General features: G+C 41.0%; 8 protein-coding genes and 1 long non-coding RNA gene across 23 annotated transcripts in view; 4 read left to right on the plus strand and 5 right to left on the minus strand.

Moving 5' to 3' along the window:
- The first annotated feature begins 2,316 nt into the window (after nt 1–2,316).
- On the plus strand, nt 2,317–64,796 carry OSBPL9 (oxysterol binding protein like 9). 6 transcript variants are annotated; one of them, XM_081868234.1, is made up of 24 exons: nt 2,317–2,474; nt 15,720–15,770; nt 21,639–21,717; nt 30,045–30,121; nt 35,047–35,142; nt 36,616–36,663; nt 38,957–38,986; nt 41,264–41,314; nt 46,733–46,771; nt 52,845–52,938; nt 53,987–54,091; nt 54,672–54,831; nt 56,198–56,310; nt 56,727–56,845; nt 57,935–58,020; nt 58,656–58,830; nt 60,431–60,515; nt 60,699–60,809; nt 61,686–61,749; nt 62,201–62,341; nt 62,529–62,607; nt 63,599–63,690; nt 64,342–64,477; nt 64,562–64,796. In XM_081868234.1, the coding sequence occupies exons 1-24, from the start codon at nt 2,364–2,366 to the stop codon at nt 64,634–64,636; spliced, it is 2,217 nt and encodes a 738-aa protein (XP_081724360.1). In that variant the 5' UTR covers nt 2,317–2,363; the 3' UTR covers nt 64,637–64,796. The 6 variants fall into 6 exon arrangements, with proteins under 6 accessions (XP_081724360.1, XP_081724361.1, XP_081724356.1 ...); XM_081868230.1 differs by having other exon boundaries at nt 2,340–2,474; nt 38,960–38,986; XM_081868235.1 differs by lacking the exon at nt 46,733–46,771.
- A 1,874-nt stretch (nt 64,797–66,670) lies between these two features.
- On the minus strand, nt 66,671–94,420 carry NRDC (nardilysin convertase). The gene is made up of 31 exons (XM_081868225.1): nt 93,945–94,420; nt 90,499–90,766; nt 89,871–89,952; nt 89,352–89,505; nt 88,525–88,598; nt 87,381–87,476; nt 85,939–86,061; nt 84,709–84,766; nt 83,658–83,731; nt 83,400–83,469; nt 82,842–82,919; nt 82,211–82,331; nt 82,066–82,124; nt 81,103–81,157; nt 80,364–80,468; nt 79,694–79,817; nt 79,119–79,205; nt 78,455–78,574; nt 77,400–77,451; nt 76,920–77,070; nt 76,692–76,819; nt 74,416–74,578; nt 73,470–73,501; nt 72,699–72,837; nt 71,941–71,988; nt 71,276–71,328; nt 70,566–70,649; nt 69,724–69,814; nt 68,920–69,036; nt 67,936–68,025; nt 66,671–67,396 (listed from the first exon to the last, which is right to left on the minus strand). Exons 1-31 carry the CDS (start codon nt 94,403–94,405, stop codon nt 67,202–67,204), a joined length of 3,552 nt encoding a protein of 1,183 aa, XP_081724351.1. The 5' UTR covers nt 94,406–94,420; the 3' UTR covers nt 66,671–67,201.
- Nucleotides 94,421–97,277: 2,857 nt separating this feature from the next.
- On the minus strand, nt 97,278–149,025 carry RAB3B (RAB3B, member RAS oncogene family). Of its 3 annotated transcripts, none has more exons than XM_081868321.1 (5): nt 148,917–149,025; nt 138,397–138,624; nt 111,953–112,071; nt 102,020–102,144; nt 97,278–99,163 (listed from the first exon to the last, which is right to left on the minus strand). In XM_081868321.1, the coding sequence occupies exons 2-5, from the start codon at nt 138,622–138,624 to the stop codon at nt 98,973–98,975; spliced, it is 663 nt and encodes a 220-aa protein (XP_081724447.1). In that variant the 5' UTR covers nt 148,917–149,025; the 3' UTR covers nt 97,278–98,972. The 3 variants fall into 3 exon arrangements, with proteins under 3 accessions (XP_081724447.1, XP_081724445.1, XP_081724446.1); XM_081868319.1 differs by lacking the exon at nt 148,917–149,025 and adding an exon at nt 147,137–147,480; XM_081868320.1 differs by lacking the exon at nt 148,917–149,025 and adding an exon at nt 146,711–147,188.
- LOC309345327 lies at nt 120,718–130,018 on the plus strand. Its single transcript, XR_014158191.1, has 4 exons — nt 120,718–120,927; nt 126,037–126,142; nt 127,819–127,909; nt 129,421–130,018. It is a non-coding gene; the product is annotated as an uncharacterized lncRNA (long non-coding RNA).
- Nucleotides 149,026–152,289: 3,264 nt separating the features above from the next.
- On the minus strand, nt 152,290–160,356 carry TXNDC12 (thioredoxin domain containing 12). Its single transcript, XM_081866953.1, has 7 exons — nt 159,742–160,356; nt 158,980–159,040; nt 156,343–156,395; nt 155,573–155,646; nt 154,307–154,376; nt 154,129–154,212; nt 152,290–153,207 (listed from the first exon to the last, which is right to left on the minus strand). Exons 1-7 carry the CDS (start codon nt 159,824–159,826, stop codon nt 153,128–153,130), a joined length of 507 nt encoding a protein of 168 aa, XP_081723079.1. The 5' UTR covers nt 159,827–160,356; the 3' UTR covers nt 152,290–153,127.
- Nucleotides 160,357–160,572: 216 nt separating this feature from the next.
- BTF3L4 (basic transcription factor 3 like 4) lies at nt 160,573–172,730 on the plus strand. Of its 3 annotated transcripts, none has more exons than XM_081866961.1 (6): nt 160,573–160,653; nt 164,520–164,583; nt 165,600–165,713; nt 168,261–168,462; nt 170,642–170,701; nt 172,304–172,730. In XM_081866961.1, exons 2-6 carry the CDS (start codon nt 164,530–164,532, stop codon nt 172,348–172,350), a joined length of 477 nt encoding a protein of 158 aa, XP_081723087.1. In that variant the 5' UTR covers nt 160,573–160,653; nt 164,520–164,529; the 3' UTR covers nt 172,351–172,730. The 3 variants fall into 3 exon arrangements, with proteins under 3 accessions (XP_081723087.1, XP_081723086.1, XP_081723085.1); XM_081866960.1 differs by lacking the exon at nt 160,573–160,653 and adding an exon at nt 160,665–160,741; XM_081866959.1 differs by lacking the exon at nt 160,573–160,653 and adding an exon at nt 160,741–160,879.
- Nucleotides 172,731–183,528: 10,798 nt separating this feature from the next.
- On the plus strand, nt 183,529–233,240 carry ZFYVE9 (zinc finger FYVE-type containing 9). 3 transcript variants are annotated; one of them, XM_081866871.1, is made up of 17 exons: nt 183,529–183,639; nt 202,348–204,425; nt 207,876–207,975; nt 210,730–210,906; nt 212,197–212,366; nt 212,574–212,697; nt 214,570–214,692; nt 216,547–216,702; nt 218,716–218,940; nt 221,004–221,086; nt 222,271–222,375; nt 223,113–223,263; nt 226,452–226,532; nt 227,408–227,570; nt 229,457–229,562; nt 230,195–230,371; nt 230,889–233,240. In XM_081866871.1, exons 2-17 carry the CDS (start codon nt 202,584–202,586, stop codon nt 231,048–231,050), a joined length of 3,945 nt encoding a protein of 1,314 aa, XP_081722997.1. In that variant the 5' UTR covers nt 183,529–183,639; nt 202,348–202,583; the 3' UTR covers nt 231,051–233,240. The 3 variants fall into 3 exon arrangements, with proteins under 3 accessions (XP_081722997.1, XP_081722996.1, XP_081722995.1); XM_081866870.1 differs by lacking the exon at nt 183,529–183,639 and adding an exon at nt 193,148–193,248; XM_081866869.1 differs by lacking the exon at nt 183,529–183,639 and adding an exon at nt 197,578–197,682.
- Nucleotides 233,171–270,108, minus strand: CC2D1B (coiled-coil and C2 domain containing 1B). 2 transcript variants are annotated; one of them, XM_081866886.1, is made up of 25 exons: nt 269,995–270,108; nt 266,679–266,780; nt 262,791–262,923; nt 259,920–260,020; nt 258,112–258,228; nt 256,822–256,953; nt 255,184–255,490; nt 254,854–254,978; nt 253,354–253,429; nt 251,536–251,631; nt 250,235–250,365; nt 249,213–249,285; nt 248,439–248,563; nt 247,594–247,789; nt 245,520–245,692; nt 244,626–244,751; nt 243,509–243,567; nt 242,804–242,920; nt 242,147–242,220; nt 241,814–241,872; nt 240,223–240,274; nt 239,312–239,411; nt 236,393–236,483; nt 234,503–234,633; nt 233,171–234,100 (listed from the first exon to the last, which is right to left on the minus strand). In XM_081866886.1, the coding sequence occupies exons 2-24, from the start codon at nt 266,742–266,744 to the stop codon at nt 234,514–234,516; spliced, it is 2,649 nt and encodes an 882-aa protein (XP_081723012.1). In that variant the 5' UTR covers nt 266,745–266,780; nt 269,995–270,108; the 3' UTR covers nt 233,171–234,100; nt 234,503–234,513. The 2 variants fall into 2 exon arrangements, with proteins under 2 accessions (XP_081723012.1, XP_081723013.1); XM_081866887.1 differs by lacking the exon at nt 269,995–270,108 and adding an exon at nt 269,772–269,947.
- A 1,883-nt stretch (nt 270,109–271,991) lies between these two features.
- The window catches only part of ORC1 (origin recognition complex subunit 1), a 21,892-nt gene continuing 5,525 nt past the window's right edge, over nt 271,992–288,358 (minus strand). For 2 of the 3 annotated variants that reach the window (XM_081866761.1, XM_081866763.1), the window contains exons 5-18: nt 287,613–287,994; nt 285,662–285,959; nt 284,311–284,412; nt 283,506–283,604; nt 282,391–282,586; nt 280,325–280,431; nt 279,886–279,987; nt 279,111–279,282; nt 278,493–278,600; nt 277,899–278,048; nt 276,961–277,080; nt 274,556–274,722; nt 273,817–273,904; nt 271,992–272,345 (exon numbers count right to left, since the gene is read on the minus strand). In XM_081866761.1, the coding sequence (XP_081722887.1) occupies nt 272,151–272,345; nt 273,817–273,904; nt 274,556–274,722; nt 276,961–277,080; nt 277,899–278,048; nt 278,493–278,600; nt 279,111–279,282; nt 279,886–279,987; nt 280,325–280,431; nt 282,391–282,586; nt 283,506–283,604; nt 284,311–284,412; nt 285,662–285,959; nt 287,613–287,994 (2,286 nt within the window). In that variant the 3' untranslated portion in view covers nt 271,992–272,150. Of the gene's footprint in view, nt 272,346–273,816; nt 273,905–274,555; nt 274,723–276,960; nt 277,081–277,898; nt 278,049–278,492; nt 278,601–279,110; nt 279,283–279,885; nt 279,988–280,324; nt 280,432–282,390; nt 282,587–283,505; nt 283,605–284,293; nt 284,413–285,661; nt 285,960–287,612; nt 287,995–288,358 lie in introns of all 3 variants that reach the window. The other variant, XM_081866762.1, reaches the window with a different exon arrangement.

Here is a 288,358-nt window from a genome sequence, read left to right on the forward strand (position 1 = left end):
CCAAACAATATGTTTTATTCTAGCATTGGGGAAAGATGTATTCTGATCCTTTGCAAACTTTCTCAGAGATGAATTAACAATCACTGAGTGTGCACAGGATTGTCACCCTAAAGTTAAACAGGAACAAATGGCTTATATTCTCAAGTATTCTGACAACATGTAATGCATGGAAGCTTATGCCATAATAAAATTTGTCAGTCTTTAACATGCCACAAAACCTTGTTGTTTTGGCCTCTAATATAAATATGGATATAATCGGGCTGTGGAGGAGTGGTGTTAGTAGAAAGTTTTAATAGGGATTTCCCCCCATTCCAGCTCTGCAGTCCCAGGAATACTGAGCAAAAGGTCTGAGAAATCATGTGAATTCCTTACGGTCTTTGACACTATCAACAGTAGTACAGTGGTACCTCGGGTTAAGTACTTAATTCATTCTGGAGGTCTGTACTTAACCTGAAAACCACTTTAGCTAATGGGGCCTCCTGCTGCCGCCACAGCCCAATTTCTGTTCTTATCCTGAAGCAAAGTTCTTAACCTGAAGCACTATTTCTAAGTTAGCGGAGTGTGTAACCTGAAGCGTATGTAACCCAATGTACCACTATACTGAAGCATATTGCCACATGCCAAGAAGAACTCTGACCATTACTTTCCTGTTTAGTGAACATGATTGCAAAAGTGCTCAAATGCACAGTTTGCTTCATGGTAAAGAACATACCCCAATCCAACTTTGCACTTTTCTAGGCTTGTCTCCAACCTCCTCTCTGCTGAATTCTACAAGGGCACAACTGAGAGTAAGGAGAAGGAAGCAGACAGCCAGAGCCACCAGTTGGACTGGCTGTATAGGAAAGCAGGCAGCTAGGAGGCTTGACCCTGCTCCACTGAATTGAAATTTCAGCCTTCATGACATAGGAAAACGGCCAAGTAAACGGCTATTTTCGTGGAGGAGGGTCAAGATATTAACTGATATGCATGAAATATCATATATAGCTATATAATCCCTAGTGTAGATGAGACCTTTGGAGCAGGCATTTTTTTAAAAAACCGGCTTAGTAGGGCAGTAATTATGAACCACCCTAGTAGGGCAGTAATTGTTCCTTGACAATTTGTCACCTGATGATGGCACCTGGGGCAGCCTGCCCCCCGCCCCCCCTACATCCCTGCTGACGAAAAGCATAGTAGATTAGGGCAATCCAATCAGAACTAGAATGTCTGCAAAATACCTTTACAGCTCCAGGGTTCCGAGAAAACTTGTCAGTGCTGAGTGAATTCCACATCTGTAGTGGGAACAGGATAATAAGCACCGTCTTTATTCGGAGTGACACCCAAATGAAGTTCTGTAACTCTGAATGCACTCGAAAGGAGTTTCAACGAGGCTTTCTTCCAGGTCACCTACGTGCAAGCAGAAATGCAGCTTTCGGCACTTTTAAGCCCATACTGGCAGCAGCCTAAAATGCTTCGCTATACTTTAAGACAGCATCTTAAAAAGCAGAGACATCACCTTGCCGACAAAGGTCCGTATAGTTAAAGCTATGGTTTTCCCAGTCGTGATGTATGGAAGTGAAAGCTGGACCATAAAGAAGGCTGATCGCCAAAGAATTGATGCTTCTGAATTATGGTGCTGGAGGAGACTCTTGAGAGTCCCATGGACTGCAAGAAGATCAAACCTCTCCATTCTTAAGGAAATCAGCCCTGAGTGCTCACTGGAAGGACAGGTCCTGAAGTTGAGGCTCCAATACTTTGGCCACCTCATGAGAAGAGAAGACTCCCTGGAAAAGACCCTGATGTTGGGAAAGATTGAGGGCACAAGGAGAAGGGGACGACAGAGGTCGAGATGGTTGGACAGTGTTCTCGAAGCTACAAACATGAGTTTGACCAAACTGTGGGAGGCAGTGGAAGACAGGAGTGCCTGGCGTGCTCTGGTCCATGGGGTCACGAAGAGTCGGACACGACTAAGCGACTGAACAACAATACTTCCCCAAGACTTTTCCAAAAACCCTCGTGCGCCCCCTAACGATTTTTTTTGGGGGGCCCCCCCTCCACCTTGCGTCCCTCAGTACACAAGTCACGCCCCCTCACTCTTTATCTCCTCCCTCTCGTTAGCAGCGTAGGCTCTGTGTGTGTGTGTGGTGTTTTTCCCCCTTGCCGCGCCCGCCGCCTCTCTCCTCTTAATCTCGCGCCGCCTCAGTCCGGCCTAGCCCACTGACGGTGCGCGCGCACCCGCCCGCTCGCGCGTTCTTTCTTTCTCTCCGTCCCTCCTCTCTCCTCCCCCCCCCCCCGCCCAACCCGCTCCTCCTCCTCCCTCAGCCCCGCCCACGCGACCGGCGTTCGCTTCAGCGGGGCCGCTTGGCATCTTACCGGCTCCCAAGATGGCGTCCATCATGGAAGGCCCGCTGAGTAAATGGACCAACGTGATGAAAGGCTGGCAGTACCGCTGGTTCGTGCTCGACTACAACGCGGGGCTGCTCTCCTACTATACGGTGCGTGTCGAGGGAGGGGGGGGGCAAACCGGGAGGACGGAGCTGTGGGGGTGGGGTGGGGGGGCGAAGCGGAGGACAGCCAGGCTGCCCGCTTGCCAGGGGTAGGGGTTTCTGAGAGAGGGAGTGTCGCGGTCGCGAGGAAGCCAATAGGGATGGCAGAGATTTTGGCGCTAGCCAATAGGGTGGTAGCGTTGGGAGATTTATGTGGAGCGGGGCGTGGGGTCGGGCCGCGTTTTAACTTGAGGCGACTGAAGTGGCGTTTTTTGTGGGGTGTGGGGAGCCGAAGGGCCTGGTGGTGCTAAGTGCTCTTTACTTTGTGAAAGGGGGAGGCGGGTCGCAAAAGCACAAGCCTGTTTTGGGTCTGGGGGCGGGCAAGCTGTACTCTCCTTGCTTGAGGAAAGGGGCTGACTCCTTTTGGCAAGCGAGGTAGAGCTTCCGCGTGATAAACGTTGGCAGCCAAGGCTGCTTTTGTGCCGCATTTGAAGGCGCAATCCAACCATTCCTCTCTTTCAAAGTAGGGATAGACCAGAAAAGGGAAGTAGCAGTAACTTTCTCCCCCTCTCTGTCAGATGGTGACTCCATCCTGAGCACCCAAACTTGAGAGCAAGTTTCACTGACGTGAAACAAACAAAACACAGGCTCTGCTTATGGTCTTGCCCATTACTGTGTCTACTTCAGGGGAGACATCTTGATAATTGAAATCTGCACAGCACAGGGGATTAATTAAAAGCGTAAAGAGTTGTTTGGCAGGATCAGACACAAGGTTGAACTACTGAGGCACTCTTTCTGCAGCTTACAAACAGGACATTAGGGACAAAACAATAGAAGATGTCTGTTTCGCTGTCTGTACCACACTAGTTACAGATAGGTAGCCGTGTTGGTCTGCCATAGTCAAAACAAAACAAATTCCTTCCAGTAGCACCTTAAAGACCAACTAAGTCAGTTCTTGGTATGAGCTTTCGTGTGCATGCTTTCATGTGCATGCTTGGTATGAGCTTTTGTGTTCTTGGTATGAGCTTTCGTGTGAAGAAGTGTGCATGCACACGAAAGCTCATACCAAGAACTGACTTAGTTGGTCTTTAAGGTGCTACTGGAAGGAATTTGTTTTGTTTTGTACCACACTAGTTACACTGTATCTTTGAAAATACAGTAACACACGAATCTGATGTTTACTATGGAACAATTTTGGCCTTAAAACAAAGTTTGAATAGGTTTAATTCAGTAAATTGTTTAAGATTCAGTTAAATTGAGTGTTGCTGCTTCGGATAGTAGTAGTCTTTGATAGCGGTAAACTTTGCAAGTTAGCAGGTGCTTTGTGCAGTAAAACTTCTCATTAGCACACAACTTGTTTAATCCAAATTTATTTTATGGTTTCAATTAGAACATTATAGACAGGCAACTTGTTCAGGGTTAGTCGTAGGTAGCAGTCTTTTAACACTTAACTGGGAGTAATTTGAGCTCAATAGGCTTTTGTTCTGAGTTGACATGTATAGAATTGCACTTGTTTTGTTTTTACTTAGTTGCCACTTGAAACATTTACCTTTTCTTAATAATCACCAATGCAGTATACTATATGATTTTTGTGTGTGTGAACAATCTTAAGGCAGAGGCAGGGGTTATTAGCTTGTGTATGGGGGGGGGGCGTTCTTATTTTTTTATGTATTTTTTATGTTGTTGTTTTTATGTTTATGAGATTTATGGATGAAGGACAGTATAAAAATTAATAAAATGAAGTAAAATAAACAAGCCATAGTAACTGCAAGGTCACTCTATTGCTTCTTACTTATTATTGCCGAAAGGTGATCTATAAATATACTGAGTTCAATGTGACTTAAAATAAAAATAAATAAAAATAATTCATTATTAAAAACCAATTCAAGTCTAAGAAGCAACAGGGAAAACTTCTAATCACATAGCAGCAGCATGGGATAAACCAGTCTTTCCCAAACTTGAGTCTTCAGCTGCTTTTGGTCAACAATTCCTACCATCCTTGACCACTGTTCTTGCTAGCTAGGGATGGTGGGAGTTGTAGTCCAAAAACAGCTGGAGACCCAAGTTTGGGAAACACTGGGATAAACAGTGTTAGAATAAACAACAGAGGAATACAAATAACTTAATCTAGCTGCAGAAGTTACAGTGAATAAGGTAAGTTTTATTACCACTCCCTCTGAGAAGAGAGAATGTGCCTGCCAAAATTTCAGTGGGAAGGAATTCCAACCACAACAGAAAAAAACCCCTGTTGAGGGCAGCCTGGCATCTTGACTAAGCTGGAGACTGGGATTGGTTAGTAACATTTAAGACTATGACATGCTATAAGTTTGATCATATGAGTGTTATGTGGAAATATGAGATTACCATTGTGGTCTTTGGTTGGAATAGAGGCATCTGTGTATTTTAAGGCTTACACCATAGAATTGCCATATGAGTTTAATTCTGGTGACTGAAGTGGGGTGGGTAAAGCAGTAGGAATGTCCAGTCCTAATACTTTAAGAATAGAACATGATGATAACAGCTAAGTTTTGAGGTAGAATTTTGAAGTTTGGGCAGATGAGCTAGTCCTTGGGGTCATATTGGGAAATTATAATATGTATATTGAGAGGGAAGATAACCATTTAGGGGGTAATATTTCAGATAAAAGCATTAAGGAGAGTTGTCAGCAACTTTACTGGCAGATGCTTTTTGCTTTGTGTGTGCAACAAGTTAGCATGTAAGAGCTGCCACTTCTTATGAATTATAATATATTGCTGTGAAAATGTAGAGATTCTTATTGTTATATAACAAGGGCAAAGAACCTGTGCTAGGAAGAGGTGTTACGGTACTTTAAAAATAGGACTAACATTAAATTCCTGCTGCAGTAGTGCAAGAGGTATGAGGGGCTGCAATTCTCCAATATGGATGCAGGAACCATTAATATCACTTCTTAATTTAGATGACCCTTTATTCTCCCCCCTCCCCAGATTTTTCCAACAGGATGTGAATGTACTGATGTACATTTCCTTACAAAGTCTACACCAATGCCTTGTGACCTTAGAGTGAGGGTGGGTAATAAATTGTAATAATAATAAATTAAGTTGTCGCATTTAAATACAGCCTTTCTGTCAAGACACTCAAGGCATTTTTACAATCTTGGAGTATTAAGATAAACATGTAAAGTTGGGTGTGGGGAGAGGCCAGTCAGTCTGGATCAGACACTGATGTTGTCTCTGCTTCTTTCCCTTGCATTCTTCTTCCTCCCAAGTAGGAATATTATAAGGAACAATTAACATAGTGGGTATGGAGTAGTATTGTGTGGCTTCCTTTCTGGGTGCATGAATATAAGAGACTAAGGATGGAGATCTGGAGATCTGTGTTTTGGTGTTCTGCTCTTGTGCTAGTACTGTACAAAGAGCTCAATTTGCACATAACTCTTAAGCCATGGTTTGTTGAGCATACAAACCCAGCCCAACAAACTAAGCATGATTTGTTTTCTATCAGCAAACAACATTGTGGAGACACGACTTGTTGGCTTACAACCCATGGCTTGTTTTAACTGTGGTTTTAGTGTTACTGCCAAACCCAGCAGCCTTGCTTAATCATGGTTTGTTTCATCATTGCACCTCAGACACTCACCAAACTACAAAGGCATGATGCAAGAGCCACTGGAAAACAAACTAAGCTTTCAAGAAATAAGATGTGACTTGTTCATTCATCTGTGAGATGGTTCATGGTTTCTTCAACAAACCATGGTTAAAATAGCAGTCACGGTGATTCATTGCCTGAAGTAAAGCTGTAAAAGTACTTGCCTTGATGTTGGCTTGTGAATATATTCACTTTGCAGGCAAACAGTTCAAATATGCTTATTATGTTTCAAACTCATACTTTTTAAAAGTCTGAATTTGCCAACATGATGCAGTGTGATCGTCTTTATCATCTTTTTTCTTAAGGTGTATGAGCTTTGAATAGGAAGGCTCTTCTGAAAGAAAAAGAGTTTAATGTGAGGATATGTTCACAATATGTTGCTTTCTAATTGAATTCATTGCTTTCCAATTAAAACTTAAGAACATAGGAAGAACCCTGCAGGAGTAGACCAAAGGCCTGCCTAGTTTAGTTTAGTTTCCTGTTTCCCAGAGTGGCCAACAAGATGCCTACGAGAAGCCCACAAGCAGAACATGAGGTAACAGCTCTCTCCTGTTGTTGTTCCCCAGCAGCTGGTATGCAGAGGCATGGTGTCTCTGACTCTGGAAGTGGTATATTGCCATCATGACCAGCAGACATTGATAGTCTTAGCCTCCATTAATTTGAGTTAGAGCTTAATTGGGTGATCCTGAATTCTAGTATTACAAGAAAGAGAGAATAACTTCTCTCTATTCCTTTTACACGTATATTCTTTGTCCAAAAATTTCAGGTTCTGCAGAACATTAAATTTTCATCAACAAAAGAACAGGCAAGCATAGTGGGTAAATGTAAACTCACCTGGTCTTTATAATTTTGCTGATGTTGGGGTGTTAAAGGTATAGCTCATTTTAAACCATTCCATGTACTTTGGAGAACACTGAAATTGCCATTTCTATGAGTTCATAAGGGAGAATGGAAATGCCTGAGAAAATAAAGTGAGCAAACCCAATGGCTGAAGAGTCCTTAAGCAAAACTCTATTTCATTGCCAGCTGTAACTTTTAGTTCTGGTTTAATTTTTTGCCCCAGAGATCTAAATTTTCAGGGGGGAAATGTACAAAGAACTTAATTGTATAAGAGAAATACATCAAGATCAATCTCGGCTTTCTTCTGTACACATTGCTGTAGAACAACAACCTCATTATGTCTTGTACACAAAACTGGAAACCGAGAACTCAACTGCAGGTTTTAGATACAGTTTCTTTCTGTTTCAGCAAGATGCTACTTTGCCACAAAGGAAAATAAGCACTGTACTGTTTACATAAATCTTCTGCATGAGGTAACTGCATTCCATTCTCATTTGGTACCTTGGACTCTCCCTCTGCTTGCAATAAGTAACCTGATACTTCACATCTGTTCAAAACAAGATTCTTGGTGAGCTTGTTTTACAGACAAAAGTATAAACGCCTGTTAGGAAATCAGATGTGCACACTTCTGCACTGGATAATCTTTGTGATTTGCTTTCAGTCCTCAACAAATTGGGGGTTGCAAGGAATCCTGAATGGGAGGGGGCGGATAAGCATTTTGGCAAGCTCTCTCATAATGCAGTAGTATGAGCCTGGTGAGCCCGGGGTTAGATGAATATCTTCCTGCTCGTGTAGGCCTGAACTTTGGTAATTAAGTGCTGTAAAGGTAAAGGGACCCCTGACCATTAAGTCCAGTAACAGACGACTCTGGGGTTGCGGCGCTCATCTCGCTTTACTGGCCGAGGGAGCCGGCGTTTGTCTGCAGACAGCTTCTGGGTCATGTGGCCAGCATGACTAAGCCGCTTCTGGCAAACCAGAGCAGCACACGGAAACGCCGTTTACCTTCCCACCGGAGTGGTATCTATTTATCTACTTGCACTTTGATGTGCTTTCGAACTGCTAGGTTGGCAGGAGCTGGAACCAAACAACAGGAGCTCACTCCATCGTGGGGATTCGAACCGCCGACCTTCTGATCGGCAAGCCTAAGGCTCAGTGGTTTAAACCACAGCACCACCCACATCCCTAATTAAGTGCTGTAGTGTACCGTAATTACTGTATAGTGTTGACAGCTAAGGTTTATGGCTACTGCTTGCAAAATGTGAGACGTATGGACCTGATAGGATAGTATATGGAGGATACCCTCTTCCCCTGTCTTCCAACTCCTATCTCTCGTGCTTTTCCTTTGCACGTAGCCAGATGGGCCACATTGCCTCCGTGTAACTACTAGTGTAACTGGGATAGCTCAGTCATGAGAGCATGAGACTCTTAATCTCAGAGTCGGTTTGAACTGCCTGGTGGGCCAAATATTCCTGCATTGTAGGAGGTTGGACTAGATGACCCTCATGGTCCCTTTCAACCCTCCTGTGATTCTATGATACTCTTATTGTGATAGTTCAGAGTGATAGGGAAATGCTCGTCATTATGATGGGTAGTTTGTGTTGCAGAAGCTTGTAGATTGCATGGTCTAAGTCTGTGTTTGCTGTTCTGAATGCAGAGGCACATTGGGGTGGGGTTAGACTTCTTGTCTCTGTTTAACTCCAGCTGTTGAAGATAAAATTTCATGTGATGTAGGAGATCTGTGATTGGCTTTCCTGGTGTGTGCGTGTTGTTGTTTTTTTAACTGAAACACTGTACACCCATGGAAAACTGCCAATATGATCATAGAAGCAGCCCTACTGTATGTTCAACACTGCCTGCTCCATGTAAGTTCCAGGCAAATTGCTCCTCCAAGCTGATGCTTGTGTGAGTGTGATTTTACCCTGTGGGGTGAACATATTGCAGGGAAACTTTAACTCAGAGAACTGCATGGGAAAAGGTTAAACATTATCCTGCCCCCTCCACTGTTCTGATCAAATTGCCTGCCCTATGCATGAGATTTAGTTATAGATCTTCTGAATAATGTGTACTTTGGTCCTGAGAATCAAACTTGTTACGTTCTGCATAACTCTGCACCAACTGCTGTTTTGGTCACACTGTAACTTGACTTAAGATTCGCCTCCGTTACTGAAGATTGAAAAGAGGCCACTGTAACATCAACTTTTTCTTTAAAAGATTCAGTGAGGATCTGGAAAATTACTGGCTAATTAGCTTATTGACTGTTCTAGGAAAGCTTTTCAAAAGCTTTTGTTAAAGTTTCTCACCAAAGATTCCCAAGTAAGCTTAATAGTCATGGAATGAGAGAAAGGGTCCTTATATGGATTGGTAACTGGTTGAGAAACAGGAAGCAGAGAGTGGGAATAAACAGTGTTCTCAGTGGAGGGATATAGAAGGTGGAGCTTGGTATGAGGATCTGTGTTGTTTAACCTAATTTAGTAGCCCTAGGGTTACTTGAGTTAGGGATGCAGTAGCCATGCTTGCTGATGTTACCAAATTTGAACAAGTTGGTTAAAACAAAAAGAGGTTGTAAGCAGGGGAGGCGGGGGTGGGGCGGTGCGCCCCAGGTGTCACACCTAGGGGTGTATGACAAAATCCCCCCTGGGCGGGAAAGAGGGAGAGGCTGCGAGGTTGTGAGAGAGGGAGTGAGAGAGAAGCGAGTGGGGGGGGGAGAGGAAATAAGAGAGAGATAGGGGGGGGGGAGGACAGCCGAGTAAGAGGGAAGAAAGGAAAGAGGCTCTGCCTCAGGCTCTGGGCAGTGGCAGCAGTGGCAGCATCTGGCTGCTCCTCCCTCAGTGCCCTCTGGTGTCTATCCAGTCCCTGACATTGGCCACTGTGAGAAAAGAGTTCTGGATTATATCCGTCTTTGGCCCAACCCAGCAGGGCTCTTAAACATGTCATATAGTCCGAATATGTCATATCAGAGACCTGAAAAAACAACTAAACTTTAATGTTGTCAAATGATCTATGAGCTCGTGAAAGATAAAAAAGTGAGTCCTCCCTGGAAGAGAGGGGAGTGGTTGTGGGCGGGAGCCCGAGCTCCGCCCCTAGCAGAGGGCGTCAGCCCCTTGCCTCCTCCTCTCACCTGGCTGGCGCCCCACCCCCTCGTCAGGCACCCAACCAGGTGCCTCTGAGGGGGCGTTTGCAGCAACCTTTATGCTGCAGCGCCAGCTCCTCCCCAGCCTCATTCTTCTCTTCGTCATCTCGTCGCGAGTCACCCACCCTCCACTCCCTTTGAGCTCAGGGTCTTAGTCCCTTGGCCTTGCTATGGACCTTAGGTTGGTCACCCTGGTTGTCCAGGGGGCCTTGTATGAATTTTTCCATTTGGCATTAGCTTTTTGGTTTTTTCGCCTACCTCGTAGCAATCGTCACAACTTTCGTGGTATTGGTGGGTAGGTTAGGCATTGGAATTATGTGTTGTGGTGTGTCGAAGGGCTAGGTGTGGCCATCGCCTATGCCTTCAATTTTTTGGGTATTCCGTTAAAGGAATCTGGCGGTCGTGTACTCTGTCCGATACCTGCTTGGTGGGAGGCCATGGCACGACCCTCGGTGACATCAGGGGAGAGCCTATAGTTGGATTAGCATCAACAGGCTCCACCTACTGGTGAATAAACCCCCTTGTTTTTAGACATCCAATGCCGAAGCCAATACCTTTTCACTGCTGTAGTCAATAAAGTTGTGGCCTTTTCTTGCCCATTAACCTTATATCACGTGTCCTTGTGTATTCATTCCACATTGTGGGGGTCGGGTCCTCGAACCACAAGCTTGCAGTTATTTAAAAGTGCTAAATTTCCCCTTCATCATTAACAGAGATGTGAGTTATCAGTGCCTGTATTGAAATCTCTTCTTTCTCAATTATAGCTTAGGGCATGGCTAGTTCTGGGAATTCTTTACGGACCTCTTGGTTCAGGTCTTAAAAGGTGTGCTTGAAAATAACAAATTAAAAAAAACTTTCCTGATAGGCCTATGATTGTGACATTAAGCATGAAGTTGTATATTGTCTTAATTTTTTTCTCTACCTCTCACAAGCCTGGCATTATCTGGAAAAGTTAATACTGCAGTAAATATATTGCTATTGCTCAATAATACATATGGGAAGATATTCACAAACAGTGCTTTAATCATTTGGTCATTTATGGCAAACACTGAGGGAGTCTACTAAGTTCAGAAGGGCCTTGCTCAAGGCAAGTGAATATAACATTGCAGCCAGAGTAAGTTTAGATTGTTTGTTTTTACTTGAAATTTATTCTCAAGGGTTGCTCAATAAGACATATTTGCAGGTCTATACAGTATTATAGTTCAGTAGTCAGCTTACTTTCTCTTTCTAGAGAAATCTTTCCTGTTCCCATCCTCTGATCCCCTTCTGTTGGGTTGAATTAGGTCCTTCTGTGCTTTTAAAATGGATTTTTGTGGCTTAGCTTTTAAAGAGCATATAGGCATAAATATGCAGTGTATGCCTATATTAGTATATAGTCACTCTTCACTGATGTTATGAATTCTATTTGCTTTTTTACAGAAATATATTGCACAGGAGGACTAGATAGAACTGCTGCTATTGCTTTGAGTTTCCACAAGATGGAGACAAAATATGAGATTCTCCTCCTTTCTTGGCTTGGGAATTTTAGGCCCATTGTTTTTGAGTTTCCTCTTCATGTCAATGCAGTGGAAAAATCCCAGGCAGTAGATTAGATTCTGAAACTGCTTTCATGTTAGTTTATTTCTGTCAAGATAGCAACCTTCATCTAGTATTTACACTTACTTGGTAAATGCTTTCATAGGCAAACTCTGTCCTCCATATGTTTTGGGACTACCATTCCCACCATCCCTGACCACTGGTCCTGTTAGCTAGGGATGATGGGAGTTGTAGTCCCAAAACATCTGGAGGGCTGGTTTTGCCTATGCCTGCTTTAGATTATTCACTCATTTCTCATATTTTCTTTCTTATTTCTAAAACCTCATCTCAAACAGTTATTTGATCATGGCAATCAAGCCAAAAACTAGTTGCGAGAACCCTGCCATCTCCATTGATCCTTGACTTCACATCTTCTTATGAGGGCAAGAGCAATTCCTTGTTCTACTCTCCAGCTCTAAGTTGGGAAGTGGAAAGAACTGCAGGGGCTTGTATGTCTGATAGTACTTCTGAAGTTCTCCGAGTTCCTTGGCAATGCAATGGTTATATAATGCCAGCCTTCCTCCAAACCTTGATGCTAAATAGGATCTTTGTGCAAATGCATTGATGGTTCTCCAAGGGTGGGAAGTCTGGGGCTTCTCACATTAACCAAAGGAATGAAGTTCATGTAGTGTAAGTTGACTGAAGAAGCAGCAGTTTGCTGTCAGCCACAGGCATTCTGGATACTGACACCCAAAAGAAGGGTGGTATTTGTTCTCTTAACTTTCACAGCAGCTGACTTATTAGTTGCTTAGACTGCCCAAACTGTTCAGCCAGGTCTGAGCCTATACTGTAAGTGCTTGGATAAACACCCCTCTGAAATGATGCCCAGTTAATTGAGTGCTCTATAAAAAGCCATCTACATGTCTTTAAACAATTGGTTAGATTCATTGATTGACTATTACAGACCTATTTTAGATGTTATCTTTCTTAACGTATGTGTGTAAGGATAAGGTGCCTGTTTGGAAAAACATACATGAAACCACTGGGTGGGGTTATCCAGAGGTTTGGAGTATGTTGTCAGCAGTATGCTGATGACACTCAGCTCTATTTCTCCTTTAAATCTGCAGGTGAGGCAGTGGAAGTGCCGGACCAGTATCTTGCTTCAGTAATGGACTGGATGAGAGCCAACAAACTGAAACTCAGTCCAGATAAGACTGAGGCACTGTTAGTGGGTGGTTCCCTAGACCGGATGGGTGGGAGATCGCCAGCTCTTGATGGGGTTACACTTCCTCTGAAGGAGCAGGTTCGTAGTTTGGGGGTACTCCTAGATCCTTTCCTGTCGCTCAAGGCTCAGATGGCCTCAGTAGCCCAGACTGCCTTCCATCAGCTTTGGCTGGTGGCCCAGCTATGCCCCTATCTGGACAGGGATAGCCTAATTACTGTTGTATATGCTCTGGTAACCTCAAGGTTAGATTACTGCAATGCGTTATACATAGGGCTGCCTCTGAAGACGGTTCGGAAACTTCAGCTACTGCAGAATTCAGCGGCCAGATTGCTCACCGGAGCAAGACGGTTTGCGCATATTACACTGATCCTGGTCCAGTTTCAATGGCTACCAATTCCAGGCCCATTTCAAAGTGCTGGTTTTGACCTATAAACCTTTAAATGGCTCAGGAACGCAATAACTCAAGGACCGCCTCTTTCTATATGAACCTACCTGGACCCTGAAATCATCTTCTGAGGCCCTTCTTTGTGTGCCTCCTCCTTTAGAGGTCAGGAGGGTGGCAACATGAGAACGGGCTTTCTCTGCAGTGGCTTCCCATCTGTGGAATGTGTAGGGAAGTTCACCTGGCGCCTTCATTATACATGTTTAGGCGCGAGGCAAAAACGTTCCTTTTTAACCAGGCCTTTGGTTGATTTGATTTACATCCTATGCCCTTTTAAAATGTGGGGTTTTTTTGGGGGGGGTGTTATTGGGTTGTTTTCATTTTATGTATTTTGTGGTTTTATATTTTGACTTTATTCTGTGAACCATCCTGAGACCTCTGGGTATAGGGCGGTGTATAAATTCAATACATAATAAGAATAATGCATATGATCTAGGAGGACAGATAGTATGGTAGCAGAAGGTGAGGAAATACAGCTATTTCCATACATCAGTGGTCACCTCTTGTGGCTTCTCCCTCATATCCTATTAATCTAAGGCTAGTTAGTTCTGACAGACAGCAGGTGAAGTGGTCAGTGTTCAGCCATATCACTTCAGACTGTAAGTCTTCACAAAAAGGGTTCCTGCATGTAGAAGAGGCTAGGCTACAACTCTTCTCACTGATACCTATTTTTCAATGTGCTGGACAGGGAACTAGATAAAAAAAAGCATTCAGTTACATGAATCCTTAACTTCAGTTTGAAGTGAGGCAGCTTAGTACAGGTTTTATGACTCCATCTGCTGTTTGTGAAAACTAGGTCTAAATCCTCTGGGCATAAGCACTGGTGTTGTGTACAGAACTTAGCACACTTGCAGTAAATAAAATGTATGATCGCATGGTGCTGTTGTTCCCAAGCTTGCTTGCAAAAAACTTGAACAGAGGCATGAGTCTGCCTTAGAATACATTTTATCAAATGGAGCTCTAGCTTCTATGAGAACAGCCTTAAACTTTTATTTGCAAGTTTAATAGAAAGGGAAATAACTGATTGAGACCACTTTTTAAGTAAATAAAAACTTGTTTGGAATGGCAGCTTGCATCTTGCCTCAGTTTTTACTTCCTCTGTTGAATAGATTGTCATATGCCTGTGCCCTTAGAGCTAAATAGCCTAGTTTGCTTTTTGAATTCTTAAACACAAATAGGAGAGGCCCTCTTCTTGATTATTTTGAGTTTGCAGTCTTCTGTGTGGTGGAACATATTGTTCTGTATAGTTTTGTTTCAGTCTGTTAGCCTAGTTGCGACTTAGAACAAAAGGCTGCTAAGCAACTTTATTCCCCAGTCCTGGATTCTGTGGCTGATTCCTAATTTTTCTGCTTCCAGACAAATGTTTTTCCTGTAGCTTTCAACCTAGAGTGGCCTTACTAGAATGTCACAGTAAACTATGATTTCACTTTTCTGAGCTGTTGGTTTCTTTTGAGCAATAGCAGACAGGAGACAAACAGCTAAGAAAGGCATGTTCATGGTAAACTATTAAATGTGGTTTACTGTGACATGCAAATTGAGCCAGCAGCTTAGTTCACACATAAACTGTGGTTTGTTTAAGCTGTGGATTGTTTATCAAACCATAAATTAACCCCAAGTTGTTCCACAGACAAACAACCCATGTATTGTTTCTCCAGCATTTGTTTTCCAGCTGTTAACGCCTCATGTGCTTGTAATTTGGTGAGTTTCTGGGGTTGGATCATCAAGCAAACCATGGTGCTGGGTTCCCATATAATGCTAAGCCATAGTTAAAGCAAACAAAGATTTGTAAGCCAATTAGTAAGCAATGGCTTCCTATTGTGGCTTGTTGGCAGTAAACAAACCATAGTTAAACTGCTAGGCAAGGTTTATACATATTGCTAATCCATTCGTTTAAAGTTGCATGGGAACTGGGCCAGTGTCATTTGGGGGTATTTTTATGGTATGTAGTGGGCTATAGGGCAGCAGAAGCTAGTTTTAGGAGAACCCATAATTATTAAACAACAAATGGGGTAGATTACAGATGGACTAATAAAAAAGTAGAGGCATAATGGTGAGGTGTTAGGTAGCTTGACTCCTGCTCCGTAAAGACGCATGCAAGCGGGACTGGGAGGAGTTTATAGTGTTTTTGGGCTACCCACTTCATAATTTTGAGAGTGGGCTTTGGAACCACTTATTTGTGCTCTTTAGTTTCTTCTTAGCGTCTTTCCTTGGAGAAGAGTAAGAAATTACTATTTTGGAGCCACTTTTCTGCTCAATAGATCTTTATGAGGCACTTACGTGATAAAATTTAGCATACACAATCTGAGTGCCTCATATCTGTGGTCAATCTTATGGGTTAAGTAGATACCTTTCATTTTTACATGTGTACATATTGTGAAGAATCACAAGATGGTGTGTAGATAGCAAGAGTATGGACAATTTTGAAGCATTTCCAGTGGTGAAATTTTATTTAGCTGACTTATTTTTCTATTTCAGTCAAAGGATAAGATGATGCGGGGATCACGCAGAGGCTGTGTTAGATTGAGGGTAAGTATCTGTTTTTATACATCTCTTAGATGTGTGCTGTGTGATATACTTGACAAACATTTTGCTAGCCTCTGAGATGGTTTTTGTTTTGTTCTGTCAGTGATCAATTAAAGACAAGGAACAAATTATATTTTCCTACCATATCTTAAATGCAATCTATATTTTCTTCATTACAAAATTCTTTGAGGTCTATACGCCTTTAAGATTGGAATTGAGGCAGGTTGCTGCCCATTTTATGACAGTTCTGTTTGTTTTTGTTCCAAATCGGCTAAAAAACTTATGGTGGTGATGTTAGCTTGACATTTCAGGCTTCTCAAGTTGTCTTTGGCATCACTGCACAGTTGTCCCTTTGAGGTATTGGCTGTTTTCAGGTTTTATTAGTAGTTGACAGCCATTTATGCTAGATGTTGGACTGAATTAAGATATGTATGTTTGTGTGTGTACGTATACAGTTGACGTGCAACTTGCCAGCTGAAATCACACAAATTAAACATGCGTAAGGTGGAGAGCTTAAAAGCGCTTTCTGTGCCAGGTTTTTCCATTGCGGAATGAGCTTTTAAGCTCTCACACTTGCTTACCAGACTCTCGTGCAAGCTCTGGGAAGCTCCTGCAAGATCTTGTGGGGCTGTCCAAGATCTTGTGACAGCCTACCAGAGCCCACATGAGACCTTCCCAGAACCTGAGAACTCTCAGACTTTAGCAAGTCTGACTTTAGCAAGTCTGAGAGCTTAAAAACTCTTTCTGCACTGGGTTTTCCCACTGTAGAAAGAGTTTTTAAGCACTCTGCCTTATCTACCAGACTCTGCTGAGCTGGCAGAGTTAACAGGGACTGCAGGAATGGAGAGAAGCATTGACTGGCTTCACAGTTTTCCCCACATTGTGATTTTAGCATAGTGCGCGCGCGCACACACACACACACACACACACACACATTATGATTCATGATATATAGCCAGGTCATATGGACTTCAAGCTGGTTTCGGATGATACATTGCCCATTGCCTAGGTAAGGTCAAGCCCATCTAGCTCATCCACCTAAGTCTCAGTAATGCAAGCCGGATTAGTCCGCTCGTCCCAATCAAATTGTGAATGAGCATGGTTTTCTTATGGAGCGATCTGGCATAAGCAGCAGCAGCACCAGACCAGAGGGCTCAGGGATGGGGAGTTTCAGCTTTGTTCAGTATTACAGGATAGAAGTTATATATGATAGCTGTGTTTTGTACATGCCTTTACTGTAATAGTTTGTAATTCATGTTAGCTTATTGCAAGATCTTAGGTCCAAATAGTCTGATTTTGGAAGTTGGTTTTTAACAAAGGGAAGAATTGTGTAGATTGCCGGTACTTAAACAGTTTGTTTTATAGCTGATATTAAATTAGTTTTGTCTCTGTCCTGAGCATATGTTAGCTTTTTGTAAAATTATGAATCCCAAAAAGGACATGGTAAAACCTTTTTATTTTTGTCAAGAGCATTTTAGGTAATAATTATATTTTCAAGCAGTTTTAAAATACAATGGTATACAGTGGTACCTCGGGTTAAGAACTTAATTCATTCTGGAGGTCCATTCTTAACCTGAAACTGTAGTAAATAGTAAATAATTTGGGTGCTAATGTAATTAAGGCCTAACCATCTCTGGAATTTGGTAAGTCACCTGTATGTATTTTGGAAATGGAACAGCAAAATGCTTTTTTTGTCATTTGTTGCAATATGGCTTTTCAAAATTCCTGATGTGCATACATTGTAAAAATAGCCTTTCACATACAATAAAACAGATTCCATATTGCAGTTTAAATTCCATATTGTAGTTTAAGATGTAATTTCTTGCTGCAAAATACTCAGTTGTCACAGTAGAATAATTTACAATAGTGACCTTTGTTGTAGCTCAGTGGCTTCTCCATACTTTCACTTGACTCATATTTTGATTGTCTTGTGGACTAATTAATTCCCTGAGTCTGAGAGCTTTTCTCATTTTCCATGGTTGTGCCTTGCAAAAATCTTATCTTACTCACTGAATTGGATCTTAAAATCCAAAGGGAGATTTTGCCTAAACAATTCAGCCGGTAGGATCAATTTTTCACAAGGCACAGCTGGGGAATAACAAGAAAAGCTATTGGACCCTGGGGAATTAATCTGTACACAGTATGATCAAAATATAGCCTTTTGATGTTGAGCATTCTGTGGTTCAGTCTTGTGCATGCTTACTTGAAAATATGTTCAAGTACGTTGGTGGGGCTTATTCCCAAGTAAGCGTGTATAGAAGTGCCTTAGGCTGCAGTCCTATATACACTTAGGAGTAAGCTCCAGGAGTTATAAAAATGGACTTGCAGACTGGACTGTTAATGTATTTAAAATGAAACATGTGGGAAATATTAGAAAAAATAAATGGAAATAAGTCCAGTTTTTCAATCGTCAGTGGATTTTGATGTGAAATCTTCTCATTCTGAATAATGTGAAGTGTCCCCCCCCCCTCGATAAATACTGTTCCATAACTAGAACACAATAGTGTGTAAGCACATAAGAACATTGATCTCTGCTGGATCAGGCCAATGGCTAATCTAGTCTTAACATCCTGTTCACACAATGGCTAACCAAATGCCTATGAGATACCCACAAACCAGGACCTTTCATCACTTGTACAACTTGTGGATACATTTTTCTCTGTCCTTCTGTAAGCTGCATCAAGCGCTATCCATGCACTGATTGCCATGACTCTTGTGGCAGAATGTGGGTTATGTGTCGAGCCTGTGAGCCTGTACTGAATGATTTATATTAATTTCCTGCAGGCACAGATGATAGTTCAACCTGCTTTTGGAGATTGGGCAGCTTTGCAACTGAGAGGGCAGTCACTCATCCTTTTTGCACCTGTCATATTACACCTGCCACCCTCTTGCCACCGTTGCAACTTATTTTAGACCTTATTGAATGGAATTGCCAGGAAGATAGTACCCATTGTGCCTCCCTGTTCCATGGAAAATATATTCCCTGTTTTCACTTCTCTGGGACCAGAGAGCGACGGATAGCTTTATAGGAGATCTTTCTGCTGCTGTGCATGGAACTTTTGTAGCCTTAGAGTACATAATGAGAGATGATGTTTATTTTTATAGTTCCTCCTTTTTATAAGTCCACCTTTCATTGTACTGATCCTTGGGTGGGTTACAATAAATGCCAACATAAAACAGAACGAGTCCACACCAATCGTATTCACTAAATCAATTTGTAATACAGCATGCAAATATACTCAAATAATAACTGGTCAGCCACTAGCCTTCACCTAAAGCTTCGGAGCAAAGAGGCATCTTTACCTGGAAATGAAAACTAAGTAATGTTGGTGGCCAGATGCACCTTTGAGTGGAGGGCATTCCAGAGATGGGTTCCACCATAGGTGTACTTTCCCAATGGTAGAACAACAGGGAGGATCCCTCCACTAATCTTAAAGTGCAGTAATGGAGAGAAAAGTGTTCCTTCAAAGATTTGGGCTCCCAGTCCAAATATGTTAGCTTCAACAGCTTAAATTGGGCTCAGAAATGTATAGGCAACCAGAGAAGGATCTTCATCATTGGTCCAACCTAGCAGTTCGAAAGCACCCCTGGGTGCAAGTAGATAAATAGGGACCGCTTACTAGCGGGAAGGTAAACGGCGTTTCCGTGTGCTGCGCTGGCTCGCCAGATGCAGCTTGTCACGCTGGCCACGTGACCCGGAAGTGTCTGCAGACAGCACTGGCCCCTGGCCTCTTAAGTGAGATGGGCGCACAACCCTAGAGTGGGACACGACTGGCCCATACGGGCAGGGGTACCTTTACCTTTACCTAGTTCTAACTAAGGGATGCGGGTGGCGCTGTGGGTTAAACCACAGAGCCTAGGACTTGCTGATCAGAAGGTCGGTGGTTCGAATCCCCGTGACGGGGTGAGCTCCCGTTGCTCAGCTCCTGCTCCTGCCAACCTAGCGGTTCGAAAGCACCTCAAAGTGCAAGTAGATAAATAGGTAACGTTCTGGCGGGAAGGTAAACAGTGTTTCCGTGCGTTGCTCTGGTTCACCAGAAGTGGCTTAGTCATGCTGGCTACGTGACCCGGAAGCTGTACGCCGGCTCCCTCAGCCAATAAAGCGAGATGAGCGCCGCAACCCCAGAGTTGGCCACGACTAGACCTAATGGTCAGGGGTCCCTTTACCTTTACCTAGTTCTAAATAGGTATACTACTCAACAACCTGGCAGCTGTATTCTGCACTTGTTGCAGCTAGGCCTGGGCGATGTATCAGTACATCGTCCAGGACAGGTCTGAGGGCCAGAGCATAATATACCTGACGGTATATTGCAGTTGGGGCTTGCCTGCTGCCTGGCTTTACCCCGACACAGAATAATGCTCCTTCCTTTTCAACATGATGATGTATTATTATTTCACAATGTTTAGCTGGTGATACACTGCAATGTTGAAAAGCTGATATCACCCAGCCCTGGTGGTATCTTCCGAGCCATTTTCAAGGGTAGTCCCACATTATTTATTAATTAAATTTATATACTACCCTTCATCTGAAGATCACAGGGTGGTTTTAAAGCACATAGAGTGCATTGCAGTAATCTGATTGGGAGGTTACCAGAGCATGGGGCACTGTGGTAAAGCTATCACAGTCCAAGAGTGGCTGTAGCTTGAGAACCACTATTGCAGAAAAACACCCCTAGCTATAGAGAACATTTGGAGCTCCAATGCCAAAGCAGATCCAGGACCAACTCTATATCTGTTCTTTCAAGGGGAATACAATCCTGTCCAGAACAGGCCATCTACCAAATTTCTTGACCTGAGAACAAGTAACCCATAATATCACCATCTTGTCAGGATTCAGTTTCAATTTATTGCCCTATTACTGCCTACAGGCAATAGTCCATCAACTATACAACTTCACCTGATTTAGAAAATAGGGATCTTATGCATAGTCATCTTCATATTGCTGACACTGCTTCCATCCCCACAGCACTTCAACTCTGCTGATAACCTCCCCCAGAAGCATCATATAGATCAGGAGTGGGAAACCTCCAGCCCATGGGTCAGTCTTGGTCCCTCAGGGGTTCCAGGTTAGCCAGTGAGGCCATTCCCCTCAAACCAAGCCTACTTGTCAATTGGCTGATGTCACTCATGACACCTGCTAATGGATGGGAGGGGTTCAGTTCTTCAAGCCTATGTTCAATAGTATGGAAGAACACGATGGAACTTTGTAGACCCTCTCAGCACGATTGCCTTATATTGCAATGTAAATTCTTTTTTGAAATTTATACACGATGGTGTTCTCAGGTACATGGAGCTGCATGATTTTATGCAAAAAGTAACAATAACAGTGTTGACTAATAATAAACGTTCCATCTTAAATACTTTTATTACACCAGTCAAAATGTCTCAAAAGTAGTGTGCAAGCTTGGTATTTTCCAGGCTGATGAAGAGTCTTATGAAGAACTATTGAGAACTAAAAAGCTTGCCCATGAAAGCTGTGTGATATTTTGGTTGGCCTAATAAAGGCATTGCACTGATATGGATGATTATATAGGCACTCATAGCTGTTTCATAGATTGAATAGCAGAAATTCCCAGAGGCTTTCTTTAATTGTAAATTTATTTCCTTTAGAGAATGCAAGTTTTTAAAGTGCAAAATTCCTTATCCTCTTATGAAAAAGCAAAACACACAGAAGAAAAATGCACATGGGGCTTTAACTAAACAAGGAATAAAACTGGTTTTGTAAATTCCTCATTTAATTTTCAAGTATTGACTCTGGAAGCCTTGCAAAAATTTGTTCATGAATTTTGCATTCTGGTCGTGTAGCAATAGACTGCATGCTGCTGATGTCACTGCTCTGCCTTATCAGAATTTTTGCTCTTTGTTTCACAGGGAGCTGTGATTGGTATAGATGATGAGGACGACAGCACCTTCACAATAACTGTTGATCAGAAAACCTTCCATTTCCAGGGTGAGCTGAAAGAAGAGGATTTCTTATATTAGAATAAATCACAGAAAATTATATTGAATTACAGTTCAGTGAGCTAATTTTAAGCATTTTATAATCAGAACTGCATGAATCAATGTACAGGGAACATTCTGGAGTCAGGAGCACTGTGGGTTAGGCAGGGATTTATATCTGCAGTGTATACATATGTGCTAGAAAGGACGGTAGCTTTGGCAGGATCTGGAGATTAAAAATTTAAAGGATATATCAGTCAGGGGGGGAGAGAATAATGGGCTTTCGTTGATGGGTTTTGCTTGCAAAAAAAGCACCACCGATCTTTATTATCAAGATGTTCTGTTGTGCCTTTCTGCATGGAGAAAGCCACGAGATCGCGTGAGGTTGCAGCTTTTGTTGATATTGAACTTAAAGGCTTGAATATGTGAGGAGACCAGAGGAAGCAGATTTAAAGGTGGATTTTTGCTTCAGGATCTACAAGTTCTCATTCATTTCATCTTTATTTCTTTGTTCTTGTCTGCCAAACATCATTTTCCTGCTATTTTATCTTTTTATTCATATTTACAACTCCAATGCCATCTGTTACTGCTATGTTTCGTCATTGCATGCTATGGTTCACCAGTAGAAAGGGTAAGGTACTGTATTTTTCATTTGTACTTCTATATATTCCCTTAATTTCTTTTGAAATTCCTAATAAATGGTCTTTTTTTATAAAATGCTCCCATTTTTTTGGGTTATCATCTTTCCTTTAAATTGTAATTTACTCTGCTGTTGACATCTGATATTTTTCTTTACTTTTCAGTGTCAGATGAGTTGCAGATAAAATGCTTTACTTGAAACAGTGAGAATTCAGTTGTAGAAATTAGATTCATGCTATTCTTTACTTAGTTTTTGTGAACTGCAAACTGTTGTGGTGGTTTATCTTCAGCACTATTATTTAGTACTGAGGATCCTAATATTCTGGCAAAGTATTCCTCAAATAGTTCCAGTGATAAACCTTACGCTCCAAATTGTGTATATGTTTATCCTCTGCTATGGTGTCTTAATGACTCTGCTGTCATGTGGCTTTTTAGTAACTGCATTAAGCATCATTAATAATTTTTTACAGCTCCACACAAAAAGAGGACATATTCTTAACTTATTCTTGAGAGCAAACTAATTAATTGTTAATACAAACAGACCACATCACATGCATTCTTCAAAAAGTAGCAGCTGTATTGTGTATCATGATGCAGATAAAGGGTGAAATCTGCAGTAGAAAACTGCAGCTATTAAAGGAATACCTTCTGCAGTTCTAATTTTGCAGCAGTTCTCTAGCTTTTGTGTTCGCTGCCTGCAGAAAGGAAAGCCTCTTGAGAGATAAACACCTTATAGCAGAACAAAGTAGTATTTAATAATGCTGCCTTTAAATAACATATTCATCTTACATGGTATCTAAAGGGTCTTGGCTTAATTCATTGAAATTTATTTTTTTCTATGATTTGGCATTTCTGCTGGCTTGTGTAGGTATTGAAGATGATGATGCATTTTTTTAGAAGTAAATTATTTTAGATGGCAATCCATAGTTAGGAAATTGCTCTTATATGGATTAGTGGTTACTGATGTGTACTAGAAGTTACGAATATCAATGGTGCATTATCAATTTAAGACTGAATGTAAAATAAAATGCACATTAAAAAATCGTATCTGTATGCAACACATACAGTTTGTATGATGACATGCATCCTATGGAATGTAGCATTTTTATCAAATGTTGGTTCACTTTAGTATATTTACAAGAGGTGAGATTACAAGTACAGATTTATTCAGAGTATATGGCCAATGCTGATACTGAATATTGTGAGCCTTTATCAATGTAACGTTATGCCCAGTGTTCCTATTGTTGGGGTAGTCTCCCCCGTACTGAGGCAAGTGGAGAAGAGCTTTATGACAGGGGGCTTAGTGTGCATGTTACTGTTTCTGCACCACCAGGAAACTGCTGGATCAAGGTGCTGGTTAATACTGAATGCTTGCATTCACTGCATGTTCTAGTAGGCCCTTCCCCATAGTAAAATAATAATAATAAAATACTAACTTGCTTGAATCACAGTGCTTGCACATTATTTCAAGTGGCAGAAGAACTACTTAACATTTGAAAGTATGCATAGTATTTTATGCTGAATAAATGTAGAACTTTATGTCCTATGTACTTTGTTTTCTTGCTCTAACTTGTGAGGTCTTTGTTGTTGGAAATCATTCGGCCTTACTCATAAGCAGGAATGATGTAACTGTGCCTAACCAATTTTGTCACCTGAAAGTTTCTTTTTATTAGATAGTTGTGAATATAATTGGCCATCTGCGTGTTCAGACCCAGAGACCTCCCCCCTAAATAAAGACACATTTGACTCAAATTTTAGTTTGGTTTTTGGCAGAATTTAGGCCACAACTTTATTACAGAAAGTGAGTGGTTGCCTAGGCTCTGGTTCAACTAGCTCCCTGCACCCTTGTAGGTAGCGCTGACCCAGAGCTCTATCATAGGTCAGCCAAGGGTGAACACCTGAGGTAGGCAGAAAGCCCGGGAACGGACTATGTCCGCTCCCCAGATGCTCCCCTGGACTCAGGCACGGGCACAACCCCCTTTTGGGGGTTGACCAAACCAAGTTAAGTCTCTAGATTCCTTTAATGGAATACCCTTCACATAGGGATGGCGAGACCGTTCTCCCATCCCTGTCACCTGAACCAGTGCCTATCCACAACCTTACAAGTTGTGACAATTTGCTACGTGGCAGGCAAAACCCAAATGGCAACAACCAATCAGCCAAGTGGGGAAAATTCTTCCGTGCCCCTGTCCCAACGACAGACAACACACAATGGCATAGCAAGGTCAGTCGCAAAATATCCTAAATATAGGGAGAGGTGGGCAGGTGTTCCGATTCATGAGCCAAGAGAGGAAGCTCTGGGTCACGTGCATAGGCATATATAGGTCCCTCGATCTGTTTAGACTACACCCCATTGGCCAGATTAAACCCAGCAATAAGGGACCTACCAACCGGGTGTAGTGGCTTGTCCAATATACCCACCCACAACACAGGAGGTCAGTCTCTAGGTCTCACCGCAACACGTGCCCTCTTTGAGGGAGGACACGCTTTACTAGTGTTGGAGCGTCTAGCTGTCCTTTCTCAGTGCCTTCATTTGAATTTGATGGATTGGGGTAAACTGGAATAGGAACGAGAATTCTAGTCTCTTATCATAATGCCATTCCTTACCTGTACATCCTCCCTCCCTCACTACAACTAGAGCCAGATATGAGGGCCCGCGTGCTTTGCTAATCCTGGCCCTGCCTATGCCCAACTGAACACTACTTTTCTAAGAAGAAAATGGAGAACACTTCATCCTTTGCTACGTTGTAATTTTTTTTTCTGAAAATACTTGTATGGCTTTTGAAATATGGTTATTGCAATGTGTTCTGATGTCATCCTCAAGAACCTTCCCTTATTTGGTTATATTGCACCTTCAGATAGATAAAAGCTTGCATTTTTAGCACCATAACTAGTGCCACATTTGTCATTGGGTTTAAAGACGATCTTGTCTTCTCTGCAGATCCATTGGAGGTATGCTTTATAAATGTCACAGTTACTGATACATGATGGTCCATTGTTCAGTAACAGAGAAACCTTTATTCTGAGACAAAATTTCTGTTGATATTTGGAGGGATAAACTGAAGTAGAGAATCCTTGCAGTGAACTTAGTATACGTTAGGGATGAAGAACTCTGAAGGGGGCATATTATTTCAAGGGCAATCTGTTAGGAGCCATATGTGAGCAGTGGGTAGAGCCCAAAGCTAGCAGTAGGTGGGAAAAGAGCTCAAAGTGCATAGGGACACATGAAATTAGACTACGGGTCACAGATTCCCACCCCTAACCTAAATCTCTGAAGTAATATTCTCAAATCTGAAATATATCTATTAATCATAATATATTCACTAAATTTATCTTATTGTAATGTTAAATGTAGCCTGCCCACAGAAAATGGATCCTATACATATTTTTATACTGGAAACTTCTTTTTGGGAGGAGGTCCCCCTAATATTATCTGCCTTTGTGCTTGCTGAGAGACCACACAACCCTCTCTTCACTCTGAGTTGTGGCTAGATGTGGGACTTCTGCGTTACCAAAGCATCAGTATTAATGACATAGGAGGCATAGAATTGTTCTGTTTATAGAATCAGAATTGTTGAGTTGGAAGGCACCCCAAGAGTTATCTACTCCAACCCCCTGCAATGAAGACAGTGTCTATGAATCCTGTCCACATCCTCAAGCTATGCAAACTTTAAATAATCCACACACCAAGCAGTCCTCAATTATACATCCCCTGAATTTGTAATTGCTGTGGAAACCAAGGTGGAACAACTTTGTTCAGTGTTTCACAGCATAGTCACAGTGTACTACAAAGTAGTCCCTTTATCGCCATCATTCATTTATCCTCCTTTTTAAATAGTCCCTGAGAATTGCTCTTAGCAGCCATGCAACAGGCAGAAACCATAGCTAAAGCCTTTCTTGCAATGATGGGAGTTTCAGACATGTCAGTTAATGACATCAGGGGTCACCAGAGGAAGCATGTAAGTGAATGGCTAATGCAACAGCAGCCCTGCTTGGTAAGAGACAACTAGGGAAAACTGTTCTTTTTGGGGCAGGGGGTTTTAAATGTTTTCCTCCAGGAAGCTTAGAGCACAGGGTAGCTTCTAATTATGTGTAAAGAAATTAGTTTTCTTCAGTTTCTTTCTGTGTTATTTTCCAAAAGCTGTCTTTAACTAAACAATTGTCTGCATGAAACGAAACTTCTCTTTGCCTCTCTTCCTCCTGTACACTCATCATATTTACTCTGGTGGTTCTACTAATCATCCAGAATAGATTTGGGGACAATGCTGGTGATGAGTAAGAAAAGGGAGCAAGAAGTTCCAATGTTCTCACAGAAATTGTTCCATGCACACAATGATTTAGTTGGATACAATTCCAAATGAGTTGATATTTTGGAAGGTTGCTGAGCATGCAATGGCTCGGTAACTTCAGGACCCATCATGTACTTTGTGCCTTTTGGCACAAACTAGGAGGCCTAGGATTTGCCGATCAGAAGGTCGGCGGTTCGAATCCCCGCGATGGGGTGAGCTGCCATTGCTGCGTCCCAGCTCCTGCCAACCTAGCAGTTCGAAAGCACATCAGAGTGCAAGTAGATAAACGGCGTTTCCGTGCGCTGCTCTGTTTCGCCAGAAGCGGCTAAGTCATGCTGGCCACATGACCCAGAAGCTGTATGCCAGCTCCCTCAGCCAATAAAGCGAGATGAGCGCCACAACCCCAGAGTCGGTCACGACTAGACCTAGCGGTCAGGGGTCCCATTACCTTTACCTTTAGGAGGCCTCTTAACTCAGATATGGTTCAGTAATGGAAATGATACTTTGATCATGGAGTAGTGTGCCTGTATGTTAATCCTCAGCATGGTGAATACCAATGGGCAAGTTTAAAATAATAAATATATATCCATTGTCCCAAATTGATATGTAGGGCTTAGGTGCTACTGCAAGAGTTCTCGATCATGACGCTCACACTACCTTGAGATGCAGCCTTTGTGCAGTTGCGGGCACTGGCGGGGGTTAAATGAGATGGCTTTTGAGTTGCTCTTTTCAGGATTGCTAACATTCATCACTTGATTGTGTGTCTGAAATTTTGATGCTGCTGCTGAGAAATCTATTGGGGTGGGGTAGATTTCCAGTCTGTGCCTGCAGATTCCTGGGAGGGAGGCCCCAGTGAGTAATGGTTGCTTATCTTTCCTGTGCCAAATTTGCAGTGTTTGCTCCTGTTTCCAATCTTGTTAAACAAGTATATGATGCTGCTGGGTGTCATCATTTCATCATCTGACTGACAAAAGAGCTCAGTATCACCACTTTTACATGCCCTAAGACCTGTATTATCTGTGTTTATTCAGTGGTTGGAACTAAAAGCAAGCATACTGAAACTAAATTTAGGAAGACCAAGTATCAGTACCTTTGACATAGGGATTAGTGGAACACTGGTTTATAATTAATAGAGATGAACTTCCATAGTTAGTTAGTTAGTTAGTTAGTTAGTTAGTTAGTTAGTTGAAGTATATGTGGCTCTATTGTGGTACCTAGAAATCAGGGTTTTAATGGTGATTAGGTGCTCTTTTGTCCAACACTAGCCAATGAGAAAACTGCTACCCTTTTGGGCTGATTCAGACCTTGTAGTACTTATGCATGTCTTCATAATTTCTTACCTGGTCACAGTAACATATTTTACTATGGGGCTGTTGAAGTCAGTTTGTAATCTGCCCCCTCCTCCATGTGTGATATATATGTTGTAACATGACTGTACTGACAGACATCCCACCCCTGCTCCATTTCATAGGCTGCCACTTGTGGAGATGGGGGAAGCTTGACATCATACTGACATAATATCAAAATTTTATCTCTAGTTGTTATGGTGCCAGAGGGAAAAATGAGCTGTGAATCATACCTCAGTTTTAATGCTTAGTTCTAGCTTGAGAAGGCTGCTGGCTCTTGGCAGTCTCTAGGGATTCATGATGTTTATCTTGGTTTTGTGGGCCTGTTCTGTCTACAGTTCATCTATTCCCTCACTGGGTAATATGAACAACACTGTAATATTGCTTCCATAAATTGAACTGTCACTTAGCTACTACGAGGCTGCAATATTGATGCAGTACCGCAATAAAATATGCACTGATAATTAAAAGGCTGAACATACCAGGATAAATCTGAATATTTGCAGTAACGTAAATAGCTGCTTTGATGTAATTGCTATGGCAAATGTGAATGTAACATTTGTTTACAGCATTTTGAATCTACGTAGTTTACTGACTTTTGGACTCATCTGTGTGAACACTCATACACTGAGCTTCATGATCAAGCAGTGATTTGACCCTGTGAACTTTACAGGACCTAGATGTGTGTTGTCTTTTTTATTAATTACATATATAAACCTAACAATATTAGAAGCTGCTTTTAATATTGTAGCTGCTCCTGCTACAAAAGCTTATGCCAGAATAAACTTGTTAATCTTTAAAGTGCCATAGGACTTTGTTATAAGCAGACTAGTTTCAGGATGCTTGAAGTGTGACCACATCCTTCCCATAGAAGTGTGGGCAGTATTTAGGAGTACACCAAGCTCCTTCCTGGCTCACATATCACATGCTGATTTTTTCAGTTTCTTGGCAGAGTATTGACCTACATCATCTGTGAAACAGACAGCTGTGAATCTTTGAGTTAGGGTGACTGGACTGGAGGCAGGCCAATGTTTCAGTATCTTTGCTTGCTTAACTGTGATTCTTCCCCCAGATATCTATTGCACTGAGTGAGCTATTTTGATTACTATATCTGTGCTTGATTCACTGAATGAAAACAAAATTTCACCATTTGAATTATTGCCCACCTTGGCACTTTGAGTTATTTACATACCCTTTTTTTAAAGACTTTTTATTGCTTAGAAGTGTGTAGATGTACTTCCAATAAACTCTGAAGATCCTATCAGTTTCAATTTTGACTCAGTTATCATTAAGAATAGCAGAATGTCAAAACTACAGAGGGCCTCAGCAAAGGAGGTACCTATAGTGCAGGACTTCTGATAGCATATTCATGCTGTACCTTCTCCACTTTCAGCTATTCCCAGACTGCAGCTTGTTTACTTTGTTCTGAGGCAGCTGTTACCTGCATAGTCCCACCTCTTAATCTGCATGAACTGGTCTGGAATCCATGTTTCTCTCATGCTAGATTTGTGATATCTTGAATGCCGGAGCTTGCTTTTTATGTATAGGATTTTTGGGATGCATTTAAAATGAAAGTAGAACTGCTGGAAGTTACCATGTAAGTGAACTATGTAAAAACTAGCTCCATTCTCTAAAATAAGTAATATAATGTGGACTAGAAATATTATAGACAGGATGGGAGCATTGCAGCTGTCTGGCTGTCTTGTCATTTTATAAATGGAGGACCTTGAAGATGGCTTAAGATGGCTACAAGCACAAGTTGATAGCTATTGCTTGGGACATACTAGTATGGAATTGTGAATTATTTCAGTTTAACTAATATTCAGGAGTATTTGTACTGTAGTTGCCATTAAAAATGTGTTCGGATTTCAGTCATGTACTTATTTTTCACAGTATCTTCAAACTTTCTCATTAACTATAATGTAGGCTTGTCTCTCAGCAAGCAATTTTCATTTGATTAGCTTTGCTTAACTAACAGGACATTTTATTACTGATCTGGGATTGGTTTAAGTTTCCAGTTGTTTCTTTAAGGCCACTTAAGTATATTTTTAATACTCTTCCAGCTCGAGATGCTGATGAGAGAGAGAAATGGATTCATGCTTTAGAGGAAACCATCCTTCGTCATACTCTTCAGCTTCAGGTGCGTTAGTCGGTTTATGTTCTGCATAATACCTGTATAAAATGTAATCCATACTAATCTCTATTCCATGAGTGTAGATTTGTTCTTACATTTATTGTGAAATTAAACCATATATCATGTCCCCATCTTGCAAATATAGCACCTCAGTTGATAAATTTTACATTTATTATTGCCTGTCTGTGAATGAGAAACCTTTGTAACTGAACTGGAGATCTAAGAATACAATGACGGGAAGATTCCTGTGATTATTGTTATGTGAACTCTACTCAACGACCTGTTCGCAGTTTTAATTTCTATTTTCTTTACCTGAAACAAAGCCTTGGATTAAAAAAATAACATAGAATGGAGGCAATGTTAAGATCATTACAGGAATCTTTAAGTCACTGCACCTCTGGATCTCCAGATCATCCAAATAATGAACCTGTACTCTTTGCAAAAATTCTTGCTTATCAAGCATTGCATATGGTAGCATACAAAGAACACTGAACTATACAGAAACATATCTCAACTCCTGTGTTTTTGTAGTGCATAATGATGGAGAAATTAGTGCTGTCTGCACATTGGCAGAAGGGGAAAGGGAACCAAACAAAACTAAACCTGCATATTCTTGCTTTGAAGCCTTTGCTATGTAAATATTCCTCCTGAGAATATTAGCCACTCCAAGGTGCTATCACAGAAAGGGATTGCTTTGGAGACACTGGCACCAACTATGGATAACAGCAGGTGCACTTTAATATTGAAGCTAATGAGCAAATGCAGAGGCACAACTGTCTAATATTAATGGGCATCAATCATAGTGACGTTTCAAGTGAGAAACGTCTGAAAATGGCAGCTTGGTAATTGGGCTTAAGCTGCATTCAGGCCAGGTGATGTTTTCTGCTCCCCTTCCTTCTCATGGCTGCTCCGTGTCCCCCCCCCCCCCAAAAAAAGGTGCTGGAAATCGGGGAAACTAGATTTTCCTATGGCCTCAGCCCCGCTTCATGCTATGGTGAAGATTCCTTTGACAGGGGCGGCTTTCCAGACTGTGTAAGGGGCTGCTGGGCGGAAAAACCCCGATGCGCAGAGTGGAGTTGGTCTAGCCTGGATCCACGCCAGTGATACCTAGTTCCAAATAGTCAGGATTCGCAGCCCTAGCCTTGCAAAGGTTCTTAACTGCGTTTAGTATTCTGCAGAAACTGTGCACACGCTAAGCTTAAACGTGGTGAAGGACAGTGAGCTACAGAAATCTAGGCGGATGCGAAAAGTTAGTCTTAGCATCTTAGCCATGCCTGCTCAGAAGTAAGTCCGCTCGTAGGTAAAACGGGGGTCAGGATTGCGAAATGGAAAAGAGCGATCAGCGCTGTAGCCAATAACAAGAAAGCTGCCGGAGGCATTTCAGATGATGCAAGAAGGCAGGGGGCGGGTGAAATATCCGGATGAGCCCGTGTCCTCCGTGGCGCTGCGCGTGAGGTTAGACTCCAAGCAGCCCACTGGGTAGTCAGTCGGTGCTGCGGCTTCCAAGGCAGCCCCCCTTCCAATCAGGGCTTCCTTTCAGCGCGTGGCGATTTGGTTTTCCTGCCCGGATTGCAGCCTTGCTGGGTAGAGGCTACCGCTGAAGGCGGGAGATTCGCGGGACGAAGGATGCCCTCGAGAGAAAGCCGGAGGAAGCCGGCGGCGCCGGCTGGAAGGAAGCAGCCCGGTGTGTATGGCTATTATGCGTCCCCCTCTCAGTCGGTGCGCGGGGCGGGGGAGAGGAAAGGGCCGGGCTGAGAGGCACCTGACCCGCAGCCAATCGGGAGCCGCCTCGGTGCGAAGGAGAGGCTCGCTGCTTGCGAGCGGCGGGCTGGCGACGCGGCTTCCCTGCGGGCAGGGGGCCCAGCCGACGATAGACCCCGCCCGGCAGCGTGCCCGGGAGGGGAGGAAGCATGGCTTGCGTGAGTAGGGCCGGGCGTTGGGGCGGCGCAGCGTCGACATTGGCAGGAGGGGGCGCCCTCGATCTCCGTCGGCCTGCGCTTACGGAGGCCCACCCGGACGCCTGGGTTCTGTGGTCGACCCCGTGTATAATCGGGGTGGGTGGGGAGGAGAGGGTGCGTGCTGCGGAGCCCGCGGCCCTGAACCTGTACCTGCAGCCGGGGCCGGGGATCGCACGCAGCAGCTCTAGCCATTGATCGCTGGAGAGGAAGAGCGCGGCGCTTGTGTGCGCGCTACACCATGGGGCGCACTCAACCCCCCAGCAGCTCAGCCTGATTTCAGTCCGGCAGGCTCCATTGTCTGCCATTGGTGGAAGTGGCTAATTACTGCCACTGACTTTGCTGTTTGAAAACAAGCAGTTCCAGTTTGATCACCTCGACCGTGATATAGGAGATCGTTTCTAAAACCCACTCGATGGTTAGCCTAGTTCGTATTTCGGCTGCAGGAAACTTAGTTTTCCTTTCTTCACCTCCCATTGAAATCAGCTTCTTTCACAGTATGTAGGTTTGAGTTACATTGTATTTAGAAAAGGATTTCTATACCGCTGTGTCATAGAACATCAAGGTAGTGTACACTGTTAAAGCATACAACATTATTCAAATAAGAAGACATACTGAAATGCATGTTACTTCCAAGAGGTAATAGAAACTTGGTCCTGTAGCTCAGAATGGACATGGAAGCCAATCTCTCCCGGTGGTTAGAGATGCTTCCCACAACTAAAGGATCTTGTGATCCTTCGTTCCTTCAGCATATGCCCAACATGTTTCCATGACTCTCTGGAAAGTGGGTGTATTTCTTTGCAGATTAGGAAAATTGGTACTAGAAACAATGGCCAGAGGGTAGGCACTACAGTTGATGTGTAGACCCTGATATTTTTCTAAAGAATTTCAAGAGCCAAATACTTGCTGGTGAAGCAACGTTGGGCAGGTAGCATTTGTAGTGTATTTCTTGTAGTGGTCATGCTATGTCCTAAATGTTACATAATGTGGGGCAAACATCCCAGTTCATTTTAAGGATCATTCAGACTTCTACAGGAAATAAGGTATGACTCTTAACAAGGATCACATACCTTTAGGCATTTCACAGGAAGGAAAGAGTAACAAATGTACAGGATGCCCAAAGGGACTCAAGCACTGTTCTGTGGCCATTTTGATCATTCAGTGTGCACTTCTGTGGTACTTCAGAGGGAATTTATGCATTTCAGAGGTCACAATTGGCTCTCATGTTCTGGTGAGTGAGCTTATAAGGCCTCTTTTATATAACCTGGCCAGGTAGAATTGCTTTCTAATGAAAGCTGAGGTACTTAAATAGTCTAGTAATCATACTAGTTTAAAAAGGAACGTAGTGCAGAACTTGTAACATAATGCTAATAGCTTAATTACTTTTTTTTTAATACCTCTAAGACTTGAGTATATTTAACTTCGTTTTCATTGGAAATAATGCAAATGCTCACTGAAATACATAAAATGTAAATGAGTTAACTAACATTTAAAACTGAATGAAGTTTGTAGCATTTTATGTGATTTACATGCATGTGATAGATAGCTATGATAGAAGCACTGCACGTATTTCACTAGAGGTCACATTATTGTGGAAACAGATGCAGGGAAGTGAAAGAGTGACAGTTTGGATTCTGTTCGGAATCTTCTGTTCCTTAAATATTTTTTGTTAAAGTATGTGTCTTCTAAAATTGCTTCTCTTAAAAGTGGAGGTTGCTTAGCATTTAAAACACCTACGCTATAGCTTTTAAATTGTGAGAATTGAAGACATAATGAATTTCTGTTTGTCTACTTCTCATCCGCAATCATAAAACCTAGAAATTTTAAACACCCTCCATGTAATTCCTAACAAGGGATCTTGACATAGTGAATTATAGATTTACATGTATCAGTTTATGTTTTTGATGTTCTGTCCAAAGTGTGCCTTTCTAGTTGGCAATAACTTTTTAAGCCTTATATCCATTTCGGAAGGGACGTAGGTGGCGCTGTGGTCTAAACCACTGAGCCTCTTGGGCTTGCTGATCAGAAGGTCAGCGGTTCAAATCCCCGCGATGGGGTGAGCCCCCGTTGCTTGGGACCAGCTTCTGCCAACCTAGCAGTTCAAAAGCACACCCAAGTGCAAGTAGATAAATAGGTACCGCTCTGCGGGAAGGTAAACGGCATTTCTGTGTGCTCTGGTTTCGGTGTTCCGTTGTGACAGAAGGGGCTTAGTCATGTTGGCCACATGACCTGGAAAAACTGTCTGTGGACAAACGCCGGCTCCCTTGGCCTGTAGAGCGAGATGAGCGCCGCAACCCCAGAGTTGTCTGCGACTGGACTTAAGTGTCAGGGGTCCTTTACCTTTACCTTTTTATCCATTTTGGAGGAGGATAAGAGAGGCTGTTTAAATGAAGTAAATGAAAAAGCAGGAAAAAAGCAGAGGTGTGGAAATACCCTTTCTTTATTCATCTGTGGTCACAATCCAGTGTAGATTTTCAGCACAGTCTTGTGTGTGTTTATCCTGGGGATATGATCTATTGAACACTGCGGGACTTCTTTCAGAGTAAACACGTATAGGCTTGAACAATTGAGCTGCTCTGGATTGTTGCTTCTATTTCTATTATTTGAGAATTCATTTGTAAGGCCTGGTTTTACAAGGAAACTTTAGTTGGGAGAGTATTGGATGCTTCACCTTAGAAACAAGTTTGCTGTTATGTGGCTTACATAGCAAAATAGTTAACCTCACAAGAACATAATATTTACGCTTTAGAATAGTGCTAGGAGACCCCTAGTCCTCGCAGTGAGTTAATCATTTCACTATGCTGACATATATCTGTAGGAATAATATAATGTTCTAGCCTTTTTCATTCTTTAAAGTGTATCTAGGCAGGTTATTCCATGGTTTTGAAATTTGCCCAGTTCAAACTTGCAGCTAATGAGGTGCTGTTCTGTGTGTTCTGTAAATATGTTCAAATGTAATGCATTTCTCTTACATAGGGTGTGGATCCTGGATTTGTTCCCAGTGTCCAAGATTTTGATAAAAAACTTACAGAAGCTGATGCTTATCTACAAATTTTGATAGACCAATTGAAGGTATGTTGACCTTGCTATTGTAACCGGACTTACAATAATCTAGTAAAGATGCACTTTGATTTCTCCCTAACCTCCATGGTATAAACAGGTTATGAAAGATTGTCATCATTGAAGCTCATTGATCCATGTTTTCGCTAAGTAGTTAGATGGGTTTCAGAAATTTAACAGCAGTTCCTGCTAAAAGACTATATCTCTAGGGCAGGCATGTCCAAAGTCCATTTTGGGGGTATAATCCGGCCTGCCAGTCGGTTTAATCCGGCTCCTGTGGTAGTTTATTTCCTGGGGTAAAATCCTAACTAAACTTAAAAAAACCCTCAACAACTTCAATCCTTAAAAAAGGTTAACAAGTTTGGTTGGCCCTTTGGTTGGCCCTCACGGGCCTTCACTTCATCAAATCTGGCCCTTTTTGAAAAAAGTTTGGACACCACTGGCTACGGAGTCTGGATGAAGATTTCAGTATTCAAGTTCTTCATTCCTAACTTGTTCCTTAGAACAGTGAAACTAAGCTAGGAGCGATAAGTAGCTTGAATACAATCTAATTTGTGTTGTGCAATCTTTAAATTGTACAATACTGAATTAAAACTAAAAATCAGGCAAAATCTAAAATTTCCCAGTCATCTATGACACAAGTCAACTGTAGAGACTTGGATCACAAGCATACTTGAAATGGTTTCAGTTTTTTTGTTTTTTTAAAAAAGCTGTTTTAAAACAGTAGTTCCTGTACTGTTTATTATATATATTAGGAGAGGGAGAGAGTAAATGTTGCCCTTGTGATTTATCCTTGATATTCTTAACATATTTAATCTTTGAAATGGGGTAAGCATTTGAGAAGTAAAAATATGTGCAAGAGAGGTTCTGTTTTGCATGCCTTGAAGGCTTAAAGCTTATTCAATCATTTACAGAGTGGTGGCTAGCCTGTAACCTTCTAGATGCTGTTGGATTCCAACTGGCACCATCCTTGATCATTGGCCATGCTGGCTGGAACTGAAGGGAATTATCATTGAACTCCATCTGGAGGGACACAGAGTCTCCATCTCTGCTTTACATGCAGCACATTATTTTGTGTTGTAAAGAAACTGTCTAAAGATCTTTAGCTCAGACATTATATTGACTGGAAACAGATAATTAAGGAGACAGAAGCAACAGAATGCAGAACAATTTTAAGCACTTTCTTTGGCTTTTTTAAAATGTAATTCTGCAATCATAAAGAAGCCCCCATCCCCTCCAAATAGTTTCATGTTTGGGTTAAAGACAAAACATCTTTCCTGACTTAGTATGTGATATTGATTATTATTTTTGTGTGAAATACTGATGATTAAGACCACTGGTAATTTAAACATGTTTCTGGTAAGATGGAACCAAATGATCAGCAGACTCTGGATTTTTAAAAAATAAATAAATAAATTGCTATCCTGTTTGCATTTTAAAAGCTTTACTAGCAATGTTTGATACTGTGTGCCTTTTTCTTTTTAGCTCTTTGATGATAAGCTTCAGAACTGCAAAGATGACGAACAGAGAAAAGCAAGTATACTTTTTATATAGATGTTGCTTCTTCCTCTCCCTGAAGTTCACTTTTCAGCCTTCTTGTAATTGTCTAAAATGCAATTTAAGCACTCCTTTTATATACAGCTGATAACTAGCATTGAGCGTTGCTTTATAGATTTTTATTTTTTTTAGTTGTTGGGACGGAAAACACTTGTAATAATAATTGCTAACAGGTCTTCAATTGTTCCATTACAGTGGAATATAATTAAAAAGATGAAAACAAGCTTGGAGAGCCATAGAAAAGGTTTTATCCTTTTATTTCAATAAGTTTCATGCTGCAGTTGTTTTAAATATTTTTTCTCTGTGAGCTTCCTGGAGAAGTCAGTTATTGGAAGTTCAGTTAGCAATGCCTTGTGCCCCACTCACTTTTCATGAACTATTGTACCATTAGCATAGTTCATAGGGCTTAATGAAATATGTAATGTAAGGATGAAATAAGGAGCATAAAATGACAAGGCGTCTGACTGTTAACCAGAAGGTTGGTGGTTGCAGTGGGTTTGACTAGATGCCCCTTGGGGTCCCTTCCAGCTCTACATTTCTATGATTCTACACATGTCAGGTAAAATTATATATCCAATTCAAATAAAATTAAGTTCACGCTTTAGTCAATTATTGAGAAGTAATTGGGCCTCTCTTTGCAATAACTTCCAGCACTGCTAGAATGATTCTAAACCAACTAGCCATGTAGCTGGCTTTTTGTGTTCTAGAACAGGGTAATTTGCTAACTGTACTTCATATTTTAGATTGTAACCTAGCACTTGGCACTGTCTTATCATTATACAATCTTGCCGCTGGGGTGTGACCTTGTACTTGTTTGGCCTCTAGTCTTAATTTGTTGTAATGGCAGATTAGTGTTGCAACGGATGAGCTGTTTTCTTCCTGATTTGTTCTGGCATTCAGTATTTTAAAGCTGCTTCCTCTCATGCAGAAGGAAGAGGTTCCAGTTACACTCACCCCAAAGTATTTCTTTAAAATCAGCATGATACTATTATTATTATTATTTACCCTACCCCTCTGGGTTGCCCCAGCCATTCCAGGCGGCTAACAACTTCAGTGATGCTAGACATTTTCTGATTAAGCAATAAGGTAGTTATTTCCCCTGACTCAAGACAACTAGCAGCTGCTTCCTGTAGAAATGTAGTTTAAAGAAATGTTACTGGAAACCATGACATCACTTCTCTTTTCCTTTTAATCTTTATGGAAAGCTGTGTCGAAACTGTCACATCTATAGACCCTGTAGAAAAATAGATGCCACAAGAGGACAACACATAATGCTAAGCCAATGATATAGAGCGAACTGCAGATTCCTAGAGGGGATCACAGCTGCTGCACTCCTACCCTAGTTCTCCTCCTGCTGCTGCACTACCCAGAGCTAAATCATGATTTGGATTAGGTTGTCACTTATAGTTTATCTTTCTTCAGACAAACCTGAGCTTTGACCAAAGTTTGTTTTTGGTCTACATAGATGGGGAAAAGGCAGACTTGAGTCTTCACTGTATTGGACAAGTGTGAGGCAGTTTGGAACAAACTATGACAATTAACAATATGAAGATGAATCACCGCTGTCTGAACAATTCTGTACTTGCATGATTTCACACACAAGTATAGGAATACAGTGTCTGAACTGATTCAAATGCAAATATATCACTTTCAGTTGGGATAAATGTGGAATGAAGATTTAATTTTCTGGATGAACATGTTTCAGTTGAAGCCGCCTTGTACAGTACTTGCTTTCAAGCTTTCTCTTTAGACTATTTATTTGCAGGGTGGGATGGGAATGTAAACCAAGCATTAATAATCTTTGGTTGTTCAGCAGGGCATGGTTTAACAGTGCATCATGCTAGAAAAAGCACTACCCTTACAATTTGCACAACACACCCTTTGCTTAAAGTCGTCTTCTAGTGCTGTTGGGCAACTCTTTTCTAAAGCAAATTGCATTCCTGGTACTCTTTTAATTATCTAGAAATGGTTGCAAAGTAGTCACATTGTAATAATGGAATATGTCTGGTTTTGATTGCAGTAAGGATCCTGTTGTTTTCATTCAGCAGGATCTCAGGTGCAAGAGGCAGCGAAGACATTTTCCCTCGATCTTGGAGAGTTGTTGGAGTAGACAATGCTTAGTCCATATAGCTCTGCACAGTGCTGCTTCATATATTAAGCTTATATTTTATGTGAATGTTTTAAATAAACAATAACTAACAAGAAGCAATCTTGAAGATGAGTAACTTCACATTGCTAAAGACCTTGCTTTTCTTTTCTTTTCCTCCAGAAGATTGAAGACCTCAAAGAAACAACCAGTGTAAGTATGTGTTTAATCATTACATATTTTAAAGCAACTTAAGGGCTTGGCTTGGAGCTTTAATTCCTCTTTAGCTACTTGCTCTGCTGACAGGCACTTAGAATGGAATGGTGGGAGATCAGTTGCCCCCCAATCTCCCAAGTGGCCTGCTGGCAAATGCAGAGAACATGCTTCTCCTTATGCCACCTAATTAGAGGAGGGGGAATGGATTGTACCATATGTTCAGGAGGGAGGGGTCATCCTCTCACTTCTGTGCTCCAAATTATCTTCATATTTGTATTTTGATGGAAATGGAGATTGAGACTGTGCCCTACAATTATGTTCCGTGTTTATATTAAATAGAAAATATAGTAGTGTTTTAGAATATTTTTATGCTTGATGGTAACCTGCTTAACAGTCAGGTCTGTGAAAGCATGACACAAAATAACTTGACACATTTACTAGTCCTGTTGCTTTTTTAGTATATATTTTATTGTATTTTCATAACTTAATGATAAAATCTGAGCAACAAAAGCAGCTCTAATCCTTCTGTTGTGAAGGTATTGTATAGGTATTTTCAACTTGGTGCCCTCCAGATATTTTGAGCTATAGCTCCCATTATCCCAGGGGGGTTGGGGCCAGGGAGAGCTTTTGTCCAAAACCTTTGCAGGGCACCGGTGCCTAGGCTGGTTTAGACAATATCTTGCTTGTGCAATAACCTGCAGGATGTCAGTTAACTTTAAAGTTAACTGCTCTTAGAAAAAGAAGTAGCTTCTTTCACCCATCAAATGTTCTTTCCTTGAGTGGCTTTAGCTGTATAAATTGGGGAAATAATGATCCATTAAAACTATTAGCAAAATAGTTACTGATTTTCTCCACCCTGTTCACTCATTCAAGTGCAGAAATGTTATCATAAATTAATTCTTACAAGATATCTATGGCAAATAAGTACTAAACTGATAATGAACATACTAACCAAAGGAAGTACCGTAAATTTCGCTCTATAACACGCAGATTTTTTCTCCTAAAAAGTAAGGGGAAATGTCTGTGCGTGTTATTGAGCGAATGTGTGGTCCCTGGAGCTGACTCGCCGGAGCGCAGGGGCAAAAATAGGCAAAAATCAGATCGGGCGGGCGGAGGGAAGGCAGAAGCTGCTGCTTTCCTGCATTCTGCTTCAGGGTCTTACTGCCCACCCGCTTCTGTTGCTGCGCTTGCTCAAACTCAACAAAGAGCAGGGAATCCCCTGCCCTCCTGGCAAGCAGAGGGTTAAGGAAAGGATCGAGTCCTTCCTTCTAATTCTTTCCTAGTCACACTGCGTGCAGGCTCCAGCCCACCACCTCCTCCTCTCCGTGCTCTAGGGACTCGCAGGCAGCCGATAAACATGCAGGTGGGGGAGAGAGAGAGAGGGCTGGCTTTTGCCTTCCTTTCCTCCCCCCCCACCCCGTTAAACTCCTCCCCTGCATTCTTAGCCAGCTGCTTCTCCGCACACCCCTCTTGTGATTCTTGTCCCTTCTGTGTTTTTCCTTCCCTCCCCATTTAAAACGTGGTGACAAAGCACGGATCCACATGGATCCTCAGGATTTTTGCATTGGGTCACCCCAAATTCACCATCAGATCACATTACATGTCCATGGCTACAGTCTGTACCAAAAAAATCACGCACCCACTGTTGCCTGGGGCTGCAATGGTGCAAAAACGTGGTTACAAAGCATGGATCCACAGGGATTCTCAGGATCTTTGCATTGGGTCACCCCAAATTCACCATCAGATCACATAGCATGTCCATGGCTACAGCCTGCACCAAAAAAATCACACACCCACTGTTGCCTGGGGCTGCAATGGTGCAAAAACGTGGCTACAAAGCATGGATCCACAGGGATTCTCAGGATCTTTGCATTGGGTCACCCCAAATTCACCATCAGATCACATAGCATGTCCATGGCTACAGCCTGCACCAAAAAAATCATGCACCCACTGTTGCCTGGGGCTGCAATGGTGCAAAAACGTGGTTACAAAGCATGGATCCACAGGAATTCTCAGGATTTTTGCATTGGGTCACCCCAAATTCACCATCAGATCACATGTCTGTGGCCACAGCATGAAGCCCAAAAATGATACATCCACTGTTTCATTCAGAATGTTTTTTCCCTTCTTTTCCTCCTCTAAAAATGATGTGCGTGTTATGGTCAGGTGCGTGTTATAGAGCGAAAAATACGGTACTTTGCTTCCTTAACACTCCATTCTAAGCAGTAAAAGTTTTGTAGAAATACTAACATGTTTATTTTTGCCCCCCCTTAGAGCATGGTTGAATCAATAAAACACTGCATTGTGTTGCTGCAGATTGCTAAAGTAAGTATCTCTGTTGGAAAATACAATAAAAAGTGTTTGCAGTATAATGTTTTCTGGAAGAAATCGTTCTGTGCTATTATATTGTAGAGGCATTGAACCATCAAAGTTAATAAGAATTGGAAGGTATAGATATATGTACATTTATATGACTTGATTATTTCCCCTTCTGTTGCATTCTGTAGGAAGATTGATAAATACTGTAAGTAGATTGCCAGGGGTATATGAATGTACATTGTATAAGTTATACAATGCATACAATAGCATACTCAATGCTGTGCCATTCTTCATATTAAAGTGGTGATCATACTGACCTATTGATCCTGACAAAGTGGTGTTTACCATAATCTCAAATGTTGTGACTGTGCTCTTCATGCTTTGTTTGAGCATACATAAAAACAGATTCGTTATGTCAGTGCCTACATTGGTTTGATTACTTTTGGTGTTTTAAACATTCACAAGCAACTATTTCGTGGAAGCCCCCAGGTTGGAAGCATGGCGAAACAAATGTTTAAAAAAGCGCTCTGCTAGGTTGTACATGAACAGTATAAATAACAGAATTATAGTCTATTAAAGATTGATCTTGAAATTTGATGGTGCTTGTGCCTTCAAAAACTCATATTGAATATCAGTGTCTGATAATTGAGTTAAAACATGTCCTCCTTTAACAATGGGCCTTGGATAGAGAATTGATAAAATGGAGCAATTGTTGGCATGAAAAAAAATTGCATATGTATGGTTAAAGCCCTTACTCACCAAATGGGTTTGCATGTACTAATCTACTCTAAAATTTTGGATTTATTCTCTAATCTTAATAGGCCTAATAATTCCTAACCTATAGCACTGAAGTTCCTGCCATATCAGAAGTGAAAAACCCACTAAGTTTTTCTGGCCATCTTAAAATCCTAATCGTAAACTGGATTATGGAACTTTTATACATGATCAAAGAAGGTGAGCCCCAGTGCGCTTGTGCTGTAGTACAACACTGTAACAGGTTTCTCCAAAGAGAGCTATGTATATAGCTCCCATACATAATAGACTAACAAGGTGGAGAAGAGGGTGAGACTTGCTTGTGGTGTAAGGATACTTTTTGCTCATTTTCTTCTGTGAAAGCATGGAAGATATGCATGCCTCACTGCTGAAGAGAGAGTGTACCATCTGCAAATCTGAAGATAAGCATAAATAAAACAAAGTTTCTGGAGTAACGAAAGAATGTACAAGTGTTGCTAGCACTTAAAAACTTCAGGAATAGCCTGGAAGAAATCTTTGTCATATGCCGCTATCCGGTGAATCTTTGTGACATGAACACAACCACATTCTACACTGCACACAACTTAAAATATTCCTGCATTGCAAGGGGTTGGACTGGATGACCTTTGCGGGCCCTTCCAACTCTACCATTCTGTGATTTTATATTCTAAAATTTTATTTTGGTGAAGAAACAGAACACCTTCAGTGCTGTTTGTTGTCCATATGTCTCTGGCCAAGCTTGCCAATTTACTAAAGAAAAACAAATGAGGAAAAGGTTGTAGTTTAGTGATGGAACCCATGCTTTGCATGTTTGATTTCAAATTCAGTCCTTGGCATCTGCAGCTGAAGGACCTCTAGTAATAGGAAAGTCAGGAAATATCTCTTTTGGCGTCCTCGGGGAAGTCATTGCTGGACAGGGTAGGCAGTTCTGGGTCAGATAAACTGTTGATCTGCCTTGGAATAAGTTGGATTTATAAATATTCTGTTCAGACTTCTGAATAGGCAGTTGCACAAGATTGTAAAATGCATCTATTAATAATGTATCTGATGCTTAGGCTTTTCTCCTTCGCTTTCCAAATTTCCCCATACCCATGCCAGTTAAGAAAGCTTCCATAGAAAGTGCAAAAGGAAAGATGGGGGAAGAGAATATTTGAGTCATTCATCCACAAAAGAGACCTTTGCTGCTGCTCTCTCTCCCCATAACCCATTTGCTATAATGTTTAGTGCACCCTTATCCCAGTTTTGTTCTTGGAACATACCTTGCCTTGCAAACCTATGCAAACCTGAGACAGGCAATACTGAAGGCTTCTGATCTGGCAGAATTTTGGGAGGCTTCTTTTGCTAATTCTGTCTCTCCCTTTAACCCCGATCCAGTGTCCTACATCATTCTGAGGGTTCTGGGGGCTGCAGCAGAAGGGAAGAGTTGGCAGAAGTTCCCTTACCACCAACAGTAGGAGCATCCCCTGAGTGAAATGCCACTCAAGATACTCCTGCCTGCAGCTGTAAAGTCTGCATCCAGCCCATTATCTCAGACATAGTGCATTAAGATAGGGATAGGGAACTTTTTGCAGCTTGTACCACATTCCCTAATAAGCCTGCTTCCATGAGATGCATACCAGTGGTGAGCAAGATCAGAGGTGAAAGTAGGTATGGGCAGAGGCAAATGTGAGTAGAGACACTCGCCTTTTATAGGCCTCCTAGCCACACAATAGGCAAAGGTTTCTATATATGCATCCCTCCACTTCCAGTCAGATGATCGAGAGGCAGTATCCCAATTCAAGGACTCTGTTGAGGCTGTGGAGCAATGCCGGTGAATTGTATGGAAAGGGGGCATTGTATGGGTAGAGTCCTGTGGGCCAGATAAAGAAATGGCATTCCTACTAACATAGAATTGTTCATAACTCTCTGCCAGCCTTATGTCTTCTCAATCCATTTATAATATTTTAAAATCCTCAAGATAAAAACTGATGTTTGAGGCCCTCGTCTATTCCCTCCTAGCTCTAAAAATAGTGCCATGCTTTGAGCAGCATTTACTTGAAAGAATTAGGAATTCAGCTACTGCAAACCCACAATAGGTTCCATGGGAAATGTGCAAGAGAAATCAAAGTAGCTAGGTTTTTTTTTTTACTCAGGTTATAGGACCTTGGGTGACTTGGAATAATGGACTTTGTATGATTATGCTTTAGGTTGAGGAAACAAAGCTACCTTCGTTTTTGTAGCAGCTTTATTTTAGCAAAATGCAAGCCTTTTCCTGTCCCTGGTCCACAAAAAAGAGCATAGAGCATGATCACTGTGCATTTAATATATGTGTGTGCGTGTTTCAATGAATATTTGGGATTAGTGTAATCGCCTTTGTCATTACATGATTATGATTATGCATTGGATCTTGTTTCCATTCTGTGGATTCTGCAATGGATGATTGGCTGTACTCCACCACGGAGTTTGTATATTATGTTAATGACTTTAAGTTTTCAACATTAAAAATTACATATATTCTTTTAGAATAATCTGATTAGGAACTCTCATCTCTCAAGTATGCCACAGATATGCCACAGATTAGGAGATATGATAGCCATCTGCAATTATCTTAAGGGCTGTCACATGGAAGAGGGAGCCTGCTTGTTTTCTCCTGTTCTGGAGGATAAGACTCAAGTTGCAAGAAAGGAGGTTCCACTTAAGCATTTGGAAAAACTTTATGACAGTAAGAGTTGTTCAGCATTGGAACAGACTCCCACAAGAGGTGGTTGACACTCTTTCCTTGGAGATTTTTAAACAGAGATTGGATGGCCATCTGTCATGGATGCTTTAGCTGAAATTACTGCATTGCAGGGGGTTGGACTAGATGGCCCTTGGGGTCCCTTCCAACTCTATGATTCTATGATTAAGTATTAAATAACACACTAATATTCATCATTTAATTACAGACCCAATAAAGTTGTTAATGCATGTTACGCTTGGTTCTCTGCATTCTTCTGTTACCATATAGTCTTCAGTATGGCTTTTGATATACTGGCAGTTTTATTCAACATCACATCCATTGTTTAGAGCTGCTTCTGTATCCAGCTCTGTCCCTGGCAGCCCAGGTATCATCAGTGGCTAGAAGAGTCTTTTACCAACTGTGACTGGTGCTACAGCTGTGGCTGTTCCTGGACCACAAGAGCTTGACCATGGTAGTTCAGCCACTGGTGACTTCAAGATTGGATGGCTGCAGTACACTCTGTGTGGGGTTTCCCTTGTTATTAATCCAAAAGCCTACAGTTCGTGAGGAATGTTGCAACACGGTTGCTGCCAGGACTGAGACCCTCCCAGCATGTAACATCTCTACTCAGAGATCTGCGCTGGTTGCCGGTTTGCTACCAGGCCAAGTTCAAGGTGTTACTGTTAGTATGTAAAGCCTTTAGCAACTTGGTACCACTTTACTTGCAGCTTCATCTTGCCCCAAGTGTGCCTACTCAGCTGCTTTGATCCCCAGAACTGGCACTGTTAAAGGTGCCACATAATATGCAATCTTCTAGTGTGGGAGCAGCTATACTTTGGGTCTCACTGCCTAGTGACATCAGGCAAGTAGGTCCCTTCACTGTGCTCTTTTGGTACCTACTCAGTGATGAAATTTTGAAGTAATTTCCAGCTGATATTTCTGATTGGCACTTCCTCAATTAAACCATGTTCAATCCATGAAGCTTACTGTGTGACCTTTGGCCAGTGGTACATACTCAGCCCAACAGGGTTCAGCCCATGAAACTAATACGGGGTGGGAAAAGACAACCTTGGACTCCACCCTGAGTTCATTGGAAGAAGGGTAGGATAATTTTGTTTTGTCTGGTTCATTGTTTGTATCGAGGAGAATCCTAGACTTCATAAAAGGAAAATCTGCTAAATGCTGGTGTACTCTGGTTAACTACGGATTATTTGTATTGTATAGGGAGATGCAGTTTGAATGTAAGATGAATGACAATTCATTCACAGCTAAGGTATAGCTGAGGAGTAGGATGGAACCTTGCACCTGAAAGAAGGGAAAATACATGATCCTACGGCCTATACCTAATCCTTTAACTATTTTTGAAGGGTTGGCTAGCATTACACTTACTCTAGACCACAGAGATAAGACCTGTGGTAGGAGAAAGCATACACCTGTGAGGGGTTTATTTAACTGGTACTGAGGCATTTAGTCATGGCCAAATAAACCCTTCACTATCATGCTTTTCTTTTAAGTGACTTGTAATTTTTTCCAGGTGATAGTTTCCAAAACATCAAGGAGCATGTCACAGAAATACCTTGCATGTCACAGAAATATCTTGCAATATCTTGCAATATCTTGCGTTTGTGCAGGCCTCTTCATGATACTTGGTAATAAACAGAACTAGTAGATACATAGCAGCATGCTTCTTCAGTGTTATATTCATCTGACAGAAAGCGCTTTTCAGTATTGATATGTTAGCCTTTATTATCTTCAGATGATAGCAAACATAGCTAGCTATTGTAAGAAGATACCAATGGTTTATAAAGTGCAAGGTTTCTAATGGTTAATCGGTTTCTTTTCCTTCAGAGACATTTCACTTTCGCAGCATCTAGTAAAAAATTCTGGAGAGAAACAATTATTCTCATATAAGCAAAGACATGGCATCTAGTAAAAAAATTGATATGTTAATATTTGTAACATTTTTCCTTAAGGACCAAAGTAATGAGGAGAAGCACGCAGATGGACTTATAGTAAGTTTAAATCTAATCTTTCAATCTCCCTTTATTTCGGCAGAACGTTAAAGCTGCAGTCATGTGGCCACAGGGGCTTGAACTTCCATTCAATTTTGACATTCTCTTTCTTAGTCACATCTTCTGGTGTCTCCTCAATATGTTGTCACTTTCCTTAAGCTTCAAAAATCACAATTAAGAATATTAAATTCCAGCTTCGCTTTTATCACCACTATTTCTTATTAATGAAGCAAATTTAAACCCACAATGGGGAAAAACTGGGATGATAACTTGGTCACTCTTCTTGTACCTGAAATGCACGTGCTTTCAGAATAACATTTCTTTATAATACTGCTTTTGAAATACATGCTAGAAGTTTCTGTCACGTTGCTTTGTTGTATATACTTCATGTAACTTTACTTCTGTCTTTCATTTGTATACATTTTCCTGACTTCTGAGTGTTTGTAAATTGGTAGGAATTTACACTGGCATTTTAGCTTAAACAAGAGCAGAACAGTTATGTGAAGTAGCTTGTTTTTCTTATTTTCTAGTTGACCCTACATTTTAATAAATAGTTGGGACCTTTTTTCATGGCCCATTTCCCTCGTTGCTGAAACTTAAAAACACATTTTAAGACCCTTAGAACTACAGGAAACAAAGTAGTGCTGGACCCCATGAGACAAGAGTGTAACTGCAGTTTGGTAGGGTAAGTGTAGGTCTGTTTTTAAGAAAACCCTCATCATGCCATAAAGTTGGGAATATAAAGTACCTTCTATATACTGTATATGATATCACTAGTGAATCACAAGACAGTCACAGTGAGAATTCCCCTATAAATAAAGTTGGTGAACTAGTTTGCAAAGTTTAAGGATAGCCTCTTAACTGTATGAGTTCATATGCATTCATTAATGGTCTCAAAGGAGATTATGTCTTATAAATGTGGAAATTCAAAGCAAGTTCTTTCTTTCTGCTACAACAAGTTTGAAAATAAGATGTGGGTTCATAGCATCAAATCAATAGATTATAAATAACTTCTAAACACTGCAGCATTCTGGGAGCAATGGAGAATGCAGTTTTAAGAGGAATAGTAATTACTCAGGAATGGCAGATCTGCAGTTAAGGAACTCGATTGCCAGGATTTCTTGTGATGAGCATAATAAACAAGGCCTTAGTCCTCTTGAGTTTCCAATTTAAACAGTACTGAGCTCCTACCAGTTCTCAAACTTACTTGTACTGTATTACAATTCAAAATATTTCTGGTCATGTTTATCTGTTTTTGCTTGAACCCTTAGATACACAATGTGTTAATCTTCTACTTTTCTAGTGTTTTAATTGGTGTTGCTTGTAGATTAATAGGAGGCTGGCTGTGAAGACTTTGCAGAGTTTATAATTAAATGAAAGCTTTTCAATCACATGGAACACAAGATGTTATTTCCTATAAGCTTGAAATCAACATAGCATAACACACACCTTTTAAAAATAACACTGAAGAGCTTGTAGAAAGGATTGAATGTCCTTAACATGAACAAGTTATTTCTAAAACATCAACATTGAATGGTCCAGTTTCATTTAGTTTACCTGGAGAAAACATTTGACTTGAAATCCTAGAAGCCTTAATTTATTTAAGCCATTTATAGATTGTTATCAATATATCTCGAAGCAGTTTACATAAGAAAAAATCCAGGTACAATAAACACAACAACTTTAGAGAGAAGAAAATCCAAGTACTATATATAAATATACAGTACAGTATAACATCCAAAGGTGTAACAATCATCAATATAAAATGCTGGAAAAGACTTGTTAAACTTTGCATCTGTAGGCTTAATTTAGCTATCTTTTCTGTTTGTACAGTTTTCCCTGGTACAATTTTCTATCTTGCAATATATTTAACAACTTGTAAGTGCTTTCCACCTCTGACTTGCGGGAACCAGCTCATGAAAAACCTTCAACCAAGAACCTCCCAATAAAGCTAGTTTGACACAACTGTTTGACACTGTTATAACTATTAAATATGACCAGTAAAATACACAAAGCTGCCTTGTGGTGAAATGTAGAAACGTGTTGATTATTGTTGTTCACTTACGGTCTTCCTTTTTAGACAAGTGTACAAGATGCTTTCATAAAATAGTAGTATAATACAAAACACAGTTATAACCTAAAACTAAAGAACCCAGACGGCAGCAAAGTATGTGATAAAATTGCAGTTCTAAAAAGGTCTGCTAACTCCTACCTGAAAACAGACAGTCAAGAGGCCAAGCATTTTTCAGAGGCCTTTCCACATCCTGGGTGCTATGACTGAAAGGGCGTTCTCGCATGTATCCAACTTCATCTCAGACAGAATCAGAACCTGAGTGAGGCCCTCTAAAGTAGAGTGAGTGTCCTGTACAGGTTCATATTGGGAATAGGGAAACGACTTTCCTTAGAGATTCTGGTTCTAAACCATTTAGGGCTCTGAAGATAATAGGTTGCACATTGATTTGAAACTTGACGCAAATTGGTGAGGATAGGTGCAATGTGATCTAAAATGGACAGCTCCCATCAGAACCCTCACTGTTTCTGACCAATTGAAGCTCCCAATTATCTCAAGGAGCAGTGCTATGTAAAGCAAATTCCAATAATCTAACATGTAAGTTGAAAAGCTATAATGCTATTTGAGGAGTTCAACACTATCCAGAACAAGCCTAATATCTGGTCCGTTGTCCTTAAAACTCCAGCCAATAGTGCTTCTAACTTGTCTGAAATTACTTTCAGATGAGTATGTTGTAATTTAAAATGCATTAAGAGTATCCATGTTTTAAAAACATACCGTGATATTTGCAGGGTTGAATTAGCTTGATTTTTTTCAGTATGATAGCCTCCTAATTATCTATTGTAGTTTTAATTTTGAAAACTTGTTTCCTGATTGTACGCATAGTAAAATGCATGATTCTTTAGTTCTGTAACAATCTGACTAGTCTTTTTCCCTCAAGTACAGATCCTCTGGTATACCAATATAATCATAATGTAATAAGGAACTGAGGTGAATGAAATTGAAATGCCTGAAAATGAATATTTTGGTGTCATCACTTCAGATGTCTGAAAGTCTGTCAACGTTCTCTGATAAGTTATCACCAAGTTTTGATAATGTCTTTCAAAACCTTGACTAGATTTGACGACTATGGAATAAAAGCCTTTGCATTGACATTACGTAGTGTTTGGTACAAGGACTGAGGAATTAGTATTCCAGAATTTCCCAGTGCTTTGTCCCAACTGTTTCGTCCTTACTGCTGTTCTTCAGGCACACTATTCACAAATACTCTTCTGAGATTAACTAGAGATAGTATTTATTAGAGAGGGAGGAGAGGACCAAGATTTCACCTTCGCTATGGGGAAAAATATTAGTAACTAACCGTGCTCGTAATTATACCTAATGCCGTGGTAGTTAGATCACACCCATTCTCTCAACTGGCATGATTTTTGTGTTTGTAGAATTAATAATACTGACTTTTAAACACAACTCATTTTGACACTGAACAGTAAAGCATTATTCTCAAAGATCCATAAAAGTCTTTAGAATAGGAGTGGGCAAGCTGTGACCCTCCATATGTTGTTGACCTCAAACTTCCATCAGCCCTCACCATTGGCCGTGTTAGGCAGGATAGAGGGGAGTTGGAGTCCAACAACTGGAGGGCCACCACCATTTTAGAACAGCTTTAGAACAGTGAGGATCTGGGCAAAATATCAAGGAGATCATTCCAATATGTTGGAAGTAAGAGGCATAACAAACATTCATCTTTGACAGCAAATTGTATTGTATAAAGTCAGTTTCCAAACAACCTCAGTACATTTAAAATTAGAGTCAAATGCTATTTTATAATAGTTAAAAATGGCAACGAACAAAATAAGCTCTAATTAATTTCATTTACCGACAGCAATTTTGTCTTGTCCAGTATTTAGGGTGGTATCCAATACTGTTCATCAACTGATGAAAGGAATCCATTCACAGAATAGGAGAGGGAGGCAACATTTGGAGATTATCCACTCACATTGCCTCTAAATCTGCTCTGGAGGCCCCCCCCCCCCCATCGCCCAGAGCAGATTTAGAAGGCTGGAAGGGAGGGAAATTGCTGAAGATTGTCTCGCTTCTCATTCCACTGGCAGATTCCATCCATCAGTAGATTGATTGTATTAGATGCCCTCCTTTACTGTTGCTTAAATTTATTGTGCTGCATAGATTTAAAGCTGTTCCATATCTAGTTCTTCCTCCACAGGAAGCTAATTCCAAAGTTTAGCCATTGTTGCCATTTTAAAAGCAGGAAGAGATTACTTGCTGCAAGAAACATTTCTTGCCCCTGAAGTTACCGTATTTCTCAAGTTTTGAGTTGTTCCCATATATTATCACAACAGTCCTTCAATTTGTGTGCAGAAAGCCAGCTAACACTCTTGCTAATCATTTGCAAAGGAAAAACTTATCTGCTTGTACTACCCTCAAATGCTTCCCTTCTCTTCATATCTTCAAGGACTCCTTATTATTTTTGTTGCTGTCCTACTTTTCCAGAAAGAAGCTCATGTTCGGTTTAGTCTGTGTCTAATCTTCTGAGTTACTGTTTTTCTAGGTTTATCTTTCTTTGATATGAAATCTTGTACAATATCTGGATTTAAATGGATCTTATCAGATTGGGTTGTCTGCTGAGTTTTCAGGTTGCTGACTGCTCTAGCCTTACCTTGTTTTATTTCTGACCGTGTGCTCTGCAAATGGCAGGATTGTTTTAGGTTTAGTTTTTAAATATCAGTAAAGGTGATTTCAGTTGTATTTAACCCACACATTTAGAACTCTGCTGACAGAGTTTGAACAAAATGAAAAGTCAGCTGTTTCCCAAAGGCGTCACTTGCAGTTTGTTTAGTATGGTGGATCTTTGCATGCCTTCACTTGTACCACATAACATGTGACCAGAGCCACACATCCGTACACATCATATACCCAACTGCTTTCATTTTTCTATTCTTTGAAGCAGATCTATCCTAGTAGATGTTACATGTATAATGAGGGCACGCACATATGATAGGATTGCCATATTTCAAAAAGTGAAAATCCAGACAAAAAAGTTGTTAAGCTTTTTTTTGTTTTTGCTGAAGTTGTGTTGTTCTCCCCCACCCCCAAATCTAAATAAACAGAGAGGCTTCGAGCTCTTTTTAATGAAATTTGCCAAAATCTCCCATTTCCAACATGGGCTGCCATATGTCTGGATTTTCCCAGACATTCCAGCAATTTCTGCCCAGGCGATGTTTAATAGGGCCAAATACCAGCTATGTCTGGGAAATTCTGGATGTGTGGCAACCCTAACATATGAAATACCTAGCCCATCATATACTGGAAATTTTCAGTTTCATCAATTTTTCAACTTGCTGAAAGTTTTATAGTCTTCCCCCCTTTAAAATAGTGACAGTTGATACACTCTGTTAATTTCCTGTCCTGATCAAAGTGACATCAGTCCTGCATCAGAATCTGGCAAGTGTGGTAGTGTGTGAAGAGGTCTTAAGGGGTATTATGAAAGTGACAATTGCTTTTCTGAAAAAGAAAATTGAAGGTGGAAAGATAAACGAAACTGTGTCTCAACGTAGAATAAACTAGTGTGAAACAAGATCAGACAATGTATTATGCTTTCCCTCAAACTGCAAAGGAGCAGAATGAAATCTCTGAGTCACAAAACATATTCATAGTGACTCCTGTTCAAGATTCTTGACAAATTCTTATGGCACCATGTTCAGTAGTACTTCTGGAATTGTTGAGTATCTTCTCTGAAAGCAGGAGTAAACCACAATCTCTAGATCGTCTGTCATCTTTTAGGGTTGCTATCACATCAGTACGTTAAAAATTAAAGCTGGGACTCTTGGGTTTTATGATAGAGTATTTATATTTACACTTAACTAAATTCATTTTCAACTTGCTACTACTATTCTGTACAGACCACTAATGCTTGGAGAACATTTGCTGTACTTCTGTCACTTTGCATTTCTCTCAGGAATTTGCTATTGCATTAATAAAGTTCCTGCACGGAGCACACACCGCTGTGATTCTCAAAAAAGGTTTAATTTGTTTTTTGTGTCGTAGAGCACTATTAATCCTGTTGATGCAATATATCAACCTAGTCTATTGGAATCTTCAGTGATCAGCGCAATGCCTACCCAAACTGTCTTACCTTCAGGTATAGTATTTGTAAACTACTTGTGGAAATGTTTGTTTCTGAAACTTATGAAAATGTAATGTTTAGTATTAATAGTAGATACCCTGTTTCAGCTCAAATGTGATTTATTTTATATGCACTTTCTCCCACTCCCCCCACATCCCTTTATTTCTTACATACATGCATAAAAATGTTAGGCTGCCACCGCACCAATTCCAGCATGATGAACAGCATGCAGACAGGCTAGCAGTGTGGGTGGCAGGTGACCCAAGGAAGCTGTTTAATGAGGGAGGGGAGATGCTCCACGAAGCAGTTTGGCTAAGCACCACCCCTTTAAAAGAGGGTGGGGCTTGGGGCAAGCGGTGAAGGGATAGTTGAAGTGTAAAGGGAGGAAGGTTTGGTCAGGTGTGCGGGAGGGGGAGTTGGCAGGTACGTGGGGTTGTTGAGTGGAGCTGGCAAGGACAACCACCCCAGTAGAATGCATATACAGTGGTACCTTGGTTTTCAAACTTAGTCCGACCCCCGAAACAGTTCAAAAACCAAGGCACGGCTTCCGATTGGCTGCAGGAGCTTCCTGCACTCAAATCAGAAACCGTGTCAGACGTTCGGCTTCTGAAAAATGTTCGCAAACCAGAACACTCACTTCCGGGTTTGTGGCGTTCGGGAACCAAGGTACCACTGTATTCACTGAAAGTGGTTGCATAAAGGATGTAGCTTATAAGCTATTTGTGCTGTACTGTGCTGTTGCTTTGTAAATGAGCTAACTTGATTCTCTGTGCTGAAATATATTTGACTCTTTCCTCTTGTACTCAAATTGAATGATTTCTTTTTACAAGCGGTGTTTTTATAATCAGTTCACATAGTAGTGTGTTTGCATTCCCTATCTTCATTGCCTGTTCTTTGCATTAAAGATACTCAACTAAACTAGGAATGTGGAAGAGCAGTGAGCCTTCATCTTCCCACATGGAGAGTAGAACAGCAGAATACATTCTGTGCCTAGGATGATGCCATGAATACGTCAGGATTTTTGCTTACACCATTTCACTTGTCACTTTGTAATAACTTTTAGAACCAACCCAGCTTTGCAAATCAGAGCAGCGACCTTCATCCTTGGCAGTTGGACCAGTTGTAGCATTAATTGGAAGTCACCAGACTCCAACACCAAATAGTACAGGTATAGCACAAATTCTTATCTTGTTTCAAAATACACTCTCACAGTTTGGTGGGAGTGGGGCGCCTGTGGACCTCCAGATGTTGCTGGAGTACAACCCCCATCCTTTCTGACCATTGGCCATTCTCTCTGGAACAGATGGGTGTTGTAAGTACCGCAACATCAGGATTTGAATGGTACCCTTTTTCATGATGCACATGCTTTATTGGTGATTTCATAGGCTCCCACTATTTCCAAGTGGATGGTATAAAACCCTGGTGATGTTCTAGACCAAAGTGGCTAACCTGGTGTCCTCCAGACATTGCTGGACTCAAACTCCTATCCGCCCCAACCTGCACCAATCAGGAATGCTGGTTGGTGTGTGCTGGTTGGGAGAGACATGCCTTACATCCAATCACCTCTGTTACAGGTCTCTTCCATTCCTTTGATTGTTGTTGTTACTTTTTAAAAGATACTGTGTTTAGATCTATTTATAAATCGTTATTGATCTTGAACTTCATGAGCTAATAAAAGTTCAGCTACTTACGTTTTGTTTGAAAACAACAAACTGGTTTTTTTACATTTATACGCATAATCGTTACAGGAAGTGGCCAGTCAGCACCTAGCAGCAGTTTAACTTCTCCGAGCCATGCCAATATTTCTCCAAATACAGTTCCAGATTTCTCTTACTCCAGCAGTGAAGATGAATTTTATGATGCTGATGAATTCTATCAAAGCAGCTCATCCCCAAAGAGATGTTTGGAGTAAGTAATGGGAAGCCTAAGAACACTATTTTTCCTTGAGAACTGTCAGAGTCGGTACATATACTGACCACATTCCATGCATGTAGCAGAAATCATTAGGACAGTGGGCAGTGCTCAGTGATGTCCTTCTGCTTGCACAACAGGACTTATGGTTTCTTACCTCACTCCTGCAGCTGCCTCTGTGCCCTCAAAATCTGTTCCACAGGATCCCCAGACCCTCCAGAGCAGATTTTAGAGGGTGCAGGGGAGCGAGAAAGGAAAGATAAGCTTCATTGTACAAGTGGGCAACAGATCAAACTGTGTTGGATCTAACCCAGGATTTTTACTCCACTTTCTCACTTTCTTAAAAATACAAATTAAGAACAATTACGATTTTAAAAATTCATACTGTGAATGAAGCAACTATAATGTGCCAACATTATGCCCTGCATGGATATGAAAATTGCACAAATTCTTATAGAAGCTAATGGAAATTGACGTTTTATTCATGAGCTGCTGTGTGGTGCACAGAGGTGTTCCTCAGTTCATAGACTTCAGCCATCAACTAAGTGAGTTGCCTGTAGCCATCTTTAAACTCTGCTAAATCTGACCCACCATATACAGGCCTAATTTGGCCTGGCGGGTGTCCTAATTTGCTCAGCAGAGACAGTTCCTCCCACACCTGATGTCAAATGCAATGGCAGGCAAAAACAAAGCTGCAAAGGAACCAGATGAAAGTCTTAAGAGTGCTCCTGGCAGGCAGAGTTTTGATTTGGTGCCCTTTAAATTTGGTGACAAATACAGGCTTCACTGGGATTGGTTCCACTTGGGAACTCCTGAGGGTGGTCCCTGCCAAAAGTAGGGGTTCCAATCGGCACTAAGTACAACTCCCACTGCAGGTATTTTCCTTGTAAGGAAAGAATCAGTGCACTTTGAGTGTGCTCCAGTTTTTTTCCTTTGTAGTTGGGCCACTATGTTGTCAGGCAGTTGACCTGCCTGTCAAAGTGACCAACAACATAGAGTAATGGCAGGTAAATTCTGATAATATATGTATAGAAGTTTTATTTATAAGTTAAGGAAGTGAAAGGCTGCTGAACACAACAGAGGTTTCCTTTTCTACCGACTGCAGCCCCCTGTGTTCCTTGAAAAGCCTCTCTTGTGGGTCAGCAGACTCTTGGAGGCTTAACCTCTGGCTACAATCCTTAAATCTTTTAAAATGCTAAATGATAGTGAACTATTGGCCTTCCTTTGGTCTCTTTTCCATACCTTAAAGCTGCTCTTTATCTGCCCTGGAATTTACTGTTTCTCAGCCATTCCCCAAGTGTGGGAGTTCTTCACATCCTTATTATGTTTGTAATGGTCTAAAATGCTTTGTATCTTTCTGTAGCTCTTCAGGGCCTGGGGCCATCCTAACTCGTAGCAGCACAGGAAGTAGTATGAAGCGCCCAGACACAACAGAGTCCCTCAACTCTTCCATGTCTAATGGGACAAATGATGCTGGTAAGAGAAGTCCGCAAACCATCCAGGGCCCCAGCAGCACTTTGCTACAAATTGCAGCGTGTATAGATACTACAAAAGACTCCTTTTTCTTCTTTATGCTAAGTAGTGAGGATAAATTAATCTTTTCCTGCATGCTTGCTTTCAATATCTCTGCTATTGTTAAGGCGAAAAAACAATGTTTGCCTATCGTGGCGTATTTGATAAGGTGTGGGGAACCTTCCCCCACTTGGGCTGACACTGGGTGGGCCCAGAGCCCTTGTTTTCTCTCCCTCTTTCTGGCACCTTCTTCCTCATTTTCTCTCACACACATGAAATTAAGGCAAACAGGTTCCCCACCCCTTAATTAGATTTTAATTATTTGAAGGTTTTTCTACTTCTTCAGTAAAGCATGTGTTGAATGCAGTTTATTATTACAGATCTGTTTGATCCCCATGACGATAGAGATGACGATAATGAAGGGGAGTCTGTGGAAGAACACAAGAGCGTTATCATGCATCTTTTGTCACAAGTTAGGTTAGGAATGGACTTAACCAAGGTAAGAGTCAAAAGGAGGTTCATGGAGTTTGAGCAGTTAGTGGCTTTAATTGCTTTGAGTGCAAGAGTATTCAGTCATCAAATAAATCAGTTTTGCATCTCCTCTATCCCAAATCCTAACTATGATTGTTGAATCTGCATGTGTTAAACCTGCACAAACTTGTTTGTAAGTAATCTCTTCAATGGCATGATAGTTACATGCTCAAATTCAACACAGGGTGGCATCTAGTTGCTGCACTCTTAACAATGATATTTGCACAAGATGCACTGTCCACTGCAGCCCAAAGCTCTCCCTCTCCTAAGGGCTCCAGCCGGGGGGGTGGGGTGCCATAGAACAGCCCTAGTTGCTTCAGCATTTAATGTTAGGCCTGTTTCAGTCTCATTGAAATTAATTTGACTGGAGCATTGAACTTGATTTCATGGAGACTTAATCTTACGGTTTTTTATTGATCTCATCCACATGTGATAGTAAGTCATAGTCTTAAAAAAACTCACAAGTAATAAGTAAAGAATTTTAATACGAAATTCAAAAATTACAAGGAGCAAGCCTTGGTTTCTGCTCATGATTAGTGCTGGTTTTTTAGTAATGCTAAGCCAGTTACCTGGCTGGCTTAGCATTACATACTAAAGAGCAAATCAGGCCCAATTGAGCAGCATGTTCATTATTTATTGCCTTTAAACTGAGATGAGTAGTGATTTCTCACATCTCCAAACAGGTGAAATGAATAGAGTTTCCAATGTTGTTTCTGTTTTGGATTATCCCCCATGCTCAACATTCTGGGCTGTTCTTTTAATAAACAATATTGGGCACATAATAGGTTCCTTCTTTTGCAATAGGCTGATCACAAACCAGAGGTATATTATGTCCCTCCTTTTAAAGTTTCTTGGCTGTATTGTGTAAAATAATAATAATCCTGTACTGGAAAGCTTAGTGGAAAGGACCACCTGCTTTTTAACTAAGTGTGGTACCAGCAGTAAGTGCTGACCCTTACAAATGTCAAATTATGCTTGAGCAGTTTTGATCAGCGTTAAGACTTAGTGTTTTTTAGATAATCAAATGCTTAAGAGTCTTGTGTGTTTCTTCCCTCAGGTGGTTCTTCCGACTTTTATTTTGGAAAGAAGATCACTTTTAGAAATGTATGCAGACTTCTTTGCACATCCAGACTTATTTGTAAGGTATTCTCAATTTTGTTTTCATACAGCTTATATACCTGCAGTAGTGCAAGCTTTATATTCATTTGCACAGAATCCAAGCACATAGGTGCAGAGCTCCACTTCAGTGGATGCATTTTTGTCTAAGGACCATGATCTAATTGATTTGCTGGCTACTTGTTAGGCAGATCCAGCTGCCTCTAGCAATACAGTGGTACCTCGGGTTAAGTACTTAATTCGTTCTGGAGGTCCGTTCTTAACCTGAAACTGTTCTTAACCTGAAGCACCACTTTAGCTAATGGGGCGTCCCGCTGCCGCTGCGCTGCCGGAGCACGATTTCTGTTCTCATCCTGAAGCAAAGTTCTTAACCCGAGGTACTATTTCTGGGTTAGTGGAGTCTCTAACCTGAAGCGTATGTAACCTGAAGCATATGTAACCCGAGGTACCACTGTATAGGGACTGAAACTGGGCAGCTAGTTTTACATTGCTGATAAAGCATTTTATCTTTCAGGTAGGAATGGTAAGGTCTTTTATGTGTAGCTAAACCATCAGTTAGATTTTTTTCTCTCAGCTCAGTTTTAAACATCTTGAATAACTTTTTTGTGGTTTCAATTTTTTTTAAAAAAATATATTTTGTTATCCTATTATGTCTTCTCTAGTATTAGTGACCAAAAAGATCCAAAGGACCGAATGGTTCAGGTGGTAAGGTGGTACCTCTCAGCTTTCCATGCAGGAAGAAAAGGGTCTGTTGCTAAAAAGCCTTACAATCCCATCCTGGGAGAAATATTCCGGTGTCACTGGGTGCTGCCAAGTGTGGAACAAGAAGAAACTACGGTTAGTAAAAATTACTTAACAGCTTGTTTACAAAATGCAACTTTTTAAAATCTCAGCCATTTCATAAGAGCTTTAACTCTCATTTCCATTTTGTTGAGAGGAAGGGACAGTTCACCATTTTTAAGTTCGGTGCCTTGAATAACCCAGAGCTTGAGAAATTTAATTTTTCTTATTCAGCGTCAGACCTCATACTGTCTCATACCGTTCCATCTGTCATTTGATCACTTTCTCAGGATATCTTTCTAAGTAATTTGTCTAGCATTTAGTTCAGTTATATTCCACGTTTCCTCCAGGCAGCTCTAGACTACATACATGTTTTTCCCCCTCCCATGTTATCCTCACAACCCTGTGAGATAGAATAAATAGTGACTGGCCCGTGGTTACCCACTGAGCTTCATGGTTGAGTGAATATTTGAATCTAGGTCTCCCAGAGTTACATCATACTTTATTGACCTATGCAGTTTAGGACCTTCGTATCTATGGGACCGCCACTCCTGGTATGCCCCATGGAGGACCTTAAGGTCCACAAATAACAACACTTTGGACGTCCTAAGCCGCAAAGTGGTTAGATTGGTCTCAACTAAGGCCAGGACCTTTTCAGTACTGGCCCCGACTTGGTGGAACACTCTGTCATAAGTGACTAGGGCCCTGCGGGACTTGACATCTTTCCGCAGGGTCTGCAAGACAGAGCTGTTCCGCCTGGCCTTTGGTTTGGACTCAGTCTGACCCTTACATTTCCCTCCCCTTATGGTTTTGATTTATGGGCTACTATTAAAATGAGGCTGCATTTTAAATTGTATTTTAACCCGTATTTTAATAAGCTGGTTCCCCCCCCCCATTATGTTTTATGGTAATTTTATTGGTGATAGCCGCCCTGAGTCTGGCTCTGGCCGGGGAGGGCAGGGTATAAATAAAAATATATTATTTTTTTTATTATTATTAAGGCTTTGGTGATAATGTGAGCTAGCTCTTACAATGGGTTTATTTTTCTTCCCTTCCATCTAGGACCACTTATTTTACTTGATTGCCATCCTTGTCTAATACATGGGGGACTTGTAGATAGCATTGAGGGCCTTTCCAGACTAGTTAGCTTCACATTGTTCATTTTGGGGGAGAGCACATTTTCTAAATGATACTTTATATGTGGGCAAATGCAATGACTTTTCCTAGTTGGTGCATCCAATTGGAGAATCAATTTTGTGGAACAAAGTTTGTCCACCACTTGATGATGCCTTCTAATCCTATGCAGACATTTCCCACACCACGCATGGTATTTGACCTGGAATGCTCAGGCCCGCCTCCCTTGTCATACACATAGATGCTGATTACATAGACCATACCCATGTGATGTCTACACATCATGCTGTAGTGCGCTTCCTCTACTGTGCAAGTCATACTGTGTGCCCAGATTTATTTCACAGTCTCTTCCTAGGCATACAAATCATGCACATCCTAGGTAATAGCATACATTGTGCCCTTGTGTATTTTACCCTTTATTCTGTGCATCCTTGGAAGATTTAGGTAGGGAACACATCTGAATACCTCGGTATATGTGTTAAAAAGACTGTATATCATGTAACATTGGAATATGTCTTTCTAGGAAACTCTGGCAGATGGACCACTTCCATGGGTTACTCAGAACAGTGTAACGTTTGTAGCGGAACAAGTTTCTCACCATCCTCCAAGTAAGTGAAGAAGCCTATTGCAGATTTGTAAAACCTCTGTTTTAATGCTGGTGTTTAGTCAGTGTTGGGCTTTGCTGCTGATTTTTTACTTGGGAAGTAAATAATAAATATCCATTTGCTCTTTGCAGGTGTTTTATCCTGAATTTATTGCTTTATAGTTTACCATTTTTTTCTGTCCTTAAGTTTCAGCATTTTATGCAGAATGCCCTAGCAAGAAAATACAGTTCAATGCCCACATCTGGACTAAGTCAAAGTTCCTGGGAATGTCTATTGGCGTTCATAATATAGGCCAAGGTATGTCTACTGTCACAGAAATGTGTATCTACTTCCTGATTCTCTAAATAAATGTATTTATGAGAAAGTATTTGATGAATTATTTTTTCATGCTGGATAAATTTCTCATTGAAGGCTGGTGGCAATCACAGCAGTAGCCACAAACCAATACAGAATCTTTTGGGTCTTGCTTTTCATTATAAAAAAGGTCCCACTGTGCACTGATTGCCTGCAGCAATGTTTGCAAAGGCTCCAGCCCATCCTGATGCCATGTATTTTTGGCTTTAAGTCCACAAGGCATCAACTGACCCAAGAGAACTGAAGTCACAATATGACTGGCATTGACTATGGGGCACATAATTCAGCATGTGTATTATCTGTAGAAGATCCCCATTTCCAGTTCTAAGGGGGAAGGGAACCACTTGGGCCGCAGGGATCAGAAAGTCGTCTGCCCAGACCGCATAGAGTGCAGCTGCTGCAATTGATAATACTGAATGTATGGCTGTTTCTTTGTTGCACTGTCTTGCATGTTTGTTGTTAAAACATGGCAGCAGAGCAAAAAGTAATGGGGCAAACAGGAAATAGATTTATTGGACGTTTGGGGGGAATTCACAGAACAATGATTAAAGATTCAGATATGCTGCCGTTTCTTTTCATTATGCTATCATAAATTAAGGACTACAAAGGTGGTGGGAGAGGGAACTGTGAAATGCCCAAAACATTTCAAGGGGCAGGAGCATAGGTTCTCTTTTCTGATTCCGTTGGCTTAGTTCTTCAACGGAAAATAACTTGCAACCAAGATTTTCATGGCAGCATTTTTATTCTTCCGTGGTCCTTTGTCATCTTATTTCATATGAAAATACTGTCTTATTCTCATAATGCCCTATTCTCTTGCAGGGTGTGTATCATGCCTAGATTATGACGAGCACTATATTCTAACATTCCCCAATGGTTACGGGAGGTAAGTGACTTCGCACTTACAGTGGTGCCCCGCAAGACGAACGCCTCGCAAGACGGAAAACCCGCTAGACGAAAGGGTTTTCCGTTTTGGAGGCGCTTCGCTAAACGAATTTCCCTATGGGGTTGCTTCGCAAGACGAAAAAATCTTGCGAGTTCCCGCGGTTTCCCCCCCGCTTTTTTCCGCCCTTTCCCTAAGTGCTAAGCCGCTTATCAGCTGTTCCGCTGATAAGCCGCTTCTCAGCTGATCGCTAAAAGCCGCTAGACCGCTAATAGCTCTAATCCGCTAAGCTGTCAATGGGCTTGCTTCGCAAGACGAAAAAACCGCTAGATGAAGAGAATCGCGGAACGGATTAATTTCGTCTTGCGAGGCACCACTGTATCGGCAATTTATTTTATGATAGCAAATGTTTCTTTTCCTAACTCTTTAAGGGCATCTTCTGTTACCTTGACAGATCTATTCTCACAGTGCCATGGATAGAGCTGGGAGGAGAATGCAACATTAGCTGCTCCAAGACAGGCTATAATGCTACCATAATCTTCCACACGAAACCTTTCTATGGTGGGAAAAAGCACAGAGTTACAGCAGAAATCTTGTAAGTATATTCAGGGGTTTTAAGCAACAAACTCATTTCATACTTGTGGTAGTAAGAGAATAAGACACAAGGCAGGAAGTAGAGCTACTGGCAGCTTAAGCCAGTGCTTTGGACAGGTACTCATCTTGTTTTATAACTATGAATACTATTAGTAGTGATGGATCCTGTTTTTTATCTTTTCTTTTAGTTCTCCTAATGACAAGAAATCTTTCTGTTCAGTTGAAGGAGAATGGAATGGTGTCATGTATGCCAAACATGCAACTGGGGTAAATCATCCTTTTTCTGTTTTGTTTTAATCAATAGGCTAGACTAGAGGAACATGTTGTGGCACTCAGAGAAAATACTGATTATCCAAAGCATGTCATCTGAATTCCTTTTCCTGTTGCTAGTTAATTGGCTTCAGCCCAAAAGCCTTTTAATGGATTTAACATCCCAGGGGGCCACCGAGTGAATTGTGCTTCTTGCTGGTTGAGGCTCAGCATATTTGGGCGCTGATATTGATGCTAGACCATGGCAGCTGACGGCATCTCTGCTGTGAAATTTAATTGTGCCAGATAAATTTTGCAAAACTTAATGATAAATAAAACCTAGATGGTGAACAAATTGAAGCTGAAAAATATAAACAATAATAGTGCTATTCTTTAAAAAAATTCCTTCCAGTAGCACCTTAAAGACCAACTGAGTTAGTTCTAGGTATGAGCTTTCGTGTGCATGCACACTTCTTCAGATACACTGAAACAGAAGTCACCGGACCTTTCTATATAGTGAGAAGGTGGGGAGGGGTATTACTCAGAAGGGTGGTGGGAATGGGTGATTGGCAGATAGCTGCGATGAGCCTGTTGACGACTCTTAACGACTGCAATAGGTCTAACAGGAAAAAGCAAGGGGTGAGACGGTGAAAAATGGCTTTGTCATGTATAATGAGATAAGAATCCAATGTCTTTGTTCAAACCAGGTCTCTCCATAGTTTTAAGTTTGGTGATAAGTTGCAATTCAGCAGCTTCTCTTTCCAGTCTCTTTCCAGTCTTTCCCACCACCCTTCTGAGTAATACCCCTCCCCACCTTCTCACTATATAGAAAGGTCCGGTGACTTCTGTTTCAGTGTATCTGAAGAAGTGTGCATGCACACGAAAGCTCATACCTAGAACTAACTCAGTTGGTCTTTAAGGTGCTACTGGATGGAATTTTTTTATTTTGTTTTGACCATGGCAGACCAACACGGCTACCTATCTGTAACTAGTGCTATTCTTTCTTTAGGAGAATGTAGTCTTTATAGATACCAAGAAAATGCCTATCGTTAAGAAGAAAGTAAGAAAACTAGAAGATCAAGAAGAATACGAATCCCGCTGGTAAGCATAACTCTTCTTCCTCCCTTGCCTACTAAAACCCAGACCATCAGGTAAATAGAGGTTAGTGCCCTGTATCCTGAATTCTTGCCAGCACAATTTACCTCACATGACACTCCTACTAGAATTAGCAGGGAGGGGAAGGTGGTATGTTTGCAGACTCCTCCTTCCACCTAGGTCCCCTGAAAACAGAGGAGTGGGGCAGGGGGCTGGTTACAGAGGTATCACCAAAATGCTTCTCCCTTCCTCCTGCAATAGCCTTTGCTGGATCTGTCTTTTCTGTAAATGGGATCCCTTATATTTGCAGAAGAGACTCTGGGTTTCATAAATCTAATTTGCTTGAAATTAAATATCAGTTACTTCACCTCTATATTTTGATAGAACAAGTGCATTGTTTAGCTGTATTATGTGAAAAAAATTACTTTCACATACTAGCAAATAAATCATTATTTATTTATTGCATATAACGTGGATTATGAGCAGTAACATGGGATGAATGTCAGTCATCAAGGTTTTGAAACAAAATTGGCCATCTGCCTATTTATGTTCCCCCGTGGATGATTTTTCCCTCATCTTAGTTTAAAATCTTTCTCCTGAACCTGCGATAAGAAATGAGTTTTGTATCATGTTGTATAAATATTCTTATTTTTTTAGCTTATGGAAAGATGTAACTTACAACTTAAAGATCAGAGACATTGATTCAGCTACTGAAGCAAAGCATAGGCTTGAAGAAAGACAAAGAGCCGAAGCCAGAGCCAGAAAGGAGAAAGAGATTCCATGGGAGACACGGGTACGTTTTAGTCAATAATCAGTACCTTTGTAAATCTCCCTGTTCCTCCTGTCACACTATTAATTGAGTACTCTTCTCTTCCAGCTATTCCATGAAGATGGCGAATGCTGGGTTTATGATGAACCACTACTCAAGCGACTTGCTGCCAGTAAATATTAAGTGGACCACCTGTATGAAGTTGAAGCCTTGGCTTAGTGGCGATAGTTGTAACTTCCAAGTACTCTTCTTTTGGAGAGCCTGTCTCCTCCAGTTACAGTTCCTATCTCAGGGATACTGGATTCACTGATGCAGCGAACAATTAAAACAGGAAGAGCCTTGACTGTGTAGCAGTAATTTATATTGGCCTTTCCTGTCTGACCTCCCATGCTTCTAGAAGAATTAACCTGGGCTTGATCCCCATCATATATGTTTTAACCACTGCTGTAAAAGGTGCAATGGGGCATTTGATTCCAGTTACATATGATTCTGGCATCCTACAAATACATGACTTTATTTCATTAGAGCCAGTTAATTTGTGTAAATATGAGGATTCATTCTGCTAGTTTAGAAAATGCAAGATTCTAATGTACCAACTGGTATGTTTTGGGTTTTTTTAAGAAATCATTTTTTGGCATTTCATTGTTTCCCCAAAATAACTTTGGTATTTTTAGAAACTAAAATGTAATTTTAGATTACCATTTGGTTCCTGCTGGTGCATCTATAATGCTTCATAAAATAGATTTTCAATTGTATGCATTGTTTTATTCCAGAGTAAACCTTTTCACAGCAAGAATGCTTTGAAAGAGCATTATATTCAAGTTAAACAATGCTAAGAATGTGTTTTGCTGTTAAACAGGGATATACTCATATGCACTTGAAAACCCAGGGCAATATGTAAGATACAAGCAAACAAATGCAACCTCTTATATAAACACAATCTAAGTAACCAGGTTCTTCTGTTCAGCAGTGCTAGTAGTTCAGAAGATGGTTGGTCACAATTTGACCCAAGCACTTGTGTTGAAACCAATTTTACTGCATTCCTGTTTCTGGTAATTGCGTTGAACAGAGTCGGCTGGCTTTTACTGGCCTCTCTTTTTCCTTTCGTCTTCTAGACGTAACTAGACTTGGCCAGAAACATTATATAGGCAATAACAGGCAAAACAAAAATGCTCTGGTAGGGTGACCAAACTATCTAAGACCAGTTATGATTAAATAGCAAAAAAAAAAAAAAACCCTACTGCTTTAATATGTGCTATATCCAGAATCAAGGTAATCTGAGTGACTTGTGCTTTTACTCTGGTGCTGCAGCTGCCTAATACCCACTGTAGAATCACTATTGAAAACTCTTGTCGTACTGGGACAAATGTATATAGTCAGTTGTTTCCTTTATGAGACAGTCTGTGAGTGCAACGGGCTGAGTTAGCTAGGTGAGATGCGTAAGAGCTGATTTGGGTAGGAAAGCTGGGTGAAGCAAGCTGATTAAGAGTTGTCATAGGTTGCTCTTAAATTCTGTGCAAAATCACTGCCTCATTTTATAGTCTTTGTATAATGGGGCTATATAGCATATGCAAGCTTGTGTTTTGGGTTTAGCAGATTCTCTGAGGTGGGATGGAGCCAGACAACCCCTACTCTGCACTGAAAATGGGTGATAGGGTTATTTGAGGCATCACTTCCTTCTGTCCGGTTGCTTACTGTTGTTCTACTGGAGGACGGGGACTGACTGGGTAAGAAGGTGTACATTAATTTGCCAGTAGAGCCTCTTCACCCCAGCTGAATGCACTGGTGTTGCTTGGGCATATAGAAGCTGCAGATAGGCTAGCCTGCCCTAGGCACCCTATCCCACCCATTCTCTCAGTACAGAATGGGCTGTCTTGAGTTCTCCTTTCCCTCAAAAACTCAGTAGAACTGTCTGGCTTGTTTTGGTCTTTGTAAAGCTTTATATGACAAACTGTTACCCACAGGAGAATGCACATTTGAACATGTTCCATTGCAGGTAATGAGTTTAGAAAATGATCTATGGGGCCTGAGCTGTATATATAGTTATTTATATAGGGAGGGTCTTGTGAGCTGAAGTAGGCTGTCTTCCAAACTTGTTATCAAATTAACAGCACTGCATTTCCTTCAACAAGGGCTACACTTTCTAAAATTAAAGTTAATGCAAAGTTAAGGGGTTCTGCAGTCCATCTAACAGCCTGTACATAAAAAAACCAGAACTTGAGATCTCATTAGTTTATTGCACATGGTATCTGAGCACTCATCCTGAATTCTCATGCAAATGGTTCTTACTTCCTTTTTTTAAGGCCAAGGATGTTGTTACAGACAGGCAGATTTATTAAATAATCAACTACTCTCCAGAGAATCCTGTTAAATCACTTCTGTTCCCCAAACAAAACACAAAATGTCTTGGGGACTTGATACCCGATACTTCAACTTGACCTCATTTTATCTACGTAAATAGCACTCCAAACAAAAAGACCTAATGCATTAGATTGCTGGTGGGTCCAGCCCTTTATTTTGATGTAAGATTTTAATCTTCCTATATTTTACCCACTTCACCAAGAACACACTTGCTTATGCCTTCTCTCTTCAAGGACATGCATGTAGCAGATTACTTAAGACAGTGGAAGGTATTATGCTACGTATTTTCCAGAAAGCATGATAGGTTGGATTCATTGTAGTAAAGCAGACTCCCCAAGCTGCTCAGTAGTGAAGCTGTACTACACGTTAAAAGCACTCCGAGATGAGTTATTTTAATATCTTATGGTAAGGGAGAACATTGAGTGCTGATGTATACACTTTGATGTCCTTGATACAAGTGATATCGGTCAAAGACGAAGAGTCCAAAAACATTAGCTGAGGTATTTCATTGCATGAGGGACTGTGAACATTAGTGAGAGATGAAGCTTCTGTATCACCTTCATGTATTCCAAATCCAACCACCTGCAATTTCAAAATAGCAAAGTTACCAGCTGATAAATTTCACAACAAACAAAACGCAGCCTTACCTCCATAACTATGATTCACTTTCCTAAATTCACCCTAAACCAGGCATGGGTACCTGCATGATCTATGACTCCTTTAGTAACAGCTAATATTCTACTCTGCTACAAGTGCTCTTTACTCAGCTGCTCTGCATATATACAATTCTACATTTAAGTTACTACAGAACCAGGATTGTAATGCTAAACCTTTGAGTGAACCATTTGGTTGCTTCTGCTGTTTACTGGAAGCTCAAAAGCCTTGTACCTACTTGCCCACCCCCAGCACCCCCACCAAAAACACAATCCATAAGTAAACAAGTATTGTGGGGGTAGATTGAATGCTTCTTTCTAGCCTTGCAGAAAAAGAGCTTCAACTACCTCTGCCCTGATAATTGCAGAAATAACAAATATGTGCTCAGCCTCTAAGCCAGGGACTTCCAACACAGATTAGTCTCGGCTGACCCTGACAAATACATTTTTAAAAGCATAAATACTCACATGTACACTAAGCACTTTCCTTTCTTTACCTCTGTGTGCTTGAAACCAGTCAACTAGTTCTGACTGTGAAAGAGATTTTAGAGCTTCAATCTGAAAAAGATGGAATAGTTTAAAATGATAACACCCTACTTAACATGCAACTATTGTAAATTAGCCCAAAGCATTGGCCATTTTTTTTTATCCATGAACTCTGCACAGAACACAGCTGAACCTACCACCATTCTTCTCACTAACAGATAGTGAGGAATTTTTTAATTATTATTTTTGCCAATTTACCCTCCCCCTGCAGCCTCCAAATGTACCCTCAAAATCAGTTCTAAAACATCAGAGGTGCAGGGAGAACAGTAAATTGGCAAAAACTCTTCCCCTTCCATCGAAGGGGGAAACCCTATACCTTGAGCTCCTTGCAAAAAGGCGGGCTTTGAATTAAATAAATTAGCAGAAACATTCTGCTGGCTCATAGACCTTTGCAGTTGTTCAAGGTCAATGCTGGGATACAATCTTGTAAATATTTAAAGGGGGTGGCTTCTGAGTTGCTTTGCTCTGCATTGGCTAAAAGAGTAGAAAAAGACAATAAATTGTGTGCACATGCTCCCCGCATCAGTAGGAAAAAAGGGGTCTACATTAGCAACCACCATACTCTTCACAAAGAGAAAGTCTGTTGCTCTAATCCAGATGGGCGGAGTATAAATTATTATTATTATAACAGAACAGATGGAGGGTAGGTTGTCCAGTCCTATTTACCTTGTTAAACATGACATGTTCAGTGTCAGAGAAGCCCAACCAGTGCAAATGTATGTTGTGGATTTATGAAGGGGTGCTTACTGAGACCTTTTGTGGACACACTGGCACCATAATGGCTATAATTCCAGTAGCATTAGATACATTTATTTGGAGTACTTGGGGATTCACCTTAGTCTAAAGAGATTTTAGAAACCTGAACCACGCAGGAATTCTGCTGTTAAAAATAAAGAAGTCACTTACCTCCCGGACTAGTCTGTCAAACAGATATTGCTGAGTCACTACTTCTGTCCAGTTTCTATCTACCTCCTCACCAAGATGAGAATCTTCACATTCTTTTAATTTAATGAGAGCTGTGACCTTGGGTAGAAAAGACAAGCCACGCTAATCACACAAAGTCACTGTTTCTACAAAAAATACTGAAGATGCCCCATTCACACTAATTCTTCTCTTGGCTAAATTTTGGCCACTTGCAGTACAGTTCTCAGCCTCTTTGAGAATTTATTGAAAAGAAATATAAAAATACTTGTAAGTAAATGAGTGGATCATATGGACTAAACTATCTCCTTGCTGGTGCATGTTCATAGCACCACCTTATGTTTCCAGCCATATATCTGTAAGGAATCAAATTATAGTATAGTAAGACAATTTTGAGAAGCTGGTATGAGGCAGAGTAAGGTGTGTATTAAAATTTGCTGAGCACACTACAGCAAAAACAGTAGTTACAATGTAAGGTGGCCTGGAGCTAGGTTTCCTTTTTTTAGTCCGTATGTCCTCTACTCACATCATCAAAAACATAGGCAGCAAGAGGACTCTTGCACACTTAGGCATATTATGGCAGTGGAATGCTCCACCAGACAAAGACTCCTCTTTGATTTCTGCAGATCACCAGCTGTGAAGTTTCTGGTCCTCAGATAAGTAAAACAAACCTGAAACTATAACTGGCACATAGATGGATATACAGAAGGATATACCTGATCAAGCTGTCCTTTTATTAGTTTTCCAGAAATGTTTTCCAATAAAGAAGCATCTTATTAAACCCCTTACCTGTGTCTTGAATGCTTCTTCTGACATTTGTTTGAGTTTTTCTTCAAAGCATGAAAGAAATTCTTCTATCTTCTTATCCACTAGTTCAGAGCTGAAAAGCAAGAACAATTTATATTCCAACATCTATTCCTTGTGGCTGTTGCATTCAAGAGTTTAGTTCCACAAAACGGAAGTTGAATTTATAAATTACAATATATTACAGCAGCAGACAGTCCATACTCAGTTAAACCAAGAGTAAGCATGTAGGTATGTAAGTTAACAGGAGTGAGGTGGATAGACCATTGTCCTGTCAGCACCAAAGGTGAGATGGATTGCCTGTGGCTCTCCAGATGCTGGACTACACATTCCAGCATCTCTGACCATGCTGGCTGGAAGTTAGAATCCAACAACATCTGGAAGGCTACAGGGTACCTGTCGTTGGAGTAGAGAGGTACATGACACAGATACTGTAAACTACTCAACAAAAACAAAGCCACAGTGCTGTGAAATACGATGTAAAGACATTTTAAAAACAGGTGTGTGGAACAGAAGCAACAAATAAATGAGGAGCTCATGGCCATTTCTGTCCTGAGGCAGGCAGTTACACACAGAAAAAGGAACCTTTTATGATTAAAAAAGTGGCTGTTGCATAGGCAAGATAGAATAAAAAACTTTTTTACTTATTGCACCCCCCCCAAAAAAAATGCATTTTATTATTTTGTAGGATGAATGAATATGCAGGCCAGAGTTTGTATTTCCTGTTTTGAGAATGCTGTATCTAAAACGTCATGTCTGAAGAACTAATGAGCTTACAGGGCCTGATGAAAACAGTGAAATTAGTTTTAACAGAATATGCAACTCACTTGTATTTGGTTGCCTGTGTTGCTACTGTAACAGAGAAACCAAGAATTCCAGATGTATTCCTGCAAGTTGGGTACACATGGTATCTAAAGCCCAAAGAGAATACACATTCCGTAAGCATGATTCAAAACATCTTAAGCAAGTTTCATGTGAATGCTATAATAATGAGCTAAGAATGCTAACTTAAGATTCCTATCCTCAATGTTTCATCAGTACACATGCCACCTAAAAATTCTACCAAGAAGGAAGACTGCAAAAAACCCTCAACATTTTAGTGTTGGATTTTAATTTTGTTACTACAGATAAAAAGTAGAGAGGTGACATCAATCTGCTATTGACTCGCAGGTCTTTCTATTTCATCGGAGTCAGGAGGGTCAACTTTTTCACCAAGGTATCTACCAATATCTCTTTCCTGGTCAGTCACTGCCAGTTCTATACTGTATGGATTTTTTTGGCTTCAATCTACATCAATTTCCACTTATACCCATTGTGAGAATGGTCCATCTAGTCTCTGATTCCTATACTGTACCAATTTACTGATCCATAAGAGATCCTGCCCTTTTATCCCATGACTGCTAAAGCTTACTCAGGAGTCTTTGGTGTGGAACTTTATCAAAGGTTTCTTGAAAGTTCAAGTACACATTGTCTATTGCATCACTCCCATCCTTCTTGACGCATCTCATTTCCAAAGGGCAGCTGAATGGAAACTTACCCCAGGGTCTGCTTTGTTCGCAGGAAGTCAAAACAAGGCTCTTCCATGTACATCTGAAACGAAGTATTTCAATCACAGCAAGATTTTTGCATTTTCCCTCCCACATAAAAAGCAGTACTTAAGGCTCAGGGCAGATGGAACAAAATGAAGCAATGATTTATATTTTTAAGCTAGCTATTAGAACAGCTTATCACTCTAAGATACAAAATACTTGCCCCAAATAAATTTGCACTATATCACTTATGTCTGTGGTAAGAAAGTTTGTATCTTCACATAACAGGAAGTGAACGCTCAGGTTGTAGGCTGTGTTCTGGAAATGCACATTGACTATGTACTGAACTGATTATTTGGGAAGACCCTTCAAAAAGGTCAACAATGTGTGCTTCATGTAACAGGAAATGGCCTTATGATGTGCCAGACCATTAGGTCTAACTAGGGGTGTCCCAGACCTACCAACAGACACCAGGGATCAAACCAGGAGCTTTCTGCATATTAATCACCCTTTTGCCTCTCCATCCATGCTCTGTACTATCCCTGCACAGTTTTAGCACAAACATCCCAGACATGGTCTATGGTTTGATTTGCAACAACTATGCTGTCCAACTGAATTTACACGCAAGTGTTGTGATTTTTATAGTTGCACTTAGAGAGCAATCCAAACTTACCACAAGCAATTCCATGAGAGAATATTCTCTTAAACTCCTAGCTCCGGACTAAAAGGGAACAGCAACAAAGAATTCATTCACTATAAGTTTTAAGTTTTATGTTTTGAGTTCTGCTATATGTTTATCTCCAAAGTGGAGATTGCCAAAGTGTTTTTTCCCAGACACCCACCCCATTTCAATTGTATTTTTTGCCAAACATGTAAAGCTGCATGCACAAAAGCTAAATGCGATTTAAGTTGTGAGTTACCCGTATGGAGAAATAGAAGACACAATAATGTTTAGTATGTGGACAGGGTGTCACCATGGCCTCCAACCTCTTGGGATTTCCAAAAAGTTGTAGGGCAATGGCAACACTCAGCTAGAGACTACAGGCTCCTTATGTGGTTAAAGCTGCCATGTGATAAGCTTTTTAAAATGGCAGTCAAATGCTCTACCACTGAGCTATACCCCCTTTTTAAATGGCTACTGAATTTTGTAAACACCATAGACAAACCACTGGCATCTTTATGTCACTCACTTTCCTGTAAAGTTTCTATGTTAGATTCCATTCTATAGTAGAGTTATATTCTATAGCAAAAGTTATTCCTAGCTACATGTTTACATGTACAAAGTTTCTATCCGCTTGCAGAAGCCCACTGTATTTGCCATGTCAGTGCAGATTATGAAACAAGTTCTCAAATGATAAAGGAGGGTCACATACTACGAGGAGCAAATGCACAATAAAGGAATTAATACACCCACTCTTTGCACCACAGCACCTGGTAGTAGACGGTCACTTCAGAATTTGCATCCCCTTTGTTCAGGGTCTTCACTTTGCACAGCAGATGAGCACCAGGCAAGTCCATCACCCGGAACTGAACCGGACAAGGATGTACCAAAGGAAGGAATCTCAATGTTCTGAAAAAGTCCACAGATCAAAGTGTCAGCTGTCAACTCACTCCTTAACCCAATACACAGTATGATCTAGGCTCAGATATCATAAACACGTGAGCATGTCTATTTCATAAAATACGAAAATCACACCGATGAAGACCCGCAAGAGAAAAACTTAAATTTGAGGCAGTTGCTGATGACCAAATAGGTTGGGTCTTAATTTTAGGAAGAAGTTATGTTTGTAATAGGGCTGCAGTGTTTAATAAATGAATTGGTTAGATTCATTTAGAAAACCTTTTAACTGACTAAACAAGTGTCCAAGTTGATCAGATAGTGTGTGTTTAATATAAACAGCATCCTAAGAGAGGCACCGCTACCTTTTTTCCCACACAGGTGGGAACACCTCTAAGATGACACCTGCTACAACACTTGTATGCCACCTAAAACCAAAGAGAATATGCTTCTGGCTTCAGGAATACTGTTTTTATTCATCTATAATTTTAACTGATAGGGTAATCAATCATATTCATGAGATCAATTAGCATTCTTTTCAACTGGTTTGCAGTCCTAGTTTTCAGTGGTATCTCTCCCATTCAAGTTTTGGTCATGCCTCACAGCCTAATATATATTCTAATATAATATATAAATATACTTACTGAACAACATAATCCAGAAATTCTTTTGATTCCTTAAAGATAAATGATACGTATTTTAATTTCTAAATATATGTACCTAATGCCAAAATTAGTCCACACAAAACTAAAGTATTTTGCTCACACTTAAATCTGGTGTTCTCAGCACTGAAGAAATAAATTGGATAGAAACAATTTGTGGTTTCTGGCTCTAAGAAACAACTCATGCTTACCACCAATATACAATCATTAGTCATTTTCCAAATTATTCTTTACTGGCCTTTACATGAGCCTATTAAGGATACTTTCCTACCATGAAAAAAAGCCCTCCCAGTATTACATTGGGGTTTTTTTGCCTCAAAACCTTGAGACCGAGAGACAACCCAATGGCCACTCTGTGTAAACACCAATCATTTTGTCCCAGACCACACAACAAATACTTTGTGAGAGAGCAAACTACAGCAGCAAAGCTTCATGGATTCCAAAACATCCTGCAAATCCTTCTCTGAACTACAAAGAAATCTGACTGATGTCTCACGTGGAAACACTTTCCCATGTATCAGTCTAAACACATGCAATATAAGCAGAGTGTCATCACTCCAAGAGTGGCATGAGAATCTTCCAGGCACTTAGACCAGCACAAGCAGAGGACAGATAGCAATATGAATTCACTTCACATTGACTGCTTGCACAGAAAAGTAGCCTTCCTTTGAAGCTGCACAACTGCTCTCTCACATTGAGTGGATTTTCTAGCCATAGCCTTTTGATGGACTCTATTCTGCAAGGTTTGGTCCTAAAGCAACAACAAACAGATCCCATCAACATGGAGGCTGCAAACACCACTAGCTGCTGTGCTGTGGTACTAGCGTGGCAAGTCACAGATGAATAAGCCTATGCTACTTCTAGCTGTTAATCATCAAAATAAAGGATTGTTCAGAGAGGCAGATGAAGCTGATAGATCTGTACTCACAGTGCTTGTGAAGTTTCCTTGGACAAGGCCTTCTGCAAAGAGCTGGGATTTGAAAGCCTTCACAAACAATAGTAGAGAATCTATAGAAAGGCCCTTCATAAGTGTCTCATATTTGTCCGTCATAGACCACCTGCCGTGCTCCAGTATTAAGAGGCGTATATCTCTGTGACCAATAAGAAATACAGCTGAATGCAGGATAATTGAAAACAGATGGCCTCTCAAGTTCCTCCTATAAGCCAATCCGAAAGGAAGCAAAGAATGTGCAACTGCACTCATTTGAAACGCGGATGCTCAAATCTTGCTCCTTTCCTCTTTTTCATTAAAAGACCAAAATCTCCCTTAGAATAGAAACCTGCCATTCTTTTTACTCAATGAACACTGCAGCATGCATGAACTATTGTACGTAAATAACAATGCTAAGAGTGGTAACCTTCCAAATGCACATGGAGAAATGAACTATTTGTGGGTGAGAAGAACCATTTCCTCAACAATAACTGTAACGGGTGAAGAGAGACTAAACCCATGGGGCAGGAAACTTAGGCCCGGAATGCCATCTCAGCCTCTCTTTGCCCCAGGGCAACAGTTAGGGTATATGAGTCCCTCCCCCCAGGTTTAACACCCCTTCCATGCCAATTGTGGATCTGACGGTGTTAGGTACAATTTTTACAGTTGCCATATGTTTTGTGTGCTTTTAATTCTGTTGGGAGCCGCCCAGAGTGGTTGGAGAAACCCAGCCAGATGGGTGCAGTATAAATATTATTATTATTATTACCGTATTTTTCGCCCCATAGGACGCACCTAATTTTTTTTTGGGGGGGGGGGATAAAGAAAAAATAATTCCCCCCCCCAGGCATGGGGCAGGCACGGGGGAAGCCCGAGCTTCCCCCGACCCCAGAAAGCCTGCTATCCGCAAGCCTAGGGAGCCGCGCCGGTCTCCCCAGCCTTGCGGAGATGTGTGCGAAGCCCGGGCGCACTCTTCAGCGTGCACCAGGCTTCGGAATGCAGGCAGCTCTGCGCCACCCTCCGGAGCCCCACGCGGCTTCGCGCCGGGATCCAAAGGGTGGCGCAGAGCTGCAGGAAGCCCGGGAAAGCCTGCAATCGACCCATAGGACGCACACACATTTCCCCTTCATTTACCCATTTTTGGAGGGTAAAAAGTGCGTCCTATAGGGCGAAAAATACGGTACTTCAAGAAAAGGAAGCACTCAGACCCATACCACCCCTAAAGCAAGTGGTGAGGAGGTGGGTCTTGAAGCTCCTTGTGATTGGGACAAATTATTTCCATTCCCTTCTTAGGGTTCCCCATCTGCATACCCACCCCCAACCACTTCCAAATATATTCTTGCAAAGCTAAGGAATCTTTACGATAAGTAGCGATTTCCCCTCCTCCTGTGGACTCCCAGCAGATGAGCCACTTCACTAATAGACAGAAAGACAGGCAATTGCAAAGCTAATTCTACTACAGATTCTCCTTATCATGGACTCTGATTCAGACAGCTCCTTTAAGGGTGACAGATGTTTGCTTTCAGGTGCACTACACTGCAAACCCCAGCCCTTCCCAAAGGCAGCTTATCAGACAGCCCAGGAGGATTTCAATTTGGGAAGCAGAAGAGATGAGAAGACAAATGCTCCATCGTGTGCGTGGAGCAGGTCACACTGCTTTCTGGATCACAGCCATTCTGCTGCAAATGCAGCTGTTAAACAAATCACAATGATATGTTGCTGAGAAAAGCATCAGTACAGGATACCCGTACAATGTGCACAATACCATGGTTATCAGAGGTTGACCCCAAAAATCAAACATTCATGCTGCATCTGTGTTTTGAACTACCTTCAGAACACCTACGGGCTAGAAAGGCACACCGTTTTCACAGAAAGCATGGAAGGGGAAGCACAGCCTCCAGGTGTTCACAAGAGTCAACACATGGTCACACTGAACACTCTCAAAACTTCCACCCCCCTGTCTTGACCCCACAGATCTCCTGCTCCTTTCTTGTTCCTATAACCCAATTCCTTGCCAAGAATGCCCTACAAAGAACAAGGAAAATGGACAAAAAGGAAAGGAAGCATGTTCATTCACATTTCCACAATGACATGCTCTCTTCCCAAATAAACAATACTGTATATTGTTAACAATACTTTTATATTGTGGTAAACTGCTGTGATACAGTGATATGAAAATATTTTTATTAAAAAAACAAATAAATAATAAAATCAAACTGGGACTTCTCCCAGAAAGTAAACCCAAGCCTGCCTGTACTGTTTCAAACACTTACTTGGCCAGAGTCTCTGGCTTGATGAGGATGTTGAAGTAAGTCTTCTTCAACTGCTCAGTTATCATTTCAAAAACTTCTGGAGTAAAACTGAAGTCTGCTAGGTGGTCAATGATGAGTTGAAACAGCAGCTGGGAGAACAAAGTAAAATGCTGATTCCCTAGAGCAGTAGACTAAATAGGATCATTTTCCCAAAAGGAACCCAAAGGAAAAAATCCCGCCAACACTTACAGGAAGCTTGTGATTGAATCCTTTTACGCGAATGATCAGTCCATGCTCTCCAGCTACCAGCTTGTATTCCAACTGAGCAACATCCGCCTCATAAGCAGGCTCAGCAAGGTTGTGTGCGAGGATGTTTACGAATGTATCAAAGAGCACAATGCTGCATACAGCAATTTTTTTGACAGGAAACAAAAGTAAGAATGTGAATGAGAGTCCTTCATGGAAAGGAACCACTCATTCAAAAGACAAATGCCACTCATTAAATTAACTTACATAGGAGTATACAATCCCAGACCCTTTTAGACAATTACCTGCACACTTGACATTATGGTTTATGCAATCAAACACAGCATTTGATATTTTACCATCACCCACCACCTAGTATTCCATGTTTATTAGTAACAGGGATGCTCTGAAGCACCACAGATGCTTGTTACAGCAGAAAAATAAGCTAACCAAAAGGACAGACAAAAAGACTGCAACCCTTACTTCTCGGCAGACTGCTGGATCAGCGGTGAGATTAGATGAAAACGGATATAAGCTGAAAGAAATGGTTATAATGAGCTATAGCAAACAATGGGGAGCTTTCGTCAAGCCATTATTTCTCTTTGGGACCTCCTGACCTATGGTTCCCAATCTCTTTTAAACAGATTATTAGACCTACCCACTGCTGATTAAATACAATTAAATCTAAAGGGCATGCTAATATACAGCTAGAAAGCTTTTGATTGGCAAGTAGTCTCTCGGAACAGTGAAAAGGAATGGTGTCTGTATGTTGCTGGATAAAAGAAACACAGCTTCCGACCCCGTACAGGAAGAGTGAGTCAGCACCTCTGCCAATGGCTAGCAGAAGGCAGCTGTAGAGCAGTGCCATTCCACAGATCAGTGACTGAAACACTGCCCAAAAATTCCCAACCATGGTAGCCAGAGTTAAACATCCCAAGTCCAAACACAATGCTTAGGTTAACAACTGAAATGTTTCACATCTTCATTTTCTAAAACTCCAGACACCAGAAAGCTAAGCTATGTAGAGCCAGCAAAATGAAAATAACTTGGTGCTTTACGATGCCAATATACTGCCTTGTCTAGTCGAAAGAAGGGATGGAGAGCCTGTGGTCCTTCAGATACTGGTGGACTACAATTCCCATCATTGCTGACCACTGGCCGTATTGGCTGGGCTGATAGGGTTTAGATTCTAACAACATCTTGATAGCGACAGGTTCACTACTACTGGTGTAAAGGCTGCTACTGTTTGATTAAAAATGTATATACAAACACAGACATTCATTTCAGGAGAAGGATCTCAGCACAAGGATGCACAGACATGTCATTTATTTTTTTTATCTATGTCACTACTGAAACAGATGTTCTAAAGTTGCATCTGGATTCAGTGTAAGGATGTGTGTCTGCCTTAAAACAAAAACAAAATTCAAAATAAGCCATATGAAAAGCCCCAAGGAGATAAATGCAATCTGGAATGTCCTGTGTTTTGTAACCTAGAAGTGTATTAACAAGTTTCATTAAGAGACCTATAAAGGGGTTACCTTTAGGGATTTTGAATTTATCATCCTTCTTGTACCACAAGCAGCCTTGTTGGGTGCTCAGTATACTGACTGGATACTCTGTCTGTGGGCAGTCAGGAGCCTTCAGAGCAAAATCAGTTGCTAAAATTAAGGAGGAGGAGTTACTGTTGCACACCCACATGTCAATGGAACAAGTACACAGCAATCTCAAATAAATTATGCAAACTGTATGCTTAAGTGCCAAAGCATCACTGTAAGGATTGAAGTGTTACTAGCTTAACAGTTATTTATGGTCTGCTGCACAAATGGACTGCTGATCTGATGCAGCAACATAAATTTCTGATTCTGCTGGATAACACTCCCTACCAGTGCTTTTTTTCTAGAAAAATAGGTGCCAGTAATCACCATGAAGTACTTACAGTAAGTGCTACACTTTTTAACAACAAAAAAGAGGTGCTGGTACTGCATACCCTCGAGTATCCCCTGAAAAAAGTACTGCTCCTTACTTTTTTTGAGATATAACATGACAGAAACCCAACTACATAAATCTGTTGAATTCACTTGTAACTGAAGAGGCAGCCTTCATTTAGAAAACCTAGGACAGCTTATTTAACAACATGTAAGCAAAATAATCTAGTCACATTCAACCCTATTTTAGGCATGTATGAAGTCATAATTCACTCACCAATGTATCTGTTTTCTTCTGGTGGGTGCAAGTCAGGATTTAATGCAAAGTCACTGGCCCACATATCATTCCAGTATTGATCAATATCTGAAAATTAATGATAAAAGCAGACAAACTTAGTACAACTGAAGCCAATGAAGATGTTCTACTTAGCTGCAGAAAGCTGTATTGACAGGACACACAGCTCCTATCCTCTTCTTCTCGAATGCACACACCAGATTTCCACACCGTAGCAGCAGCAAGGAACTCATACACCTGATCTAAACATAATCCTTCACCATTCATAGATGCAACATGTCATACTTTGCTAACCATGACAGAAATGTCATCTTCTCACTGCCCTCCAATTCACATCATACCTAACCATTGGTCAGGCTGGCTGGGGCTGGTGGGAGCCAGAATTCACAACATCTGGAGGGCGACAAGTTCACCACCCCTGGCACTGAGGTTCCTTAATTATTAAGAGACTTAGTGACTTATAGGTCAACCTCACTCCAACATAACACAATGCAGTTCCTTCCATAGCCTCCCTCCACCTCTGAAATTCCTTTGAGGAAGACTCAAATTTGTTGTACCTTCAACACCGTAGTGTGTACCAAACCACTTCTCCTTCACCTGACACTGAGCTTCATGGGCAGCAGAAAGCAGAATAAGGTTGGCTCGCTGAGGTGTCAGCTGGTTAAGAGCTTCAGCAATGATCTGCAAAGATGAAGGATTCAAATATATTCTTATGTGTACCTATTTGTTCAAAATTAAGGAGCTTTATTCTACTACTACTTTGTAAGCAGGAACGTGGGTGGCGCTGTGGGTTAAACCACAGAGGCTAGGGCTTGCCAATCAGAAGGTCGGTGGTTCGAATCCCCGCAACGGGGTGAGCTCCCATTGCTCGGTCCCTGCTCCTGCCAACCTAGCAGTTCGAAAGCACGTCAAAGTGCAAGTAGATAAATAGGTACCGCTCCAGCAGGAAGGTAAACGGCGTTTCCGTGCACTGCTCTGGTTCGCCAGAAGCGGCTTAGTCATGCTGGCCACATGACCTGGAAGCTGTACGCTGGCTCCCTTGGCCAATAAAGCGAGATGAGCGCCACAACCCCAGAGTCGGCCACAACTGGACCTAATGGTCAGGGGTCCCTTTACCTTACTTTGTAAGCAGAGCATGAAGGACTCAAAACACAATTCCGTAATTGGTAGAATTGGTTTCTTAATCATCTCATGTAGTAAGAAGCAAGACCTAAAGAGTGCACTTACTTCTGGTTTGTATTCAAAAAGAAGTTGGTCTCCTGTCAGAATGTCCTCCTTTGGAAACAGCTGCATATTCTCACAAATACTTTCAACATATTCAACTGGGTCAGTCTGTAAAACAAACAGTTCTATTTCATTAGCTGATCATTTGAACATTTCCCCCCTTAACCTTACTTCTGGTTAAGCTTAAAGGTGAATCCAGGTCATCAATTTTCCCACACAATTGTGCACTGACTTTTGCAGTTGTTTTGTGCCAAGAATCAAGTGGAACTAGTGAAGAATCCTAGATTTTGGCCACTTTCCAAATGTGCATTGGCAGTTGCGCCAATCTTCTGCAGTAGTTAATTCATTTGATTCCCAGATGCATGACAACTGCAAAAATCAATGTAGATTTTGGACAAGAAAACTTGTTCCTTGAAATCCCCATTGGGCTCATTAAGAATCAAAGTTAAGAAAAAGAAGATAAGAGTTTCATTCATGTTGGAAAAAGCTATTCATTTGAACGGCTCCTAAACAGGGCTCCAAACTCAGGTTCTTAGCTTCAAAAGCAGAAAGTCATCACAAATCATGATTGTTTCAAAAACATCTCAGTAAAATAATCCCATATTATTAATTTTAGCAATGAGCCTACTATAGTCACCACAATTAGATTCCCAGATTCCCAGCAATTATTAGTTTCCATAAGCCAAAATAAAATGATGGGCTATAAAATGGTGTTTGAAAATATTCAAGCTTGAGGAAATACCTGTTCTTGATAATGAAATTCATTAGCTTCAATCTTCTGGATTTCTTCCCAAATTCTGTGGAGGATAATGTATGTTTCTCAATAAATCAGTCACATTTGTCAAGAAAGGGACCATTTCCAGAAACAAGGTTTCAGAACAAACATTCCAAAAGATTCCTTCACCACATGGGGTTGGACTAGATGACCCTCCAACTTTACAATTCTATGATTCTAAGGCTATTTCTCAGCAGCCTGACCAACAGGCCAGAGGAAACATTTTGTCATTTCCCAAATTAACATGGGACTGAGGGCTGACCCCATTTCCTTTTGCAGCTCTTTAAAAAGATTCATTCTGCTGCTACCACCTCCTAGGTCAGAGGCTGTCTTACTGGCTTCCTATTAGTAAAGAATTATGAATGAATTGTTTTGATGTATCAATACTGAGGTTTTATTATGTATCTCTTAGGAAACTGTTCTGTATTGTTTTTATTAGGAAGATGACACGGATAACAATGTACTCTTTATGTATTTGTAAGTTTTTGAAAACCACTTTGAAATAAATTTATATAGAAAAGCAGTATATATAGTAACTAATAATACTTCACATAGAGAGAACGTTTCAGGATAGTGAATATTCCCCTAAACCAGAGTTTTGTGTTGTGAAATGATGCATGTCTAAAATGGGTTTGTTTAACTTCTGGTTTGCTAGTAAAACTGAATTACTGTGTTATGAAATGATGCATGTCTAAAAAGTGTGTCACCAACATGAAAAGTTTGGAAAGCTCTGCCCTAAACCAATTCTTAAATCGTCAACCACCTTAATAGCTAATTTTCCTTTTTCACGGGGTTGACATTTTAGGGTGACTTCCAATTCCTCCAGTTCTTTTTAACAGCCATTTCCTCCCACCTGCTACTTTTGCTCACATTTAGGAATAAAAAAAGTTCAGTAGCACCGACTGCTCACTAGAATCAGGCCTTAGTTACCTTTGCTCTGGTCCTGTCTGCTGCAACATTTTCAAATACTGGAATACGACGTGAACAACCTGAAAATGGAAACAAAGCACATTCAGGTATCTGTCATCTGCAATAAGCAAGAACAACAAACACTTCAAGCTGAGCTCAAATTTACCTCATAGAAATGATTGTAACCTTCATCTGTCAGAGTCACACAAATACTGAAGACAGAGTATGTAGAGTTCTGCTCAAATCCTGTCTCACCGTTTCCTCCATATAATGCAAGAGCCCAGAATCTATCAGAAAATATTAACACATCGAAGATAGAGCTATTGATACAGATTTCCAATATATTTCTGGCTTTTAGCAAGAGGAAGTTTTGCCACCCCTGCTTTAGCATGCAGAACAGATGACATACTTCAACTAATAACCTAGGCAGGGGTAAGCAGCAACATAGTCCTATCTATGCGAGTAAAGCGTTGCTTGTATCACTCCCCCTGCCCCAATGGAATAGGGAGTTACCAACTTCTGATTTTTCCATCTCCTCACATGATGGAATCACAATATAAGCAAAGGGTGGGCACTCTGGAGAAACTTTTCAAAATGCTCATGTCAAGTCTATCCAATGTTTATGTTGCACAATATTTGGGTTATAACAAATATATGTTGAACTTGGTCACTAACTAAGCTGACATGTTTCTCAACTGTCTGCATTACAGAAGTAATACAAAGGCACATGGCATATATATCTTTTAAATGGGTCAATTAACTATTCAAACTATTATAATTGATTTTTTCATACATACTTTTTTCTAAGGAATGAAAGAACACTGCCTTTGCCTTCATGTCCAACCAGCCATGAAATATAGTGAAGAGGTTTGACCCTGAAAAAAGAGGGGAAAGTTTAAAAATGGAGGTCATAAACCATGCCTTGAAAATATTGGTTTCCAGCCATTACACAAATTAGCAAGTAAAATAAGCATATCCAAAATGCTGGGATTTAGTGATGATCACATTACAAACTACTACAGCTACCATAAAGTATGTGTGGTATTCAGTGGTGCCTGTCCGCTGACAGAAAGGAATCCATCAACAGAACAAGGAAGGGCCCAACTTTTGACAATTGTCTGCTGTACCCACACAAATTTGCTCAAGATTCCCCCAACCCTCTAGAGCAGATTTAGAGGGAGCACAGACCACTACAAAATTGTCTCCCTCCACATTTTGCTGATGGAGCCCCTTCTATCAGCTGAAAGCCACTAGTGCCTGCTTTTTCTTTTATCAACAATTTAATTTGTTCAACTAACTCAGTTTCTTGGTATCCACATGAAAGGGTTCCACCATAACAAGAGTTTAAAATTTACCTGTAATGTTGTTCTTGTGGAGGAAGAGCCCAAGTGATATTTAAAGAGTGTGTTTTTCTGATTGGAACAACTAAAAATAAAGAAATGTTTACTGTAAAATGTAAAAACATGATTATCTGCCTTCATCAACTTTCTCATAATAATTTCTCTCAAAAAGAAAAGTGCAAAGAGCAGTATTTTAAACTTTGAAAGTTACAAAGTTTAGAATGCAATATGTATTCTTAACCATTAGCACTATAAGAATTACTCATTACTCACCTCTGTAAAGTTTCTGGAAATCAGGTGTGTCAAAAGGTTCTGTCAGGTGGCTAAAAGTTGGTCTTGGTAAATCACTTTAAAAACAAAAGAAAATAAGTTATGTATCATTGTCCTAATTCCGTTAGGATGCTCCCCATATGACATCACAATCCTGTGTATCAATGACTAATCTGGATATATCCTTCTGTACCCAGCACTCATTGCGGGAACAGTACCAATTCCAGGGACTGGCTCCTCACGTGTTGCAACAGGTGATTATTGTGTTTTGTGTCTGGTAGAAAACTATGAACCAGTATCTACAGATTGGGATTAACATGCCCATTAAAAATATTACCATATTTTTCCATGTATAAGACACCCCCATGTATAAGACGACCCCTATTTTTTTGAACCCAAAATTGAGAAATCAATATTTTAAACATCAAACAGAACTTTGTTATTTTATTAAATATTCAAAGCACTGGCACTGGCATAGCAACCCCACCAAATTTGTGCTAAGCATTCATTCTGTACGTGAGAAGAGGAGACCCAAGTCCTAAAGTAGGTTTCAACTAATGACTTCTGATAGTGGAAGCCATGCACAAGGGCTTACGCTTGTGCAATGGGGCTTCCCTACCCACTCCCTACAAACACCCCTCAAAATTGGTTCTGAGGGTCAGGAGAGCACCCACATCAGTGCATGGGAGGATGAGGGGGTGAATCATCCCATCTGGCCAGTCAAACTATCACCTTAGCATGCTTGTTCAACTCCCCCCAACCCCCAGGCAGGCATGCTATTCCTTTAAGCCAACACCACACAGCAACATATTCTATATAAATTATGCCACAAATTAGTTTTTATAATTAAAAAGCCATAACAGGCAATGACATGGAAAGAGAAGGAAGAAGACGCAGGGCTGGAAAGAAGGGGAAAGGGTAAGAAGCAGGGAAAGTTTAGGGATAAACAGGTGAAATCATATTTGTGGTCTTCTCATATGACTTGAATGCAGAACTGTGCATATAATTTTACATCTTACTTATGACAAAAATGGTAGAGGGGGAAAAATCTTACTTATTTGGAATCTCTGAGAAGATTTCAATCACCCATTTTTCCAGAGTATCCAAGGTTTCTAGGGAGGAAGGGAGAGAGAGAGAAAGCTCAACAGCCAATTCACTGAAGAAGAAAGGCTTGTTCTCAGTAAAACAAAGGTAAGCTGGAGAACCTGTTCATTCTCAAGAACCCAATCAGCTAATTAAAGAAGAGGTGCAAACATTATAAAGTCTGTAGGCCCAAAGGCTCAATTCTCTCAGTATACCTAAACTGCACATGCATTTGGCACTTGGATTACTTTGGGGTGTGGCTGCAGCAGTACAATTTCTGCTTCCTATATCAGGCATATGTGGCAGCTGAGCTTGCATTCTTACAACCTCCCAAGCTGGTTGTATCAGTTAAAACTTACACACAACAAAATTACGTTTGGTCTACATGATATGGGCCGCGCCCAAAAGCTATCTGAAACAGCCTCCATGTTAGATGCTTCTGGCAGCATAGAAATATTCCTTGTGATGGCAGCCACACTTAAAGAAGCATCCATGTAGGAGTCGTGCATGTACAGATCGGCCCCTTAGGGCAGGGTTGGGAAGGGAGGAGCAGGTTTTTATCCTTACTGAGAAAAAGACATCATTAAAATGTCAGTAATGGCAAACAGAGAAAATTCACATACCAAGTCTGTGTTACTGGAAACTCAGAAAACACTGTATTTGGCTCAAAATAAATCATTTCCTTGTTTACAAAGAGAAATAAATTATCTAATATTGTGAACTTCATTTAGACTAATAAGGACCAAAAAGAGGGTTAGGTAATGCAACTAATGAAATTTGTATGAATTGCTAGGTTCAAAATACAAGCCTCTATTTTAAAAGGTGACCAGACACTGAAAAAGAACACCTATTTCATCAAAATGAACTCAATATTTAAATTCAGAAGTAGAAGGTTGAAAATATTTAGCTAGATACATCTAGTTTTGTTTTAATTTCAGTGCAGTCATATGTATAGCTGATCAGAAATATGTCCTGATTCAATGGGGCTTACTTTCATTGTACACAATGGCAATCCTACTCATTTTCCTGAGCACAAGCCCCGCTGTATTCAACAGGACTTACTTCTGACTAGAAATGTAAACTACTGTGGCATTCTTTACATTACAAGCAGATGCAGAAGAGTTCTTATAGCTCTTGAAAGACAATAATCAATGCAGTGTATCACAGTTTGCACCTGTAGCTTCAAATTAGCAGACGTTACCTTTAGATTGCACAACTAAAGTCATATAGTGAGCTGAGTAATAGCGCTGCCAGAATTCCCTCAGCCTGGTATAAGTATCAATGTCATTTTGCTTCGGCTCATGTTTCAGCGTGTCTGCATTACCTGTAAATAATGTTGAAAACCAAGGTTGCTTATTATTAAAAATTCTTATGCTTTTGATCCAAAGGCTTAACAGGGTTCTGCTCTGCTAGTAACAAAAGTAGTTACAAAAGTAACTACTAGGAATTCAAAGGTGAAATATTTTTTCCCACTTGCCCCAAATTAGTTATAATTAAAACTAATAGTTCTCATAGCAAAAGTCATTAAAAACATACTGTGCATTAACAGATTAATATATATCTTGCCAGTCCACGTTTTTCCTCCTTCACCCCACTTGCTGAAAAATACATTTTAAGCTGCAACCAAGTGGTATCCCCCTCATCTTGCTATCCTTCCTCCTGCCTGCGTGCCCACTATGTGCCTTCCTTCCTCCCTGCCCACAGCTTGGAACAAGCTGTGCAGAACATCAACACATAAGCACTTATGGCAGGACTCAAAGAGAAGTGGTATGAGGACAGGAAATCTCTGCAACACCCACATACAAGGTTCAGGATAATCTGTATGTGAACAGCTTGTGGGAAACAAGTTATGTCATCTTCTCAGTGTACTGCACTAACTTGGCCACATGTGTTCTCTATCACCACACAAGATCCAACAGGTTTTCTGTGCCATTGATGACTAGCCTGCAGGCCACACCTGGCCCCCCAGCTCACAGAAAGGAGATGAAAGTGCTCTGCCCGATCTTCAGAAAGAAATTTAAGGAGCAGGTAGAGTTTCTATCTCTGCACTGAGATCAGGAAAGAGAGAAAACTCTGGCTGTTTTTTAGAGACCATCCTTGAAGACCATCCAGAGGGAACTTTCATTTAGCCTTTGGGCTAAAACTAGTAGCAGCCATTCCATTACCGAGGGAGATGGGAAGCAGGAAAACTACTACAGTGGTACCTCGGGTTACATATGCTTCAGGTTACAGACTCCGCTAACCCAGAAATAGTTCTTCAAGTTAAGAACTTTGCTTCAGGATGAGAACAGAAATCGTGCTCCGGCGGCGGGAGGCCCCATTAGCTAAAGTGGTGCTTCAGGTTAAGAACAATTTCAGGTTAAGTACAGACCTCCTGAATGAATTAAGTACTTAACTGTAAGTAAATCAAGAGACCTGATCCTTTTAGCTCCTCGTCTCCCTAAACCATTTCAGACTGAGTTAAGTTGTTGTAAGAACTTTGTAACTTTAAGAACTGGTACCTAATTTCCCCCTTTTTCCTTTGTGTTGTTTTTAAGTGGTATGCCTGAGGGCAGGGCCTGTGTTGCTTTTTATTGCTCTGGGAGCCTTTTCAGCTGGACAACAGGATAAAAACACTTTAAAATAATAATAAATAATACTTACCCCAAAAGAACTTCTTCATGGGATGGCCAGACTTGGCCAGACTTCCAAACAACATCTCTCTTCTGTTTGCATCAGAGGGCTTTGCAAGCTGATATTCTGTTGTTTGTTTAATAGAAAGGTTTTCAGATTCAAACTAATATAGACCTCCAAACCAGCTTTGACTATAGGAATATAACAAAACCATGCACATTAAAACGTTCATTTGCTCAAAACAGCACGAACAGATCAGAAGGACTATTGCCAAAACTACTTAACCTAGCTTACTGCTTTTATGCATGGCTTGTGTGTTTATTTTTACATCAAAAAGAACAAGAGTCAAAGCTAGTAAAGGGCCCTGCTATTAAAAAAACCCTGCAGATGCACTGGCTGAAGAGGGTTCGCTTTGGCAATGTCAGCCGTGTGGTTGATAGAAATGTACACAGAGTCAACCCAAAATCAATCCCAGCAACATGCTGCTCTAACTGCTTAATGCAGAGTGCTTTTTTTAATCATCTACAGCACCCTTCTGAATGCATAAGACCCATTCAAGAGAATGAGTGGTAAACATAAGTCAGCTCCTGTATGGAAAATGCCCTTACTGGATTAATATGCAGGTTTTACAATACCTGCTTCTAGTCAACTTAAGTGATGAGATGAGGAATTTTTCCTGTATACATTTTAAGTTGTATATATGTAATAAGAAAACATCAACAACCTGTCTATCCATTTTGAAAGATCCACCTTCCTTTCCAAGTTAAAATGAACTTCTGAAAATGATACTGTGAATCCTTTACTGCAGGTAGTAATAAATTATAAATTCAAGTTCCTCTGTAAGTTGCTGAAAACTTCAGAATGCATCTTATTTGTCTGGCAACCTTTGGAATCCATGGGCAAATTTGAAAAGCAGAGAAACTGTTGTGGGCATCACATGCAACCCTCAACCAAGCACAAAACAGAATGCTTGGGGAAGGGACCCTGTGGGTGCCAGGGAAAGCCTCTGTGGGCACATGTGTGCCCACAAGTAACAGGTTGGTGACTTCTGGGTACTAAAAGCACATATAAATGCCCTGCTTCATGAAAGATGCTTTCAATACTTTTATGCCAAACAAAATTTGTTTTTTCAAAAAACCAAATATAAAGTGACAAGAGAAATCAGGATTCTTACCACTATCTACAGCCTCAACTTCCCGATCAATTGCATCACGGATCATTAAAGGGTGAATGAAAAACTGCGCCCACCTGAAACAGAAAAATATTGGACTTATGTTTTTCCAGGCGTTTGACAGGTTTGCAGAAAAATTAGTTTTCAAGTGTACAAGTGTTGCCATTTAAAATATTTACCAAGTTCAAGTTTTAGTAATAACATTAAAAAAAAGTTCTTCTAGCGCCTGTGGTTAAACTTTCTATCCTAAAGCAAAGGCTTAAAATATTTGTTACATTTTTATTCCCAATGGAAATTATGCTTTGATGTGTGTCTTGGTTATCTGCTCTAATAAAACTCTAGATTGGTATGAATTCGTTTTTGAATTTTATGACCCAATGTTGGCAGTGAATGATATTTCTTGCCAAAAATGAATTCTTAAGGCAAATATCCACAAAAGTCTCAGTACTCAACGTAATTGTACCCCACAGAACTATTTACTTTTAACCTCCTTTAAAAATATATCATTCTTCAATGAAGCATATGTTTTACTAATATTTACCTGAAGTAAATCTAGGTCAGAGTCAGAGCATACTTACTGAAACCAAGAGACTTGTTAGTCATTACTGCAATCCAGAAGTAAGTCCTATTGAATTCAATGGGGCTTACTTCCAGGTAGGATTGCAGCCAAATTTATGCAATTATGGGTCTACTCTGATTATGACTTAGTGGATACCATCCAAAGTTTTCAAACTACTTGAAAACTGGAAAAAAAAAATCAAATGCAGCAGCAGCAACAACTCAAATAGGAAGCAGTAAATCCAGCTTTTTATTCAGAATAAACAAAATACCTATCAAGAGCCTCTTTGAAATATTTCCTCTGTACATCGAACTGAAATATTGTTCGTTCACAGTCTGTTGAAGCATTGTCACTGCCTCCATGTTTCTTCAAAAATGCATCAAAACCATTCTCATCTGGGTATTTTGCACTGCCCATAAAAACCACTGGGGGGGGGGAAATGAAAGTTAAAGAGACAGGTATTAATTCTAATGTCAAAAACCTGAAATTCCCTGAGTTCAAAAAGAAGTTTGGGTGTGTTAAAGAGAAACAAATGGAAATAACTAGTTGCATACGTTTGACAAACTTTTTTTTTTTCAGATCAGCAGGGCAACTTCTGGTTTTAAAGATATCTATCATTATTCTATGGACATATCTAACTTTGCAAATATGCAAGCAGGAAAATAATGCAGCTGACTCCTAGATTGCTGATTTTCAAGGTTTTATGTCAAAGAGCTCCACAGATGCAAAACTAGAAAATTTAATTTTTGCTAAAACACAGCAAAGTAACATTTAACAACAAAGAACATACTGTGTTCCAGAAAATGTGCCAACCCAGGCAGATCTTCAGGGTCAGAGAAACTGCCAACAGCTATACAAAGTGCAGCTGCAGACTGGGAAAAGAAAAACAAGAACATTTTAAGAAAAAAACATTACTATCGTATAAGATTACCAAATTGCCCACTATAAAACAATTCTGCAAGGGAATCACAAAAAGTGATGTAAACACTGTTCAATTCTATACAAGACAGAAAACAATCTGAATTGTAAAACTGCAGAGGATGGCCTAAGAATCTGTTTAAAGCAGACACAAAAGTAATGCTTTCTTTATCTGAGGGCCAAAAACCTATCTCTTCTGTAACTCTGAAGTGAACCTGCCAACTTAACATATTATGGCAAGACTTCTTCTGAAAATGATATATTTTTTAAAAACTCTCGTCAGAGGACTCACTTTGAACTTCTCTTTCATTAACGTGTTTTCCTTTGGAATCTATTTGTTATATTGTTTGGGTTTTAGCTGGAATTTTATACATCCTGTAGATGTATTTTATGTGAGTTTCCAGTACAGAAATGAATAAAATATCAAAAGTAGCTATGTGGTTTTTTGTCCTCTGCACCAAACCACTCATGGTCAGTCGTTATCATTATTCAAACCATACCTGTTTTTCTGTGCTATTCCTCTTCCTCGTTTCCTCTTTCTCTCCTAGCTCTTCTAATTCACTGTCAGGGTCATCAAGATCCTCATCATATCCACATTCATCATCATATCCCTCTTGGTCATCTTCTATTTCTGCTCCAGAATCATCATCTTCATCCGTGCCTTCCTCAGAGTCATCCTCATCCTCTGACACTGCACAAGGGCTACCATCTGGGTTATTCAAGTCCGAAATCAGCAATGCACATAAGCCATTTTGCAGTTTGATGTACCTACAAAGTGACAGGTAATATTATCATCAGGATGATGACCCTTTCCATTGGCTCCTTAACGCCTTAGGAAAATAAAATAAAATGGAACATCCCTGTATTTGCCTCTGTGTCTCTGCAATCATTACTATTATCATCATTATAATAATTATTATTAATTACCTGCTTTTCACCCTAAGGTCTCAGGGCAAGTTACAGCTTTAAAATACAATATTAAAAACAATTTAAAATAACAACGAACTTTGTTCTTGTATAAGGGTTGTATCATGATGACTAACTTGAGTCTACATTTCAATTGCCTATTGAGTATGACTTGGTTGTATACTACCCATTAATATTTGCTAAACAGTAATTCTTACCTTTCTGAACTAATAAAAAATATGCATTTACCTTGGCAATTACATTGCAAGACAAGACACAATGCTGCCAGGACTGTTTTGGTGTTAATGAAATATTCTACATTAGGGCACCTAACAGAGATATAGATAGCATAACAACAATGGAAAAGGAACAAATTCTACTTGGGGTTTTTGGGGAGGAATGGTGAAGGCTCAACAGCAGCCTGTAGGTCACATCTGTTTGAATGGATGGCCAACTAGCAGCCTCCAAGACTAAAAGTGGTTGGATTCAGAATATGAGCTGCACCACTGCTTCTTTCCTAGGAGATGCTCCTCTCACTTCCTGGGAGAGGTGCCTTAAAAATGATGAGGGCAAAGCTGTGCACTCACAATTCAGCACAGGCAAAAGTGGTAAGAGCAAGGAGAGAGTTACACACAATCCTTACCAGTCGTTCTGCTTTAAATCAAAAGTGTTACCACTCTAAACCCCAATGCAAGAAAAATAAAGCTTTCATCACAGAAATGCAACTACAGCGTGATGCTCTTCTATTCATCCACACAAAATCGCAGTCAAACACAGCTTTCTATTTAATACTGGAAATTCAGGTTAGACCTTTTCTATCTCTACAGCAGGTTGTTTTACATAAGACAAAGTAGATGTAGCATTTATGCTCACATTCAAGTTGCAATTTCAATGTGCAGATTTACATTTTACAAGTATAATTACATAGGATGCAATTAAACATTGCACTAATATAAGCGTTCTGTCAGTGCAAGCATTTCTGGTTGCCAAACAAAAAATTCCTCTTTCCTTCCCTCATGCACAGTTCTAGAAGTTCTTCTGACTCTCTAGAGAGGATCTATGGGAGGCACATAGCCCTGCTGTACTTGCAGGATGCCTTGTGCAGGCTTCTGCAACCACCACAAGGGTTAGCTGACCTTCGGTTTTGGCTTCTGAATTTATACCTATTTATTATTAAAGGGACGTGAGTGGCGCTGTGGGTTAAACCACAGAGCCTAGGACTTGCTGATCAGAAGGTTGGCAGTTCGAATCCCCGCGACGGGGTGAGCTCCCGTTGCTCAGTCCCTGCTCCTGCCAACCTAGCAGTTCGAAAGCACATCAAAGTGCAAGTAGATAAACAGGTACCACTCTGGCGGGAAGGTAAATGGTGTTTCCGTGTGCTGCTCTGGTTCACCAGAAGCAGCTTAGTCATGCTGGCCACGTGACCCGGAAGTTGTACGCCGGCTCCCTCAGCCAATAAAGCGAGATGAGCACCGCAACCCCAGAGTCGGTCACAACTGGACCTAATAGTCAGGGGTCCTTTTACCTTTACCTTTATTATTAAAGTACACTAATGTTTATGTTTTTAACAGGCACTTGGTATTTATATGGTTATAAGAGTGCAGTTTTACATTTAATGATTGGGATAAAATTCCATGTTTGTAATACATATGCAATATTTTTTTTTTACTTTAACCCCACAAGCAGGACTAGAGGACAACAACCCTCTCCTGCTGTTGTTCCCCAGTAACTCAAAACTTTCTTCTCAGTTTTATTTTACCAGCAGATCCAGATAAAATCTCAAGACTATGACTAAAGATTAGTTGCTAGAGGCAACAAATATGTAAGAAACAAAAGTCCTTATGAAAGTCCTCTTTCTGTAAGTTGAGAAGTGGAACACAACATACTGCTAACACAAATGGGGAAAGAATGGGTAATCTCACAGGAAGTTACTGGTTACAATGACCACCACATATGTGCCTTATCCCATTTTGTTCTCAAAATGACCATGAGTATGACCTGTCTAAACTCACTGAGTGAATTTAATGCCTGAGTAGGGAACTGACCCTAAGTCTTGTTTCAACTACTGCAGACCAACACAGCTACCTACCTGTAACTGGTCCGATCTAATTATCTCATCTAACACTGGCTCTCTACCAAAGAGCACCTGCTGGAATTGAGCTGACAAAGGTGGCAAGCTATTTTACAAATACAGAGTACGAAGGAACCCTGTGGGATCAGAGTGAAGTCCGCCTAATCCAGTACAGTGGCTAACCACATGCCTTTGGGAATGTCACACCATTTGGCACTCAGTGATAAACTGCTTCTGAACCATAGCTGTCAAGGTTTCCCTTTTTTAAGGGAAATTCCCTTATTCCAAATAGGATTCCTCGCAAGAAAAGGGAAAAGTTGACAGCTATGTTCTGAACATGGAAGTTTCATGTTGCCATCCTGGCTAAGAGCCACCCAATAGAGTCATGTGGGATATGTCTCCGCCAACTTCGCCTTTTAAATGCATCTAAGCTAGCGGCCAGTAGCATCTTCTATAGCACATAATGCAATGGCCTGTGGCTTGCATGACTTTTAAAAGAAACATGAATATATTTCCCCTGCCCATAGCTGTCAACCATCCCATTTTTTGTGGGAAAATCCCTTATTACAGCGCCGTTTCCCGCTGCTATCCCGGATTGTTAGCTATCCCGTAGACTGTCCCTGGGACAGGTGAGGCTACTGATTCCTTATTTTCAAGGCTACTGATCCCTTATTTTCAAGGCTGCTGATCCCTTATTTTCAAATCTGAAAGTTGACAGCTATGCCGCTGCCTCTGATAACCGGGCCTACCACGCCGGAAAGCGGCATCCCTTCTCCCCGGGATTGCTTTACCCAACCTCCCAACCACCAACCCTCTGGCGGCCGATCAGGATAAAAGGAGGGGGAACTACGGTGCTGACCGGCACAAGAAATGTCTCGTGTTGTTCATTTACGCTACGCTTGACGCACCTGAGAGGCTCTTCCCCATCCTTACGCCTTCGCCCCACCCTTTCCTCCTCCCCGCGCCCACCTGTACTGCTTGGGATCGCTGGGGGACTTGACGATCTCGGGATCCCCCACGTTGGGGCTGGGCTCGCTGGCGGTCGCGGCCTTGTCTCCTTCGCCTCCCGCTTCCGCCTCAGGCTCCTCTTGGGCTGTGCCGGCCTTGGCCCCGCGACTGCTCTCCAAGTCCTCAGGCTGCTCGAGGCCGCCACTCAGCGAGGCCTTGGCCCGGCCAGGCATGACTGAGGGAGAGCGAGGCCCGCTGAGGATCCCTCGGGGCTTGGCGTGAGGGTTGCCCGCGCGGCTGCTGTGGAGGGCTCGCCCTGCTCGAAGGTGGCTCGCCACCGAGGTCCCGCGCGGCCAGGCGGCTCCCGCCCTCAGCATCCACGGCGGGCCCAGCTCCGGCCCAGCAGCTCCAGCCCTCAGCCGCAGGCCGGCGCTCAGGACCGGAAGCCACCGAAGTCGGCCAATCAGGGCCCGGCTCGGCATCCACGCGCCGGACGCCCGCAAATCCAAGGTTCTACCGGCATCACTTGACTCTAACAGGCTGCCGGGAGCCTGAGGAGGGGGGAATGGGGCAAACCATTAGCGTTAGGAATGGAGGGGAGACGGAGAGTCGGGGAAGGGGAATAAGGTATTGTAGGATGGAGTAGTAGGCTTATCTCACCCCCGCTTCCTTCAAAAATGAGTTTTGAGATTTGCCTTATCGTCTTTCTAAAGACGAGTACTTCTGGATTGGGTTACAGATAGGTAGCCGTGTTGGTCTGCCATGGTCAAAACAAAATAAAAAAATTCCTTCCAGTAGCACCTTAAAGACCAACTGAGTTAGTTCTAGGTATGAGCTTTCGTGTGCATGCACACTTCTTCAGATACACTGAAACAGAAGTCACCGGACCTTTCTATATAGTGAGAAGGTGGGGAGGGGTATTACTCAGAAGGGTGGTGGGAATGGGTGATTGGCAGATAGCTGTGATGAGCCTGTTGACGACTCTTAACGACTGCAATAGGTCTAACAGGAAAAAGCAAGGGGTGAGAAGGTGAAAAATGGCTTTGTCATGTATAATGAGATAAGAATCCAATGTCTTTGTTCAAACCAGGTCTCTCCATAGTTTTAAGTTTGGTGATAAGTTGCAATTCAGCAGCTTCTCTTTCCAGTCTATTTCTGAAATTCCTTTGTAATAGAACAGCTACTTTGAGATCTTGTATAGAATGTCCTGGGAGATTGAAGTGTTCTCCTACTGGTTTTTCTGTCTTGTGGTTCCTGATGTCGGATTTATGTCCGTTTATTCTTTGGCGTAAGGTCTGGCCTGTTTGTCCAATATAGAGGGCTGAAGGACACTGTTGGCATTTTATGGCATACACAATGTTAGACGATGAGCAATTAAATAGTCCCGAGATGGTATGTGTGATGTTGTTGGGGCCAGTAATGGTGTTGTCCGGGTGTATGTGGCAGCAAAGTTGGCATCTGGGTTTATTGCAGGCTCTGGTGCCAGTGTCCGTGTTAAGTCTGGTTATAGTATTATTGTGGGTTAGGAGTTGTTTAAGATTGGGGGGCTGTCTGGAGGCAATGAAAGGTCTTCCTCCCAGAGCTTGAGAAAGATTCTTTTTCAACTTCTGGATTGGTTCAGCAAGCTCTCACTCGTAGAAAAGGAGCCAATAATCTGTGACAGCAAATGAGAGAGAGCCATTACGCTTAGAACGTCTGGGAACCATTCTGCGCTTCCTTGAACTGGGGATACAAAAGGCGCAAAAATTGAGCTGCTTGGAGCTAAATGACAGTGTAGTGAACTTGGTTGCTGGAAGAGTAGCTTTGAAAGTGGTTTATTTACTCTCTATATATGTATACACACACATATGTATACACACACACATGTATATGTATCTGTTTGGCTTGGAAGTAAAAATGATTGTGTCTGCTGTTCCTCTTTTTGTGTTTTGTAACTTTGTTCCTTTTATGTTCTAAAGGTTTTTGGCATGCAAACTATGGAAGACTGGCGTTGTAGTTTGCATTTTCGAGTTGCCCCGTTGCTCTGGTGGATGGATCTTGGTGTTCTAGTAAAAAACAAAATAGATACTGTAAACTTGAAGTCTGTCCGGGCGATCCACCTTGCTATCTCCAAGATTAATATTGGTGATACTTGGGAGTCACTACAGTTTTATTTACGTGCCTGCACCACTTCTACAACCTTTAACTTACCTATTAGACAACTTTGTTGGTCTTCCAAAAACACTCGAGGCTGCCCTCCTAATCTACAAATGACTAGCTGTATCTCGGACACTGAAGAGTGGGTAGAATGGAAAACTAGACGATCCCATTTCACAGGAGTTGCAAATAGCCAGGCTTACGTAGGTTGGGGATAGGAAGCTGGTTTCCCCGCACCATCCTAGAATTGTTTGCACTGGGTTATCCTCTGTTACACCGGACTTACCAACATTTCATTGGATAGCCAGGACTGAACACCCAACCCTCCTTTTCCACTGTGAACTGTTTGCTATGGTACATATGTAATTCGGATATTGTACTTGTGAAAAAGAAACTGCAGTAAACTATTCACAGTTTCAGCCCCTAATCAGATCTGGAGCCAGACTGATTTTGGGGCAGGTGCAGTCTAACCTGGGTCACATGATTTGCAATGATAAAATAGGGGAGAACCATAAATGCCACCTTGAGCTCCTTGGAGAAATGATGGCATATAAATGATAATAAATTATTTGATTCAGACATTACATACTTTTCTTTGTATCATTAATTGTCCTTATATTTCACTGCTGTTAGACTCAAAGTTCCATCAGACCCTGTAAACATGGCCAATGTTGGGGATGATGGAAGTTGAAGTCCAACAATATCTGGAGTATCACAAGTTAGCCACACCCCCCCCAAATTAACTGAATCAGTGCTATTTTTCTAGAAAAAATAGGTGCCAGAACTCACCACGGACACTTCCTTTATTCTCTTGGAATGGCAATGGTGCCCACCTGAGAGGTGCTGGAACTGAGTTCTGTTGAGTTCCAGCTGAAAAAAAGCCCTGAGTAAAATTAAAAGTGGGCCCAGGTTATATTATCTGGAGAGTAGCTCAGCAGCCTATGTGGATGAAATAGTATTGACCTATGTTACAGAACTGAGGTAACAATTATTGATGCAATGTATGTGAAGTAATTTGAACAATCTAATGTTCAAATGGTAATAATATGTAGCATTATCTTTATAATCTTGCTTAGTCTGCCTATCAACAACAACACTAATAATAAAAGTTCTTGATAAGCATTATAACCATGGGGTTTCACAGTGATACAACTGAAAAACTAGACGAGCTATTTATGTCTATTAGCAATGTAAATTAATACTCAAATCAGATCACAGTGACTAAATAACAGCTTTATTTTGTCATGATTTCATAATTAGGAACATGTACATTCAAACACTACACAGAAAGTGCCTGCTAAACACCAAATCACAAATGTGCAAGAAAATAGAACTTTCTCATTATAATTAATACAAATTCAAACTCTCTACTAAACATATTTTGACTTACTATCACAGTTCATATTCCTACTATGACAAAGTGGAGTTTGTGTGTGAACATTAACAGTGCAATCTTATATGTCCACTCAGAAGTATGTCCCATTGAGTTATGTGGGATTGCAGTCTTAAGGTAGCTGCAAGATTGTCAAGGGCAACTTTCAAATGCCTGATCCTGCAATTACAAAGAATTGCTTCCTGAGCTTAGCTGACCTCAGTGAAGGTAGAGGATATTGGCAGGAAAAGTTAAGAGTGTGTCAATTTTAGTACCCTTTGTCATTTTTAGTAGTTTTTATGTGCACATGTAATACACTCCATTTATGAGTTTTAAAATATTAAATAGTATAGGAATGGTCCTAAATGATATATTCTGATTATGTGAAATTTAGTTCACAAAAGCTAATTGCTATACATAATTTGTTAGTCCTTAACGTGCCACAGAATTCTTTATTTCAACCTTTTCCCAGTTGCATACATCTTTTATTTTCTTGGGAACTAATGTACTTCCACAAGTGCAAAAGAAGTTAAACAGTCTGAATATTTATCTGTAGAGCAATTAAGCCGTAAACTCATTGAATGGCCTTGGATGTCTATCACTGTCATACTTGCAGTCTAATTGAAACCGTGTCCAGAATTCCACGCAGATACCAAGGATCTTAAAATGCTGCTTTATAGGAAAAATGCCCCTAATGACTTGTTCCCAGTGTTTCTGGCAATATGTCCCTCTAAAGTACCACCCTTTCCTTTTGACACATGCTCATGTGAATGGTGTGGCTGCTGTGGTATGGAGTGACTGAGCTTGGTGGTTTTTGCCTCAATGAAAATGACTGATTCAAATGAAACAAAATAAACAAATTCCTTCCAGTAGCACCTTAGAGACCAACTAAGTTAGTTATTGGTATGAGCTTTCATGTGCATGCACACTTCTTCAGATGCATGCACACGAAAGCTCATACCAATAACTAACTTAGTTGGTCTCTAAGATGCTACTGGAAGGAATTTGTTTATTTTGTTTCGACTATGGCAGACCAACACAGCTACCTACCTGGTTTAAATGACTGAGTCTAGGACCTTCTGCATGCTCTACCACTGAGCTACAGCTTTTCCTGTGCAATTCTTCTTAAGCAAAGATACCAGTTAATTACACAAAGAACAATATTGCCTCTCCCTTCTGAAGATCTTTTTGTGAGATAGTTCAAACTGCTGTCCTTTCTTTTTTTAATTAAATTTTTGTGCCATAGTTAACAGTGGTCTCTAGCTATCAGATGCTAATAAAGTGTGTTTGAGAAACAACTGTAACATTGAGAACCACACAGAAATATGTGACAGACTATATAAACCACTTAAACCGTAGCATAACTTTTCACTGGAACACTAGCTGCGCTTGCACTGTTTTTGTATAAAATATATAAAGAGACTTTGCAAAACACCAGACAAACATAGCCAGCTCCACCAGCACTGAAACATCTCTCTTAAAAGATGTACTGTACCTGCCCCCTATCCTGCAACAACAACTTTCTTAGAGATTTTGAGGCATTAACAGGAGCACTTCTGCTGCAATGGAGGGGGGCTGTATGTGAGACGCACGTTCTTCCCGGCAGTAGTTGTCCTAGAAGCTTCTGAATCCATGCTCTCCGACATCTTTTCACAGATGATGTCCACCAGGCGCTCAAAGACCTGCCTCACGTTGACATTCTCCTTCGCGCTAGCTTCAAAATAATCGAACCCTGTTTTTTGTTTTTTAAAAAAGTACACAAATCAATATCTGCTTATCCCAAAACTGCTTCTTATGTTAAACTGGCTTTAAATTATCTGTTGGTCATATTAAACAGTTCATTTTGGTTTGTTTGTTTGTTTTTAAAAAAGGTGTCTAAGTTCAGAATAGATGAGGAGGTTTTATTAAAAGTGATGCTGTATAAATCTCTAGTTTATGGTCTTTAAAATAAATAAAATCAGTTAAAGTTCAAAAAGATCTTGCACCATATGAGTGTAGTCAGTGCTATTTTTCTAGAAAAAGAAGTGCCGGAACTCTCCATGAACACAACCCTCATTCTTAGAATGGCAATGGCACCCACCTGAGAGGTGCTGGAACCGAGTTCCAGTGAGTTCCAGCTGAAAAAGGCCTAAGTGTAGCACAGCTGTAAAGGGGATTTATTACAGTATTATTATTATAAAGCATTGGGTATGTAAATGGTCCTCAGCTTAGGAGGACTGATTTAGTTGATGTGTGTTGTATTGTATAGTCTTTTGGGGTGGGTTTGTTTTTATTCTTTTCTATTGTATTGCCTTTTTTCCTTGCCCCATTTTTTAAAAAAAACATATTTTATAATTTTAACACATCAAATATTAAATACATAGCTCTATTCACATATTAAAATAAAGAAATCTTAAATCAGGCATTGAAGCCCACGAGGAAAAAAGCCTAAAACTACTACTAACAATATTTAAAGCTCACAAAACACTTTTAAAATATTGCTGTCTTATAATGTCTGGATGCAGGTAGCGGCAGAGCAGTAGATAATATCAGCTTGGTAATCATAAAGTCATAGGCAGGAACCAGCTAAAATTAGGAATAAAGTTTTACTGTGGTCCTTTGTTTTTAACTGTGTTGTAAGAGGTGAAGATTTGGGAGTTGAGAACTGGGTTCAACATGAGAGGTTTGAATAAAATTAGGAATTAAGGAATTTCCATAAACACTGATAACTCTTCTTATAAAAAAGCAAATGTTTACACTCCAGAGCTGTTTGGAATGCTCTTAATCTGGTGTTTGATATACTTCTTGATGTTCTAAAAAATCTGAGAAGGTATATAAGGAAGAGTCAGAACAAAATACACTGCTGAGAAATTATGAGCAGCGTTAACTGTCATAGTAATTTGAATGTTGACTGTCGTGCTGATTCGTATGTCAACTACTAAGAATGGAAAATGGAATGACTTAACTGAAATATTTTCATAAGGTTATTAACAGGGCTGCTTCATCAGACCAGTTGTTTGAAATGAACAATCAGTGTTAACACACCAACCAATGAAAAGCTAAATGAGGAAAATTATATTTTATGCATGCCTGGGTATCTCTAATCCTCACTGCTGTGAAGCTCAGAACAGCTCCCAGTGCTCCCAACTATTTGACGAACAAAGCTGTGCATCTGCTGCAAATAGTAGCAGCAGAAAGATAAATGATGCTTCCAGACAGGTTTTTATATTAGCATTGGTACTGGTCATTCATACAAGTTTTTCACAGTGCCTACACAAAAAGCCAGCCTTGCCCACCTCAGTTGAATCCAGATTCATCATTTTCACTGAAAATACAATACATTAAAAAGCCTCTTGCCCATGACCTGTTTGTGGTATATAAATGAAAGCTTTGCAACATTATACCTCTGTCTGAAAGCACCCAGTAATTAGAGTGTCAGGCTAAGGCTGTGGATGCTCTCTCACTGAGCCTTAAGGGTGGATGACCCTTGTTCAGCTGCTCTCTTGACAACACTGAGAGTATAAATAATAGGGCATGAGGTCACACATCACTCATAACACCCACAAACATTCATATCCCACAGTTTATTTCATTCTCTCTTTCACACACTCACAGTCTCTCATGATGCCATCACTCCCAAAGACATATCTCAAAACAGCCATTAAGTCTCCATCACTTAGCCGTGACACTTGAAAGCCAGCAAAACACAGTATGTTTTTTAAAAAAACTCATTCTGCACTCTTCACTCCCTAGGAATACTGGAATTACCAATATCCAGCCAGTCAATATACAAAACCAGATTGAAACCTGAAAAAACTCACTTCTCCTGCACACTCACACATATACAGAAAGCAAGTCACACAGGAATCGGAGCAAACATCCAGTTAACAGAACTCGACAGTAGTGACGTACCGGTACGTGCCCAAAGGAAAAAAGATAGGAAGCAAAAAGTTCAGCCGTGACCAAATGGGACGTTCAGCTTACAGTTCAACTCAGTTCACTTGGGTAGCAGGCAGGGTTGGACCAAGACATTTTACTGGCTGAGGCAAAAGGCAAGATGGTACCCCTCCCCATTCCACATAAGAGAAGCCTATTAGACCTGCAGTTGGATTGTAGTTCAACATTGACAACATATTTCACTGCAACTGAGACAGTAGGCTAAACAGAGAGGAATAGTCTATGTCCCTTTAAATGTGTTTGTGGGAGGGGGGTCTATGTCCCTTTAAATGTGTTTGTGGGAGGGGGGTTATTGGTTTATTTTGTTCTTCTTGTTTTTATTCTGTATTTTTATGCTGTTAACCACCCTGGGATCTTGAGGTAAACAGTGTTACACTCATTTAATTAAAAAAAAAATACATAAATAATAAATATTATAATCCAATTATCTGAGAAAGTAGATCAGGGTGCAATTAGGATGCAACTAAGGGATATGGAATCTAGCCCTCAAGATGATACTGGACTACAACTTCCATCATCCTTGACCTTTGGTCATGCTGGCTGGGACTAATGGTAGTTGGAATCCAACAACATCTGGAGGGCCATTGGTTCCCCATCCCTGCTTATAACTGGATGGAGAAGGGGTCAAAAAAAGAGAAACGTTAACATGTACCCAACTGATCAGCCAGATGTTTTCCCTTTTCAAAAGGAACGATTCTCTCATCCTCCATGTCACATTTGTTTCCAACCAGAATGACTTGAGCATTATCCCAGGAGTAGGTCTTTATTTGAGTAGCCCTGTGGGAGAAGAAAGGATTTGCGGTGAGAGTAGTAGCCAATAATGTTTCAATGTGAATGCACTAAACCTCCACTGCCAAATGACAAAACACAAAGACAACATGTTGTTGATTTTGCAAAAGCAATGCAATCGCCCCAGTTTAGGAATTTCAATGAAATTTTTTAGCCAAAACCTTTGTGCATTTCAGTGGTGTGCAGTCAGTGGACCAGGGGGACTATGCTGGTCCTTTCAATATCTCGCTAAATTTAAGTATTAAAGCCTGGTGCCTCCTTCCCAAAGCCTGGGAAACTTCTGCTGGGCTTAGGGCCAGAGGCTCGTATGTGCGGACCCCCCCCCCAATGGCCCTCGCAAGCTGGTGCCTCTGATCCTAACTGTTCCCCTATGAAAAATTTCACAGCACACCACTGGTGTGTTTGCTGATCCCTGCTTTGAGGAATATAATATGGAAAAGTGTGCTTTGAAAAAAGATATACTCAGCCTTCAGCTGAGCTGCTGGCTTCTGACAGTTCCAGTTCTGCACCTGAAGGCTATAGTTTAGTTAGGAAAGCTTATTATTATTAATAAAAGTAGCCTGTATATTGAACTCAGATGTTCAGCTTTTCTTGTAAGATTTTTCAAAGTAGGGTGGTGTCCATCTTCAGCTGACACTAGATCAGAGCTCCCAGATGTGCCTAATATTCCATGTTTTGTTCACACATACGCACACAAATGCATTATAGCTTGCCAGTGACTACTTATTGATCCCGTTCATTTTAACTTCTGTTTCTGGGAATTCAGAGTTTATAGGTCAGTCACAGTAGCATCAGTGCTTTCTAGATCAGTTTCAAGGATTTGTCCTAGGTTGTATGAAAATATCTTGAAGCTGCACCTTTTTAAAACAATCATAAGCTTTCATTAGGTTGCAATCCTAACGCCACTTACCTGGGAAGAAGCCCTATTGAATTCAATAGGATGGTTAGAATTGCTCTGGCAATTTGTTTAGTATATTAACCAACTCAATTTTTAGTTGAACTTCCAAATTATTGGCTCACTTGTTTATTTTTGAAGCTGTTAATTTCCGCTAGAACTAAGAAGTGAACTGAAAATGTTAAAGGTGACCTTTCCATCTAGCAATCCACTGACATTTTGGTATCTTGTGGATATCTTTAATTAACTAACTAATTTGAAGATTAATCAATTAAAAATGTTAATAATTTAACAACATTTCTACATAATTTTAGGGTGGTTACATATGCATCTCCAAAAAAAGAGAGGAATCTTATCACCAAAAGAGACTGCAAAAGACAAATATTTGAATGAAATTTGTCTGTGCTAATTTATATGTATAAATTCAAATTTAGAATTTGTATATGTATAAATTCAAATTTAGAAAGAAATTGCTATAATTTAAATAGAAATGCAGCACCTCTCAGCACAGTTTTGGCTTTGGAATGCATCTGTGGCCAAAGAAACAAACCAAAGCATCCCAAATCCAGCAGGGGGAGCTAAGAGATATAAAACTGATGAATCATCTTCATCCCAAATTCATGGCTATCAATTAACCATATATATAATTCTAATATATTGCATTACAGTGGAATATTCTATCACAGTTTGGAGGAATCTTGAGTTGTTGTAGACATACCTAAACATATGGTCAAAAATGTTCCTTTCATCTTAAGAACATAAAAACTCATGTGGTCCAGGAATCCTGTACTCACAGTGTTCAAATGGATGGTTATGAGAAGCCCACAAGCAGGCCATGAGGGCAAGATCCTATCTTCAGTGCTCTCCCACTTGTGATATCCAGCAACTAGGATACAGAGGTATATCATTTCTGACAGCGGAGGCAGAAACTAGCCACTGTGGTTAGCAGCCATCAATAGCCTTATTTGTTCTACATCAAGCATAGGCAAACTCAGCCCTCCAGATGTTTTGGGACTACAACTCCCATCATCCCTGACCACAATAGAAAGTGTCCTTTCATACTGCATCACGGTGTGGTATGCTGGTTTGACATCAACTGATAGGAAGTGCCTACAGAGGGTGGTGAATACAGCACAAGATATTATGGGCTGTCCCGTGAATCCGCTGGATGAAATAGCAGAAGAACGTTGCCTCAGGAGAGTGAGGGAAATTCTCAGGGATGATTCATACCCTGGCCGGCACTTTCTTGATCTCCTGCCCTCAGGCCAAACATATAGAAGCATGATTAGTCGCACCAACAGGTTAAAGAAAAGCTTCTATCCTAATGTTTAATGTTTAGGTGGAATCTTCTTTCTTGTAGTTTGGAACCATTGCTCCGTGTCCGCTTCTCTGGAGCAGCAGAAAACAACCTTTCTCCCTCCTCTATGTGACATCCTTTTATATATTTGAACATGGCTATCATATCACCCCTTAACCTCCTCTTCTCCAGGCTAAACATGCCCAGCTCCCTTAGCCGTTCCTCATAAGGCATCGTTTCCAGGCCTTTGACCATTTTGGTTGCCCTCCTCTGGACACGTTCCAATTTGTCAGTGTCCTTCTTGAACTGTGGTGCCCAGAACTGGACACAGTACTCCAGGTGACATCCATGGGCTGTTAGGCTGCTGAATGAAAAGATAACAACAGGGCAACTGACTTTTGGGTTTGGTGTGTGTGTGTCAGTAAACGAGGGGAATTAAGACTAAGAGAGCTGAGTGGGGGGTGCTCGTGTAATCTCACTGTATACAAGTCATACAAGTGACAAGAAAGTATTTCAATTCAATGGGAGTTGTAGTCCCAAAACATCTGGAGTGCTGAGTTTGCCTATGACTGTTCTGCATGAAATAGCTTTATCCTCTTTTAAAGCCATCCAAGTTTGTGGTCATCACTACATCTTGTGGGAGCGAATGTCAAAGTTTAATTATGAACTTTTGTCTGTCCTGAATCTTTAGTTTAGGTAAATGCTGCTTACTGCTATAAGCAGTGGTCTCCGAACACACAATGCACACATTTCCTCAATAGTACCAAATTTAATGTTATTCTTGGATACATCCCTCTCAGTGATATGGAGCTCAATCCACTCAGCATATCCCCTGTAGGGAGATGTTGGCAGTGCCGATTTTGCTGCCCCCCCCCCATAAAAATAGCATTATTATTATTATTTTTTTGCAATATTGCTTAAAAAGCTCAACAAATTTTCACTGTTTGAAATATGGCAACCCTATCCCCCTGTATCTCCCTGTTCCCATTTATTTCAACAAAGACTGCTGATGGATTATGCCTGTGGAGCCTGATTTCTGATTCAGAAGCAACCTCCACCTTCCGATTAATTCCTGACAATGTTTAATTACTTCTGGACAGCCCACGTCATGCCTCTCATACCAAAAGCAATGTCAGTCAGTTAGTCCATGAATATTCACAAGGCAGGATGCTCTGTGATGGATGGCAAAGCTTACCTTAAATAAACTCCGCCGTGGAACAGAATTTGTGGCAGCTAATCTAAAAAGAGCCAGCTGCGATAGTTTTCAAACCAGAATGCTAAGATCATCTTCACACTTTCAGCAATCTGCAAAGTGTCATTAACATCAAATATTTGTGGTGTGTTCCCCCCCACCCCGCTGTAATCCTATAGAAGAAATGAGGGGGTTAGGATTCTACAGATTCAAGACTTGCCTCCAGAATGCTCTTCAGGTTCTATCATAGGCAGGAGCACCAATGCCCACATTCTCTTCGGGTTCTATAATGGGCAGGTACATCTATGCCCACAAACTTTCTGATGCCATGCTGACAGTGGGGGGGGGGCTCTGGGGCAAAATGCCAACCTATTAACAGACCTGTCTCCCCATGTGAAGTGGCACCTCCACTGCATATTGTGGCTCACTGGCCAGAATCTGAGGTTGCTTGGGATTGCTCCCTTACCATGTCTGCTCTTTAAGAGCTGAATGAATGAATGGCTACGTTCAGGTTGAATGGCTGCTGTGGGCACAACCTAAAAATGGCATCCAAACTGATAGAACCTGACAAGGTTTGAATTCCTCACACACGTGTATGTCTTTTGATTTGAAAATTGCAATTCACCCCCCCCCCCATACTTTGGGTAGGCTAATTCAGTATGGAACTGAATGAATGACTGCTGCCCAGTCCAAAGAAATCACAGTATGATTAAGCTCTCTTTCCTGCTTCACCAGCGCAAAACTGATGGGAAATAGTAAGTAAAAACAGTGATAACCTGGGAAAACAACACTGCAGGCGCCTAAACATTATAAGCAGCCTTCATTGCTGTCTAGAAGAACTATAAAGCTCTGATACTCAAAGGTTGGGCTGGGAGCCTATGTAGCTCTGCCGAGCTGGCCTAGCTCTTTAGCATAAACCAAATCCAGTGGTTTCCGTGTTTAGCTCAGTTTAATGAAACCTTGATTAATTATAACTTTTACTAATTTCAGGATTTAAGGGTGACTTGCACCTAGACTCTGACCCGCAAAACCTTGTAACATTATGCATTGATTCCCCATTTCTTTCAAGTGCCTTTTCAGTCTCTTTTCTCAGCTCAGAACCTTCCCTTCCCTTGCCATCAGCTGCTGTTTTATTTCTCTGAGGAAGGCAGAGCCTCCTCCCCAGGACTTCCTGTCTGTCCCATTCATTTTCTGGGCAGTCTGCTGGGTTTTGAGAACGCTGGAGCAGTTACTGCACCCACCATTCTGCACACACAAACACAGGTGTTGTGCCTGCCATTCTTCCTATGCACACACCGTTCTTCACACATAGCTATGCCTGCCTCCTCCCACTCAGCCGTCCTACAGCTGGGGGGCAGCAGCGAGCGGACCGTTTGGGCAATGTGGAGCCTGCATGCGCCCAAGCCACCGCATCTCTCCCAGGAGAGACGTGTGGCTCGGATGCACTGCAGGCCCCACAGTGAGTGCTGCCTCATTGGCGACACCCGGGGTGGTCCGCACCCACCGCATCCCCTTTCCTCCACCCCTGAGTAGACCACAAGCTTAACATGGGTCAATGAGGCCTGGTGTGATTATTGAGTGTGTGTGTGGGGGGGTGACTTCGGGCCTAGGTGGGGTCACCTGTCCTCACCTTCCTTCACTAATGCTATTCTAGGCCACATCAACAGAAGTAGAGTGTCCTGGTCAAGGGAAGTAACAGTCCTGCTCTATTCTGCCTTGATCAGACGGCACCTGGAATACTCTGTCCAGTTCTGGGCACCACAGTTTAAGAAGGATATTGACAAGCTGGGATGTGTGCAGAGGAGGGCAAGCCTTATGAGGAACGGCTGAGGGAGTTGGATATGTTTAGCCTGGTAAAGAGGAGAAGGAGAGAAGTTATAATAGCCATCTTAAGATATCTTAAGGGTTGCCACATGGAGGATGGAGCAAACTTGTTTTATCCTGTTCCGGAGGCTAGCACCTGGACCAATGCATTCAAGAACGGAGATTCCAACTAAGGAGGTTTTTAAGCAGAGGTTGGATGGCCATCTGTCATTTAGTTGAGATTTCTGCAACGCAGGGGTTGGACTATATGGCCCTCAAAGTCCCTTCCAGCTCTACAATTATATGATCCTATGATCTGCCACTCTGCTATAGAAGCTCTATTTGCCATTTAAAAAGCAATGCTTTATATACCTGTATAGATAATACTGCTTTTGTTTCTCTTTTCTGATTCCAATCTGGTTTAACACATCAGCTATAGCATGCTTTGTTTTTTTATTTCAGCACCATCACACATTCCATCACAAGGTGTTAACCCATAAAATTGTATGCAAGCCACCTGCCTCCATTAAAAAAAACCCTGTCTTCAATACAATAGTCATTTCAAAAGAAATGTTTTGCTTCATAATGGCTTAAAATTTCCATCCCTTATTTTTCTCAAAGTCTGTTCCCCTGATTTCTCAGAAACAAATTAAGTTAAATCATACAAGAGTGCACCAGCTAATTTACAGGCTTTTAATGTTTTAGCTCCGAAACGATAGATTTCTTCAAGGACATATGGCAATCTCTTACAAAGCCATTAAAAAGCTCACATCACAGGAGATAGAAAACTGTGTGAGTTCTCTCAAATAGCTTGCAGAATTTTTTCTTTTATACTGTATAGGCAAAATGTGTAGCTGTTTTCCAAAGTTACTTAGAATGCTATGTTTTCAAAGTAGGTCCCCTGCTGGCTTTTGGTTAGTGAAGTGTTTTTAGATTTTATTTATTTATTTATCCCCACTGCCTTAGGTGTCAGCCAGCCTTCTGTTCCTTCTGGGATTTGCAACCATCTCTTTACAAAATCTTGTACATGTGGAGACAAGAGCGCTGCATTGTCAGCCAAGGAAAGGAAGCTGGCACTTGCGAGAGGAGAAATAAGCTGCGAGCAATAGTTGCCCTTGCCTGAACAATCTCAAGTCACTTCCACAGAATGACAAGATGATGAAACTGAGAAATGAATTTGGCCTTTGCCATTATTCATTCGTATCATGTGCTTTTCCGGCTCTGGAAGAAACCGCGATGTTTGGCGCATCTTGAAAACTGACTGCACACATTTTAACTTTATATAGCAAGAGGTGCTACTTGTGAAGTGTGTGTCCTATAAACATTCAGGATGCTTTAGCCTCAGACTCATTTTCGCCCTGCAGGATTTTGCTTTTATTTTTAAATAATCAATCACTTCCCCATATCTTGTGCAGTTTGAAGGATGGCTACATTTTGGTCTGCATGTTGTTTCTGAAAGTGAGAATTAGGTGGGTTTGCCTTTAAATGCAATCTGAACTGAATTCCCTCCCCCACCTCTAATAACAGCACAGTCCTATTCATATCTACTCAATAGCAAATCCCACTGAATTCAATGGGATTTATCTCCTGAGAAGTGTATACAGCAGTGCAGCATAAGACTGGCCCTTAATATTACATTTCAACTGAAATGGGTACAGCTTACTTCTCTACTGCAGAAATTTCTCTTCCCTACCTCCCCCCCCCCCCATTGTCACATGATGGAGACACAGTAAACAAAATCTACCCTAAAATGTCTCAAATTCGATTGTAAGCAATACCGTTTTGTAGATTACATAGGCATAGGCTTCAAATAATGTTGCACGGTGTATTTCTGACCCAGAGTGATCCTATTACGCCGACTAATGGGGAAGGTTTGACTCTGTCTGCATGCATTAGAGAGGGCAGTGATCACTTCATCCTAATTGACATAGTACAACTGAACTACATGAAAAATATTTCTCATTTAATGAAAGCCATAGCTCTAATTACAGCTGCTACTGTGCTGTGTGGAATAATTATTACATGGAGGTGTGATTTAAAGGAGAAAAGGATGTCAGCTTCTTGGGAAGTGTTATACTGGCAGTCACAGAGACAGAGTTGCTACTTTTTTCTGGTTCCCATATCATTAACAGCTGTCTGACAGGCAGAAATTCAATGGGTGTACTTTCACCATCTGCTTCTCTACGATGGGGTAAGCTGCACTTGTTGAATTTTTGTCTTTATATACAAAGGTGTTTTAAAAGTCAGAGGAGTTTTAAAACAATGTGGCAACCCTATAATGGAAAAAAGAAAAACAGTTTGTCAGCAAGCAGACACTTTTACTAATTTGAACTGGCTTTTTGTTTTGGTGCTAGAAGAGAGTTGGGGAAATAGACTAATAGTCAAGTTTTCTTACTGTAATGCATATGTACTACTGTCTGTCAAAGTTGGTTGACACCATTAAAACAGTAATCCTATATATGTCTCATTGTCAGTGTGGCTTATTCCCAGGTAGGGATGGGAAACAAATTTCATTCAGTTCATATTTGGAGGTGAATCAACCAAATCTGCAGTTTCCAAAGCAATACACAAACTGAAACACAGCCATTAATACACACATACACACACACACACACACACACACACACACACTTTTATAACTTTTGCAATATACTTCTCCAGTCAAGTTACATGTGCAAAATGCATATAGTACAGTAAAGTATGCATACGAATGCATATATTAGTGGACGTCCTCATGAAAAATTGTCAGTGTTTTAGTGCATATTTTTCCTAATATATACAGTATATACTGTATATAATTTTGCAATACACACATTTGCAAGCAATTTCCTTTTATTTAATTGAATTTTAAATCATATTTCCCCCTAGTTCCTATTTATGCACACTTCCCCCTAGTATATGCATTTTCCCTTTTGGCTGAAGGATGGCTGTGTTTCAGTTTGCATATTGTTTCATGAAATGCAAATTAGATATGTTTGTCTTTAAATGCAAACTGCATTGGATTTCTCTGCCATTTTTACTTGTGTCATTTGACAGATGTGTAAATCAGCTACAGCATCTCTTGGCCAGCTACACTGGTGGCAGACAGCAAGACAAATGCTGCTGTTCTTAGTTGACTAGCATGATAGCACAGAAGGCAAGCTCCTTTGATCTGGCTACTGATGTCTAACAGCACAATCCCATCTGTATTTCCCCAGAAGTCTAATGAAATTTGATGGGTCTTACTCCCAGGTAAGATTAATTAGGATTGCAGCCTTGTTTAGGTACTTTAAGGAACCTAGCTCAAGATGTTTAAAGGTAAAGGTAAAGGTACCCCTGACCGTTAGGTCCAGTCGCGGACGACTCTGGGGTTGCAGTGCTCATCTCGCTTTACTGGCTGAGGGAGCCGGCGTACAGCTTCCGGGTCATGTGGCCAGCATGACTAAGCTGCTTCTGGTGAACCAGAGATGCACGGAAACGCCATTTACCTTCCCACCAGAGCAGTACCTATTTATCTACTTGACTTTGACGTGCTTTCGAATGTATTTTGCTATAAGGGCTAGTCATTTGAGAGATCCTGTAAGTTGGAGTCTTGGCTGGTTCCAAGCTCTTTGACCAGTGGTATACGACATGCTTCTCCCTCTGAATTTTACATCTAATCAGCTACACTGGATCAGAATCAGATGGTTAGAATGAGAATCATTTTTTCTGGAAAGGATGTTGCAGTGTTTGAAGGTTTGACCATGTACTGTCACACAGATGGTAAAGTGATGTATAGCTTCTGGTAATACATAAGCTTTCTGCATAATTGGAATGACACTGTGATCTCATAAATAAACATTAGATAGGACTGATGTTCACTGACATTGTGAAATGAACTTCAGGCTTGGCAATTAATGCCATCAGTAGAATAATTTGGCTGAAAAATTGTTCCAGGGCGGAAAAACTGTCCTGATGTGCAGTAATGGAGCATCTTTGAGGATAAGGCTGAAATCTTGTGCATATTTACTCAGTATCAGTTCTACTAAATTCATTGGCAGCTATTTATGAGTAAAGAAATGCAGGACTGGGCTAGGAACTTTTTAAATTGTGCATGTGCCTTTTTTATAGACTCAGGCAGAGTAATTAATAGTACAGTGGTGCCTCGCAAGACGAAAAGAATCCGTTCCGCGATTCTCTTCGTCTAGCGGTTTTTTCGTCTTGCGAAGCAAGCCCATTGATGGCTTAGCGGATTAGCGCTATTAGTGGCTTAGCGGCTTTTAGCGGCTTATCGGCTTAGCGGATCAGCTGATAAGTGGCTTAGCAGCTTAGAAAAAGGGGGGAAGGGGAAAAAACCCGCAGGAACTCGCAAGACATTTTTGTCTTGCGAAGCAAGCCCATAGGGAAATTCGTTTTGCGAAGCGCCTCCAAAACGGAAAACCCTTTCGTCTAGCGGGTTTTCCGTCTTGCGAGGCGTTCGTCTTGCGGGGCACCACTGTAGTATTAATAATTTGATTGTGATTATGTTTTGTTAAGCTCTTGAGCTTCCTTCTTTCCTCTTATAAGATGTGGTGTGAGTTGATCACTGAGTGGATTGCATGGTAACCGGAAAATGAAACTATCACAGAAAGTAGCAATTATCTGTTCCTACCAGTCCTGAATAGCATTGAAGGACTCTTCACAAGTAATATCGTACATAAGGATAAATCCCATTGCTCCTCGATAATAGGCAGTGGTAATTGTCCTGTACCTTTCTTGTCCAGCAGTATCCTAAACAACGACAAGAAACAGAAGCATTAGGCATCAAGTACTCTTGCTGAAAACAGCATAAACCCATTGATCTTATCAGCATGAGGGGCACTTCATAAATTAAGTTTTACTTATGTAGAGGCAATCTCTTTGTAGGAAAATGGACATTTATTGCTTTGTCTGAATACCAGTATCAGTATTATTCTTGTACGTGAACTGGAGAGGTCAATAAAGATAAATGTTGCCTAATGCATTTTTCCTATACTATGATTCATGAAAGAAAAAGTAACATAGACTCATACTGGCCTGACTTTGAGGTATGGTAAACTTAACCTCACCAACTATTTTCTTTTTCTTCTAACGCCCAGTCACCAGCATGCAAGCAACTTGTATACTTATGTGTACATCCTTGATTTTACTGTATGCTCTGTCTGCCACAAACAGCAGAGGGCCTGCCACACTTCTTTCCTTAATGCGGTCATTGATTGATTGATTGATTGATTGATTCAAGGATTTCTAAACCAGCTTCCTTACAATATGGAAATGGAAAACAACAACAAACAAATTACAAAGTTATCATAAATACAATACTAAATAACAGATATAATAAAACCTTGCACAACAAAGAACCTAATCAGACCTTTGTCAAAAAGTGTTGTGTTTCTTGGAATCCTCTCAGATCATTTCTGTATTGGCATTTTGCATCTATAGCTTTTGCACAGGATAAAAACATGAATAGAGCACTGAAAAATCAGCCCTGTCCAGACTGGACCATAGAGCTAAAAAACATTATTATTATTATGTGAAGGCTGATTATCAGTGAATAAAGATTTAGGGAAGGGAGATGGGACACCATTGGGAGCTTTCATTGGTATTGCTAATGGCAGCATGGGAGTGGTTTCCATCAGGACTGTGGCTGGGTAGTCATGAAATAAGGGGCAACGCCCTCATGTGGATCAGGAATACAGTAGGTTAAGTAACAGGAAGCAGAGAGTAGGACCAAATAAGACAGTTTTTCCAATGGAGGAATATAGAAAGTACAGTTCCCCAAAGGATCAGTATTGGAACTTGTGCTTTCTAAATTGTTCATAAAAAACCCTAGAGTTAGGGGTGGCCAGTGAAGTGGCCAAGTTTGGTGATGATACCAAATTGTTTGGCATCATTAAAATGAAAAGAGATTGCAAAGCGCTCCAAAACGGCCTCTCCAAACTGCGTGAATGGGAAGTAACAACAAATGCAATTCAACGCAAACAAATATAAAGTAATACATACAGGGACAATAATAATAATTATTTCACATATATGCTCATGGGGTCTGAACTGGCAGTGTCTGACCAAGAACGAGACATCTACAAGTCTTACATATGACTTATTAAATTACTGTTCAATTGAAACCTTTTCCCTGTTCAGGGCAGAAAGGAAGTTAGAAGAATCTTGAAGTGAACCCCTGTCATTCTTTCTGTGAGTGCTTTCTCACAGCTTCGTTGAAGCCTTTGTACCTGGTACAAATTTTGGCAATGAACGTGACTTGCACCCCTTGTGCTGCTGGCTGGGGAAACAGAATGCTGTACCAAAACAGCAGAGTGTGCTAACTAAGAATATTTATACAGTATAGTCATGCATGGAGAAATGCTTTTGGACCTGTACTATCATCCTTGGTCATAACTTGCTCTAGGGGTCCAGCATTGTGTGAGCAGCTCAAGTTTTAATTCATCTGATAGAGGTTTTGCTTTTTATCTATATCAAGCTTCTGCCATCGCTGAGGTTGCAGAGTAGTGGTAAGTGCCTCAGTATTTTCAGTTGGGATGTTCTCATTCCCTGCCCACTGCCCGTACCTTGATATTTGACGAAGTAGTATATTTAGTATGTGTCTGCGAATATCCATAGTTAAACAAATAGAAACAGCTCTGCTCCTTTGATTTCTCTCCCTAGCAACATTATACAGAAAATCATTGTGCCTTTCTTTCACCCTTCAACCGATAGCACTGTTTCTGTTTCCCAATAAAATGATTTTTGTTACCCATTTCCTGAAAACCCTTTTAGCATTTTTGGGTTTTCTTCTCAGCCTACCCTTCTAAAAGGAGGACCGGGTCCTGCAGCATCCCCAAGCGCTTCACCTGATCACAAAAGGCACCACAACTCCTCTGTTTATGTTATCATTGTGTTTGTAGGGTTTCCAGATCTTGTAATATTGGCAGAAGCAGCGTCATCAGAAGAGAACAAGCAGCATTCATCTGAGCGACACTGTCTCCCTACCACTTTATTTCCCCAATGTCTGGTTAAATGAGCTACTTGCTTCCATAAACAGTGACTCCTGAGTGTAAGTCTACCAACCTCATGGCCTTCTTACGACATCAATACACTGCTAAGGAATTCTGATAACCTATTGGGTTATGGAAAGGGATAGAAGTATACATGCCATGGGAAACATTTCATGAGATTCTTATTTTGCTTTGAGGATTAATCATACGTATATTATTCTGAGCACCTTTGTGCCTATGCAAACACTGAATGTCTCCAGTGAAAAAATCAAAAACAATACAGTACTTCAAAATTAAAAAACAAAAGACAAATAGTATGTTTTCAGATAAGGTTTGCCCCTTATTGCTATCAATATCTGTTGTACTAGGAATGTCCATGTTACACTCTAATAATCACATCACTTTGGACTGGTGTCTGGTAAAAGAAGTTAATTTTCCACTGGAAAATTTTCCACACATGGCAACTATTATAATAATTCAGTCTGCCTGTTGTTACTCATGACAACGTAAAATGGAAGACCTGCAGTTAGCGTTTGGCTGTTGAAGGCAGATATGTTTTACCTTGAGGTAATCTTGGGGGTGGGGGGATATGCAGAGAAATCATGACACTTTTGAGGACAACCCAGTAATCCTATTTCCTAACAGTTATTCAAAGTGGTTGCAGTTAATCTTTCTGGCCTTCACGATGCCTCAAGAGGTGATGGTTTGAAAATATTTGAGAATTACTGGAACAGACTGCTTAGCAGTTTTATGACAATAAGGTCTTGTTTTCTGAGATGGCTCTCCAGCTGAACTGGCAACCTAGAAGTGAGAAAGCTTTGACAGCATTTTAATCTGTTTCCCCTCAAAGTGCAAACTGTAGACCAGACATTCAAAGTGTTTACAAATACATGTTTGTTTTTTAAAAAATCCATTTGCACATATTTCATCCATCTCTCAGCAATCAGAGAGATGCTCTGAAATAGCAGCAGAAAAAAACGAGGGCCTTATCTTGGAGGCGCACACCTGATGTGTACAGCACCTTTTCTTCCCTGCTGTGCTCAGGTTTGTCTTAGTGGTATTTTTAAAAAATCAAATGGCAGTGTACAGGTTTTCAAGCTCCGCTTTTTAAAAGGTTTCATGCATTGAATGTGATTAATGGAGAAGTCTCCTCTTTCTTCTACCCACTCCAGGGGGTGATGGAGACTGAAAGGTCCTTACGCCTCAGAAAACTTAGCCAGGAAATTCAGCAACAGCCAAAAGAGCTTTAAGGGCAGGGGTGGCAGAACCTGTGGTTCTCTGGTTGGAGAATTAATTCCAATCCTCCCTGGCTATTGGTCATGCTGGCTGAGAGCTGATGAGAGCTGTGGTCTATCAACATTGGATTTAAGTGCGATTTTCTGCTAATAAACACATTTTTGTATGCTGTTTTGATTAATGTACACTTTTTTGTAAGGAGTGGAGTTCCTAAGATGATTGGATGGCACATTGTTTGCCTCCTTCCATCAGCTCCTGCAGCCAAGCTGGTGCCAAAGGTATTGCTCTGCTTTCCTTTGGACCACATTAGTGAGTCCAAGAAGTGGGTATTCTTGTCAGGGCAGCACACTGCTCAAGCTTGCACCCTAGAGAGATCACTTTGGTGTTGCTAACACAGCGAAAACAATATGGGAGGCAGCAATTATGAGATACCGGTCTCTGCAGACACAACAGGTGCTGTGATTCTCCAGCTATTTGAGTTCACCCCCAGAAGTACACTCTATTTTCTTGATACAGACAGAAGCCAACAAGAATTTTTTCAGACAGTGCAAATTTGATAGATTTGCCCTTGAATGCAAACCAAATTTCTCCCCAACCATAGTGCTGATGTTTCAACAAGCGGCCTTTGTTGCCATACTACTACTTCTGTAATAATAAAAGCAAATGCTTAGGGCTGCTTAATGCTCTGAATGTAGGGGTTACGCATGTGCCAGACTTTCTGTAGATTAAAGTAATTCCTCTCTCACAGCCTTCGCCAACTGATATCCAACTTCAGCTTAAAGCACCTTGGAATCCAATTATGTTGCTGAAAAAGGGAAAGGAATCTCATCAGTCCAGCCTCTTTTCATCATTCTACCCCAAATAGCTCCAAAAGACAGACACTAACTCACTCCAGCAAGCCTCTCCAATGCTGCAGGAGACTCTTGGAGAGGTTTGGAAAAAAACAGCAAGATTCATGGCTGATTTTAATTCTCCTCTCTCCTCTCATGAACATGACTGAATCCTATGGTTCATGAAGCTGAAGTTGGATATCAGTTGGCGAAGGCTGGAAGAGAGAAATTATCTTAATTTGCAGAAAGCCCAGCACACATATAAACCCCACTCAGATCACCAAGTAGCTATAATTTGTTTTTAATATTGCAGATCTTTTGCAATCTGTTTAAAAATAAATATTTATTTATTTAATGAACAAACTACAGTTTACTCCTGTAAGCTAACTGGAAGAGGAAGGGGAGAGTGATCAAGTGGCAGGAGGTGGAGGGGGGCATGAAACACTTGGCATATTTTCTGCTGAGCTCTGCCCATTGGTGTGAATGGCAAGCAGCAGAATATGCAATTAATGTGTTGAGTGAAAACAAATAAGTGTGCAGACCCTAATGTGCTATTTGCACATACATTAAAAAAATGAATGACCCATCTGCAAGATAATGCCCCCATGTACACAGCCTTAGTGGAAATCCCTTTCAGTTTGAATATGAATACTTATCCAATCAAAGAATGTGGACCTTGGTTTTAAATATATGTGAACCTTTGCTCAGCTGTTAGGGCTTCCGCCAATTAAAGAAGTGTAGTTGATTAATTGAATGCTTTCCAGCCAATGAATTGGTTGATTCATTGCTTTAAGTTTCTTCACCAAAACCTCAATATAGGTGCTTTTTAGAGATCCTGAAGGATGCTAAACTCAGTGTTAGGAAGATAGGCTATCTTTCATCATTTCATTGCAATTCTCTGTTGTGGTGACACACAAGAACCAAAACAACCCAGCCAATTAAAATTCACCCTTATTGATTAAAATAAGCCCATACCTATTAATCAACCAGTCCCTAGTGATAGTCCCACAGAGTCCACTTTTAAAGGTCTGAAAATAGGACTTTCCCCATAATTTGAGTAAAATGATGGATGTGAATCTACTTCATATAGGTAGTGGAAAGCACCACAGAAATTCTTCATTCACACACTTAAATCACACTTCATTTACAGCAAGAGGAGGCATTTGTGGCAGCCGGGAATGAAATGACAAAAAGGACAAGCCACACTTGCAACAGAATGGATAAAAGCAGGAGTTATACACACCTGAACAATCCTTGGGTTGTTAGGAAGGATTCTTAGTGGCAGACGGGCATGCATTTGTGGTGGTAGCAGGAAAGATATATATATATAACTAGACTGATATAAGCCTATATGTTTTTCACTTAGTATATGTTGGAATGTCAAGTCCAACTCACCACAACTATCCCTTAATTCTCATCTCCCCCATGATGCCTTGCTGTCAGGAGCCAAAGTCAGAGGCAGCTCAGCAATAAAACATCTGGCATCAGTGAAGTTAACTCTTTATTCAAAGAAACCAAAATCACACAAACCAAATGATTGCAGCAACACTTCCCAGTAGGTCTTGCCCCACTGAGGCAGTTGTGAGGACTGAAGGTCCCTGTCCTCCCACAGCTCTCTATGCTTCCTCCCCCAGCAGCCTAAGGCTCCTTTGTCTTATCTCTCTTTGCTCCATCATCTTCTCCATTCCCCCATTCCCAGGGGGAGGGGAGCTGGTCACAGCAGGAGGGGGAAACTCCCTGGCTTCTTCAGAGGCCTGCCTCCACTCTGCCTCTTGGCGCCCTGCCCCTGCTTCTGCCTCCGATACTGGACTGTTCTCTGCCACAGGCTCTTCCTGCTCCCTAACCCTGCTTCCGACACCTCCTGCTCCTCCTCCTCCCAGTCTGCTCCTTTTTCTCCCACTGACTACTCATCGCCGTCCCACCACCAATCCCCTGGCTGTGAGCCGCCTTCCCTTTGGGGTTCCTCAGCTGGTGCCTCTCACCACTGCTCTGAATCCAGTCAGTCCATGGCACTTGCTTCTGAAGTGGCAAGTGAATACAATAGCTTCAGCATTTTGAGGGGTTGTCCTCTCTCAGATGGGAAAACAAATGGATATTCATATGGAGAGAGATGGAATGGAAGCTGCGACTCAGGCGGCCTCAGTCCACTTCTAGCTTTTGTTGTCAAAAGTTGCTCAACTGGAGTTCTCAACAGTGACCTTCTTTGCCCTGTGGACCCCTTCACCAGACAACACTCTATTTTTCCAAAATCTACCTTTGCTTTTGTTCAAAGTGTAGCAGCAGAAATCATTCAGTTATAACTGTGTTTGCTCATGTCTTGCCACTTTTGCATCTCCCTTCCCTACTGCCTTCCATTGCCTTTTCCCCCACCCCATGCTTAAAATGTAAATTGAAAGCTCCTTTGAGCAGGGATTTGTTGCGGTTTTGTTTTTGTTTTGCTCATGGTACTCTGCAAAACCCAAAGGACGCACAACACTAATAATACGAAACAGCATACCAAATGAAACATTTTAAGTACTGTATTCAGTTTTTACTTGGATGTCCCACATTGCCCTCATCGAAATCTACCAAATTAGCAACAAAGAATTATGTTGGTGGGCACTGGTCAACCTTTGTTCCTGCTACAATCTAGAAATAGAAATATTCAGGGGAGGGGAGGATGAGTCAATGGCTACTATGAGAAGCAAGTGATGTTATGAATCACTTTGAAAGCTGCTTTCTGATTTCACCTGCCAGCAGCAGCAAATTAACCCCACACCCACCCGGTCACTACCAGAAAATGTCAAAGTCGCTACAGAGCTTAGCTCTCCTGAAAACACTTCATTTCAAAGGAATTAATTGTGTGATTTCTCTCTTTCTAAAAACTAATCATTCATTTTCACAAAACCACAGGGAGATCAAGCAAGTAAGCTCAGTGGTTTAGACCATAGTGCCACCCACGTCCCCTACTAATGTGTATATAGCCACAGATTGGTCCAACATGGGAGATATGGGGGCCATTTTTGTCACATGGAAAGTAAACTCAGGTCAAAATGGTAGTTTGTTTTCTCTATTTCCTCATTTTAAATGCCACAAAATCAGTACAAAGTTGGGCCTGTGACAATGAAGGGATGGGAGTGACTTGTGAATATAAAGTACAGTACTTCTCTTATCTCAATACAGAACTGGGCTGTGAAAATCTGATTAAGACTTATCACACAGAAAATGCCTTAGGTGTTTTTTTTAGTGAGGGGGGGGGCGTGCCGTTGCTTTGAGAATACAGAAGGGATTAGCTACTGCTTGCCAGTTCAGCCGATCAAACAGCAAGTGAGGTAGAAAACACAGCTGCTTCCTTCTCAAACATCTTCTGACACTGATTATCACTTTACTGGCCTGTTACAGATTTTATAGGATTTATGAAACAGTGCTGTGAAGAAGAAAAAACTACAACAGAATACATAGTGAAGTGTGTGTATATGTGGGGGCAGATTTGGGTCATAAAACTTACATATGCATGAAAATAAATTCCTTGAATATCAGTGGAATTGGCATCCGTGAGATGAAGTTAGGATCAGACTGTAAGATTGCTGCTCTTTCTTTAATGCTGATTTCTAAACTGATTGAAAAGTGGGTTTATACACAGGGATTAAAAATCCAGCAATTTGAAATGGATGCCATTTTCTGTCTTCACTATTAAAGCACGCTGTGCCACAAGATGCAAAAATACATTTTGATTCTATTCAGGGTCTGACTGCATCGGTTTCTCTTTAGCACCAAAGCACAGTGGAAACTGTTAGCATATTTCACAAATGAGCGGTGCGGAGGGTGAAGCAATCAATGTGAATGATCAGTTTGTGACTAGGGTAGTACAAACCATGTTTGGGTAAGTAATTATTTCAAATTCTGAAAGGAAGACATAACAGCAGTATTAGATACAGACATATTTTTCCTTTATTTATTTAAAAATGCCAAGCCGCCACCCGTCTGAAGCAGGTAAGGGATACTGATTCACACTGAACAGATGCAGCAGTTATATCTGTAGGGAAAACATAGCTGTTGCTTGCAGTTTGGCACCACACTGTATAGCATTTGGGAAATTTCTCATTTCAAGCTAAAGGCTGGTTTAAATTGGACTGGGAGATGCACAGGCCCCAAATATATATAGACAAGAACAGGTTTTTGCAAAGCAAAAGGTCCCACAGGCCTCTCTATCCACCAAGCCACACCCCTAATGGGCCTTACAGTCTAGGCCCTCAAGTGCTCTTACCAAGGCCAGAATGTGTTCTTCAACTATTATAATGCCTCTTTGCTGACTTGGATGGAGAAGGGAGAGAGATGTAGGCATGGCATGGCAGGAATGTAGCCCTCTCTACAAAGTTAAGAGTCACATCCCACCCCAACCACCACAGGCACACAGCCCCCAGAAGGTGGTTCATGAGGGAATGAGGCATTTTGGCTGAGAATGTTCCAAGCTCACCCATGTTCAAGAGGGTCATAAATGAACTTGGCCCACACTCCTCCTCTGGAATTTCCAGTGGCAAAGCAGAAGCATCTCCTCTCAGTTCTTTTAAGTAAGTTATGTTTTCAGAGGTATTAGTTATGAAAACCTGCAGCTGGATCCACATGTCACATATTATTTACTTCGTATAGGGGTGGGGTGGAGAACATTTTTCCTTCACGGCTAACTTTTTTTTTTATTTAAATACTATTTATTAAAATTTTAAAAGTTACAAAAAGAAAAGAAAAAGAATTAAACATAACAGAACAATACAATACAATACAAAAAATAAAAATACTACATATACATAACAATAACAAAACAAAAACAATTTTAAAAACACATCCAATACTTTCAATGTTGTTAACTTTCATTTACTTGTTTCAGCGACCTCCTCACACCTCCCTTTTTTGTATTCCACTTCGATTAATTATTTCAGCAAATCCTTTCCATCTTCCTCAATTTTCTGTCCTATCATTTATCTTAGCACATTCTAACATTATTTTTTTCCTTAATCCATTTACAATCTATTGTACTTAATTCTTTATAGCATTTCTGCTAAAGCCATGTAACTTCTTTCCAACATCTTTCTAACATTCCTTAATTTTACAATATTTCTGTAGATAATCTTTAAATTTCTTCCAATCTTCTTCCACCAACTCTTCTCCCTGGTCTCGGATTCTGCCAGTCATTTCCGCCAATTCCATGTAGTCCATCAACTTCAACTGCCATTCTTCCCGGGTGGGTAAATCTTGTGTCTTCCAATACTTTGCGATGAGTATTCTTGCTGCTGTTGTTGCATACATAAAAAATGTTCTATCCTTCATTGGCACCAATTGGCCGACCATGCCCAGGAGAAAGGCCTCTGGTTTCTTCAGGAAGGTATATTTAAATACCTTTTTCATTTCATTATAAATCATCTTCCAGAATGTCTTAATCCTTGGGCATGTCCACCAAAGGTGAAAGAATGTACCTTCAGTCTCTTTACATTTCCAACATTTGTTTTCGGGCAAATGGTAAATTTTTGCAAGCTTGACTGGTGTAATGTACCACCTGTAAATCATTTTTATTAAATTCTCTCTTAGGGCATTACATGCCGTAAATTTCATACCTGTGGTCCATAACTGTTCCCAGTCAGCCATTATTATGTTATGTCCAACATCTTGTGCCCATTTAATCATAGCAGATTTCACCGTTTCATCCTGAGTGTTCCATTTCAACAGCAAGTTATACATTCTTGACAAATTCTTAATTTTGGGATCTAGCAATTCTGTTTCCAATTTTGATTTTTCCACCTGGAAGCCTTCACGGCCAACTTTCAGGGAGGTGCATGTTGGTGGTAAGGAGAGCGAGCCAGAGGCCAAAGTGGGTGGAACAGTATATGTGATTCTTATCCTTGTATGATAGATTGCATTCCAGTCAGTACCACATACTAGTGTGTGTCGTGTGTTGTGGCACCCTGGGTTGTCTTCCATGATGGTTGGGGTGCTGCGGACAACACTAGCCTCTGTCCCTCTTTCCTTCCCTCTGATGCCCTCTCGCGTCTCTGCCTCTCAAAGGCTTGCACAGATGTTTGTTGCAACAGCCCTGGCTAGTACCCCAGGTGAATTGTCCCTTTGGGGCTGGCCAGGGGGTGCTTCCCAGGCCCCTGTGGGGTAGTGTGAGGAGGCACATCTCTTTGGGACGGGGGGGAGGGTAGCTCAGAGACCAGGGGCGGTAGCAGCAGCTGCCCAGAGGACTCCCAAGGAGAGGCTCTGCAGGTAAGGGGTGACATAACTGGGCTCCTGAGCCCCACAGAGGTGCCGCAGAAGGAACGTTGTTGGTCAAGGGAGCCGTGGACCCCAAAAGACTAAAAACCTCTGCAATATACCATTGTCAAAACTGCTTCTGTTCCTTTTCAACAATTTAGTTCAGAGGCTATGTTTCAGCCTGCCATGTGGTTATTACTGCCTGTGGGGATATAGGAAAGATCTGTCATTTCACAGACTATTTTAGGCAACTCACCTTTACGTTGATGTAATTTTTGTCTTTCTATTTAAAGCTACCTTTGTGAAAACCATTCCCTACATTTTCTCCACCCAACCCCTCCAGTTGGCTTAAAATAAATGACTGTTTTCTATTTCCTTCCTAGATCTGTAGCTCAGATCTGTGAACATCAGAAACTTTGCCTGGAACTTTCTTTATTGAAAATTATATTCTAAAATAAGATCTATCTTTGACAAGGGTAGTCAAATGATGTGACCAAAAATCTCAGTGTCTTAAAACAGAAGCATCTGAAACATTTCCCCTGCTTTATAGATTAACTTACATTTGCCTTAATTATTGACTGTTCCACTCATAATTTCCACCTTTTCTTTCTGCTATCCTAAGTCTTATTTATTAAACATGTCTCTTCTGTGTGCTCCCAGGAGCTCCATTCTCACTTCCTACAGATTCACTTTACTCTTGTGTATACTGTGCAGTTCTCTAAATACACTCAAACATCACAACTGAATTCTACAGCCGAAGAAGAACTAAGAATTGTGCACAGACTACAATTCTAGTTTCAGTTTTTATTCACTGAAACTAAGAACATTCTTAACAGGGGTGATCCTACCATCAGGCAGCGTGAGATAGTTGTCTCCGGTGATGGGTGCTGTGGAGCAGTGTAGTGAGGTGTCAGGAGACAGAAATGTGTGTGCACATGCCTAGTAGCCTGATGCCCTCAAGAGGATGCTGGCCCATCACCCATGTCAAAATAAGCCTGAGCTGCCAGTCTGATCAGCTTCTTTATGTCAAATGAATGGGATGTGATCTTGTCCTTTGCCTCAGGCAGCAAAATATCTTGGGCGGTTTTGGCTCTGAAACAAAGCACAGGGCAGTCCATCCAAATCCCCACCTCATTTCTCCTAATAGGAGGAAAAGCTTGATCTATCCAGGTTGAATTCCGTACTCTGGAGGAAAAGGATGCTGGCAGTGACCTTTGCAGGATCTTTAGCTCTGACTGTAGTTCATTTCCAGGCAGAATGATAGATGAGTTCAAGAATTGTGAGTGGCAGAACACAAGATTGTAGCCCTAGTGGACTGAGGTTTGAAAAGAGCTCTATTAGCCAGGGGCTCTTTCTCTTTTAAGTCATTTCAGAACTAGATTTGCCTCTGGCTTTCCGGTTTAGCAGTTAGAGGAGTAGTAAGCACACCACTTTTATATGTTGGTTGAATAGGACTCTTGACATTTTCCCTTAGGCACTGTTTCTGTTACAGGACTATCAACTTTTCTTCAAGTTCAAACGGCAACATTTCATGAGTCACTCATAAAATTCAGTGGGCTGTATCAAATGGTAGTTCATACTCAGAGCAGACCCACCGATATTCATGGACGTAACAAATTTAGGTCTATTAATTTCAATGGGTTTACTCCGAGTAGATCTTAGTTGGATACAACCCAAACCCTCCTCCAACTAGGGTGCCTCAGCGTACAACTACAGCACTAGTGCTTAACTATTATTTGTAGTTAAGCTCAAAAAGAGATGAGATTCATACTTCTCCATGCAATGCCCCAACTTTTCAGGTAACTTTATTTCATTATTTCCTTACACTTCTACACTGTTTAACACCAGCACCAAAGTGTTATCGGAAGCCTATATAAACATGCTCACCCCGAAATGCTCAGTGGCTAATTTCCCCATCTCTCCTCACAGTAAGGCTACGCACCACAACCTGCATGGTCTGTCATGTGCAATCAGGGTATTGGATCAGGAGTGGAACTCACTCAAGTTATTCTGATTGTCTGAAAAGCCCTTTAAGACTTGGATACTTAAGAATAACTGCTCATTTAATAAATAAACTATAGGTGAAACCAATGGATATAGAGCAGATCCATCAGTCCTAATGTCAACATATTGTGGCTTATCCATTATGTTGAATGAAATTCATCCTGCACTGATTACAAAAATGGTATCTCTGAAGCTTAATTTAAAATGAGCTCAACAAGGCTCATTAGCTTGTTGGACTATGTTTACTCAATTTTATTTTTAATGAAACAACAGTCTTGTCTGAAATGAATCCTTTGCATCACAGGAAATGTGCTATAAAACACAAACCACTTCCACATCTGTTCTCACTCATCATTTAACATATTGGAGTGTCCTGATCTGATCTCATACTAGGCATCCTTTTATCAGTTGTTCACCACTTTTGAACTAAGCAGAAGAAATGTACTTCTGGAAAATAAATTGGAGATAGTGATAGAGGGTGAAAGAGAAAAAATAAGAAGCAGTAGGAAAAGAGGCAAGCCACTTGACTGTAGAAGAAAACCTCAAAGCAGTTAACAAAAAAAGATAAAATGATAAAAATTATCACTAAAAAATAATAATTACAGCCATAATTTAAAACATACAAAAAGTTAAAACCTCAATAGAATAGACTAAAACAGAAAAATTGCAGCTGTTGAACAAGAGACTATGATTAAAATTGGAATACAACTGGAATAAATAAGATGTTGAAAGCAGGAAGAAAAAAAAGAATTACTGAACCTGTAATCCAGCAAGCGGGAGGTCACCCAAATTATATAATTGGATATTTGATTAATTGTTATTTGATTTGGTATTATGATTCGATATGCATATAATGAGGTCTGTTTTGGATTTTTTGTAATTGAAAACTAATAAAGATTATTTGGGGGGGGGGTGGAGAATAGACTAAAACAGATTCATAACGTAGCTGCCAGGGTGCCAAAAAACACTCTCCTAATGTTACTCTCTGGACTTGGTCCAGAAGGTATGACTGCAGCCACTTCCCATTCCCCAGAACTGGTCCAGGAGGCACTGGCAGAGGAAGAGGAGTGTGGGGGGAGTGCACTGCCCCCGGCAGCGCGATCCCAGTAGGGTGCCATTGCGGCTGCCCCTGCAGCCCGCGCTGGACACCATGCCCCTGCAGGCGGTGTGCCCCGCCCCCAGGACGCGCAACAGCCCCCCCCACCAGCTATCTGGCCCCCCCCCCGATGTCTGCCGCTGCCAGGAGGATACTATGGTTGATGGTATTAAAAGCTCATAAGAGATCAAGAAACAGGAGCAAAGTCATACTCCCATTGTCACATCCTCTCCACAAACTTTGCTCCTCCAACTCTTCCATCCTCAGGCACCTGTTCTCTTAAGTAACTCTGCTTTGTTCTCAGAGTAACTCCCAGTATTTCCCTTTATCCAAGGAACTCCAGTGTGACTTCCCTCTTCCATCAGTTCCCTTGTCCAAACCACCTTTTCTGGGAAGGCTATGGCTGAACTCCAGAGTCTCCATTCTCTAACTGTGGATTGGTGAGCAATGAATTATGACAGATTGACAATCAAAGATGTTAATTTCAAAAAAAGGACTGGATTCCTATAGGTGCTGATGTAAATATACAATAATAAGACATGTATCTGTGTAAGTTAGCCTGTAGGGATATATGGATGTGCGCGTGCGTGTACACGCACACCCCCCCCCTACACAGACGCATATGCATAATGTTATATGAGAGTCCTCAGCGTAGACACTAACAGCAACAGCCTGCCATTTCTACCATTCTTAAGTCTTTTCATTTAATTCAAAAACACGTTTCTGGCTCTGACACTTTGGCAGCCACTTCAAAAACAGGAGCCAAATAATTGATATAATGAAGCCTGCTCATATTTACTTGTGATTATACAGCCTAGATCGAAAGCTCACAGGGTCTAGATTACATTATTCATCAGTTTTAAGTCCTGTGACACCTGACCTTTTCTCAAACACTACAAAACGCATGCAGAGCCTGAAGGTCAAAAGACAAGTGCCAAGCTTCACAGTGGAGAACCCAGATGTAGAAAAGGAAAGGGTGGGGCAAGAAGTATAATGAAAAATTGAGATCAGAGCCAGTGGCCAGGTGACCTGAATAGCTGGGCATTTTATTTTGACACCACTTTTCCCATGGATGCAGCACTCCTGTTAATTTTGGCCTATGACCCTATCTTCATTTTAGCCAAGTGGAGCTTGTAGTTCAAGAGAGAATCAAGCCAGCTGGGACAAGGTGGAAAGAGCTTATGCTCTCACCTGTACCCTTAGGTCTTCTTTCCAATCTCATGTGTTTTTCTAAATTTACCATCTGTTTTCAGTACCAGAGTTCAACTTTAGAACATATGAAGTAAGAATATTAATATTCAAACCACTGTATTGCTTTCAGTGCCTGCTAAAAACTTTTCTGTTTAGGCAAGTCTACTCAGGCATACAATTTTACTATTAAGATTGTTCTTTTTATTGGTATTTTCTCATGAATATTTTGTATTATTTCACGTAAACTGTTCAGTGCTTTGTTTTCAAATTAAGTGATATATAAATCTTGTTAAATAAAATATATTAAAGTGCTTCTCAGCAGGTGTGAAGTGTGCTGCCCTCACTTCTGAGTAATTCCTACGAGACTTGAACCCCAACTTCTTTCTCTAGAAAATTAACAGTAGCTCAAAGCCAGCAATGTGCCAGAGGTACCAACATGGTGGATCTGAAACTGGACACATCCATGGCCTCATTTGGATGCTACACTAAACTATGTTTTAGCATTGTACAAGCCGTGGTTTTTTCAGCTCCTTCAGTATAACTAACTCCCTCCATCCAGCCCTAGTTCCCTGGAAGACAGACAAAGAGCAGCCTTCCTTCTTTCACCGTTCCGGATAAGCTACCCTTCCTAGTTTTTCATGTACCCCGGTTCCTCATAGCTCTCACAAAGCTGTGCTGAGGAACATCTGCCTGTATCACCTGCCCCTCCCCTCAAGCCTCCTGCCTTTGTGTGGTGAGTTGGGCACACAAACATGGAACCTTTTAGTCTCATTATAAAATGCATTTGAAATGCATATTTAAGTCTCATTAAAGTATGCATTTCTAAATGTGTTTTATCCTAAAATGCTCATCTTGAGCTACATTGATACATGGTCATTTTGTGATTAGACGTGAACTTTCATAGATTTTTTTTCCACCATTACAGATTAATCTGGAAATGGGCTGGAGTGCCCTTATGAATGAACATAAACAACAGTGACATGGGCTAGAAATGAGACTAATATGTCCACTTTCTGGTAAGTGTGGTGTACGTGGGGAAAACCCTGCAGCGTTATCTAAAATTCCTACACAGACCTATCAACTGGCAACCAACACTGTGTCCTCGGAGGTGGGTGCTGAGCTGTGCTGAAGGCTGAAAAGACAATGTCTTGGGGCAGAAGAGCTCTTTAAAGCATCCCACTCAGCATCCTCTCCTAACTCAACAAGTTGGGCTTGCTCCTGCCCCTCGGGGATGTGCACAAAAGCACCACCCTATCTACCATAAAACTAGGGGCAGAGTAGGGGTTGGCAACGTTTTTTGAGGCCGGTCCAGTCCACTCTCTGGCAGACCTCTTGGTGGGCCGAAGCATGCGCGCCCGTGCGCTCAAGCTATTTCCGGCACCCTTCCAGGATGGAGGAGCGCCTATGCGCATGTGCACATGCTATTTCTGGCGCTCTTCCAACCCAGAATTCGGTCCCCGTGGCAAGAAAAAAATGGCGCCGGGGGGAGCATGGAATCCCCACGCCAATCCATAGAACGGCCGTGGGCTGGTTCAAGGAAGCTCATGGGCTGGAACCACCCATAGGCCTTAGGCTGCCGACCTCTGGGGTAGAGGGAAGTGATGCCACAGACTTCTTAACTAGGATTTGTTGAAAGAAGCATGCTTCAAATGGTGGTTTATGAAGTTGGCTTGTTTTCCAAAGCCATAGATTAACGTGGTTAAGATGAAGGGTTGAGACACAATGATAACCTCTGGCTCATTGAAAATGGAAATGAAAGCTGCTGCTTCTTATGACCACCTGGGAGTGGGGTTTAAGGTGATGACACACGAGCCTGAAGCTCATTCATGTCAGACTAAATTATAAATGAGAGTTTTGTCCAAACTGAACCTATAAGTCATCCCATGAAGGAATTCTTAGTTAGAAAGAGGAGCAGACCTGTCCCAAGAGTAGGAAGGCAAAGGTTAAAGCTACAAGAGATGTACCATGAGAAGCATTAAGCAAGATATTAATGTGTCATGTAACACAGCAGGAGAAGGAACCTCTAAACCATCCTGTCATTGATAAATTATAAGTAGCACTTGGCTGTCCCCCCCCCCCAATGTTTTTTTCAAATATGTTTTGTGGGACATTTTATTCTGTTTTTTATTTAAAAAAACAGAATTGCAGCTTAAGTCAGGACAGTGTAGAAAAAAACTATTAAGACTTTCCAGGAACCCCATGCTTTAAAATTTAATATTTTCCCTTTCCAGATTCTGTCAGTTTTCTTGGGTCCTGTTATCACAGCTAGGGGATTAGTGAGTAATTGCCTTAATGAGTTGTTTGTTCAGGGATGGGAGGGTTGATGGTGGGGTAGGAAGGCTTCAATTGCTGATTTCCAATTTCTTTATTTAAAAAAAGAAAGATGCAAGAAGCCCAGCATAATTTGGTTAATTATTGGATTCATTAGTCACCCTTTATCAGTAATGATTCCAGAGCAGCAATTAAACAGAAAATCCCCAGCCAATAAATTCATAACAGATCTGTCACAGCCTCAGTCTCCTGTTAGGGAACTACTGGGCCCCACTGCTTCACACAGGAGAACCAGAGTGAAAATGGAAATCAAGGAAGAACACTACCTTGAGAACATAAAACCAGGATCAGATTATAAACTTAATCCCAGGAACGTAAGCCTTCAGAAAAAAATTCCTGGATTGAAGTTGCTTCAGTTTTGGAGATCCGAATCTGACCCTCTATTTCCACCCTGCAATCAATATCTTAAGGAAGCTAGTGTGACAGAAAAATCTTGCATCATTAAAAGTAATACCTCTTCATAAAAATAGTGATACATATTGCCCGTTGTTTCTGAACATGAATTCAATCATCTTTTGAAATAGGTATGCCTGAGCAAACTTCCCGGATTTTAATTTCAAAGGCAATATTACATGCTGTTTTCCACAAGTAATATAAGATATTTTCCCCAAATAATGTTCATGCACATTCCCTTTCGTGACTTCTATTAAAAATTCATTAGTCACCCACACACAAGTGAATAAAAATCCTACAGGCACCCTTAGTCTCAAGTTCATAAAGTAGGTAGGGGGAACACTCTGAAGATACTTATAAAAGGAGACTTAAAAATCATTCGGTATTGTTAACTACCCTGACAACATAAAATGAATTATCATTCATTTACAGAACCATTTCCAATACATTCTTATTGGATTTGAAGGCACATTCAAACTATGATCTGAAGTCTTGAAATAACAACCCAACCTGGTAAATTAAGATGAATGTGCTTTTAAAACAGTTGGGACTACTCTGCTCATTTGTTTATTAAAAAAAGCAGAAATGCAGCTCCATCAGTAGTAGTAGCATAAATGCTGTGTATTTCTGACCCCCTCAGATAAAGTAATGAGCTTTCCCCCCCTATTGCTGCATGGCACCCCAATTTTTGAGAGGTGTGAGATTTTTGAGAGGTGCGAGTTTCCAGGGGTTCCAGGCGCTTGCCCAGGGTTCGTATTTCCTTTGGAGACTGTGGTGTCTTTATGGTCTATGGTTCATTTACACACATATATATACAATCTGAGCCTATGATGAAAGGACTAGCAGCATTAATACTCTGAGGGTCTTGCTTCCCCCAGAGCCACAGCCTTAGATTTGGACAGAAATCAATCCTCCCTCCCCCTCTCCCTGGATATGCCAGGTCTGCATCCTCTCTACCTCAGGCTCCATTCTCTCCTTGGTGGTCTAAGAAAAGTTGACATGAATCTCCCTGTGACTCTTCTTTGCTTACTATGAAAATATACTCCCATAACTGTATCACAGATGCACATTTCATTTTCCAGCTATGAGTCACTGTCAGCTAGAGGTTGTGCAAGTGATAAGGAATTAGCATAGCTGAAAAACTGAGACATGGAAAAAGGGTAGGTATAAGAGCTTCTGGTTCCAGAAGGAAGAAAAAGTGTTTGACAAGTGCAGCCCCAGGGATTTTCAGTAGTGACTGCAGTTCATTTGGAAGTGCAAACAACATGGTGTTTGACAGGAAAATCTGGCATAAGGAACAGTGCATTTCAAAGCTTGCTCTACTTCTGATCCATAAAACTCCTTCTACAGTAGGTCCAAATTCACAAGATTTGCACAAGAGCAATGCTTGTAGGAGGCTCTTTTTAGATACCCCATGGTGAAGTGGTGGTAAATTTGCCTATTGATTCGTAGGGCTTGTTCAGGTGACTGTTTACTATAGCATGACAGCATGATGGTGTATTATGAAAGATGCAGAGAGTGAACCATTCTTCTTGCACATATTGATAAAAGGAGTTCGGTCAAATACGCATTCCCTGCTGTCATCTGCGCAACCCAGGATCTCCATACACACTGCCCAAGCTTGCACCCCAGAGAGATCAGTTCAGTGCTGCTAACGCAGGAGGAAGCAGTTATGACTTACTGGTCTCTGCAGTCACAGCAGACGCTGTGGTTCTCCAGCGGTTTGACTTCACCCCCAGAGGTACACTCCATTGTCTCTCGAGACAGACAGATGCCAACAACATTCTGACCTTGACAAAGTTGCCACAGTATGTTAGACCATCAAATGTTGAAGGTTTCCAATCATGGCAGCGCTCTTCCCTGTTTCCAAGCATGGTCTAAAAGATACCTAATAGCAATAAATCAGCAAATATTTGCAGCAAACAGAACCTTTGGGAGCAAACAGTTATGCGAGAAGCCAATTTTCAGTAGGAAAAATAGGCAGGGAGGGAAGAGTCCACTCTCTGTGCCATGTAATATCAATCTAGAGTAGAGGGGACACCCCCCCCCCGCCGCCGCCGCTTTCCATGAAAGTGCTTTAAAGTATGTGCTTAGTTTGATCCGAGTGATAGACCTGGCATGGTTCTTCAGACATTACTCATGAGGTGTTTATTTATTTGGTATGAGACATGTAATATGCAGTTGGGACATAACTCTCATTTATAGATCAGTCACAGGGTTGTGATGTATTAAATGAGGAGGGAAACGCCACCTTGAGCCTCCATCTATTGAATAAAAGGGCAGATTCTTTACTAACTCCTGCCAACCTAGCAGTTAGAAAGCACATCAAGTGAAGATAGATAAATAGGTACCGCTCCAGCAGGAAGGTAAACGGCGTTTCCATGTGCTGCTCTGGTTTGCCAGAAGCGGCTTAGTCATGCTGGCCACATGACCCGGAAGCTGTACGCCGCTCCCTTGGCCAATAAAGCGAGATGAGCGCCACAACCCCAGAGTTGGCCTTGACTGGACCTATTGGTCAGGGGTCCCTTTACCTTTACCTTCTTTACTAAACTCTCATTTTCTGGCTGAAATACTATGCACACATACCTTGCAGTAAATGAGCATCAGGATACGAGGGAGGAATAAAGATCAGCATCAGGGAAAAGGGAGGCAGCATCAATATGGGGGGTGGGGAGAAGTTGAGAGTGAAGATCTGCATCTGGAGGGAGGGAGGGAACACTGGTAAAGCAGCAGCTTTGGCTTCTCCTTCTCGCCCTCTCTGGCCTCCGTGAAAAGAAGGAGACATTATGCTTGCACAGCAGCCCCCCCCCCCCCGCCCAGGCAAAAAGGAGGCAGAAACTGAAACCAACCCAGAAGCCAAGGCCAGAGAAGGAAGAGAGGCAGGCAGCAGCTGGAGAAGAAGCATTACATGGCAGCCACACCTATGTATTGGAGGTCAGATCTATGTAGATTGTGCAGATCCTGCTGCCTTAGGCGGTCACCTAACACAGCCTCCTGGGAGGGCTGGCCCTGGTCAGTACTGCAAAGATCAGTGTGTTTCTGGTTCACCTATTAATGTCGCTTGCTCAAGAGGATCACTACAATGAGTCAATAAAAGATGTGAAAGCAATGTCCTAATAGGATCATATTCTGGTAACTAAGCACAATTACAATAATAATAACAACAACTATATGATGATGATGATGATGATGATGATAATTATACTCCACCCATCTGGCTAGGTTTCCCCAGCCACTCTGGGTGGCCTCCAGCAGATTATAACAACATAATAAAACGTCAAACGTTAAAAACTTCCCAATACAACGTTGCCTTCAGATGTCTTCTAAAAATTGTGTAGTTCTTTATTGCCTTGACATCTGATGGGAGAGGTACAAAAAGATCCCTGGGAATCTGAGCTCCCGTAACCACATCTTCCCCTAAATCTTCTCTCCAGTTTCAATGTATTAAAAACCTAGATCGTCTTACATTCTTAGCTCATCTTGCATATTGATTTTATAACTATATAACCTCCTTAGTTCCTCTTGTTTCAGTTGTATGTACATTCTATCATCTATGTACAGTATTACTCATCTTTCATACATCCAGCTTAGCAGCTGTGCGTCTCTTTTAGAGATGAATTGGTGCAAGCAGCAATTCTAGAGTAGTTCATGATGAATACTTCACAGCTGCAACAGAAATGGGAAACTCTCGAGTTTGAGAACAGATGATACATAATTATTTATTTTTGAATAAAAAATATATACTTCTAACCTTGCAGTATAAAATTAGGCACACTTGATTACAGAATCACAGCTACAGAATTTCTGTTTCATTCAGAGAAAAATAGATTTTCATCATTGCGTCACTTTACGTGCTTCGCACCAATTGTTGTACGTGCATGGAAAAAAATTGTTAACATATTTTACATTTAGGCAGCTGCTTCCAAATTGATTTTGGCAAAAGAAAGGAAAAAGAAACAGTCATCCAGCGTAATTTGTGGTTGTCAAGTTTCAATTTGCTTTAATTATCTCTACAAAAATAGGATGATGTTAGATATTTCTGGTAGCAGCTGTGCATGATTGCTGTGGAACTGTATCTCTCTACCATTCATGAAAATTATTAATATTGCCCATAAATCTAGTTAACTGAATATTTTTAATGGATATGACACAAGGCAGATTTCGTTCCCTCAAATGTGGATATATACCATATTTTTCAGTGTATAAGACTAGGGTTTTCCCCTAAAAAATAATGTCAATAAATAGGGGGCATCTTATACACAGATACATCTCCCCTCCCCATTTTCCTAAATCTGAGTCCCCCAAAATAGAGGGCATTTTATACATGGGGGCGTCTTATACATAGAAAAATACTGTATTTTTCTTCCATGAGCATAAAATTTGATGTTGAATTTACTGCTGATTTTTAAAAATCTCATGGAATGGCCTTTTTCACATGTAACACTAAACTATAATTTATAAAAACATGGCTTAGTGCAATGTGAGAACCCAATCCAGCAGCTTATCTATGATTTATTACCTAAAGATAGCTCATTAACCAGGGTTTGTAGTTGGCTTACAAACCTTAGCTAACATTAACCATAGCTTAGCATTATGTGAGAAACCAACCTCTTCTTTAACTATAGCAAAGGAGCTGTCACCACCCAGAAGCTACAGAGGAATAAGCAAAGAGCTGCAAGTAATTCTGAAGGTCCTTTTTAGCTATTCTGTGACACAATAAACCAAAGTCTAAGTGATTGTCTGCCAGACACCATATTTTACAGTTATGTGCATATCAGGCTGTTAAGAAATACAGCCCCAGGTCCAACTGAGGATGTGTTCAGCTTCCAGAGCAGGTAGAAAAGCAGTAACTTTCAGTATTAGTGGTTTGTTAGGGAAGTGGAGGAAACAAAATTCATCACAGCTCCCCTTCTCAAGCTTACATGCCAAGTTAAAATGGCCCTCATTCTGGTATGGCTGAAAAAATATGTGTTTGTTTATAGCATTTATATGCCACTCAATAACCATGTTCTTTGAGCACCTTAAAAACAGAGAAAGCATCAAAATACCTATGTAATCACTAAGTATTACAACAACAAGAGCAAATTCCAGCATAAACATTCATTTATATTCCACCTTTCCTCTAAAAAAGTTGGGGTAATGTACATGGTGTGTGTGGTCCCCCCCCCCCAATTTTATCCTCACAACAACCTTGTGAGGTTGGCAAGGCCAAGAGATGTGAGTTGGTAATAACTCTGAGAAAGCTGAAGTTTTCATATGATCTACCCTTAGTTATTTAATAGCAGCATTCCTGTAACCAAATAAATATATAGGACCCAGTTTTGCTTTTCAGGGCAAAGTAGGCAACATTGTCCTTTTCTCACTTAAAGTCCACTTCTATTCATCCGCTCTGGCTCCCTCCTGGTCTTTTCAATACACTTTTCTCCGGCTGCTAGGCAACCTAAGTGTACAGTAATGCTGTTGCCATCTGCTATGGACTGTGCTAACTTAACTCTTCGATTTAAATAAAAAATAAAAAATGGGAAAACACTGCTATCCAAGCTTTCCGTTCTGATCAGTAATTAATATCTCCAGCAGTTCAGAACTGAGTATCAGAAGGCTTTTAGCCAGGAGACAAAGGGAGATTATAATTTAGCTCTTAAACACATAAGGCTGCAATCCTAAACACATTTATCTGGGAGTAAGCCCTAATGAATGCAGTGGAACTTGCTTCCAAGTACAGTGGTACCTCGGTTTTCAGACGCCTCCGTTGCCAAACATTTTGGTTTTTGAACCCCGAAAACCCAGAAGTAATTGTTTCCGTTTTCCAACGCACCTCGGAAGTTGAACGGCTTCCGTTGTATTTTTTTCATTTTTTTCAATTAAAATGGCAGACTGCCCATTGTGCCTCGGTTGTCAAGTGTTTCAGAAGTCAAATGGTCTTCCAGAACGGATTACGTTTGACAACTGAGGTACCACTGTAAATATGCACAGAGCTGCTCAGCATGCCCAAACCCATAGTTGCCACACTACACCTCCCATCATCCCTGACCATTGGCCAAGCTAGCTGGAGCTGATGGGAGCTGCAGTCCTAAACACCTGGAGGGCAGCCAGTTCCTCATCCTTGACTTGGGCTCATGCAAAAGGGCTTGTTTCATCTTTGTACAGCTGGCCCCCATATCAAAACACAGATTAATTCTGAAAATCCACCTAGTATGTTGTCCGAATAATTTTTACACTGAAGCACACCAAAGGCATGGGTCATAAGAAAACAACAACTGCAGATAATAAGATATAGAATATAGGACAACAACAAAACTTCAAAACCCTCTCCATTTCAAGGTTTTCCATGTGTTGCATGGGGAACCTGTGGCCCTCCAGAGGTTGCTGGACTACAACTCCCATCATCCCTGAGCACTGGTCATGCTGGCTGGGGCTGATGGGAGGTGGAGTCCAGCAATATCTGGAGGGACACAGGTTCCCTGTCCCTGCTAAAGCACACTTATTTAGGATTAAGCTCCCATTTATTTTTGACTACACAGTACAAAAGATTGTGCTCCGTAGTCTCTTGGGCTCATCAAACTAGTTTCACAGTTCTTTGGATCTTAGCTGTTGTTGTGAAGCTTTATTATTCACACATTTAAAAATGCAAGTGTCACAAACAATTATACTGCACAAAAGAACTTGCAAGAACCATGTGTTTTAAAAAAAAACCCACTAACACAAGGAAATAATAATATCACCCAGATAAAAAGACTAAACTATTCCAATTTCAGAAATGTTTATTCAGTTCCTTGAACCAAATCACCTTCACAAATCAAAATACCTTAAGAGTACTAAATGTAAAAATACATTCTTTATTATATAACTTGTTTATGCCTTTGAGGTAGAACAGGCTATTTTTACACAGCACAACCACAATAGCTTTCAACAAAAGTGAGACTTTCAAAGCGGCACCATTAATCTTTTTCTTTCCTTTTGTAATTCCTCCCTCATTCACAGCCTAAGAGGAAAAGTCACACTTACCGTATATACAAAACCCAGATCTTTTAACCAAGTAGAACAATGAGGGGGATAAGAAACAAAACAAAAGCATGAGGACTGCATGCTCTTTTAACTACCTTAGAAAAAAACACAAAAAACTCGATCACAGATTCTAAATATTCAGATTATCAAAGGTTTGGGTGGGAGGAATGAAATGATGCATCCACTGGGATTACATGCTGCAGTCTGGTAATCAAGAGATTCAGTTAAAGATGTCAAAATGATTAGGATTCCACAGCACATACTTCATGTACCATCAGGTGTGGACATCTTTGTTTAGGGTAAAGACATCCTGCACAGCTTCACATTAATGCCCCCTGACGTGTCCAGAATCAGAAAAACATCAGACACCAATAAGGTTATGCTGTTGTGAACAGCTTGCAGGGGGGAGCTGTGAAAGGGGGGATAGTTTCACTGTACTTAAAGACAGTAATGTGAACACAGCCCAAAGTTTGGTTGAGTCAATGATAGTACAGGGAGTATGGACAAAGGGAGAAGTATCGCCTGTCAAGGAGGTTGGTGTGTGTAACTCTGAGGTGAAGATTTGCTTGGTGATAAGTGGCAGTACAAGGAAAAAAATAGGTATGATTCCACCATTCTGCCCCCACCAGTTACCATGAATGTTGCTCAGAGAGAAAGAGAGAGAGATAATGCAGGAAGATATGGGCTGCCATTTTATTAAATACAATATAGAAAAAACAGAGGAAAGTGATTTCTATAGACTCTCCCTCCTCCCCACTGTGGGAACAGAAACTGATATGGAATAGTTCACGGACTTGATTTAAGGGGCAGCTGAGAGGCTCTTCTGCCAACCAGGACCAACAAGATATAATAAAATGGAAGTAATTAGAGTAACTAAATTTGCAAATAATAAGTGTTTAAAGCAGGAATGGCTAACTTGTGGTTCTCCAGATGTTGCTGGACTACAATTCCCATCATCCACCAATGGTCATGCTGGCTGGGGCTAAGGGAGTCCAACAACATGTGGAGGCCCAGAGGTTAGCTAACCCTAGTTGAAAGGAACAGGAACCCTACAAGCCTCTTCACACTAGACAGGCTAATGTTGCAGCTTCATTTGACTGCAAGAAAACAGTCTCAAGCTCAAGCCAGAAAACACAGGAGAACAACACAGAAAGCACTATAATGATAACACCATCATCGAAATGCTCTGTAAAAAGTGAGTGAGCAAAGCATGGCAGTTCCAGAGAAAAAAGTGTGAAGGCATCCTGAAAGAAGGATCACTTGAATGTGATTTCATACACAAGAAGACACACTGTAATAGCTGTCCCAAATGATCTCAGTAACCCATAAAGAGCAATGATAATAGTTTCAGATCCAGATTCTGGGTTGGATCCAGCCTACTTTACTCATGGGTTGCTTCCACTAGGGGTAGGCAAGGAGATGGTTTTTATTCCTCCTTGTGCCCCCTAAAAGCTGTTTCAGAGGGTTGGAAAACTTTACAGAATAGTATGTCAGGTGTTATTGGGTGAGGGAACTTCAGAGGAAAGGGGAATCAACAAAAATCACCCTCATCCCTCCAGCAGAAGGCTTCCGCTGGATCTCAGTTCCTACCACAAATGGAAGCCCTTCCATTAGAAGAAGGGACAGAAGGTAAACAAATAATTAATACATCTTCTGCTTAAATAAAATGCAAGCAAAAGACCCCTGTAGTACAAATATGCCATAACCACAATTTGATCCACTTTCCATTACATTTGTGCATAAGGTTAATGATTCCAGAATAAATGATACTCACCCAAATCTGCAGTTTTACCCTCTTGTCATTCCTGTAAACAGTCTTCACTTTGAAGTCAATCCCCACAGTACTGACAAAGGCTGGTGTGAAAGTGTCATCAGCATATCTAAAGAGGAAGGAAGTCTTGCCCACGCTGCTGTTGCCAATGATCAGGAGTTTGAACATATAATCAAAGTTCTGGTCGGAAGCATCCTTGTGTCCATATCTGGCATCTGTTACGGAAGCCATCTAAGGAAATAAGAGTAGCACATTTGTCTCTGTGATTTAATTTATTCAGGAACAGAATATGCACTTTGCAATCCCCTCTCACATGCCCTCATCCAGGTGACCAAGAGTATCAAAGCTGATAGCAGTGATTGTATAATGTGGAATTCATGGCTCCATTCCAGGAGCAATACATACACGGATCTATCAAGAGTAAGCAATTGCTTTTTCATACTTGCAGGACCTGATTCAGAAGTGGATCTGCACATAACACCTGCTTCCATAATCATAACATAGTGAGGGATGCATGTGGTTTTATTTCTGTTTAGATTTATAAAGAAAATACATGTGTGGATAATTCTATAGACTACTCAATGAGTACTGTATTTGAATACAGGTGTTGACAGTGCTCTGATCAAGATAAACTGAGAATAGCTTAGAAACACAGCTTTTGAATAACTCTGCCATATTCACCCTATCCCTAGGACTGATTATGAACAGATAGCACATTTTAAAGATGATTAATCCTGCCTACATTAGGTGCTGATATGAACTGAACAGACCAAGTTTCATTATTAGAATTCAGTGTCGTTGGCTAATATTTCGCAATGAAGAAGGAAAAAACATCCTACTTTGTGCCAAGGCTAAATGGAGCCACCTGGCTCCCAGATTGTATTAATTATTGCATTGTTTACTGAACAGCAGCTAAAGTGATAGATTCCTGCTCCCATGTTAATCCGAGTGCATCAAAATGTCACAGGTGACACTCTTATAAGAAGAGGTATTCTGTCATTTTCTCATTCAGGTACCACATGGATATTATATTTTGAAATTTCCCCAGGATGATAAGCTAATTCTTCTCACTAATAAAAAGGATTCCAAATAAGATTGTCATTGTGGAGATACGATGAACAATAAAACTGACTTATAGAAGACTATTAGGAGAAAACTTAAGTGTGACCGATGAAAACCTTTCCCATTAAAAGTGTTAATGCCAGTTACCTAGTCAGTTTGATTCTGGCACTTATTCTTTTCTTGCTCCTTGCAAATTTCCCCACTGGGAAATTCATTACTTCTTATCAATATAGTAGATTCCAATTTGCCATGTCAATTTCATTGTAACTGGGCACTGCAAAGCTTATTGACTGTACATTTCTCCCTTAGAAAAAAGCACTGGGCTTCTTAGCAATGAAAGCAGAAATGCATGAACATGGTGAGGAACAGCTTATTAATATACCCACCTAGAAGTTGGTGCAGAAAGAAAAAGAGGGAATAGATAGTTTAAATTAATAAATGTAAATGTAAACTAATAAAAGGGTTAAGCAGGAAAGGAATAATATTCCCCACCCATCTTTTGCACCAGTACTGTACACACTAAAAATGCATGAATATGAACCCACAAAATGTTTACACGCATTGTTAAGCAGACTATAACGGGATACCCCTGAGACATCTGCTCCCTATGGTCTTCACCTCTTTTCATCTGGCAACAGTTCCTGGCTTGAAACAATGGCTTCAAATGGCAACTATTCAAATAGTCAGGCCTGTATATAGTTCGGAATCTATATGCAATGGTCAGCCTGGAATTCAGAATATGGAATAGTTGTTGTTGTTTTAATCACAATTGCAGAGAAAAGTCTGAAAAGAGGGTTGTCAAAAAAACAACAACCCAGGTTGGTAGGATTTCTGTCTTTTCCATTCCCTAATCCCAGAGCTTGCCTGAATATATGTGGAGTTTCTATGTACAATACTAGGTGCTTGCTTCTGTTATTATTACTTGCACGTCTCTGAATACTTATGGTACTTACTTACTTATTAGATTTATATAACCTTCCTCCTTTATTTAGGGCAGAGGTGGGAACTTGCAGTCCTCCTAATGTTGTTGAATTATAACTCCCTGATTCCTGACTAGCCTCCAGAACCAATATGTGAACTAAAACACAGCTATCCTTAAAAATTCACACGTTTCGGAATTTTGAGATGCAGTTCTCCAGCCAAATAATACAAACAATAATGTGTATATTAGGAGGAAATGTACATTAGTGAAAATAGCATACAAAAATGCATTGTATTAAGTTGTTGAGCTTTAGTTTTTGAGCTATTTTTTTAATTAAATTCACAAAAATCTACACTGCCAACATGGGCTGCTATATATACAGATTTTCCCAGACATTCCAGCAATTTCTGCCCAGACACTGTTTACAAGGGCTGAATACTGGCTATGTCTGGGAAATTTCAGATATATGACAACCCTATATAAAGGAAAATTGGTTGGAAACATGTGTCTATTGGTCAAAGGTGCATACAAAAATGTGTTTATTGAGAGAAATTCACACTAAAATGCTTAAAGATTTTCATGAGGATTTTAAAAAAAGTAATACAGAGATTGCTATGGAAATGTGGAGAACCTAATTTAAAATGAGAAAAATGAGAAATTTTGAAAAGCGAAAATAACTGATTTGCCCATCCCTCATCCCTGACCATTGGCCAGGCTGGCCAGGGCTGATGGGAGTGGGAGTCCAACAACATTTGGAAGGCCACAAATTCCCCATTCCAGATTTAGGGAGATCCCAGTGTAGGGATGATTCTATGCAAGTCAGACAATACTAATTGTTTACTGACTACTCAGACACAGAATGTTCACCTGCCAGCATCCATATGAATTCTACTCATCAACAGTACACCCATGCTGCATTCAGTGACTGATGCTACTCTAGGGAACTTCTGCATGCGAAGCTTGTGCTTGAGCCCTGAGCTATGGTCCATTGTGAATATGTGGCTGGGGTGAGCAGCAACGAGTGCTGCAACAGTCCTTTATATAATGATCAGGATCAACTATTAATAATTCAACCAACAATCTGACCCCTCCCCCCCCCAATTACAGGCTAGTGGGTCTGTCTAATATGAAACACATATCCTAGCTATATATAAAAATAAAAATAGAAACTGATCAGAGAAATAAAATCACTGCCCAGCCTGTTTTGTGGTAAAACTGTGAGTCATAAGATGCATTATGCATTTGACATTCTGTATTTCTGTACAAGAGGGCAGCTGATATAAACAAATTATACCAAGGGTGCAGTCTCTGGCGTATCAACACATTTTCTTTTGCAGCAAACAAATAATGTGCTGTTGTGCTCACTATCAGCCTAATCACACAGACGGAAGAAGAGCAGCAGAGAGGTCAGGTCCAAAGCAGAGCTGAGAATACATAACATAGATACATATATAATTTAATTTGCATGCCGCCTTTCCACAATTCAAACCATGCTCAAGGCAGCTTACAACATAAAAAATATGTAAGTACAACATAACAAAAGTAAAAAGGTAAAGGGACACCTGACCAGTAGGTCCAGTAATGGCCGACTCTGGGGTTGCAGCGCTCATCTCGCTTTATTGGCCAAGGGAGCCAGCGTACAGCTTCCGGGTCATGTGGTCAGCATGACTAAGCCGCTTCTGGCGAACCAGAGCAGCGCACGAAAACGCTGTTTACCTTCCCGCCAGAGCAGTATCTATTTATCTACTTGCACGGTGACGTGCTTTCAAACTGCTAAGTTGGCAGGAGCAGGGACTGAGCAACGGGAGCTCACCCCGCCGACCTTCTGATCGGCAAGTCCTAGGCTCTGTGGTTTAACCCACAGCGCCACCAGCGGTCCAATAAATAAAACATTTTTAAAAACCACAACCAAACTGAACAATTTTCACATAAATCACAAGAACTAAAATAAAAATACAATAAAGCAGCAATAACAACTGCAAGTATGACACCCCGCAACAAAAAACCCTAAACAGTATGTCTTTGCATTCCAGGATGAAAGAAACTCATAAATCTCATTTTGGCTTTGGTTACATTTACTTATTGAGGCAGTGCTCACTAGTTCAAAGGGGATGATTAAGACAGTGACTTCAAATGTATATGTTGCCACAAGCACAAATCACTGGTCTATGTGTGTGATCAGTGGTGCAGATTTTTTCACACAGCTCCCAACTGGACTGCCACTTCTGCATTTCATCTACAGAGAAAAATAGTTGACAGAGGATGACCTCAAAATGGACATACGAATTTGCTCTGTTTACAGGTGTCAGCGCAAAATTCCTGAGGCTGACTGTTTCTTTTGACTATGATGCTGCTATATGATATTAGGAGTCTGAAATTTTGGAATGCGTTGGAAGAAGGCAGTTGTTAAGAATTCTGCAAGAAATATTAGCACCCAGCATGCCCTTTCACAAGGAAAAAGTATATGGAAGCTCTTCCCCAGATTGTGATCCCAATGTGTACCCCACATAGTTTTCTTCTACAGCTGAGTAAGGATGGGGAGCTTGTGGCTTTCCAGATGTTCCTGGACTCCAGCTCCCATGATCTCCGACCCATGACCGCGATGACTGGGGTGGATGGGAGTTGGGAGTGTGGTATAGCAGCTAAGGGGGTTGGAGTAAGACCTAGAAGACCAGGGTTCAAATTCCCACTCAGCTATGAAGCTCACTGGGTGACTTTGGGCCAGTCACTCACTCTCAGCATTTCTACCTTACAGGGTTGTTGTAAGGATAATGTAGAGAGACAGAGAACTATGTACACCAACTTTTGCTTCTTGGAGGAAAGGTGTGATATAAACGTAAAAATAAATAAAATCTGAAGAGCCACAGGTTTCGTACTCCTGGTTTAGAGGCAACTAATAATCAATAAAAGGATTTGTCAATAACAAATTCTTGATATATATCATTTTGGAGGGTAATGTATAACAGATCCAAAAGTATTTTAAAGCAGAGAGCTTCCAGCTTTGTTACAACCACCAGACAGAGTTGATTATAAAATTGGATTACCTGCCATTTACAGTAATCTAGTTTAAATCCTTATTATAAATCTCTCTCATCCAACAGCTTTTGGAGAGACTAGTGATTGCACCAAGGTCAAGCTAGAAGCACAAGTACTTTCCCGTCTAACAAAAGGAGATTCTTTCTATCTGCCCGGTTTTTCTAAACAAAGATTCTGAAGTATAATTTTCCTGACCTATGGACATTTGTGGTGGGGAGAAATTAGAAATCTCCACAGTCTTTTGAGTTTATTGCCCCTGCCTAGGGACCACTGGAACTGACAGAGCACATTCTGACCATAAGCAGCTTTAAATGTGAAGAAATAGCACTTGTGTAGAATGAACCCTTCCTGGTGTGTACTGATTCAAACTGCAATAGAGGGTTTCATATCTGAGAGTTCCTCCTCTAAAGAAGAAGAGATTTATGCCTCTGAATACAAGTTGCTGGGGAACATGACTGGGAAAATGCTGTTGTGCTCATGTCCTGTCTGTGGGTTTTGACCACTGTGAGAAGTGGATGTTGAACTAGGTGAGCCTTTGGTCTGATCTAGCAGCGCTCTCATGATCATCATTTAAAAGACTTCTATTCCTCTTGCTAGGACAATCAATACACAAAGCAGTGTATAATCCATAAATTCATCAAAACAGTTAAAACAACAACAAAACAAAAAGTCATTACATTTAAACAATAAAATCAACTAGGGACAATAGCCTCTACTTTCCAGCTTCCCTATATAAAAACCAAATGCAGACATGTCTTCAATATGCCTGCCTAACTTTTCATTGGTTGACTGAATGCCATAGGTCATAGGCCAACACAGAAAAGGCCCTGTATCTTGTACCCACCAGCCTAAAGGAATTTACTAAACAAGATCTCCAACACAGATTGTAGCTTCTTTTCTTATGCTCCTATCATGTGGTTTGGTGTCTTTCTCGTGTGTAAGATGAGACAGATCTTTAAATCCTCCTCTCCACCCCCACCCCCCATATTATAATACGAAGTATTTCAAGTTTCAATATTGGTTTAATATGGTTTAATAATTTTAGAGGTAGATACCTGCACGTTGATCATTTTTAATATTGAGACATTGCAGCTAGTGTGATAGTGACATGTTGGGTTGCATAGAAATCATTGGTATAGAACAGCATTAGTTAAAACAAACTTAGCATATAGAAGGCCTGATAACAAATAAAAATACAATATAACTTCACTATTACTTATAATTTTGCCTTTTTACTATGAGAAAATTAATACAAAACTAAGCGGGGGGGAGGGTGCAAGAGAAGCAACAGCAAAAATCCTCCCTGCAGATCATCCTTCCTTCAACTCAATCAGCATTTCACTAACGTTCCTCCATTTTTCCTATGTTGGCACCATATCACCATCTTTGCCTTTGCAATTCAGTTAACTATTTTACAAAATTTGTGGCAGATTTCCTACTGGGGACTTTTTGTCCACAAATACTATCCCTGGATGACCAAGCTTCTCTGGATCCCAGTTGCCACATATCAGCTGAGATCAATGCTCACTCCCTTCAAGCTTATTTCCTCATTCCACATTGCTCTATTCCCTGGTTCCATAGTCGGGTGCTTGCCTCCCTTCCAATTAACATCCGAAACCTTCCCCAAAAATTCTACCAAAGTTAGACACATAGATAGGCTATTCTTCAGCATAATCTATTTTGAAACTCTCGTTTGTGTAATGTCATGATAACCACAATATATTCTTAACACATTCTCTGGATTTTCTAGCTACAGGTTTTGTTTCTGTGTTTTGCAAAGCCTGGATGTTTTGGTGTAATATTAACAGATTCCCGCACATGAACCTCCATTATTTTATTGATTTAACTTCACAGCCCTGGTAACTTTAACGTAATATATATCCATACACACACATGCACACACACTCAAATGGAATATATTTTCAAATACATTCACTAGATTTTGATCACTCACCCTCCTCCACTCAGCTTAGTTCAAACTGTAAAGCTACTGTATGCCCTTTATCAGAACACAAGCTCCACAAAAGTCTTCCCAGCTCTAAGATGTAGCTGTCCACTGTTTTTTAAAATTTAATGTGGCAATCCTACTATCCTGGAAAGATAGCTCACATTTTACTCCTGAGATTAGTTTTGCATCAATATTGCTTACATACTCAGAATATTTCTTACTGTTTCCATTCATACACTGCTAACAGCATACATGCATCAGCAAGACCCATAGTATTTTTCTATTATAAATGAAGTTAAAGTCTGAACTGCAGTCAAATACACCATGAATAATCTGTAAGAAGAGATTCTGAAAAACAAGCAAGGCCCCAAACAATTAGAAGAGCATAATTCAATGCAAAACTCTGGGACTTCAAATAATTTAGTGTGAGTGTGTGTGTTAATGAAGCCAGGTATAGCAATTCACTTATGAATTCTGATAAACCAAGAAATGGCAAAAATCTATATGACCAGCAGAGCTAAATGCATTGGCTATATTTGAAGCATAACCTATTACACTCGACTATTTTTCTAGAAAACTGTTACACATTTCCAGTGAATGAGATGGTGCAAAAGGTAAGAAAGCATACTGCAAGTGGCTGCCAACCATCACTCAGCTGCTAAGGGCTTAGCACCATCCTTGACAAAGAAACTGTGTGTGTGTGTGTGTGTGTGTGTGTGTGTGTGTGTTTATGTGCACACACATATACACAATTGATGACAGGGCTATTTTAAAATTTGCTCCATTTTATCCAAAACAAAGAAAAACGATGCAGAAAGAAATCAAACCTAGACTGATTCTGTAAAAAATCATTTCCTGATTGGTCTCCTCCAATAGGTTTTATACTGTGCTGGGCTACTAAGGCAAGGAGAAAGACTGAGGAGCCCTCTCCACTTCTCCCTGTTTGTTTGTTTGTTATTCATTAAATTAATAAGATACGCTCAATAAACCCGGGAGACAGGTCTGTCTGGAAATCAAACATTAGACGTTGCAGAAAAAGCCCTCTGCATATACTCAGAGGCACGCCGTCCAATTTCCAGAGTTGAGCCTTAGCACTAAAAAGGCTAATCTGCGGCTCTAATGTCGTCCCTCCGTTCCCACGAGCGCTAGATTTGCGCGCACATAAACCCTGGTTGCGCCTTGCGCTGAGGATCCCGGGGCTTCCGAGGCTCGCTCTTTGTGGCGGGGAAGGGGAGATGCGAAGCAGGCGGCTGCCCTGAGCCCTCCTTCCTCCTCCTGCGTGCCGGGCGACGGGGGAAAGTTGCGCGGGGAACCGGTGGGTCCCGTCCTCTCCTCCGCGCTCTTCTTACCTGGGGCGCGGCGCAGGAAACGGAGCCGCTCGGCGCGCAAAGCGAGGGAGGCTGGAGCCAAGAGCAGCAGGCGCTTGGTGGGAGATTCAGCCGAGCCCGAGCTGCGTGCGCTCCCGGACCTCTGGGCGAAGAAGAGCGTGCGTGTGTCCGGCTTAGCGACACATCCCGCGGATCCTCTCACCCGGCGCAGCAGAGGACAACCCTCGGGGCGGAGCTGCTGCCGCAGGCCTCCCGCCTTCTTCCCCACGCGGGGCGGAATAAGTGGAAACCGGCGGACGCGGCGGGTCTCTCAGCCGCTGCCCGGGTTGCCCCTCTCCCCTATAGAGCGGCATCCATCCCAACCCCTCCTTTCATCTCAACCTGCCCGTCTAATTTACATACCATCGTATCCTCCTTTCTTATTGATTCACTTAGATTTAGTCTTACACTTCTCGCTTTGTCTCCGTAGAGATCCATACACGCCTCTCGCGCTCTCCCCCTCGGAGGGAGGATAAGAGGGGCAGCAGGTCAAATGGATTGGGGACTTCGCGGGCTTGTCAGGAGGCACCACTTAAAGCAGTTGAGGGTCGTGGGTTGTCCAACTGTGGTTTCCAAGTTGACCCCCACAACAATCATTCCTTGTTTTTTGGTGTGTTTTTTAAAGGCCTTTGAAGGGAAAGAAGTAATATTCTACAAGGATGCGAGGAGTAAATAACATTATTAATCTGGATTTGGTTCCATTCGTCTTGGTTTGCTGGGTCAACCTGGTTTGAATTAGCTATAGTTAGCAGGCTGAAAATGATTTCAGGGTTGGCTAGTTTAGCACACATATACCGTGCAGCTACAACCGGCAAGTGGGTACCTCCACCTGGTGGTGAACGAGGAGTATTTTAAAATGACACAAATTTTAAAACTTTCCTTAAAAAACACGTTTTTAAGGCAATAGTTTTTCACAAGCGAAATAATCTGGCATAGGGCTACCCTTGAGGTGGGTCCTAAGGCTGCAGCTGATGCCTTGTTTGCGAGATTTGCATGGGGGCCAATCTGCAATGCAGCCACGTTCAAGGTGTTGGTAATAACACATACTGCTTTCTGTACAGCTCGGGACCAAGTTACTTGACAGACTGTCTTATTATTTGCTTACCTACTTACTTTCTCACTTTTCCCCCTGAGGGGACTCAAGGCATCTTACAACTAAAAACAAGAACTGCTAACAACATTTTAAAAATCAATCATTAAAATACAATTAAACATTGGCGGAATTAAAACTATAGACATATATAAAATCTGTTTTAAACATGCCAGTAATTACAATAAAAACAGCAGAGCACCAGCCCTTCCATTAAAAGCAATCAATTCCCAAAAGTCTGTATAAAGTCTTCACCTGCTGGCAGAAAGACAGCAAAGAAGTAGCCAGTCTAACTTCTCTGGAGTGGGAGTTCCAAAGTCTGGGAGCAGCCACTGAGAAGGCTCTCTTCTGCCTTACATACCCAATAGGAAAATAATTGTGATCTGCGGAAGATGTTCTCCTGCAAGCTCCAAAAATATCAGAAGCCTATTCTACAGTAACTCAGCAGTGCTTTCAGTGTGACGGCCTCCGTTCTGTGGGAAAATATTCCTGTCCAGAGGGGACAGGCCCAAACTATCCACACATTCTGGAAGCAAGTGGAAACATTTTTTGTTCTGATGGGCTTTTCCAGCTGCATGAATGGGTCTCTGCCATGGGTGTCTATTTCGTATTGTCTTGTTTTTGAATATATCATTTTGGTTTTTCAAACGGTTTTCTGCTTTTTTATTGTGCATCACTTTGAGATACTTCACAGAATCATAGAGTTGGAAGGGATCACGAGAGTCATCTAGTCCACTGTTTCCCAACCTTTTTCCGACCGTGGCCGCCTTCCAGCCTTGTTTCCTTCCTGTGCCCCCCATGGGAGAAGCTGCCCCCCCATAAGTAAAAATCAATACAAATCTGAGGTTCTGGTGCAAAAAGATTTCCCCCCACCCACCCAAATCCTGGCTACACCCATGGCTAGGTGCTGGGGTGGATTTCACCCTGCACCTTGCAAAGCTGGGCCGATACTGCCTACTGGCCTTGCACCCCTCAGCAACATCCGAAGGCCCAGACCTTGCAGAGTCAGGCGCAGGCTGCCACCGAACCCAGCGCTGGCGGCAGCCACATGAAGCTCCAGCTCACCCAGCCCTACCCATTCCCACCACTCCCCCTGACCTGGGAGTTCTGGATTGTGGGCTCTTCTGATCAAAACAGGATCTCCCTCTTCTGCCAGAAACAAACCAGGACTGCTCCAATATACACATGTAGCAAAAAGGAGCACTAGGCCCTGGTGGGGAGCGCTTGTGATTGGCCAGCCAATCAGGATTTTTTTTAAAATCCTGATTTCCTTCACTTCTCACTTCCTGTTTTCCTGTTTTCCTTCACTTCTCACTTCCCTTTGTTGCCCTCTAGCCTTGTGCTGCAGCCCCCCATTTATGTGATGTTCACCAATATCTCATTTGGAATATCCGGGGGGGGGGCGGTTAGGAAACACTGACCTAGTCCAACCCCCTACAATGCAGGAATATTTTGCCCAATATGGGGCTTGAACCCACATCCCAGAGATTGTCTACCAATCTGAGTTCTTGTATAGAATTGGTAAATTAATAAGAAGAATGATGATGATGTTTGTGGAAATAAATACGTATTAAGATTGTCTCCTCTTGCCTGATACTTTACAAGGTATTTTTTCCCTTCCAGAATGGAAATTAACCCATTTGATTACAACACTCATTTCTGAAATAAATCCATGCACATAAGCCAAAAGATAGAGCCAGACGACAGTAATTAAGCACTTGGCAGCAAGTGCAGAAATTGGCCAAATTCATATGCTTAGATTACTGTAGTGCTCTTTTCATAGGGTTGCCTTTGACAACAGTCCAGAAACTTGGACTGGTGCAAACTAAAATACTAGAATTCATGTGAAAGGCAGGGCTTTAGGCAATTTTCAGTTGTGTTACTCGTCTTATGTCTGGAAGTGCTGACACTAACCTTTAAAACATTGACTGGTTTGTAATCAGATGATCTGAAGAACCCCTTCTATCTGTGTGGATTTTTCTTTGCAACCCTATTCACACTCACCACTAAGGTCAGTCTAGCAGACAGGTACCCGAGATAGGGCATTTGCTTGGTGGTACAAACCTCTGGAATTTAATTTCCCAATAACTCTGCTTGGCCTTTCTTGTGTCGTTAAGCAGACGACCCTAAAGACTTATTCACATCATCAAAATTTGCATTTATTTTTAATTGACCTGTATATGATTTTGTATATAGCTATTTTTATCATATCAATTGTTTCAAGCTTAAGTGCAAGCTAACTAGTGCAAGCTTTCCCTAAAAGTCAGAACCAGAATGTATGAAATAACTAACCGTGGCTTATTGTACATACTGAAACCAGCAGTCACTACAATCCCAGGTTCTGTTCATAGAAACAGCTACCACATTACTGCATTGGGTGAAGCTCATATGAATATACTTCTGTACATCATAATTATTCTGGTTCCCATGATGGTTCCCATGATTGATATGACTGGACAACTAAGACAGGCACCTACAGAGAATTTACACAGAACTTCTGTTTTACAGAAATGGTGAGCCCAAACAAAGTATCAGGGCTATGATCTTCTGTGGATTGAGCAAATAAAAATGGTACGTAAACACATCATTAAATTTATTTGATAAATGCATGGTATTAATTATTAAGAGTGAATATAATAGTGCCTTCTTGAGAAAGTCATGCCACCTTTGGCCAAAGTATCAGCTGATTTCCAGATGTAGAGAACAGTTCACTAAACTAAGGCAGGAGAGTTTTTAAAATAATAAAATAAAATGATATATTGTATTAAATGATTGAAAAATTTAATGTGTGTAAAGGCAACTCTTCATCAAAAAAAAGTTTTCATGGATGTAGTACATATAAAGTAATATCTGACCACAGCAGCTTGAATCTGCTAAAAACATACTATTTATGCCAGAAAGGGCTTTACATTTACGCACTGAAGGTTTTTTGGTGTTTTTAAAAAAACTTTTATAGCTCCTCATTCAACATTCAGCAAGAAAGGCAATAGAAATCAGTTACCTATAGTAAACTATGATTTTACTGCAATGTTGTTGTTATGCTATTTTATTGCTGTAAACCACTTGGGAGATTTTTTTGTCTTGAAATGAAATGTATTGCATACCATTTCATAATTACAGTACATCAAGGAAAGCATGCCAGTAAGTTCACTATAACTTGCTAGCATAGGTTTTCCCCTTGTGTGCAGTAAGTTGGTCACCCTTACTAAAAACTTTTTAAACAATTGTTACAAAGCTTGCAATCCTAGCCCCATTTACCTGGAAGAAAGTCCCACTGAATTCAATAGGGCTTACAACAGAGTATACATAGTTAGGATTGTGCTGTTACTGGAAGATGTGAGCGCTATTACTGTAGAAACATTAAAAGTCATTTTATTTTCATAATAACAGGCAAATTTGTTAGACCCATTCTCATTTAACTTTGCTGAATTACCATATTTTTCGTCCCATAGGACGCTCCGTCCCATAGGACGCACCTACTTTTTTTTGGGGGGGGGGAATAAAGGAAAAAAATTTTTCCTTTATTTTCCACACAAAACCAGGTCGGGGAACAGTGGGATGGCGGCGCTGCACCTCCCAACTGTCCCCCGAGCTTGTGGGCTGGCCGATGTCTGCCTGGCGCGAGGGGCGCTCTGCTTCAGGGTGCCCCACGCGCCGGGCAGCAGGCTGCTATCCGCAGCGTGGGGAGCCCTGCGGGGAAGTCCTGCAGCGCTCCCCACGCTGCGGATGTCTGTCCGGCGTGCGGGGCGCTCTGCTTCAGGGTGCGCCGCCCGGGCGGCAGGCTGCTATCCGCAGCGTGGGGAGCCCTGCGGGGAAGTCCTGCAGTGCTCCCCGCTGCGGATGTCTGTCCGGTGTACGGGGCGCTGTGGTTCAGGGCACCCCACCCGCCGGGCGGTAGGCTGCGGACACCTGCGTGAAGCACGGGCGTCCTCCGGAGGGCGCCCCGTGCTGCAGGCTGCCGCCCACAAGCCTTGCACGCCGGGGGAGTCCCCCCCGGTGCGCAAGGCTTGCCGACACCTGCGCGAAGCACGGGGCGTCCTCCAAAGGGTGCCCCGTGCTCCGCGCTGCAGGCTGCCGCCCGCAAACCTTGCGCGCCGGGGGGGGGGAGTTCCCCCGGGCGCGCAAGGCTTGCGGATAGCTTCCTGGAGCCTGGAGAGCGAGAGGTGTCAGTGCGCACGGACGCCTCTCGCTCTCCAGGCTTCAGCGAAAGCCTGCATTCGCCCCATAGGACGCACACACATTTCCCCTTCATTTTTGTAGGGGAAAAAGTGCGTCCCATAGGGCGAAAAATACGGTAAATGCTTAGAAAATAGTGTTAGGTATACAACTACTGAATGTAATGAGATTTTTAAAAACTACAGATGTCTATGCATGAAAACATGTAGGAAAAAAGAATGAAACATTCAACAGTAACTTCACAAATTCAACATTATGCCTTTAGCCCCTCATAGAAGTTACTGTTATCTCAAAATGAAATGAAAAATAAAAATCCATTTTATTGTTTACCCAGATACAAAAATACAGTACAATACGATGAAGCAAGGCATCCACCGAGAACATTCAGCAAGTTAAGAGATTTTCACACTAAATACTTCATTACATTTTCTCTTCTATTCACAAAAGAATTAAAAGACAAATGCACAAATGGGAAAGCTATGTTTCTGTCTAAATGTAACCAAAGGAGCAGCAGGCAATTCTGTAAGGAAAAGAAAAACAATTTTGTACTTCCAATGTTCTTCATGCTGCTCCTTGGGCAGGTGGGAAAATAACTCTACTTGGTGTAGCATTCATGACAGAATTATTAGTTCAGTACAGTGGGTTTGGTAAAAGTTCATACTGAACAATAAAAGCAAGATTGTTGTAATCCTAAACATTAATATCTAGAAGTTCCTACTGAAATAAGCAAGACTAAGCCTGTTTATGATAAAAGGAATAGATGATTCTATTAAGACCAATGTCCTCATCACAAACCAGATACCAGCCTTTACCTCATAGAGAATAAGCAATTTTAAAAGAGTTAGGCCTTAAACTCCACTGAAACTGTGGTTTATAATATGCTCAAGGTTGAAACATTCATTCATCAGTAAGTATTTTAGCTTTACAGGCATTTCAATGTAAACAAGAGAGGACAGAGTTATTTATTTTGATTTCACTGTCTGAAAAATTAGATAGTATTTGATTGAACAAGTTATCAGTAGGAAAAAGCTCATATCAGTGCATCTACAATTCCTCATTGGGGGAAAAGGAGGGGGGAAAGAGTCATATATCATTTTAAATTCTGAATTTATATAAAACAGATCCCCAGTGTATTATAATTCATCTCCAAGATGCTTCTTCCTGAAAGCATCGCCTGTCAGCTTCTCTTGGGCTTCCTTCATGCCTTGGATGACTGTAATATTAAACATAAAAGATGCTTAGTACTTGGTTCAGTTCAATTGACATGAATAGGAGAGAAATTCATCCAGTTTGCATTTAAAACTTGCCTAATTCACATTTTCTGAGACAATATCAAAACACAGCCAACCTTCAAAATTTTTACTTCTCTGGATTTTGCAGTCCAGTTCTCTAGCGAAGTAAAACGTATAAAAATGTATATACTAGTGTAAAGTGTGCATAAAAATGCATATATTGGTGAAAACAGCCTATAAAATGCATTATATTTTTTGCTGTGCAAAAAGGTGTATATCATTTATGCCAATGAATCTTCATGAGTATTTTTTAAAAAATAATCACAAATTGCTGTGGAAATTTGGAGAACGGGAGAGATGAAAACATAAGAAACTGAGGGTGGAATTCAACGTTGCACTATGATGAACATCCCATCTGTCTAAGCACTGCTCTCTCCTCCCACAGTCTGCTGCTCTGAGGGCTCTCCACACTGCATCCCAGCCAATTGTGGGGGGCACAGGGGAAGGAGGGAGGAAAGCCTTGTGCAAGCAGAATAACAGGGCTTGTCAGATGAACCCTGACCTACGAGAAGGTAAAACAGACACATTCCCCCCATTTCTAGAAATGCCTCCCATTTCTTAAGCTCAATTATTCTATTATCCCCCTAACAGAAGATGTGAAAAAGAACAAGTCTGTCAAATCTCCTCTCTTTCGCCAATATTCTGATGTAACTTAGGAGTCTGACAGAATCCTAAACGTGTATGCTTAAACTTACACCATTTATACACAATGGTAATCAGATATAATTCAATATAGTTCTGAACTGCAAATTAATCAGAACACCTGTAGTGAAATACAAGAGCTGCCAGGGCTACTATAGCCATCTGAGATAAAGTCCAATTTGAGCTTAATTCACATGCACCTTGTTCAGCATTGGTATAAAAGTACTTGTAGCTGGGGTTTCCTTTCTCATTTATGATCTCTGGATGGATGTTTCCGCTGGGATCTACAAAAAACAGAGAGAACCAATGAAAACTTCCATGTAATGACAACAGCAATGCAGTCCTCCAAGAGGGATAAGAAGCTGCCTCATGCCTCACCCATGAAAATGATTCTGGGAATGTAACCACCATCAGGACTAAAAGCTTCATCTTTGGGTTCCTCTTCATCCTGAAAGTTAAAAAGATAAAGTAAAGGAACATTAGGACTATTTCCACGGAAATCTATCTTTATTGTTTCTATACGTATAACCAAAGGGAAGATCCACAGCTCTGTGGAAGTGCAATTGCCTTGGATGCAAAGTTTCTCAAGCGCAACCTTTGGCATTTCAAGGTACGGAGATCCATTCTGCAAGATGGATGCCACAGTTGGGTATCACCCCTCAAAAGAAGGGCAAGTCACTGCAATTGTTCATCAGTAATATTTCTTTGTGAAAACAGCAGACTATTACTTTGACAATAATAGTTTGTTCATTCATTCAACAACACAGTGGTACCTTGGTTTTAGAACAGCTTAGTTTATGAACAACTTGGAAATAGAACGCTGCAAACCTGGAAGTAGGTGTTCCGGTTTGTGAACTTTGCCTTGGAAGCTGAACATGTTCCACTTCCTGTTGAGTCTGTTCTGTTTGTAAATTGAGTCCCCCACTGCTAATCAGAGGCTTCCTGTTGAGTGTGTTGGCACCCACACAAAACAGAGGTGATATTTGGAGCTTTTGTTTTTGCTATTTTTTGCCTTTTTGTTTGTATGGCTTTTTTGTTGTTTTGACTGTGACTTGTTCTTCATTTTATGGCACTGACTTGTGACTGTGTGGAACCCAGTTCAGCTACTGATTGATTGTGTGACTGCAGAAATGGATAAAAGCCACCCCCATCCAAACAATGACTATCATCAGTGCACATAAGAATAAAAATTAATTTTAATTTTTATCTACAATTTAATTTTAATTTTGTCTCATTTATTTTATAGTACAGTACACTGATTATTGCTTTCATTTTATGGATCAATGGTCTCGTTAGATAGTAAAATTCATGTTAAATTGCTGTTTCAGGGGTTGTTTCTGCAATGGATTAATCCATTTTGCATTACTTTCTATGGGAAAGCACGCCTTGGTTTTGGAACGCTTTGGTTTAGGAACAGACTTCCAGGACGGATTAAGTTTGGGAACCAAGGTACCACTGTACTAAGGATGTGCAATGTAAAATAATGGATAAATCAATGGAGGTGTCATCATCCCCCCCCCCCCGAAATACAGAGAATGTTTTATGTTTGCTTTCTGTATCTTAGATTGTCTCAGAAAGTTCCAAGGAAGAATATGGGGAAATGCTTCGTTTCAGTATCTTAGCAACTATCCAACTGAAACTTACCTCAAGGTTGACCATCACGAAATTATGGGCAAGCTCTGAGATTTCCTTAGATTCCGAAAACTTGGGTTTTAAAGCTAAGAAAAGCATAGAAAGGAAAAATTAATCAGGAAAGAGAACAAGTGTCATAATTCTTACACACATGCCTCTAATCACAAGGGGCCCTAACCCTGCTAAATCAGACTCATGGGAACAATTGTCTCATACCTAAATTGCACTCTAGATTTCAGTAGGACTTAAGCATGACTAACTTTAGTTAGATCACAACCAGAATCAGTCATCAAAATCTTCGCATTTAAATAAAAAGAAACAGCCCTTGTTACTTTTGTTAATATACCTAATACAAAGAAAAAGTGATACAAAACAGTTGTATACAAGTATAAAAAGCCGAAGAAACATAAGCAATGCTCTCTTGTTTTGTTTTTTTCAATAAAAAACACAAAATAAATGGTCACTCTTAAACTAAAAGTATTTTTACATTTTCATTGGTGTTTGAAGTAAGTTTGTTCATCAGTGTAGTACATGTCTAATCTTTACTCTCTGAACTTTGGCTCACAGAATCCAAATAGTAAAAGCTTAGGCAGCTTTTCAGCTAGCATTTAGCCGCAGCTATATCTAGAAAAAAAAAAACCTACCTTATAAGTATAGTTTTATTTATGAAGACAATACATACATGCTATACTCTGTAAGATTACACTTTCTACTACAAATGTTATGTATCTATCCAATTAGAAGATTCTGAAGTGCTCTCAGGGAATGTTAATTTATTTTACCTTTGCAAGCACCACACCAGGATTTGTGAATGATTATCATGAGAGGCAACCCACTAAAAAAAAAGACATTGAAATGCTCCATTAATGTACTCCAATACTCTTAAGACTTACTTCTGAGTAAACATGCACAATATTCTATACGGTGCAACTGCAGAATGAAATTTATATAAGGAAGGGAGTTCCATTGTAGCTTCATTAAGATTAAAGATTTATTAAGAACAAGATTAATATGTCCTACTCTTTTATACTTAAGAAAAGATTAGTCAATTGTCCACCTTACAGGAAAAGGAGGTCTAGTTTACTCAAGTGATTTCACTTTTAGATATGCAAGTGATTTATAGGATTAAACCTGGAATTCACAATGTGTAAAGCTTTCTTAGGCACTACTATGTTTGTCAGAGGTGCGGTAAAAAAAATAAAATCCAAGCAAACCTAAAAGGGAGATCACAAGCAATATTTGTAGGTCTAAGAGCTGCACACTAAACTCTATGGACAATGAACAAGAAGTGCAAGTCTTTCATGTGTTGCCTTAATTGCCCAGCCATCTTCTATCCAGCCCTCACTCATAATTGCCCATTTATCTAATGTTACATTTTTGCACATCACCTGCTTTGCCCACAACCCACATATACTTGCTATCATTATTTTGTTGTGCCTTATGGGAGGACTGGGGAACCTGTGGTCCTCAATACATTGTTGGACTCCAACTCCCATCATCCCTATTAGCCATGGTGGCTGGGGCTGATGGGAGTTGGGGTTCACCAACATCTGCCTTATGAAGATCACTGTACTCAGCTGGGAAAGAATCCCTTTTTATATATTACCTTATTAAAACACTAGAAGAAAACATTTATAATGTCTTACTCCCAAGTAAGTGTGCAGAGGATTATAGCTCTGGTGTAGGGGTGGCTAACCTCTGGCTTGTGGGCCAAATTTGCCCCACCATTCCTCCCCATTTGACCCAGGAGACTGCCTCCCCCCAAACCACGTCCAGCTGCCCCACACTTGACATCACATGTCCTGGATGGATCCTGCATCAACTGCTTACACAGCTGATCCCTGCAGAAAGCAAGACTGAGCATCAGCTGATGTGCAAGGAGTTCAGTGTTGTAATAAAGAAGCCAATTTTCTAAAGGTCTCTACATTTGTGAGCTAGTTGGGTTTTTCATTATCCAAAGTTCTTGTCCACAGCACAACTGTAACAGAAAAATGTTAGCTCCTGTTAATGGCGCAATAAGATAGGTCATAGCTGAATCCCTCTCCAAAGCATGGCAGAGGTCACCTTTACAGTTGGCCAAGGAAAGTGTCATTAGTCCCAGAACCTTTGAAGTTGAAGGCTTCTAACTCCTCACTGGAAGATGCACGTCGGGTATAGTAGCTGCCCATAGTAGCAGCCTGTGTGCAGTGGTGGAGCCATCATCCCAACATTAGTGCTACTGAAGCTAGGGGCTGTACAGATGCGCTAGCAGGAGGACAAGATTGACTCCACTGGTGCATCCACCCCGATCTTGCTACAACCTCACCCCAGCCCTGTCCAGGTAAGCTGCAGTGACACCAGTGGAAGGAGGGTGGCCCCACACAACCACACAGGTCGCAACTGGCTGCCTAGCTGGGGCAGTTTCTTTTCTTCTTTTCTCAAATGCACCATGGCATAGCTGAGAAACCGCTGTGGAAGCTGCTATTAGTTCCAAGCACAAAATAAGCATACTCTCTCCCGAATCTCAAACTCCTGACATTCACCTGTGAAAAGCTATCCTCAAAATATGTCACACTAAAAGCTGGAAACAACAGAAGTTGAAAGGCACCATGTAGCGCTCACAACGTGCCACCCAAGTGTTGTAAATATGACCAAAGCCCTAATCTCTATGTCATTTTTAGCCAAACTTTACTCAGTGATCATCACTAAAACATTTTCATATCGAAGCACAGATTGTCCCTTTAAAAGGATGTTATTTCCATGTGCTAACTTAAAAAGCAATTAAAGAAGAGTATCAATTAATTGCAGCAGCAGCAGCATGAAATCCCAGCTGTATGGTTGAACTCAAGGTGATCAATTTGTCAGTCTCTGAATAATTTCACGTCTTCTTGTGTAAGGCTGGAGATCAAGTTCTTACAAAAGGCTATTACTGATACTAATCTGCACCTTCAGGTTTTTAGGTTGTGACTGCAATTCTTTTGCTTAAGTAATCCAGTTCCAAACACGTTTAGACAGGCCTAATTCTGCATGGGAGTCAACTGAGAGTTTTCCAGAATATTTTTTCCCTGTTGGTTTTAATTTTATTAGATTTTTTTGAACAATACTAACAGAGAGGGAAAAGTTCAATTGAATTTCCTAGGACTACAAAACAAACTTGGTTTAGGTTTGGACTATCTCTCTCATCAGAAGGGGAAAAGCAGCATATACAGCTCACAACCTAAAGCAAATTTACTTTGGTATGGCAGAGGTTGTTTTTATGTATGTATAAACTCTGCATCTTTTGAGTGTAGCGATAAGCCAGGACGTTGTTTAATAGTAAGGCTAACCTTATGAAATTTACATCTCAGTTCACTTATTTGGAAGCGTTTATTATGGATAATAGGGAAATTAACTTCCAAATAAGCCAGTTTTAAGGTTGTAGTCCCGCTTGCACAAGATACCTGGCTGCTGCTTCCTTTTTCCCATCTTCCAGTGTCCTCCAGTGAATATGATCTCCAAAACCTTGAAAGAAAAGGGGGAATATATGTTGCATAATTTAAAGCATCAGTTACAGAAGATAAAAACAATTTTCTATACAGTGGTACCTCAGGTTAAGTACTTAATTCGTTCCGGAGGTTTGATCTTAATCTGAAACTGTTCTTAACCTGAAGCACCACTTTAGCTAATGGGGCCTCCTGCTGCCGCTGCGCCAACGCTGCACGATTTCTGTTCTCATCCTGAAGCAAAGTTCTTAACCCGAGGGGTTAGCGGAGTCTGTAACCTGAAGTGTATGTAACCTAAAGTCTATGTAACCTGAGGTACCACTGTATATCACCACATACGAAGAAAAAAATGCTTTTAGAATGGCAATCTAAGATACCATTCCTACGAACATCAATGAAGTTTGAAGTTATTCCAAGCAAGCAATTCTCTTTCCTAAAGGATTTATACATATCTTTTTATTTGAACTGAACTCTGAAAACAAAAAGGGCTCTGGAAACTGCCACCCTGAGCAACTCATGGCCTAGACTAGAGAAACTACAGTACTCTCTTGAAATCAACTATTTTCCCAATAGTAGATGCAAACTATAAGAATCGTATTTGTTATCACAGATAGCTTAGGGATGATCACACCCTAAACCTTTCTGCTTATTTTTTTGGAAAGCACAGGCATTTGAAAACATCAGTAAAAACAAAAGAGGAAATGAGAATTGGTATCTAACCTTTTCCTAATGCTTCCCCAGCAGAAACTGCGACAAGCAATTGGCAAAGCAGGAAAGTCGACAGCGCTGCCAACTGAACCTTCATGCTGTATGCCAAAATCTTCACCAGGACAATTACTCCAGCTCTGCCCAGCGATCCTCTTAAGCAATAGTATCTGATTAACCCAAGTCAGCTTCTTTGTTTAAGAGGAAGTGATGTTATCGGAAGGATATAGGAGGCGCTTCAGAGATTTGGGTCCGGGGTATTATTATATACACACATGTATAGTTCTCATGCTGTGCAGAAGAGTGTCTTCCTTTTTCCGCTCGGAATCTACGTAGGAATTTCTAAGTGTCTACGGAGTTGTTCGCTTCTCGTGCATTCCTAAAAGGCGAACTGTCCTAACTCTGGTCCGACGGCTCATGAAAGGCAACTGTAACATCAGCTCCCCAGTTCGAAGTACAGTCCTGCAGCAGGCTTGCTCTCATGCAAGTCCCTCTGCGTTCAGCGAAGCCTGTTCCCCAGGAAGAGCCCATGTAGGATTGGGGCCGTGGGCAAACTCAGTGGCACTTTGAGGGGAGAGTCAGAAGCGGTGGGGAACTGATTCTTGAAAGGCCGGTTAAGTCAATTTTCAGCTTTATTCTGATCAACGAAAGGAGGAGGTTGCAGGGTGGGGGGGGCAGTAATTCCAAAACGCAAACAAGCTCTTTCATATCATGCGCTACAAAAACATTAATATTCTAAAGAACAGCTTGTGCGCATTGCAAAAAAGCACCGCTCCATTCCTGCTGGCTGCTCCTAAGGATGACTACAACTCCCAGCATACATTGCTTCAGAGGCATTTTTCCCTATGTCCCTCTTCCCCACCCCCGGGCACGTCTATCCTGCTGCGCTCACTGCATTGCATTGAGGGCTGCCGTTTTATTGTCTAGGTAGGGAAAAAACAGAAAGGAAGGACCAGGCTGTCTCCCTCCGCCGCCGCCCGTGTTATGCAAACGAGCCTCGCTTTCTTCCAATCGGGTGAGGGGGGCGGGGCCATGGTCCCGTGGTCCGAGGCCTCCCTTCTCTGGGCCCCTTTCTACCCCCACCCCACCCCCACACCTAAGCCGCCATCTTGTTCTTGCCGCGTGTTGCCTTCGGAGGGTTCTTCGGACTGAGGTGAAAACTTCCTGCTTGACCCCCTCCGCGCCCCGTTGCCCTTGCGCCCCTCACGGTCCCGACAGGTCGAGATTGCGGTTCCTCCGCCCCACACTCCGCTGTGCGCGCGCGGAGCGCCATGGGCGGTGGGAGGGGCTGCTGGTGGGCCGGAGAGAGTGGGCCTGGCAACTGGGCGCCTGCGGGGAGCCCTGGCTCCGCTGGGGAACGCCTTCCCCGAGGTCCGCCCCCCCCCCGGCCGCCACAGCGCCCGTTCAAGTCCACCCCCCACCCCCGGTCAGGGTTGGTGCCCGCGGACCCTACATCGCCGAAACCTTCCCGCAACAGAATCAGGCTTGCTGAGGACTCGCTCCACCTCCTCACCCAAAGCACTTTAGGGCCAGCAGGATCCTGCGCTGGCCTCGGTCGCACTGCACCCAAAATGTGGGTTACGCCTGGGCGTAGGACATTCCTTACTGCCCCTTAGTGTATTGGGGGTGTTTCTTTTTGGAGAATAAATGCCCTTTATTCCCTTAGGGAAGCCCGCACCCCTCCTCCAACAGGAACTGGCAATCTGGAGCTCTTTCACCTTCCTGTGTAGATTTTACTGCTCGCTTAATACATTTCTGTGTTGCATCAGTTGCCATGTTTTCATTTTGGAGACCTTGGGGTTTTTTGTTTTGTTCATTGCTTGCAACTGAACGTTCCTTTGTATCAAAGGCTGTATATTATCAGATTTGGTTCCTCTGCTGTGCAGAGTTAGTTGTTGTTCACACCATTTTCTTTTTAAGGGCATGGAAACCTACACTTCGGATATAATAATAGAATAAGCGTCTGTGAAGCTGCAAAATTCTGAAATAAGGAACATGTCTGCTGCTTCCAAAACTAAATGATGTAAATCTCCCCTTCCACAACTCCTTGATTTTAATATTCTCAGTATCAATAGAGAATCAATCAGTATCAATCAAATGGAGATGAGACTCCTCTGCCAGAATGTTTTCCTCCATGCTGTGGTGGATGTTCTTGTTACCCAGTTCTAGCCATTAGTTTTTCTTTTTCCTGGTAGTACTTTTGCTGATTCCACCTCTTTTGTAGATGTACTAAAGGTTCTTTAGTTCAAGGTTGAAATAAAGACCATTCCTGTTGTGTCTTTCTCTGCTTCTACTAATCTGACCTTCTTTGTACTCTCAGGGTTGAATCCATCATGTGGTTCTTTTATCACATTCCTTGATAAAACAAATTGTGGCTTGTTTCTGAGAACATATTTCTCCTTTTTCAACCCATCAAAGGGATAGAGCTAATGGGGGCCTTGAGAAAGGAAAGCCTTTCCATTTTCTTCATTGCCAAATGCTCAGCTATTTGTTACTTTCAACCTGCAGGAATTCTGGTTTGCAAAGTATAGGCTGCTGATTACGGTAACTTAGTTCTGTTTAGTTCAATTGCAACATGACAACTGGTTATGGGTTAGAGAATAAAATGGCACACCCCAGCTTTAACTTTTCCTGAAGCATGCACATGCTACTTGATATGGATTGTCATATTTTAAAATGAAATGAAAACGAATCTGACAAATATCCCAAAGTAAACACATTGCAGACCAAATTGCTAGGTTTTTAATAGTTATTTGACTTATGTGTTGCTGCTGGTTGTTCACTCTCTCTGTCCTGGTCCTACACATAGTTGCATCTTTGGGACTTAATAGTGAGCAAAAACATAGATCTAAACAAATGTTTCCATAAATCTCATTTAAGCAGATAAGACATGGGGTTGATTGGTCAAGTGTTTGTACCTTTGAAAGTGACCCAGAAACTACAACTAATCCAGAATGTGACAGCTAGACTGGTGACTGGGGGCGGCCGCTGAGACCACATAACACCTACACTGGCTCCCAATACGTTTCTGAGCACAATTCAAAGTGTTAGTGCTGACCTTTAGAGCCCTAAACGGCCTCAGTCCAGTGTACCTGAAGGAGCGTCTCCACCCCTGTCGTTCTGCCTGGACACAGGTCCAGTGCAGAGGGCCTTCTGGCAGTTCCCTTGCTGTGAGAAGCCAAGTTACAGGGAACCAGGCAGAGGGCCTTCTCGGTAGTGGCACCCACCCTGTAGAACGCCCTCCCACCAAATGTCAAAGAGAAGAACAACTACCAGACTTTTAGAAGACATCTGAAGGCAGCCCTGTTTAGGGAAGCTTTTCATGTTTAATAGACTATTGTATTTTAATATTCTGTTGGAAGCCGCCCAGAGTGGCTGGGGAAACCCAGCCAGACGGGCGGGGTATAAATAAATTATTATTACTATTATGGGTGTGGTATGTAACATAGGAAAGGCTCGATTACTGTATAATTTCATGATTTGATTGATTGCTTCCTCATTTGTGTACTAGGACATAATGCTCAAGTTGGCATTTCTATAATACAGTAAATGCATATTAGTAGTTTGTATTCTGAGTACAAAGCATAATGGGTCAATTTTGCTTGCATGTATATGCGTTTTGGATTAGGGCTGTGTTTTTAGGACCACAAATTACCTTATGCACACTTTTTGGACTCTATGGCTAATATTCAACATTGTGTTGTTATGAACATTCTCTCTGTGCAAGCATGTCAGCTTGCCAGATGGAACAATTCTCCCCTTGCCTTGCCCTGCACACTACTTTGGGGTTCCCCTGACCCTTCCCAAACTAATTTTAGGGTGTTCTAAGGAGGAGGAGTGGGGGGGAAACCTTGTGCAGGTGGAAGTCCTTGACAGGGCTTCCGCTGATGGAACATGTTAGGTGAATCCCTTCCATCATAAATATTTTCAGAAAAAGTGAGCTTGCCTTGTAGCTTGATAATTCTAGAGTCATATCTCCTCTCAGCTATAAAGGTCACCAGGTAGCCTTGGACAGTAAGTCGCTGTCTCTTAGTGTCAGTTACACCACAGGATGGTTTATGAGCCACAAAGTACTGCTCTGAGCTCCTTAGTGAAAGGGTAGAATATAGATTTAACCAACATGGGTGTAATAGGCAGTTTCCAAGATTCATTCTTTGTCACATGCTCCCAACTTCCTGATATATACTATCATGACTAATAAATGTTATGTAGATGGAAATGCACAGACCAAGATGTGGCACCATGCAGATAGAGGCAGGCTCAGTTCTCAATAGCTTCTGTAGTTCTGTGAGAAAAAATAAACAGTTCAGTTTGGGACATGGAGGGCAAACATTCCAGATATAGGGATTGTACTGTCACATGTCAGATTTAGCATGTGTGCGTGTACATGCACACTGGTATTCCTAAGTGCATGCCTTTACTTTCTCTCATGAGCAAATGGCAGCTGCTCATTCCTGTGTGAAGAAGTAAGTGCTGGGAACCATGATATGGTGACTGCAAAACCAGTTACCAGCTGCAGGGATAGGGGTAGTGTGGAAAGCGATGTCTCCTCTTCTTGAAGGCAGTCCAGGGGCATGAAGGGAAAGAGCCAACATGATTTCAATGCTTTTACACCCACCCACCCCCTGAGATAGTTTGAGGAATTGGAAGAGAGGTAACGTATCTTTTATTGATAGGTTGTTTGTGTGTATTCAGATACAGATGCTTGTTATTTTGAAAGACAGTGAAGTAAAATTTATTAAATAAATCTGAATATGTTATAAGCATTTATGTTGTTTGTATGTATTTTTCAGATAAAGCACGATGAATCAAGAAAAGCTGGCTAAACTTCAGGCACAGGTCCGAATAGGTGGAAAGGTATGAATGCAAGAATATAACTTCCCCCACTCCATTTATAATTACTGTATGTGTGTAAATAGAAATATATATATATATATATATATACACACACACACATACATACACATACATACAGCGGTACCTTGGGTTACATACGCTTCAGGTTACAGACTCCGCAAACCCAGAAATAGTTCTTCAGGTTAAGAACTTTGCTTCAGGATGAGAACAGAAATCGTGCTCCGGCGGCGCGACAGCAGTAGGAGGCCCCATTAGCTAAAGTGGTGCTTCAGGTTAAGAACAGTTTCAGGTTAAGTACGGACCTCTAGAACGAATTAAGTACTTAACCCGAGGTACCACTGTAATATAAAAGTAATACATATGTAAGTATTTTCCATAGTTTAGGGGTTTGTAGGGAATGTCTGTTTTCCTCAGACTATTGCCCATTTTGATGTGCTTAGGCTGTTTCTGAGTATATAGCCCTAGTACTGGTGGCTACATTCTTTCGAGAAGAAAAAGGTTCATGTTATATTCTTGAACTGTTTTCTTAAAAGATGAGCATTTTTTTAAACAAAGGCGGCATATTATGTAATTTTGAATCAGTATAGTTTAGGTGCCGAAGGGGTTGTTACTGGCATATTGATACACAAGGCTGAAAAGAGGAAGGGCTGCAGAAATGGAATTGGTCCTTGCAGCAGGAGGTGCATTGTGGTCTGAGGACCACCACCTCCTTTAGCCTACTATTTTGCACCCTCGCGTTGCCTCCTTAATGATCCCCATGAAAACTGTCACTGAATCAAGCCTCCCTTCCTTGGTGGCAATAAGTGAGAAAATTTGGAGTGGAAAGTTAGAGTAGGATTATACAAACTATACATTAGTGAAACAGGTTCTTTCCTAAAAAAAAAACCCTCCTACTGCAGTACATGTGTTACATTTTAAGGTACTTTGAGATTATTTTGTTTTTGATAAGCATTTGTGTAAGATGCATTTTTCTTCCTCTAGGAGCAATGATTTATTTTTTCCATTCTGTTTTTCAGGGTACAGCTCGTAGAAAGAAGAAGGTAGTCCACAGAACAGCCACAGCTGATGATAAAAAGCTTCAGAGTTCACTCAAAAAATTGGCAGTAAACAATATTGCTGGGATTGAAGAGGTACATCAGTATAAAACATTTTCAGTCATATATACGTGATCTCCCAACTGATCACAGGAATAATGTGAAATCTTTCTGATTTAAAATGGGATTATCAGGGGGGGAAACATGGGGCCTGTGGGCCAAGTCAGATCACCTAAAGAGAAGTGCCTGACCTCTGGCAACCTTACCTCATTTTAAATGAGGTGTGGCTCAGAGTTTGTTGTGATTTCAGTGTGTGTGTGCATTGTGTGAGAGATCCTTTAATAAGATGTCTTTTGGAGTTTCATGCATGATTTCCCTTGTATAACTGAGGACATTTGTTCCATAACTTTGTGTGGGATGGTGCAGATATTACAGAGTCCCATGGAAGGGGCAGTTCGTGTGACAAAATAGTCCACTTCTATCTTTCCTACCTTACTCTCTCAAGATTCAACTTGGCATCTGATGAAGTAGGCTGTTGGCTATGAAAGCTCATGCCAATTTGCAATAAAAAGCTTACTAAGAAGTAATCTCAAGGTGCTGTCAAATATGTTAATAATAATAATAATAATAATAATAATAATAATAATAATAATAATAATAATAATAATAATTAATAATCATCTAGCACAACTTCCATATTACATAAATCAGGGTATTTTTATTATGAGAATGAGCAGTAGAAAGTATTGGGCTCACACACAGCCTCCTTTGCTCCTCCCCCCCCCCATCCCCTTGTTCTAATATGAGGGAAGAGTAGAAGTGTCCTGTTCTGGCTTGCAGCAAATTGTGGTTTGTCCTCAAAACAAGGATACACACAAACCATGGTTTATCTTCACCTCCTGCTGTGCTTTTGGGATCTTCACTTGACAGCACACTACGGGTTGCTGCAATCTAGAAGCAGAAGCTTTACTCTCATCTCACGTATGAAATAAGAGAGAAGGGTTGGAGGGCATCTGCAAGCCTGACGATTGGCACTGCTCGTTCTCTAAAGGACAAACTGTGTTTTGGCATTATGTCTGAATTAAGATACACACAAGATGCAAAGTTTTAATTGGAAAACACAAGTCAGATTGTTGCTTAACTGTGATCCTGGGCACATTTACTTGGAAACAAGTTCCTTTGAAACAAAAGGTTTTATTCTAAGTAACTTTACGTCCCTTTTCTAAAGGCATTTTATATGAAAGTAACTGCGAGTCTTCTAGATGAGTAAGTAGAACCTTTTTGCCCCACTATCTACATGTGGAAATAGTATTATATTTGTTTACTATATTACATTTCCCCCCAAAGCAGCATGCATAGAGTTTCCAGGCAGTCTTCCATCTAGAAACTGGCTGGATCCAGACCTGCTTAGCTTCAGCAGGGTCCAGGCTATGATAGGGAGCCATTCCTTCCACTAGGCAAGTTGCTTTAAGCAGATGTTTGAGAGAGCAGGGAAACAGCTGCTATCCTGCTGTAACAAGTCTTGTTATTGTGTTGAGTGTTTTGGCCCACTTCCAGAGGACAGCCCTGTTCTATAGTGGTCACAGTGTTCTGAAGAGGACATGATGGGCCTCAATATGGACTGGAGAAAGAGTATGGGTGGCACTTGGACATGTGTCTATATAGGAGCAATAAATAGGCGCATTAAACAAAGGGCAGAGTGGAGTGCTATCCAGGGGACACCCATCATTTAAACCAATTTGAAAGTCATAGTTTCTCCAGAATTGTAGTTTTGTAGATCCTCAGAGCTCTTTGTTATTTTTGTGAGAAAGCTGAGGATATATCAGTGCAATGGCATAGCTCAGTCTTTCACAATGATCATGCGCTTTTTCAGATAAAAACCAAATACACAACATTTCTGGACTAATATATAGTGCTCATTTTCAGACATTGCTGTGCACATGCATATCTGATTGAGCATGGCATAACACACCCATAGTATAATTGTGCGCTTTTTAAAAAATAGCACCAAGTTTACACCATCTGTGGACCAATAAATAATGATCACTTATATAAAGTGCAGAAATTTTTGACTATTCCACTGTATTATATTACTTTCCAGACTTCTTTGCAATGGAAGGAAAGCAAGGGCAGTTAAAACATGTTTGAAACAAGTTTATTTTTGTATTGTAAAGATGCCTTATGCCTATATGCCTTATGTTTCTTAGCTTTGAAGTGTAATAGTTTATTTTAGATGTACAAAAGTGTGATATTTACATCAAAATTCCAGAGTATGAAAGCTGTGCCTCTCATTTCTTTTTTTATCTTGAGAAATGTTACTTTCCTTTCATATTGTTTTTGGAACTGGCATGACTTAGTTAAATGCTTAGGACGCTGATACTTCAGTTATGTGTTAATCTGAATTCTTACTGCTTTACAAAATCTTACACTTTCAACTGATGTAATTTTAAATTATATACATTGATGATAGTGTTTATACATCTGTTTTACAGTTAGTCAGGCCTAAAATTGGGTGTTCAACTCCTTAGAGTGGATGCTAACTATTACAAAATAAAAAAATATTGGTGGTTCTTTTCCTTTATAGTACTTTTTTAAAATATTAATTAAGATGAATGAATTTTAATAGATCTATGTTTAAAACAGGTGAATATGATAAAAGATGATGGAACAGTTATTCATTTCAACAATCCCAAGGTCCAGGCTTCGCTTTCTGCAAATACATTTGCAATTACTGGTCATGCTGAAGCTAAACCAATTACGGAAATGCTGCCTGGCATCTTAAGCCAGCTGGGTGCTGACAGCTTAACAAGTCTCAGAAAGTTAGCTGAACAGTTCCCAAGGCAAGGTAGGTATCCCTGTCTGAGACATGGAGCTGGTTTTTTTCAGCCTTGTTTGTTAGCATAAAATTCCTGATCAATAGTAAGGGTCAGCTTTTCTTACTCTGAGTAGCTTTTCTTGTGCACAGGACTTTCTGCTTTTTATTCCACCCTCCCCCACGCATTCCTAACTTCACTAGAGCATTTCTAATAGTATAGAACAGGGACGTCCAACTCCTAAGAGACTGCAATCTACTCACAGAATAAAAAACTGGCAGTGATCTACCCCTTGGGGGAGTTCAGGTCAAAGTAAGTTGTTGAGCTTTTTTTAGGGCTCCATCTTCCTTTCCAGTGGAAATGGGGGGGGGGATTCTGAACTCTGCAATTCTGTGCATGTTTATTTAGAAGTCCCACTGTGTTTAGTGGACCTTGTGGATAGATAAGTATGCATAGGATTGCAGCATTTACTTAATATCAAGTTTTCCATAATTTCCTTATTATTGTTAATAATAATATTGTTGTTGTTATTTATTATTATTTGTACCCCACCCTTCACCCATAGATCTCAGGGCAGTTCAAACATAAAAATACAAGATAAAAACATAAAATAAATAATAGATACAAGAACAAAAAACAACAACCCCAGACCAATAAATCCACCACCCCCTCCCTTACTTTCCTCATTTGTAATAACTATATGGATACCTTGTATTGCTTTGTCCTTTCCCCACACCATTAACTAAAGGCTTCTAAATGTGGGAAATGCTTTGAAAATTGCATTAACTAACATAGCTATGTGAATGTACTTTGGAGCATCATGAACAGAATGTTGTAACGGAAGGAGAACATGAAGGTTTGGGGTATAACCTGAGTGTTGAACTTGTGTCTGATTAAAAACAGTATAATAATTGTCAGTCTGATTAAAGACTTAACAACACAATCCTGTGCCTGCCTACTCAGAAGTAAGTCCTGTTGACATGAGTGGGACTTGCTCCCAGATACATGTATAAAGGGAACTATCACAGATGCTGCTTTTCAAGAGCTCAGGGTGGCAAGCATTGTAAACCCTATTTTGTCCTCATAGCAATCTTATAGGGAAAGTTAGGCTGAAAGATAGTGACTTCCCTTGGGGCCATTTAATGAGTTTCATGACAGGGTACATTGAAAGGTAAACAGAGTTCTCTTTTTTATTATTTTGATTTATTAGATTTATATACAGTACTGCCCTTCATCATAAGGTATCAGGGTGGTTCACAGAATAAAATCATGAAGGCAGTTCCTTTATCACTTGACACTGGTACAGAGCAATGGAAGCTATTATAAAAATATTACCCTAATAGAAGAACAAAAAACCCCACCATGTTGGTTACATGGCTATGGATTTTCTCACATACTTCTATTTAAATTATCTCTATATTAGTGAAACTTTCCTCAGTTTTTTGTATTGTAGCCTCAAAGCCCAATCCAAAGGCTTGCTCCATTGGCATTTAGGATGCGAAGTACTAAAACCTACATCAGCATAGACTGTAAAGATTTTACACCGAGAAAGCATACTGGGTAGACTGTTACATGGAAATGTTGTAAGATGTTGGGTATAATTCAGGAGAGATGCTTGCTGCTTGACTAAATTGGAGATACAGTGGAACCTTGGGTTTCGATCGTCTCCATTGACAAATGTATCAGAAGCCGAACGCCGAAAACCCGGAAATAAATGCTTCCGTTTTCAAACGTGCCTTGGAAGTCGAACTTCCGAAACGGCAGCTTGTTTGAGTTTTCAGTTTTCAAACATTTCAGAAGTCTTAACAGTCTCCCGGAATGGATTACGTTCGAAAACCAAGGTTCCAGTGTAATATTCTATGTATTGGTCATTTTGTGTTAAATATCACAGGGTATATGGCATCACCAGTTGTGTGTCTGCTGCACTACTTATAAAGAGGTTTTATTCAGTCAGAACCAGTAATTGTTGTCTATAAACATTTGAGTGATAACTTCATAGAAGTTTGCAAAAATAATGATTCTTGTAAATTTCTGCTTGTAATTTATTAATTTTCCGCTGCCACTGTTTGCATAAAACCTATTTTATTTGCAAAGTTGCACTTCTTTTTTGTGCTGTAAACTGTGACCCTTTCCTTATGCATGCTGAATTTGTTTCTTAAATTGATAGAATTTTGTTAATTACTATATCAATAATTGTATTTTCTTTTCTAGTGTTGGATAGCAAAGTACCAAAATCAGAAGATATTGATGAAGAAGATGATGACGTTCCTGGTAAGATTATTCTACTTAACCTTTAAATTATTTACTATGTATCTGCTTGACTGAGCACGTGACAATGTATTTGTTAATTTGAGAATCTACTTGGTGGGTTAATCACAGATACAAAGGGAAAGTGCTTCATAAGAATTGCATGCTGTACATCCTGGAGCACATAACTGTCACGGGACCGACCCCAGGAAAGCACAAGCTTTTGCAGAAGGATTTGTATCTGCTGCTATGCCTTTGGTTCCTAGAGACTTAGGCACCTCTCAGATGGGGTGAGAAACTTAACTAGTGGATTCTGTGAGGGAATAATACAGTGGTGCCCCCCAAGACGAATGGTGCCTCGCAAGACGAAAAACTCGCTAGACGAAAGAGTTTTCCGTTTTTTGAGGTGCTTCGCAAGACGAATTTCCCTATGGGCTTGCTTCGCAAGACGAAACGTCTTGCGAGTTTGTTTCCTTTTTCTTAAAGCCGTTAATAGCCGTGCTTCGCAAGACGAAAAAAACAAGACGAAGAGACTCGCGGAACGGATTAATTTCTTCTTGCGAGGCACCACTGTATTTTAAGAACAAGCAGAAAAAGAGGCTTACTGTAATGAATAGGAGGGCTATTAATGGTTGTATTTGTGTTGTATAATCTGTCTTTCAAAATCCTTTTAAATATTGCTCGCTACATAAATTAAATGTTGAGTTGAGTTTGAGTCATTTAGCCCCTCAATTTTTTAGAATGCCTCACACAAGATTGCAATAATTTTGCAAATAGGTCTAGATTTCATGAAGCGTAGCCATCGTTGGTGAACATTTGAGAAATTAATATGAGGCAAAATACAGGTTGCATTTGTTGATTGCAGCTCAGAGGTCAATTGTCTATAAGCCATAGTTGTTATCATCCTGATTTGATTAGGGGTTGCAGTCCCATGCACCCTGACATGGGAGTCAGCTCTGTTGTACACAGGTGGGGGGGGAGGGCTTACGTCCTCGTAAGCAAGCATAGGATTGTACTAGATTATAAAAAACTGGTCACCACTAAACTAGATTTAAATTTGATGATAAGTGAGACTAAAGAAAATATAAAACTTTTTGGAAGAAGCGCTAGATTATATGTGTGAGTGGACATGAGATTGTAAACAAGTTGATAATTTGTTTGGAAATTTTTTTTTTAACGATGTAAATGGGAGCGGGAGGCGTGAGGGAGCCCAAAGAAGTGATGAAATTGTTGTGAAAGAAGTAAGATTGTTTATTATGTTTTATATTTAAAAACCTTAATAAATATTTATTAAAAAAAAAGGATTGTACTATAGATCATTTTTGTTTAATGCCTACATGTTTGCTGGCATAACAACAGACATCAGTCTAGGAGCTGCCATGTTGCCTGATAGCAGGCATAGGGAGAGACTAACAGAACTATTTTTCCAGTGCTGACCAGATGTAATTGTAAGTCACCCCATAGAAATACTAAGGCCTAGTCACCGTTGAACAAAAGATAAAAATGATGTAGGAATAATGTTCATTATACCATAGTCTTTTAGATAAAACATACATTTTAATAAAAAACATTTCTCTTTGGCTCTCCTATTGAATGTTACTGTATTATACTTTCCATGTTTTTCAGATCTTGTAGAAAACTTCGATGAAGCATCAAAAAATGAAGCTAATTAATTCATTAATAGTTCTGGAAGTTGACATGGACTAGATTTAAGAAATCAGCTGTGTGGTTCCAAAGTTTTACAGAAACAGTGAACATTACCCGTTTAATAGTTCAATAATATAAAATATTTTGTATTTTAATTATGCTGCTTGTTCAGCAATTCCTGTTGGTTGATTTTTGCATTTTGCACTTACTCCCAGGATCTATCTTTTCAGTTAAAAAGGAAAAAAACAAATAATACATTTTCAGTGCAGATTAAGGGGTGTGTGCATGTGTGTGTATGTGTGTATGTGGCTTTGCGTACAGTGGAGAGGAAATCGGTGAACAGATCTATTCGACTTTCCCTTCCCCCTTGAAAGTAGAAATAAAATGAGTCTTTAACTTGGTTAAAGGAACCTTTATTGTTGCAACCAAACAGTTCACATACAATAGTGATAACTTAAGTCTTGCTTGTCTACATTTCATGAACTCCAGAAACCATTTACTAATTAACATTTGAGTTTAATTTTCTTCATTAACTATTGTATTTACATTTGTATTTCTCTTCCATATTCACAGTGTATATGTGCAGTTTCCTACCAGCCTCCTTTTGATTCTAAATTGTACCAAAGACCGGGTATTAATTAACAAACATGTTTGTTGCAACATTTTAAAAAAATATATATACTTAAGAGCTTGGTTTTCCCCATCCCTTTTAAAACCCTTCGCTCATTCACCTTAATATTTAACTTGGGTTGCATTCACATGTTATGGAGTAATCTGCTTTGCCTTGGATAAACAGCCTATTCTGTGAAGTCCTGCCTGTTTATGCCGAGGAAGTGTCAACCCTGCTCTTACGGCATAATTTTTGTAAAAATCTGTAAGAAGCCTGATTATATTCTTGCTCTGGGTTTCTGGGAGAAGATAAGAATGTCCTAGACTTTGATAAAGGTTGGAGGCTACAGTCTACTCAAGTGCTGAATCAAATGCCTTGGTAGCTTCTCTTTGGTACAATTAGCTGTTTTTCAAACACACCTCTCTTCAAAGCATTGAATGCTGTTTGACCCTTTTCATCTCAGATAAGCAGTGCCTCTGGGCATATTTTCCAGTGGTGTTGCTTACTTTTAGAGGAGTCTGTCTCATATCCTGTTTTTCAGTAGGTGATAGTGCATCATGGTGCACTGTAAAACTGTTGCGGATGTTACCAGACAGCTCCCAAGAGCGTATGACCCACTGTCATATTTCAGGACACTAGAATCTGGAAGTGTAGTTTGGATTATACAGAACGGACAAGGAAAGTGCCATTGCTTGTATTGTGTTGTGTTTTGCATAAATTGTCCAGCAACAGGCTTAAAACATTAATTTTGAGGTTTGGAACCTGTTATCTGCAACCTACTTTGGGTGGATACAATGGTTACGGTCACTTTTGAAAACAAAAGCCCTCCTCTGGTGGCGCAGAGGATAGTGGCTATATCACAGGTACAGTGCAGTATTTTCTGAACCTTCCTTCAAACTGCTCAATGTGAAGCTCTTCCTAGCAGTTCTTCAAAGGTGATTGGTGTAATGCAGTTGAGCATCATTTTAACCTTTGTCAAGGGCAGCTGCGGCGCAGGAAAGCCATCTTTCTTACCTTTCTTTGGTGTACTTTTGAGACATATCTGCTTTCTGTGTATATACACCCAGCGACTATAAAGTTTGAGGCTATCAGTATGTCAGCATTCTAGTGACATCAAGCTGAACCACGAAAGCAGAGCTTTTAGTGGTTTGTCACCTGGACTGCTCACTTGATTTTATAGATTTGTTTGGTTTTCTTGTTCTATTTTATATAAAACGTGGATCTTAATAAAATAATTCAAAAGAGGCAATGTTCCCTCTTGTGTGTTATCTCCTCCTAACAACAACACTGATAGAGGGACAGAACGTGGTTAACAGGTGATGCTTTAACCAGCAGTACACTTGCCATGCTATATTTTTTGAATATTTCTTCTTTCTGCACATGTGCAAATAATAGGCATAGTTCCTTTAAGCATATTTGCTGTCCCATGAGACAGTAAATGAACATGTAGAAATGTTTTTGCAGAGAGTTTTTAACTGATCAGTATGGCTGAAGCTCCCATAATTTCACAGTTATTCTGTCCTTATAACTAACATTTTTAGTTCAGCTGTTAATAATTTACTTAATGAAGATCGGAAACATAAATTTAATTTCTTGTCCAGAATTAGGAAATACTTCAGAATAGTAAAGGGCAGGCATTTGGAATAAGTTTCAATTCCTTTTACCAACAAAGCGCACAACCACAAATCTCCAGCTTTAAACTTTCCATTTGCCAATTTATTTGTAATCCTTATTCATACTGGTGTTTGGAAATCAGCAATTATCTTGCATAGTGATTACTTTTTACTGTATGCCAAGAACTGTTGACCACTTAATTGTTTTTTGCCGACGTGCTATAGCTTATTGAAAACCATTAAACTGATAATAACTGAAGACGTGAACTATCAAGACTGTTCTGATGCCACCTAGTCTCCTTTTGGCACTTGAGACCCAACAGCCTACTGGAGCTGACCATCAAGCCAAACCTTCCACTTGCAGTGCTATGAGATGCATTGATTAGATACAGCAACACAGTTGTAGAGGGTTTGTTTGCTTTTTTGTTCATGTCAAATATTTGAGTAAATAATAGAATTTGTAACCCCCATAAAGTTTTAATTAATTTAGCAATGTACTGGCACCTATGATACTATGTAGTGTCTTGAAGGTTAAACAATTATTAAAGCAATTCACTGAAATATAAAATATGCGTTGCTGGCACCCTGATCTTAGACTTCTAAATGTTGAAGTAAGTCCTATTGATGTGAATGGAGCTTACTTCTGAGTGTGTTTTATTTGAATCAATAGTCTAATAAGCGGAATCAGTTTAAATAGGTTTTCCTATGACTCTTAGAACCAAGGGGCAGGATGCTGCCATAGGATGCTGAGAACCTCTATGAGCATAGGGCTCCCTGGAGTGGCAGTGTCCTGAGGCCAGTTCAACCAGAAATGGGGGGTTTGGGGGAGGCCTTGGAACTGCTAGTTCCAAACCCTCCTTGTTCCCCTTGCACCGAGTGTACTTCTTTTCCTTACTATTAATGAAAATAGGAAAGAGGTTGATGGGAAGAGGAAACCTTGTAGGTCTACATCTGCCACATTCTCCCCTGGTCACAGGGCTATGGTTGTAGCAAATACTCCACCACAGATCTCCTCCTCATGGGAACATAGGATCGCTCCGTTTGTTAGCATAGTTTAACCTCAGTGCAGAGAGCCATAATATATTTTAAGCCCTCTGCAGAAGCACTTGTGTAGTCCCACTTATATCTGAAACAAACTATTAGATCATAGTACAGTTGACTCTCAGCTGACACAGGGGTTACTGGGGTAGCCGATATAAAGCCACAATTGCCTATACAGTAGTCAAAACACACTCCTTACACCTCCAAACATGCTCAAGGCCACTAAACGAACTCCCTGCATCTCCCAGTGCTGTTCCAAGGTGAGTGCGATGGTGGGTGGGACTGCCAGTGCTCCCCCCTCCCGATAACCCCCTTTTATTTTTATGTGGTCAAATACATAAAGCTGAATTTGCACAAGTTAAATGCTTGTAAGTTGCAAGGCAGCTAGTTAACTAGCTTGTTGGCAACTTGTTTCCCAGCATCTCAGTAGAATCAATGTGTGTTATTTCTAAAAGAATACATTATTTAGAACACGAAATTTACACTCAGTCCATTGGTCCATCTACTTCAATATTGATGAAACTGATTGGGTAAGGGGCTTCCAATATTTCAGACAGGATTCTTTCCCAGCCCTACCTGAAGGTGCCAGGAATTGAACCTGGGATGTTTTGTATGCAAGGTGTGGGCTGTTTCACTGAGATACACAGCCTGTCTCTGTAACCTGTGGAAACTCAAAAGAGCCAGAGAGCACATCTGGATGCTAAACATCTTACTGCTGAAATCTAGTTGCTGTGCATTTTTCATGAAATGTGGTTTTAGGACAATATGGTCTGAAGAATTCTGATTATGCCCTGTGTTTATGGTATCACATTCTGCTAGCATAACACTGTTATCTGTGCTGTAGTGACTGCAGGAGAACTTAGTTTCCCTTCCTGTCAGCAGATTAACTTTATTTTGCCCTTAAATTTTGTTTTATCTTGTGTTCCTGTTCCTTCACTGATATTAATTTGAGGGAAAGCGGGTTTAGGGATAGAAAGACAGTATAACCACTACACATTTTGAAAAGGGAGCAGAAGGAAAGAATAATCATGTTTATTGCACATAAGAGCTGATACAGGTTATATATTGTACGGTTGTTAAGATCCTTGAATAGCTGTACATGTGCAAATAAGACACAAAGCTACTGCAAATAAAAGTGCAAAATTAAAATTACTAATTGTGTGTGTGTTCTTGCAGATTTTTTTCCCTGATTGTAGGAGAGGTAACAGGAAATTGTAGGGACAGAACCACTTAAACCGTATAGAAACTTATTCATGTATGCTACTACAGCGGCAAGAATCTTACCCCAAAATGGAACGAATTAGAAGCAAAGGAAGAATGGATACAAAAACTTATGGAATATGTAGAAATGGCAAAACTTACCAGAAAAATAAGAACTCAGTATAACAAACTTTTTATAAAAGAATGGAAAGGGAGTATTGAATATTTACAGATACGTTAAATTGTAAACAGATAACATTGGCAGGATTATAGTAATAACCTGCAGTTTCATCAGAGTATATATTTAAAGTAGATGAATAAATGAACATATTAATTAGGATATGCAAAAGACATTAAAAATAAATTTAAGGAACCGCAGAAAAGAGGGAAGGAAGTCAAGTTTTGAAATGTTAAAATTATTGTTAAATAAGTGAAATGTATAAACCTGAAAATCATAATTTTTTTTTTAAAAAAGGCAACAGGAAGCATGGTGCAGATACATACACCACCAGTGCCTGTACAGACCTGCAAGTATTTTCCAAGCTACATACCAGAAAAAGAAGGGGTAGTAAAATTATGCTTATTTGTGGTTGGTGACATAAATTAGCCATCTGGAAAACATCCATGGAGAAAACACAGCTTCCCAATTTACCACTGAAATATATTTTCATTTAAAATGATGACAGTATATTCTGGATAAGCATTATGTGTTGTGCATTTTATTTGTATAATGTGGTAACATCTGAGGCAGATATGGTTGATTTTGGACTGCTTGGAGCACAATATGGCAGCTGAGATCAGCTCGGCAATTTTCTTTACTGTTAAGCCTTCTGTAGGGTTATATTAGTTCAATACATTATCCAAACACCCAGGAATTTTTGCAGTAATATGAATGAATTATCTAGCCACCAGATTAAAGATTCTCAACATAAGAAGCACCTCTTGCAGCAAGTACAGCATCATTCCCTTAACTGGAGGCTGTGTTTGTTGACTTTGAATGATCAGTGCCACAAGTTCATGCAGCAACAGCCTTTTTGCTGGCTTCACACTTCCCCAGGGTACTTGCACTGCATCTTTTGGATCCATATGATGTGGCTTGGTTGGCTGGCATCTGTCTTGGGAGACTGGAGGAGTGCGCCTTTGTGGATGAGGTCAAGCTGTTGGAAGGTTGCAGCACCTGCCGTGGCTGTAGAGACCAATGTGGGAAAGACATGTTTTGTTGCAGCTGGGGCAGATGAAGGTGTCCGGTTGTGCTCCTGCACATGCACCATAGTGTTTCTTCTCTCTGCACTCCTCCCAGCGGTCATTTCTCTTCTGGTCACTGCTATGGATGCATGACTGCTTTGATCTGTTTCCTCTGGTGTTGAGATGTTCACCAAAAGCAAGTCTAAAGAGAGAACACTTTGTTGGTAAGCTTCCATCATACTGCTGCTTTGGGCCTTGAGGCATAAGTGTTTCACTGTTGTAATCTGTCCCCTGGGACCAGAGGAGAAGTGGCAGTGGCAAAAGTCCCAGCTTGATAACAAGCTATAGATTGTTGTGCATGTAAGCCTCCGGGGATGGTTTTTGTAAAGGAAAAAGGCAAATAACAGGCAAAAACTTTCATAGTTTCCTCCTCTCTTTAAATTAAGGATTAAATCGGATGTATGAAGGTTGCATCACAACATAGTGAGACTTGCTTCCATCCGGAGTACCATTTGGAAGCTGACGAAATCAGAATCTGAAACAATTGTCTGAATAAAACTGAGCAAACAAAATCCTAATGCTAAAAATAAGCAAAAGATCAATGTGTATTTTTCTGTATTCAGATTTTTTTTACCCCTCATTATAGTAATTCTAAAAACAGCCACCTTTCAGGGATATATTCCCAAGAGAGAAAGCTAACCACCATGTTTCATTGTATGTTCCCTGCCATGTTTGTATATTCACCATGGTGTAATCAAAGAGCTGTATTTCACAGTCACATCACACACAAAACCAGCCAACAAGCTGATGCAGTAATAGTAGATACTTATACTGTAAACTTGTTTCCTTGAACGTGGCCTTTGACAGATGCCACCTACATTTTGTTTTCCAATTTCATTCAGAATTTCCCAATACAAGCTTTACAACAGTCACAGAGTTTCAGTGGGTATGATTTAGCTGCTGTATCTGTAGATGCCGGAAACAGCTGTTCACTATATTTTGTAGGGAATTCTATACTGTACTGTATATTTCCTAGATTCTATTGAGAAGCAAACTAAGGTTCACAAAACATCCCAGTTCTAAATACAGTTATTTGTAAGCAAGTCATGATATGGTCATATTGTTATTAAGGCTAACTGAAATGCCACAAAGTCATGAGTAAGCTTTTGAATTTGCAAAATTTATTCAGGCTGAAGGATATTGGCCCCCTGCAATCCATCTTGAAAATGTTACAAGCTATAGGTTTTCAGGTTTTTACATCATGCCCCACTTTCCTTCCTCCTCTTATGATGATATTATTATTATTATTATTATTATTATTATTATTATTATTATGCCCTTTTCCCTGACAGGGACTCAAGGTGGCTCAAAATCTATGAAAAGCATACAAATAATTTCAATAAAAACAATGGCACCAGCCTTTTCATTAAAAGCAGTCAGTTCTCCAAAGCCTGTTGGAACAAGAAAATATTAATTTGGCCAAAGGACAGCAAGGGAGGGTGGGGAGCCAGTCTAGCTTTTCTAATGAGGGAGTTCCAAAGTCTGGGAGCAGCCACCAAGAAGGCTCTCTCCCACATCCTTTCCAAGCATGCCTGTGAGAGTAGCAGGACTGAGAGAAGGGTGTCCGCTAAAGATATCAAAACCCAGGCAAGTTCACAGGAGGGAATTTGGTCTTTCAGACAACTTGGACCTAAGCCGAATAGGACTTAATAGTATAGGGCTCACACTCTCCCGTCACTACTTATGAGCTTAGTAAATATGGCATGAGTCACTAATCCTTTGCCATTGTATATAATGCATAACTTAACATTTCGGGTGCAATCCTAGTATACACTTACATGGGGCTTTCTTCTGAGTAGCAAAACAGCATAGGATTGTGCTGTTACAGTAAAATTTATAATATTGAAGGGATGGTAATTTTTTCCTTTTGATGAGAGATGAAAAACTGTTATAGGGTGCATCTATTTGAAAGGTTTGTCGTCTAAATTTATATATTTTTATGAAATGTATTTCTGTGATAGTCCCTCAAAGCCACAATTATGGAGCAGAACTCTTCTTCTGCTACATTGAGTAAGCACAAGCTGACAGAATCTGTTCCAAAGCCACCAATCTTTTGCAGCATATAAATATAAACTCCAGCTGGGGGATGCTGAGGAGATGAAGATCAGTGAAGAAAATACTGAAATGTGAGTCTTTTAACAAGCATTAATTTAAAGGCCTGTTAAAATTTAAAAACCATTCTCATAATGGAAGGGAATGCTTAAGACATGCTTGGAGAAAGAGCAAAATGGCTTAACGAAGGTGATGATGCTATTTCCCTCAAGATTACTACAAATTGCTCTTAAGAAACCAGAGGCCTTCCTCCTCGGCATTGTCGGCCAGAGTGTGCAAAAGAAGGACCGAACCTTTTTTATGTATGCTACAACAGCAGCAAGGATACTTATTGCTAAAGGCTGGAAAACTCAAGACTTGCCCACACTGGAAGAATGGTAGATGCAACTGATGGACTATATGGAACTGGATGAGATGACTGGCAGAATCCAAGACCAGGGAGAAGAATTGGAGGAGGAGAACTGGAAGAAGTTTAAAGACTATCTGCAAAAGCATTGTAAACTGTATGAATGTTAAGAAAAATGTAAGATCTGTAACATCAAGGCTCTAACAAATTAATAACCTTTATGTATAAAAGTCAATGTAACTGAAAAATAAGATAAATTGTGGATAAATGGTATCCTATAATTAACCTTTGACAAAAGAAATCTAAAAGATTAAATTTGAGATTTGAATATTGGGAAATTTTAATTAGATAGACTAAATTAAGTTAATAATTTGCTGGTAAAACTTATGAGTCTAGAGAGTAGGAACAAGAGGCATGAGGAAGTCCAAGGATGTTTATGAAATGATGATATCTGAAATTGATATGTTTTTATATATATTTATTGTCAAACAAAATTTAATAAATATTATTTAAAAAAAACAAAAGATTACTACAAATTGCATCACTGTCCCAAGCTACTGTCTGTTAGTGAATGGTTTATTGTAGTGGGTTTCACCCTGCCCTTTAACGAGTTCCAAAAATATAGGCAAGCTAGTAGATATTTCTAGGAAGAAAACAATAATTATCAGTGCTTTAGTTTCCTAAGTTATTCATTCTAAATAAACTGTTGGGTTTGTGCTATTAGTATGCAGTCACTGGTTGCCCACAGATCTACCCTCTCCCAGTTATGTATGGCTAGAAGAGTATGTCTGATCAGGATCCCTGAGGCAAATGGGACACACCCCAGATACAACAAGATCTATGGGGATCTATACCACTTGCTGTGTATAGACTGGTTAATAATGTGTCAGGTGTGTGAAGCAAAGCAAAGTCACTTCCCTGTAAAAATAAATCTTTTATTTCTCATATGTAGTTACATACCTAGCTGCTTCTTCCACCCCACTTCTTTGTCTCTTTGCACTATGATTTCCCCAACCCCTCACATTAAAAGTTGTCAAATAACTATTTTTCACTCCTCAACATGACCTAATGTAGGGGTGAGGAGTCTCTAGTGGATTTCAGTGGGACATATGTCTTAGGAATAGGACTTTCAAGGCTGAAATCTTAAACAAATTTACTAGTTTGGGGACTGTTTATTGGACTGGGGAGAGGGCTACATTCCCTTGCTGGCAAACTTTGGCATGGTGGTGGTGGACGACATGCCAGTGGTGGGTAGGACCAGAAGGAAACATGGGCAGAGCAACAAATATGAAGTATAGCTTTGTACAGTAAGCTAGTTCTTCTGTCTTCCATCCAGGCAAGCAAGAGGTATTATTGGAGTTCAAAAACACCTTCTAGTCAAGCAAAAGCATTAAGCTGTCATGGAAAGAGTTGGTGGTGGCCTGAGGAAAGGGCATGTGTCTGGGAAAGGGGTGTGGCATGGGGAGAGCCCCGAGGGGAAGACAGGCTTGGAGTGTTCCCCACCCTGTTCTAAAGACCGCTGAAATACTTGTCCATGCTCAAGTAACCACCTCCTTACTCAATTTCCTCCCTGGCACTTCCTATAATTACAGAATACTTCAGAAATAAACTTTTCCTCTTGCTGCTATGATTGTACCACTCCTCTATTGAATTCCATTATATGTCTTCCTATAATTATCTAAAATGAACCTTAACATGCCATTCCACTCAAAATTACTCAACACTGATGACATATCCTTGAAGATCCTTGATCTGTCTTGGGTGAAAACCAGTGTGAGGTTGCGGTGCAATACATTTCTGTGTTTGGACCTAACTAAAAGGGCTGATACGTTCAAACATTTACACACACACACAGTATCATTTGATGATTGCAACATTGTGTGATGTGTATGCAATTGCACCATCTCAGAGTCGGATCGCCCACCATGTCACAGATTGTTGCAATGCTTTTAAACAGAGTCAGTTTATTGTAAGCATCACAAGTGTGCTAAAATCAAATACAATACAAGGATATTTTATTGTACCACAAAATACAGCCTTGCAATACATTGCAGACAACCAACCAGATCCACAAGGATAGTATGTAATAATTTGATATGCATTATTTATTTACAACATTTATACAGCACTTTTCATAATGACTTCAAGGCAGTTTACCAAAATGTCAGCATATAAGCTAAACTTAAGTCATACGCAGCATGACTCACCTTTACAGTTCATCCATTAATTGCTTAGGATTTGCAGACAAATCTTATCTGTGTCCACTCCAGACAAGCTTACTTTAAGAATTAGATAGCAGACATCGAGTTGAAACTTTGCAGGATAACCTGATTATTTTGACCAGATATGCACCAAAAGGGGCCAAGGGATGATAAAGCACACACTAGCCGATCTCTTAGGAACAAAGGGACGCAACGCAAAAATAAAAAAGGGGTTTGGGAAAAGCAAAGGGGTGCTTGCATGAGAGTTCGATCTGCATCAAGGAACAGGAATCCTGCATGAACTAACGTGCAGCACATTATTCCGAACGTGAGCACACAGCTGCGCGCGCGCGTAGCTTATACGCGCAGAGATTTCCAGCTGCGTCCTTGCTTGCGACGGGAGGTTGACGCCTCCCCCTCCGTCTCTTTGCAATGCCCGAGTCCTCCCCTCTTAGGCGGCTGGCAAGCCAGTTGTTTGTCCTCCTCGCGCGCCGAGAGGGGTTTCCCCAAAGCATCCAAATTGCCCTCTGGCGACTCCGCCTCCCAGAGGCTCGCGCGGCTGCTTGCTCCCTAGGCGGACGATGCCTACCTAGCAAGCCTCGCCTGGGCTTCCGCTTGGAAACGGAGAAATAAACGAGGGGCGGCGGCGGCGGCGGCGGCGGCTCCCTCCCTCCCCGCGCCGCCGCTCTACCACGCAGCCGCGCCTGAGGAGGCCGGCCAGGCTTCCCCGCTTGTGCCGCAGTGCCGTGCGCTGCCTCTGAGGCCAGCCAGGGGGCGCTGGTTGCCGGCAGCTGAGGCGGCCTCGGAGCGGGCGAGGGAGCCCAGCCAGCCAGGAGAGGAGGCAGCCCTCGCCGTCGGGAACAGGCGGGCAAGCGGGAGGCCGGGCCGGCGCCGCGCTGGCCTTCCTTGAGCTCGGGAAGAGGCCTGCCCGGGAGCCGAGCGAGGGGAGCCTCTCCGACATGCAGGCCCGGCGGCGCTCGCTGCTGCCGCCGCCGCCGCCTCCCGAGGTGAGTAAGCTGCTGGCCGCCTCCCGATTTAGCCGGTCACCGTCGGGCCGCTAAGGCCGGGCATCCTCTCCCAGGCCCCTGTGGGGCGGCGTGAGAAGGGAGCCTCTCTTGGTGGAGGGTGGGGGGCTGCCCCACGGATCCTGAGGAGAGGAAGCTGAGGGAACCTTCCCCCAGGGAGGGTGGCCCAAAAGGGGCGAGAGGCGACATAACTGAGGGTCGGAGCGCGTTCCCCCACAGCACACCTTGGGTCAATTCCGCCGCCCCCCAACCTTAGGGGCGCGAGTTTCCCTCCTTCCTACTAGGAACCATGAAAGCCTTGGGACCTTGAGAATAAAGAGGCAGGCGAAGAGCTTCTCGTCCCTCCTTATCCCTCGCCTTGTTTGTCTGGCTTGTCCTGATGGAGCGGGTTGGGGGGAAGAGAGCCCTGTTCCCTTCATGGCAACCGGGAAGCCTTCGGCGAGGAGTTCCTGGCTTCCCATTTATAGCGCTTCCCACCCCTCTTAATATCTCAGGGGGCGAGCGAGAAGACGTGGCAGCCCCCCGCGCCGCCGCCCCAAACAAACGAGCGAGCAAGCCTTCTCATACCGCTTCTGTTAATTAGTAGATTCCCCTCCCCCATACATCCAGCCCCCCCCCCCACCGTAGAGCATATGCATCGCTTTTCCCCAGTCCTTGCTTGTTTTTGCAGTTGTGCATTCTTGCATCCCCTTTCTTTCCTGTCCTGCTGCTTTACAGGCAGCTCCCATTTGTTCGCAGCCCAAGTTTCTCATACTGGATCTGACGGGAATATTGCTGTCAAGGTGTCCTATTTTGTGCCCGAAGTACCTTCCTTTGCTCTGGCGTCGTTTGTTGCAGTCTGTTCACTATTTAAATAATTTGAAACGTGCCATAACTGCCGAACTAGAGCGCTTACCAGGAGGCAAGGTTACTTTTAATTGTGTTTGTTGTTGCGCTCACTTAAGTGATACTCACCTTGGTGATAAAATTCAGGTATTTTTTAGTTCTGTGGATGTGGGTAAGTAGGTCCAGATGACTGGTTGCAATGGAGGGAATGCATATCTTGTAACATGAATAACTGGTGGGAATTACCTTGATAAGTTTGAATGTTTAGGTATTTTGCATATATGTAAACAAATAGTATTTTCATGTACTGAAATAGAAGTATATATGACAACAGAATATATTTATTAATATATTTAAACAAGGTGAAGTTCCACATGTAAAATGTCCACAAAACTTGAATGGTCTTGTGGTGTTAGTGCAGATTTTCATATCTGAACCTGCTGCTATTTATTTGTGACTTAAGATGGATGCAAAATTTCAAAGAGCCTGGTAGAGTGAGTAAGGGAAACATGGAGGTCACACTAAAGGTTATAAGGACAGCAGGTTGATTATTTTTAGCACATAGACATCTAGAAGGATAATATATTTATTATGTAAAATATCAAAATCTGAATATAGATGCATGAAAGTGGAGTGCTTATTTGGATTGTACTGAAAACTGTTAGGTTGTCTGAGCTTGGCCCAACATAGATAAAACTGCTTTTATTGATCAGCAACACAAAGATGCACATATGTGGTAGTGAATTAATGTTTGTTTCTCTGGTGTGGATTTAATATCACATGCCTTATATCAGTATAATTTAATGGCCAGGATTTACTAAACAAAAAATGTATTTACACTTGATTAAACTTAGTACAGTAGACAAAAAACTTTAGATTTTGATATCTGGTAAATGCTGGCACAATTAAGAGGGTTCTTCAGTGGCCCAGAGGTCCTTTAAATGTTGCTCAGCTGCACAGAAGCATTTCATTAAAAAAGCAGCCCTCACTTGACCAAAATTTAAAGGGCCCCATAGAGATCTGATTTTTTAAAAGCAACTTTACTTCACTGATAATTGCAGCGTGTCTCATGGCATCAAATCTAGACTTTGGTTTAGTCTCATGCTTGAAATCTTACTGAAATTTATTTAAAGATTGTGAATGTCTATGCTGTTTCTTTTTAAAAATGCAAAATATTTAATCCTTTCATAATCCATGCAGCTCTAAATCTAAGCAAATAAAATTTAACATATAACTTAGACAGGCTTTACATTATTTTAATAAATTAATTCTTAGTGCATAAGTAAAGGATGAACTATTCAGAGCAGATGCTTTTCAGCATGTTTTCAGATGCTTTTCAGCATGTTTTCTAGCATTTATGTTCTCATTGTTCTTTTACATTTGAAAATGATAGTGTATATCTAGACCACTGGGCTCCTTGGATGAAAAATGTAAATGGATGCAGAAATATATGCTGAAGTCAACAGGCAAATAATATGCCTTACTAGAGCAGGATTGCTAACAGCTAAGAATTTTTATGCCAACATCTAACTGTTTGGATAAAGTATAACTAACAATATTTATTTTGGAATAATATTTCAAAACAGGCTTGCAGGTAAATATTTAGGATTGGAATAGCAGAAACAGTGATAAAATATGTATGTATCCCTGTAGTTGTGAATGGTCCTGTGCGAAGGGTTATGAAAGTACCGGTACTTTAATCTACTTAAGCTGCGGTCTTAACACACACCTACAAGGAAATAAACCTAATTAAACATAGTGGAATTTACTTTTAGGTAAATATGCATAGAATTGCTTTGTTAGAGCTAGAAGGTTATAACTTGACTAATCGGCTTCATTTTAATAAGAGCATAAGAGCCTGCTGGATGTAGTCTAGCACCCTGTCTCATAGTGGTCAACCAGATGCTCTAATGGAAGCCCATAAGCCATGTTAAAATTCTCAGTTTATACCACCTTTGTATAAGCAAAGTTATGGATATTAGGGCATTATATTATACTTTTTTCATGGTGCTGGTATTAAGGCAGTTTTTAAGCCACCAGCCCAAGCATGCTTAAGTTAGTAGTTTGTGGTTTAAAGTAAAAATAAACACAGTTTATTTGTTGTAAATATCCTTATTAAGTGGCTTGAAGGCAATTTTTACTCACACAGGAGACCAAGTGGCTATTTACGAGCCCGATACAAAGGTGTTGAAACAAGTCTCTAGTAATTTTGACTTCGTTTTGCTAAATGAAACCTGGGAGTTGATGCAAAGGTTTTTGGAGCATGTGGCCAAAAGTGAAATTGTGGAAACTGTTTGAAATGCTCAGTGAACAGTAGTTGCCTAAACCTTTTAATTTATGTAAGAAGATGTGAAAGATGGAAGCAAACAGTGTTTCTCTGCCGATGGAAGGCATTTGTTATAGAACTAGAGGGCCGGCAATTCTTCCTCCCTGCCTTCTCCCCAAAATTTGCTGAGGTTTTGGGGAACCCCTTGGAGCAAATTTCTTGGGGTTTGCAGGAGGGAATTTATTTCCTCCACCAATAAAGCAACACCAACTGAATTCTATTCAAAGTAATACAGTATTTAATTTTCTCCATCATTGTGTGTTTAGAAGGACAATAGGTAGCTGTCTTATAGAAGTCAGACCATTGGTCCACCAAGCTTAGTATTGCTGCTAATGGTGTCTCCAGGTAGGGCTGGAAAAGACTCCTGACTGAAACACTGGAGAGCCAATTCCCTAGAGCCAAGCTCTAGCAGCTATGTAGCTTAGGATGCAGGTTTAGCTGCTACTGAAGTAGAGTCATAGGGTGTGATTGATTATGATTACATGTATGTTTATTTTAATTCACAGTAAGTCTCTCTTCAAGATGACCAATCACAATAAGCATATGAGGAAAATAGTTGAGTCATAAGTAGTGTGACCTATTTATTTGTTTAAAGTATTTATTTCCTGCCCCTTCATTGTAAAAGCAGTGCTCAGGATATGAAAGAAACAAAACAAAATTGCATATTTTTATGCAAGCAAGATTGGGGAATATCACAGCAGGGTTGTGGGGTCAGTACAATAAAAGTGTGTGGAGTCAGTACAATAAACACATCCGTCCAACAGGCCAAACTTGCCCTAGAACACAAGTTTCTTCACTATGTACTAGACAATTATTTGGGTGAAACAAACCTCCTTTGAATAAGAACTTTCACAGCTTAGATGTGATCCCAAGAAGGTTGTCTTCCACATCTCAACCAGGAACCTCTCTTCCACTGGTAGAACATAGAGAAGAATCTCTCCTGGAGATGTTAATGAGGAGGACTGCTCTGATTGGAGGAGGCAGTCCTTTAGATTAAATAATAAATCTTTAGATAAAGGTAATTAACAGTAGCTGGAATTGTAAAGAAGTTTGTGCAAGTACGCTTTCCCAACGGAATATATATTGTATGTTTTTGATTAAACAAAAATAGCTTTTAAGAGCAAGACCCTAATTATATACAGACTTTGCAAGTTCCTGTCAATGGGACTTGCTTACCAGTACTTCAAAGATTCAGTACTGGTAGGTTAAGCCTATTTTCCATAATGGGAAAATAATGGACTTTTGTAGAAAAAAGAATGCTTTGCTCTCAAACTCCTTAAAGGCATCTGGCCTCAGAAGGTCCGGCCTTTGTATTCTGTTTGTAGACATCTTTTTAGTAATAGCTGTGGAAATTGAGCTTCATTAAATGACCCATTTAATTTTTTTTAAACCAAACCTTCACTGCCTCCATCTAATTAACTAAGAAGTTGAGTGGAAGGTTTGTTTTAGTTCAGTCTGTCAGCTCCTACAGTGAGATTGTACTGCTACTTTACATTTAAAAAAAAAAAAAAAAAACAGATTAGTTTATGTGCTGTGGAAAACAAAGCATGTATCCAGAAATGTAATAAAAGGCAGTGTGTGTTTTTGTCTTGGTGCAAATGTTAAGAAAGCTGGTCCATATGTCAGCTTCTTAGTGAGTGTACCTGAGGCAAGTACTCATGCTGCAAATTTTGCATAGTGTGTATGTGGGGGGAGGATACCGGTAATTCCTGTCTGGTTCACCTCATACAGTTATCTGTTACATTTGTTTCAGTTGAGAGGAACAGCTGGCCTAGAGGTGCTGTTTTTACTGCAGCTGGTACTTATAAACTAAAATAGGAGGTCCTATATATTTTTTGTGTTTGCATACTGTTGTGACTTTTTGGATAAGCATTGTTTACTTTTTGTGGTCCATTACTTTCAATTGCTTTAGTGCAGATTTAGGCCAGTACAAAAGAAGAAGGGTTAAACGCATGTCTCAAGCACAATAGCTTTTGTTTTGTCACTGGAGTGGCAGATGGGAAACCAGAATCTCTTACATTCCCGCATACATTGACTATGGGGGAGAGGCATTTACCATCAGCTGATGATCTTAAAATTAGACTTCATTTGAGTCTGTGCTTCTTCAGTGTTCTGTAATAAAAAGCATGTTTATTGTATCAATGCACTCTTAAAATTTTATACAGATGATTACATTTTGAGCTAATGTATGCTGTAGAATCATCTTCTAAATTGACTGAAATTCATATAAATATATGAAGTAAACCTATGAATTGGTTGTATTTTGCTTTATTGCACAGTATTCAAATACATTAATTTTCTAGATACGTTAAATGTCTCTTCTGGTATATAGCCTTTTTTGTTAGAACATCTGTAACTGTCAGAAACCTCTGTGTTGATCCCCCCCCCATAATATAGCAAACATAGAAATCCGTAATGTTCCCTGTAAAAGGCAGATCAAAGTACTGTACAAATCTCCTAATAGCTGTGCCTAGCTATGAATGACACTTCCTCGTTATAAGCACTTTCATATTTTCTGATTTCACTTTGCTGTGTCAAAATTTTGCTTTGAACTCACTCCTAGCTATGTTCACCTAGCTGGCTGTACACTGTTTGGTATACAATTACTATGTAGGATCAGTAGGATGAAAGCTTGTTTAGATGTTTAGTTGTCTTATGTTTGCAGTACTGTTCGCACCAACATTCAAAAATTCATAAGACTGAAGTTAATTATTCTGCATCTCCCAGTCCTTACATAGCTCCCTGTCCTCCTATTCATTCTGCTATTAAATTGAGAGTGAAGATGGCATAATGATTCTTTTGTGTTGTTTATCTCTTCACCTTGTTGTCATGCTGCCATGCCCTTTTGCTGGATATTCTGCATCCTTGGTGTACGTTGGCTCATGGGACTATTGGGTCATGAATAATCTTCATGAGAAGAAATGTTTTATGTATATGCCTGCTGCACATTGAAACGCCAAAATAAGCCATTTCCCAGATAGCCTTTTAGTAAAATGTCTACTCACCACAAAATATGCACACTACTCAACTTATCACCACTTTGGCATAACATCCATCACTCATTTTCACTATATAATTGCACTTTGCTCTACCCATGCTTAACTCTGATCTAATTTCTCTCCACCACTCCACGTTTGGTCTCCGTAATTATTGATCATAGAATTGTAGAGTTGGAAGGGGTGACAAGGATCATCTAGCCCAACCCCCTGCAATGCAGGAATCTTTTGCCTAACATGGGGCTCAAACCCATGACCCTGAGAGTTTCATGCTGTACTTACTGAGGAAGGGAGAACAATGTTGAAAGTCTCTATTGATGATGGAACCAGGAATAGGAAAAAGCAACACAAAATACCGTATTTTTCGCCCTATAGGACACACCGGCCCATAGGGCGCACCTAGTTTTTTTGGGGGGAAATAAAGAAAAAAAATTTAATCTTCCCCCCCCCACGCTACTCAGCGCACCCCAGGCTTCGGGGTGCAGGCTGCTGTCCGCAAGCCTGGAGAGCCCGGCGGGAACTCCCGCCGGGCTCTCCAGGCTTGCAGATAGCTTTCTGAAGCCTGCATTTGCCCCATAGGATGCACACACATTTCCCCTTCATTTTTGGAGGGGAAAAAGTGTGTCCTATAGGGCGAAAAATACGGTATGTTGACCAGGGACTGCATCATAGCATAGGAAAGGTGGAGAGTAGGGCTGGGTGATAAATCAGTATATCATCCCAAACTGTTTTTGAATCCACATTGTGATAACTGTTTTGACCTGGCAATATATCATGAGAGAAATTTGGACAAAAGGATTGGAAACTGATGACTTCCCCATGGGGTGGCTTGGCTGAACCAACACTTTTCTCTGCAGGAAGGGGAGAATCGCTACTGCTGGGATTAAAATATGTAGAGCAGGGGTAGTCAACCTTTTTATACCTACTGCCCACTAATGCATCTTTCTTGATGGTAAAATTTCCTTACCACCCACCAGTGCTCGATGGAAGGAGGATTCAGCTTGTGCCGTAGAACCCCCTACCGCCCACCTAGAATCCTGAAACGGCCACTAGTGGGCGGTAGGGACCAGATTGACAACCCCTGATGTAGAGGGAAGGGGACTCTCCCAAATCACACACACACAAGTTTGGAGAGGGGCAGGCCAAACAGCGCACCGCCATATCCCTGCTTTGCTCGCTTGCTCGCCTCCCTCCCCAGTGCCACAGTCCCTTCTCCTTGCACTGAGGGAGGCGGCAGACGTGCATCTTTGCCTTAGAGCTGCTCCCCCACTACCACCCCTGCCACTCCCATCCCTGCTACTACCTCTTCTCCCATGCCCTCAGTTCTGTGGTCAGCTTTCCCGCAAGGTGGGAAAAACTGTGAAGCTAGTCAATGCTTCTCAATTCCTGTTACTCGTCTTCTGCATGTGCATGTGTGTGCATGCATGCATGTGTTTGTCTGTCTCCCTGTGCTAAGACTCTGAATATAGGGGTGGGGTTTCCCCCTCCAGGGTCTGTCTCTTCTGCTTTCCCTCTCTATTCCGCCCCATCCAGAAACTGACATGAGGTTTGGCTGCTTCTTCCTCCCCACCTCTCTCTGTCTGGGTAGCAGTTGCCAGGACATTACCCCATTTGATTTTACATGGTTCCATCCTTATTTCAGGCATCGTTATATATCTGTATTTCACAGTATTTAGCTGGTATATCACGATAGTGAAAACCAGATATCATCCAGCCCTAGGGAAAGAACAGTGTGTAGGAATGAAGTGATTAGGGCCCATTCCCATTGGCATAATTTCTTGTTTTATTGTAGTCAGTGAATACACACAGTGGTTCTGTGGTGTTGAAAATGTATTTTTTGTAGTGTGGTGGGCACATACCCACAGCCTCGTGGTACATCTTCAGGAGAAGAAAAGATTAAGGAGTAAACCCTATACCTATCTGGAATGGAGTCTGTAAGATGATTGAATGATGTTTTGTACACCTCCTTCTGGCAACTCCTGCAGCCAAGCTGGTACCAAACATATTGCTCTGCTTTTCTTAGCAAGGCTGAGAGGGGTCTTGTTGTCTGGGCTGCCTAGGACCTGCCCAGACTTTTGCCCTGGAGAAGTCACTTGGATCTGCCATTTTTAAAATGTCTGCAGGCATCGAAGTATGCCAGTCAAATTGATAGTCCTGTTCTGTATGATTATTTTCCATTACACATTACACATTTGTATTTATTTGGTTTTGGTATTTAATTTCTCATGTCACTCTATTAATTTGAGTCAGAGAGGAAGGAAGGTACACTTACCAGAGGGACAGTCACCAGGTGGCTTAGTTGAATGCTGCTGTGGAAAGATATACACCAGGGGTGTCCAAGAGACTGCGATCTACTCCCACTATAAATAAACTGGCAGTGATCTACCCATTGGATTTGACCAGAGCTGTTGAGCTTTTTTTAGGGAGAGAGGTCAGATCGACCGGTAGATCGTGATCGACCAGTTGGACAGGCCTGATGTACTGATGTACACAATCTAGCAACAAGGATACATTGAAGAGCTCAAGTTGCAGCCCTCATGTTTTGCCATCTTCTGCGTACTTGTAGCAAAAACGTATTCCTGGTTATTTCCTTAAGACTATTTCCTCCATACTTTGGTGTTAGTCTCCAGCTAGTCTGGTAAAACGTTAATCCTATCACAGAAAACTTGGTTTATTATAATAAGAAAGTAATGTTTCCTAATGAAAGTGAGAACCACTATAGATTAGGTGCTATAAGGTGCCCAAATCTTTTATTACCTGAGATGAATAAGTACAAATTTCTATTGTAGGCATAAGCAAGTGTTACCAGTTAAGCTAGTGAGAAAATGGCAAGTCTTTTCAAGTTGGTATCTAGCAACTTATTGTAATGCCTTTGTAGTCTTAGGGCTTGGTTACTCTTCTAAAGTTGCTTTTGACTGTGTTTCGGGAAGCACATTTACACAAGGATGCATGGCCTCATAAAGAAACTAGATGCAGTTCAGGACACTGATAATAAACTAGTTTAAGCCCATCTTACCTCCTGCCTCTTCATGAGATCAGATGTGTGCTCTCTACACCTTATTTGGGAAAGGATAGTTGATAGTTCATCTGTGTAACTGCTGTGGAGATTTGGGAGCATGTGTTGGAGACAGGGAATAATTGGTATCTATTTGGTGGGGGGCTTTCTTTGGTGGCCACTTAAATGTAGTGGAGCGAAGGTTGTGTTATCAAATTGTTTTTAATAGGTTTCAGAGGGGGAAAATCTTACCCTAACTTGGATTTCAAGATGAGGCAGGCTGAAAATAGCTAAACTACATACAGCTAATAGCTGCTTTAGGAATTCTAATGTGGTGTTTGTTTCATTTTTAGGATCAAGCAGATTCAATTCAACTAGCTGATTGGGCAGTGTATATCATGGATAGACATTGGTTCATTCGTTTCTTTATGCATGTGTAGGAGAAAAAGGTAAGAGGATGGCAAATGACAGTATACATCTGGAATATTTGAATTAAGAGAGCGCCTTTAAATTTGCATCCTTGGTATGCTTCTTATATTGCAGTCCTAAACAGATCAGAAATTTATTTATTTATTGAGTTTCTGGCCTGCTGTTCCTTCTAGGGCAACAAACAACCAAGCAGGAAAACATTTTTTTCACCCCAGAGCCTTCCACAATAAGAGTTATGAATCAGTCTAATTTCTAGTAATGTTTCTAGGGTGTTTTGTTTAAAGCAAGGACAAGGAAGCTGTGGCCCTCAATATATTGTTACTTTTATCATTGCTGGCCACAATAGTGTTCTGCAATAGAATCATTCATTTTTAAATTTAAAGTTTAGAGTTTCCTGTTTGTAAGAAAATTATTATGGGTGGTGACCGGTTTGGGCGTGATTGCTGACGCGCTGGTCCTTTTGGACCCAGAAGAAGGTGGAGGGGTGGTGCACTTATATGTGCTATGCCGACGTACACAGGTTAGAAGTGGATCGCCCACATGAAATGGTTGCCATCTGTACTGTAAATTTAACAACTTTTAGCTGTGCTTTTGCAGTAAATGGGTGCTGTGAATATTACATACTTACTAATTGGATTGTGAACTGAAGTGTATTTAAGGCCAAGTTTGCCTGCTTTTTCTTTAGACTTCTGGTTTTTTCCTTGAAACCTAGCTGTGGAATCAGGCACTGTCACTAAGTTCTTGATTTAATGTATTTTGGTTGCCTTCTCCAGCACAAATGTTTGCGGGAGAGATTTGGGAGAAAGTTTTAGAAAGGTGCACATAACAAGCTAGCTTTTTTTTTTTCATTTGTGAGGCTACATATATTGAATGACTGGGTTGTCTGGTTCATAGTCTGCATGCAAGGCCTACTATTTTGCACACCAGCACAGACTTCTTCAATGTCTATTTGGATGGTGGCATTAAAAATTGCAGGCTTTGCTTCTGGTTAAAGAATTGGTTGATCCCTTGACTGTGTGCAGGAACAGGTCAGTTGTGTGTACTACACTTTATCGTTACAGTGTTAATTTTAAAATTCTGTGTTCAGATTTCCTTCCCTATATAATAAACACTGTTGTAAGATATTCAAATCTCTCTTTTAATTTCTACAAGGTCCTTGATCTTGAATAAGTCATATCAGTCACATTACATTTAAGACTTTAGTGTGAAATAGTATTACTTCCTTGGCTAATATGCTGGCTTGTTTTGAGTTGTTGTTCCAGTCCTCCAGGATTATGTGGTTGGCAAAGCTTAGGCTAAATGCTGTATCCTGTCATGCATTAATCTAGGTTAGATACTGTAGATGCTGCAGATTCAAGAATTATAAGCACAATAGACAAAATATTATTGAAGTAACAGGAGTCATCTTTTAAAATGTCCATTATATAATTTATTTGACTGAAATGGTCAAGAGCCCATACTATAGTAAAGCTCGCAATATACTTTTGGACAAGTCAGTGATTTTCAGTATAGCTTTGTTTCCTGTGGGGTTGTTAAATGTTCTGTGGAAAAGAAAGGAATATATATTTGTATAAAGTAAAGATTTCTGAACTGTCACATCTACTCTTTGCAATTATTGTTTCACCTCATCCATTCAAAACTTTTTTATGTAGAGATGGTTTATAAAGTTACTTGGCCATTGGGGAGTTACCAAGATGATATATTTATTAGGTAACATCTCCCAATGCGTCCTTGTAGTTCAAATCTGTTATATGGATGAGAAATGATTGGTAGCATTCTTGGGTCAAGCATAGATAATGAGTTGTGTGTGTGGTTGGAAGACTGATTACCATATTTTTCCGTGTATAAGATGCCCCCATGTATAAGACGCCCCCTATTTTTGGGGACTCCAAATTAAGGAAACACCCCTCAGCATTACCCATGTATAAGACGAGCCCCAATTTTAAACCTAATTTTTTGGTTAAAAAAACCCTAGTCTTATACACGGAAAAAATACAGTAATTTTTCCTGATTTGATACTTTAGTCACTACTAATTGAAATCCTGCTGATTTCTGTCTGAGTTAGTAACTGGATCCAACCCTGAGCCTGAGTGCCCAGGTTTCTGCAGTGGCCAGGAGTGCATCTGCATAGCTAAAGCCAGTGTGCCAGATATCTGGAGATATCTGATCTGCCCACAGTGACACACACCTTAGTTACATCCCATTTGGATTACTGTATCATGCTTTACATGGATCTGCCTTTGAAAAATGCTAGAAAACTTTTAAAGGGCCCAAGGAGCTCCACTGGCTACTGGTCTGTATCCGGGCACAATTCAAAGTGCTGGTTGTGACCTATAAAACCTTATACTGCTTAGGCCTAGGCTATCTAAAGGCCCAGGGTATTTTCCTATACAAACCTATCTGGGCTCTTGAGATGTTCGAGGTGGCCCTTCTCTCATTCCTGCCACGCTCACAGGCACCTTTTGTGAGAACGCCGGAGAGGCTACTCCCAGACTTTGGAACTCCCTTCCTGGTGAGCCTAGACTGAACTCTGTCCTTGTGGTCCTTCCTCTGGCAGGTGAAGATTGTTTTATTCCATCAGGCCTTTGGGAGCTGATTGCTTTTAAGGAAAGGGTTTTTAATAGTGTTGTGCTGTTTTTACCGTCTGTATTTTAATAGATTTATTTTTTACATTGTTTTAATTCCATTGTTGTTTAATTACTTTTCAGCTATTATTGATTATAACTTTTTAGCTTTCTGTGTTTTAGCTGTGCTTGTACAATCTGGACAAATCTAGTTTTTATTCTTTTGTCTATTTATTCCCCACCTTTTCCCCCAAAACCAGGGCTCAAGGCAGCTTACAAAAATTAAAACAACGCTAGGCGATGCAGAAGGTGGGGTCTAGATTAGGACTGATGCCACCGTGATGGCACTGGGGCTCGATGAAGATCCAGTAGATCCTGTGCCAGCTCAGTGCCCTTCGCCCTCTCCCACTAGAGCACACACACCTGGTCTGGTGGGTAGAATGGGGGAGCTCTGCTTTGGTAGAAGGAGTAGATACTAATGGAGGCTGGCAGTGTTAGGCAGTAAATTGGTTTCAGTAGTTGTTACATATTAATTTTGTTTCAAAGTTATTAATAATTGCCATTGTGAAGCTCACTGAATGTGTTCTTTTAGGAAGTCCTGCAATGTTTCATATTTTACATAGGATCTTAGTTTTAGTGGATACATAAAAGAATAGATTGGTACATTTTCTATCATCATGCCAGTCATCCTGCTGTCATTTAACCAAATTTATATACAGTGGTACCTCGGTTTACAAACTTAATCCGTTCTGGAAGTCCGTTCTTAAACCGAAACCGTTCTTAAACCAAGGTGAGCTTTCCCTAATGAGGCCTCACACTGCCTTTGCCCTTCCACCGTTCGGATTCCATTCTTAGACAGAGGTAAAGTTTGCAAACCGGGGCACTATTTCTGGTTTTGCGGAGTTTGTAAACTGAATCGTTCTTAAACCAAACTGTTCTTAAACCAAGGTACCACTGTACTACTCAACTCAAACAAGAACTCTCTAAGTTGCTTACAAAAGACTTTTATTTCCAAAAGTTAGCTAAGAGTGTGATTCCAAGTGAGTTGTAGGTTGGGGTGTGAAGTGACAGATTGTATTCTATTTTTAATCCCATGTTGGCTAGCACTGGCAAGGTTGGAGGTGTAAGGACAGACTTGTCTTCTTCTTGGCTCCCAGGGAGCCTTTTCTTTTTTAAAAGAATCACCCCATTGGTTCTAATGGAGAGGGAAATTAGATATACCAGTTCCAGAGTGGCATGGATGCAGACCTGATCATGTCTCGGCCAGTCATATACTCTGCCCTTGGAGTGCCTTGTTTCAGGGCCTAACATTGATTACTGCTAGTGAAAATAGAACTGTGCCTATGGAGCTTTCCCACATAACGTCCCCCCTCCCCATTGGAGACATGCAACCCTAACCACTTCCATCCATTAGATCTGTGAGTTAGGTTTCCCCTTCCCGTCTTTAGAAAGAAAAGGAACAATATGATTTTATTAGGGTTTTTAAAAATAATAATAATAATACTTGCAGCAAATAACTGATAAAACCAAAATAAATCCTTAAGTCCCTTCTTAGTCTAGAAGGCTTCTAATTTATTTGTATATCTGGCTGATATGGATGAGGCATTAGGAATTAGAGGATCAATACAGTTTCATCATCACAGTTTTGTAATACTGGGAAATGCTTTTGATTTTATAGGAAATAGTCAAACTAGCTTAAATTTTAAGCTTGGTAATAATCTCTAAATTTTATGATGGGACATTGGAATATTGCTAGAAGTTCATAACTGGCTGTCTGCTTGACAGGTTCAGACAAGGAGCTGGGTGGCATTTCCTGACAAATGGAGAACTATTTCCAGGCAGAGGCTTTTAACCTTGATAAGGTTTTAGATGAATTTGAACAAAATGAAGGTGAGTAACTTTTGTTAGGGCTGGAGATGCAAACTAATATCTGGATCTGTGACTCTGGTTGTATTTCTTCGTATTTCCTGTTCAATTGTAACTAACATCTGTTATGCATTTGCTGGGAATAAAAGTCTGAAAAGGATATTGAGAAATCTACGATTTTTTTCTAGGTAGAAACAGTTAAAATAATTGTCTTAAAAATTTCAGTGATTACATGAATGATATCCCTGTATTAATTGGGTGTCAAACATTGGCACAATTGCATAGATATATAATTTACAGGTGAGAATTGCTTGCAGCTAGAGCTAGTACAGATAAGATTAGCTGTCTGTGGATAAGAAGTAATCAGCTTCCATCTGCTCTTTTGCCACCTAGAATGCACATACTCCCAGATCAATCCCCCATTTTACACTAAGTTCAGTGTTACATTTCATTGTGCTCCTAGTTAGCACAAGTCTTAACTAGCTTTTACAACACTGATTAATTGTTTGTTTCCTATACCTATGACTTTGCTAACTGATGGCTAAAATTTGCACATAATACTAACATAAACTGTGGCTTAGCACAAATGAGCAAATGTGTGGGTCCAGGGGATTGTGACCACTGCCCTTTTCCCCTGCTCCTGCTGCCACTGCACTACCCAGGACTAAGCCATAGTTCGGCTTAGCCTTGCATTTGAACCCAGGCTCATGGTCTGTCTCCTCCAGATGAACCATGAGTGGTAAACTAAGAACAAATATTGGTTACAGCTTGTCGTTTGTGTTAGCATTTAGTTTACATCACAAAATAATAACAGTAAACTCCCTGAGTAATCACAAATAACTAGGGGGGAATTCAGCTTCACGCTGTTACAAATGTTCCATCTGTACAAGCATATCAGTTTCCCAGATGGAATGATCCCTTGCTCTTGTGTGCTGTTTTGGGGATTCTCTCAACCCCTTGAGCAAATTATAGATGTTGCATGTGTGGGAGGGGAAAGCCCTGTTGTGGAAGCCTTCCTCTAATGGGGTTTGGTAGGTGTATTCCTCCCTAGGTTCTGTGGGTTGTTGTAGGAATACAAGAGCTTATTAACTTACTAACTACATTACTAAATGTGTACATTGAGGAGAGAGAAGAAAAAATGGCATTCACACAATACTGAAACATCAAACATGTTTTGTAAAATTAAATTCCCAAGTGGTTTGTTTGTCTGTGATTGCTGTATTCCCTGTTACGTGATTTGTATGTAGCTGTCACTTTCCTCCCTATACTATGCTACTTCACTGTTCCACTGTTGTGAATGCGTGCTATAACGATAGGATTTATCATTGTATAATTTGTACAAGTAGGGCATTCTCTGGCATGAAAAGTGTAACAATGGAAACAGGCAAACCCAAAAAGAGCTTGGCTGGATTAGATGAAAGGTCTGTCAAGTTCAGCATCCTGTTTCTCACATAAACCAAAGAGGTGCCTTTGGGGAGATTATAAGTAAGCTATTTCCATGCCCACTTTTTCTCCCCAAGACCTAGTAATGTGGTATACTGCTTCCAGACATGGAGGCTTCATATACAGTAGTCATCATAACTAATAGGCATTGTTAGACTTAATTGATGGAAGGTCTAATCCCATTTTTAAAGCCATCACAGCTAATGGTCATCTTGTGGCACCACATGCCATTAATAAATAAATAGCTTTTATAAGGAAAAACACAACCTTTGGTGTTTAATGACTCCAACTACAGAAGCAATCAAAGTGCTATTTGAGAGTTAATGTGATTTGGTTACCTTTTTTGGCCAACATTTATTCGCTAGTTGGGCTGATAGAAATGGCTTTCTTAGGACTTATCCACACTGTAGTATTCTTCTGAGAAACGAAAATGGTTTTAGTCTGTGGGTATAACTCATAGACTAATTGCTTTCCTGAGTGGTTTCCCTTTTTACGGTGCTAAATGATGTATTTGCAAAAAGCAGATATGATTCCTGGATTGCTGTTTGAGAAAGCACCACAGCAGCCTGAAGGGCGGATGCTGGAAGAAGGATGGTTGGAGAGGCAAAAAGCAGCCCCTTTTGGGGAGTGTGAGGACTAAATTTTGAGAGGATTTTTGCTTTTGCTGTTGCTGGCATTGAGCATTGTGTGCCAAGACAATATCATCGTCGGCCACATGTGGCTGAATTGGGTGAATCTGTCTCTTTATCCAGCCGTTCTTCAGTGGGTGGAGAAGTTGCAGCTCTTCATTTATCATTTTTTATTTATATTTACTAAATTTGCATACTGCCCTTCATCCACCAATCTCAGGGCTGTTCATCTGAATGCTGTAGTGACAGATTTTGCTCCCCAGAAAGGGTCTCTGCTTCCTCCCCAGTCACTACTGCAGCTGAAGAGTTCTTAAAACACTCACCACCTTAAACTGGTATAGCACTGCAAATTTGTTACCATAAGAATGCCAAAATAGGTTTGATTGGTTTATGTTTGTGTGCGTGTATAAAAGGCAGTAGGTGCACTTTGATGAAGTATTTATATTTTGGCCATGGTTTAGATTGCAAACTGGCAGCCAAGCTAGATGATATTAGAAATGCATGTTCTCCTTTAATGTGGCCTGCTTTTAAAAAATAAATTGGGGGGGGGGAGGGGGTGTGAACCCTCCACTGCTATTTGCCCTGAGGGAGAAGCTGCCATTGGTGACAGTGGCAACTTTCCTTTCTGGTAAATAGCAGCATCTGTATCATGTGTATAAAAAGAACCATGGTGCGGGGGAAAGGGACAAACTACAGTTTTTAAGCATTGCAGCTCCAGTCCTGATGAGCTTCTTAATGTTTGCTATTCCCCCCCTCCCAAAAAAAGACATGTGAAATGGGACCATACATTTCTCATTTTGTCTAGTTTTACCCAGAACAGTATATACAGTTGGCAGCAGTATACTAACTAATCGACTTTCTGTGCTTGGGCCCTATTACCTTTACAGAGATTTTCAATATAGTATATGATTTTTTTTTCATTATATGTGGAACAAACATGCATTTATTTAATTTTACATGATCTCTGTTTTGAGTTTGGCAACTGGAGAATATATAAAGCAAGTTTATTCGAGTGTTTCTGCAGTGTTCCTAAGCTACATAGTTATGTAAAACACTTAAGAATTGGAATACTGTTAACAATGCCATCTACAAAGGGAACAGTAACTAGAAATGCTTTTGCTTCCACAATATTTTTCAGTATAAGAAGCTATTTGCAATTATTTTAATTTCATTTATGCTTACGATAATTCTGTGAAGTTAGCTAAAGCTGCAAGATGATGTCTTGCCCAAGGTCACCCAATTAGCTTTAAGATTAAACAGGAATTTCAATGTGCTTTTGAGTCTCCAAAATTGACATTCATTTCAGTTTGCTGTGCTATATTGTCCCCAGCTTCTTTGAATAACTTGTATGATGTCAGTTCTTGTTTGGGTTTTACATGTTTGTCTTAATTAATGCTGTTGTTTTGTACTTCCTCTGGTTTGCAGCTAAATATATCAATCAAGATGTTAAGATGACGTATTCCCATAAGATGTGTATTATAAAGAAATATTTCTGTTCCAGGCCTTAGAGACTAATCAAAACCAGAAATCTAACTTGGGAGCCAAACTAATAATCTAGAGAAATGTATGACTGCATTTTCATCTTTTTGAATTTGATTTAAAAAATAGCAGTTGTGGGAGTACCTAATCTGCATTGGGTCTCCAGCACAGGGTAAGGAATATTTTAATACTTTGTCTCTGTGCTTTTTTCCTAACAAAATTACTCCCTTAAGCTGCTATTCACTCTGGAATGAAAAACATATGACACCCATTTGTGTGTTCTTCTAGGGCAAATAGCAACTTATGGGTGGTTTTCATTGGGAAACTTCAAGAGGTAAAGTGTTAAACCAACCTACACTGTGGTTCTGATTTAGACTGAGACCTTTGTGACTGTAGAACTGCATACATTTCAAAAGATGGAAATACAGTAATTTTCATGCAAACTGGGATCTTGTCTGACCCTGGGTTTAAGCTAGTTTAACTATAATTGCTTCTTGCAAAATAAGATAATAATTATTGTTATGCAATACACTTGCAATGTAGTACCCACACAGGGGTGAAGGATTGCTGCACTTCAGGGGGTTGGACTAGATGGCTCTCGTAGTTCCTTCCAACTCTGTAATTCTGTGGTCTACAGTTCTTGGAATTCTTTGGAACATACCATGATAATGAAATGAATGAATGTTTATAGTGTAAGACCTAATTAAAACAATCCTTCCAACTGCTGATAAACAAAGCTTAGGTGTGTGTTGCTGCCTCTACTAGTACCGTATTGGCACGAATGTAAGCCACACCCAAATAAAAGCCGCATCTTTAAAATTCGGGGGGGGGGGGGGAGGAAAAAAGAAAATACCTGAATACAAGCTGCTCCCTTAAAATTCCGCAGGCATTCACACCTGTTCCGTTTTACCATATATCTGTTTCAGCAGCAATATCATAAAAGCCAATTTTTGTAAGGTCGCAAATTTAAGCCATACTTTAAACTTTCCACAGCCAGAATTTGGAAAAAAAGTGAGGCTTATATTCAGGCCAATACAGTATTATGTATTTTTCCTTTGATATACAAACTTCTTGTGCAAAGTATAAGTTACATATGGTAAATTTATTGCACATTGATTTAAGTTACTTATCTTTTCAGATGAAGCTATTTCACCTGCTTTGTTGGATGCAAAGTGGAATAAGATCCTAGATCCTCCTTCCCATCGGCTGTCTTTTAACCCAGCTCTGGCCAACGTGAATGAATCCACAATTCCTAATGAGTGTCCGCAAAAGTTGAAGTCATTCTCCCTGTCTGAGTTAGCCACTGCATCAACAGGAGGAGGAGATTGCTGTTCTAATGGAAAGAATCTTAATATAAGACAAGAAAGCCCAAACATGTGGATTGATGATCAGGCAGCAACAGATGATCATCAGCTAGTTAAGAGAAATAGCAATCGAAATGCCCTGTACAATTTGATGGATGAAGAAGGAAGGAAAAAGAAACCAGAGGAAAAAAACGTTCTTGTAGTAGCAGTCATGCATAACTGTGACAAAAAAGGACTGCAAAGTGATTTGTTAGATTGTAGAAATTACAGCAATTCCCCCAGAATGGATACGGTTAGCTTTACACTGGATAATGAAACCCAACAAACTGATCACATTGATGTTACTGTAAACGGGTCCATTGAAAAAGATTCAGATACTGAAAAAGATGCAGTACAAGCGAACAGGCTACCTGCAGAAGAAGATTTTTTCAACCATTGTAGTGTTGCTGCTTCTGCCTGCTTATCCAGTGGATATTCTTCTCGGTTAAAGGAGAATGATAATTCAAATAAAGACCTTCATTTCTCAGAAACTGCAGCAGCAGGGATGAATGTAATTACATTGCAGAGGCCACTTGGCCCTAGTGTTAAAATACAGCAAAGCTGTGCGTCAGGTGAGGGTTTTGATACTGATACTGTTGCTCAGCTGGAAACTAGAAACTGTTTACCTAGTTCACGTAATGGTGGTTTCTCCACAGAGGTTTCTGTTGCAGAACCAGCAGCCCAGCCATTTCAGTCAGGGATATGTGAGGTCTCTGCAACTTGTCAGCCAAATACGCTTGAAAGTGGTAATCATGGTGAAAGTTCTGACGGACATTTGGCCTCTATGGATGTTGGTGCTGCTGACAACGAAGCTGACAAATATGAAAAAATACTCAGCTCAACTGAATTGCTCAGCACGACAGTTTGTTTATCAGAATCTCAGGAGATGGCAAATGGGGAACTGACTAAAGAAAATCAGATCAGTAATGAGCAAACACCTGGGGAGGATGAAACACTGTTGCATACAGCAAAGCGGGAGGAAGCATGTAGTAGTAATGGAGATAGCAGCGATGGCATGACAGTAGCAAGTCAGGACTTAAAGGGAGCATATATGGATGAGTTTGAAGATTCCAGCCCCACTGATGTCATGGGTACATCGGCATCAAGTGCTCTGCTCAATTGTTGTGATTCCTATGGAATACAGAACCCAATTCTTGCTCATATTCCAAAGACTTTACCCTCCAAGGAAGACTCAGTGACTGAGGAAAAGGAGATAGAGGAGAGCAAATCAGAATGTTACAATAATGTTTATGAACAAAGAGGAAATGAGGCCACAGAGAGAAGTGGGCTCATTTTGAACTGCACTGGTGACCAAATTAAAAAAAAACATTTACATAATCTCTGCAGTCAGGTACCATCCGAAACAAGTCAAGCATCACCAAAACAAGCAGCTAGTCTGCAACCTCTCAGTGTTCCTTTTGGTGGTGCCCGACCCAAACAGCCTACAAATCTTAAACTACAAATTCCAAAGCCATTATCGGACCATTTACAAAATGATCTGGTTCCCCCAAACTGTGGAGGAAACAGTAAAAACAAAAATGATGTATCTGGAAAAGTAAAAGTAGGTGAAAACATAGCAAATGTATTTTCTGATGAAACATCACTGAGTGCATCAGTCACAGATATTGGTGGGGAGCATTCTGATGATTATAAGTCTGGGGTTTCTAGTAGTTCGTGCCTTGCAGCAGCTTCAGATAGTCCGGACAATGATCTTGGAGCTGGCCAGTTTGGAGTTCCTACAAGAAAGCCATTTACTACTTTGGGCGAAGTGGCTCCGGTCTGGGTTCCAGATTCTCAAGCACCAAACTGCATGAAATGTGAGGCCAGATTTACATTCACTAAAAGGCGACACCATTGCAGAGCCTGTGGAAAGGTATGTTTATATTTAATGGAATATTTTCACAAATGATTGAAGCCACAGAATTGGGGGGATATTTTTGGTAAGCATTTTGTAGTTTTTAGCAAATTAAGGTTAGATATCTATTTATTTTAATGGCTACTGAAAATAACACGAGTGTTAAAGGTATTATTAATTGTTATTTTTGCGTCAAGCTAGAAAACAAGTACACACCCCAAATAAATAACTTCTTGAATCTTATGGGGTCCCCCCCCCCAGCACACTTTGTGATTAAGTACAGGCAGAAGCAGAGCTGCAGCACTAGGTTTCTGGCAGCGGTGTTGTTGCTGCAGCATACTGGGAGGTAGTGGAGCAAGGTGACAGAGAGTTCAGTGTGGTGTGGCTCAACTGGCGGGAATGCCAGATTGGCTTTGCCAGTGTGGACGCACCACACCAACTTCTGTGATGCCTCATACCTTGGCTTCCTCCTCCTGATAAGTAGCAGCAGCAGCAGCAGCCCAGCTGATGGGAATCTAGGGTGCTGCTCTGCCCCACTGGGTAAACCACTTTTCACTATAGGCTGCTTGCCGTGGTGAGTGTGGCATCACATTCTGGCAAGAGTAAGAAACAGCCAACCTTCACCCCAGCTTTCAAGCTGTGGGGTGGTCCATGATGAGAGGTTGGGAGGTGGTTTAGCAGCTGGTGAGTCCGGCCATGGAGACCAAATTGGCAACCCTTCTGCTGGCCTTTCCTGCTCCAGATCAGAAAGGGTGAAAGTAGAGGGAGGGGGAAAGAGGTGTCTTCAGGCAGTGGCTGTTTCCTGACTTGCCTTTTCCTTTTTAAGTAGAGTGTTGTATGTCGTTCTCTAAAGGTGCTTGCCATGCTTTCAAGCCGTTGCTGCAAGCAGTAAGCAATCTCTGCCCTGAATATTTGATCAGCCAAAAATTAACTGATTTGCTTGTTATTTCATACATTTGTGGTATCACTATTACAATATAACACCACTCCAAATTCTTAGAAGACTCTAGGGTTGAGAGGGAATGTTGTGATAGCTACAAATACATGATATTGGTTATGGGTAAAGCACTTCTCTGTACAAGTGCTTCTTATATAGGTTGGACCATTTTACAAGTGGTTTTAGCACACATAAGTAGAAATAAGTCCACAAACATTATGTTCCCACAATATCTTTATATCCCACCTGCCTGCATGTAACTAATTCATTAGCAGATTTAGAGACGATGAAAAATATTTTCTGTCTGGTTGCCTGAAAGGAATGCTGACTTAGCATAAGTGACCAAACAAAAAGTCATTCGTAAGCCTGGCTTTGTATCATGTTATCTGGTTTTCAGCTGAAAAAATACCAATATTTTGTTTTTTAAGTATTCCTGAGAAATAAGTAAATGTGTGGCATTTAGGATTTCTGTGCTTTCATTTTAAATTGGATGTAAAATAAGCCTGATATCTTGGGGCCTTATAAAAATACAGACTTGAATATTGTTCTCAGCTAAGACAAGGTAAAGTAGAATTAAGTGAATAAAAGATCTGTAATCAGCACAGCTGTGCATGGTGCTGTAGAAATGGAATATCACAGTGTTTTATTTAGCAATTATCCATTTTATTTATCAAAGAAAGCACAGGGGCTTTTCTTTCAGTGGGATTCCTGCTTGTAGTAAAACATTAGGCCTTTTAAAACCATTTAACTGTAATAGACACCTCTTTCTTCCCATTTGAAACTTGTTTTACACTGAGAGCCCCTTCAGGCTGGTGTTTTATCACAGGTTTATTCCGCAACGTATCCTTGGCACAATAGTGCAAAAGTGGTGGATTTATTTTGCTTAAATTTGTTCTGTGATGCTGTCCCAGTGCTACCTCATTATTGTTGTACGGAGGGGTATAGTGCAACAAAATCAGAACATTTGCAGTATAAAAAGTAACAGGGTTTCAACAGACAGTTACAGGATATGCACTGGTTGAAAATGAAGAAATGTGGCTGCCCCAAAACCTTTGCAGGTACAAAGAGTATTGAAAGTGGGATTGCATGTCACTGCCCTGATAGCACCACTGTAGTTTCTTGCTGTCTAAGAACGTCTCTCTCCCTCAATATTTCATGCTGATGCACAAATTGGTATAGGTAATAATCACTATAATACCCAACACTATGCTGATGTTTTCCTTTACATGAAGTCTTTTAGCATTGCTTTATTTACAGTTCATTTCCTCTGGACAGCAGATTTTTCATTGACCTTGACGAATAAGCATTACTGTATCCAGTGTGATACTCTTTTCCTCCAGTGAATAAGTTACATAAGAACTTGCACCTTACTAAATTCAACTTTAGCAAAGATTGTCCTGAACATGGTTTAAAAAAAACAATTGATTTGGGGAGATCCTCAGTAGAGATTAGGCCAGTTTGTATTTTTCTTTCTCCATGAGATAATGAGGGAAGAGACATCTTGCATACATGCTACAAGAATTTTCAGCAGTTAATCTAAAGCTTTCATTTCTGTAAAAGGATTATTGTTAAATATTTGGTTTGTTTAATGTAGTTGGAACATTTGGAATAGTAAATTATGAATGAAAAGTTAACATTTCATTTCCCAGCTTAGGGCACTGATTTTTTTAAAAATAAATTTAAATTGCCATCCTAGTCTACTGTTGAGCTGAATTTTCCAGCAACAAACCCTCCATGAGTGTAGAAATATAATATATTGTATGTTGTTGTTTTTTTGAGTGTGGAAAATTTCATTCAAAGTTGAGTGGCTGTTTAATTTTTCATTAAATATATATTGTTAGATCACAGGAAGGAAAGAGTACAAGAACCTCATTAGAAATTGAAATGCTACCGTCTATGCAATATAAGGCAATAACTAATAGGACAAAACCAGCCTTACTTCCTGAATTAAAACCGGGAGCTATTTTTGGTGCATTTTGACTATGCTTGAGTATATTTGCTGTTTGATAAAGGTGAAGTAAAGCTTGGCCGCTATGAAACTGTAAATGTTGACTGGCTAACTGTTTCAGTGTAGGTGCATTGAGACCTTAACACAGAGTTGAGGGCAAGTGTGTTCAGACCTCTAATGACTTAATTTTATGAAGTGGGAAAGTGGCCAAGGTTATAAAGACCATAAGATTTTGATATTCTGCACAGGATGATCACCTGCATACCACAATATTAACTCAGACATTTCCTGTTTTCAGCGTAATCAAATAATGTGAATAATTGGTGCCTCTAGTTTTATTATATCCCATTAGGTTATATTCTGTCTGATCAATATAAATCCCATAACTCATTACAAGACAGGAATATTGCACTAAGGTTGTTTTGGGTTGTTGTTGTTGGTGGGGTCATTCTAGCACTTTCCCTGTAGGGTGAGGATAAAGCAGCACTGGTGAGTGTCGGCTATATAAGTACAGAATTCAATCTGAAAACTTGTCATAAAAGAGTGCTAAGTGACTGAATATATTTTTCCTATTTTACTTAAGGTCTTCTGTGCAGCCTGCTGCAGTCTAAAATGCAAACTGCTATATATGGACAGAAAGGAAGCCAGAGTGTGTGTAATTTGCCATTCGGTCCTAATGAATGGTAAGTAACATGGTAGGAACCAAATGTAAGTTCCACTAACATTGTGCTGTACAGAACCAACCATGTACATGAGTGGGATAAATAATGTGGCCTAGTGCGTTTTGTTTCCCTACTGGAAATTATTTCAATATGGATAATTATTTTCTAAAGTGATGTCCCAATCTAAAGCCTATCTGTACTCATGAGCTATTTCAAAACTAACCTGTTTCCACAATTCCTGATTTATAGAAGAAACTAGGCAGGCTCAATGTTTGTGCATGGAGTGTGATTGATCTGGATCCCATCAGATCTTTAAATAGTGTCAGATGACTTGAACTCACTTTTTCAGGTAGAAATCCGTGTACCTTCTATACAAGTAGAGGTAGAGGTAGGTGTACGGTTTGTTGCAATTTAATCTTCTGTTCCAAAACAGTGTTCCTGGTTGTGGGAACTCCTTTTGAGCACACAAAAACACAGTAAATCTTGCTTTCATGACTTAGAAGATGAGAGAGAATAAACGCTTGCAAGTGATTTATGTAAGGCAGTGATCTTGACAGTAGCTCCAGACATTTTGTGCTTCGTACATTACATTTTTGGTGCCTGAAAAGATGCCTGGCCTGAAAAGCTGAGTATATAAGCTCAGAAATGTCACTTCTTATCTGTCTCAAAAGGATTCTAAGAATTATGTTGTTAAAATTTGTACTGCGTTTTGACAATGAGCTACCGAAGTTTAAGTACAGTGCTATTTAAAGCATTAAATATTAACATCTCTCCCTATAGGCTGATAGAAATGTGACAGGAAATGGTGGGTTTATTGCAACTATGAATTAAAAAGTAGTGACTAAAGTGACATTGATTTTTGAGGACAAGAAATATTAATCTTTGAGAAGAGGGGGGAGTTGCATAGGAAGCTGCATTATTTCAAGTCAGATAAGCGGTCCATCACGCACAGTGTCATCTGCATTGAGTAACAGCAGCTCTGCAGGCCTTCAGGCAGGTGACATTTCCAGTCCTTCTTGGAGATGGCAGTGATTGAACCTGGAACCTTCTGCTTACAGGGCAGATGCTTTACTACTGAGCTAAGCCCTTCTTAAGGATGCCCTGAGTATATATTGTGAAACACCCTTGCTTTTGTAACAGAGGTAGCTGACTCCATTCGGTTAATGAATAATACTTTTGGATTGTACTTGTGCGAGGTTGGAACCTGATATACCGTATTTTTCGCCCTATAGGACGCACTTTTTCCCCTCCAAAAATGAAGGGGAAATGTGTGTGCGTCCTATGGGGCGAATGCAGGCTTTAGCTGAAGCCTGGAGAGCCCCAGCGCCAGCCCCACAAGGTCGGGGGACAGCGGGGAGGTGGAACGCTGCCATCCCGCTGTCTCCCGATGTGGTTTGGAGGCTGACGGCGGGGAGACGCGTGCTTCTCCCCGCCGCCAGCCCTACAAGCTCCAGGGACAGTGGAGAGGCACAGCGCGTCTTCCTGCTGTCCCCGGACCTGGTCTGAAGGCGGGCGGCGGGGAGAAGAGCACTTCTGCCCGCTGCCAGCCCCACAAGCGCCTTGGGGGGAATAAAAAATTTTTTCTTTCTTTCCCCCCCCAAAAAACTTGGTGCGTCCTATGGGCCGGTGCATCCTATGGGGCGAAAAATACGGTAGGTTCATTTGTATCTGAACGTTTTTTGTTAACAAGGTCTAATAAAATTAATTGAGCTGTAATTTCCCTTCAGAAGCCTTTCCTTTCCATTACTCACTAGTGATGGGAAAGAAATGGTATTTATAAGAGGGTCCACATTGTCTGTAGGTGCATGTATTTCTGTGCCTGGAACCAAGCTGCTGCTTTCCTGTTGTTTGTAATTTGGTTACTTTGGTGTATTTGGGTACAGTACAACAAGTACTTCATCGTTCTTTGCTTCAGGAGGCTGAAGTAGTGATTGTTCAATTGGTGACTGACTTGTGGGAATGTTGAAGTGGATGGGGTGGAATAGAGAAGTGTGGTGTTTGTGTTTTGGTGCTCATCTACTTACAGTCCCAGACACGTTCCTATTTTTTAAAAAATCATTGCCAGACAATTCATAAAGATTGTAAAGGAAAGTTGGATAGTTGGATGGGAATCCCTTTTACAGTGGTTATATTTTTTCCAAACCACAGAGGCCCAAGAGGAGATAAGTTCAGACTCTTGAACATGCCACCAGCTTTTAGGTATCCTTTGAAGCTCTAGGCTGAGTCAGTTTTTTGTAGTAAAAATATTTTTCCAGTATTAATAATAATCATATTTCTCAGTTACACAACATACCATGCTAAAGGTGCCAACTATTCAGTGGATTTCATCTAATATTTTGAGATTCGTCTTTATTTTTTATTTTTGACTTCGTTAAAGTTATAATCTAGTTCTGTGCTTTCCTGAGCATGGGGTACTGGGCTATCGGCATAAGTGGACAGCTCCACTATCTCTGCCAATCATGCAGAGGACATCCAAGGAGCAGCTCTGTCCCAGTATTGCTGATGAAAAAAACAAGTATGGATGTGAGCATGAAATATTTTAGAAAAGGCAGAGCTGTCTACATTGCTTCCTTCAGATTGCTACTTCATCTTAGGGAGCAGAGGCAGATGTTTAGACCACACCTGGATAGGTTCAGGACTTATAGTTGCATAAATATATTTTCTGATGAAGGAAAAGAGCCATTAATCTGATATATCGCAAAACTTAGAATTGCAGTGGTTGCATGATTTTTCTGGTGTACTAATTGCCTTTTTGTGTGTTTTGTGTTTCCTTAGCACAAGCCTGGGAGAACATGATGAGTGCCTCAAGCCAGAGCCCTAATCCTAACAATCCTGCTGAGTACTGTTCTACCATTCCTCCCTTACAGCAAGCACAGGCTTCTGGAGCTCTGAACTCTCCACCACCTACTGTTATGGTACCTGTGGGAGTCCTAAAGCATCCAGGTGCAGAAGGTAGGGATCTTCTTTTCTTCTTTTCTTCTGCTTAGATTCCATCTCCCTACTCCCCCTCTTTATGTTTGAAGGAGGCAGTGGTGAAACCATTCCTTAAAAAGCCTTCCTTGGATTCGAAAAACCTAGCTAACTACCAGCCAGTTGCTAAATCTCCCTTTCTTGAGCAAGGTTCTGGAGCAAGTGGTTGCAGACCAGATCCAGGCACTTTTGGAAGAAACTGAGTTTCTGGATCCATTTCAATCGAGGTTTAAGCCCAGTTTTGGCACAGAAACTGCTTTGGTCACCCTGTATGATGACCTCTGCCATCATACAGAGTACTTCTGAATTCTAAGTGTGTTATCAAAATGCTGATTAGTGTTAATGCTGATTAGTATTATTTACTTGGGCTGCAATCCAAAGAAGTGACATGCACACATAAGGAAAAACTATTTGCGGAGCCTGAACTTCATTTGTTGTTTCTGCTGTAGCAATTTTTCCTACCCAAGTGACTTGAAAAAAAGACATCTAAGTCAGTAGTTTATGTCAACTTTCCCTTTGATACTTCTTCATATAATTCCTAAACAGTGGTGCAAATCTGACCACTCAACCATCTTTATTGCACTGTATACATTTTACAACCTTACCTGTTTTTACCTATAGAGAGATTTTTGGCATATAGGGTCTTTCAGATGACCAGCATCTGTGATAGTTTGTGTAAAAATAACAGTAGAATCCCAATTCAATGGGATTTACTCAAAGGCAAGTGGGTATATGAAACACCCATGGCTGATGAGAAGCATGGTCTGATAGTTACTCAGCACTCTAAAGCAGTTTATTTTCATCAAGTGAAAATGAAATGGCTATATCTGCCCGTGTAAATGTCAGTGTTTGAGCACTGCTCAAACTGGTTCTTTATTTGCATAGGAAAGCCTCCTTAACTCAATGTATCTGGTGGAGGTATTTATTCAGTTTAGAGATTAACTATAGGATCAAGATGCTTAGATCTAAATGATTGAATATTAATCTGGTTATCACTAAAGATAAAATTACTATTTACAATGTTCTTTTTAAAAAATATCTTCAACTGCTGATGAAAAAGATAAGCTGCCTTTAAAAACAACCACTATGGGAACTGCTGAACCAAAATCAGATTCTTCTTCTTTTGGTTGTGGCCTTGGAAATATTCCCTACCGCTGCTGCTTTTTAGTTTGTGTTTCAGTGTATTTCTGTATCTCAATTAAAGCCAGCTAGCTTCACTTCTCTTTTCATGCATGCATTTCTTTTGATGAGTTGTTCCCATCTCTTCCTTAGTGGCTCAGCCCAGAGAACAAAGACGTGTTTGGTTTGCTGATGGCATCTTACCCAATGGGGAAGTTGCTGATGCAGCCAAATTGACAGTGGCTGGAACAACCTCCCCTGGAGCGCTAGCAGTGTCACATGATCCAAGCAAACCCATGAGCAACACTACTTCACCCGTAGAGGTGAGGAAAAGTTCTGATTTTTGTTGTAATATGTTGGACATGTCTCTTGGTCAGAGGGTACAGGCAGAAGTAGCTTCCCTAGCAATGTATTTTTACATGAAAGCCTATAGTACAGATTGTTTTTTGTATCTTGTATTTTGCAAAATGAAGAGTAAAATATGTCTAGTTATGCATTTACATAGTGTTGTTGTTTATTGCTTCTTGTAGACTGAAAACACACTTGCATTTTCAAGAAGCATTACTCAGGTTGGAAGTCCAGTTGGCAGTGCGATGAATCTTATTCCAGAAGATGGGCTTCCTCCAATTCTTATTTCTACAGGGGTGAAAGGAGGTGAGAATTAAATTGTGGTGTGTCTGTTTTAGGGTTTAATGAGTAACATTCCATCCTAGAGCAGTCCATATTGAAACCAAAGTCTTCTGGATCAAGGTCAAATAGTCTTGACTGTCAGTGGGCTGAATATTAACAGGCAAGGTCAGGCTTAATAAAATATCTGTTATCTCTAACACAAATGGGGATTCTGTGTACATATAATCATTCAGGTGTACTGAATAGTGATGGGAGTTCAAAAGGTTGACTTGGATGCATGTGAAATTGGAAGAAGGGATTGCATTTCTAGGAAAGTACCAATTTCTGGGGTAGTCCTTTTCTGAGCTGGGCTAGACGTTATCAGCACTACGGTGTGTGGTCACACATACAGCAAGTACCTAATATCCAGTCTGATCTGTTGGCATACTGCCAATTTTTCTTGTTTACATCTTCCATATCAATGTCATGAAGTTTCTGCAATTTGAAGCAGTGGAGAATAATATCTATGTGTAGCTACTTGTTTGCAATAGATAAAACTAAATGATTGCCTGTGAAATAAGACTCTTCATAAAATACTACGACGAGTTGCAAGTACTATTTGTTTAGTTATTTAAACAACTAAAACTGACCAGTTTATAAACTCACTAATTAAGAACCAATGACTATGGATATATTCCAAATTTATGGATAAATTCCAAGTTATTTTTTGCAGTAAATCTTATACCTGACAAACACTTCATTCTGTCAAAAGTCCTGATAGTCAAAGTTTTTTAAAAAGGAAAACTAGAAGGGCTTCATGAATTTGTGTTTATGGGAATGCTTCAGAATATAGCCTTTAAATATGATTTCATTAATTGATATTAGTTACAGATGGGTAGCCGTGTTGGTCTGCCATAGTCAAAACAAAATAAAAAAATTCCTTCCAGTAGCACCTTAAAGACCAACTAAGTTAGTTCTAGGTATGAGCTTTTGTGTGCATGCACACTTCTTCAGATATTAATTGATATTGTTATATATAATGGCACTGTAAACATAAGCAAATAAAAGCCACTTCCCAATATTCCATCATACTCTAGCATGGAACAGAAGAAAGGCCAGGGCTATGCAGATAGAAGAAGGCTTGGTGATCGGTGGCTAGGGAGAAAAATTATATCTTACCCAGTGGTACCCCTGTGTGCATACCTTTAATATCTCCCATGGCAGTAAAGGATTCCCATTTGCTCCTCTCAGGAAAAATGAAGGACTTTGATTGAGGAGTGAGAACCTGCATTCTACCCCTTTTATTGAACTTTTATTGACAGGATCACACAGGAATGTATATCCACATGCAAAACACATAGTTATACTGCACCCCTTGGCTTCCTTAGCATATATAAGCTGGTCTTCCCCATGGAAACCCCACCAATCCTTTTGATCATTTTGAGGGTCGGCCTGCATATATTTGCAATACATGACGGAGATGCCAAAACTGGTTTATAATGGTTATGTTTAATGCCATATACTGCGCTTGACATAGAGGTATGTTGTGTAGAAGCCCCAGGGTAGAAATCTATTTTTGTTGCACTATCAAATAAAGATTTACAAAGGTATTTATTATGGGTCTGTTAAACAAATGCTATTTCATTTTTTAAGAACAGGCAATAGTATTCAGTAATTGATTTCACAGTAATACTTTCACTGTTGTTGTAGGTATTACTGATAGCATGCATTTTTCAGATGTTACCTAAACCCAATGAAATGTTGGGGGGGGGGGATCTCATTTTAAAAAAAGCCTCCACCCATCCATTTGAATAAGGTGACAGACCACACAGTACTTGAATATGAGAGGTATGCTATTGCCAAATTGCATAAGACACTTGACAACCATCATTTGACAGCTACCTTTTTTGCTTTCAGATTATGCTGTAGAAGAAAAACCATCTCATATATCAGTGATGCAGCAGTTGGAAGACGGTGGCCCTGACCCCCTTGTGTTTGTTTTAAATGCAAATTTGCTGTCCATGGTTAAAATTGTGAACTGTAAGTCCAGTTTATTTGGATGATGATAAAACGATCTTGCAATGAATCAGTTTCCTTTGCTTTATAAAACATTTCCCTGTGAAAAACTTCTTGCACTGCAGAAAATCACCTTCAAGTAACACTGGTGAATTGTCTTTCTGGTCTGTGTCTTGGAAGTGATTGTGTGCCAAAATCCAGGATATTATTTTCTGAGGCCCAATATATGAATTCACATATTTAAAAGATGTGCTGGTCTTGCTACTGATGATTTCTTGATTTAATAGTAGCATGATATTACAGTGGAACTTCAGTACGCTGAATGATGGGGTTTATAAAATCATACTTCCTATGAGCATAACAAGATGCAGTTCAGAATATTCAGGATTTAAGATTATCTATGGTGTAATTCGGGGACGCGGGGTGGCGCTGTGGGTAAAACCTCAGCACCTAGGACTTGCTGATCGCATGGTCGGCGGTTCGAATCCCCACGGCGGGGTGAGCTCCCGTCGTTCGGTCCCAGCTCCTGCCCACCTAGCAGTTCGAAAGCACCCTTAAGTGCAAGTAAATAAATAGGTACCGCTTTATAGCGGGAAGGTAAACGGCGTTTCCGTGTGCTGCTCTGGTGCCGGTTCGCCAGAGCAGCTTCGTCACGCTGGCCACGTGACCCGGAAGTGTCTACGGACAGCGCTGGCTCCCGGCCTCTAGAGTGAGATGAGCGCACAACCCTAGAGTCTGTCAAGACTGGCCCGTACGGGCAGGGGTACCTTTACCTTTACCTTTATGGTGTAATTCAGCATAACTCTAAGAGGGGTACACCTACAGGGAAGAAGGTCTACTCATGCAGTGGGACTTCCCTTGCTCTTCTCTCCCCATTTGTCCCCTAAACCTGTTCTGAGGGTTCCTTGAAACGCTCCATAGCTGATTTTGGAAGTACAGGTGGGAGAGGTGGAGAGAAGTCCTGTTGTGCAAGGTACCTCATTTCACGCATGCTAGCAGCTTAGATGAATGCCTAGTTTAACCTATGTGGTTAAACTAGGGGTGGCTAACCTTATTTGGTCTAAGGACTTCATGTCAGTGGAGGATGTTGTCAAAATGAACTTTGGTGTCCCCTAGCTTTGTGCCTCTCCCCGACCAAGCCTGTGCACACACAGGCAGGCACACACACAGACGCACAATGGCAGACACAAGCCATAATCCTGCCAATTTGAGGGATTCCTCCCCATTGCAGTGCTGTGCTGAGAGGAGAGACTTAAAATGTAAAGACTAGCAAATGCAGAGGTTACCATATTGGGTCAGAAACACAACCTTATAGTAACTAAGACTTTTAACCTGCAGGATGAATAACTTGGGCAGAATTTTAATTGAGGAAAGTGATATTGCAAGAAGGGTAAAACCCTGAATCACCCAGTACTGTTGTCTAAAATCTACACACAACCCATACACAAAAACCATACATGGTTTTTTATATATATAAATGAGATCCTGAGTCAGAGAGCTCTGTTGTGTTTAGTTTGGCCTTGGCAAATAAGCAGCCTACAGTAATGTCTTCATTAATTTTGCATTTATCGTGGTACCTCGTGTTATGGACGGGATCCGTTCCGGAGGCCCGTCCGTAACGTGAAATGCCTGCAACTCGAAGCTCTGTGTCTGCACAGGCATGTGGCACAATTTGGCGCTTCTGCACATGAGCAAAACATGATTTAGCGCTTTGTGCAGGCTCGAGCGACGAAACCTGGAAGTAACCTGTTCTGGTACTTCCGTGTTGCCACGGGACGTAACGCGAAAAGACACAACATGAAGCGTACGCAATACGAGGTATGACTGTACTCCATATGTTTATTTTTACAAACCCTCATTGTGCTTTCCCTTCTACAGATGTGAACAGGAAGTGCTGGTGCTTCACTACAAAAGGAATGCATGCTGTAGGCCAGTCAGAAATAGTAATTCTTCTCCAGTGCTTACCTGATGAGAAGTGTTTGCCGAAGGATATTTTCAACCACTTTGTGCAGCTTTATAGAGATGCTTTGGCAGGTGAGAGAACTGCCTATTTGAAAATTGTGATGACTGCTGACAGCTAAATTACTTGAATTATTAAGTCATCACAGTTGTGTAGCTGTGCCTTCTAGATTCTTTTATAAAATAGTCCATATTTGTACATTATTAAATAATATTTAAGTAACCAAAGGGCTCTCTGCCTTTTCTTCAGATGCTGATTGAACTTTGATCCAGCATACTACAGCTATTACTATGTGCAATTTCATTACAGTGTTGCATAATTTATGACCTCTACATAATGTGTATTTGAATTCTATTTTTGGTATTCTTTGATATACTGTCCTTCAAAGCTGTGAGGGAAGCAGGGTTTCGGGGCTTTGTTATTTTTAATCAAAAGCCAAAATTTAATACCAGTACTGCTGACTTTTATGATTCTTTTTGGGGAGGGGGCATTTTCTATTTCTGTAGTTCAGAAATCTAAGGCAATCAAATTAAATCATGAGTTACTGTGCTGGATACAAAAAGGATTCTTGTTTTGTGAGCAGATGATCTTCATGACTCATAGCACTCTAAATCAATTTCTGCAGTGGTCCATAATACACTCTTAGTATGTGGCTTGCTTATGTTCTGACATTGTAAGTAGTTGAGAGAGAGTTGTGGAGGGATGTAGTACAGTACACTAAATTAACACTGCTAGGGGGTTATCAGAAACAGCTTGCTGTAAAGTTATTTACTATAAGTGCAATGAATAAGACAACTGTGTCTTAACCATTCTGCTATATATTTTGGAAAGTTGTTCATTTGTTTGCTACGCTTTGGAACACCTCTTAACACAGCATTTTAAAAAATTGCTGGTTCCCGAGATCAGGGAGCAGGTTTTTCAAATCAAGATAGCAGACTGAACCTTTCAAAACGGTGCTGATTTTGGGGTTTCTTAAAATTTCCGAGTAACGCCAGGTAGAAGGCTGCTGGTTTCTTATAAGGCAAAACATGCCTGTTATAAATAGAGGGTACACTGTGTGTAATTATTTCTGAAAAGCTGAGGGGAGTGGGAAATTTGTAAAGGATTTCTGCTATAGAACAGTGGATAAATTTTCAGCAGGGCTTAGAGCTTTAAGAGTTGTATGTGCTTGGGCTGCATATCTAGTACCTACAGGTCATAGCTTCATGGCTGAGTAGAAATTTGTACCTGAGTGTCCTTAATCTTAGATCCAACATTTTCAACATCGCATATTATTAACTTTTAAGCATTCTCTTTTTCATTAACATCCTTTGTTGTTAAAATGCAGCAGTATAAAGCATGGTATTGGTACTGGTTTAAAACCTGTGACATATAATTTCACTATTGAAACAAAGGTTTTCTCTGTATATAATAATAGTAATGTATTTAATAGTAATAAATAATCTACCGGGTTAAGCCCAGAGACAAAGTATTCTCAGGAAGTTGGGAGTGAATTAAGTGTGCTGCTCATGGTATGTATATACTCATCACACCTTCACATCTGATAAAATTGCTTGGCAGGATTTGGTGTCATTTCTAAGACCTGCAAATCCTGTTTGACAAGAGGTCAAACTTTTGGATAAAAGTATTTTGTACTAAACATGAGAAGTGCAACATTTATTTCAAAGCACTTTCTTAAAATTACCGTATATTCCATCGCTAGCCTAAGACTCAGCATATGGCTGCTTCAGAATGCTCCAATGTTTGTGGAGTTGCTTTTTTCGTATCCCTCTGGGATCAGGGTTGTTGGGTTTTTTTGTGGCAGGGAATCTACACTGAATAGAAATTAAATAAATAAGTGTGTACAGAACTTTTCTAATTAAACTGGAAAAATAAAGCATTATATACTATTGAATAAAATTCCTTTTTCTTTTATTTGGTATATCTGCTGCAAATGGGTAATTTAAGTTAGTATACCTTGACATTTCTTTAAAAAGGTTTTCTTTTGTGTAACAAGTAGTACAAGAGGAAGTAGGATCTCTGTGCAATTTTATCTTGCCTTTTTGATATATAGCCATTAATAATAACCATTTCTCTTGTTTCCATAGGCAGTGTTGTGGGTAATTTAGGACATTCATTTTTCAGTCAGAGTTTTCTCGGCACTAAGGAGCATGGTGGCTTCTTGTATGTTACACCTGTGTATCAGTCGCTGCAGGACTTGGTGCTCCCCACTCCACCATATTTATTTGGAATTCTTATCCAGAAATGGGAGACGCCTTGGGCCAAAGTATTTCCCATCCGACTGATGTTGAGACTTGGAGCTGAATACAGGTGTAAGTCCTATTACTCTTCAGTGTCCCGTTAGATCCCAGCCTTGGTTTCAGAGTGTAATATACATATTTTACCATTTTGTTGCTGGTAATCACATTGCCTTGGATTCAAACTTTTTGCTTTGTGAGCAAAGGGAGTCTTCTGTTCATGGAGCAAAAGGTTAGGGTCCAAGCTACCGTTGTAAGGACATTACTAAATGTGATTCTGTTGGCCAAATTAACCTACATTAAAGTAATTGCTTGTGCACTTAATGCACAGTAGGTTATGTTATATGGGAACAGTGTCTGAAGTGGGTTTAAAATGGCTTTCTGTGCGATGGAGGGCTCTGTGGCTCCCTACCAGACATGGGAGCTTGGAGTAACTGGTGCAGTCATGGTTTTCAGAGTTGTATTCAGTGGTTCTTTTGTGTGTGCACCACTTTCATAAGTAACTAAAACCTAGGCAAACTTGAAAATTAAAAATGGTTACAAAAACCTAGTACTGAATATAAGCTGTTAAGATAATAATAATAATAATAATAATTTATTATTTGTACCCCGCCTATCTGGCTGGGTTTCCCCAGCCACTCTGGGCGGCTTCCAACAGAGATAAAAAAATACACTAAAATGTCACATATTAAAAACTTCCCTGAACAGGGCTGCCTTCAGATGTCTTCTGAATGTCAGGTAGTTGTCCATCGCCTTGACATCCGATGGGAGGGCATTCCACAGGGCGGGCGCCACCACCGAGAAGGCCCTCTGCCTGGTTCCCTGCAACTTGGCCTCTCGCAGTGAGGGAACCGCCAGAAGGCCCTCGGAGCTGGACCTCAGTGTCCGGGCAGAACGATGGGGGAGGAGACGCTCCTTCAGATATACTGGACCGAGGCCATTTAGGGCTTTAAAGGTCAGCACCAACACTTTGAATTGTGCTCGGAAACGTACTGGGAGCCAATGCAGGTCTTTCAAGACCGGTGTTATATGGTCTCGGCGGCCGCTCCCAGTCACCAATCTAGCTGCCGCATTCTGGATTAGTTGTAGTTTCCGGGTCACCTTCAAAGGTAGCCCCACGTAGAGCGCATTGCAGTAGTCCAAGCGGGAGATAACCAGAGCATGTACCACTCTGGCGAGACAGACCGCAGGCAGATAGGGTCTCAGCCTACGTACCAGATGGAGCTGGTAAACAGCTGCCCTGGATACAGATTTGACCTGTGCCTCCATGGACAGCTGTGAGTCCAAAATGACTCCCAGGCTGCGCACCTGGTCCTTCAGGGGCACAGTTACCCCATTCAGGACCAGAGAATCCTCCACACCTGCCCGCCTCTTGTCCCCCAAAAACAGTACTTCTGTCTTGTCAGGATTCAACCTCAATCTGTTAGCCGCAATCCATCCTCCAACCGCTTCCAGACACTCACACAGGACCTTTACCGCCTTCACTGGTTCTGATTTAAAAGAGAGGTAGAGCTGGGTATCATCTGCATACTGATCTCCACAACAATCATTTGTTTAAGTCAGTTGGGGTTAGTGTTAGATCACACACAGTGACTTCTTGTGCTCCCATTTTGGCTCTGTAGTGTACAAATAAAAACATGGAAAGTGTTGCTAGAAAGGCAGAGCATCTTTCCTCGGCACATCTGTGCTCCAAGTAGAAATCTGAAGGCCCATCCTATTAGTCTATTCTTACAATTGTCCTTGATCAGACAGGCACCAACATAGGTGGAATGATTCCTTCCTTGTATGTGACTATATGTGGACCACTGGCAAAGAACCACAATGAGGGAGAACTCTGGGTTGGATCAAGACTTGACGCTTTGCAAAAAAGGGCTCATTCTATTTGCAGAGGGAATCAGAATCCAGTGGGGGTTCTCTACTTGTGGAGGGACCGTGGTTTTTGTTGTGCAAATGGAACTTCTTCCTGTGCAAGTCGAACTTCTCTGAGCATGTCTGGATACAAGCTATGGTGTTATTTTGATCTTCCTACTGTTGATATTTTTCTAAATTTGATTTTCTAGCTACCAAATGCAAGGTTTTTGGAGTGAACCTCTCCATAGATATGTTTGAATCTGAGATCTTTTTTCTTACTTTCTTAGTGTACCCGTGCCCACTTTTCAGTGTCAGATTTCGTAAGCCATTGTTTGGAGAGACTGGACACACAATTATGAATCTTCTTGCAGTAAGTGATGGTTACAAGATTATTTTGTAAATAGAAAAATGTATGTGTTCTGTTCACTCACCTAATTTATATGCACTGTTATTCTGAAAATATAATAATGTGTAGATTTCTTAAATCTAGATATGATGGAGTAGAATTTATTTATTTATTTATTTAACAAATTTATATACAGTTTTCAAGCAAAAAATTATTCTCAAAGTGTTTTACAAACTACATACAAAAACGTAAACAAAAAATATAATTTAAAACTGGCTAAAACATCCATATGATTTCAAAAGATAATTTAAAAGACATCACAAAAACAAGTACTTCTGAGCATAACAAAAATACCATAGAACACCACAATACCAATTTTACAGCTCAGATTATAATTAGTCCCTAAAGACTATTAGCCCTTATCCCTAAAAGGATAAGTCTTTAAAGGAGGTGGGGATGAGGTTTGCTCTCAATATCATGAAGAATCTAATACACAGTTTTATGCAACAAATATCTATTTTAAATCAAGAGAACACTAAAGGTCCTTTTTTTTTTAACATCTCTGAACTGGACCATCATATAGCTGTAGGCACACTACTGTTAAAAAAAACCACCTAAGCATTTCATCTGTACATTTATACCAAGGAACCCCAGTTTAGTGTCCTGTAATATTTTTTTTTGTATGCTAAAGAAAGAGCACAGCTGCGCTCTAGGACAGAAAGAATACCTTGGAGTGGTGCTGATGCCCCATAGCATTTAAGGAGCTTAAACAGGCACCTGTTCTAAATGTGAAGTGTGTTATTGGACACCAGGAAGGAATATAGCAGAGGTGGATGAGTGGGTGGGAATGGGAGATTATTAGGTGCTCCTTTCCTCTTCTTGTTCACCCAAAGGCAATTTCTATTTTCTCACAGCTAAACGTCCCCAGCTTACTCTGATACACATTGCATCTCATGAAACTCATTGGTACAATATCAGTTCTTTCTACTTAGTGTTGTTTTCAGAGCCCCTACTGATGGGTTAGGTTGCTCCTGAAACAAAATGTATTTTGCAATATTTTAAACAAAATAATGAGTAAAGAATACTGCTTATTGCGAATGGATTTAGTATTTTTATTGTAATTTTTCAAAGTTGACTTATAGTTCTTGCATTGCTGAAACTCAAACGCCAGCAGCAATTGTGATTTTCATTGTTCTGTGCACTTATAGGACTTCAGAAATTACCAGTATACATTGCCAGTTGTCCAAGGCTTAGTGGTTGATATGGAAGTGAGGAAAACCAGCATCAAAATTCCCAGCAACAGATACAATGAGGTATGTAGTGTGACACACATGTCCAAGAAGCATCACAGTGATTCTTCTATTGATGAAATATTGAACGAACTAGGAGTTACTTGAGGGGTGAATACAACTGGATCTGTGAGATCGGGTTTCAAATTCTTGCTCAGCAAGGAACTGAGGGAGCAGCTTTGGTTAAGCCATGATATCTCTTTACCTTGTCTCCCATCTGAAAAATTATGAATAATGACGTACCTTAATATCTCATGTTGATATGGCAGATCAGGTGTAAACTGTCTTGCATGTTCTTCTCCTCCAAAATATTGTATGCCATAAATCATATATTTCTTTTGGAGGACTAAAATTTTAATTCAGTGATTGTTAAATGTTTTTTTTTTCAAAGAGCCAAGAAACAGCATTGCAAATAGTTTAATTTGGCCCTATTCCTGGGATGGGCACTCCACAGCCATTGGCCTGATTTTATGTGATCGTTGGCAAGCATCACCTCAGACCCTTGGCAAGACTGAAGTGCCCCCCATGGAAACGAGAGAGAGAGAGAGACTACCTTTGGCTCTGGCCTTGGCCACTGCTGAGTTTAGCCCTGCCCCCCTCCCAGTTATCCCTGAAAGTTCTTTGACAGAAAAAAAAGTTTGCCTCCATCTGCCCTGTACAGATGTCATTTTTCTTCAGGGTTTGCACCTGTGGAGACAGTTCTCACATTTCTTGGGTGGTGGTCTCATATTATGTGGTAATGGCAAATGTTTTGGTTGCAGATGATGAAAGCCATGAACAAGTCCAATGAGCATGTTCTAGCAGGTGGGGCATGCTTCAATGACAGGGCAGACTCTCATCTCGTGTGTGTGCAGAATGATGATGGGAACTATCAGACACAGGCCATCAGTATTCATAATCAACCGCGGAAGGGTGAGAGTTGCTGACAATGTATTCACCCCCCCATAAACAGTCTGCTGTTTGCATTGTTTTCTTGTTCATTGTTTTTTGCTTGTAAGCCCTTTTAATTTTATAAGTGCATGATGAGCAAAGAGCCCTAGTGCCTGAAGGCAGTTATGGCCTGAATGAGAGCCACTAAACTGAGACTGAATCTTGATAAGACAAAGGCACTGTTGGTGATGGTTCACAGGTGAGAATTGGGTATACAGTGGTGCCCCGCAAGACGAACGCCTTGCAAGACGGAAAACCCGCTAGACGAAAGGGTTTTCCGTTTTGGAGGTGCTTCGCTAAACGAAATTCTCTATGGGGTTGCTTTGCAAGACGGAAAAATCTTGCGAGTTCCCGCGGGTTTTTTTCCGCTTTTTCCGCCCTTTTCCTAAGCCGCTTAACAGCTGATCCGCTGATAAGCCGCTTCTCAGCTGATCGCTAAAAGCCGCTAGACTGCTAATAGCGCTAATCCGCTAAGCTGTCAATGGGCTTGCTTCGCAAGACGAAAAAACCGCTAGACGAAGAGAATCGCGGAACGGATTCTTTTCGTCTTGCGAGGCACCACTGTATGGCCTATTCTGAACAAAGCTGCAACCCTTCCCGAAGCAACAGATTCATAAGCTGAGGGTGCTTCTAGAAGCTCACGAGGCTTCAATGGCAAGAGGTGCCTCAGCCCAGCTTCTGCTGGTTCATCACCAGGGCAGCCTAGCTGTATGGCCTGGTAACCTCACGCTTAGACTACTGCAGTGTGCTCTATATGGGCCTGCCCTTGGAGATGCAGTTGGTGAAGAATGTGGCTGCAAAAGTCTTGACAGGTTCATATGAAAGTGATCTTTGACACTGGCTGCCTGGGCCCAATTTAAGGTGCTGGATTTGGTGTACAAAGCCATATACAGCTTGGGACCTAAGTACTTAAAGGAACAACTATCCCATTATATGCTGACGTTATTAGATTTTTTCATTCAGGCCTATGGAGATGTCTGATTTAAAGAAGTTGCTTCTCTGCTACTGGATTACTATTTTGCAGTCTCCATGGTTTTAATGTCATAGCTGTAATTTTGAACCTTAATAAAATGTGTTATACTGCCCTGAGAAATTATGGGTTATAATTAATTTTAATATTAATATTAATATTAATTGGAGCACTTTGTGCAAACACATTGAATACTATGCAGCTTTTCACTGCTTGTTTCCATTTGCCTCTCCATTTTAAAAGTCCATTTTTCATCTTTCTTACGCTACACACCATGGTGGGATTCATCAGCTATACTGTGATTTGAGATCCTGGCTTCTTTGTACTATCACAGCTTCTGAACTCAGGAGATAAAGGGAAACGCGAATGCTTTCAGTCTCTTCTCCACGTGTGTGGAGGAGGAATGGTATACATAGCTGGGATAGCTCAGTCAGTAGAGCATGAGACTCTTAATCTTGGGGTTGTGGGTTCGAGCTGCACTTTGGGCAAAAGATGCCTGCATTGCAGGGGGTTGGACTAGATGACCCTCATGGTCCCTTCCAACTCTACAATTCTGTGATTTGGTGACAGTGTGAAGCTTTTGTGTGGCTTGATCTTCTCCTGCTAAACAATGCTTTAGTGTTGCATCTGAAACAGGCCAATTAATTTGCTTTCTGAACCTTTCTCAGCCAGGAATGATTAGCATTTATTGAGCTGAACTTTACATTCTAGGTATATATGAATGCAGCACTCACAAATGAATTGTCTTTTCATCACTATAGGAGATCCCCTTTGCAGAGATACATACTCCTAGTTCACAATTGTGATGTTTACTTGATCTGGTGCTAAAGTCAAGTAATGATCATCCTGTCACCACTTAAGTTAACAGATGGGTGGTAGATTCTGTACCAGCTTCCAAACAGCCTTTGAAGGCAGCTCCATGTAAACATCCTTGCAATAATCCAATTTATGAAGCTTGAAAGCTTTTGTTCCAGCTGCTTAAACCAGATGCAGCCGATACTGAGCATGGGGGTCCACTGTGGCTTGCTCCTGAAGTCCTAAGAATACCCACAGATCTCCTTTTTGAAGGAGAGCAAATAACCATTTAAGCTTTTTGACTGGCCAGTTGTATGAAATACATTTTCTGGAGGGAATTCTATATAAGACTGTGAGTAATCTTGAACACTGCAACGGGGTGAGCTCTCGTTGTTCGGTCCCAGCTTCTGCCCACCTAGCAGTTCGAAAGCCCGTCAAAGTGCAAGTAGATAAATAGGTACCTCTCTGGTGGGAAGGTAAACAGTGTTTCTGTGCGCTGCTCTGGTTCACCAGAAGCGGCTTAGTCATGCTGGCCACATGACCCAGAAGCTGTCTTGGCCTATAGAGCGAGATGAGCATGCAACCCCAGAGGAGTCCATGACTGGACCTAACGGTCAGGGGTACCTTTACCTTTAATCTTGAACTGGCTGAAAGATGCTGGAAGTAAAATCGCCTTTCACCCACAGCTAGTTGGATTCTGGGCATTGCACTGGTTGATTTAAAAAAAAAAAAGTTCTATGAATTGCTCACATTATAAAATATCAGAGTGGTGCACAGAGAAATTGTATTCTATTTCCTTGCCATTATCTAATGCTTAAATTTTAGTAAGTAAAGAGGTTTTCATGAAGACAGCACACACCTCTTCATTCTTCAAGGAAAGTCCCCTTGCAGAACCTGTTTGGAACTACTCATTACTCAGGGCTGTGCTGAAGTAGTAATTTTCCCAGGACATCAAATTTTAAAGCTGTAGGATTACTTTTAGTGATCAGGTGGAAAATGTGGGTTTCTTTTTAATACTTGGACTTGCTAAAGTGTTTTACTTGGCTTAGAAAACGCTATTGAAAGGAGCTTTCCTCCATCATTGAATATTGGTAGTTGCATACATTTGTTTTACATGGGCTTTGTTTGGATTATTGGCTGCTTTGTTGCTGATCTAATTCTGAAACCTGGCTCTTATATACAGTGTCTTAATTTTAGAATTACTAACACATTACCTTGTTTTACCTACATTTTAATATAATTATATTTCTCATGTTTTTATCTTACATTGTTTTTAACTCCACATGTAATACTTAATATATTTTATTGTGTTTTATGTGTTTTCTTTTTATCTTCTCTACTGGTCATTGACTTAAACAAACAAACAAACAATATGAATCTTATTCACGTCTCCCATTTGTTGCAGTGACTGGAGCTAGCTTCTTTGTGTTCAGTGGAGCTCTAAAGTCTTCTTCAGGCTATCTGGCAAAGTCCAGCATTGTAGAAGGTAAGTTTTGAGTCACCTTTCACCATGTACACTAGTTTCTTCTTGGTTAAATGTAACAGTGCTTCGGTGGTAGTTAGAACTTACCCTTGTTTACAAAACGTATTGCTATTTTTAAACTAAGTATTGGGTTCTTAGAATCTTAGACCAAGAGACAAGCTTAAATAAACAAAAAAGAGGATGTACTGACTCCTGTGCTTATAGTACCAGACGGTGGTGGAAAACGGAATGTGGATAATGTGATTTTATTTTTTTTTAAGGAGTGAAAATGTCAGTGAGGATTTTAACACTAGAACAGGAATATAGATGATAGATAAGTAGTAGTTATGAAAAAGGCTCTTTTAAAGTTAATTTGTACTCCTGCTGTCAATACCAATTATATTGTGTATATATAATTTCTGTAAACTGCTTTTTTTTAATGAAATGGCAATATAGAAGTAATTTAAAACAAATAAATAATCAAATAAACACCTGATGTTTCAGCTTAGGCTAATTTTGTATAATGTGCTGCACAATGTAGCACACAGAGTACATCCTGGAATGTTTTCTTTTGGAGGGTGTGTGTGTGTGTTGGAGATTGGGATTGTGCTGTCCTATCCAGGCTTTGATTCCATTTTTATACCAAGGCCTAATCCATATAATTTTATGCCTTGATTTTTGTAGTGTATGGATTGTGTGGGCTGCACTGTCTACATATAAACACCTAGGCAAATCTGAAATCCAGGGCTCAGGATTCCACCCACCTCCTATTAGCAAGTGTATGTTCAAAAGTTTGGTTTAGGACTTGGATGTTTGCAGCATGAATCCACCGTACATTTGTTCTCTGGTTAAGAATACAGCTGTGGGCTGTTGTCCTGATTATGTCTTGTCCTACCTAGATGGAGTCATGGTCCAGATAACGGCTGAAAATATGGACTCCCTAAGGCAGGCTCTGAGGGAGATGAAAGACTTCACTATTGCCTGTGGTAAAGTGGATGCTGAAGAGCCTCAAGAGCATGTGCACATTCAGTGGGTGGATGATGACAAAAACTTCAACAAGGGGTAAATATAGGAGTATTTTCTTGATATTAAATAAGCTTGTTTGGTTTTATATGCTTTCTTGGTAAGGAAAAGATGGCACATTCATCTACCTGTCTGCATGGAGTGCATGTTCATATTCCAGGAGGTGATATTCTTAAGGGGTATGAACTAGTACCTTCAAATTAATTAGCAGAGGGTGTTAGCTGATCTGACTCCCCAGAGGTGTTTTTTATTTTAAAAAAGCCTGCTGCTAAGGCCAGTTGTCTCACGAATTAATTTATCATATGTATATCTTGCTCTACAACATCACCTGAACACTTATTTGAAGGTTAATGCTATAGGAACCAAGCTACCCCTTACAACTTGCATGGGAGATTAAAGTATGTACTACATGAGTATCTTTGGTGTTTGAAATTTGTGTATGCACCATCTTTTGAGATGAATGCACAGGCATTGTGTCGACATACTGAGGGAAATCGCAGCAGCTGGTGCTTTCTGTCAGCATGTGTGTGAGTGTTCAAGGAGGAGACATATCCTTTGTTGTCTTAAAATAATTGCTGTAAAGAAATAGATAAGGTATGTTGAACCACCGACGTAAGATATGTGCACGGGATGTTAACAGCTCTAACTGCATTTTATGCTTCCACATGTGGTGGCAATTACTTTTCAGTTGCAGGGGTTAACACACTGTTTGTTGTGTTAACTGTGTTACAGTTATTATGCTTCCTTAGAATGTCTTCATGCTTTTCTGTGTAATGCAGTAGTAGAATGTGCTACATCCCCCCGCTGCAGGGACATTACTTCAAAGAGGCATTTATTCAGGATGCTGCCGTTGTAGTAGTATTCCACATGACTTCCTGGGGTGTTCTGTGGTTTCACACAGACAATTATTTTTGTAGGTTGATGGGAGCAGCTTCCTATTTACCTTTACAGTGGCATTAGCCTTAATTTTGCTTCAGTAGCTTGATGATTACCAAAACGAAAAAGGGAAGAGCTTTGCTACCGTGTGAAAAAGACTTCTGCATTAAAACCAACACTAAATGTTTACACTAAATAGTGGGGAACCTTAGGTTTGGGGGCAGAATATAGCCCTCCAGACCCCTTGTATCATCCTCCCACCCCATCCTCCCTGCTCCATGTATTCTTTGAGTGTTTTTGTCTGGCTTGAATGTGTCCTTGAATTGTTATGTCTTTCGTTTGCCTGCATTGAGAGATGTTGAGGGGAAAGGGTGTAGAAACCTTTCACATTTGTGCAGTAAGTTACATTCCAGTTGCTCCTAAAGGTAAGACAAACCCCCTCCCCACCCACCACTGACACGCCTCTCACGAGAAAATGCAGTTGTCTGGTTGGAAAAAGTTCTGTGCCCTCGCAGTCATACATTGTCCAAAGTGTTGAAATGTTAGGGTATTTGTATGGGGACAAAGACAGCTTTGAACTGTGTTAAAAGGTTTCATAAGTATTCAGATGGTTATCTATTTACTGTATAGAGATGGGACCTTAGAAGTAATTTAGTCCAACTCCCTGATTAATACAAAAGGGCAATGGCAGCATCCCTGCCAGTACACCATTAAGCTCTGCTTCAGTACCATACACATGCTTTGCAACTGTACCAATCATATTTCTGGCTTTGGCTTTTCTGTGGTACAACTGGAAACACCGTTAACATGTGCAAAATTGATTTGACCAGTAATGATGGTAACAAAAAAGGTGTATACAGAAGGCTCTCTCATACTACTTTGTGTGTCTGCACACAGTCCGTTTAACTGCTTGTGGTGTTATATTGCAATTTCCCCAATGTATATGAAATTGTCTTGATTGAAGGGACTTATTTTTCTGCATAGTCTTCTGATCTGGGTCTGTATTCTTAAATTCTGCTAACAAAAGTTTCTTACTTCCTCCTTTCTAGTGTTGTAAGTCCCATTGATGGAAAATCAATGGAGTCTATCACAAGCGTGAAAATATTCCATGGCTCAGAGTATAAAGCAAATGGGAAGGTCATTAGATGGACAGAGGTGAGGAAGCAAAACTGTTTTTGTATGTTAATGCAGAAGTATTGCTTGATTTGGGGTGGGGGGAAAGCCATGTTAGCCCTCACCAAATACTCTGGTTGAATGCAAATGTGTTCTTTTAGATAGCCCAGGCTGAGACTCATTGTGTGGGGTCTACTATACAGGTCCTTGAACATAGCCTTGGGACTTAGCTCTGAAGGATATAGTACACTACTGTATAGAAGGCATCCTAGAAAAGACTCTTGATACATTTATTGGCAGTCCATCTACCCTAATTATTCTGGCTATTTCTTTCATACTGATGGGATGAGCAGAAACCTGAGGCTGAGTTTTTATTTGTTAAAATGTGACAAACTTCTAGATCTGATTATCAAGGAGATCTGAAATACTCCGCAGAGATAAAAATTCCCAATGATATAAGGACATCTGCCCACCACCATGTCCTACTGGAAAATGCCCAAACGTTTTATCATTGGTTTGGTGCCCTTCTAGGTCTAACTACTTTCCCTCAATGGCCAAAATCCCTGCCATTAATTAGAATAGAAAGCTTGCCCTCGTCACAGTGATCATGAGTTACAAGAATAGTATGTTATAGTACAGAAATTTAGAGACTGGAAAAATTATGTTTTCTTCAGGTTTTCTTTCTGGAAAATGATGACCAACACAATGGCCTAAGTGACCCTGCTGACCACAGCAGGCTGACTGAGAATGTGGCCAAGGCTTTCTGCCTGGCCTTGTGCCCTCACCTGAAGCTTTTGAAGGAAGACGGGATGACCAAGCTGGGTTTACGTGTTACGCTTGATGCTGATCAAGTAAGTGAACACATCTTGTGGGGTAAATTATCTCCACATCTTTGGCGTTGGAAATTAAATAAGCTGGGACCTATTTTGGGGGTGGGGGAGATATGCTTTCTAACAGAATTGCTGCGACCCTAATGTGAAAACATGCAGATTGAGGTTACCGTACTATTCATTTCTTGAAAATGATTCTTCTTATTCAGTTCTTATTCACAAGCTCTTCCTGGACCTCACTTCCCTTTTTTGAACTGGAAAGGACCTCCTTTTGCACTTGTTTTTATGTCTGTTGTATTTCAGAAAGCTGAAAAAAGCCTCTTTTAAACTTCTGAGGGTGATTATTTGAAAAGCTCCAAGTTGGAGCCTATTCATGTAATCTTGAAGGCTTGCTTCAAGATCACAGGGTGGGTCTGCTTACCTGCATTCTTCCATGGATAAAATTTTATTAGCTGAGAACCTCTTCCGTCATGCTAAGGGATTGCTTTAGTCTCTAGTTTCAAAACAAAATAATATTTTCTCTTTACTTACTTTTTAGGTTGGCTACCAGGCTGGGAGCAATGGGCAGCCACTGCCTGCTCAGTACATGAATGACCTGGACAGTGCCTTAGTTCCAGTGATTCATGGAGGGGCATGCCAGCTGAGTGAGGGCCCAATCATAATGGAGCTTATTTTTTATATTCTGGAAAACATCTCATAAGGACTTCATTTTCTGTTCAGACCTGTTCCAGCAGCAGCTGTATCTGAATCATTTGCACTTTAAAACTGGAAAAATTAAGCTTTTGTTAACACTATTATGAAGGGGGTGGGTGCGTGATTGAGAACAGTTGTTCCATAATTCTGAATCGTCTATGCATTTGTCAACAAACAGGATCAGGGCAGCTTCTATACTACAAAATGGCTATGCTATCTTTGCAGCTACACTTCTGTTACGGATTAGAAACAAACAATGGTCATGTTTTAAGACAATTGCAGTCATGTATTCAATGCTCAAACAGGTGCAGAGATCACTGGGGAGTAAATAAAAGGAAAGGAAATGTAAACATTTCTGATGTTTGTAGATGAACTTATTATGAAGACCTCCATTCTGACCTCACTATACTGCCGCTTATGGTTAATTTCTCTAGACATTGAAATTATCGTTTACATTATCTTGACCAGATTATTGGTTGAAGTACCTCCAAGACATGTCGGAATATTCTATAGAGATGTACAGAGAAAGAAAGCAGCATGACTGAGGGTACCTTCTACGTCTGTCCCAAGCAAAGCAGAATCTCTCTAGAAGCTGTATGTAAATTACGCTTGCAGTTTTGTGTGTATAATAGGATAGTTTAACTTTATTTTTCTTTATTTGTGATAAAACTGTTCCCCTAAGCCTGATGACATAGCAAAAATCTGCCCTCGTAAGTTTTGAGAGAGCCTGTCACAGGCGTGAGAATTGTTAGGCTTAAAAAAAAAAAGTTACCATGGAAATTTGTTCTTTTTGTAGTTTGGCCCTGGGTTGTTTTTTTAGGTAACTTTTTATTTTCCCATTTGGTGTACATTTATCCCCACCATTAAGCCTGCACTTATCTAACACTTTATAGAAGCAGCACTCTGTAAAGCTAGCCTGTGAAAACTGTAATAGTTTGGCTGCTGTTGCATGTTTTGCTTTCACTTCAGGCTGAGAAGTTTGCACTCTGTCTCACCTAAGACGGCACTTATGAGAAGAACGGCTTGAGCCCTTTCACTGCAGCGTACAAAGCTGGCAATGAGAGTAAGCAAAAGAACACGAGCACGTTCCTTTTAAATCCAATTTTCATCCCTGAGCAACTGATAGCCTTGTGGAAAGAGCTGTGTCCATAAGAGAGAAAGCAAACCTAAGCTTTAACAAGACACAGGCTGCTGCTGTTCAAGGCTGGCCACCCCCCTCCATGGGTAAGGAGGACAGTCTGGCCTTTTAAAGAGCAATCTAAAATTGGAGCAGCATGGGCAAAATGGTGAGCATTCAAGGGTAAGGAGGGGACAGCAGTTGCTCCAAGCCTGTCAAGAAATTATTTTTTAAAAGCAAACATATAGCAGTGAGAGCTGTAATAGTTAACTTTCCTCTGTGGGTAGGAAATCATAGTTGAGCAAGGTGCTACTGCTTGCCTAAGATTAGTAGTAACAAAAAAAGCCCTCCTAGTACAACCTATGTAAACTGCAACTAGAACATAAGGAAGTCAAGGCATTAGAACTAGACCCCAAATTAAATGGCTGGAGAAGTTAACCCCACCTGAATACAAACACTTCTACTGAATTTATTAATGGTGGGCCATATGCTATGAAGACAGTTAAATTCTTAGCCCATGCTGAACCTGAAAAGAACTCAGGTGCTCAATATTCTGCCCTGGGAGACAGGGTGGGCATAAAGAGGCTCCTTTGCAGAAGAAGGGCCTTACATTTCCTGCTCTTTCTTTTCCTTGCATATAAAAAGTTGCTTTTAAATTTTACTTCCTTCTGTGACAACATTCAATTATACAGACGGAAGCTCAACTCTATTTAGATTTTACATGGCTGCAGTAGATTCCTACTTCAAGAAATGGCATTCCAATTTCACCACAGAAGTAGCTTTTTCAATGACTTTGTTTTGCTATTAAACTTACTGATAGAGGGAAACTACTGACTTTCCCCCCTGCAGAAAATCATTTGTTTGGGTTATGTTTGTGCAAAATGCTATTGACTGACTGGTTTGCTTCAACCATAGCCTTTAAAATGACCTTAAAATTTACCATATTGTTAAGAAATGAGTACTTGTTTAAAGAGAAAAATGTACTTTTAAAATTCAGTTACACTGCAAAAGACTGCATATTATATTTTTATTTTCAACATGTAGTTTTGTATATTAAATTTATTAAAATTAAAAACTGAATATTGTATTGTCTCTATCCACTTAAGATAAACAAACTCTGCCTGATTGGCAGACTTAGTTCTATATTCAGGTACACACCTAGGTTTAACATTCTAGAAAACAGGCAACTCTTTCTTTTGTCAAATTACTGTTTCAACTTACACCCAAATGCTGTGCTTCTCAAAATCCTTAAGCAGTAAAAAGTTTAATTCTTCCTCTCCACTGAAAAAGAACACAAGAACATGGGCAGATTGAGGAAAACAGCTTAATAATAAATCAGCTACTAGCCATCTCAATATGGTATGGGCCTTTCCAAAAGGCTCGTGATAATGTTGCTTTAGAGCAAGGTTATGGGTAAACTTACAGAGAAAGTGGGGGGGGGGGAATGCAGTGATGGCTTTTAAAAAAATTCATTCCAGGCAATGTCAAATGCATATTCATGCTGCTGTTAACAGTAATATGCTTAACCTAATGCTGTGTGCAAGAATAGAATTTATTCCAGGGCTAGGAAACACAATCTTATTTGCAAGTTTACATGATAAACTTCCATTGCTGCAGCCCATTTTAGTATATTGTCAGCCATTAAAACCAAACCTTTTTGCCCTCGCCTGCAAACATGCCCTTTGCATAAGACAGCAGCCCAATGGGTAACAGTCACGTAGTACTAACATTGCTACTTTCAGCAAGGTTTAAGGTAGGTCTATCTTTGTGGATCAGCACCTTCTTTCCCAGTAGTAGACTTACAAAGCTTACCAACTCATACTATATGATAGTTATGAAAATAAAGATGTTATGTTCAGTAGTGCATTCGTTGAACATCTTTGGTGCTTGCAGAAGCTCTATGTATAAAGTCCATTCTGCAGCTTTTAGCATTTCTGTATCTGTGGGTGACAAGAAAATAAATATGAATGTGGCTTTAGAGGAATAATGGAAGGATTATTCAAAGATGATCAAACATCCATGACAGAAGTACAGAATCTTCCTAATGTGCTCTCAAACATTAACTGAAGGCAAGTCCATTAAAACCACTCAAGTATAAAGTTTTAGAAATTTATAAGGGACCGCAACCCTTCTTTAAGGATTCCTTCCTGTGGCTACATTGTCCTTTTGGTTGGACGGTGACTCATTTTAATTTTAAAGATGAATCGTTTGCTATCTTGCATATTTTTAAAAAGAAAACTGCTTCATGCATGTATCTATAGAATACATTCACTTGTGGTAATCAAAGCAAAATCTTGAGATTGCTCATGCCAATTGCCATCCTAAAAGACAGATGCACATACCTTAGGTGGAACTAATGTTCAAGGACTAGCCAGTTTTCTGTAATTGTTTGAAGATCCTGCCCACTTAGTGGCTCCCTGAGTCTCACTTTTACTTCTAGTTTCCCTCCAGTAGGCTTCCTGCCATCCAAAACCTAGACACAGAAGCAACATGAGAAGTTTAATCACAAGAGACATAACCTAGAGAACTGCAATTGGCTTTGAACATTCAGTAGGGTTTTGGACTTCACTTGTGGCAGCTGTATGTACGGCAGGTGGGATCCAAAACAAAAAGTTCAGTGTGGATTGTTCAGTCATATTCTCTAGGATATGGGAAAATAACCCTGTTAGTCAGCATTTCCTGGCTGGTGAGCACATTTGGTCCTCATTGGGTTTTTTGTTTTTGTTTTTTTTGCAAAGGGGATTGTCTCACGCCCGTAGGTTTTTTCCACTACTATATTCCCCCCTACTTTTGCCAACCTTGGTGTTTCCCTGTAGCTGCTAGTACTTCTACTTTGGTGGAGGTGTCAGGGGGTGGGGATGGCCTAGACCAATGTTTCCCAACCTTGGGTCTCCAGCTGTTTTTGGACTACTACTCCCATCATCACTAGCTAGCAAGACCAGCGGTCAGGGGTGATGGGAATTGTAGTCCAAAAACAGCTGGAAACCAAAGGTTGGGAAACACTGGCCTAGACCACCAACAGTGCTTATGTTGGAGCATCAAACAGGGAATGATACTACAAAGTTTACATGGCCAAACATTAGCATCATTAATTCCTTGCAGATCCTGATTTGTCACAGGAAGCCAACAAACTACCCCCCCCCCAATTGATAGAAGTGGTTTAAATCCGTTGGCATGGCATCCCTTCTGGAGAGGATAAAATTGCCAAATTGTAGGCAAATAGGCAACATTTTAAAATGGTTTTTAAAAAATATGAAATGTAACTTTTCAGAATTGGATGAAATTTGCAAGAAGGTTTACCCTTTCTGAGGGCAGCAATCCCACCAAATTTCAGAAGCTGCAGCTGTTTCCCCACAAGGCTAATAGGTAGAGTTTAGAGTGGATTAAAAAATCACTAAGCACCTTTTGGGGTGGGAAGAACTAAAAGTAGGGGGACCTTCCAGGTAAAATATTTCCCTCTGATTCAAAGCTTGACATGTCAGCCACAATATAAGCTCTCCTTTTCCCTGTTGCATAATCAAGTTTAGAGACATGACTTTTGTTTTTAGCAGCATTTTCTAAAAATAACTGACTGAGGTGTCACAAAGGCCTTTGGGGGTTCCTGCTTTGCCTAGGGGAAAAAATCTCTCTAAGGCATCCTGTATCGCATCAGAAATTGGAATTAAGCTGAATATAATGTGTATCTCTAATATCTGAACATAGGTACCACTTTTTTCAAAGTGGCACAGCACCAGTTGCAATGCATAAAAGCTAATTCCAGAGGTGTTTACATACACACAAGGGAGAGAGACTGTAACTGGATCTCTCCGCCACAGTCCAGTAGAAGCAAACTTGGCTCTCCAAGCTTCCCTACTCCTTTGCTGCCAGAATTCCCTGTGGTCATCGCTCTCCTCCCTTCCTTAGGACTTTTGGGGAGCTATGTTGGTCAGCACACTATTTTTGTACCCCCCCAACAACATCCTTGGAAAATTCTAGTTGTGCCTTAAGGAAGACCTGCATCCCCATGGGCAATCCTAGTTTCCAAGCACATTTATATCAGCATATGGCAGGTACAGCACCATCCTCATGAGACTGGATGAAAGCTGTGCAAGTAACGAAACTCCTATGAATGAGGAAAGTCAGTGCAGCATATCCTGTTTTACAAACACACTTTCAGCAGGACTACTGTGCAAATAAGAAGAAAAAGGTAGTCCTTACCACAGCTTTCTTTGAGAACAAGAAAGGTACGGTACCTCAATAATTTCTCTGATTTCACATTCAAATTCCAGTTTGTCCAGTTTCAAGTGTGCTGTCCCCACTTGCTTGTCACTTCTGAAAAAGGACCTGGGGAAGGGGAGGCATGTCAGTGCAAGATTCAGCTTCTTCTCCTAACTTCCACGATGGGAATCGGCAAAAGAACCCCAAAGACTCTCAGGATCTCAAATTGAGACACAGATCCTTCCCAACTCATACCTCCAAGGTTAAAAGCGGGTTATAATGCCATTGTTCAGTAGTGCTACCAACAAAAGCCGTAGGCAGGGGTCAAAAATATTTTGCACTGTATAGAGTAGAATGATGTTAAAATGAACAAAAATTGCTAGTGTTACGTTCAGTGATCAGACGTGTTTTAGGCTAAGGAAGCAACTGAATGGAATGACCTATTTATTTCCAAATATGCCTAAAGATCATGGCTTGGTTCACAAAAAAAAATAACAGTGCAGAAGGGGAGGGGATTCCCAGGTGCACAGGGAAAAGGCCCAATGCATTTTGATGAAAGTCTTCAGCAGCACTGAGAGGCAAAATTGTAAACACAGCAGCAGCAGCAGTGTGCTTCCCGCAGGCTCCCTCACTTTCATCTGTGAGTACAGATTTGGAGACAGAGCTTGCAGAAAAGCAGAGCAGTAGTGCTTCTCAGTGGCTCTGAAGACTTTCCTCAAAACATGTCAGGCCTAATAAACTATCTCCCTATGAGCTCTGCCCCCACCCCTTCTGTTAGGAGGAGCCACAGCAAGGCTTGAGCTTATCTGCTCCTATTTGTTTGAGTGCAAGGAAAGATTAGAGGCTTCTGCTTCTAGTCTGCAGCAAATTGCAAGTGCTCTTCAGCTGTTAGTCACATGAAAGGGCTACTGTGGTGGAAGGGGCTGTGGCAGGGACACGTTTTTAATACTACCATCAAAAGCCATATGAGTCTTTCTGTCCCTGAAGTTCATAGCACAACTTCTGAAGTGGGGGTCCTGTTCTGCGTGTGGAGGCTTCAGACCTCAGAAATTACACCCCAACATGGCAAGGGTGGGAGATTCCATGTGACTTCGGAAGGTGGGGTGAAATGTACAGCCCTGCTACACCCTTCATGTGAATGGCTCCTGAAGAGCTCACCCTCAAATCACATTCAAAGGTTCTGGTTGCTGCATTTGGACAAAAGGGCAAACTAGAAAGAAAAGCTCTCCCTTGCATGTAAAGGAAGGAGCATGCAATCCTGCTAATGGCCTGTCATTTCATCTGAATCAAACCCACTTGTGGGGCTTGCCATAGTGTGAACTTAAGAACAGCAAACTCACCTATGGCTCTCCCTCTTACAGCTTAAAAATAGTATTGCCTTCCACACTTTTTGGCCACTATAAATTTTGGATGCATGCTTACAAGAGACATGAGACCACTCCCGCAAACAGATCCTATTAATATTCTTTCCTACTGTTTTCTTCTAGCCTAAACAATCATGCACCCCATCCCAATGAAGACAATTGTACAATCTTAAAACTACCGTATTTTTCACTCTATAGGACACACTTTTTCCCCTTCAAAAATGAAGGGGAAATGTGTGTGCGTCCTATGGAGCGAAGACGCCATAGCCCTGCGACCCTCTCCCAGCTGGAGAGGTGACGCGCGGCTATGGCAGGATCCTCTTTAGCCGCGCCTTTCCGCTGCTCCCTGACCTGCTCTTTGGGGCTGGTGGTGGGCTTCCCCCGCCAGGCCCAAAGAGCAGGTCAAAAGGAACCTGAAGCCTGGAGAGAGAGAGGGGTCGGTGCACACCGACCCCTCTCGCTCTCCAGGCTTCCAAGGTAGCCGCCTGAACGGCACTTTGTTTTAGAGCAGGAAAACAAGAGGGGGAAAATTCTCCCCCTCTCTGTGCAGCACCTCCTGCCGCTTCGCTGAAGGGGCGCTGCGCAGAGAGGGGGAGATTTTTTTTTTCTTGTTCTCCCCCTCTAAAACAAGGTGCGTCCTATTGTCCGGTGCGTCCTATGGTGCGAAAAATACGGTATACACCCGTGAAACAGGATCTAAATTGTAGTCAATGCTATATCACAATTATACATTATAGTGCTTATTATAAGCAAATTATTTTGGCCACTAAGGATTCCTTTCAAACCGTTTCTTTAATGCCAGACAACTTGACACTAAAGGCCACACTGCAAATAAGGGCAGCTATTCTTACTGTTATATGCCAAATTGACTTAAAATATTCAGTGTGAGATACAGATGTAGCCTTGTAGTACTCAACCAAAAGGAGAAAAGCATCTGAAGTTCATCATGGAAGATTTCCACCCTCCCGCACCACAACAGTCATGTGGGTGCATGTCCTGTTTCAGCTGTGGCTTAGATCCCTTGGGGGCAACAGGCATCAGAAGCAGAAGCTTGGCAAAGGGGATTCTGTGTTTTGATATGGAATCAGCACAAAAATGCATTAAGGTCTACAGGATGAAAAGATTGACAGCCCCTGATCCCTGCTGAACTGCCAGCCTTAGTATACAGGCCTAGTAGTATAGAGCCAAAATTCTCAGGAGTTTTCACAGCTTTTGGCTTTAGTAGAGTATTAACAACACCCAAATACAGCGCCTGTCAGTCATCTAAGAAGATCAAGCAGAAGACCAATATTACGTGACTGTAGTCTAAAAGTTCAAGCACTGCAAATGTCTGAAAGACGTATCTGCTGCATATGAGCAAATCTCTACAAAGACTTCAAAATAGTTCCTTCCCATATTCTCAATTATATCTTCAGCTACCCTGTAGCTAAAAATTCCAAACACACAATGATGCCTACAGATGTATGCGACAAAGAGTTACATTTTTTTTAGCTCCAAAAGAAATCTGGGAATTGTTTTAAAGCAGAATTAACAAAGTCCTTGAGCTCAAGCAATCAAACTGTTTCCCATTAGGCATGAACCCCTACTCACCCTTTGTGGAAGATTTCAAATTTAATTCCTTTAGCCTGAATCGCTCTTCGGAAACCTCTGTGATTTCGGTTAATGTTCAGCTTGAACTGCTGATCATATTCTGGAAATGCACAGACAGATAATCAGATACAAACAGCTGATGAGACGACTCTGAACCAAATAAAAGATCAAGAAAAGCATGTGGTCAACACCTCAAAATAAGCAGGTGGGAGATATTTTGCCATGGAAAAACCTTTCAATCAAATAGGCCCCACAGGTGCATATCTGAGAGGTACAGATTGTACTGAATGACACAGTGACTTGGTCCCTACGTTTTCCTTTGCGAGAAGAAGAAGCCAAGACAAAGGACTGCAAGTCCTTATGTATATTACCCTATTCAGTAAGTTTTTTTTTAAAAAAAAAAGAACCTGCAAAAAAAAGTGCTACAGGATTCATGCTAAATAGCTGTGAAATAATAGATCCCAAACAATTCTATGCAGTTGGGGGTAAGAGGGTGACATCTTTTCTGTGGCAAAATGAACAGCAATGTTGGATTTCTAAGGGACAGAATGCAGAGGGATCCAAATATTCCAGGTACAAGTCCTTCTGGAGTCGTATAGCTCAGTAGCAGAGCATGCACAGAGTTCCAGGCCCAGCCTTTGGCCATCTTCAGTTAACCTGTTGAGAGCTGCTGCCACTATACAGAGCAGTGTTGCAAGTTAGGTTAACACCGTCACAGATGCGGAAATCGCTTAATTAAGAAACCCACAATACAAAATTACTACTGCTCTGAAATGAGAGTCTTTGAATTCTGTTCAGGTAGGCGATGCAAACATAAAATGGAACTAACCCTTTTCAGCCTAGCTCTGAAATGAAAATCCAAGAAAAGACAACGTAATGATGGCAATAATAGTATAAGCACAAGCACCCACCTGGGCAGTTGGTATTTTTTATCACTGATGTTTTACTTTTCTGAGCTTGCTCCTGTTTTAATAAAAGCAAAACATAGGTTAACAACACCCTAAAACTAAACACCTACAGCCACACACCATTAATATTCAGCAGAAATCACAACATCTTTGTTTGCTTTTCATTTGGAAAGAAAGTCCTGCATAAGTGTAGATAAAGTTTTCTTGGGCACAGCCCATTCAATATGGAACAAAATGCAAATACTGAGATTCAATACGAAATATACAAGAGATAGAAACAAATGGCGCATGGGGATGTTAAAAAGATAGGTTAGATCCAATGCTAGCATTGCAACCACCATTCAGTCATTTTGCTTTGCCGTAGTACAAGAGCCTGGTGCAGGTAGATTTCTCCGGGACCTTTTCATTTGTCTTCCTTGTCCCCAAGAAGGGAATGGGTATGGATCTTCAGAGGTTGCAACAAACATGCTCCAAAGAGATTGTTTAGCAATTACTATTCTTTTTAACAACCCAATCATACAACAAAACAAATTAACTTCTAGCCCAAAGCACAGAAGAAGTCTCTAGGGAGTGAACAAGGACAAGGTGACCCAATTACTGCCAGCACTTCTAGATGATATCCTAGTTATCAAGCAACATAGCCCTTTCTCTATTTCAGAGGCAGCTCCTTCCCCAGCTGCCTCTCAAGCATCACATATACAACCCTATTAGAAATGCCATTCTCTTTTCTACTGTGATAAGGCCACCAGAGATGCCACCAGTGACCCTGCCTTCCTAACTATTCTCAGAAAAGCCAGTGGGGTTCTCTGTCCTTGCCTTTACTTGTGAAGACCAAGCTCCGCCCCACCATGGGCTGGTTGCTCTAAAGCAGGGATGTGTAAGTCAAGCTACTCCAGAGGACCACCTTTTCACTTTCGTTAATTCAAGAGAGCTGGAGTGTGGCATAATGGTTAGAGTGTTGAACTATGACCTGGGAGACCAGGGTTAGAATTCCCACTCAGCCACGAAGCTCACTGAATGACCTTGGGCCAGTCACCACCTCCCAGCCTAACCTACTTCACTGGGTTGTTGTCAAGATAAAACGGGGATGAGAATGATGTGCACCATCTTGAGCTCCTTGGGAGAACAGTTGGTATATAAATGTAATAAGCTCATTTCTGTGTATCTCTCCCCCCCCACCTCAGTGATTTCTTTTCAGCCTTGTTAACCCCCTTTAGCACATTCTTTCCCCTCCTGATCTCTCTGTATCCTTGTTTTTTCCTCTCTGTTTCTCATTAACACCCAGGATCGTCTCTTTGCAGCACCATAGATCTTGCTTTGTCCCGATCTCTTTTGTCTCAGTTATCCCACTCACTTCAAAAGTTGATAGGGCTTCTCTGCACCTTTATTTTATGCTCTGCTTCTACCCCTGTCCTGATATTTACACGGCTGCTCGCTTAACGCAGCAGCAATGCCCAAGTCATCCATTCTCCCAATCTTTGCATATATTACATGGCGGCAAACTGAGGGTTTGCATCTGAATATACTTGATAGGGAACTGTCACCCTAGGGCCTAAAAATTAAGGAGGGAGCAAAAGCCTTGATGTGTACTCACTGTATTTGGGTAATGGAATTCAAATTTCACAAATGCGTCCAAATCATTGGGTGCCACACCTGTGCAAAGAGAGGAATTTAGCTGAGCAAACAGCCGCAGAAACCAAAAGAAAAATGGGCCAAATCTTATGAACACAAGACTGCCGATTATCTCACAGGAAAGAAGAGGCCTCTACTCAGAGATGTTTGTTCCCGATTGTGACCCAATTTGCTTGATAAAAACAAAATGATCCTAACTACTGATTAACAGAGGTCAAGTTCTCAGCTCTATCAGCTACAGGGAAGATTGCAGAGCAGGAAGGAATCTTAAAAATTCATGTCAATGGTAGACTACCTGGTGGAGCTGGTAGATTTATTCCTCGGACAATGATAAGATGCATTTCTGTGCTACTGAGTTCAGAAAATATTCTACAAAGCAAACAAAAAGAAAAAGTTTACTCCAGCAATCCGGAAGTACTTCACATTGCAATACCAAACGTAGGGAACATGTAGAAATCGGAATCGTGAAGAAATACACAGCATGCTTGCTTTCTGACAACTAATTGCAGGGTGAAAACATGGTTTGTTGTTAGTTTATGAAGCACAAAGCCTTGCTTAACCATGGTTTGTTTGGTCACTGCAGCCCAGGCACTCTCCAAGCTACAGAGGCACAAGGCAAGAGTAGCTGGAAAACCAACTAGCCTTGTCTGTTTGCCTGCTGAACAAGCTGCAACTTAGTATTACATATGCAAACACAGGCAACATCAAGATATGAACAAAGTTATAGCCCTTTGACTCAAGGGGCTGGGGGAGAGTGGTCCCATTTTCGTGGCAGCCCCACATTTACTGAAATGCCTAGTTTCCACTATAAAACATTGGTCACTTTTTTGGGAACAGAAATTCACAGTATTCCAGGTTGCTTGTTCTTGTAAGGTTCAGAAAGGTTTTGTAAAGCTCATCTATCTACAAAGATAAGACATTTGAAACCTTCCCATCTTTTGGACATCCATACCTTACAATTTTAAAGGTTCTCTCTTCAAAGTGGTGGCTTGGGGGATCCAGCCCCTGGGCCTGTGCAAGCTGTAAGATGTCCAGATCTTTTTTACAAATCTGAGCCAGCTTCTCAAACCTGAAACGCAACACAGAAATACACAACATATAGTAAAAGTGAGAAAGATCAGGAAGAATATTGCCAGAGCTGCTCTGGTTTCATTAATGTTATCAGTGGGTGGCTGCTAAACTCATGGAGGCAGCTCCTCCTCAAATGAGAGAATGGCTGGACTCCACTTAAGGCAGAAATAGCTCCTTGCCAGAGGTCAATGGGAAAGCTGTCTAGAAACTGATCAAGCCAGTGGAGCACCAGAAGGACTTAGCTTTCATTACTGATGGGATTTGGGAGCTACCTTCATCAAGCAAGCACAGGGAGCAGAACACTGGCTGCTCATCATGAAATTTCCTTCTTGTTTGACATATGGAGACACCCACCATGTAGGCTGCAGTTCTCTAGCTCACCCAACGTAGGGACATGCGATTGAGCTTCCCCTCAAGTGAAAAAGTCAAGTTACACTTTACATAGTTAAGATGGGAGGAACAACTTTTTCCCAAGCCACAAAATGACTAGACCCAAGGGATAAAAGCAAAATTCATTCTGCCAAGTGGAATTTGTATTGCACCCAATTGAGATGTGCCTTCAATGCTAAACTCATAATAAACCTACCGGGAAGTTTCAGATACATTTCCCAGATGTGTGAACTGCTTCGAATACTGCAAACATTTCTATTAACAGAAAAAAGGAGGGGGTTGTTAACACTGCCACTAGAAGTTCTCTCGTTTCCTCTTAAAAACACACATACAGAAGACATATAAAGAAGGCAGGAACTTTTTCTGAGCACCTTTATTTTCAAATCACTTTTGAAAGGAGAGAGAGGGTCACTGATGCTTGTGCATATATCACAAAAGAACAACAGTTTAGAGTTGTATGCAAAATAGGCCAGTTTAAAGTATAGAGAAAGCCACTCCCAACATAAGGAGGGGGGGTTGCGGGCTCACGCCCACCTACATCCGCGCGGACCCCGCGCGACTTGGGAATCCTCGGGCTGCATCATTCCCTGCGCCAGCCAATCGGCTGGTGACAGGGGCGGGGCTAAGCAGGTCATTTAAGGTCGGGGGAGCCCAGGATCACCCCTTTTCTTTCCCTCAGCCAGCTGCGGATTCCCTCCCACCCACCCTCTAGGTTTTCACTCAGACTTTGCTATGGACCTCGGTTGGTCGCTGCAAGGGGCCTGGTAGGAGTTTTTCCACTTGGCTAATTGGCATTATTTTGGAAGCCATTTGGTTTTTTCGCCTACCTCGTAGCAAAACGTCACAACGCCTTTGGTTTGGGCGGTTAGGCATTGGTAGGGGTATTGTTATGCAGGTGAGTTGGGGGGGAGCGCCATCACCTCCCCCAAATGCTATGGGGTAGTCTGATAAAGGACTCCAGGGGGCATTGCCTCATCCGAAACCTATGGAGGCTAGGGCCTAAAGTGCGCTCCCGAGTGGTGACTCCTCGGGGAGCGCCTAGGGATGTGCATCTCAGGGGCTCCCCCTGTTGGTGTTAACCCTTTCCGGGTCTATGCCGGATAGTCTGATAGGACCAATGCCTAAAGCCAATACCGCTCTTACCTGTAATCAATAAAGCTGTGGCCATTTTTCGCCCATTAACCTAAATTCTGGTGTCCAGTGTCTTCATTTATTCCAACTGGCGGGGGGGGGGGATCGCCACACAACATTCTACTTCCACTACAGGACCCTTAGCTATCGATAATGCTATAGGAGAGGAAGGAGTCACACACCTCATGCTGGTCTCTCAATAGCTTGATGAGCTGAACGTACACCTCTTCTGCTTTCTGAGAGAGTCTGAGATCTTCATGATGTATGATAATAAAGTCACCTTCATCATCTGTAGGTGGTGATGGCAGCTACACAGCAACACACAACACATGTCAGAGCTTCTCTGGTAAAATTGTGACAGAGAAAGGTGAGCACTGACAAAAACAAAGTCTCATTTTTGTAACCTGCACGTATGTATTTTTATATGTGTGAAAATTGCAAAAATGTAAGGCCACCTAGGCAACAGAATTAGGTGCCTCCCTCCCCTTATTCCCTACAGAGTGACTGGGGAAACTCAGCCAGATGGGTAGGGTATAAATAAATAATAATAATAATAATAATAATAATAATAATAATAATAATAATTACTCCTACTCCTACTCTGAAGTGGCTATAAAGTACAAAATAATAACTCAGAAGAGGCAATTTTGATGGCTGAGAATAAAACATACAAGCAAGCTCCCATTTACATGCAGGTTACATTCCAAGGCACCACACGTTTAAGTGAAGTTTTATATAATTAATATATATATGTAAATATACATATAAATGTGTGTGCATGAGAGAGACAGAGACTGGGTGCAACTGAACAAATTCAGAATTTCAAAAAAAGTAAAAGGCTCCTACAATTCAAGGAGAGGAGGCAGGGTAACAGCCAGGATGCGAGTGCAGGCCTATGGTCAGGCCCAACTGCAGAAAAGCTTGCCTCTGTCTTAAAAGAATTACAAGGTTTTCTGAAATAAAATCCACAAAAGCTGTGTTCAAAGGCAACAAAGGACATCAGACGACAGATAGTGGTGTGAACAGTGCTTCCTTCAAAGCAGACCTGATACACTCTTAGGAATCTTTCTACTAACCTTGGAAATGTCGACCAGTTTGCCACTTTTTGCCCGCTCGATCTTTGGCTCCAAGCTCTTGGCTGTTCTTAGGAACGCCTTGGCTTGCTCCAGATCATTTCTCTTCTTTGCCTGGACTGCAGCCTTTAAGTACTGTTTCCTTCTACTCTCCAGGAATTCAAGGTGCTCTAAAGCTGCAAAGAAGCAAAACAACTGGGGTGTTGTCATAGTTGTTGTGTGTGTGTGTGTGTGTGTGTGTGTGTGTGTGTGTGTGTTTTAAAAAAAACACTTTTCAGATTTGGAGATATTGCAGGCTCGGTTCCAGACCACTGCAATAAAGTGAATATTGCAATAAACCGAGTCACGTAAACATTTTGGTTCCCCATTGCATATAAAAATTATGCTTGCACTATATATAGTCTATTAAGCCAGGTTCCCCCGCTGGCTGCAGGGGCGGTAGGGGAAAAACCCACCTCCAACCCTAGCCAGCTCCACTCCTGTGGCCAGAAGCGGAAGGCGGCGACAGCGGCAGGGCTTTCTTCCCCGGAAGCAGCTAGGCTGCTTGCAGCTGCACAATGAGCAATATGTGAGAAGCGCAATAAAACAAAGCGTGCCTGTGCTATTGGAGGAGAGAATTTATTTATAAATTTATAAAATTTATAAACCGCTTGATTGTTAAAAAACACACACTCCCTCAAAGCAGTTTACAATGAGGATAAACAATAAAATTACCAGTAAAAACAACTAATTTAAACGTTAAAGGAATAAATTCAGCAGTAAACCCAAAAGATATTAAAACATACATCCACATTCTATACATCTGGGTTGGCTCATCTAAACAAAAATGTTTTTAGCAGGCGTCAAAAACTACAGCGAAGCTGCCTGCCTGATGTCAATAGGCTAAGACCCTATCAGATTCATTTCTTACAAATGTGAAATGGGCAACAGTTGTTGCTTGTAACAGTGCCAGTTCTGCAGACTGAAGTTGAGTGGGCAATATAGGGGGGTAAAGCAATCTTGCAGGTAAACTGGTCCCAAGTTATTAAGGGCTTGATGTACTAATAGTAACACCTATAGAAAGCTATTTCCTGCTTAGCTGTATTCCCACTCTGCACACAAGGCTGTATGAGAGAAACAGAAGGTTTTCTCATCCCAGGGACGCACAGAATAGGCAGTAATGGTGCAGAAAGAAATGTGTGGCAGTGGCTCCTATTTATTTCCGCCCTCACACCGAAGCATCTCCTGTGTGCAATCTGCCCAGTCATCCACAGCCACATCCATTAGATAAAGCCTTGCTTGCCAGGCTTTGACTCAGACGGAATACTTAAACTGTGTGTGGGAGCTCAACATTTGCAAGGAGTGGGGGAGGACATGAAAAAAGAGGGGCAGAAAGGACACTTCTCAGGGAGGCAAGAACTTTCACTAAGCCTGCCAGGTATCTTTATGATGTCCTTTCCAGAGAGCACACACTAGCTCTTCCAAGCTCCTTAAAGTAAGAGAAAAAACAGACCCAGCCAAGAGGTAGTCCTGTTTTCTCAAATGCAAGCTTGCCATCTGCATCCAAGCTGTGCAAATGTGTGGCATGTCTCCACGGAACACTGTCAAGCATGTGTCATTGAACTGCTTAGGAGGAAGACAAAACACTGACTAGCTTGAACCAGTGCAAGTAGCAGTGTCCTGGTAGTTATCTTGATTACAGCAGGGGGTCTGTCTGTTATGTGCACATTTAAGTGGATAATTTGGGTCAGAATAGGAATCCGTATTAGTCACTCATTTGCTGTCCAGATTCTACATACCTTTCTATTCTACTGAAAGGGAGGGCTTGTTAACATCTTACAAGCACTCCAAACACAGCATTTCACAGCTCAGAAAATGAAAAGCCAACAAGGGCTTTGTCCCAAAGGCTTCTTCTGTTAAGCCTCACTGAACGTATTTCTTGTGTACCATTTTTGTCTTGTTCTATCCTCAGCGTGAACAACTGTTTCCCCCTTTTCCTTCCTAACATCCTTTAAGTATCTAAAATACATCACTTCCTAAGTCTTGCTTGATGTAAATGAAATAAATACAACTCTCAGCCAGCTGTTTGAGTCCTTACCAACTGGAGAGATGTGCTCAGTGGATGCAGATTTCTCTGGGGCTGCTACAGGGGTGGGTTGAGAAATATCTTTCTCTGGAGAGGTTTCTTCCGGGATTACAGCAGATGGCACAGTTATTGGCTGAACAACTTGCACTGGCTTCTTAGGAGGCTGAGTGGGCTTCTTGGAAGCTGGAGCCTGTATGGAAGGCTCACCCTAGAGGGACCAGAAAGGAATTGAATGCAATGAGCAGGAAATTCAGATATAGGGCCCAAGATGAGGACGGATACTAAACAAATGGATCCCATTACAGCAGCCATCTGCTGTGGTGCTACAGAAGAGAGACCTTTTGTGTGCTAAAGGGGTCAGAAAGTCATCTTAAGAGGCTGAAAAAGTCCTTAATAACAGCACTGTAGTCATCATCACTAGGCCGTCTTCAACAAAATGGGTTATAGAGTGATTCATCATCTGAAGTCCTAGTGCAGAGTGTGGCTTAACAGGAGATGAGCTACTACTAGGTACCCTAACACAAAGTCTGTGAGTTAACCAGTTCAGCAGTTGGCATTAGGAAATTAAAGGGAATAAGCAGTTTTAACTACCAGAGCTTCTGAGTTGTGGCCAATGCTAGTCCTACTCAGAGTAGACCCATTAAAAAGCATGAACATGACTAACCTGATGGGTTAAAAGGAATGGAAATGGTGACTGGAAATGTTTCAGTGTATGTAATACTAGGTTAGTAGGATTTTTTAAAAAAACAACAACAGCAGCAATAGCAGCTTTTGAAATAGTTGGCTGTAACTTGTGTTTTAAAATGGTAAGAATATTCTTCTGCATCTGTAAGCAAACAGATTTTTAAGCAACACACCTCGTCTTCCTCCTCCTCTTCTTTATTCTCTTCCTCCTCCATCTTAACCAGCCTGTTAGCATTTTCAAGGACAGCAGCAACAGTATTGTCATCTGCAGGAGCCAGTCCAGGAATCGGAGGAAAACCTGAAAAGAAGAGAGAAGAAAAAAACCCAGAAGATAGCCTTAAAAATAAATGAAGATGAACACAACACACATTTATGAGGAGAACTACAGATTTAAAAAGTTGAAATGACAATTATCATTATACTCAGAAGATACAAGTTCTGAGAGTATTGAGCATGAACTCCAGCGGCTGCCCACAAAACGGATCACTGACACATTCAGGCCGAGGAGGAGGAGAAGTTTGGAAGCTTTCAATTTTAGTTAAATTGTTTGTGAACTGGGAGCTGTGTTTAACGCTAATTATGGTTAATTTCAACCAGCCAGCTCCTCAAATGGGTCATATGTTGTATGGTGCTGTTGCAACCCACCTTAGCTCAGGGGTCATGACCTGGTAGTGGGTCCCAACCCACCAGCTGAAAACCAACGAGCCAACTTGCAATTCAAGAGGCCCTCTGTGCTGTTATCGTGCAACTTCATGAAAGTTTACAGTCACAATAAGCAGTTTCATAGCACATTCTGTAGTGTTGTCATGGAGCCAAGCCAGTCTCCTGACAAGGCAGAGTAGGAGGGAGTCTCCTGAAGCATTTTTGGCAAATGTGCCAGGAGCAAAGCACTTACACGAGGGTATCTCACATTTCAACACACAGCCCTGACAGTGTTGCATACTTACCAGGGGGAACTGGTAGTTCCCCAAAATTCACTTTCCTTCCTGCTTTATGGGCTCTTATGGCATCTTGGTATTGCTGTTAAGGAGAAAATTTGGTTAGAGAATACAGTCATCTGACAGGTTGTGGGGAGGGGGAGATAAATACTTATTTGTCACTCATTTGTTGTGTTTCCCTTTATGCCATAAGGATTAGAAAACATTTTAAGAGCACTCCAGGCAGAACATTTCATAGCTAGAAAAATGCAAACCTTCCTCCATGTACTGCATCTGTTGCTGGGCTTGCAGTACACAGATGCAACAACCCCTCCACATGGCTTTAAGAAAAGGGCTGAAATATTTGCCCCAAGTTCTTAGTAAATGTGATGAAATGATGGTTAACATTATTCAGAGTGCAATTCTATATGCGTCTCCTCAGAAGTAAGTCTTTCTGAGTTTAATGCAGGCAAATTTGATAATGACATTCTCAGAGTGTAATGTGAAATATGTGATGCTGAAATTCACCACCCAACGAGCTTGTATTCCACAAGTCTAACAATTATTATTTTTATTTATCAAATTTGTATATTGCCTGGTTATAGAGAAATGTTTTCGCCTGGCTCCCTAAGATATGTAATGAAGGCGCCAGGTGAGCTACCTGGGGAAAACATTCCAAAAGCAGGGAGTCACCACAGAAAAGGCCCGTTCTCATGTTGCCACCCTCCAGACCTCCTGTAGAGGGGCCTCAGATGACAATCATAAGGTCCAGGGTGGTTCATATGGTGAGAGGCCTTTAAATTACCATGGTCCTGAGCAGTTTAAGGCTTTAAAGGTCAAAGTCAGCACTTTGAAATGGGCCTGGAAACTAATTGGTAGCCAACGCAGTCAGGTCCGGATTGGTGTAATACGTTCAAACAGGAGAAGATCCTCTTACTGCTGTTATATAATCAGTATCTTTTGTGATCTGATATATCACAGCAGAGGCTCACAACAAAATGATTATAACCAAGGGACTTTTGTGGTAGCACACAGAGCTTCTTCTTCTTTACCTTGGCTATCCTCTCGTGCATCCTGCTCTTCCGATCATCTCCATTTGCTTTGGCTTGAGCGGCTGCTGCTTTGTATTTCTCCAGCCTTTGCTGCAAAGCCTCCATCACTGTTTTTGGCTGAGGCAAGGGACCTTTAAAAGCATCCAAAGAACGTATCGTATGAGCTCAGCCACAATATAGGCACCTGCTTCTCGCACTTTGACCTAGGGGAGGACAATGTCTTGTCTTCCAGGTGTCGCTGGACCACAACTTCTACTAGCCTTTAATACTGACCACACTGGTTGGAACTGGAGCCCAACACCTTCTGGAGGGTCAGTGGTTCCACCATCAGTGCTTTAATCCATTCTCCTTTTCCCATTGACACAAACAGATGCAACAGTATTAAAAAAACAAAATGAAAAAATGCTTCTGGTGTTTGTGTCTCTCAAAGAAAGACACACTTTATTCTTGTCTGAAAGGTGTATGTTGCAATATATGGAAAGACAGATTTATATATGCATATATGTGTGTGTGTGTGTGTGTGTGTATGCTTGCGCGCTCTCTCTCTCTCTCTCTCTCTCTCTCACACACACACACACACACTACAAAAAGAACACAGTACAAATACCTGCATACTTAAGACTATATATATATATATATATATATAATTGGAATATTTCAAACAAGAAACTATGGTCCATCAATTTAAGATCATTCCCTGCCTTTTTCATATGTATAACCTATCAAAAAGTTGTAACCTATACTGTATATGTATATATTACCATGAAGTGTTGCTTGCTTGCTTGCTTACTTATTAAAAATTAACCGTTTACTCATTTGATTGTATACTTATTCAAAAATCAGAATTGCAAATTACCATTAATTTTTTAAAAATTTACCATTAAATTTCACCCAAGCATATGACTGATGCCGTATCTACCAAAAGCATATATAGACGAATATTGTTTCGTGTTCCGTCAGTCCAATAAGGAATGGATAAGCTTCATTTTTCAATAGAAGTATTGCTGCTCTGTCTAGTTTGCCTAATTAATATCTGTTACCTAATTTGTTACCTGAACCTAATTAATATTTGTTAATTTAACTACTAAAGTGATATGCCAAATTTTAAGTAACCAGTCGTCCAATCTAGGTATTTCTCAGTTTCTCCAATTCTGCACTACAATTTCATAGGCTGCACTTATATAGATTAGAAATGCTAGTTATACCTATTATACTGTAAGATCTGAGTTTCTAATCTATACAATACACCTCACAAGAGAGAGGCTTTGCTTTAAAACGCATCTAAGCCGAAGCTTTATTACCTTGACTGTCTGGTGCTGTCACAGGAAGGCTGGTTTCCACAGCTACAGATGGTGCCTGTTTTGAGGGAAGCTGTATCATTTCTGGACTTTCAAGGTCTGAAAATGTGGGTGTCAAGGGAAAAGAATTTAATGCATTTTATAAAAGGCACGGAAGCGTAGAGATACAAATTCTTCACTACAGTTGCAACATAATTCAACAAGAGCCAAAGAAAATTTGGTACTGTAAAGAGAAGCTGTTTTTTCCAATGGGAACAAATGTCGCTCTAAGTCTGGGGTTGCCAGCATGCCACCCACAGGCACAATGGCACTGCCCTCCACCCATCACTGCCATCATTATGGGGTGGCGAGGATGGTTACCTTCCCTCTCTTGAAAAGTACAAAGTGATGAAGGAGGAAATTTGAAGAGAAGTTGTCCCTACTGCTTCTTTCAGCTCTATGTGCTTTTCAAGGCTCAGATTAGCACCTAAAGCAGCTGAACAGAGAGCAGAGCAACTGAGAGGATAGGAGAAGTATAGGTGAGTAACCTGGGAGACTAGGGAGAAAAAAATTAAGCTGCTAGGCAGAAGAAAATGGGGTGCCACAGGAGATAGAGAGAAGGGAAGAGGGAGGAAAGAAATGGCACGCCAGAGAGACAAAGGCAGTGTGGAGTGAGAGAGGGGAAGATAGGGAGAGAGAGAGGCATAAGCCTGACACACTGGATCCCGTAAAATGGAACCTCTTGAAATTGCATAAGCTTTTCACAGGATCCCACCCATGTCGCAACTGAAGCATTTAAAAAAACGACACTTTCCATTGTTGTGGCACAAAAGCTTTGATCCCAGGTATGGATTCTAATGGGGCCTCATACCTTTTTAACATGAATTCCTTCAAATCCACCACCACCAAATCATAGATTCACAGAATTCACAGAAGGATTCTGTGATTTGTTAGCGGTTTTGTTGTCGCCCTATTTGAAAATGACGGAAATCTAAGAGGATCTGTGTCTTGCATCAATGTTTTTGCAGTGTGGTTGTGATCTAAGAACACCAACACCTAACTCCCACAATTCCACTGTTAGAATAACTACCAAATACACTAACACTTCCTCCAACTCCTTTACATATTTGTTAGCTGTCCAAGCAGTTCCAGTTCTCAGTAAATAGGGACAACCACTCAACTAATTTTATGTAATTAATTCCAAATCCTAGAAACGTAGAAACATCCCAAACAAAATCAGTTTAAAATTCAGTTTACGTAATAGCATGGGCATGAAACTGATGTTTATAAGTAATTGCAACCAGGAAAAAGAAAAGGTGGAGTCACATAACACTAAAACAGTACATAGCAAATGCATTCTCTCAGGCGCAAGATATTGCACTTTGGACTGCTCAGAAACACAATATCCCTTCAGCAGACACTTAACCTTAAGCAGAGACATGCAGGGGGCAAATGAAGATGCATTCGCTGAAAAAAAAAATCCACACAAAGAGACATCAGTGGGAACAGAGAATAGGATATTTCAATTTCAAAATATGGAGAATACCTGGTTTTGAAAAATAAAACAAATGACTGCAAAGTTACTTAAGACAGAAAAAAAATTCATCATGCAATACATTATATTAGATAGATTCACATGCTTCTTTTTAATGATCTGGAAGCGAAAGCAGGATGCCATTAGAAAACTGAAACTATGAAAGTCTGACAGTTTCACAACATCACAGATCCTTTCAGGGTTTCTACCGCAGGATATCTGAAGTCAGTGTGATAAACCTTCATCTTTTATCTGCAATTCAATGTATTCTAGTTACTGGAAAGATCATTTATCTCCTTTGCTCTTACCCTGTGGTGCTGGAGGCATATCCCTGAGGTCTACTGGCTGCCCACTGTCCAGTGCTTCCAGAACCAGGCTGAACTTCTACAACAAAAATGCAAAGCCAAAGGGTCTCTATGACATTGATCTCAACTTGGTTCACAGAATGGTGCTTCTGACCACAGAACTAGCACACACACAGTGGTAACTCGGGTTACGAACGTAATTCGTTCTGTAGGTCCGTTCTTAACCCAAAACTGTTCTTAACCTGAGGTGTGCTTTCGCTGATAGGGCCTCCCGCTGCCGCCGCTGCATGATTTCCGTTCTCATCCTGGGGCAAAGTTCACAACCCGAGGTACTACTTCCGGCTTAGCGGAGTTTGTAACCTGAAGTGTTTATAACCCGAAGCATTTGTAACCCGAGGTACCACTGTACAGCATCACAGATACCCACTCTAATTGAAATTACTACTACTACTACTACTACTATTATTATTATTAACATTTGTATACCACCATTCATCCAAAGATCACAGGGTGGTTCACAACATAAAAATACAAAACAAGAACCCAAAACACGTAATAAGAACAAGAACAAACCAACAACCTCCCTCCCACAAACACATTTAAAAAGACATAGATTGTTAACCAGCCAAAGGCCTGGTTATAGAGAAATGTTTTCATCTGGTACCTAAAGATATGTAATGAAGGCGCCAGGCAAGCTTCCCTAATGAGAGCACTCCACAAACAGGGAGCCACCACAGAAAAGGTCCATTCTCTGGACCTCCCATAGGAGAGGCATTCTCAAATTTCTAGCCATTGAACAACTTGAATTGAATCAGAGAACTTCTGTTTAGGATTCAAAAATAAGAAGGGATGAGATGTGGATTCCAGATGCTAGCAAGATGCACTCCTGCGACCCTAAGTCCCCACTTTCTCTTTTTGATGGATGTATCCTTCATTCAGTCCCCAGCACATGCACAAATCACCTCATTCCCCTTCAATACTCTTGTATGCAGGTAGATACAGTTCTTTTAGATCTCTATCAATATTTAACTTGCATAGATTTATTTATCTGGTCAAAGAATATAGATTTTCCTAGTGCAATTCTGCTTTAGGGATCCTGACACAAGAAAGCTAGAGAATTGTGACTTTCACTCTAAAAAGAAAGGAACAGGGAGCTGGTCCATATGTTACATTTACCATGAGATCAGTTAGTTCATGGTGATTTCCCCATTACACAGCCATATTACAAAGCAGAATTTACTGCGTGAGTCAGGGCCATTATACAGAGTTGCCTCTTTTCCAATTCAGCTCCATGGTGGAAGAGGTTGGAAAACTCAATATGCCGTGGCTCCAACTCATGTACGCCTGGGGTTGGAAGTTTGCCATGGGGGTGCAAATCCCCACAGTGAAAGTAACATATACGTTTACCCTCAGAAAAAGAAATATTCTAGAGAATCCTCAAGATCATCAACACCAATTATGGTTTGCAGAAAACTGCTTTAGCTTGAAATAATGACGCCTCACCTTCCCAGTCCTCATGTACTCTTTTGCCTTCTCAAGATCGCCTTTCTGTTTGGCTTTGAGCGCTGCTAGTTTGTACTCCTTCTCTCTTGTCACAAGCAGTGCTCGTGTGTCAAGGTCTGGGGAATCTGAACAAGACAACAAAACATAAAAACACCTACTATATAGCCAATAAAACATCTACTATAAACACCATGAGGACCATAGTTCCTTAGGTACCTGGGTCCACCACCCATCCACCCTATGGAAGAAACAAGCAGAAAAGTGGCACTTTTGTGTGCATATGCAGAATAGGGATGCTGCAGGGGAAAGGGCCACACTCAAACTACTTACTGTTTTCAGAAGTGCTACTTGTTCCCAGAACACCTGAATCTGCATCCTGGCTCTGGAGATCAGGTGTGCTCACAGATAGCTCCGGATCGCTGGGGTTCTTTAATTCATGGTCTGTAGTAGAGCCTTCATTTTCCTCCCCTTCAGGAACAGTTATTTCATCTTGGCTGCCTGAGTTTTTAGGCAAGTCATTCAAAGGCACGGCTTGTGGAGTTGTAGCAGAGCTCTTCCCGGATGCTACAGGTGGTGGCATTTCTTCCTCATTCACTTTTTTCCCTTTCTTCACTGCAGTCAGCATGGTTTCCAATGCCTAGTAGTGATTGAGTAGCGATTTCAATTACCCAGCATAGATTAAATACTTATCCCCTATATGATCATTCCAATCAAGCTGTGTCTTTCATTTGTTGACCCATGTAGTCTCCCATCCAGGTGCTCAACTCGTCCAGATCAGTTTAGCTACAGCAAGATGATGGCGTCATGTACCTTCAGGCTATACCTGGGATCTCTTAGGTGCCTGGAATCTCACACTCTACAGCCTTCTTGGGAACTGCAGCATTTTGCAATGTTCCGAGATCAATGAAACACTCCCAACCCACACACACAAAAAATGATAAAACTCTGTCATATTCTGGGTTACAACTTCCATCAGTTCCAACCAGCATGGCCAGTGTCATGGATGATGGGAGCTATAGTGCTATAAAGCTTTGCAATTCATCTTCCACTGGTCTGTGCAAAGACTCAACAACGCGACTTTAAACTATATGGGAGAATGCAGTAACTTTCTGACAATACCCACGCATCAAAACAGGAAGAGAAACTGTACCCATTTTGCTGAATTTCAAGTCTTAATGATAAATAAATGAACTTTTCTGCTTTCTTCTGAAGCACAGGCACAGAAAATCTACACACAAAATTATGTCCATCCAACCAAGTGACTAGAAAACCCCAACTCCAACAAAAAAAATCTAATGTAGGAATGCTACACATTTCAATTAGTGATCTCTAGCTGAGAATCCTCATACATCCTCTTGAATCTTCAACTCTACCAATAATTAAGCCTGCAAGACCAATATTTAGCTTTTTCCCTGCCTCCAGGTATTTATTGAATACAAGATTTTCCCTTAACATAAATACCCTGTCCGCTGGAGCCAATAGCTTTTAAAATCAGTTCTATTTTGTGTGTTATATGGTAGCTATCTCTAATATCTAGAGTCTGTAAGAAAAGTTTCCATTTGAATGAACTGCTGCTTGGGAATGAGTGCTAGTGTATGAAACTGTAATGATTACAATTACAAGAACAGCAACAGCAACAAGTCTAGAGAAGATAAAACAACCTCAATTAAACTCCCACCTACTAAAGCAGTAAAAAAGAGAGAGAACCTCATCCAGATTAATATCATGATACCATACTAAAGAAGCATTAATGAATGTTTAATTTAACTTAGACAATTCTGTCTATACAAAGATTTTAGACAGAACAAGACTAGCACTCATTTACAAAAGTGAAAAAAATGAATGCTACGCCTCTGTTCTTTCCTGCATACATCTTTGCACTGAATTAATGGCTGATACTCATAGCCTGTTTTGAACAGCATTTTTCCTTCTCTGCTAAAAGGATGAGAATCTGTGGTCCCAACATACCTTCAGGCCCCGTTCATACCGTCGCACTTTGGAACTCTCGCCGGCTTCCTTTGCGTTGAGTATAGCTGCCTTATAGTTAACTATCCTTTCTTCTATTGTTTGTTGCAGTCCACTGGAAACAGCAAGCGCCATCTCAAAGAAGATAAAGGAAATGAGACCAAAAAAGATGACAAGTATTCTGCCCACCAGAATTGAACTCTAAATCAGACATTCAAGTATCAGGGGCGGGAGAGAACCACATTCTCTGGAACATGCTCACCTAGGACTCAATGCATAAGAGGCTGAGCCACCTCCCTTGAACAGATGAGTGTCTGTTCTTCTGCAAAAATTCCACAAGTCACCTCTCGGCTTTCTGCCAAAGCAGCAGCAGAGAAGTGGGTGGGTGGAACACCTCAAGAAACATTCACAGCCACTGGGCATATTTAGTCGGAAGGTCTTCGTCATTTCAGACAGAGACCGACTGCAAAGTTATTTTGAAGTATTGAAAATGTTTTCTCTATTCTGCTGTGAGCTCTCTAACGGTTTTCTTCAACTTGTTTGCTTACAAAGTTCTCTCCTTCCGCAGGGGGGGGGGGGATGGAAAAATCATCAGACAAACGCTACAAATTCAAGAGACTAGAAATGCCACTAGCGCTTATTCACTTTACAAATACACTCTGCCAAGAAGCTGCCAATGTTAAGTAAATATCGGCAGCACTGCTCATCAAACCTAACTCTAACGGAACAGAGAAAACTCACAGAATGTGTTCAAAGGGAAGAGGCAACCAAACACAAGCCCTAAACACAACTCCAGCCAAGGAGAATGTCCTGAGGTGGTTTTGTTCAATCCTACACCGTCTATGTAGGAGGAGTGGGGAACCGGTGGCCCTCCAGATGTTGTTGAGCTTAAGGTTTCCATCATAACTGACCACAGACCATTCTGGTTGGGACTGATGTAAGTTGGGGGTTCAGCAACCTCTGGAGGCTCACAGGTTCTCCATCCCTTGTCTACAGCCTGACTGACTACGCTGTTAAAATCAGCTGTCTCCAGGAGCCCAGGTCACAGCCATTGTCTTCGCTCAGTTGCCTGCATCACATTCTCACTTTCAAGGTTCTAACCAACTTCCAAATTCACTTTAAATGAAAGCTAAACACTTTGCTATATTCCCAGTACAGAGGGCAGGTTGTTGTTGTTGTTTAACCCCCCCAACCCCCCCCCCCAAATGCAGTGCAATTCATACACTGAAGGGCTTGACCTTTACATTCCTTAAAATCCAGTTTTCCAGGCTCAAAGCAAAAGCTTTCATTTACCTGTGTTGGTCGATCGCTGGGCTCCTCTGCGGCTACAGAAGACTCTTCTATTGTTTCCGTCTCACATTCACCGCTTCCTCCTCCATCTTCCTCTCCCAGGACTTCCTGCAACTCTGCCTAGAGCATGAAACAGTGCAATTGTCGCTAAAGAAGAGCTACTTCTATTTTGAGCACTGCATTAAAATGAACCACGGGGTACTTTCCACTGCTATCATTCAAAGGTGGGGCCCGGAAATCTCTTACTTAGAATCAAAGAGCATTCTTCTTATGCCAAAACAACTGCACTTTTCTCTTTACAAAAATTCACTGTTGTATGTGAATAAGGCTGCCTCATTTATGTTCCTCTGTGGCAGCTTTCTATCAGAGATTAAAAGCTTCATGGAAAACCTACATGCTGTCCAAGTGATGCACCACATTTTAGCTAATTTGAATTGGCAGCAAAATAATTCCAGTTAAACCTCTTATATGTGTGTGGTTTAGGATGGGTAGAATTGTGCTGTGATTTGTAAACTTCCTGTATGCCTTTTAAGGGCCCCTTAGGCAACCAGGAACTTGCACGGTTCTGAAGAACACACATCTATGAAGAACTCTAGAGCCTGCAAAGCAAACAAAAGCCACAATCTTGCATACAATTATGTCCCAGTAAAGTCCTATGGGACTTAACCAAGCACAATTGTATTTTATATTTCATAATGTTATTTAGATACTACTTGACTGTTAAAACAAAACAAAACAAAACAAAACCTCAAAGTGTTTTTTGTACACAAGATTGTAGTAAAAGTTCTTATATACCAGCCTTCCTGATATGCCTGAATTCCAAATCTGGAAACTCCAAAAATTGCAGTTGTTGAGAGAAAACATTACTTTTCAAGAGGCCTTAATGGTGTTCCAGTGAATATGACATCATATTCATTTGATTAAGATTTCCTCCTGCCTCTTCCAGCCTTGTATTAAAGAATATGGAAATGATTTTAATATAAGGATCATGTGTGATAGGACACAATCACTTTAGGGGGTGCAAAGCAGTTCTAAAAACAACTTCCAAGAGAAATACCTGAATATAAGCCTCACTTTTTTTCCAAATTCTGACCATGTAAAGCTAAAGTGTGGCTTATCTTTGCGATCTTACAAAAATTGGCTTTTACAATATTGCTGCTGAAACAGACATGTGGTAAAACGGAACGGGTGTGAGTGCCTGCATAATTTTAAGGGAGCGGTTTATATTTGGGTATTATATTCAGGTATTTCTCTTCTCCCCCCCCCCATGAATTTTAAAGTTGTGGCTTATATTCGGGTGCGGCTTATATTCAGGCCAATATGGTAGTAAGTTTTCAGCCTTATTTCCCAAGATCCTTAAGAAACCTGTGTGAGTGGGTCTTGGTGCACATGAAGTTCATCAGTAGTACTGCCAGATGCTACTATCTCTTCAAACATTATGGAAAAACTTCTAAATTTAATTCACCTGCAGCCCAGTTCAAACCTCAGGAATGTCACAATTTCTTTTCCAGACAAGTTTCTTCTTTCCCCTCTGGCAGCTACAAACAGACACCACTTCTACTCCAGCCTGAGGAAACAGAGCCAGTACCAAGCAGGAAAGGTGAAACCCACACACCTGCCGTTGCTCTCTGGAAAATTCTGAGCTTTAATGGTTACAGCCAATTACTAGGAAGAACTGCTTGCACCTCCCTTTCAGTGTTCCAGACCCACAAGAATTTGGAGTGTTATCACATGCAGTCTTTCCTATAAGGGGACGATGCCTCTTCCTTTACACCAAGAAAAACAGCCTTGCAACGGAATCCCATATATACCAAAAGTTCGGTATCTTCTTCCAGACCTTCATCATCATCTTCATCCAAGTCCTTCATGCACTCAGCGGCCATCTTTTCAATATGATCCATAGGCAGGGGAGCTGGAGAATTAATTAACAATTAAAAAAGAGATCCTAAGGGAGGAACCCTAAGGTTCAGACAAACAATTACTGTGACCCTAACATTGTGGCAGGTTTTTAAAAGACTTTTCTTCATCTTGGCCACTTTGTTGGTTTTAGCCATTAAAAGACACTAAGTAGTTATAACTAAACTATCACATTGTTTTCCTTCTTTATGTAGGGATCATGAAACTGGTGACTGTGGGTATCAAGTTTGTGGACTTCATGTTGTTGTTGTTGTGTATTTTGTTTCAGGGTGCAAGGAGAGAAATTGCTTCCCCCCACCCACAATTGCAGATACTTCCTTCTCCCATGGGGGGTTTTCTGAAGGGGTGGGTGGGTGAGTGAAACAGGGTCATTTGAGGAATGTTAACTGTTGTTATTACACAACAGTAGAATGGTTGAATTTGAGTACATAATCAATATTGTATGATGTGGTGAGGAATGGCTGTTCTCTCTTAAATTTTCTGTTAAACTATGTGCACTGTGGCAGGCAAGTTGTGACTGGCACCCAAAACACTCTTCCAAAATTCAAAAGGTGCCCACTGGTCCAAAAAGGTTGGCAACCCCTCTTCTCTACCAATCCTAAGCTATTATAGGAAACAAAGTCTCAACAGTCAATTTAGGAAATAAACCTGGCCAACAAAAACACATCTTCAGCAAACCAGGCCTAAACCTCCCCCCAAAACCAAGAGTCTTTGAAAATGAAAGTACTGTAAACTTGGCATCAATCTTACTATCGGATGGGAGGGGAGGAGGAAGGGGGAGGGGGGTGTACATGCCTGACACGAGGCTCGCTTGTGTAGCACTAAAACCTGTGATCTCTGGTTTGTGCATAACATTAGGTCAGGGTGAAAGAGAAACCAAATGCTGTGAGAGAAGCAAAGCAGAGTGTGCAATGGACGTATTCTAGGATGTGCTAAACCATGGGTTAGTGTTCTGTATGAACCAGCCTATTGTGTAGCACAGTGATCTTTCAAAGTTTTCATCCAGAAGCACAAAGATACATGGCCACACAATGTTATTTTGACTTAGACCTAATCTTCCAAGCAGAATTCCAAGCAATACAGGATCTCTGTATTGCATGCAACAATGTCAAAATGCAACTTGTGGAGGACTACATCCACGCTAACCTTGTGGTACCTTGCCTAAGGAATTTGTTTGTCTTTCTCAACTCCCATCTTCTGCCCTCATTATACCACCTGCAGGATAGGATGGCGGAGTGATTATACACAGGTGGTTGTTGTTGCTTTTTAAAAGCGATCATCATTTATGAAGCACTTTTGATGTGAAAAGTGCACTACGGGTTAGGCCTTTTTTGTCTCCACCAGAAGCCTGGGACACAGTGACTTTATGGTCCTTCTACAAATGGGGAATGCAGGAGAGCAAAAAACTAACAATACCTTTGGCTGAGCAGGGATAGAAAACCTGGTCCTCAACAATCTATTTTCTAGCCCAATGACTCTGCTGAATGATCACTATTACATCATTTCAGTGTCAGTCCACTCCTCTTCTGTTATCTTTTAAACTCTCAGTCATGAGTCTTAAAGTTTGTATATACAGCTCATCCCCTCCCACTTTTGTATCATCATCGCCTTCATCATGCTCAGCCATCTGCCCAATTTTCTTTCTCAACTGCTCTATTTGACTCCAATTGCTCACTTCACTGTTTGTTACTATAGCTTCCACACCAATTTCAGCCTGTCTCATTCTGCATCACTACAGAAGTATAAAATTAAAACAGCAAGGAAGGCAAGCAAGGAGATATAAAAGTCCAACATCATATGCTCTCCTGCATGCAAAACTTGAATTATTGTGTAACAATAAGTGGTCTTTGTTTTAAGGCTGGTTAGTCTTTACTCCCTTCTTAGCCTTTTTCACATGATAAGGCTGGTTTACCTTTGTTTTTTAAAACTGAATTTGTTTGTACTCTTCTATGTTTGTTTGTATTATTCTATGCTTAAGCTTTACTTTTGTTTTACACTTAGCTGTTACACGTCATCCAAAGAACTTGTATTACTAGAAACCCGGCAAAAGTAAGTAAATAAGTAAATAAATAAGAACATCTGACTGTACTGTCACAATAACATGTAACAACATATGCATCGTAATTCTTCAGGTTACCAATTTCCACCGTGTCTGAACAAGAGTAGCTTTATTTTCTCATTCTGATTGGCTCCCTACAGATCCAGGTACAAAAGTAGGCTGCAACCCCCCCCCCCCCGGAATGAAGAACTCAAAGGGGTTTACTTTTCAGCAGACAGGTATACCAAAGGTGGGAAAATTAAGATCCAGGGGTCAAATACAGCCCTCAGGACTCTCCCCAGGCCACAACCTTTACTGACCCTCCTCAGGGGCTTTTGATTGGCTGGAATGCATCCTTGAACTGTGATAATGCCTCTTGTTTACCTGGAAGGGGGGGGGACTGGGGGCAGGGCAGGTAGAAACCTCTGTCTTTTGCATGGTTGAATGTACTCTATAAAGTTCAGAGTTACACCTGTTGCTCCATTCATTTTTGCCTCTGGTTCCACCCACCACCCTAGAAGACTGCCTATGAGGAAATGTAGCTCACAGGCTGCAAAAAGTTCCCCATCCCTGATATATAGGATTGTACGGTACTGCAAAAAAAAATAAAATAATAATCCATCTTGTGTATGGGCTCTTAATTATCAGTTGCCTCGCAAAGGCAAAAAGTACAAATGCAACCTCTAATCACCTTAAACAATTCCAAGTTTCCAGTGCACATGCTTACTTTTTCCTTTGGGTTTTGTTTTCCCAGCAGGCAAGTTCTCTCCAGTGATAGCAGCTAGTTCTGCTTCTAGGTCCCCGTCATCCTCCAGGTCTAGCATCATCTCTTCAGGATTGAACTCTACAAAAAGTCCCAGCTGATGCCAAAAGAGAAACCAGCTCAGTGAGGAGGCTTAAGACAACTGCCATATAATCTCCATGTTACTTACAATGGTCATTCATCAGAAAGACCAGCACAGGTGCTGTTTGCTCTGAACCAAGGCTTTGTTAACTTCTCTGCCCTGGCCTCAGCCCTAGATTATAAAAATGAAGATCACCTGCCTAGAGATTTGTTAAGATTTCCAGATCACATGAGCTCTACACTGATGTTGTCATGCTGACAAACTGAAGCTACCAAATTCTAGTTTGAAGAAAAAGCTTAAGTTATGTGCCAAGATTACGTTTACAATATTATGCAAAATTAGGTAAACTTTATGTTTCCCCCCAAAAATATATATGCATTTTAAACCTTGATGTGTTCTTTACAACCAGCCAAAATTCAGAAAGGATATAAACAATTGAATTACAGTACAAACATAAACACAACTGACATTACTGGAGTTAAAACATAGAATTGATATTACAGCCAAAACATAGATGTAAACAAACAAACAAGATTATACACAGATTTTAATAAGAAGCTTTGAAAATAAATATATGTAAACCTTTGTATTCTTTATCCATTACATTTATTACACTGTAATTTTGTTCTGAGCAGCTCAGGGTGGTGTACATAATTTCACTTTCAACATTTAGCCTCACAAAAACCCTGGGAATCAGGTTAGGCTGAGATATAGTGATTGGCCCAGAAAGCTTCATGGCTGAGGGGTAGTTTGAATCTTGTCCAACACTCTAATTAGAACTGGTTCTCAGTTGGAATGCTTTTTTCTTGGTAGAATTGGATTTTTGGTTGTTGTTAAATATGAATCTGTTCGGAAAAGAACAGTGTACCAATAAGGAAAGTCATACGTGTTAGGAAATTGCATTTTTTGGTCGTGGGAGAAGGGAGGAGTATTTATTTATTTACTGGACAAAATGAATATACCACTTGATTGCACGAAAAGCTCTAAGCAGTTTACAAAAACATAAAACATTAAAATTCTCACACACAAAAATGTATGTTTTAAAATCTGAGAGCTGATGGGTTAAAACCCATAGCAGCTAAAAACTGATAAAACACATATAACTTCTACATGTGCAGACAGGCATCTCTGAACAAAAATGTTAAAAGCAGGTGGTGAAAAGAATACAGGGAAGGCACTTGTGTGGTGTCGACAGCCAATAAGCTCCAAAGTGTAGGTGCTGACGCACTAAAATATCTATTTGTTTTGTGGCCCCTGTAACAGTGCCCGTTAATAATCCTAGCTCAGTGGCTTTCAGATCCCTGGGTTTGCTCTGAAGTTCATCAAGTGTTCCATGATGAGAAGATCAGTAATGTAACAAGCTCCTGTGAAAGACAGTTTGCCCACCACCATCTACCTTTGCTTGCAATAGTCAGGAATGGGGAATGTTGGATAGACTCTCAAACAGTAAGGCCCTGCTGATCTGGCAAGTTCTATGAGTGAATTGAGGGTGTGCTTTCCTTTATTCTACGACAGAACCCACAAAAACTGAAAAAACAAGATCTGTTTCCTTGATTTGATGCTGCTGTGTCATAGCGCTCCCATTTAACTTGTGAAAGCTAACGAAAACACATACCACAGTGGTTAACAACCAAACAAAAAGTTGGTTGTTGCCTGTTTCCTACCTGTCAACATAAGGAGGAAGTTGCATTCATTATTATTCTTTTAAAAATCATCTAGTACCAAGCCATCTTGCAAACAGATTCTCTGAAGGCTTGCTCTGACTTACTCTGGAAAACACAGAAGAGTATATCCCTATTTGGGTGCTGACCCACATCACATAAGGAGGGAGAAGAGGAAGACACTCACTGGCCTTGTCCAAATCATTACATCCTCACTTCCTGGCTTCACTGCTGTGCATGCACTGAAGTAGGTAAGTCTGTAGGGCCAGTATGGTGTAGTGGTTAAAGCACTGGACCAGGACCTGGGAGACCAGAGTTCAATTCCCTGCTCAGCCATGAAGCTCAATGGGTGAATGTGGGCCTGTTGCAGTATCTCAGCATAACCTACCTCACAGGGTTGTTGTGCAGATAACATGGGAAGCAAGAGAAGGATGTATACCACCTTGAGCTCCTTGGAGAAAATGTGGGATATAAAAATATAACAATAAAAATAAATCCTGAAGCAGGTAGCCTGCCCTATTCATACCAGCTCCCAATGCAATTTCCAGTCATGACAGTGCACAGTTCTAAATCGTTGGTTTGCTGGTTTGCTTTTGGCACTTCTACCCTGCAGCACTGCTTCCCTCTTGTTTTCTAATCAGTGTTTTGAAACCCTCTGACTCGTGAAGTGTTCAGATCTTGCAACTGGCTTGAAAATGTGACACTTTCATAAGGATCACATTCTAGAGAAACAAGACCTGTTCTCTCTTCCATAAGGCTAGGCTGGCTAGCAAGTTTGGAAGGTTTTGCTTTCCTTCTGCAGCATGCAATGTCTCCTACTTGCACGGATGAGTTTGTTCAGCTAGCACTTTTCTAAACCATACGTGTTCTTTGATCATGGCACATAGTGTCCTGGGTGCATAAGCCAATCCGTGGGAAACTGGCAGATCCTGTTTCATAGAGGAGGTTGCCCTGGGCAGCATTGTGGCACCTCTCAGCTCTGATTCCATATGTATTTGCTTTTAAGTACTAACTACTTTTGCCCTATTCATTCATTATATGAACACTCGTACCTAAGTTACCTGTTAGGCCTGAGTGATATATCGCAGAGGAGCAAACTGTGATGTCAGCTTCACTCAGTGGTATATCGGTGGTGAAACTACCACCGGTCCTGAGTCCCTCTGCTACCAGCATCTGCTAGAGTTCCTTCCTCCAGTGGCGCTGCTAGCAGAGGGACTCAAGAGCAGTGGTGATTTCACCAGCGACATATCGCTGAGTGAAACTGCCACTGCACTCTGCGAGGCGCCGATACAGCTTGTTCCTCCCTCTGTATCTTTAAACTGCTTGACTGAGGAGTGTGCAGTTGCCCTAACCTCAGCTGAGCAGTTTAAGGAGCCCCCAGCCTGGTGCTGGCTCCCGTGAGCCGGTGGTGGTGGTGGGGCTCCGTGAAACCACTTAGCTGAGGGGAGTGCAGTTGCCGCTGATATCGCACAGCTCTATTACCTGTAACATGCAACAGCAACACTTATTTAGCTTGTGGAGGCAATCGCCTGGCACTACCAGCAAGACTTATGACAACAGAGAAGGAAACCAAGTTTGTTCAGTAGGTGTCAAGCATTCCAACTTTCTGTTTGCTTCTCTCAAAGGGCTGCTGCTTGCTCCTTAAACTACCCTGCATCTTAATGTTTCCCCAGCATCCAAGAGCTGGCAGGAAATTCTGATGGGAACTTAAAAGGCTAATCAGACAATGACTCATCAGGTCACAAGGCACAGACTTCAAGGATAAAGCACCTAGCAGAGGTAGAGTTTTTCGTAAGAAGTATTGGCTGGACATCTGTCAGATCTGGTTTAATTCTAAGAAAGCCTACCATTGCAAAGTACAGGATAGATGAGATACTTGTATAATTCAAGTCTTTCTGGAGCAAAATCTGCACGTGAATTCCTGATGCAACTCAAATATGGGTAATCAAAGGCACTGCTTTTCTATTCTTACAGATACAAAAGTACAATACACTCCAAAGAATCATTGAATCGTAGTAACATAACAACTTGTGCTAAGCAAATGGACTTAAAGTTTAAACTGTTCTAACAAGTGCATACAGAATTGGGAAAAGACATGTATATATATACCTGTTTTGCAGCAGCAGCTGCCTGACCTTTCACCTGGGGGCTTTTCTTGGGTCTTCTGCCAAGCATCTTGGCTTATGGTTTTGCTGAGTCCACAAAAGTTACCTACAGACAATAATACCCAAACATAACAGACAAGAACAGCATTCTCAATTAGAACATGGAAACTACCTTGACTGGAAACAAGGCCAAAAAGATACAAGCTTTGTATTAAGCTAACTTGCCACTGTGGATTTCTACATGTCGATTATATTTTACAAAATGTATGAAAAAAAACTTTAATTAAAAAAAATGATACCAGCTTGTTGCCGTCATCTGCTAGCTATTATTCTAGCAGGCAGTTTGTCATTCTCTCCCACCCACCAATATATGAGTGGAAAAGCTGGTCACTTTGGCTTCTAGAAGATCTTTATTGCCTGAGCTTCCCTACCCCAAAATAGATGGAAACAAGTCACTGCTGCCATTTAGATTATGGCCACCCAACAGTTAATAAAATAAAATAATGAAGGGCATCCTTAATCTCAACATTGTCTACAAACCATATCCACTGAGCAGGAAGTCCTACAGTGATACCTTGCTTTATGAACTTAATCTGTTCCAGAAGTCCGTTCTTAAACCGAAACCGTTCTTAAACTGAGGCCCACTTTCCCTAATGAGGCCTCCCGCCGCCGGTGCCCTTCCGTTCTTAGACGGAGGTAAAGTTCGGAAACCGGGACACTACTTCCAGTTTTGCGGAGTTTGTAAACCGAATCATTCTTAAACTGAGGTACCACTGTATTCCCAGATTTTTTGGGGGGTGGCAAGGACAGAAGTGGGGTTATAGCTCAATAGTAGCAGAGCACATTTTTTTGCATACATTTAGTACTGAGGTTCAATAATTCACTAATTCAAACCAGTAACATTTTTCTTCAAAATAAGAAATTTCCTCCCCAATGAGGGGATTAGTAAAAAGGAAGTTGAGAAGCAAAGTGAAGAGGGTCAAATCTCTTTAGAATGCTTTAGGTTGTTCAAAACCACCCCAACAGAAGCTCATTCAAAATGTATACCTCAAGGAAGTTGCCAAGAGGATGCTGAGGTGTGCAGAGTCAAGGAAGCCATCAAAGCAAGAAGGCTTCCTTTAGAAAATGGAACTCTTGTCCAAGAGAAGAACAAAAAGAAACACACACCTTGGAAAAAGAAATTCAAGTGGAAAGCAATGCATGCAAAAAGGAATGAAAGGAGCACATTGCTAAAAACAAAGACTAACTACGAGAAAAACATTGAAATGCATTAGTAGCAGGAGACTGGTTTATTATTATTATTAATAATATCCTGCATTCCCCCCTCCGCCCAGGACACAACTCAAGGCAGCTAAGGAAACAGCTTGACCTTTGTATGACAAAGGAGTCAAAGGTGTACTAAAGGAGGAAAATGAACAGTTCTCCTAGAAAGTGGAGCCCCCCCAAGGATCAGTATTGGATTCTGTGCTTTTTAACTTCTTCAGAGGAAGGTATGAACAGTGAGGTAGTCACGTTTGCTGATGATACCAAATTGTTCAAGACTGTTAAAATTAGAAAGGATTGCAAGGAGCTCCAAAAGGATTTCTCCACACTGAGTATGTAGGCAGTAGAGTGGCAAATGCAAATCAATGTAAGTAACTGTAAAGTGAAGCACATTGGGACAAGAGAATCCTAATTTTACATATTTGTTAATGGAGTCTGAACTGGTGGTGACTGACCAGGAATGAGAGCCTGGGGTCATAGTGGGTAGCTCAACCCAGTGTGCAATATCTGTGAAAAATGTGAACTCCATGTTAGGGATCAATAGGAAAGGAAAATAAAAGTATGCCATTATACAAATCTATGGTGACACACACTTGGAATACTAAGTATAGTTCTAGTCACCTCATCTCAAAAACAGATATTGTAGAGCTGGAACAGATTCAGAAAAAGATAGCCAAAATTATCAAGAGGCTGGAGGAAGAAAGGTTACAACATTTAGGACATATTAGTTTAGAAAAAAAGGATTGTAAACTAGGATGTGATAGAGGTGCTTAAGTTTATGAATGTTGTGGAGAAAGGGGATAGGGAAGTGTCGTCGTCCCCAATAAATAATATTAGAACCCTAGGGACATCCAATGAAGTTGCATGTTGGAAGATTAAGCACAGACCAAAATAAGCACTTCTTCACATAACACAGTTAAAACTATAGAATTCACTCCCACAAGATGTAGTGATGGCCACAAACTTTGATGGCTTTGAAAGAGAATTAGGCAAATTCATGAATATGAGTGGCTACCAGCCACAATGGCTATGCTCTACCTCTGCTGTTGGAAGAAGTACGGTATATCCCTGAATACCAGTTGCTAGGAATCTCAAGGAGGGAGAGTGCTGTTACACTGAGACCCTGCTTGCAAACTTCCCAAGACATGTGGCTGGCCACTGCGAGAACAGGATGCTGGACTAGATGGGTCTTTGGTCTGATCCAACAGGGATCCCTATCCCAACATCTGCACTTAAGGAATCTCAGTGACGTGACCCAGCGCAAAGATCGACTCAGATGTGTAGGTGTGCCTTGATATTTACACTTAGAGATAGAGCAGATCCTCCTACAAAACTCCTGAGGCATGCCCTTTATTCCTAATTTCACATGCCTCACATGAGCTCTTGCATTCAAAACCAGTTCCAAGACTAATCTTGGCTCAAATTAAACTCTGCAGCTCAAGCAAAGGCGAGGGCCAGCGATATCCTCCTGCAAAGTTACTATTCCTTTGAGGCACCAATTGGGCTCAGCTGTGTTGACATGCCCCCTTCCCCGCTCCAGGACCATTAACTCCAAAGGACACCTTAATTGCCAGCGACTACATAAATGGCTTGCGTGTATGAAATGACCACCACAGATGCCCCCCGCCGCTACAACCAGCTGACAGCAAATGCAGGACGCTTCCACAAAGGCTGCTCAGGCGTTCAGTTACGAGTCGAATGGCGTGCCTGCATGTGTGAATGGACACCGCGCTGAGTCAAACAGAAAACTAGGCTCTTCAGCTCGCCAGTGATCACAAGACGCACACACACAAAAAAAAAAAAACACACACACACACACAACACATACACACACCCCTGTTTTCTAAGGGCTCAATCGCGCCAGAGAAGGCTAGGAAGAGGGAGGAGCTGGGTTATGCTCTGAGGCTCAGGTAGCAACAACCCTTTTCCACCGAGGAGGAGGAGGAGGAGGAGGAACCACGGCAGCTGCCTCCCTACTCAGCCCTATCGCGGTGGGGACAGGGCTGCCCTACTATCCCTCCGGCCGAGACGGGCGGCGCCCGAAGGCACGAGCTCACCTCCTGCCGCAGCCGACGGGCTCCAGCGCAGCAGACAGGAAGCCGCGGACCCAGAGAGGAGAGAACTTTCCCCGCCTACTCCGACTCTGCTAGGGGCTGCACCAAGAGGCCCAGCAACGCGCAGGCGCGGAGGTTTATTTATTTATAAAAAGGGAGATGCTAAAAGGGGTGGAGCTATGAGGCGGAAGGAGAGCCAGAGCGCGCGCGCGGGATGCTGATGGCCGAGAGCCCAAGCGAACACGCTGCAATCCAAATTCACCTGTGTTTTTAAAAAAATTAATTATACGACTGGTTCTGCCTTCACCCTACATAACTGGCTGGTTTTTGCACTTGTGTTTTCTTTCCCCACCAGATAATGCAAATAGGGATGGTTCTCTTGAACCTGTGGTACCTCTCAAGTAAGAATCTAGTTTATTATAGGCATTCCTATTAATTCCCCCGTAACCAGCTTCCGTGAAATGCTACACTTGTCCGCTCACGGGACTTTTGCCCAGGTAAAGCTGTGTACAATTGCAGCCTAGGAGGTGTTTTCAGATTTCCAGCTGATGTGCCTCCAGTGCCCGTAGCTACATCAGTTTGGAGATTAACAGTACTATCAGTATGGCCATTGCTGAAGGTTGCAGGTTCAATTCCCAGCATCTCCAGTTAGGGCTGGGAAAAATTCCCTGCCTGAAACCCTGGAGAGCTGAATCCGTGTAAACAATACTAAGCTAGATGAACCAATTGGTCTGATTCAATGCAAGGCAGTTTCCAGTGTTCCCACTTACTACTGAAATGCTGTGGTGGAACCACTTATTTATGTTTTTTAAGCAGTTACTTGAAGAACCATTATTTTTTACAGTATTGAATCGTACTGCCCAGTTTTTTAAAACAGCAATTTCTGCTCAACAGGAAAATACTAACCAGCTACCTACTTCAACAATTATGACCATATAGATGTGATGGCAGTGCATATATTCACCTCCTATAAAACTCATCCAAAAGGTGTATAAAATGTCATCTAGTTTCCTCTACTGCTGTGAAATCCTGTAGTGGTAACTTTTAATGTTCATAACATCACAGCCTGTTTACACCAGGAGTGGAGAACTTTTCACAGCCCAATGCCCATTTTCCCTTCTGGGGCCACATGGCAGCGGTAGGCAAAGCCAGAAGAAAAACTGGCAAATGTTACCTTTGTTGAACAGGCTAGTTTCTATACACACTCACACATCTCTCTGTCCAGACAAGGATGATACATTCTCAGTTCAAGGCAGGCAAAACCCACAGCCAAGAGCCAATGAGCACCACATTTAGCCTAGCCTTCAGGCCAGGTTCACCCACTTTTGTTTTAATCCAGCGAGCTTTTCAAAATTTGTTTTTAATATCAGTAGTGTCCATGTCATGGAGTATTCAATGAACACAGAGGCTCACCAGGCAAGGGACCATGTCACAGGGTGCATCATGACGCATTCTAGGCCGTGGCCCACTGAGATGATCCATGGTGCTGGTGCTAGGGGCAGCCCAAACAATTGACAAATTGATATTAGCACTTTGCCTCCAACCATAATCTGATGTATGTTTGCAAAATATATTTCGGATGTTAGCGTCAAGCAGTTTGCTAACATGGATGTCAAAGAAACTTAGGTAGCTGACTGACATCAAGTCAGATTGTTTCTCCACCTAGCCCAGTATTGCTTTTGTATGTTGACTGGTAAACAACACACACAGGGTTTCAGGCAGAGGCTTTTCCAATTAAAAGGATCCAGTAGCAGAGGATTTGAGTTTCCAGGGGCTAAAGCTGGGACCTTCTGTACGCAAAACCCTGGCTCTATCACTGAGCTGCCATTCCTTCTTCAAAATTCTAGTTTGTCTCAGCAAATTAGTTGTTGAAAACCAGGGAGTAGATGAAAGGTAAGGAGGACAGTGTATTAGCTCATAACGGAAGCTCCTGATCAGAAAATCCCCCCTGCTAAATTGAGCTTTAGGAAAGTTGAAAGAAGTTTAATAAAATGGAAACCTTCTGAACAGTTGAAGAAAACAGATTTATTTTAGAAGAATGCAATTACAAATGCTATAATACAAAGGTATATGAAAAGAAAATTCAAAACAAATTAAATAAACATGGAAGTTCAAGCTTTAATCACAATACATGTACCAATAACGAGTGCTCTGTTGCTTTAATCTTCTTTGAGGGCATACATGATATCGTCCTGGCTAACATTAAGTCGAACTCGCATGTGGATATATTTACTATTAGAATCTGTTAGCAAGAGTCTATAGGCACTAAGCCGTGACACAACTGCCAGTGCATCTGATACAGTAGGAGTTTGCAGGCCTTCAATTCTACTCAATGCAACATGCTGATGAAATATCTAAAGAAACAAAAAAAGGGGAGGGGGACTTGGTTTATGAAAACACAGGAAGAATCAAAGCGAATAACTGATCTCCTTCCTTTCTTGGAAAAGTATGGAAACTAATGAGTTATATACAGTGGTACCTCGGGTTACAAACACCTCGGGTTACAGACTCCGCTAACCCAGAAGTAGTACCTCGGGTTAAGAACTTTGCCCCAGGATGAGAACAGAAATGGTGTGTTAGCAGCAGGAGGCCCCATTAGCTAAAGTGGTACCTTGGGTTAAGAACGGTTTCAGGTTAAGAACAGACCTCCGGAACAAATTAAGTTTGTAATCAGAGGAACCACTGTATATAGTTATAGCTCAATAGTAGTAGAGCACATTTTCCCTATGCATTTAATACTGAGGTTCAATGGTGAACAATTGCTAATAGAATTCAAACCAGTACCATTTTATTTTATACAACATTTGTTGTATATTCTGAACCACAAGTTTTTAAATAAGTTCCCCACACTGAGTCTGTGACTGCTTTATTATTACAGCCACCATCCAGTAAACTGACTTGTTTTCAACATCAATGATATATTTTGGAAAGTGGTTTGTCTGCCCATCCATCTGTTGTCAACAAGTTCACACACCTCTCAAGGTATTGCTACCAAACACAGCACAAGGATTTCCAAGATGGGGGTTGCAGTTGTCAATGTTTGGACACCAGATACCATTTTGAATCAAGATGGTGGACCAAAACATCACTTTGGCATGACTTTGCTCATGTTTTTTTGGCATAGGTTCAGCTGCCTCTGGCAATATCTTTGCCAAACTCGGCCACAGGGATTCCCAAGGTGGGGGTGCCAGACTTCATCGCTATTTGAATGCCAGGCACAATCTTGAATCAAGATGGCAGAACCAAATGCGATTTGCCTGATTTTTGGCATGGTGATCCACACTCACAAATCGATTATCCATTTAAATAGCACATTTCCCCCCCCCCCCACTTCTATAAATTCCCACACAGTGCCAGGCACTCCCTGCTAGTATAAAACAAGTTTATGAGTTTAAATAAGGTAGCTGAACAGGAAGAGGTTTAAAAAAAGTGGCCTGGATATTCTTTTAATGTTATTGCTGGTTTGATTTCTGTAATTTTTCAATTTTACTGTACAATTGCAACATCTGAGCTTACCTTTTAGTATTATGGTTTTACGGTATTTGAAGCTTTGTGACTTACATTGTATATTGATGGTTGGAAGTCATTTTGAGAGTCCCCCCCCACCCCAAGAAGAGACATATAATATTTTAAACTAACGAAAGCAAAAAGCATGGAATTTTTTGTCTATGCATATATGTGAACTGTAGCCTACGTGTACAATAGGTTAAATTGCAATGACCTACATATGTGCATAGCAACAGTCAAAGGTGCACTCTTTGAATATAACTAAAGCATTCTGGCTGAGATAGTAAACAAATTCAACATGCAATATTTTTAGATTACCTGCTGAACTGTAGACTCTTCCAGTCCTGACCTGCGAAATTCTGCAATTGTTGCTTTTAGGAAAATTTGCTCATACAGTGAAGCGTTCCTGAAAGAGAACAAAAAGCCCCCAAAGCTTAATTAGTCATATATAAGATTTTACTGTGTAACAGATATAATTTGGCTTGAAAAGCAGTGTCTAAACCTCTGATGTAACGGTATTTGCTTCTAAAATATGTGTATACAGAAAGTTTAATTAACCATACGTCTGAAAGAACTACAAACACCCAGCATACAAAGGTTGTTTATTTTGTCAGAAGAGAACTTTCTGTAATTTGCAAAATTTTATTTTACAATTGCAATTCTCAGTGTCGCTCTATCCAAATAGAGAGAGCGCGCACCTGTATCCTAACATCCGAGCTTCCTAATTCTGCCACTTTCAAAAACGTATCAAGCAGAAGCTGAAACAAGGATATGAGTTGTATACAGGTTAGCACAAACTGGTTTGACATGTTAGTACTGAACCACTAAATTAGTTTTGCTATGCTAAAATTTTAGAACACAATTTGTGCTGTGGTAGCCATTAAATCAATCACTGGAATTTGCTTCAAATTAGATGCTATAGAATAATGTGCTCCCCATACAGATGCAATCATTGTATAACAAGTTCATAGGTGGCTGCTACAGCATGATAATCAGAATTTGCTCTCTGGGACCTCAAGCAGAGAAGCTACACAGCTAATGTACTACTGTACATTACCGAATGGCATGTATATAAGGGGATGAGAACATTTCATCTATGGCTTCCATAATGTGTGCCATGCTGACCAATCCACGGACACTTTTCTGATTAGGAAATTCACAGATCTCAGCGGCCCTTCTGCAGATATCAAGGCAACGTCTTGCATCACCAGATAAAGCTGCCACCTAAAACAAAACAATAAAATTTTTAAACGACAAAGTTGTTGCAGTCTCACAAAGCATAGTGCAGTTTTTCAATGTTTCCTTCCGAAAAAGGTAATAATCCTTTCTCTGTCTTCCTGTCAGATCAGAGCAGATGCAGGAAGGGGGAGGAAGGAAGTAGATAACTCAATTAACTCTCCCCACCAGTTATTCCATCCTCCATTAACAGGCACTGCTGCCTCCTTACTTCTTTCCACATCTCTGTATGAGGCTTATAAATAGCCACCAGGAGGAGTCTGGGGCCTCCTCTTGACCCCACCCTCACCGTACCCACCTGCAGCCAATCCGGGCTAATTACAGTTCAGGCGACTCACAAGAAAGCAGCTGGCTGAGCAACTTCTTTCCCACAACATTACATTTATTATTGGATTCTTATTCTTTCTTCTTAAATCCCTTGGTTTTCCAGCCTCTTCCATTCACCCTTGTTAACTTTGCCTCTTTCACTCTTGTTGTAATGCCCTCAGTTGAAATTGTCAATCTCACTAGGAACAAGGAACTGCCTTTTTGCACATCTCATTTACGTGCAAAATAAAAATATACGCAGCCACTACTCAAATGACTTTTATATGATTTTCTGGCCAACCACTGCTAGTCATTTCAAACACAGGCATTTAGAATTCAGACAAAATAGAAAATTCATGTTTGTTGCCCATGTGGTCTCTTTATTTCTGGTGGTTTAATTTATTAAGGCCAGTGCTAATTGCCACCAGATTTTCAAATACAGTGGTACCTCTGGTTATGGACGCCTCGAGTTACGTTTTTTCGGGTTATGAACGTTTTTAACCCAGAAGTGAGTGTTCCGAGCTCTCGGAGGCCTCACCACTGCCTGGAGCCAAGCCCGGACATCCGCGGGGCCTACAGAGGCTCCACGATTGGGCTCCAGCCATGGGAGCTCTCGGAGGCCTCCGCAAAGGCCTGGAGCCAGGCCCTGACACCTGCAGGATGCCCAGGCCCACATCCCAGCTCCAAAGTTAGGTAAGGAACACTTACCTAACAAAGACCAAGAGCAGTGAAGCTGTTAAGAAAACAAAGATGAGCCTGGGCCAAAAAGCCCTTTACCAACCCTTGCCCCACCCCCAGCTGTAGCAAGGTGGGTGGCACCTAGCCAAGTAAGCCCACCTACCCTATGGGAGGGAGGAGTGGAAAATCTTGGGATTCTGCAAGGGATTTTGGGATTTGTTTATGTGAGTCTGCCCTGTGCCTTTGTCTCTGCTTTGCTCCTTCGTTTGGGGGACTTCTGGGGGACTCTGCCGTCTGCCATTGTTTTGGGGATCGTGTGGAGCCCAGTTCAGCTACTGGCTGATTGTGCGACTGCAGAAATGGATAAAAGCCCCCCATCCAAACAATGACTATCATTAGTGCATGTAAGAAAAAAAATAAATGTTATTTTTTTTCATCTACAATGCTGTCTTATTTATTTTATTGTACGGTACACTGATTATTGCCTTCACTTTATGGATCAATGGTCTTGTCAGATAATAAAATTCGTGTTAAATTGCTGTTTTAGGGGGTGTTTTTCATTGTCTGGAATGGATCAATCCACTTTTCCATTACTTTCAATGGGAAAGTGTGCTTCAGGTTAAGAATGCTTCAGGTTAGACACTTCTGCTTTTGAGATGAAGGCGTAAGCAGACACGCTGAGGAGCTCTGCAGCAAGAATGAATTTAATTCTAAATTATATACTGGAAATGTGGGAGATTACAAGGGGTCAAAACCCCCAAATGTATTGTGCCATATTAGGAGCAAAAAAACTTGTCTTGATGAATTGGAAGAGCCACAAAAAGATCCCATTGAGCACATGGATTGACAATATGGACAGACTAGTTACCTACGAACGAATCACATATTGACGCAAATTAAGAAAGGATAAATATGTAGAAATCTGGAAGGAATACTTAAGCGATAAGGCGGACAGTGGTGGGAAGTAGGGGGAGGAGAGGTGGGGAAATATTGTTAAAAAGGTGTAGTTATAGGTATATCAGTACTCAAATCTGAATTGTTAAATTGTGTTATTAGTGTTATTGTGGTTTTTGTTGTATATTTTTTCTGGTTGTTGTTTGTACTGTATTGAAAAAATGATTAAATAATAAAAAAAGAATGCTTCGGTTTAAGAACGAACTTCCGGAACCAATTAAGTATTTAACCTGAGGTACCACTGTATAAAAACAACATAGACATGCCTGTCCGTACACCCAAGTTTACCTTTCTAGAAACAAGCTGAATTGCATCCTCTTCAAATGCTTTCAAATGGGTCATCCTTGATGAGACAATCTGCTGTAACTGTTTATAGGTATATGGCTGGAAGGACATTCTGGTAAGACCCTACCAGTGAAGAAAACAGTGAACATTTAATTGCTGGTACATCTCAAGAACTTGCTTAACACCCAAAAACATGTTTCTCCACTGTGAGCAGAGACGTTTCAGACTGAATTCTGACATTTAAGGTGACAGCCAACAGTGTTTTATAGCCTGCTTGCAAAACAAGACTTCTGGTTGCATAGATGAGTTCTCCCCTATGCAGCCCCACCTCCACACCCCAAAAACTAGCTCCTAAGGGTTGGAAGAACCTCCAGAGCAGATGCTGGGGGTGAATGGAGGCTGCAGAGGGACCCCCTGCCATGTCCACTAGGCACAGCATTGGATCTCACTCTTATTGCTTGCCACCTACCTTCCTACATGCAAGTGGCAGAAGCGATTCTTATCTTTACCATGTCTGACCATGGTATTCTGCTCACAAGACAAGAAAAGAGGCATATCCAAGTACAAAGAAGTTATATCTTCATGGAACCAACAAAATACATAGCATGGCCAATTGTCAGGGGTGATGGGAGTCACAGGTTGTCCATTCCATAATATATAGATGGTCTTAATTCAGCTATCCAAATAAGACTGACAAACCCCCTGGCTGCTCCAGTGCGTGTGTTCAGACACAATTCTGGACATTTACTATAGTTAGGGAAATTAATTTGTGCATCTGCTGCATGCTAGTACATGTAGCCTGAGTATTCATGCATCACTTCATCCTTCCTCCGAGTGATCAATGGTATCAGTTAATATCCAAGGAAATTTACCAACGCTCTGATCTCCGGACACAATAAAAAATTCTGCATAACCACAGCAGTAAAGCCGAAAATACATACCAGCCTGCTAGCTACTCTGTTCATCATAATTCTCTCTGGCAAATCCATGGTGTTAGCAATGGCCAAGACAATCAGTTTGGCATCTTTCTTGGTTGGCCAGTCAAAGAGGTTGTACATCACATTCTGTTTTCGGGTCCACAGGAGATCAAGCTGGAACAAGGAAGAAGGGATGACAAAGTTACAAGCTCACATAAAATGGTCTACAAAATATGTGGGAAATCTGGTTTCAATCACAGGTTTGAACAGATTTATGTAACCTTGGGCAAGACTTGATCTGTTACAGATGGCCACATAAGGGGGATACAGAATAAAACACAGACATAGCCAGCATTTAAATGTACATTGTGTTGTTTTAAAAAATTAGCTCCCTTTACCTTCTCTACATATAGCTAAATGTACAAAATGGGGATGTTTCCTTTTTGTCAGCAATAAATTTGTCCTTGCAGAACAAACAACCTCATGGGTAGCTGAATCCCAAGGCTGCAATTAAGCCAGTTTCATGGTACAGATCAAAAAGGCAACAATCCCCTAGTTTTGGAATACATATACATCAGGTTAAATTTATTTCTGATGCTATACAAATCCTAGCATTACCTCATCTACAACAAGTATTACGGTTTTCCTTTTAGGTCCTCGCTTGCAGAATGTCTTCTCCAGCAGCTCAGCAGCATGGACTGCAGTTGCCTTCTGGCCTGTCAGTAACTAAACACGATTAAAAAGATGCTGAAGTTACAACCCAGCAATAAGTAGTAACTCATTCTGTTTTACCAATAGCACAATCCTATACCAATAGCACAATCCTATCCATTTCATATGTGAAATCCAACTACTGTATCTTAAAACTGCAAGCTGTTTTTGGGGTGCCTTGGCAAAAAAGGCAGCATATAAATGCAATAAGGTAATGATAATGAAAAATGTTTTCGCAAGCAAGATGTAGAATGAGAGCAGTCTTCACCAACCTGGTGCCCTCTAGATGTTTTGGAGTGCCAGCTGGAACTGATGGGAGTTGTAGTCCAAAACATCTAAGGGCACCAGGTTGACAAAGGCTGAATTAGTGGGCTAGTAGTGATTGGAGTGCTTTTTCGGTGGAATTGTTTTAGCTCCCTCTTCTGCTCTGCAGAGGTAAGTCAAGCATAAGGCCCGTCTGCTTGAGCAGTTTCAGTTAAAAGACTTGGAAAATCTCTTCCCAAACATAACAAAACATGCACTCACGTTCAAGATCTGCACGTAGGCTTGATGGGGATCAGTCAACTTCATACCATTGATCTCTATACACTGGAAAGACGGTAACTCGTTGTTTTCGGCTGCCTGCTCAAGACAACGAATGACCTCATGAACAGTTGCTGTTTTACCTGTTCCAGGAACCCCAGAAATGTACATGCACCTGAAACAGGAAGAGCACCTATGTTGTAAACATGTAAATCTGAAAGGCAGGGAGAATCCTGGATCCTATGTTCCTGATATAAATGTGGCCTTACTCTACATTAGCCCAGCTTTGCCTGCTAGGACTTTAACCAGCTCTTCAGCACCCTAGGCAGAAAATCTCTGAAACCTTTACTCAATCTATATAATACTATTATTAACTGAATATGCTGGAACTTGAACATGGGAGCATCTGCATATGAAACAGGTGCTCTGCCACTTTTCTGCACTGGACTTAATAAGCTCTCTTTTTCTCTCTCGATTAGCTCCTGAAGAACTTTGAAACAGGATGTGCTTATTTAACCACTCCTAAAAGCCTTTTCATAAAGATGAAACTACATGCGGGTTCGAACCCACATCTTTTTAAAAGCATCTGCCTCTAAGCACAGTGCCACAAATAAGCTTTATTATAAATCTCGGAAACTGTTTACTTTTTGGGGGTGGGTGGGGACTGGCATGATCTCCACATTATTATTTTTTAAATGAAACCCAGGTGTTCACAAGCAGCTGTTATGCTTCTCACTCATTTGAGCTAATCCCGCTCCCTCCCACCTAAGACACTCACCCTCCTGTCCCATCAATGAGTTTGCTTTCTATAAAGTTATAGATATCCTGGAACTCCTTTTCACGGCAGGGCAAGGACTCTGGGACAGCAGATACATGCAGCCTGTTTAAAAGAAAACAAAAGGGCAAGAGGGTTACCCAAGTGCCTTGTTACAAGCTTCTAAATCCCAGAAGAGGTAATGAATTCTTATCTAGATATGCAGAATACTCTAAAGAATGATTATTAGGGCCCGAGACTCAAAATTATAAAATGAAATTGAAACTGAATACTGAAACCAAGTTTTCAAAGACTTCTCAATCAAACATGAAACTAGGAAGAATGTGACGCGGAATACTAAGTATGTATCTATTTAAAAGAGAGAAACATGACTTGTACTGGAACCATAAATACCCTTTACACAACCCATCAAAAGTAATTCCCAGTTCTCCTCACTTGTTACCTTATCCTAGCCTCTTCCAGCACATTGCCAGGCTTCTGTGTGGTTTGATTTCGGCTGCGGATTCTGGGGGTAGCATTACGTGGGGTCTTGGGGGTTCTCGGCTCAGGCTGCAGAGAAAACTCATATCCATAAATATCAGTGCTATTGTTTTGAATATCAGCCAGAGCACAACTGGTCTCAAAATTTGTATACACCAAACATTTAAAGATATTAAGATCCCAAAATAGTAGGGATATACTTAGGTTTGCAACCAAACTTAAGGAGTTAGTTAAACAGGGAAGCAACAGATTGTTTGTTTGTTTGTTTGTTTGTTTGTTTAAAAATGGTATGAGATATTCTGGGCCTGTCCATATTGGAAAAAATATCACACCAAATGAAAACCCTATTGGATATGGCTTGTTCTTTTAATTTCCTAACTGTGCAATCCTATACGTGTCTCAACTCAGAAGTACTTAGTTCAATGGAGCTTATTTCCAGGTAAGAGGGGACTGCAGACTAACTTACCGTTCATCACATTTACTAAGGTAATAATGCTCAGAATGGAGAACCAGTTAAACATAAACAGCTACCATATTTTTCGCCCGATAGGACGCAACGGCCCATAGGACACACCTAGTTTTTTGGGGGGGAAATAAAAATTTTTTTTCTTTCCCCCTAGGTGCGGGGCTGGGGAAGCCCGAGCTTCCCCCGACCCCAGCCCCCAGAACAGGCTGCGCGAAGCCCGAAGCTTCTGGGTACAGGCAAGGTCTCCGCTAGCCGTGGGAGAGCTGCATCTCCCACGGCTAGCGGATAGCTTCCTGAAGCCTGGAGAGCAAGAGGGGTCAGTGCGCACCGACCCCCCTCGCTCTCCAGGCTTCAGCGAAAGCCTGCATTCGCCCCATAGGATGCACACACATTTCCCCTTCATTTTTGGAGGGGAAAAAGTGCGTCCTATAGGGCGAAAAATATGGTATATATTTATTTTAAATAGGATGCTTTTCTTTCTTCTCTGTTTTCTAATACATTCCCAAAGCTACCGAGTAAAGATATTTATAGATTCAGATATATTTTAAATTTATTTAACTGGTTAATGTTTATATTTTATTATGCTTGAAAATCTTGAAAACAATTTAAAAGAAAAAGCAACTGAATGTAGTAATAAAAAGTAACTAGGGATTCTATAGTGTTTTGAAATTGTATTGTGGCTTAAGCTTTTCATTGTATGCCAAATAAATTTTTCAGGTCTTTAAGGCACCACAAGGCTTTGTTGGTTTTGCTGCAGCAAACTAGCATGGCTAAGTGCTTCACCTTTATCCAAAAGTTAGATTTCAAGCAACAGGATTAGGTAAGAGGAAATAATGGGTCCCAAGAAAGAATGTTGAGTCCTTTCTCTCTGGAGTAGCTCAGTTGGTTGGACCATGGTGCTGATAACGCCAAGGTTGCAGGTTCGATCTCTGTATGGGACAGCTGCATTTTCCTCTGCATCGCAGGGGGTTGAACTAGATCATGGGTAGGCAAACTAAGGCCCAGGGGCCGGATCCGGCCCAAGTGCCTTCTAAATCCGGCCCACGGATGGTGAGGGAATCAGTGTGTTTTTACATGAGTAGAATGTGTGCTTTTATTTAAAATGCATCTCTGGGTTATTTGTGGGGCATAGGAATTCGTTCTTCTTCTTCTTTTTCAAAATATAGTCCGGCCCCCCGCAAGGTCTGAGGGACAGTGAACCGGCCCCCTGCTGAAAAAGTTTGCTGACCCCTGAATTAGATGATCCTCAGGGTCCCTTCCAGCTCTACAATCCTAAGGTCCTATGAACACCTATGTGCTATCTGTGGCAAAGCTCAGCATAATAAAACAAAGGTGGTCTTACTCCCCCCCCCCCCAGCAGAGAGTCACAATGCAGAGAATGGCGCCCATGCTTCTATGTCATTATACAGCTAAGAAACAGAGCCACTGTCTTCACAGATTGCTCTCAGCTACTACATTATGTTCTTGAGCACCCAAGCTTCTGAACAAGGCAGTTCACTAAGTTCATACAACTGCTCAAAGTAATTAGAGATCAACAAAAAATGGCAGAAATCTCTACTTACAGTGTTGCTTGGACCCTTGGCAGGAGTCCCAGCAGCCGCTTTCCTTGAGATTTTTGGAGTAGACCTCGCTTGCCTCTTAGGTGTACGGAGCACCTTGAAGTCTTCACCTTCATCATCGCTGCTACTTGAAGCAGAACTTTCCAAGGGGAAAATGTCATCCTCTTCCTCTTCATCCTTCTCAACTGTATTAAAAAAACTTAAGGCAAATGGATTTATCACCTCTTATGTCCTGTACACTAATGTGTTTTAAATAATTGCAAGTTCTTTGGTCGGACAGTATCAGCCGAACAAAAACTGAGGCGGCCGTGACAGTAAAGATCAATACGTTTATAATGATGGTTCAGTTTTGAGAAACCAGAAGAAGAAGAAGAAGAGAAGAAGGGGGTGATAACATTAAGGTACACCCCATATGATGAAAATATACACTGTTGGTTCTTTTACTATGTCCACATCAGCTCTAGACAAGAAAACAGAAGCGACATGAAATTTCTCATGGCAGATCCCAAACTCTTGTTCTAGAAGTGAACTCTGTGTTATTGAAAAAAGCTACAAATGGCCATCTATTCAAAGATAGCTTAATGCAAGTGTGGGAAACTTTAGGCACCAAATGCAGCCCCTTCAGCTCTCTCTGATCTGGTCCTCAGGGATTCTTCTTAGGCCACCCACCTCACCAGCCTTGCTCCACCCTCCTCAGGTGCTTTTGCCAGGTAGAATGTGCCCTTTAACTGTGAAAATGCTTCTTGATTGCCTGGATGAAGTATGGAGAGATGTGGGTGGGTGTAGAAACCTCTGACTTCTTTGTGGCCAGAATGTAACCTACTGTACAAAGGCATGAGTCACAGCCGGTGCCCCGTGGCTGTGCCCCTTTTGCCTCTGGTCTTCCACCAACACTGGAAGGTAGCTATCGGAAGAGTCTCCATGAGGAAATGTGGCCTTTAGGTTAAAGCTGGGTTACCCTCCCTGGCTTAATACGTGTGTGTGTGTGCGTGTGTGCATACAAGTGCACGCAGAAACACTCAGACAATCCTTGCACGTTCATTTCTGTAACAAAGCAGGCTCCCCTGGGCTGTGAACTGCCTGTAGCCAAACCGTCTGTAAAAAGAATACATTCTTACCTAAGGTGTTTTGCAATGCGGGCAGAAGTCGCCTGCACACATTTCCTGCGTGAACGAGGAGTCAGCGCTGGGCTCACGACTTCTGGTTCTTCACCCAATCTGCAAGGGAAAATGGGAGGTTTTTCTGACTTCATCATAGTGATAAGACACTGTGCCTTGATTGACAGAAAGCACTAGCTTTCTGAGTTCCCATCAATTGTCACTTCAGCATCTTACTGTAAAGTTTAGCACCACAAAAAAGTCAGCTATAGAACGCACACAGTGAAGCCAATATTTCTTGCTATGAGCACTTCAGCTTAGGCATGTAGTCTAGAAATCAGTTAACACTCAGTGATCTGGTTCACACATAATGACAAGCCAAACTATACTGGGGCCATGCAAATGTGCAGTTTGGACAACACACTAAGCCAAACACTGGCTTAGCTCAGCAAGGTGCAAGAGTAAAAAAAAACACTGGGGAGGAGCAAAGTCGCTGCAGACTCCCCTCCAGCAGCCTGCACATTTGTGCAGTGCTGCAAAAGCAGAGCTGGGCATACTGTGACGTGTGAACCCGGGCAGCATCTATATTGGCTGAAGGAGGGTCATCCATCCATGTTGCCGGTTACATGATACAGAAATTACCAAACCTCTGTATACTATATTGTCCTAGATATGAATTTATACACATAATAAGTAGAACTGATGTAAAACTGCAGTGATATATTTTTAAGCCTTCTTAAAATTTCACTTGCTTAATAAAACAGAAGGGGATATTCCTTAGGGCAAACAAATAAAAGATCCACAAACACCTCTAAAGATCACCCACCTTGTCTTTGAATTGACCTTAGGAATGGCTGCTTGGCTCTTTGAGACTCTGGATTCTTTGGCTGCCTTGCAAATCTTATCCTGTTTGTTTACATCATTTGAACTAACGGGAAAGAAAAACATAAAACATCCCTCTAAGAGATTTTTTGGGAAATAAATGTTAAAATTCATTTCAGTAAATTCTCCCTGGTTTTACCATAGGAAAACATATTGATGATACTGCGATTTACATTTTTAAAAATTGTATCCCAACTCTGGGATCACTTTGCAATGAAGGATGGGTTAAAATATTTCAAAATAAATACCCACAAGCAGCCTGGCTCTTGAGAATAGCACCCTATACATCCTTTCCTGGAAGTATGTCTCAGTTGAATTCAGTGGACTTACTTCTTACTAGACTGTGTAGGGTTGCACTGTCCATTTCCTAATTTTTCATCCTTACCTTTAATGCCTTTTAAATATTTTCTGAGTAGTTGCTTCAAGAAGGAAATAGTCAATGTGAGTAAAATATACTTTACATATAAAACTATCAAAATACAGTCCTACCTTGGATCCCCAACACCTTGCAAATCGAATGTTTTAGCTCCCAAATGCTGCAAACCCAGATGTGAGTGTTCCGGTTTGCGAATGTTCTTTGGAAGCCGAATGTCTGACGGGGCTTCCGCAGCTTCCGATTGGCTGCAGGAGCTTCCTGCAGACAACTGAAAGCTGCGCCTTGGTTTCCGAACGTTTTGAAAGTCAAACGGACCTCCAGAACGGATTCTGTTTGACTTCCGAGGTACCACTCGGAAATACCTGTTTTCTGTAAGATGGAGAAGCAGAGTCTGGAGGGCTTTTTGACTTCAGAAAAATAAGTGATTTGGATTTCTCAGTATCGACTAGTCAGAATCACCTTGTACATGAGGATTTTTAATTTTTCACTCTCTCTTTAAACAGCAGCCCCTTGTACCAGATCATAAACTAATATTGGAAAGCCCCAATTTCCAAAAGCATTTTGTCATGCAGCCCAGAGAGTTGCTCTACAAGATCTTCATCTTAGTCACTATGTATAACTGGTCCTCAGCCAGCATGGCTGATGGACAGGGAGGAGAGGAACTGTAGGCTACCCCTGTAGGGCAGGTGCTATTTGTATCTTAGATTTATTATTACTGCTAAAAATTAAACCTTTTTGAACGTTTATCGATCTGCTGCACAAACAAAAGCAAATTAATATTAATGTTCTCAAGCAAAGGTATTCTACCTCAAGAATCTTTGTCTCCTATTTCAACAGAATTTTTTTGTTAGATTAGTGTATGTCACACAGATGGCCACATTTAAGGGTTTGGGACAGAATGCTGACACTTGCAACTTACTCTGTGGCATTCCTTTTCACAGCAGAACTCCTGGCTTTCAAACTTGAAACTTGGTCACTCTGGCAAGGAGATGATAAGTTTTTGTTGGGTCTTTCAGACTTTCTTCCCAGTGGTTTGATGTCTAGGAAGAGGTCTCCCTCAGCAACAGCAGCACAGGGTATTTTTGGAGGAGAACCTTTAATGCCAGTAAATGTCACTTTTCGTTTGACGGCAGATTGCTCCAGAGGCTCAAAGAAACCATAGTCTAGAAGCTCAATCATATCTTGCTCTGCCAGCACTCTTCCAGGTTTTGTTGGACCTAAAATCCAAAAGTAGCAAAATGAGTAAGTTTTTAGCAAGGCAACAATCAGTTTAGAATTCACATGTGCCAGATGGTCTAACAAAAGGTTTTCTTTTGGTTAAGAGAACTCAGTTAATGCAGAACAGAACTTTCAAACAGGTTGGCTGCAATATGGCTCAGAGTTCAACCACTTTTTTGCCTTTGGAAAACAAATAGGTTTGTGTGGTTTTTACTTAGCACACTTCATCCCACAGTTCCTAACAACGCAATCTCATTATTTATGTTTCTATGTCCAGTACAATAAAGTGGCAGGACAGAATTCTATTCCCTCTCAATCACAAGCTTCCAAACCTTTATGGCAAAGCAACAGAAGCTCCACTGTTACCCCACAAAATCAAGATTGCTCTTCTATAAATGATATAAAACTGGGTGCTAAATAAGACATAATCCAACATGACACAGATTCCATGTCAGGTATTTGATTAGCTTTATTTGCACTGAACACATACAACTGCGGTCATAAATTTGGAGACCACCACTATTGACATTATTCAACAGGGGCTCAAAACATTAGTTTTGATTACAAATCTATGATTCACCACCACCACCACTTGAACAGGCATCCAAACTGAGGTAATATCAGTTGAACAGGAATTAACTGCTGGGTTCAATTCCCAAGATGTGAAATGCAAGCTTTTTTTTACCCAGTTTTGGGCCATTTCCCCATCCCCATCCCACCTTCTGAAAGGTCCTCTCACATGCAATACATACCTTTCAGGGGACATAAATCGGTAGCAGAAGTGAGCAGAAAACAGATGATTTACCCCTTGTCTGAGTACAGCACTGGCTATCACCTTTTGTTAACCATGGTTCCTACTATCAAATGTATTAGCTACTTGTGACAGAACACTTGTTTTCATGACTAAGGTCCAATCATGAACATGTCCAATTCAAGGATCACAGGTAGTCTGACTCACAGTAGCTTCCTCATCCAAAGACCTCATGACAGTATCTACACGATGGGTAGGCAAACTAAAGCCCAGGGGCCGGATCCGGCCCAATCGCCTTCTAAATCCGGCCCACAGGTGGTCCGGGAATCAGTGTTTTTTTACATGAGTAGAAGGTGTGCTTTTATTTAAAATGCATCTCTGGGTTATTTGTGGGGCCTGCCTGGTGTTTTTACATGAGTAGAATGTGTGCTTTTATTTAAAATGCATCTCTGAGTTATTTGTGGGGCCTGCCTGGTGTTTTTACATGAGTAGAATGTGTGCTTTTATTTAAAATGCATCTCTGGATTATTTGTGGGGCATAGGAATTCGTTCATTCCCCCCCCCCAAAAAAATAGTCCGGCCCCCCCACAAGGTCTGAGGGACAGTGGACCAGACCCCTGCTGAAAAAGTTTGCTGACCCCTGATCTACACTAAGCAGGAAAAAACCCCTACCATATCAGTTTCTCCCCCAAAAACTACCAAGCAGAACAAGAGAAATATTATACCATTTTACCACATTAATTCCTACTTTAGAATTGTTCAAGGGTATTTAGACTTATAATCTTTACATCACTATTCATAAAATTCTCTCTCTTCAGCCCTAGGTAAAACATTTGTCAGCTTCCAGAGCTAACAATGTTTTTGCAGGCAAAAATATGTGCAAGATCATTTGTGAACATACTATTCAGCTGCAGTTTTTTCTTTGCTCCTGGAATCTCAGTGCCAATGGCTAGTCTTTGGGAACATCTCTGCTTAGAGTGCGAGGATTTGGAGGCAGAATGTCTTGATTCTACTTCCATCATGGCGGCGCTGCTTTTTCTTGTACTTCGAGTGACCTTTTCGGTTTCTACTTCCAGAGAGCAATTTCTGCGTGAAGGAGTCAGGTGGTGCACGTTTGCAAAATCAGTGTTGTTGTTTTTCATTTTCACAGAGTCTTTCAACTCTGCCAGTAAGCTAAGAGGCAGTGGTTTAAACTTTTTTCCATCCCAAGATTCTCTTACAAAGAAAATGTGTTCATCATTTGATAGGTCAGGCAATGCTTCCAATGTGGTCAGTGGAATAACCTAGAAAGGTAGCAAAATATCAGATGATTATTTGCTCAAAAGAGTATATTCAAAGCTTAAGAACCGTGAAAATATGATGCAATCAATATAGCAAAACTTTCAATAGATCTTCAGTGCTTAATTTGTTCCGGAGGTCCGTTCTTAACCTGAAACTGTTCTTAACCTGAAGCACCACTTTAGCTAATGGGGCCTCCTGCTGCTGCCGCGCCGCCAGAGCACAATTTCTGTTCTCATCCTGAAGCAAAGTTCTTAACCCAAGGTACTATTTCTGGGTTAGTGGAGTCTGTAACCTGCAGCGTACGTAACCCGAGGTACCACTGTACTAAACTTCTCCAGTTATTGTTTAAAGCATAACAATGACAAA

The sequence above is a fragment of the Podarcis erhardii genome (genome assembly GCF_964252035.2).
Source record: "Podarcis erhardii genome assembly, chromosome: 6".
NCBI classification, from domain to species: domain Eukaryota; kingdom Metazoa; phylum Chordata; class Lepidosauria; order Squamata; family Lacertidae; genus Podarcis; species Podarcis erhardii.

Coding starts and splice junctions, on each gene's coding strand:
- OSBPL9 (XM_081868234.1), top strand. CDS start 2,364: ATGGCGTCCATCATGGAAGGCCCGCTGAGTAAATGGACCAACGTGATG. Junction 35,143..36,615: donor TTTTGATAGACCAATTGAAG/GTATGTTGACCT, acceptor TTTTCTTTTTAG/CTCTTTGATGATAAGCTTCA. Junction 41,315..46,732: donor TGTTGCTGCAGATTGCTAAA/GTAAGTATCTCT, acceptor TTTTTCCTTAAG/GACCAAAGTAATGAGGAGAA.
- CC2D1B (XM_081866886.1), bottom strand. CDS start 266,744: ATGCTTGGCAGAAGACCCAAGAAAAGCCCCCAGGTGAAAGGTCAGGCA. Junction 260,021..262,790: donor AACAAAACCCAAAGGAAAAA/GTAAGCATGTGC, acceptor TTAATTCTCCAG/CTCCCCTGCCTATGGATCAT. Junction 242,221..242,803: donor AGAACCTTTAAAATTGTAAG/GTATGGATGTCC, acceptor TTTGCTTTGTAG/AATATTTTCTGAACTCAGTA.
- NRDC (XM_081868225.1), bottom strand. CDS start 94,405: ATGCCGAGCCGGGCCCTGATTGGCCGACTTCGGTGGCTTCCGGTCCTG. Junction 83,732..84,708: donor TTCTCAGAGATTCCAAATAA/GTAAGATTTTTC, acceptor TTGTTTTTAAAG/TGATTTACCAAGACCAACTT. Junction 83,470..83,657: donor TTTCCAGAAACTTTACAGAG/GTGAGTAATGAG, acceptor CTTTATTTTTAG/TTGTTCCAATCAGAAAAACA.
- ZFYVE9 (XM_081866869.1), top strand. CDS start 197,613: ATGGAGAACTATTTCCAGGCAGAGGCTTTTAACCTTGATAAGGTTTTA. Junction 214,693..216,546: donor CATGGTTAAAATTGTGAACT/GTAAGTCCAGTT, acceptor TCCCTTCTACAG/ATGTGAACAGGAAGTGCTGG. Junction 230,372..230,888: donor TTACGCTTGATGCTGATCAA/GTAAGTGAACAC, acceptor CTTACTTTTTAG/GTTGGCTACCAGGCTGGGAG.
- RAB3B (XM_081868319.1), bottom strand. CDS start 147,166: ATGGATCTCTACGGAGACAAAGCGAGAAGT. Junction 112,072..138,396: donor GGGTAAAACTGCAGATTTGG/GTGAGTATCATT, acceptor GTCGTTGTTTAG/GATACTGCTGGACAAGAAAG. Junction 102,145..111,952: donor TTCAATGCTATTCAGGACTG/GTAGGAACAGAT, acceptor CTTCTCCCACAG/GGCTACTCAAATAAAGACCT.
- BTF3L4 (XM_081866961.1), top strand. CDS start 164,530: ATGAATCAAGAAAAGCTGGCTAAACTTCAGGCACAGGTCCGAATAGGT. Junction 168,463..170,641: donor TGAACAGTTCCCAAGGCAAG/GTAGGTATCCCT, acceptor TTTCTTTTCTAG/TGTTGGATAGCAAAGTACCA. Junction 170,702..172,303: donor AGAAGATGATGACGTTCCTG/GTAAGATTATTC, acceptor CATGTTTTTCAG/ATCTTGTAGAAAACTTCGAT.
- TXNDC12 (XM_081866953.1), bottom strand. CDS start 159,826: ATGAAGGTTCAGTTGGCAGCGCTGTCGACTTTCCTGCTTTGCCAATTG. Junction 155,647..156,342: donor CTGGTGTGGTGCTTGCAAAG/GTAAAATAAATT, acceptor TGCTTTTCTTAG/CTTTAAAACCCAAGTTTTCG. Junction 154,377..155,572: donor TCGTGATGGTCAACCTTGAG/GTAAGTTTCAGT, acceptor TTTAACTTTCAG/GATGAAGAGGAACCCAAAGA.